Genomic DNA, 234386 nt, shown 5'->3' on the forward strand with positions numbered 1-234386 from the left:
GACTGCCCATCCTGGTCCAACACAGGTGCATTTTTTTCTACAAATGCTCAAATCCCAATACCTGAAGGTAAGAGGGAACCACAGGCTCCTCATCGGATGGACGTCAGTGACCTCTGGGCCCAGCACTGATTGGGTTCAGGAAATCTCCGTGGCATCCTTGACGATTGGCTGTCCAGTCCCTATGAGGACAAATCCTATGACAGGGAGCTCCCGAAATTGCTGTCTGATTGGCAAAAAGCCCTTCCTCACACTGAACAGGAGCTTGTCTCCCTATAGCAAGTCAGCTTTCTCTGTCCCAGATGCCCTTTGAGACTCAGTACAACAATCAAAATTAGGACATAAACAATGAAGCAATGCTACCATCTAATCTACAGGCCACATTCAGATTTCACTGGTTGTCCTAATAAAGCCCCTCGTAAGTTGCATTTAGTTTTCATGTCTCTTTCATCTCCTGCAAACTGAAACACTTCCCCGGGCTTTCCCTATCCTTCATGACCTTGATATTTTTTAACAGTACAGGCTAACTACTTTGTAGCAGGAACTTTGACTTGCATGTGTCTGACGTTTCCCAATGATTAAGTTCAGTTTATGCATTTTGGGGAGACATACCGCAAAAATGAGGCATTCTTCTCAGTGCAGCAGGCTAACAGGACACAATGTCACATTGTCCCACTACTGGTTAAAGTTCAGATGGTGTTTACCAGGTACTTAGTAATTCATTAGTAAGTAATTACGAGGTACTCAGTGGAAGATACTCTGAGACCAACTACCATGTTTCTCATTAAACTTTCACTCACCACTTTTGGCTTCAATTCATTTTTACTGTGATGGTTGCTAAAGGTGGGTATTTAAATTTCCATCATTCCTTTCTCACTTATTGGCATTTGTTAGGTAGACCATTTTCTTCTCCATTTATTGATTTGTGTTTTTAAAATATTTTAATACCGAGGCAGCCAGTTAGCTCAGTTAGTTAGAGCTTGTTGCTCTTAACAAGGTCACCGGTTCGATCCCACAGGGGCCAGTGAGCTGCGCCCTCCACAACTAGATTGAAGAATGACGACTTGACTTGGAGCTCATGGGTCCGTGACAAAACACACTGTTACCCAATAAAGTTTAAAAAGAAAATATTTTAGTACCAACTAATGGACTTCTATTTTATTTAATGAGTTAGAATCCAGTATTATCATTGTTTTGCTTCTCAAAGCTGGCTCCTGTGTACTTTTGACATATGCCCTTCATTCTTTGAACATTTCCCTACTTGGTAACACAGTAAGTCATTCCAGGCTCATCTTGCGTTTTGCCTTTGCAAGCTATAATCAAGGATCCCTGGCCCCTTTTAATGGAGCATGTTTGGTAGTCAGTGCCCAAGATCTGGGTGCTAGGTGTACTCATTGTTCCTGGAGTGTCATTATTTCTAAGTCCTCTCAGAGGATTGAGCTGGGAAATTGTGTGTGTGTGTGTGTGTGTAAAACCGAGTGCATACTGACACTCCATTTTCAATCCAACACCAGAGGGTATTCTAGCCTTCCTCCCTCTCTGTATTTGCAATTCTCCTCCAACATTGAGAAACTACTCCTATGAAGCTCACATATTCACTCATTTGCTCAATCTCCCAATTTGAGAATGGTCTCCCTGCCTTGCATGTCTCCTCGGGCCTAACCCCACCACCCTGACCATGAGTGCTGCCCCTTTAGCCCAAGGCCTGACAAACACTGGCCAAGTCATGAGCTAGTCCCCAGCCCAGCGAGCAAGCAAGGGACCCTAGCTGAACTGCGGGCAAGGGCAAGGGACCACATTTACACTTACACGGGCGTTTCATACAGTTGACTCATGGCACTTAACCGTTAGCTCTCCCCTTCCTTCACCTTAGTTTCCTCCTGAGCTTTGAGAAGTCAGCTCAAGTGTCAGTTCCTCAGAGAACCTTCCCTGAGAAGGTCACATTCTCATTACATGCTCTTTAAGCACTGTTTGATTCTTCACAGTTTGTAAATATACTCTTGTTGGTGAACTCATCTGATTCGTATCTGTCTCCCTCAATTGTCTTTCAGTTCCACAAGGGCAGACAGTATGTTCTCTTCACGGCTGTGTATGCCCACTGTCCAGCATAGTGCCTCGCACATTCAATAAGTAGTTCAAAGAATGAGTGAAAACTTCCAAGTCCTTTTTTCACACTTACTGTCATTAATGCCTCAGCTTGTACTACCCGTTTTTTTCCCCTATGAGTACACTATCTCTATTAAATTGCTCTTGCCGGTTGTTCTTTTTTGGATAGACTGTCTTATTTTGTTCCCTCTCTCAGATGCCCACATTGTCTGCATATTTGGTCAGCAGGCCACCTAACATCTTTATCCAAATAAATGATGAAACATACTGAATAGGAGAGGCCAGAGAAAAGTTTGGTAATCTGCCTTGAAGGCCTAGCTCCACGTTCATTGATTCATGCAACAGACATTTCTCTTTTTTTTGGGGGGGGGAGGGGCATATATCTTTTTAATTTATTGGGGTGACAATTGTTAATAAAATTACATAGATTTCAGGTGTACAATTCTGTATCACATCATGTATAAATCCCATTGTGTGTTCACCACCCGGAGTCAGTTCTTCCATCACCATATATTTGATCCCCCTTACCCTCATCTCCCACCCCCCACCCCCCTTACCCTCTGTTAACTACTAAACTATTGCAACAGACATTTCTTGAACATTCTCTACTATGTGCTGGGCACTGTTATATGTCCTGGGGATAAAGTCATGAGCAAAATAGAGGAAAAAGTCCCTCTGTCGAAGACCTTATATTTGAGTAGGGGTGACAGATAATAAACTAGTACATAAATAAACATTGATCCATTAATTAGCCTTCGGGATGACCATTCAGTAACTACTATCTACGTTTTCCACCTTTTTTGCAAGGATGTTATGAGTGACTTTGTCAATTCCTTGCTGGAATCCAGATACACTGTGTTTACAACCTTCCCCTGCTTCACGCGTTCACATTTCCTAAGCTCATTGAAGAAAAGAAAATGAGCTTAGTCTGTCTGGAATCATTCTTAGGGAATGAGTTTTATAAACCCTTTGTGATCACTAGCTCCATTATAGGTCTCGTGCAAGTAATCTTCCTCCCGTAATGTATTCTAGAAACTTGCTGTGATTAAGTGAAATCTACCTGTCCAAAAACCTTATGATACCTATCATCTTCTCTTTAAAAAAGAGCATATGTCCTTCTTTAGGCTTCCAGCATCTGTGCTTTTTTATAACTTTTTTTATTTTCCAATTACAATTGATGTGTGATATTATATTGGTTTCATAGTGATTGGACATTTACATAACTTAAGAAGTGATCACCCCAACAAGTCTAGTACCCATCTGACACCATGCATAGTTATTATAATATCATTGACTATGTTCTATATGCTGTACTTTACATACCCATGATGCTTTTGTAACTACCAATTTGTACTTCTTAATCCTTTCATCTTTTTCACCCAGCCCACCAAACCTCCTTCCCATCTGGCAACCATCAGTTTGTCCTCTGTATCTGTGAGGCTGTTTCTGTTTTGTTGGTTTATTCTTTAGATTCCACATATAAGTGTGATCGTATGGTATTTGCCTTTCTCTGCCTGACTTATTTCACTCAGCACAATACCCTTTAGGTCCATCCGGTGGTAGCAGATGGCAAGATTCCATTCTGTTTTATGGCTAAGTAATATTCCAATGTATACATGTACCACCTCTTCTTCATCCAGTTGTCTAGATGTGGGCACTTAGGTTGCTTCCATATCTTTGCTACTGTAAATAATACTGCAATAAACATACAGATGCACACATGCCCTCAAAATAGTGTTTTGGGTTTCTTCGGATAAATACCCAGAAGTTTTTGTTTTAAAATCTGTTTTGTCTGGTATAAGTATTGCTTCTCCAGCTTTTATGTTTGCTTCCATTTTCAAGAAATATCTTTTTCCATCCCTATATTTTCAGTTTGTATGTCTTTTGATCTGAAGTGAGTCTCTTGTAGGCATCATATGTGAGGGTCTTGTTTTCTTATCCATTCAGGTCTCCTATCATTTGATTGGAACATTAAATCCATTTACATTTAAAGTAATTGTTGATAGATAAGTAGTTATTGCCATTTTATTCATATATTTATCTTTTTGTGTGTGTGTCTTGAAGTCCCTCTAATATTCCTTGTAATACTGGTTTGGTGGTAATGAACTCCTTGTAGCTTTTTCATGTCTGGGAAGCTCTTTGTCTCTCCTTCAATTTTAAATGATAGCCTTGCTGGGTAGAGTAATCTTGGTTGTAGGCCCTGTTTTTCATGCCTCTCCCTTCTTGCCTTCAAAGTTTCTGTTGAGGAATCAGCTGACAGTCTCATGGGAGTGCCCTTGTAGGTAACTAACTGCTTTTCTCTTGCTGCTTTTAAGATTCTGTCTTTGTCTTTAACCTTTGGCATTTTAATTATGATGTGTCTTGGTGTGGGCCTCTTTGGGTTCAACTTGTTTGGGACTCTCTGTGCTTCCTGGGCTTGTCTGTCTTTTTCCTTTGCCCAGTTAGGAAAGTTCTCTGTCATTATTTCTTCAAATAGGTTTTCAATTCCTTGCTCTCTCTTCTCCTTCTGGTACCCTATGATGTGAATGTTGGTACACTTGATGTTGCCCCAGAGGTTTCTTAAACTACCCTCCTTTTTTTTGGATACTTTTTTCTTTTTGCTGTTTTGGTTGGGTGTTTTCTACTACCTTGTCTTCCACATCGCTGATTTGATCCTTTGCTTTATCTAATCTGTTGATTTCCTCTAACGTATTCTTCATTTCAGTTATTCTTTTTTTATATAAAAAGGAATTTGTCTTTCTTAGTAAACAGGGAAATCTAAATTAAAATCACCGTGAGATACAACTATATTCCCATCATAATGGCTGAAATAAAAAAGACATGATACCAAATGTTTGTAAGTCTGTGGCACAACTGGAATTTTCATACACTAATGATGGGAGGGAAAATTGATATAACCATTTTAGAAAACTGGCAGAATCTACTAAAGTTGAACATACACATATTCTGTAAATCCAGTATATCCACTTGTAGGAATATACTCATCAGAAATGAGTACATATATTCACGAAAACGTGTGCAAGAATATTCTTAGCAATATTGTTCATCATAACCCTGTTATGGATTGCATTGTGACACTCTCAATTAATATCTTGAAGTCCTAACCCCCAGTATCTCAGACTGTGACCTTATTTGGAAATAGGGTTGTTGCAGATGTTATTAGTTAAGATGAGGTCCTACTAAAATAGGGTGGGGAACTAATCTGACATGACTGGTGACCTTTTAGAAAGGGGGAATTTGGACAGAGACAGGCACACAGGGAGCACACCATAATGTTTCTACAAGCCAAGGAACACCAAAGATTGCCAGGAAAACCACTGGAAGCTAGGGGAGAAGCATGGAACAGATTCTTTCTCACATCCCTGCAAAGGAACATTCTTTAGTTTTGATGGGTTCTTTTTTATGTTTTCTCTCTCAATTTTTATCTTTCTTACTTTCTTGTTGAAGTTCTCCCTGAGATCATTGAGCTTCCTAATATACAGTGTTTTGAATCTCTGAGTCTGATAGATTGCTTATCTCCATTTTGCTTAGTTCTTTTTCTGGAGCTTTGTTCTATTCTTTCATTTGGGACATGTTTCTTTGTCTCCCCATTTTGGCTGCCTCCCTGTGTTTGTTTCTATGTATTAGGTAGGGCTGCTGTGTCTCTCCATCTCAGTAGACTGACCTTATATAGTGGGTGTCCTGTGAGGCCCAGTGGCACAGTCTCTCTGGTCATCAGAACCAGGTGCTCCACGTGTGTCCCTTGTATGGGCTTTGTGTACCCTCCTTTTGTACTTGAGCCTTGGTTCCTGTTGGCACCTCAGTGGGAGGGATTGACTCTTGGGCTGACTGGTTGTGGGGACTGGCCGTGACTACAGTGGAGCAGCTGTTGTGCAGGGGCTGACCCTACGGAGCAGGACTCACTTCAGCAGAGGTCTGGTGTCTGCCAGGTCTGCCCTTTGGGTATGTCGTCCTTGGAGGTGGTTGGGTGGTGCTCTGATGTGGTCTGAAGCTGGCCACTGGGTGTGTTAGTTCTGGGACTTCTTGGGAGGGGCTCTGTTACAGGCCAAGGTCAGCCGCTGCCTGTGCCCTGCCGAGGGCCACTTGGTATGAGCTACAAAGTGATCTGCAGATGGTTGCCACCTGAGCGGGGCTTGGAGGTGCCTGGGGGAGGGTAAGCTGTGAGCTGAGGCCAGGTAACACTAATGCCAGGCTTGGGGCTGCTTAGCAAGAGCTACCGGGCATGCAGAGGCCGGCTGCTGCTTGTTTGGTCTTTGCTGAACCTTTGAGAGATTTTATGGAAGTCTTCAGCATGAGCCAAGATAGGCATTTGTATGGAAAAGCCACTGGAAGTGGCTTGGGTGGGCTCGCAAGTTGGGTGGGGCAGGACCTCAGGGAATCACCAGGGCAGGGAGAGCAGTGATAGGCAGGCTAATGGAGACTCAGATATGGTGGCCACCTGTGTCTGAATGCAGGGAGGGGGAGGGCTCAATAAAGAAACAATGGCTTCCGCCAGCTTCTCCATTCAGGAGGAAGCTGCACCTCCAGCCCTTGTCCTGAAGCCAGACTACTTAGTTCCTCCCCGTATGTCCCCACTGCCCCAGTCTTGGAGCTCAGAATGAGTGATTCTGTTAGCAGGTAAGTCCATGCGTGGGTCCTTTAAGGGGAGCACCTGGAACTGCAGCCACCCTCCGTCTCAGCCCCAATCTCTGCTGGTTTGCACAGCCAGAAGTTGTGGGGACTTCTCTCCCTGGCACGGGAACCCAGGGTTGGGGAGCCTGGTTTGAGGCTGGGACCTCGTGCTCCTTGAGGGGTACCTCCACAGCTGAGATATCCCTCCTGATTTTTAATGGTCACGCGAGTGTGGGACCAGCCCGTTCTGTGTCTCCACCCCTCCTACCAATCTCGTCGTGGCTTCTTCTGTATTAGTTACGGGACTTCGGTTCAGCTAGACTTCAGGCTCAGTGATGTTTGTTTGGTAGTTTGGTTGTAATTTTGATGTGATTATGGGAGGAGATGAGCACAGTGTTTTCCTACTCTGCCATCTCAACTGGAACCTTCCAGCATCTTACTTATTCCCCATGGTTCCTCAAAGGTTACAAACACCAGTGCAAAGATCTCATCTACAGGTTCTCTCAACATCCTGAAATATAATTTGTCTCGGCCAAGAGTCAAAATCATTTAAAGCACCTTGACACTTTCTTACAATTTCTTGCTTACTATTATCCTCAATTTTCTCTTGTGTGCTTGACCCATTCCAATCTGATGGACAGTTTGTTTGCATAGCAGAAAAGACCATAGCAAAGTAGTAATGAAAGAGGTCTTCTTTATCTTTGTTGTCTGGTAACATTACACCATTTCATTTTTCATTTTATACCCTGTGGTACTATTGGAATTCTTTTTACATGTGTTTATAATTTTGAAAACAAATTTTAATTGAAACAAAACATACTATCTGCCCCAACATGCAGATTTTAAGGCTTTCTTCATTTGCTTCTTGATGCAAACAAAACTGAAAACAGCTCTTTTTTTCTTACACCTAGAATTAGCTCATTTGGGATCCAGCCTTCCTGATATGATTTTGGCAGTTCCATGTTACTATTTTACATTTATCCTTGGTCAGATGGCCTTCTTTTCACCTTTCTAATGTCTCATCATCAAAGAAGTCTGTGCATTTACAGCATTTTATTTTTTAGATACCTTTCCTTTTACTTCTTCATTAAAATACTTCACAACTGTATGGTCAGAATTTAGTTTCTAAGAGCCTTTTAACCCTTTTGGGAGGGTGGCCAAGTAGAAAGTGCAAGAAAACTAACAATTAATGCCTACCTACTAAGTGCTATCTCATCTAATTGTCTTAACAAACAAGAAGTAGGTGGTATCATTCCATTGTTGTTCTTTTCTTTTTTCTTTCTCCCTCCCTCCCTTGTCATTCCTGGGAAACTGAAGCTCAGAGAGTTTAAATAACTTAAGCAAGGTCACCCAGCTGGAAAATGGCAGAGCCATGACTTAAAGCTTGATCTACTCAACCCCTGCTCTTCCTTTGCCCTTATGCTACGTTTCTTTTCTCAGAACCATTGAAAGTCTGTTATCTTACATTCGAAGGCAAAATCCCTCATTATGTCTAGCCTTATGCCCTCACAAACTCTGAGATAATACAATTGCTCTTCAAGTTTCCACTTCACCAATCAATTCTTCATTATTGGTCAGAATGACGTCATGAAGAGTAAACAATCACTCTTGTTGATTTCTTTACTTTCTGAGGGGTAATACTGTCAGCAAGACAAGTAGAGAATTTCTAAATGTTCTGCTTTTAGGCAAATGAAACTTACAGCAACCCTGGACAGAGTTCCTCACCACTGCTAGGTGTGGCCCTATTCCATTTTGTGATCTGCATCAGGAATCCATCATTCATTTCCCTCATTTTGTAGGTTACTGTGTGATGGCCTTACACTACATCGCTCCTGTTCCTTTCTGCTTTTAGCTTCGCCAAAACTCTGCAGAGGGCTCTGTCCTCACGTTTGTGGATTTCTATGCATATAGCACAATGTCACCTTCTGAAACAGAACGAAATGCCCACACACTCTCTCTCTGACAGGCTGATGGCTCCTGCTGTCCATATGCTAATTGACTAGAGGAATTCCCCTTGAGTCTTGAATATGATACAAAAACAACCACTTGTCAGGAGTCTTTGTTGAAGAGGTGGAGATATGTGTGTAAAACGATGACTGTTGATCAAAGATTTACAGGAACCTTGGGACCAGAGCAAGACCACCGGGAACAAAGAGATTTGGAGGTTTCCCGCTCTTTCTTGGATCCCGCCTCTTGCCCCATCCCTCATTCCTTCCCTTGACATAAAAGGCGCTTGAACTTGAGGCCCTCTTAAGATGGATTTGAGGAACAATTGACAACTCCCATCTTCTCGGTCAGTATCTTGTAGATCAATAAACCTTTCCTTACTCCAAACTCTGGTCTATCGAATATTGGCCTTTTGAAGTGCTAGACATCTTGTGACACTTAGATTGCCATTCTCAAGGGCATCTTCTTCACAACATGTTCCTCCTGACGTGCAATTCCACTTGTAAGTTTCATTCCTCCAAGTCTTAATGATCCCTTTGGCTGATATTTGTTACCTTGAGTGAAAATTTCAAGTTCACGTCATAATATTAGTTTGAACAACATGAAGTTGCCATTTTTGTTGGTCAAAAACAGCTAAATATTGGCAGTTTCATATGGTTCAAGCCAATGCATGTGCTCTGCACTGATGGAGGAACAGCTTAAGTTGTCAGTTCTAGTTATGACTCTTTCCCCACGTGTGCTCTTCTAGGACTGAAGGGGCACATGTTCCCGTGCTGTTCTCATCATACCTGATACCGTCCATAGTAATCGATTTTATAATATTATCAGGACATTTTCCTCCTTTCCCTCCATCTTCAATTTAAAGTTCTGTTTATCAGATTAGCAAGGCTCTGGGTAGACACATTTTCCCCAGTTATCGTACAGAACTCTGCCCTTGGCCAAGAGCTCAGCAATCCAGTATTTTAAACTATGGTCCAGACAAGACAAATGCTATTCTAAAAATCAATCTCTATAGGCAGTCATTTGATCTTACACATATTCTTTTCTGTTCCAAAGTACCAGCTTTCTTTTGTAAGAAGAAAACACCACCTGGTCCCCCAAGTCCTGGGAGATGATTCCCATGTCTTCTGCCAGAACATGAGGTGGGGGAAGGTGGAAATGGGCCGTGTTTGTTTGATTTGATGGCTTCCCCACAGCTCTCTGTTAAACTGCAAGGCAATACACGATCAAAGAAAATATTCATATTATGTCTGCATACTTATGGCCCTCTCTGTGTTGTCAAACAGGAAGCCACCAACCGTACATTCATCTATTCGTTCATTGGTTTATTCATTCATTCACCTGTCTATCCAGCCAGCGAATAATTGTGGTTTAGACCCAGATCCTACCCTCAATGAGCTTATAGTCTAATAGATGTTAAGCTTACATTTATTGTATTAGAGTGATTACAATAGTAAAGATAGAACATGAATGCTCTAAAAGTGGGGGGATATTAATCTGGGCAACAGGAGGTACAGTTTGGAGAATGGAGAGTCTAGAGGGAAGCAGATTAATTTGGAGGCCATTTTAATTTCCTTATGTTACCTTTTTATAAACACCCATATTTTCATTAACAGCACTTATTGCTTTATAAATACATATTTATTTGTGTAATTTGTTCAGTGGCTGACTATCTTCTCAACAACAAACTCTATAAGGGAAGAGATCTATCTGCTTTGCTCACTATTATATCCCCAGGGCCTAACACATAGAACGATGTGTTTGTTGAATGAATGAAAATAATGAAGAACTGAATTGGGATAATAGCAGTGAAAACAGTAACGGTGAATGTGATGTCTCTCATAGAAACGTAATCAGACATGATGCAAAGGTTTCCGTGTGGGTGGGGACAATGTTTTGACAGTGTCAAATGTGTCAGAGAGGCTGATGAGTATGCGGTCTGTGAAGGTATGAAACCTGGTGATTGGGAAGCCAGACTGACTTTTGAGAGCACAGTTTTAATGGAGTGTGAGGACGAAAGCCAGGCCGCAAAGAAATCCCAAGGAGGGCTGTGGGAAGCCGTAGACGAGGCAGGGCAACACAGCAGCATACATGTGCCCTGGAAGCAAATGGCCTGGGTTTGAATTCTTCCTCTTCGTCTTAGCTGTCAAGCCTCGGGTACGTCACTTTACCTCTCCATGCCTTAGCTTCTTCATCTAGAAAATGTAACAACAGTCTTAGAGTTGTAAAGAGTACATGAGTAAACACATGCAAAGCTCTTCGAGTGATGCATGACACACACTAAGTGCTTTTTGGAAGTTTACTGTTATTGTTCAGGTCCTGGTCTCTGGCAGGGTTCTATGTTTGCTGCCCTCACTAAAGCTTGACCCGCCTCTTGCCATTCTCCAGGAGATCTGTATTTTCCTCTCCTGGAGAAGCTTCATGACCCCAGGGATGTGGGGCTTTTTACGACTTTGTTGTTTTGCATTCTTCCCCTGCCCCTTTCTTCCGCCTTCCCCAGCCTCTACTCCGGTTCAAGCCGTTGTTTCTCAGTCTAGTTGTGTAGGACACAGCTCCCTGGCCCAGGCTGGTGTTATGAGCCTTGTGCTCCCCTCCCCCCCACCGGCTGAGGCGGTGGGTCACCGGTCCGGTCATCGGTGGGCTGCTCACAGCAGCCCAGCTCCAGGGAGAGCTGTTGTTCACAAACTTAGCCATAGAGGGTGCAGCTCACTGGCCCATGTGGGAATCGAACCAGTGACCTCAGCGGTAAGAGCACAGTGCTCCAACCATCAGCCACCGGGCCGGCCCTGTTTTGCATTCTTCTACTCATCACAGTTGTGACTCTGGTTCTGATTCCCTTTTACTTTCTCTCTTGTGTCTTGTTTTTCCTTCTCTGGAACGACCCGGTTCACACCTTGGAGAGTGAGTGCCCTTGTCGGCTCCTCTGTTGACATTCCTCTCCTTAACAGCAGCCAGGCTTCCCCTTGAGTTTCTTAGGATCTTTTTACCTTTACCTCCTGATTTCTTTTGTCTCCCCCCAATTCTACTTAGGAATAACACGTCCACCTCTCTGATAAACCAGAATAGAGAGCTGGTTCATGAACCGTTTTACTTCATGAGAAGTGGAAATTTGAAAAGCTTGCATTTCATTTAACAGAGAGCCAGCAATTCTTCCAACTATGACAGAGCTGGGACATCACCACACGGGGTGCTAGGACAGTTCCCACACCTCCCGGTTAGACTGTGCCCCTCCCCACCCTCCCTCATCTCAAATAGCTCTGGCTGGTAACTACCACCAGCAACTCCTCTGCCACACTGTAGGACCCCTGAACTGGCCCCTGAGGGCGTCTGGTGGCACATCGGTGCCCGTACTACTTCCCTCTGCCAGCCCACACGTCTCCCATGCTCCTTTGCTTCTCACAGCAGGCACCTAGCCGCATCTCCGTGCAGGAACTTAATGTTCCATGTGCTGTGGTCGTTGACAGCTGTGTTCAAGCCTTCTGTGTCCTCTGCATCACGGCTCGTTTATTTGTTTTTAACTGAAAATTTGCAAAAGACATGAACTATCTTTTCTTGGGGGGGTCAGCATAGTACATGTCCTTTAGAATTCTGTTTTCTCATCATCAATATCTCCTATTTCCTCATGTTTCAGATTAAGACATTGAAGTCCAAAAATGGGAAGTTCAATAATCATTTACTGAGCATGTGTTAGCTGCTTTGAGAGATACAAAGATAGAGTAGATGCCATCCCAGCCTTCTAGAAGGTTTTTATCTAGTTGTAGAAGTACATTGTGGACAAATAACTGCCATGAAAGGAAGAACAGAGCAAGTTCAGTGTAAACTGCTGGAGTGCTGCAAAAGAAGGGAGGTGACCAATGACATCATTTTGGAAATGACATTTGAGCTGGAGCTTGAAGGGTTTCATAGACATGAAGACTGGAAACATTCTAGACAGAGGCCTTGCTCACACGTAAAAAGACAAGTAGTCTAGATTGGTTTGTAGAGAAGCATCAGCAGATGATGCTGGAAAAGCAGATCGGGGCCAGTGGAGGGTGTTATACTCCCCTCCCCCACATGCCACACCTGTCCTCCACCAGGTGGTGTCCTCCACAGGCTGATTCTACTCGTCTTCCAGGTCTCAGCCCGAATAGCACCTCCTTACGGAAGCCTTCCCTAGGTACCTTCTCTAAGCAGCTCCCCTCACTCTGTCATCCCCTCTCACTGCATCCTATTTATTTCCTTTATAGCATTTAGCACAACGTGTAATTACATACTTACACGTTTACTTGTTTGTTGCCCTCTTTCCGCTAGACTATAAGGTCCTTGAGAGGGGAGCCCGTCTTCATCTGATTAGCCATTGTTTTTCCAGCACCAAGGGAGAGAAATCAGGTTTGGGGCCTAGGTATCTAGGAAAATGGTGACACTTGGGAGGTGGGAGAAGATTGTGTGAAGGAGTCAAGGAAAAGCCAAAGTAGTCGAAAAAGAAATGTCGTCAGTGGTGACAGCGAGGGCGTGTCATTTTCATCTTTTTATAACATTAAGGCTGAGAAAGGGGCGTTTGGATGTCATGCTTGGGAGGTCGTGCCTGACCTGGAGAGCTTGTGTTGAATGAACAAATGCACGGTGAGTGAGTGGGAGCAGAGCAGTTCTTGGTGAGAAGATAGCCGAGTGAAAAGAAGGGGAAGGAGCTGAAGGAGAGTCATGATCGATGGAGCTCGATCCCAGAGGAAGTTGCAGGGATTCCAGAAAACACCACCAAAAGAAGTCATGTTCACCACAGGCATGGGCCTAGTCAAATCTCTTCCCTCCACATTTGAGCCAAAGACTAGCACATCTTTTCTCTTTTAATGGGCTCCTAATATGTGGGATATTGTGCTAAATGCTGGAAAGATGAAGATGAATCAGATATAATTTGCTCTCGAAGAGGGGTCAAGGAGAGGAAGACAGATGTAAAGAGAAAAGGGCAATAAAATGTTCCAAGTGTGGCAGTGACAGGTGGCATAGCATAGCGCTTAGAAGCACAGCCAGCCAGCCAGCCTGTTTGACAGCCTGCCACATATTAGCTGTGTGACTGCCTCATGCCTCAGTTTCCTCATCTGGAGCATGAAGATAATGTTCCAGTAACAGTGTGGCTACAGGCCAGTACTTTGCTCCTTTTATACGTAGGAAAGCACCTATGTCAAAGGGCTGTTTGGACAATAAGTGAATTAAAATGCATAAAGCACTTAGTACGGTATCTGTCACACAGTGAACACAAAATAAATGTTGGCTGGTTTCTGTCAGCTATGTGGAGGGCGACTGTGGGGACAGAGAGGCCAGCCAGAACCTCCTCTTGCGCATGCTCCCCACTGTGAGCAGGCAGGTCTGGACCCCTCTTCTCAAACCACCCCCTTTCCAGTCCTAGACACTTCTGGTGAGAGTGCCAGTGACGGATAGGACACACAGGTAGTTCATCTGGCCTAACTTGAAAACCACCAGTGGGTGTCACCCTGGCTCTATTTGGAGCTCATTGCTGAAGCAGCTCTCCTATTCTCTGGCAAAGTTCTCGGTATGGAGACCCTGCTTGTTGGGGAGGAGCCGAATTGCGCAGGAGCCAGTTCTGCTATTTCTGGGATGTGATGGGGGAAGAGAGAGGCTTTCGAGGAAATTGAAAGTTGAGCTTCAGAAAGTTATTTGCTGTGAGAATAAAATGGCTGAGAGGTGACAAGGAACCGACTAGATAGAAGGATTAATGTAATCGAAGCCACAAAATCCTAGGTGGGGACAGAGAAAAAGGATGAAGGTTGGGAACACAGGCCGACTGAGAACAGCCAGGCCCCGCTGGAGTTGCTCAGGAGTCTTTTGTTGGGCTGCCTTGAGAAGACCAAGGGCACTCAGCTCATTTTTCCAAGGTTTTCTGACATTTTGGGCTTCTAGTGGTTGGCACCGGATAAGCACTGCCCCTGTGGAAAGGGCTCCATCGCCCTTTAGTACTGGCCTTTCTACTCGCGCCTGGTATCCCTTCTCAGCCCCAACCTTTTTTCACTTTGACCCACTCAGGATACTTCCCCTCTAGTCTCTTCCCTGTCCTGCAGCTCAACACCCGCTTTCTCCTGCATCTATATGAGCTTCATCCGTGAGCCCAACTTCCACACTTGTGTTGGGTGAAGAGTTTGCTTTCATTAGCTAATTTCTAGAAGGCTTTCACCTTGAGATAGTTGGTCATTTGCACCTGAACTATATGCCGTCGTATCATCTATGAATACTGTAATTTAAGGTCAGTTAAAGATGAAGACACAGAGGCGTGATTAGCAGTATTCTCAGCAGCAGAATGAGGAGACCCTGGTGTGGACCCCGTGTGTGGACAGGGGCTCTAGCCACTAGGTCACAACAGAGCTTAGGGTTGGGGGTGTCTACCCTCGGTGTTTCTAAGTTGCTGGGAGCTGAATTTTCTTCTAGGAGGGACAGCAGCTCTGAAGTCCCAACACAGGGTAGCTACTTTGTTCCCTTTATCCATAGGAGCCCATTTCCTGAGACCACATGGGGCGCTTGGGGGCTCCCTCTTTTGTAGAGCTGCTTTCTAGCAGATGTGTGAAAGGAAGCACCACAAACTGGTCAGGACAGTCCTTTTTGCACTCCAGCCAACACATCAGCGTGGCTCCTTTCGTCAGTCATCTGTCGCTGTTGACCTCGGTTGTGGTAGTGCCTCCTTGGGCTTCTCCACACATAAATACCTGATCCAAGCACTCCTCTCTTCAGAGGGCTGGTTGCCACCCCGCTTTGCAAACTGGGGCCTCTTTGGGACCCATTTCCCCGAGTTGTCAGTGCTTTCTGGGGACACTGGTGGCTGGCATGCCAGCTTTTTCTTACTGTATTGCCTAGTTCTGTACCACTAAGCTGGCTTCTGCTTTCTCTAACAAACCTCTTTGCTGCAGCAGGCATCTCCTAGCTAGTGTACATTTGGAAAAATGTCAGCACTTTGCCAAGGATGTGGGGACCCTCCCCCCACCACCTGATTGGTGCTGTTTGAGGCAGTGTTTGGGGCTGGGGTGGAAGGCCGATTACATAGCTTTCACAAAGGACCTGCTATGACCAGAGGTCTAGAACCATCCCAAGTTGGATGAAGCAACGAACTTCGCTCGGTCAGCTGATAGTAAGTAGAGCCCTTTGACCCCCAAACAAAAGTTTGGAGTATTTTTCCCACTGCTGTGTTCCCATCCCTCCCTTCTCAACTATTTCAAGAAGGTGTCTGAGCCACAGTTCATTGCAACTATCGTTTATTAAAAAATATATGTCTCCATGGAAGGAACACTGGTAAACCAACTAGTGTCATGCTTACTTTTGAGTCTTTGCTTTTGTTCCCTGCTTGCCCCTCCTCACCAGTCATAACTGGCCATCACTTCGTCTGTTTCCACCTTCAATCCAGTGCACTGCCCAGGTAAATCTGCTGCCCTTCCTTCACCCTCAAGTTTACCTAAATTTGGCTGGTAGCACTCAAGTGTCTTCAACATGGCGTCATTTGCACTGTCCTAACAGTGGCCTTGGGGGCCAAGCACATGCACATTCTCCTCCCGTGTCACGCCTCCAGCGTGGAGGTGACAGAGGCACGGTGGCTTCAAAGGGGGTGGGGTGGGGCCTGAGCCACACCTGCTACCTGCATTTACGGTCAAAGAAAGAGTCCGTTGGCCACAACCACTGCCGTCTGCCTCTGGGAAAGGACGACAAGGTTTCATGTCTCACCAGTAAGCGACTCTTAGCTCTACTGCTCAAACTGACAGCATGACTGTCTACTTCCTTCTGGAAGAAACAGTAAGCCACCAGCTGTTGGTGAGGGGCTAGGGTAGGGCATATGAAGCAGCTGTGGAAAAAAAACCAAATCCAACTTGTCGTGACACGGCTGGCCCAGCACAGACCTGCAAGGTGACTGAGTCCCTGTGGGCGGGCCCTTAAAGGAAACTCAGCTGAGCGCAGCTCATCCCAGGCAGGTGAGTGAAGGGCCACATCACAGTGCAGAGCCCGGCTCCTGCTCTCAGTCGTCACCAGCCCAGCACGGGTCACCTACTCTACCTACCACAAGGCCCGGCAACACCACCACATCACGAGCCTTCAGAACACCGTCAGACTGGAGTCTACGCATTCGCTTAAATAGTAAGGAAAATCTGGAATAATGAAAAGGCCGACACAGTAGCACAACATGGTTTTGGTTTAACAGCAGCTTAAAAATGAACAAAAAGGAAACCTGTCATGCAGACACATCAGGTGGCATAAAACAATAGGCAATTTAACAGGGAGCACTGGTAGCCATTCTCTCTCCAGGGCAGCAGCAGCTTTCGGGCCACGTCTCCACCCCTGTCGCCCCTTCTGGCAGGCCTCTGGCTGACCCTGCTCGAGAAAACCCTAGCTCTCAAGAGGATGACCAAATGCGAGTGCCCTCGGTACAGCACGTACTGCCATTTTCAATCCGTCCCCAACCAGTTGGGATATAAGATGCCATCGGATTGGAATATGAAAATTAAAGCATTTCTCTGATAACACAGTACCATTGACGAAGTCTCCATAGATTTTCTAGTCCAAATGTGTGATATATATATATTATATGAGCGTGTATAATATATATATATATGATAATTTCTATATATTTTATATAAATTACATATATATATCTATATATAAATAAGATCCTTTCTGTGGCCATGCCGTTGCATCGTTCAGAGCTCCATGAGAACAGGTATGTGGAAATGCCCGGGAGCATGTCAGCACGCACCGCTGGCCAGTCTGTCTTTCCATCAGTCCTCCTCTCTTCGCGTTGCTTCTGCTTGATTTGTAGGAAAACAATGACTCTGATGGATCTGCACCTGTGCTAGTGCTTGGGAAAGGTCCATGCAGGAACGGGCACAGTCACATGATGAGTGAGATGGCATCATCCCAAAAGAAACTCAAACAAAACGGAAATTTAAAAAAACACAACAGGACTAGAAAACTCAATTTTTTTTTGACATATCTAAAAAAGGGGACAAGAACAGTAGTCATTTGTTCTCCCCGTGGGGACAGGAATGAAGAGGAAGGAGGGAAGAGGGGCTTGATTTCTTCTGTTCACAAGAGAAAGGTTGGAGGGGATTCTTCAGAGTTTTTCAGGGGATGGGACCCAAATGTAGTGGCCAGACTGGTCCTCAATGATTTGCTTGATTTTGTTATAAATCTCTTCCAGTGAGTCACCCTGTACAATGGCTAAAGTGAAGGGGAAAGCAGAATTAGTACTGTGGCCCACCCACAGCACCCCCAAACCCAAGCCATCCAGCCTGTCCCAACAGTGCTACAGCTCAGCCCAGCACGAGGCACCCTCACGACTGTGGGGGTAGCTGTGTATGAGCCCAGGGCAGCAGGGGAGACTGGCAGGTACTCCAAGCCCAGGGCTTGAAGTCAATCTGCTGAGACAGTGTCGTTCAGTGTTTACTCAGCACCCCTTAGATGCCAGATCTTGCAGCTTATATAGCTCTCGGCCACCAGCTGGTACTTCTTAAGTAGCCGTGACTAGAAGATTTGGAAAACCTCGATTATCCAGAGAAAGAGCTGAAAGCCACAATTTCTGGCAAGAGACAGTGCTCCTGGGGCCATCGCACCTGCTCGAGGTCAGAGGTGAGCCTGGCAAACAAGGACGCGGATGCCAGCAGCTAGTTGACTCAGCACCAACCTGCCTGTGTATGTCACCATACTTTAAAAGGCAAGCAGCATATTACAGACAGCTTGGCAGCCTCTTAGGAACCGACCTTGTAAAGTAGGTGGCCACACAAACACACACATGCGCACACACTGCCACACAACCTGAAAACCACACTAACGCCTCAATAAGCAACGTGTATTCAGCACCTACCGCAGCAACCCTGGATGGGGGTTGGGAGGCAGGGAAGCAAAGTCAGACAGGGAGCCCACACTCTAGTGGGGACATGAAGACAAAGAACAGAGGGTGTAAGGCAGCATTTGGTGGTGGTGGTTGGCACTGGAAATGGCGAAACTGTCCTGCTCTGCGAAGGCTGGAGCTCAGAGGCCCCCAGGAGTTCTGTGCAAGGTGTCTAAGCCTCGTGGAGACTTTTCTCAAAGAGGTGCTGGCTGGGCCCACATGACCCAGTCTGGGCAGCAGGGAGTCTTACCTGTGAAGTACTCTCCAAACTCCTGTTCCAGTTTCATGGCTTTGTCATAGATCTTATTTGCTTGTTCATATGTCTGTCGTCGGTTCATTTCCCTGATAGAAGAAGGCAGCAAAATAATACCGGACTGGATCAGTGTTTTGATGGACACGAAGGATTACTGCAGGCTCCCTGCTCCCTGAAAACTGGCTCAGCTGCCCCGTGAGCATTTTCCTCAAACCTTCCAGATCTACAAGCTTGCCCGGGAATACATGCATGGGCCAGGAGCTGATGGTGAGCAGACAGCCCTCCGAGCTCCTGCTGGGGCTCCCGCCTGCCCAGCCCATCACTGTATTCTTTCCTGCCCAGGGCCCTGTCCTAGCCAGGAGTGTCTGAGTCTCAGCAAATACTTACATCAGCGCTTCGATGGACTTGGGCTTGATGAAAATGGCGATGGGGTAAACTTGTGCTTGCTGCAGCCTCTTGATAGCATTGCCAGAAACGTCCAAGATGCAGTGCTTGCCCTGGAAAAGCGAAGACCTGCATGAGCCCACCCAGTCCCTGCAGGAGCCCACACATCCACCCGGGGGACCTGTGACCACCAGGAAGGCCGCGGAGATTATACCTGAGGTCCCCAGGCTGCACGTTTTGTTTCTATTACCCACAAAAGCCCAGGTGTTCAGAGGGGTCCCTATTCAGGTGGGTGATGCCTGTGCCGGGAGGAGGGGCACTCTGTGTTCCCTTGGAGCGTTACTTCTTTAGCAGGGCCCCCTCCTGTCCTTACCCTCTCTGCGACTGCGCGCACTGACTGGATGCTGGTCCCATAGAGATTGTCATTGAACTGGCCGGCCTCGATGAACTTGCTGTCCTGGATGTCCTTCTCCATTTGTTCTCGGGACACCACGAAGTGGTAGTCCTGCCCATCCACCTCATTATCACGCCGAGGCCGGGTAGTGTCTGAAGGCAGGCGGGGAGGAAGGAAGGAAGGAAATGCTGTGCAGAGCAAGGACAGTGGGAAGAAGCCTGTCTTGCCGCCTTCTCCTCTAACCGCCAAGTCGCACACACAGGGGGCTATTTGCGTTACCTTAAACTGGACCAGATAGGTGGGGTGTCCCGGGCCAGCCAACCCCTGGTGCAGGAGCCAGAGAGCCTAACCAGCTGACTAGTGGGCCACGTCAATACCATTTGGGCTGGTTCCCCGCATTTGTCCCATCAGCACTCAAATGTCTCTGGGAGCGAGCGGGCCGGTCTGACGTCTCAGTCCTGCCAACCCCAAGAGCTTTGGGGCAATCTACTGCTGCCTAACCTCCTCCAGGGAACCCTAGAACCGGACCAGGCCAGCACCACCCCACCCCCAAAGCCTTCCTGGGCACTTACGTGGCACACAGGATCCAAATTTATGTGGGAACTCGGAGATCAGGTCGTCATTGACTCTGTCCTTCATGGGGCCCAGGATGATGACAGGCCTCGCGTAGTGAACTGCAGAGAGAGCGAGGGGACAGTGAGTGCGGCTGCCACTGCATGGCCCATTCTACCTGCCAGTCTGCCCAGGACACGGAGGCCCTGAAGCCGCCACGACACAGGCCCGAGCACCCGCAGCCATTCGCTGCCCTTCTACCCACAAAGACATCAAAGACCATTTAGAATACTGAAGTCTGAGGCAAGTCTGCAACCAGAAGCATCTCCCCTTGCAACAGATTCAGGAAAAATCTTTCAGGAGCCAACGAAGGGAAGTAACCAGGACCTCCCTTTTAGCAGCGGCCACACCCACTGAAATCGCCCTCTGCTATCTTTGTAAACCTGCCCCGTGCTTTGGAAAGCACCCCAAGCAGCAAGCACATGTGGAGTGTGGGGCACACATCTGGAAGCGCCCCCCCACCCGCCTCTACCACTAGGAAGGAGGAGATCAGGCAGCTGGGGCCTGGCCCTGCCTTCCTACCCCACCACAGCCCACCATGTGTTGGCTCCCAGGACTGCACGACTAGCTGGAAGGCAAGACTCTCCGAGAAGGGCTTACTTTCTTGCCGAGTCACTGGTTCATAGGACAGAATAGCGTCCTCTTGACCTTCTGCAACAAAAACAGGAGACAGGAGGCAGGTGAGCTCTTTCTGACGTCTCTCCAAAATGTGTACCTCACCCGTCTGCCAACTAGGGCCTGCTAACACCTGCCCTGGGGGCCTGTCTGCTTCCCATTGGCCAGAAAGCACAGGAAACCCTCACCTGGCACAGGAGTCAGGGGTCCCTTTGTTCACCGAAGTGTAGCTGAACAAAGGGACATGACCCAGAAAACAGGAAGCTGCCACCCCAAACCACCCATTTCTCAGGAACCATTCTTATAGGTCACAGTCAACTGTGCTCAGCTGTCCTCTTGCTGTGGTCAAGACATACTACCTTTGTCCCCTCGCCGGCAGGCAGGGCAGTCCGGGCACTTGTGCAGGTCCCCAGAGCTGCAGCCTAACTTTGCCCTTTTAAGGGTCTACCTATTCCCCCCTTCAGTGGAAGAAGAATCAGAAAAGTGGCACAAGGAGAGACTGAGGTCCTCAACGCCCTTTAAGAGCGGTACTGAGGCCCGCTCTGTCCTCACAGTAGAGCTTTCCCTAGAAGAGTCACCAAGTCCCTTGGGGCTGGGTGTCTGGAGGTCCCAAAGTGGCTGGCGGCAGTGCCAGCGGAAGGAAGTGACTTGCATCAAGCCCCAAGGTGCCTGCTCACAGGCACATTTTCCAAGGCCTCTAATGACAGCTCCCTTTCATGGGGTCCGGGCTGGTCACGGGATCTCTGAAGGCAAACTGGGCAGTTACCTGGTCATGTAATGCAGCTAAAAGGCAAGGGCAAGCCTTAATCCAGCAGGTCCTAGCCAATTCAAGCCACTATCCCACAGGGGCCACTGCTCTTTTGCTAGCTGAGCTAATCTACAAAGCTGGCAGCACCTGTAGTCCACCGTGCCTATGGCAGGGATTTGCTCACTGGCAGCTCAACCCTGCCAGGGCCCAAGGGGCGCTTTTAAGTCAGGTCCCAGCCAGGACTGCAGGGATTCTGCTCTCCTTTAATCCCTGGCCTAAACCCCATCCCACAAGGACGAAAATGGCCACAGCATGTCCAGGATCTCCAAGTGTACATGGCTAAAAGAAGCAGTAGCCTCTGAACAGAATGGTAGCTGTGCGACGCTGGAATGAGGACGGGGGGGACACATGGTGGAGCTACATGACATGGGAGAGAATGACACACACTTACTGGAACTGCTTTCGCTGTCACTGGTGTTGGATGTCACTCCCTCTGCAAGCCAACAAGAAAGAGACTCCGATTCAGAACACACCACTGAGAGGTCACACGCGGCACAAAACTCAAAGCTCCAGGAGACCTGCCACATCCAGGGTACCAACTGGGAGGCACAGGTGCAGCCCCAATCCTGAGCCCCTGGTGACCTCGGACTTGTCGCCAGAGCCCTCTCGGTCCACCAGGTCCCTCCCTATACACTCTGAGCCTTACATTCTTTGGCAGCATGGTCTTCGTCTGAATCAAAAGAACTGACTTGGATGGCTTCCAAATCCGACCTCAGAACGCAGCTCCCAAAGGCCAGTAGCAAAGGAAAGGCAGCGACAGTAGCAAAGAGAAGTCCAGGGACTTCTGGGAATTTCCTTCCCAGACAGCGGCCCTGAAATCCACACTAAGAGTCTAAGCAGTCACCAGGGACCCACGGCTGTCCTGCCAGCGCTGCCCAGGAGAGCGTGGCCTCGGCAGTGAGGGGACAGCTGCCCCACCCACCAAAAGACAGACACGTTGAAACGGAGACAACAGGGAGAAAACTTGGGAGGACAAGACAGCCTTTGGGGACCTGCCCACATCTCACAGGAGGCACAAGGCACAGTTTGGCCCAAACACAGCCTACCACTCCCAAGACAACAGGTGGATGAAGATGAAACATGGACAGAACAAACTATGGAGAGACACTGCTCATTTCAGCCAAGAGGACACTGTTCCAGACCGTGATATGCTGTGGCCCCCCAGAAAGGACTGGCTGCGTCAGCACCATGGCTAGTTCCTGAGCAGTCCCGAGGAAGCTCCTTTACCAGCATGCCTTCAGTCCTTACTGAAGGAGCGTATACGCTGAGAGGAGCCGCCCGGCACGGCCGTACGGCGGGGATGCCCAGGCCGCCATCTAGGGCCGTTCATCTCCCACTCTAGGATCATTTTCCAGTCACGGTTTTCCTACACTAAAGCACTGGATATATGTGGTCCACAAATGCTGCTCAGGCCCCCACCAGCTCAGACTCTTAGAGACTCCAGATGCGAGTTGGGTAAAGGGCTTCACAGCACTCTTGCCCCTACTTGGAGATGCTGAATCAGCTCATTGTGAAGCCCAGTTCCTATGTCATGGGGAGAAGATGCCGACCAGTAGGCCCCCTTCACCTCAACAACAACCTAGAGATGAGCTGGGTGGTCGCCCTGGAGAACTTCTCACCCACCTCACTCATAGGTGGGATGCCAAGATGGCTCCCCACCACTTCAAGGTACAAAAGGGAAACAAAGACATGAATGGCAGGCTTTACTTAGGGCACCAGGGATCTAAAGCAGAAGTGGGACATTCACAGTGTACCCCTCTGCTGTGGTACAGGGGTTCTCATAAACACTGCCCTCCCATCACCCTTCGCCCTCACCCACATCCCCTCCACCCCCAACCCCAGCATCTCCGCTCATGCCAGAAATACAGTTAATGGTGCGTAAGTTGACTTACTCAGGTTCTTTGCTCCATAATAATCGTCACTTAACCCAGGGAAGTCCTGATTTCACAGACAGCAAGGACAGGGAGGGAAGGGGGGAGGGAGGGAGGGGAAGAATTGGGGAGAAGAGAGAAAATAGAGGAAAAAGACAGGGGAAGGAAGAATAGAGAGCTAGGTGAGCATTAGTGACAGAAGTATGAAATACTATGAAGACCCATAGCTGTAGTGAGGCTAAGAACCTTGCTCCAGAAAGATTGTCCCAGGCCACATAAGGCACCTGGACTTCATGCTGCCCCACTTGCTGCCAGGGGGCATGGAGAGGACGAGGTGGTCCACAGCCAGATCAATAGGGCAGGTTTTGACTAAACGTGTAGTTACAGAGCCAGGTCTCTGCTTCGCTCCTGAAATCATTTCCCTCAAACATCTATTTGTGACAGGTAGGCAGGGAGAATTCTCATCACCCCAAGGACCTTCTGCCGTCTGATGTGTGCTTCATGTCGTCTGATGTGTGGCCTTCAAAGCTGACCTGAGTTGTGTAGACCATAGGGGTGAGCTCAGCTTCCTGAGAATAAGCACTAGGCAGCTTCAACTCTCATCCAACAGGCAACCCCACCCCCAGCGGCTGGGCCATCCAACAGCGAACCCTGCCCAGACTGGGCTCAGCGTAGAAATTCTGGGTCACCTGGTGTACTGTGGTGACCTCACGTCTGGCCTCACGAGAACAAGCAACTGCAGCTAGGGCTTCTTAGTGAGCTCCCCAGGACTGAGCCGTAACCTCATCTGGACGGGGGAGCTCCTGTATGAACCACCTACCATCCCGGACGGCCATGTCCTATGTCTACCACGATGACCTTGTGAGGCAGAAGAGGAGGGGTTTAGAGTTTACCCTGCGCCACATGAGAAATATTTCACCAGCCTGACCTGGTGTTGAAGGTTAGGGTCAGAAGAGTTAATTCCTGAGGCAAATGTCACAATAAGAAGATTCCTCAGGATTCAAGTGGTTCTTTAAAAAGTGCGTTTAGCTCAGCTATGTTGTTAGCAAAACAGCTTTGTACATATCAATACATCTTTATTTGGACAACATAATATAATCCCCCTTCCATGTCAATTCCTTTAGGTAGGAAGGGTTTGATTTTGAAAGCTGGCTCTGTCATCACTCAGGGATGACAGTCAGTCTGTCAGAGCCGTGTATGTGTAATTCAAGAAGCAGGCCCGACTCCAGGTGTCCAGCGAAGGAAAGACTCTTCTCTTGACACAGATGAGTGAATTTAAGGAAAAGAAAACACAAGAAGGCGAAGCTAAGAGAGCAGCACTGAGTTCCCACAGCTTATACTGTGGCTGAGAACTGCTGCCACCACCATACACAGCTCAGCCTGGCACTCCTGACGCCAGCACCAGGACGTTGTTGCAGGCCCGTCCTGGGAGCAGCTCCACCTCAGAGCCTGCAACATTCTTTCGCAGTGGGAGCTGAGTGAAAAAGACCCAACTTCTCCCTGTTCAGACCAACTTCTACTCTGACTCTGCCAATAAGCAGGTACGGATGCATGCACACGCACGCAGACCTACACACACACACACACACACACTTTCCCAGTCTTCTCACAAGATGAGGAAGACACGGCGGGGCTGTGGGCGGTCTGCTCTCTGTACCCTGCTGCTACTTACGTTCCTGTATGCTGCTTTCCTGGGCCATGTTTTCTTTGCTCTTGTAAAATGGAAACTTTCGAGAGAGGCGGAAACTCTTTTTACGTTTCGTTTTGATCGACTGTGAAAGAACATGAAGATGGAGGGGAAGGACAGAAGAAAAAAAAACAGAACAATGGATTTTAAAGCATGCAAGAAAAATTAAAATGGAGACAATGATGAGCTAAATAAAAGACCGTCTTTCACAAATGGAGTCTATGAGATTACATGAAAGTTGATGTAAGAGGAAAATTATGTTTACAGGAAAATGTGGTGGGGATGTTAGGTTTCTACCTAATCCAGACTCACAGACTCACAGGTACTTCCTAAAGGACAAAGGTCACTGTAGCCTCCTGGACATATGCCCTAAGGTGCCACTGATAAACACAGAGCCATCTGCTCCGTGTCTCCGGAAGTTCTTTTGCCTGCAAAGCTCACAGAAGAACAGGGGTGAATGGAAAGAGCCCCCATGCCTCATTTGGTCTGAAGGGCAGTCACAGGTCTGGGGCTGGCCTTCCTGATTAGATGACGAGGCTAGGTTCTGTTCAGGGTCCCCACAGTTCCGACAGGATCTGCGACCGGGGAGACACCCACAAGTGGTTTCACATGCCCCAAGCCAGCCAGCCTTGCAGACAGTCCAACTGCACCTCATCTTCAAGAGCCAGTTACCCAGGGGTGGGGCACAGACTGGATGTAGCATCTATGGAAAAGCAGTCAGTATTCTGATAGGGCAGAGCCAGCCCCCTGAAAGACAGGCATTACTTTGTGCTCCCCCGTTCTCTTATGCACCAGACAGACTGCAAGATTCTTACTCCTCTCAACATTTTGGCTGACTTCCTTGGGGTCCCCCACTTACCCTGTTCGACTCAATCATCCCCGTCCGGGCATGGAACTTCACGGTTTTCAATCGAGCTCTTTCTTTCTTTTCCACCCTGTTTTAGAGTCAGAAAGAAGCCCTATCAGTGCCAGTGCCCAGTCTCAGAAGCCACTTTTTGGCTCATTGATTCATAGCCATGTCCTGAGCACCAAAAAGGAATAATAAAGCACATCCGCTGTTCTCAAGCAACTTACAGTACAATAGGCAAAAAAAGAAATCGATGCCAAGGAGAGGGCGAGGAAGGACAGAAGAAAAATAGAAGAACAATGGACCTTAAAGCATGCAAGGAAAACTAAAACAGACACAATGATGATCATGACAACTCACCTCTTCTTACTGGGGATCACACCTATTTGCTCGCTTTCTCCATGTGGGGTCACCAGTCTTGCCTGCCACCACTCATCATCAGAGGCATTAATGACATGCAGAATGTCACCATAGGAGAAGCTGAGCCCCTGGCTTGGCAGGCAGCTGTCCCGAGTCCGGTCATAATCAAACAGGGCCCTGAAACACAGAGTATTTAAAAAATGAAGTGATCACCCCAAATGCCAGGATGGCATTGAAAGCAAAGCCAACCAAGTGAAGAGTCCAGACGGCATACTCTTATGTCAGTCCCGAAATTGTAAATATGTGCCCCCTTCCCAAACAAACTTTTCATTCTCCCAACAAGGGGCATAAGGGAAAATAATCCAGGAGTCCCATGTCTTCCCAGGTTTTGGACACGAGGTGGAAGTCCCCTCCCACACCCACATCCTAGGGAAACAAACGAGCTCTACCAATAGGCTTTCTCAGCTTACAAACTTATCTTCAACAAGCAGCTGAAGATAGGGCTTAAAAATGTTAACCACAACCCCAAACAGTGAATGGTACAGGAAAGTATTCAACGCTGTTGAAACGCACAAGAGAAAAGGACCCTGTGTCCTGGAGTAGCTAAGGCTGATGTTGGCCCACGTGATGATAAAGCTGAAAGGGACCCTAAAAAGTCTCTCTCTCTCTCATATATATATATATATATATATATATATATATACAGACACACACACACACACACACACCTATACCTATGTCTATACACACACACACACACACACACACACACACACGAGGCTCAAGGAGGAAGAATAATGTGACCTAGGTCACACACCTAACTAATGTAGGACACATTTCCTGGTACCATATCTGCGCGCACAGCCCGACTCAGGGGCTCAGCTGGGAGCTACAAAACGAAACACACTATTTCCCCATGTGCAGGCCCAAGTGAAAACACAGAATGGAGTGAACACCCATCTACCTTTTAAACTTCTTGAAACAGAACCCTTAAGAAATCAGTGTCAGATTATTTGAAAATGAAAATACGCAAACTCTGACAAAAGCCCTTTGCTTCCCTTGTCAATTTACACACTCAAAGCAGTAGGGAGAGAGGCCGAGACCAGCAGATTCGGGAGGCTGTCACTCTGTCCTGAGGTTCTGAGTTCTGTGCGACAATCAAATCTGAACGTATCTGGACTGCAAGGAAGGCATTCTGTCAGATGTTTCTATGAAGACATGCATGGGAAGACCTCATTCTGAGAGACAGCGACAAACACTAAATGTCACTATGGGCTTCGAAGTTTAAAACAACTGGAGTAAGGAAAAGAACAGAACTTGGATTAAGCACAAATTAGTTTGGGGAGGGACAGGACGAAGATGTTGAAATTAATTAGGAGAGATTAGGATGAGCTTACAGAAGTTTAGAAAGGAACGTTTACTGGTTACAAGTTTGAAGCATAACAACGACAAGCCAATATATATTTCAGCACCTCATACAACCACACTTGACCTTTGGCAACAGCAGCAAGAAGCTGGAATATACTGTAAAGTTGATGTAAAGATGTTTTCTGGATATCAGGGATCCAATTATTGTTAATTTTTGAATATCTGTTTGTTTTTTTTTTAACCACAGGCATGTATTTCTTTTACAACTTTTAAAAAATGTAAGTCAATTTAAGACCACTTTCAAATATTTTAGCTGTTTTTTTCTTTTCGAATATATTTCTAAATAACTGCTTCTTCTTGCTATTTCTTGATTCTTTTTTACTTCTTAGACGTTTTATGCATTGGTTTTCTATAGCACTCACCCACCCTTCCTCCCCTATTCTCCCAAATTAGTTGTCTCACATTTTTTGGTTAAACAGTATTGAATTTTACATTCTAGAAATGGTGCCCTACCTTTCCTATAAACTTTTTCTATTGTTTCTTTTTTATTATTTATTGGGGTGATACTGGTTAGTGAGTGACATAGGTTTCAAGTGTACAATTCTGTAATACACCATCTATATACTGGAGGTGCCAAAAAAATGTATACACATGACTTGTATTCATCTTTTGTTATCGGTGTATATTATTACAATTTTAATAGTTTTTTTTCCTTTCTTAAAATGTGTGTACATTTTTTGGCACCCTCTGTGTATCACATTGTATGTTCACCACCCAGTCCGTTCTCCTTCCATCACCATATATTTGTATTGTTTCTTTCCTGGCAGAAATAAATGCCTAAATTTTTATGTGATTATATTTCTGTGTCCCTGTTATTTTGTAGCTCCATTATTTAACACATAGAGGGCTATTTAGATTTACTATTTCTTTTTGTTACAGCGAAAATGTTCAAAAGTAGTTACCTTTGTGGAGCAAGAAAAGGGGAGAATAGGGATTCATATTTTTTGTATATACAATTATAATATTTGAGATTTTAAACTATTAATATGCATTGATTTCATTAAAAGTTAAAGTAATAAAAGCTCATTATAGAATCTGAAAAATATAAAGTCTAAAAAAGAAAAATCACATTTGATGTAACTTAGAAATAACTACTCTTCATATTGTTGTGGTATTGCATAATACTGTGTAATAAATAAAAAAATACGGTTTACACTAAATGGGAAATGTAGTATATATACACAGTTTTGCAACCTTAGTTTTCTCTTGAAAATTACATCATTAATTTTTCCCATTTAACTGGCTATTCTTCAAAACTAGTATTTTTAATGATACACTATTGTTCTTAAGGATATCCATTAATTAAACAAATATTCTAGGCACTTAAAAAAGGAGGAGAAATCAATATACCAAGTGTGTCTGGATTTTATTTGATGAATTGTGATGGGAGAAATACTGAATAACACAATTGACAATGCTTCTTCAACTATGATTTTGTCAAAGACATAGCAAGCGTTATATTTGAATTTGACAGAATCAACTGAGAACGTAAAAGGTGAACTAACGAGAATTTCCTTTTCTGTCAATCAGAACAGCCAATGGGAAAAGAGCTTTGCAGAACACGGGGGCCTCAGGAAATGTCTTCAGTCTTCTCTATGTTTCTTTCCAGCTCTAACATTTAAGGAGGCTGAGTCCTTCCTAGGTTTTCTCTACGAGGCTCAACACAGTCCCCATTCCTTCACCTGTCCTTCCATTGTCATGGCTTTGATCTGTTCTCCCAATCCACGATGTGGATTTTCTCTAAATCCACTGTCTCTTTTCCTGATGACTTTTATACCTGGGCTCTTAAATCTCAGAAACATGTCATGAGGTCTAAGTCACAATCATGTTAAAAAAAAAAAAAAAAGGAGCTAATGCCCACTTGGCTATGTCTAGAGAATAACTTTCTCCTACTATTTAAATCCTTGCTGGGTCTACTTTGTGTGGGGCACTGTCTGATAGATGGGAGATGCAGAAGCAAAGTGACTGTGACCCTGTGGAGCGAGAGGCCCAAAGGCAGGACAAAGTAAGGCCTAGAGGACACTCAGTGTGGGGAGCTACAAGGAGGTGCTGACTTTGGAGCGGGGCCTCAACGAGGGTTCAGGGTTTCAAAGACAGAGACAGGGAGAGGCCCTTCCGGCCAGAGGGAACAGCAGCACCTCCATCTGGCCTCACTACAGGGCACTTCCCAGGGAGCCTGGCATTGTGCGACTGACTTCATGGCCTCGGATTTTTATCACCACCAGGCTAACCTTTCACGTGGAAAGTAAGCCAGTAAAAGAGAACAGGCCTGAGCAGGAAAGTCAAACCACCTTTCGAATGACATATATTTCATGTAATCGAGAAAAGCATGTGCATCACACCTTAATAATACACTTTGGAAAAGCATCGACTACCTATGTAACATCTTTAAGAAGCGTGCTATGCTGTGGGCATCTAGCAGTGACAGCCTCTCTTAGGAACAGCCTGGACACCTAAGGAAGTGACGGGGATTGGCACCTTGTTACAAATGGCTCAGCTTAGGCCTGGACAGACAATGGAGGAAGCTTTCTCCACAACATGGGCCTGTCCTCCCACCCAGTATCCTCCTGCCCACCCGTTTTTATCCTTAAGGCAAGCTCTAGAGAAAGTCAAGGCAGACGCCATACTGCTGCCCCCCTTTTAAATCAGACAACCAGTCTGGGTAACAAAATCCGACACATGTCAGGCCCAGATGAAACAGCAACCAACCTTTTCAAGGTCTGACTGAAAAAGAATGAGCAGGAAAAAAGAAGAAAGCAACACCTATTTGCCTGCAGACACCTAAAGAAAGACCATAATGAATCATTCTGGCCCCGTGGTCCCACCCCACACGTCTGAATTTATTGACAAGCTGGTGTGCTGGGAGACTAGAGGCCTAGAAATCCCTTCTTCTTTCTGGGTCTAGATAAAAAGAATTTCCTGGAGACGTCCAAGTTAAGGACTGGTCAAGTAAAAGGGAACACTGTGTCAGGAGAGAACAAAGCTTATGGAAATATCAGCAGTAACAGCCTAAGATCACACTGAGTGGTCTACATAAAAGATTCTTCTTCAACTCTGAATACGTTCCTCCTTGGTTACGGCCATGCTCGTCTGTGAATCGTGAGTTTTCCTGCCGCTTCTCAAACATCGGGGGGCTAGGCCAGAAACATACTGACTTATCTTACGGGCAGGGTAGAGTGTGTGGCCTACGGAACATGTGGCTGGAGTTCCCAAGCTAAGCTTCAGCATGGCAGCGGGAAATGCTGCTGCCTGTCTTCAAGGAGAAAGCGTAGCTACAGGTCTTGAAAGACGTTTAAGCACTGACCTTCAAATAGTATCCCCTCAGAGCTGCATGCCTGCCCACAGGGATGATGCACGTGCTCTCGAGGCACTTGGCCTAATCTTCCTTTCAGCTGGGACCTCGCTGCCCGATGGGAAAGCAGGAATATAATCAGCTCAGAGTAAACATCACCAGGCCAAAGTCTCTGCAGTCCCACAGAATACAGCGCCCAGAAACAAACCCACACCTACATGGTCGCCTAATCTATGACAAAGGAGGCAAGAATATACATTGGGGTAAAGACAGTGTCTCCAACACATGGTTCTGGGAAAACTGGACAGATACATGCAAACAATGAAATGAGACCATCTTCTTACACCCTATACAAAAATAAACTCAAAGATTAAAGACTTAAATGTAAGACCCAAAACCACGAAACTCCTAGAAGGAAATATAGGCAGTAAACACTCTGACTGCTCTTAGTGATATTTTTACTGATATTATCACATCGGGCAAGGGGAAAAAAAGGAAAATAAACATGTGGGACCACATCAAACTAAAAAGTTTCTGCACAGAAAGGAAACCATCAACAAAACAAAAAGAAAACCTACTGAATGGGAGATTATATTTGCCAATGATGCATCTGATAAGGGGCTAATATGAAAATATACAAGGAACTCATGCAACTCAACAACAAAAAAACCAAACACCCCAATTGAAAAATGGGCAGAGGACCTGAAGAGACATTTCTCCAAAGAGGACATACAAATGGCAAATAGACATATGAAAACATGCTCAACATCACTAATCATCAGAGAAATGCAAATAAAAACCACAATGAGGTATCACCTCACCCCCAGTCAGAACGGCTATCAACAACAAGACAAATAGTAACAAGTGTTGGAGAGGCTGTGGAGAAAAAGGAACCCTCATCCACTGTTGGTGGGAATGCAGACTGGTGCAGCCGTTATGGAAGGCAGTGTGGAGGTGCCTCAAAAAATTAAAAATGGAACTACCTTATAATCCAGCAATCCCTCTCCTGGGTATTTATGCAAAGAAATCCAAAACACTAATTCAAAAAGATATATGTACCCCTATCTTCATTTGCAGCGCTATTCACAATAGCTAACATATGGAAACAACTGAAATGCACATCAATAGATGACTGGACAAAGAAACTGTGGTACATTTATACAATGGGGTATTACTGGGCCATAAAAAAGAATGAAAGCTTACCTTTTATGATAACATAGATGGACCTAGTAGAGGGTACTGTGCTAAGTGAAATAAGTCAAAGACAAATACCATATAATCTCAGTTATATGCGGAATCTAAAGAACTAAATGAACAAACAGAACAGATTCATAGATACAGAGAACAAACTGCTAGTTGCCAATTGGGCGGGGTGTTGGGGAGCTAGGAAAGGTAAAGGAATTAAGAAGCACAAATTGGAAGTTTACAAAAAAGTCACGGGGATGTGAAGTACAGCATAGGGCCTGTAGTCAATAATATGGTAATAACTATGTATGTTGTTGCCAGGTGGGCACTGGACTAATCAGGGGGAGCAGGGGGACTGCTATATAAATGTCTAACCACTACGCTGTACACCTGAAACTAATATAAAATACTGAATGTCAAGTGTCATTGAAAATAAAACAAAAAACACTGGAATAAAGTTGTGGACACACTGAAGAGGGGTTAATTAGGTGCATTTTGCTTTATCTTTTTCTATGGCAACAGGGAAAGAACAATATGTGCTGCATGTTAGGTCAAAAGGCTTCAGCTATTTTTTTGTCAAGCCTGAATCTAAAGTCAATTTACATTCATTGCCAGGAAGAGCCCACCTAATTACTGCCTGGAATGTGTTCAAAGCCTGGTGTTGACATCACTGACATACTCATGTGAAAACTGTAGGACGGGCCTTTTATGTTGCTAATTCGGGCTTCCATTAGAGCCTGTTTATGCCATTTGGCTTCTCAGGACCTGATGGTGGGTCATGGGAAAGGAGAAACAGGAACAAACAGTAGCAATGGATCCAACTAAATGTTTTGCTACTGTAGTACCTGTGAGAGAAGCTTCCTTCCAGAGCTGTAGGTCTGCTTAACTTGATGGGAAGCAGTCATAGTACGCAGGTCTGTGAGTCTCCTCGCTTCGCTGAGTTACAAACATATGTTCAAATGCCACGAGTTAGAAATGGGACACAAAAGAGCTCTGCTTCCCACCGGCCTGACTGATCCTTGAATGTGACTGTGAGAATTCCCGACATGTAGTATCAATCCAGACAACAATATTGTTTTCTTAATTTTTTTAATTTTTAGGACTTTCTTTAAATTCAGTTCAAAGGCTAGATAGACCGCTTCATATTTCTAAGAACATTTAAGGGCACTATGTCTCAGACATAAGAAACAACATGACAAATACTTCAAGAGAGAAGGTCTGTAATATCAGAAAGGTTCTTAGAAAGCTCATTTTATAATCTGCGTATTAGTTGTCAATGTAAATGTTAACATAACTTGAAAGTTATGTTAATTACATTTTAAATGTTATTTTTCCCCCCTCCATGTGAAGATTTGTGACTTAGGGATTGGAGGGAAAGTCTTTTGTAAAACTGCAGATTATCTGTTACATGAATAACCATTAGACTATAGGTAAACACAACAAAACAAAGTCTCCACCGTCTGGGATGGACCCTGAATCCCGAGGTCTGGATGTGTGGCTCCAGAGAAATCACAGGAATGCACAGCAAACAGCAGAGGAAACTGGTCAGGCAGGTTTGTGAAGGCGAAGTAAACAAGAGCACTGGGCCTCAAGGGCAAGTGGCAGCTTCCGGCACTCAGCTAGCCCAGGGCCCTCCTCCCTGCCCCACCGCTTCTGCCATCTGTCTCCTGGCAGCCCCTGAGGCCCAACCCAAGTCCCACCCTTCTCCGTGACCCTGCCCCCCTCCCAATTGCCTTCTTCCAAATTCATACTAGGTATTTAGCAGCGACCTTTGTTTATATTGTCTATTTATTACTATTTGACTCTAGCAGTTTTGTAATCTTTTATATCGTATCACCAAAGGGGAAGCCCTTTGAGCACTGAGGCCATGCCTGATGCTGGTGAATGGCCCCTGAGAGCAGGCAGAGGTGGGGAGCACAGAACAACCTCCCAGTGCTCTCCGGCAGTATTTCCCTCCCATAACAGCTGGGTTGCTTTGTTCCTTTGCTTTAACGCTTCAGGGCCTGAATGTTTGTGCTCCCCCCAAAATTCAAATGCTGAAGCCCTAACCCCCACTGTGATGGGCCTTTGGGATTGATCAGGTTTATATGAGGTCATGAGGGAAAGGCTCTGTCAGGAGACTGGTGTTCTTTCTGAACAGAGGAAGGGACAGCAGAGTTCTCTCTTTGTCTTCACATACGCCCAAGACAGGCCATATGAGGACACAGAAAGAAGGTGGCCCTCTACAAGCCGGGGGTGGGGGCTCACCAGACCCTGAATCTGCAAGCACCTAGATGTGACCTAATGGTAGGGGTTCATGCAGCTGTTTAGGATATGTGATCTAGCAACAGGCAGTTCCAGAATCAGTGATATTGGAAACTCTGGCCCCCCGTCTGGCAGCCCTGAACAGCAATTGTTATAGCTGTCTAAGATGCATATCATCATCACCCCCAAAATTGTGTCACAGTATTACCTCGCTGGCATCTTCATCCACTGTGGACTCATTAATGAGTAAGAGAACGCAGGCTCCCCCAAGCACCACCCTGGGCTAAGCACCAGCTGCCTTTGATGATCAAGCCAATATTTCTGACATTGTTTCTTGACTCAAGACTACAGATGCCCAACATGATTCCCTTCCGAGTGGGAAGAAGACTGGCATGGCGGATGGCCAGCCGGGACGCCAGCATTCCCGAAACGCCTGATGCTGTGCTGTGGCTGCACAGAACAGACTTTCAAGAGCTATTTCTCCGAATGTCCTATGGAGCCTCTTGACAACCTTTGGAGGACAAGATCTTCCGTTCACAAGATCTTCCGTTCACTCATGTAATAGAGAAATCAAAATAGGAGTCTGGAAGCTGGAGGTCCCTGGAACTCTAAGCTACCCGTCTTTGTACTTCCTCTGCAGCAGAGTGGCCCAACTGAAACAGCTAAGCACCCCGACCCTGAGCGACATGCTTTTTCTGGGGACTTTTCCAGCAGAGCGAAGGCCCTCGACTGGGCACGCAGAGGGGCTCTGCTCACCCTGCCTATACCATTTCGCCGATGGTTCTAGCACAGTGAAGGCTGGGCAAGGCCTTTCCTTGAAGTCACTAGTGACTTCAAAACCAAGTTTCATTTTCCAAACACTGTCACTGTCTTCTTCCTCCTGCTTCCTGCTCCACACCCCCCGACTCCCCAGGGCTTCTGCCATAGCCTCAGTGCAGCGGTAAGAGGGCGCTATTCGTGTCAAAATAGCTCTGCAACCCCATGCACCGCAGAGGGAGATAGAGACTGGGGGACAGGAAGGCGGAACACATGTCAGAGGGCTCCTTCACATTAAGCACGCCTGCTGTTTCCTAGAATCTACCTGCACAGCTTGGCCCACGTTCTTACCCCATCGTAGGAGCTACAGGAAAGTGTGATACTCAGCGTTCGAGTGAAACACACACAAATGTCTACTGTAACGCACAACTCGTCATTCCCGACTGTTCTGATTGCTTGTTAAAAACGCACATTTTCCCAAACCTGGTGAATCCAAAGCGACAGGAGAGGGGCCTGTGAGTCGGTACTTTCACTGGCATGCCAGCTGATTCCTATCGGAATCCTGGGAAATGCCGCAAGAGGCACGCTCTGTGGTCAGGGCGACCAGGGTCAATTCTGGTTTTGGAACTTCTGACCTGTCTAACTGGAATCTCAAAATGATTCCGCTTTGTAACATTATTAAAAGGACTTTCAAAGCAATTTAAAGAGAATAACAGAGGCCCTAATGTGGAGTAGGTCTCCCCTAAATGCGCGTTCCCCTTTACCCGGAAGACACTGCGGAACTGCTGAAGGCTTCTGAGTAGATCACGTCCTTTAGCTTCAACCCCCACCCGTGACACCCGGGCAAATGGTCGCCCCGCCTCTCAGTAACACCTCCAGTGACAAAAGATGACATTTACTCGCTCCGGAAGCAGGCCATGTATTTTCAGACAGCTTTAATCATTAGCGGTTTCTTCCTCATATTGAGCTAAGATATCCCTTGAGTGACAGAACAAATCTCATCCCTTTTCCACATGACAGGGTGATGTATTTCACTTAGGTACGGGAAGTGAGGGGTAGGTGTGTGGGATCCGCTTGTTTGAGACTCCAGGGGGGCAGGTTCACCCCTTGTCCAGTAAAGAGATCAGGGACTTCATGTGCATGACAAGATCCGAAGCCATTTAGGGGGCAGGGCTAATGAAAGGTATTGAGGAATGGTCAGCGAGGTGGGAAGAGAGCCTGTAAAGGAGGCAGGTGATTGGTGGAAACAAATGTGGTGAAGAGGTCACACCCAGGACAGAACCAGTGAGCCAGTGAAGGAATGTGACTGAGAGCTGGGCTTCTGCTCCTCCGGAACTTTCTGGAGCTGCTTGTAACTACAGCACCGAGCTGAGAAGCAGGTGCAGCCGTCCATCCCTCCCTCCTGAATGAGAGATGGTGTGAAGAAAGAGCAGCAGTGAGGACACGACTGCAGCACTTCCCAAGCCGCATGTTAAGACGGGTTTCTCCAAAGACGGCTTCCACGCTCCGGTCTTCTGGGAAACACCACCTAGTCCGGTCCCTTCTGGAGCCTGGTCCAGTACAAACCTATTTTCCTGCACTTGCCCAACTTCCGGAAGCACTGATTGTTCACACAGCACTATTCACATCTCAACAAACTAGTGTTTCCTGGCACATACTCAGGCAAATGTGGTGAGAAGAGAGACAAGAGGATAGTTTAAGGGACTACTGGTATTGAGGGCATTTTCTCCTGTCTTTGTAAGAATGGGAGAAACTTGAATATGTTTACATGTGGAAGAAAAGGAACCAAGGATCGAGCAAGCCAGGCTCCTGTGGAGGGGTTAGCAGAGCACTTCAGCTGGCTGCTTCAACCAGAAAACATCATTTTTAAGTGTAGTGATCACAAATGTTCACTATTCTCAAGCATATGCACTTTCCTCAGAGGACACACACGTTACCAAGATAAGGGTACGGGCACATTACACAGCTGGAGAAAGTGATCTGCTGCAAACAGAGTGCAGTCTCCAGCCTACCCCCAGACATCGCCGGGGCCAGAGTGGGGTTCCAGGTCTTCCAGGTCAGGCGCTCAGGCCCCAACCCCCTGCCCCGGTGGGGAGAGTTCCAGCACAGGATAGGCGGAGAGGGGAAATCTAAAAATAAAGCTCTCCGAAGAAAGTGCCTGAAGAGCGGCTTCCCACGCACACCGGAGTGCCACATCTGCGGGGGTTGGCAGCACAGAACGGAACAATCCTGACCAAATCCAATCACCAGTACCCTTCAGCAGGGGGCCACAGCACAGTGCTCACTGCCCCCATCAGCGCCCAGTGTCTGGGCGGCAGACGGGAAGCCAGGACTCAGGGACCGAAAACAAGAAGCTGACGAGATCGCCAATGCAGCCTCCCTCCCGCTCGCCTTCCTTCACAGCAAATGTGAAGAAAGCTGCTCTCAACACACAAGGAGTCCAGTCGAAGGCTCATTTTAGAAAAGAACCAGGAAGGGGTCTACTCGTGGGCTTCAGGCGCAAAGCTGGGCTCCACTCCTGCAGTAACTAGGGTCAGGGACTGCAAACTGAAGAAAAAGAAAATCAAGCACCCTGACAAGAGCTGTAACTAGCCCTTATGTCGGTTGGCTATCATCATTTCTCACTCCAAGGACACAGCAGTTGTCACATTGCCGGGCAACTAGCGTAAGTAGCCTCCCCTCCCGATCCCCCCAGCCAGTAGCAGAGACCACTAGAAAAAGTTCAACCCAAGAGTTTGCTACAACCCCACATGTAAGGATTAAGCACACACGCAGGGGGGTGGCTGGTTCAGGGGAGTAACCGCACCACCTCTCTAAGGATTTGAATTTGCAGAGACACAATGTTCTTGGTTGCACCCACTGTTGGAGTTTTGCCAAAGTCCAAACCGGAAGAAGGGTCCTATCGCTAACTCTCCCAGGAGTCCATAGTGTTCGTTTAGCAGTCCAACTCCCCAGGAGCTTTGTACTTTAACCTGACGAGGACAGTACTCGAAGGTATTCATCCATTCCCTCCACCCGCCCTTCCTGAGGAACGTACACCATCCCACCCCAGGCCCCATGTCCCATGATTCAGTGCAGCAGGGAGCGAGCAAACACAATTTTACAAAAAAAGAACGCAACGACCTGTCAGTTCTTTGGTGTCTTAAGAGAGACCCTGTACCAGAACACAGTGGTAGCTGGCATGCTCACATACAAATCCTGAGGTCTATTATGCATATGTGGAGGGGGCCATGCCAAGTTTTCCCCTCAAATCACAGATTGCAAGCAAGTACTTTGAACATTCAAGTGCTATTCGAATGCTGACTGGCAACATCACCCAACAGTCTTTTACAATTAGAGCAAGCTGAAATGTTCCCGCACTGAGTCATCCGTGAGCAGAAAGGAAGAAGGCAGCTCCCCACAGGGAGGAGATACTGACCATGAAGTATGCAACCTGAGCGTCCGTGCAAACTGCTGTTAGCGCTGGGAGTGCACACTCCCTACCCCACTAGCTAAACAAGAAGGCCTGGGGTGCGCCCCCACTGGGGTGCCTCCTCCCGGGGCAGCACAGGCCTGCTGCTCAGAAGTCAACTTACCTGACGTACAATGACCTCTTCTCGCTTGTCCGGAGGGACCCAGATCCAGAGCTCATGCTGCTGTTCATCATTTGTTCTCGTAAGTCATGTATCTTCGACTCAAAGCGACTGTACTCTGTCAGGAAGACAAGGAAAAGGACAGGGAAAGAATGAAGCCAGTGGCCCCAGAGCCCAGGACACTGGGCTTCAAAGCAGCCAGAGCCAGCCCAGCCCATCTTGGCTCTGATAGGCAGAGGCCGTCCTCCAAGCATACAGACACTTCTTTCTCCCCCTATACTAACAGAAGGGAAGAACACACCTGAAAGAGGAGGGCCATGTGGACAGATCAAATGGAAAAGGCTTTTATCTGCCTTGAAATCTCACTGATCCTTTAAAAATAACAACTGGAAAGAGGTTCCAGTGCAGCCGTTATAGATCTTTAGAGCAGGCACTGAGGCCCAAGGAGAGCAGATGGAGAAGGAGAATTTCCCCAAAAGTGGATCGTACAGAACAGATGGCCCTGAGCTGCAGGGTGGAGGGGCTGGAAAGGACCCGAGGCCATTATATCATTGGTAGGCAAGGAAGACAGACGATTTGTTTCTCCATGACGTTTTCTTGAGGGGGCTACTGGAACCCTGTACCAAGGCAAAAAGAGACACACCTCACAATCAGATGAGGAGACCACTGAGTCATTTCCCTTTTAACAAACCGGGTCTTTGGCTTCTGTAACAATGAAACATTAAAAGAGAAAATCTCCCAAACCTAGAAGGTGGCTAAAACCTCTGTCCTCCTACATCATCCACGCCCGGCTTTAAGACCCTCTGACAGCATCGCCACAAGCTTATCACTCTGCAAAGGTGACTACACATTTACGCCCAATTTAACAAAACCTGGACAGGAACATTAACTCTAGCCATTACAACTTTATTAGAAAAGGCCTTTTTATAGGGCTGCTTTGCCGTGACATTCTCCTAGTACATTTTAAATACGATGTTCACATTTACGAGAGAGAGAGAGACAGAGAGAGACAGAGAGAGACAGAGAGAGACAGACAGAGAATTATACAACACTTTTCAGGTTTACAATTGCCAAATAAAATGGGATATATCTAAGGCATAGACTTTAGAAATGGTGGAAAATAGGCATACTTCGTTATGACAAGCTGAATTTAAAGGAACTCAAAATGTATAGCGGGGATTGAAGATTGGGGAACAGCTTTAAAAAAACGAACACATTTCCAGGGAAAAAGAATTCCACAAAAGCATCTTCACACACCATAGAGGGCTGGCAAGAAGCATCCCCACGTAGGCTGTATGACTCTAGCAGCAGAAAACAAAACACCTGTTCCAACACCTGACACTCCCCTTCCCTCAGCAAAGCAACCTGACCTTCATCTGGGTATAGAGGGCAAGGCTGAAGAACCTACAGAGGAGGGAATGGAGCTCTAACTCACGGAAATATCCTCTTCTCAACAAAGTTTCTCTTTGTTCACTCTGGCACCAATGTAGCCACCCGGTTAAACCCACGTGTTCTCTCACTGATCACGCACTGGCGTTATGAGGATTTGTCCTCATTACCTGCTCCCATCCCTGAATCCTACAAGAAGCAGTTAAGTCACTGACTCACCCATTTCAATGTTGGGGGGAAAGTAGAGACAGCAGCTGGACAAGGTCCTGTTCAGAGAATCACAAGGCAACACCTCAGTATCAGAGAGGCGGCCCAACCTAAAGGTAGAGGGTGGTGACTGATCTGTCACGGAAGTGCAGCAGCAGGCCTGGGCACTGGCCCCACCCCAGGGCTTGGCCTCCCCCCTGGCCCTCTCTAGTTGGCTCCTTTGTGGCTAGGAGGAGAACCTGGTGAGACAAAGCGATTTCCGACCAGGCAGCCTTCTTGGGGAAGACACGTAAAAGGCAGAAATATGCATTGAACCCAGAAAAAAAAATGCACCCAACCTATCCTTAAGCCGTTTTTCCCCTTTCGCAATTTGTTTATATATTCCCTTCTTTGGGATTGGCTTGCCTGCTGAACTCCAACTTAGCACCAGGTCATGGCAGTTGCTTAGTAACTATGTTTCTTAAAAAATCCTTTAAAAAACAACCACCAAACCACCATTTCCTCGAAGCTCCTAATCCAAGGTTGATAATGCTGGGCCAGAGGGCCCACTTAAAATAGACTACAGAAAGAGAACAAGGCTATTGCTTTAAGGAATGCACTTTCTGTTTTCTACAAGCTACTAAGCTTTCAACTCTATTAAATTGCGCTGTATTCATTTTTTCCCTTACACTTCTAGCTGCTCATCGGTCTCTGGCTTTTATTTGTAGAGTTATCTAATGTCCACTAGGCACAGAGTGGCCTCTGAATAAATGATTGTTGGGCAAATTAGAAAACTGCGCCCAAGTCGACGCTTCTGTTCTCAAAACTAATAAACCTAATGGTTTATTTAACTGATGGCTACTGGCTTCACCGAGGGCTTGGGAAGGTAGTTAAGTATTCCCATTTACTTCCTTAGCAAGGTTAATTGTTGGGAGCAACTGGGATATATGCATTTTAAACACCCTTTTGAGATGTTAATAACCCACAGCGGGCATCTGATTAGCAGACTTTGTTTATAACAAAGAAAAAATAATTGTAACAAAAACTGTTTACAATAGTCTTAACATAGATAGTACCTCATCCTAATATTAGAGGCATTCTTTTCCAAAGACAGAAGCTCCACTTACAAAGCATCTGAGTTCTAAGACCTCACAGTTGGCCAAGGTCCCTCCTCCCCTTCCACTCATAACTAACGAAACCAAACCATCGCTGGAAGGCGTCTCGGCTAGGCCAGCCTCTAACCCAAAGGGCCCATTTCACATCGGCTACTTTAAAGAAACAACAAGTACTAAAATCTGAAGTCTGCTAAACTGTGTTTTATTCATTTTTTCCCATTCAGATGAACCCAACCATTTGTGACCCACAAAGATATCCTCCTCAGTGAGTCATCGCATCCCCCATTCCCTTTGCTAATCAGAGGGAAACCAGGGGGAGGGGCACAATCAGCCGTCATTCCCTCAAACACAGGGTTTCTCACTGACCACCTCGGGTGCCTCTGAAACATCAGGATTTTGTACTCCACCCCAGACACACTGACTCACAACCTACGGAGCTGGCCCGGGGAATCAGAATTTTTAACAAGCATCAAGGTGATTCTGATGCCCAGTAAAGTTTGACACTGCTGGTCCTGCCTTCCAAAATTGGGTTTTGTTTTGTTAGTTCAGGGAAAAGATAAGGTGAGTGTCCTGCATCGTGTCTCAAAAGGAAGGTACGGCAAGAGATTGGAAGGCTCTCAACAACAACTGGCAATACGATTGCAAACCCCACAGGAAAGCATTAAGAGGCCTCTGTCCAATGTACCTGCAAAGACCACTGATGAGTTCACACTTTTTCAATTATACAAGTAGCTCGTGATTTTTAAAAATCTTTTAACTTTTTTCTTTAGACAGTCCTGTATCATTTCCCCATCCCACTATCCAGAAGGAACCAGTCAGTATTTTTACTACCATGTTTCTCTGAAAATAAGACCTAGCCAGACAATCAGTGCTAATGCGTCTTTTGGAGCAAAAATTAATATAAGACCCGGTATTATATTACATTACAGTACATTATATTATATGACCCGGTCTTATAGTAAAATAAGACCGGGTCTTATATTAATTTTTGCTCCAAAAGACGCATTAGAGCTGATTGTCTGGCTAGGTCTTATTTTCAGGGAAACACAGTATGTATCCTTGCAGACTTACCAGGATTGACAATTAAGTTTGCGAACTTATCCTAGAAAAAGTGCTACATGCCTCATTGTTGAATAGCACTACGGTCACCTTCGAAGTACTCCCCTTGATAAGCTATGCGCTGATGCCAGCGCCTAGTCCACCCTTCAAAGCAATTTTGTAACTCTTTTTCTGGAATGGCCATCAGAGCTGTCGTCGTATTACCCTGGATGTCCTGAGTGTCATCAAAATGTCTTCCTTTCAATATTTCCTTTATCTTTGGGTAAAGAAAGAAGTCATTGGGGGCCAGACCCGGTGAGTAGGGAGGGTGCTCCAATACAGTTATTTGTTTACTGGCTAAAAACTCCCTCACAGACAGTGCCGTGTGAGCTGGTGCATTGTCGTGATGCAAGAGCCCTGACTTGTTGGCGAAAAGTTCGGGTCATCTAACTTTTTCACGCAGCCTTTTCAGAACTTCCAAATAGTAAACTTGGTGAACTGTTTGTCCAGTTGGTACAAATTCATAATGAATAACCCCTCTGATATCAAAAAAGGTTAGCAACACCGTTGCAACAAGTTCACGAACTTAATTGTCAGACCTCGTAATTCCATATACAGTTGACCTTGAACATGGGTTTGAACTGCACAGGTCCGCTTGTACGTGGGTTGTTTTCAATGAATACTGTAAATGTAACTTCTCTTTCTTATGATTTTCTTTAGCTCACTTTATTGTAAGAATACAGTATGTAATACAAATAACGTATAAAATAGGTGTTAATGGACTGTTCGTGTTATCAGTAAGGTTTTCCAGTCAAAGGTAGGCTACTAGTAGTTAAGTTTTGGGGGAGTCAAAAGTTATGCACAGATTTTTGACTGCATGGGCACTGTTTAAGGGTCAAGTGTATACTGTTTATATACATACACACAACTCATACATTCACAGTCATCTCCCAACTGATGTACACTTAAATTGTTTACAATTTTTTAAAATTTATTGGGGTGACAATTGTTAGTAAAATTACATAGATTTCAGGTGTACAATTCTGTATTACATCATCTATAAATCCCATTGTGTTCACCACCCAGAGTCAGTTCTCCTTCCATCACCATATATTTGATCCCCCTTACCCTCATCTCCCACCCCCCACCCCCCTTACAATTTTTAATATTACCATCAATGCTGCTCTGTATATTTCAATAAGCATCACCATAGCATACATTCCTGGAAGTGAAACGACAGGATCAAATTATATTCACATGAAAAAATTTGATTGGCACCACCAAACTGAACTCCTACATTCTAAAACCTTTATGACTGGAAGTGAGAATGAACTGCTGTTCTAAAGCTTCCGGAGGCTTTTCTGTTTCTGAAGAGGTGGAGGCAGAATTTACCTTTGAGGACAGATTGATCTTTTGTTTGGGGAAAAACACTTTAATGAGCCTTTTGGTTATGCCCAAGTAAAGCCAAGACTGTTTTCTGGAATAGACAAAGACAAACAGGAGCCTCAAATGTTCTCTCTGCATAATCACAGAAAAGCTATGTGACACTCGATCTACCTGTAGAAATATCTACTTCTAGACTTGACCACTCTGCCTCCCCAAATCTCCGTGGTACTGTAAATAACACTCCCTTTCCCCTGGGGCATAAGCAGTGTTTCTTCAAGTTTTGCTGATATTTGTTTCTAATTGCTTCCTCAATCCATCTATTTCTTTCCAACTTTCATCTCATTGTCTTACTGTTGGTTTTGTCTCATTTTCTCTTGAGTACTTTATCTCTTGCCTTGATTTAGGTCACATTGTTTCATCTCTTCTCTGGACCACTGCTGTATTTGTTAACTGCTCATCTGCCACCAGGCTCTCCAAACTCCAGTACAACTTACATTCTTATTTGAAAAAAGCCTTCCTAAAACTTTAACTTGCAGCCCCCGCCCCCCAGTATCTACAGTAACTCAACAGCAACTCGAGTATTTTATATTTGAATGTCTCCACTAAACTTTCAGAGACTGCAACAACCACCACCCTGCCCTCCCAGCCTGTCCCTCCCGTGTCTCAGGACACAGATCCTCTTTTGAGCTAGTCTGCCTGAAACTCTTGAACGTAACTTGTTCATTCCTACCTGTTATTCCCTTCTCCTGGACTTTTCTCCCTGACCTGACACCAAATATCCTTTATGTCCTTCATCACCTTGCTTTCATTATTCCAGAAGTTTTATTCATTCATTTATTTGTTCAAACATTCATTGAATGTCTACTGTGTGCCAGGCACTGTGAGAGCTGCTAGGTATATAATGGTAATGAAGTTTCTAGAAATTACCATCATGAAACAAACTCTTTAATTACAATTGTGACAATTGCTATGAAGACGATGCCAAGAGAGAAACTAACAGGGTGACCTAACCTACTGCGGGGAGAGGTACAGGGGAGGTGTTAACAAAGGTTTCCCTGAGGAAGTGACACTTAAGCTGAGCCTTTAAGGATGAAGAGTTGGCCAGGGGAAGAGGGGTGGATGAAGCATTCCAGACAGAAGGAACAGCACACGTGAGAGTACAAAATGTCTGGATCACAGGGAAGTAAGGGGCACTGGCAGATCAGACTAGGGAGGTAGGCGGCCATCGGATCATGGAGGCCTAATGGACTATGGGTAAGGATTTCTGCTTTTATCCTGAGAGTCACGGAGAGAAGTCACTGAAAGATTTTAAGTAAAGGAATGACATAATGGGTGGGTACGTTTGGGTGTGTGTGTGTGTGACTTTGGCTGTTATGGGGAGAGTAAGTGTGCCATGTAAATTTAAGTTTCTCGACAGCAGAGAACTACGCTTTCTCTTTTTGTCTAGGCCCTCCAGCCCCTAGTATAAGTAGCCCCCCCCCCCAGTCTCTGCTCCAGTCTGTCCAAGGTTGGGAAGCTCTCTATTCCTTAATCATTAGACAACACTATTCAAGACAAAATTCTTGGGTTGCAGGCCATCTCTTTTGCCAGCTGAACCTAATTTGGGTGTGTAAAACAACATAAAATATGATGAGTTCTCTCCTTCCTAATAATATGAAGGAACAGTTTAAAGGTCAAAGAGCTGGGAAAGCCTGGAACAGGTTTCAAGACTACAGAATAAGACTGAATAGAAGGTAAAGTGTAAACAGGGGAAGGGGAGGTGATGGAAGGTTGGGGGTCAGATTATAAGAGCTTGGGATACAACTTTTCTTACTAGGCTGTGGGAACCACTGAAATGTTTAAATAGGAAAGGGATATGATTAGAACTAGGTTTGAGGGAAGATTATTCTGAGAATATAACAGAACCTATTCTACTATTACCACAGACAATGGCTTCAGAGGCCTGACATAGTATGGGGGGCAACTGAGGATAGAAAGAAGAAACAAGAATCCCTAAATATGTTGGATCTACAAAGACATACTTTTACATCTGCTTGGATGTAGAGTGAGAAAGGACCAAAGGCAACTTCTGGGTTTTTTTCCTGAAAGACCAGGAAAAGGCAGGATAATATTTGCCATAATAGAGAATGGCCATCATGTCCTCAAAACAACTTACCTCTTCTGCAGACTAAATACTGCTAACTTCCTTAATCATTCTTCACCTAACATGGCTTCCAGACCCTCCACTGCTGCTCCCTTTTAAAATCTAGTACCCGGCATTTGTGGTGATGTCACTTCCTTCACAAAAGTATAAGCTCCTTGATGTGGTTTTTGTTTCCTTCTCAAAGTTTAACATGGCAATCTGCACCCCTGTTGAGTCAACAAACTTTTATTGAGTGTGTTAACTGGATCTTGCTGTAAAGATCCGGCAGGACAAACCTGGGCACTGTAATTCTCAAGTTCTGGCTCCTCAGGAAACAACGTAAGAAAAAAGAACACAAAACTTTCTCCCTCTACCTACCCCAAAAATGCTAAAAACTGACCGACAAAAAACCACAAACCACTTCTGCAAAACACTGCCATGTCACCGGTTTCAGGATCTAGTTAATAGCCTCCTAAAGCGTCTAAAGGGCCTGAAACGACACTGTTCACTACTAAGAAATGGACATCTTCCCTCTAAGACTTGGCTCTCAAATCCATCTACCTTCCTCATGACAGAAAAATTGTCTCCTCAGAATAAAAAGCGACATTTGTCATTAATTTGGAAAAGCTGACAAGGGACTCCGTTTCCCAGCTGATAGAAACTTTCTTTGGTTCTATTTGACTATGGGTAGGAATACGGTGTAGAGACAGGAAACAAACGGCAGCAACAAAGGGGACTTATTCTGTGTGGAGTGTAGATTACCAATGATTTGAATCAAGATACAAAAGGGAAACGCTACAAAATAAAATAAAAGCCATGCCTATCAAATTCAGAAATGACAACGAAGCTGGGGAGACAACTGAATGACAGACTTCAGATGCAGACTGTGACAGGTAGGAACAATGGGAAGACTCAAATAAAAATAAAGTAAAAAAGAGAAATGTAATTTCCTGACCTTGAGTGCCCACACAAATACTGAGTAGGACAGACAGGCCTGAATAATAGCACGTGTCTTGCTTGGCTATGAACTCAAAAGAAGTCAATAGCTGCCCAAAGGCTCATTTGTTCTTCCGGAAGTGCAGGTGTTCCAATCTCAAAGTCATACAGCCCTCATTTGCCATTGCTGACCTGCCCTGAGCTCAGAGTAATCACCCATTGTGAAAATGCACGGGACTCTGGTGGAAATGAAGTGACAACCTCATGAGAGAGCCACGGATTTTGATGAGTATGAATTGTGTTTAAAACCTTTGCAGTGCAAACCCTCAGGATGTGTCTGAATTACAAGCATCTGTCCCAACAGTATAGCTCACATTTTCAGAAGTAATGGACGGAGCTAAAAGCACAAAATCCACGGAGAAGAGAAGGTCCCTGCCACCCCAGTGTGGACATATGTACATGAACCACCAAACAGCACATTTCTAGGAATCACAAACTTGTCTCTATAAAAAGAATCTGAAGCCTATTACTTGGGTGAGTTTCTAATTACAGGGCCCACTATTTAAAGAATCTGACACCTCTAAAACTGGACGATTCCTCAAGTCCCTTCGAATTTTGACATAATTATGATTTTATGGCCAAATCAACGAGGGCCATAAGGAATGAAACCTAGGACTAGTCTAATTTAAGTGTTTAATATGATCTAGAAGAGGGAAATCTTCACACCTGCAAATAATCCTAAGTTTTGGGGTGAAAAAAATACCAAATCAATGGGCATAAATTGCAAAAAGAAATGTTTTCTTAAGTCCATGTGAGAAGGCAGAAGAGTGGCAAATTTTTAGAACAACGGCCTTGGAACTGACTAACCCAGGACAGCAACCTCAGTATCATTGTTCTGGTCCCTGCACTGTCACAAGGTGCTCTCTCAGCCACACACACACACACACACACACACACACACAGAGCACCGTGATCCTGGGAATGAAACAGAAAACACGACATGCAACATCTGCGCATCATAAGAGTCCGGTTTACCCCAACTGACTGGATGTTCTATCCCCCAAGAGCTTAGCGAGGATGCACGAAGAACTACTGGGGAAAGTACTAGAGCGTAGAAAGGCTTCAGAACATTCAGCCACCTGGTCTGAGTAGAATGAAAAATGCTTTGATCTCACATCAAGCTAAGAAAAAGTTAGCCAGAGGACTTGCCATTGGTCCTTCTCACCCATTCCAGATCAGCTAACAGACCGATCAAAGCTTCAAATAGGGCCTTTTCTTTATTTCAAAGGAACTTCACACAGCATAGTCACGTGCAGGCTTCACAAAGCGTTTAGCTCCTGTAACCCATAAGCCAAAGTATATAAGAACCACTCCAAGACAAAACACCTCCCCCAGAAAACAGGAGAATGAAGTCACAATTGTACTTGCCCCTGCTCTCAAGGTAGTAGTGGGTACTCTTGTTCACAAAGACCTGTTCCACTTAACAGAGATGCTGCAATATAGTGAATGAAACACAACACTTGAAGACTAAGCTTGCGAACTCGAGTTAATGGAACTAATTTCTAGGTTCTACCACATTGACTGAAAGTCTCGATTCGAATGTTCTTTACAGCAATCACTCCAACAGGATCACCAATTCTCTGACAGTCTTTATTGGGGTATCAACTGAATCTCTTTGGGGTAGTTGCTGTGAAAAAAACCTAGAAGATGGGACCTAGAGAAAGACTCATTATTTGTCAAAACATCTATGGTCATTTTTCAGTCACTGATAATCCCAGAGTAAAATATTACAGAACAGAAAAAGAAACCCCAAATCCAAATCATGTGTGCGCGTGCGCACGGATGTGTGTGTGTGTGTGTGTGTGTGTGTGTGTGTAATAAAGGATTATTTAATAAGTGGTACTGAGGCAAATCATTCAACATTTGGAGCAAAAATAAGGTAGTATCCTACGTTGTATCATAAATAAGCTTCAAGCAGGTTAAGGTTTTAAATGCAAAAACAAAATCATTAAATAACTAGAATAAAACAAAGGTGGGTATTTATTTGCTCTCAGGGCAGGGAAGGCCCTTCCAAACCTAAGGGCAGAGGCAAAATATGCAAAAGAAAACAATGATACATTTGACTACATAAAAACATACAACATCTGTACGTCAAAATAAAATGAAGCAAAAAAGCAAAGTACAAACTGGGAAAAATCTTTACAATGTATATGACAAAGAATTAATATTCTAACTACATTAAAGCTTTTACCCATCAGTAAGAACTTATGAACATATCTCAAAAGGGACATAGGGAAAGGCATGAACAGGCAATTCACACACACAAAAAAAAAGACCAATGAGAGAAACACACACACACACAAACGTTCAATTCGATTATTAACCAAAGAAATACCAATTAAATAATACCATTTTTTACCTATCGAATTTGCAGAGATTTAAAAAAATAATACTCCATTGTTAGCAAGGATCTCTTATACTGTTGGTGGAGGTGGAGACCAATTTAGCAAAATATGTCAAAAGTCTTAAAAACAGGTTCATCCTCTTTGGCCCAATAATTCCATTCCAAAGAATTCATTCTGAGGAACAATCACTGATTCAACAAAGAAGAAAAAAAAAGGCTCATACAAGGATAGCCATCAAAGTGTTATTTATAAGATTAAAAAACTGGAAATACCTAAATGCCCACCAATAAGGGGATAGTTGCATGAGTTACGGCACACATGTGATGGAATTGTATTTCCCTCTAAACTTTTACACAGTGGTTATTTCTGGAAGTGATTACAGGTGATTGAAATCTTTTTCTTTGTATTTTTTCTGTATTTTCCAATTTTCTACAAATCTCAATGTAATACTTTTATATCCAGGGAAAAATAAATATAACTTGAGGGAGGTGGGGAGGAAAATGAATAGGATAGGCCCAAGGACAAAGCCAGGCCACACGTGTACTAGAAGCTCCCCTCCACACTGCTCCTGGCTCCTTCACCATGTTCCCCTGGGATCGAGGATTCAACCAGTTACAGACAAATCCACTTAAACGTATTATCACTATTGTCACCTGGCCATCTTCTCCGAGACTGGTCCAAAGAAGCTGAAATCTGCATATACCACATCTGCCGTATTTTCCTGACCTACCAGTCCAGGAACCCTGTCTGTCCATCAAGGCAACCTGGTCAGTCTGACATGACTTATCCGACCTTGGTGAATCAATACTTCTTCCTGTGCTCACCACTTCTTTTTCCAAGCGTTTAGAAAAAACTCTTGATCATCTAGTCTGGAACTTAACCCCCAATTTGCAAAATCTCTTTATTCTTTTTGAAAATTTTGAATTATTCAATCAACCATGCCTGTGTACTGAAGCCTCAATAAAAACTGAAAGAAATGAAGTTTGAAAAAAAAAAAAGAAAAAAAAATTTAAGGACATGGATCCAGGTCCATAATGTACATATTTATACAAAATATGTGAATCTTCTTCTATGGGTCTATTCAAATTTTTTATCACTCAATTTCATCAAGTGGAAAAATCCCCAAATCTCTAGGGCCTTTGCTTTTTTAAGATATCTAAATTCAGTGAAAAGTAAACAAAGGTCCACTTCAAGAGGATGAAAGCGTTATCACAGGAAAGAAGACGGGAAGACAAGACGCTTATTAAAGGAAGACTGTTATTAGCTGAAGACTGTGTGATTCAATAACAGTCTAGGTACAGATAGAAACCTGTAAACTAAATTCACAACTCACTTCCACTTATCTAACACAGAATTTGAGTTAGAGGACAGATCATTTTGCACAGTCCCCTCATTTCATAGATCAGAAAATTAAGGCCCAAAGAGGTACTAATATAAGATCACTCACCCACTTAAGGGTAGTCAGAACAAGACAACTGCCATAAGGTGGATGGACACACAAGGACGGACACACACACACTTACACACACACACACACACACACACACACTTTTCTTAAGAGGAAAGGGAGCAAACACAGTATTTTTGAAATTTCTGTGACAATAAGCCCAAATTATTCTACTTCTCTTATTTCTCTGCTTAAAAACAATAAAACCATCACTCTTGTGGAATAGAAGTCTAAATCTTTAAACAAAGCAACAGTGTAAACTCAGGGTCAAGATTTCAACAAGCAACACATTAAATTAAAAAGAAATCCTAAAAAGCTATAACCACAAAAGAACGAATTCTTTCCCGTTGCCATATGTTATTCTAATCACTCTACCCCATCAGAAGAGCCAATGTTTTACAGACACCAGAGCTCCTAGGATTTTGCCTCGAACCATCTAACAAGAACAAGAAAGCACCTGTCCAGGTAGGTTCAGAATGCTTTGCCAACTGGAGCTACCATGTCCTTGGGCTACATGGAAGACTGAAAAGCCGGGGGCGTGCACGTATGTGAAGTTCGGCCCCAGGAGGCGAAACTGGAAAGAAGGCTAACATTTTTTTCTCTTCTAAGTTTGAAAAACAGGGTGGGCCTAAAAAGGGTATATAGCCGCTTTGGGGAAAAGTCTGGCAGTTCCTAAAAAACAAATGTTAAGATACCTTAACATTAAGATACTACAGCAATTCCACTACTAGGTACATATATACCCCAAAGAACTGCAAACAGGAGCAGACCAAATCGTGCCCGTGAATGTCCACGGCAGCAGTACTCACAATAGTCAAAAACGGTGGAAACAACCCAAAAGCCTGCCGACTGAAGAGTGGATACACAAAATGTGCTCTACCCGTAGGATGGAATAGGATTCAGCCTTAAACAGGAATGAAGTGCTGACACACGCTACCACATGGATGGACGTTAAGAACATCACACTAAAGGAAAGAGGCCACACACGAAAGACCACACAGCGTATGATTCCATTTATACGAACCAGGCAGAAAAGGTAACTTTATAGAAACAGAAAGTAGATTAGTGGTTGCCTGGTGCTACGGGAGGGGAGGAGTTGGGGGGAACAGTGAGTGACCACCAATGGGACAGGGCTTCTTTTTAGGGTGAGAAAACTGTCCTATAATTCATGGTGGGGACAGCTACTCCCCTCTGAACATTCTAAAAACCACTGAATTGTACACTTTACATGAGTGAATTACAAGGTATGTGAATAAGCTGTTGAAAAAAAAAGGTGAGCCCTGCCGTTTTTATCAGGTCAGCATTCCTAGCTGAAGTTATCTACTCCCAATCCGTAAACCCCTCCAGCACATGGTGATAAGAGTGAAACTTATTCCCTTATCCTCTCGGTCCCCTCTAATCACCTGAGTAATAACACAGTGGCCTACTCTGCTCTCAAGTCAGAATGGAAACCGTGGGAATCGAATCAGGGGACCTAACAAAGCAAAAGTGAATGACAAACAAGCACGTGAGAAGATGTTCAGCATCACTGATCAACAGGGAACTGCAGATGAAAACACAAGGAGAGATCACCTCACACCCACCAGGATGGCTAGACTCAAAAAGACTGGTATTAACCAGGGCTGGCGAGGATGTGGAGAAACCGGAACCCTCACACTGCTGGTGGGAATGTGGAATTTGCGGCACTGTGGAGAACAGCCTGGCCAGTCCTCAAAAGGTTCAATACAGGGTCGCCATGACCCAGTAGGTACATATACCCAAGAAGAACGAAAGCAAAGTCCACGCAGGCACTTACATACAGAGGTTCGAAGCAGCACTATTCAGAATAGCCCCAAAGTGGAACCCACCCAAACACCCATCAACGGATGGATAGACAAAATGTGGTGTATGCATATAACAGAGTATGATTCAGCCATACAAAGAATGAAGTACTGATACACGCTACACACAGATGGACCTGACACTATGTTAAGTGAAAGTCGCCAGTCACAAAGACCATATATTATACAAGATGTTCAGAAGAAGGAAATCCAGAGACAGGAAGTAGATTAGTGGTCACCTGATGCTGAGGGGATGGGGGTGGCAGCTAAAGGCTTCACAGTTTCTTTCTGGGATGGTGAAAATGTTCTAATATTGACTGACAGTGATGGGTGCACAACTCTGAATATTCTAAACAGCCCTGAATCGCACCCTTTATGAGCGAATTGTAAGGTCATAAAAATGAATGACAAATACAACTGCACTTCCCTTAAAGCAATGAGAAACGCCTACTTACTGCATGAATATTCTTAAGCCTGCACACACCTTTGCTACTACCTAAGACTAGCAAACCAACTCCCATTGTTTGGGGCTCCTCTTGGGGTTCCCCCACAGTATTACTCTGTGGGAGTCTTCCTAAGTCCACTCTCCTTTTGCAGGAGGGGGGTCTCCCTCCCTCCAGCTGCCTCTCTACCCCCAGCTTGCTTCCTCCTTTGGTGCAGGAGTTTGTGGCCGGCAAGCCTAAAAAGCTGACATTTGGGAGTAGGTTTTACTCTTTACTAACAGCTTCTGGCACCAGCAGAATCTCAGTCAGAGCAGTAGGTTTTGCTGTGCCCACACATAGCTGGGTGGGGAGAGGGGGCTCACAACCTCTCTGCTGTGGAAGTTCTCAGGAAATCTGACTACAAATTTTGATTCTGCCCCTTACTGTGTTACCTTGAGCAAGTCACTCAACCTTTCTGACCTTCATTTTCCTCACCTGTAAAATGGGGATAACACTGCCTCTCCCACAGGGATATTAATGCTGGAGATTAATGCTCACAAAGTCATCTGGAACACAGACCTACTCAATAATTCAACTCAACGAAGCCCGTGTCATGCCCTGGACTGGATTCTGGGGACAGAAGGATGAATACAACACGAGTTGCCTTCCAGTTGTTCAGTATGGAAACTCTGTTAACAGGAATCCGTTTTCTTCCTTCTCTACATTAGCCTTCTTTTAGGATGGCAACAGGCAGTTCAGGACTTTGATTCCAGGCCTTGATAAACTTCCACCTGTTCTCTCTCTCTCTCTCTGTGTCTATGGTGAACTGCTCACTCTCTTATTCCCTATACTCCCAGTCTGCCTGGATTTACATTCCGGTTGAGAAGACTGGTCACAGAGGATCAGTTCCCAGCTTAGCTCCCCTTAGTGACCAATTTCTGGCTCACTTCCTGATCTGGGGTTCAAGTTCTACTCTATAGACGCAAGGGCTTTCCAGAAAAACACTGGCTCACAGCTTAGTTTAGAAGCAGAGGCTGACACAAGGTGGGAGGGGGGAAACGTAGGAGATAGCTGCTAAATCAAAATGTTGTAACTTGAAGCCCATCCTTCCCTTGGGGGAGCAATTCCACAAGTCACAGAAAAATCTTTTTCATTTTAGAATAAATTGGAAAAGTGCCTTCGCCAAAAGCCAGTTGTTTAAATTTTCAATTTGAATGTTAAGCAGGATTATACATGCCCAAGAACACCATGCTATTTTTAGCTAATAGGTAGGATTGCTGTGTCCACAACAGTTTGGAGCAATCAGGAGTGAAACTATTAAACAGCATCTCTCACTAAGATACCTTTATCACTTAGTACTTCTATTTTAACATTTTCCAAAGCTTCATCATAAAACTACTTGCAAAGCACCCACGCTAGGCACACTACAGAGTTCAAATAGACAGACACAGTTCCTACCTTCATTATTGGCTTGAACTCACGGTAAGCAAACCAGACCTATGGAAGAAACTCAAGGCTACCGCATTCCCACCAAGCTGCCACACAGCCCCACAGTGCCCAAGGGAGAGACACTGGGAAGCAAGCGGCCTCCACCTATCACCCTCCAGTGCCTGCACCGTGTCTGTGTAGTAAAAGGACAGGGGTAATGGAAATGTTCTAAAATTGACTGTGACGATGGATGCACAACTCTGAACACGCTAAAAGCCAGCGAGCTGTACACCTAAATGGGTGAATTGTATGCTACGTGAATTACACGTCAATTAAGCTGTTAAAAAGGGGAGAGGAGCTGCTGTTGCTCTGATTGTTCTAAGCAGTCAAAGCTACCTTTTAAAGCCCTCCCGCTGAAGGGTGCTTAGCTAAAGGCTGCCTGCTTTGGCAATGGCATCTTGGTGGCCACTATGGAGATGGCTCTAATCTTCCTCTGCACACACCCCTTTCTTTCCCTAGTCTGTCTTCTGTGATTTCCGCAGTTCCTTTCCTGCTGCTCCTCCTCTACCTCGGTCTTAGGTGGCTCCTGTATTCCCAAGCACAGTTGGTCCTGACTGGTGGACCTCAGGATGAAAGTGACCGCTGACCTTCAGCAACTTTCCCTTCATGAGCGGAGGCCAGTCATGTCCTTTCCCTCCGGGTCACTGTCCCAGTTTGCAGTGAGGGGTTGGACTACAGGGTCCTTCCCAGCTCCCATATTCTATGTGGAAAAAATGCAAATGATGAACACTTACTTGGCCAACAACACGCGGTCTCTGCCATTTCAGCCAAAAGACACATATTTGGATCATTCACTTTGTAAATGCCCACGTCATGTAATCTCCCAAAGAACAGTATTTAATTTGTTTATAAAATGATTGACATGGAGTCATTATTTTTAAAAACTATCACTTTATCAAAGAAAATTCAGTGCCCAACACAGAATGCTTGATTGTCCCTCTTGATCTGTCTCCAAGGGTCCATTTTCGAATGGAAAAAAAAACAAAGCTTTTTGCATGTTGGGGCCCTGTTGCATTTACCAAACCAAAGAAAGAAGACTGGGGTGGCAGAGCCTTATCAGCAGTGGTTCAACTAAATCCTAAGAAGCAAAGCTTTGTTTATCAAGTGGTAGAGAGACCTAGCATAAGACATACATTAGAAACTCTCAGAAAGGCACCCAGACAGCAGTGAATCCCTTTACCAGTTACATGCCCCCAGCGAAACCCAGAGAAAGATGTAGTCATCAGTTTGCAACATCCTACCACCAAATTCACAGTATTATTTCTACGTGCCCAACATCAGAGAGCAAAACCGAAAGAAACACATCAATTTCTCCTACACACATACACACAAATATGCAAGAGAAACCATTTTCTCTGCAGAACCTACATTGTCAAAGTTATGGACATGAAATGGATAAACACTGGTTGCTAATAAAAATCAGATGGTTAGCTCTACACTGAGAAGAAAACCACACACAGAAATCATAAAAACAATAACCCTAAGGTGTGTTTCTCGTCTTTAAGCTGAACACCAAACATGGAGAGAAATGACTCAAAGTGTCCATTTGCATCCCTCTTTCCCATTACCTCAGACCAGCAAGCTCTCCTGGTAGTTACCTCCCTACAGTTCTGTCCCGATCAAAACAGCCCAGTGCAGAAGGTGGCAGGCCCCTCTCTTCTTTCCCTTCAGGCTCTCGGCTTGAGGTACTGAACCAGAGTGGGGGAGGGCGGAAAGGACAAAGGTAGGCGCTTTCGATCCCTTACGGCCTTGCGACAGGGCTCCCAGCCTCTCGCTTCCTCATCACAGAACCAGAGCACCTGCCCGGGAGAGGTCCCTTCCTCCCCCTTAGTAACCTGCCCATGGGACCTAGGTGTCCAAGGAGCCCCCGGCGCTGCAGCCCACAGGAACAAAGGCCTGGCTAACAAAGAGGAGGGGGAGGCGACATGAGTCGGTGCAAACAAAAGCGGGGGTGGGGGGCCTGAGAACGCCAAGCCCATCTCCGGTGTTCCCCGAGGCAGCCAGGTTTGGTGGAGTCATGTGTGGGGGAGGGGCGCTGTAGAAAATTCCTCAGAGGTTAGGGATTAGGGAGCTGCTGGGGAGAGCCGGAGCCCTGGGGAGAGAAGAGGGCAGAGCTGGTGGGTAGGGAGAAGTGATGGCAAAGAGGTGCCGAAGGCAGAAGGGCCCACTGGAGGTTGAGGGGGCGCTCTCCAGGTCCGGGAGGGACCCCCAGGAAGGGCTCCCGAGCTGCGTCCCCGGGGGCTGGGGACCCGCGGCCAAGGGCCTCGAGGGAGAGCGCAGAGTGGGGGGCGCAGTGTTGAGAAAGAGAGAGTCTGAGAACAGAACCGTAGAGAGGCTCAGGCGGACTGGGGGGGGCCTGACCCCAGTCCGCCCCACCTCACCTGGCGCCGGTTCCGAATCCAGGTCTCGTGATGAGAAAGCGCCCGATCCCGCCGCCCCTCCGTCCCGCGCGGGAGACCACGGACACAAAGCGGGGCGCGCGGGAGGAGGGAGGAGGGGGATGGGGAAGGCAGGGAGGAGGAGGAGACGCTCGAGGCGCGCGAGGGGGGGAAGGAGGGGCGCCCGCCGCCTGGGTCAGGGGGCGGGGCGTGCGGCTGGAGGCCGCGCTCGGCCAGCCAATGGCCACCCCGCCGGCCGGCTGGCTGGGGCGCGCCGGCCCGCAGCTCACCTCGGCACCTGGGCCTCGGCTGGCCCCAGCCAATCAAACGCCGTCATTTGCATAACCGGCCCCGCCCACTCGGCCCAGCCCGGCGACTGCTCTCAGAGAACACAAAGAAGGCCCCCCGTAGGGGGAGGGGGTCCACTCCCGATTCCCTACCCCGAGGGCTTGGCATCACCTTTGCGGCGCGTTTATGGGTCTTTCATGGTCACCCAGATGTGGGGAGAAAAAGGGGGGGTCATAGAGCTTTGGCCCAAGATCTCTTAAGAGGTCCGATCTCTTCTCCCTGAGGTCCTTCTACTCCAGGTACCCTCCTCCTGTTCCAGGGCACACAGTTCCTTGTCTTCGCCTCTGAGCCCTCCGCCCGCTTCCTCCCCCTCCCCTTTTTCCAGCCGCTCCAGACTCGGTGCTTCCCCCCTCCAACCCCCGCAGGCTGCTGCCCACTACTGGCCTTCTGCTGCAGTGCAGGCCTGATCGGCCGGCTCTGAGCACAGCCGGAGATGCTTAGCTCCTGCCCAGGAGGAAACAGAGCAAGCAAGAGGTTGCTGCACTGGGGTAGAAGGCACCTGGTCAAGTGGCTTTGATACCTGTGATGGCAAAACGCCAACACTTGGTGTAAGCCTAAACTACCCTAATCATCGTGTCCCACCCCCTTCTCCTACCTTCGGGTCTGTACTGGGCCACGATGGTGACGGACTGGCCAGCCCGTTTCAGAGCAGCTGCAGCCTGCTCATGAGTTGCATTCCTCAGGTTGACGCCATTCACCTGTTTAAAAACAGGAGCCATGAGCCACCCCAAAAGCCAGAAATGGGGTCCTCTGTCGTAGCAGTTAGGAGATGGACATGGGTAGCCCATCCGTAAGCCTACGGGGATGCCTTTCTCCATGTCCCATCCTTGCCCCTAAGACGAGACCTAAAGGATGTGACATCGCTAGTGTAACAATTATCTTTATGAGGTCAAATGCCAAGCAGAGTTAAGATCCAAGAGACATTCATTTCCTCCTCAAGGAAAAGTCTCGTTTTGGTCCCTGGCCCTCACTGAGGACATCTATAAAGAAAGTAGAAGTTCTCTCCAGCTTTTAGCCCTTCCCCCACCTCAAGAAGCATTTCTTGGAGAAAGCAAGGTCTCCCCGTCTCCCTTTTAGACTGGCACAGCTCCCATCCTCCCACCTCGTCTTTGTCTCCTCACCGATAAGATCCGGTCTCCCCTGCGCAGCTCCCCACTCAGGTCAGCTGGGCCTCCTGCCAGGATGAAGGAGACAAAAATGCCTTCTCCATCCTCTCCTCCCACAATGTTGAAGCCCAGGCCTGTGGAGCCTTTGTGCAGGATGATCTTGCGGGGCTCTCTGGTGGGAAAGGAGTGGAAGGGTCAGGACAAGGTCGATATTAACTGTTGTCCCTATGGCGGCCGGCCAGGAACAAGTCCTGTATCACTGTAAAAGGACTTGGGTCCCTACGTATGATACCCTGTTCCTCCCTTTCTCTCCTGGAACCTGCTTGGCTGCTGTTTTCTGCCAGGTGCCAAGTTTCAGTTCCTCTTCCCTCCCTTATTCCTGAGGGCTTGGAGTCAGTCACCTCCCCAGGAGACAGTCCCCTACTCTCTCAGGTCAACAAACCCCTACCCTGGGCTGTGGAGACCATATCTCAGAGCTCACTCACTGGTGATCTTCCTCCCCACATTCTCCTATTCCTACCAAGCTGTGTGAATGGACCCTGGGCCACAGAAGGGGAACCAGTTAGGAGCGGTAGAGTCATGCTGGTCTTGCTTGCACTCGCCAGCCACGAAACGTGCACACTCACTTCCACATGCTCCTCTGCCATCTCAACATTCCACCCCCCAACCTCCCCTCCGACCTCCCTCAACAACAGATGCAGTCACCTGCTACCACTCTACCCTTGCTAGGTGATGTGAGGGACAGAGATAAAGAACTCCCGGGTCCCCAAAAGGGGCTGAGGGGCCCATCTGAAGAAAGGGAACAAACACATGAAAACTTGGACTACAAATAACCACGTCTAAGAAATCCCTCCATAAATGGTCAGTGTCATCAGGTGAGGGCAACAGCCTCTCGGTGTATCCAAACACCCAGAATCCCAGCACACTTTCGGGGCCCTCCACCTTCACTTTAAGCATCTTTCATCAAAAGAGCCCCAAGTCCAAGACTCCTCCTTCCTGGCTCCGTGTCTGGGGCATGAGGCTCCCTCCCAGAGTCTCAATGCTCTTGCTCAAAGCCCTCCTCTCCTCCTACCTGGCATCCCCTCCAGGCCGCAGGGAACGGAGCGGCCAGGCCCACCTCTGCGAAGCCCTCCTCCAAGCCGAGGCTGAGGCCGAGCCCAGGCCCAGGGTCAAGCTGGAGCCTGAGAACTTGCGTGTCCTCTCCATGGCTCCAGTGGCTCTTTCCCCGTCTGCCTACCCTTCCGGCCCCACTGCAGCCAGCCCAGAAGCCTACCAGGCCCCACCCCACAGCAAACCTGTCCCCCGGAACCCCGGCCGGCCCGACCAGTTCCACAGCAGCCGCACCAGAGTGGGGCGGAGCAGGTCCCTACTAGGGCACCCGGCCCACCAGCCTCCCCCGTGCAGCCAACCCCACCGGCTGAACGGCTTTCTTCTCTAATTTGGAATGATTGCCGTGGAGGGGGCTGCAAGTGGCTCCCGGCAGCCTCCACCTCTCAGCCCCTCAATGCTCCACCCCACCCCTTCTCTGCACTTTCCCATCAGGGCCACACACTTGGCGCTCCCCCTGATGGTGGAACTTGTCCCTGCACTCACCTCCGTCAGTCCCTAGGACCCCAAGGGCTGAGGGCCTCAGAGCCCAAAGTCAGGGGCATGAGGGCCCTATCCTCTTCTTTACCCTATGGCGAGCACTCAGCCTGTGGCCAGCCAGCCATGAATTCCTCTCCTCCCCACCCCTAGATACGATGGAGGGGCAGGGGTCTTACCTGGTGAAGTCCTCCTCGGCCAGCATGTGCCTGGGGATGGGAGAGTAGCGGGCAGGGGGCACCTGAGGAGGAGCTGGGTAACTGACCTTGCTCTCCACAGCCCCGAGATAACCCAGGCTGGAATTATGGCTTATGTGGTTGTCAGCCAAGGCAGTAAAAGCTGCAAGGCAAATAGGAGGAGAAAATTTCAGAGAGCAGTCCACGTAGGTCCCCTCCCCCCTCCCTAAGGACTATCCCTCACATCCCACCTCGGATGCAAAAGAGCCCAAGGGGTGCTGATTCCTCAGGCCTCTTGTCCCCACCCCACCCCCCAAGGTTCCTCCTCCACAGTCCCTTTCTGAATTCCGGGCAGGCGGGCGCACTCCTGTGAGTCTTAGAAAGAGCTGAAGTCAAGGCAGTCTACAAAGAAAGGCATGACTAGAGGTGTAACTAATAATAACCCCTCACATCTCTGTAGCCTAATACATTTTTCCAAGGGCTTTCTCGTCCGTCCATGATATCATTTGATCCTTGCAGCAGGCCCACGAGGAAGGCAGCACATACACCATTATCTCCTTTTTGCCAAAGAGGAAACTAAGGACAGGGGACAGGGACTTGTCCAAGGGCACCAGCTAGAAGGGACAGAGCTGGGTGGGGCCTCAGTCCTCCAGAGCCACAGTCCTGTGCTGTCTCTCTACCTTACCAAGGGGGATGCATATCTTCCCCCAGGAAGTAGGGCGCAGGGCCGTCAGGCAGGGGAAAGGGTAGGCGGGTACGTACTGCTGGCGTAGTCAGGGGGTGCGTACATGTCGTTGAGATGAAGGCTGCCTGGCTTGGCCACCTTCAGATAGACCATGTCAGAGGTGTTCTTCAGCGACGCCACCGCTTCCTCATGCCTCACGTCCTGCAGATTGGTGTTGTTGACCTGGAAGAGGAGAAACCTGGGGCTAGCGCCTGGCAGAAGGAAGGGCTGTCTCGGCCCCTGGGAGGTGCCCTTTCAGTGAAATTCAGCAGCCTCTCACAGAGGCCTAATATGCTGCTGATGTGAGGAGCGGGAAGCCTGAGGTGGGGGTAGGGCGGGTCAGGGACTTGCAGCCATGCAAAGAACCAGGGCCTTGGCATCTGGGTACCCCGACCGCCATGATGCTCTGGAAATTCCCCATGCTGCCTAGTCCCTGAGTGAGGTTCGGGTGCATGAGAAGCCGCTGGTGCTCCCCGTCCCTGCCTGACCCTTTGGGCATCCCCATGAAGACTGTCTCACCGCCAGCAGCCGGTCCCCGATCTGTAGGCGGCCATCCTTCTGAGCAGCACCCCCGTCAATGATCTTGGTGATGTAGATGCTGTTGTCCCCTGGGATGTGCTGGTTGCCAATGCCCCCAGCAATGCTGAAACCCAGGCCTGGGTGGGGGCCAGTGGAGAGCAGCAGAGGGCCACAGGAGAAGTGATAGTGCTAGGTCAATCTTAAACCCAACGCCCTGCCCGCAGCCAACCCACTGCCCCATGGGAGTTCCCCCCAGGGATTCCAAACACCAGGCTGCCATCCCAAAGTCAAGAATGAAGGCCGTGAGCTGGACTGGGCAGTCAGGCAAGGACTGCAGCCATTCCCTTCCATTACCTACAGGCCAACCAGGGGCCTCCGGCCAGAGCACAGGAACCCACACAGCGTACCTTTGGGCCCTTTGAGCAGGTTGACTTCCATGATGGTCTCAGGTGGGGGCTGTCGCCGCCGCACCACCAACCGCACCACAGGGCCCGCCTCCTTCAGCGCCTCCACAGCCCGGCTATGCACCACCTCTGACACGTCCACCTCATTCACCCGAAGCACGCAGTCATTCACCCTGTGGGGGAAGCCCAGAGGCATGACGGCTGCCCTGCCACCCCTCCACCCTTCTGCCATGCTCCCCCTCCCTCCCTCCCTCCCTACCTCTTCCTTCCATCCTCCTCCCTTTCCCTCCTCCTCCCTCCCTCCCTCCTCCTCCTTCCCTCTCTTCTGCTCCCTCTCCCTCCTCATCCCTCTTCCTCCTCCTGCCCCCCTCCTCCCTCCTCCCTCCTCCCTCCCTCCCTCCTTCCATGACTGAATGGAAGGGTGGTCCTGCCAGTCACCCCCCTTCCCTCATGGCCACCCTGCTTCCAGGCCACCTCACCCCAGCCTCCCATCCATGGCAGCTGCCCCACCAGGAATGATCTTGGTAATGAAGATGCCAGGGTCATCAGGGACGTGGGGGTTGTCGATGCCACCTGCGATACTGAAACCCAGGCCGGAATTGCCCTGCAGAAACGGGTGGAGGGGCACAGTCTGCTCATCCAGAGGGCACAGGGGAGGCTTCGTGGCGCCCCACTGCCCCTTCCCCTCAGAAGGGGCCACATCAGGCAGGCCGGCCGGGGCACATTTGTCAGAAACCTGCTGGCTTCCCAGCCAGTGCTGACCATTCTGGTGCAGAGGCCTCAGCAAAGCCATCCCCTCCCCAATTCCCCAGGCCTCAGTGAGCAAGGTCAATTAATATTTGTTATAGTCGCTTGATTGATTGAGGCAGTGATGTGGCCTCTGAGGGCTGCTGTTTCCCCATGCTCTCAATGCAGGTCCCCCCGAGTCTTAGAGGTTCAGGGCCCTCCACTCTCCTGGCTCAGCCCCTCCCCTCCCCTTTCATCCTGTCCCACTGGCTGACTCACCCGCTCAAGAACTATCTCCTCGTACTTGAACATGCCATCACTGCCATTGACCTGGGGAAAGACACAAGCAGCTCCCTAAGTGCCTCCTGTCCTCCCAGCCATCTGCCCCCGGTCAGCCTGCTCCTCCCCAACTCCCACAGATTAGGAGAACTCAAATGGACCCCAGGACACCTCTCAGCCACAGACAGGGACAAGGTGACCCCTAGGAGGCCATCCTCTCCCCTTGCTTCCAGCCCTATCACTCCAAAACCCAACTGCTCGTTTCGCTCACATCAATTGTCCGACACTGAGCCAGCCAGTGGAGCACTCATAGAGAGGCTGGGCTCCAGGGCCTTGGGGTTGACTAGGAGGGGTGCAGGGCTGGCCTGAGGGGGATGGCACAAATAGAACATGGCAGGAAAGCCACGCCACACCCAGCATCCATGTGGGCACCCAGGACCTGGACAGGGACTGGCTCCCCTTCTGAACCACAGACTCCCAACATGTCAGAGCAAGAAAGACAGCAGACACCATCTTGCCCAACCTCTCTTGCGATACATGGTGACACTGAGGCCAGAGAGGACACAGGTTGTGCTAAGGGCACACTTGGAGATACTGGCAGAGCAGGGGCTAGACCCTAAATCTCCAGGTGCTCTTTTGATTAAAGCAAGCGGCCAAGGCTACTGATGTTTGGCCACCCATCCCCTTCCCCAGCAGAGCTCCTGGGCAAAAGGCAAGCTTCCCCCTTCAGAATACTTCATGAACCCTCATTCTACATCTCCTTCTGTGTCCCCACAAGCCCAATTCTTCATATGGTCAGAAGGAGTCAAAGACCTAATCCATTTTCTACCAAGGGGCATTTGATCCTGAACCCTCCATGTTTCCCAGTGGAAAGGACCAGGGTAGGATCTGGCTGGCTAGGTGTCAGAAGCCAAGCCAGGGGCGGGACAGGAGCAGAGTAGACAAGATTCCCCACGAGGGAGGAGCTGATGCCCGTGGACTGACGGGCAGCAGAGTCCATGGCCTTCAACATCTAGTAGCCATGGGAAGAGATGCAAGGGAAGGGGTCAGAATGCAGGGTTACTCTGACCAGCCCACAGAGGTGGCCTCCCAGACAAGATATACTTGTGGCCACTGTCATACTTCTGGACAGACAAGTAGCACCTGCTCCCTGACTCCCACTCTCATCATCCCCACGAATGGAGAAGCCCTCTTGCCTCTCTCCCCAGGTAACCTGGCACCCATCCCACATCTTTCTCTGGCTGAGTTGCCCCTTTCCTGACCCCAGGTCTCCTTTGAAGAGCAGAGCTGGGAATCCAGGATGAGGGCTCCTCCAAATGCCCTGCTCTGCTTTCCTCCTCCCACACAGCTTTGGCTTCCAGAGGCAGAAAGGTGGAGAGGGGGAGAGGGCTGGCTAGTCATGCCTCCACCTTTCCTGGGTCTGGTCATGGAACTTTATGCCGTGCAGCCCTAGGAGTTGGGGGGAGGACTCCAGCTGCAGCCCCACTCTGGTCCCTGATCCCAGGAGGAAGAACTGATGACTCTTCAGAGTCCCCAAACCGACACAGCTGCCTGAAATACCATGTGAAAGAAACACAGGCAAAAGGACACTCATGCAGCTCTTGCATGCATCTGGGGTACCATGTGTACCCACATGTGATAAGCCATGCTTCAAGCCCAGTACCACTGACATCCAGAGGATCCAGCTGCCACTGGTCCACCCTCCCACTGCCCCCCTCAGGGACCCTGCTCCCAGGACCAGGAGCCATCCAGGGATCAGCCCTGGCAGACAAACCTTGGCCAACTGGTCCAGCCTTGGAACTGTCACTCATCTCTCAGTTGATCGGGACAAGCATGAGAGAGTGTTTGCAAGGGTAGTGCCCCATGATAGAGAGGAAAAGGAGACACGGGGACTCGCTGCAGAGGGCAAGGGGCCAAGGCAAGGGACACGGGATGCAGTCAGTGTAGACAGACAGAAGACCAGAACCCAGGACCCCTCTCTGCAGGAAGTCCTCACCTTTGCTTCTGAGTGAGAGCACATCCTATCCCCAGAGGAGGACAGAGGCAGCCAGAATGGTCACCAGCTTGGGGCCATCAGCACCTGCCCTCAACAGCAAACCCTCCTTCTCTCCCCCTACCCTGGGTGCTGCAGAGCTGAATAACCAGACAGGCCCTCCGCCATGCGTGCCAGGGACCTGGCTCTGCCGGCCCAGCCTCCATTTTGCTGCTTCTCCCACAGATGCTTCTTCCATTTTCTAAGCTGGCAGTTTAGGCTGGGAGTGGAAGCCAGAGTTGTGCCCAGCACCCAGGGGTTCCCAAGCTGTGCCAAGTCAGGCCTGGGGGGCCAAGCTCTTCCACATCTGGGGGGACCCAAGGGGCACATGCCCCACTGGGGCCAGTCCCTGCACCAGGGCACCATGCCTGCTCTGGAGCGAGGAAGCTGGCTTCAACCCCCCCCCCCCCCAGCACACACTTCAGAGCTGCTTGGACAAAAGAGTCCGTCCTCAGTCTCTCAGCCTTGCTTGGGACGTGTCTCTCTCCTCCTCCCCCTCCCCTCTGTTGCCTGTCAAGAGCCTCTAACCAGGGACACCACACACACACACACACACACACACACACACACACACACAGGCACATGCTCACACACATACATGGAGCCACACACACAGGCACACAGAGACACCTCCACCTTCAGAGACACGGCCTCACACCGTCCATGTGCCCATTCACACACAAAGGGACTGGGACGGAGAGGGACTCCTGGCAGGGAGGGAGGACGCTCAGGGAGCCTGGCACATGGGCTCTACATAGATTCAAAGGAGCACCATTGCCTTCCTCCACACACCTCAACGCACACGTCCCCCTACGCAGAACACCGTGCCCCCTCCTCCCCTGCCGTGGAGACACACCACACACAGCCCCCGCAGAACCTCCCGCCCCCTGCCAGACACAGAGACACTGCTAAACCCCCACACTGAGACAGCCCAATTCCCCCGCACAGGAAAATGTGCCCCTCCGCCATACCTTCACCCCCTGACACAGACAGTTCCTCCCAACCCCCTCCAAATGGAGACCCCCAAACAGACACACACAAGGAAGCACACATTTCCCACCGCCTCTCCTGGTCCGGCTTGCAGCCCCAGGAAGCCCTACTGCACCCCAGGCCTCTCGGCCCCCACTCCCCAGCCCCTTGGGGTTGCCCCAACGACCCCCCCAGCTCCGCTGATCCATACCTGCTCATACCAGTCTCGGTTGGTACAGGTGCACTCTGGCCACCAACTGGGGCCGCTGCCGTTGAGTTTGGGGGTGCTCTTGCCCGGGACTGGCTTAGGGGGCACTGGCCCCACATCGCGGCCGGTGGGGATGAGCTTGGCCTTGGTGCGGGGGGTAGGGGTGGCCCCCGCCTGCGAGGGCAGGGTCTGCGAGCTGTAGCCCCCATAAACTGTGCTGGCTCCATTGCCTCCACCTGGCCCGTAGGGGTCGGGCACCTGCCAGTCCCCGTAGCCGGGAGGCTCCAGGCGCCGCAGGGCGGCCAGGCGGGTCACCTCGTAGCACTCGGGGCACTTACAGCAGTGCTGGTGCTTGTGCATAGCACTGCCCCCCGCGGCCCGGACCCCCCAGCCCACGCCGCTTTCCACGCCGCCGCCGCCGCCGGCGCCGGGCTCCCGGGCACACTCACACTGCTCGGACCAGGAAGGGGGGGGGACCCGTGGGGGCGCCCGGGCGGACCGGGGCCTGGGGCCGGGCGGGCGTCCTGGGGCCTCTGCCCCAACGCTGCCCCGCACCCACGGCTCCCCCTCCAGCACTGGCGGCTCCGTGTCGCCCGTAATGGCTTCTGGGCCGAGGCCCAGCGGCAAACAAGAAGCGGGAGTCTGGGCAGAGGATGGGTGCTGCGAGGACCGCTCCTGCACTGGTCCCCAGGATGGATCTGAGTGGAGTCAAGAGCATCTCTCCCTGGCTCCCGTCTCAGTTGATTCCAGCCAATCAGCGTGCAGAGTCGGGCAGCGGCAGCGGCAGCGGTAGGAATGCTAAACAGCGGCTCCTTAAAGGAACAGGGGCAGTGGATCCCCAGGCTCAGCCCCAACCCCCCAGATGGCTGAGGTACCGCTGACCCTAGGGCGGTCGCATGGGACTTGGGCCACGCGTGAACTCAGTCCCCAATCTCGTGTCCTCATACCCCCAATTTCAGCGCATCCTCCGCCCACTCCACCCCACCCCACTTCCCAGAGGGAGTTGCAGGGGGACGCTCAGTGGGTCCCCGGGCGTGCTCTGAGCTGGGGCCACCAGAAGTAAAGATTTGAGGCAGCACAACGGACGAAGGGACGGTGGGGAAGTGCTCTCTCCTAACAGGGGATAAGGGAAGAGGGCGGCTTACGAGGCTGCTCTCCTGTCGGGGGCCCCCTCCTCAGGACTATTGTTCTCTCAACCTCTAGGCCCTGAAATGCTGTCAGCCTCCCACTCGACCTGCTTCCATCACCAGTGAAGGACTTAAGCCTAGGACCGGAGGGAAGGAAAGCTCTAGGCTCTTGTCCCTGGCCCACAGACTCCTGTCTCCCCCCAGCCCCACTCCCGCACAGTTAGGTTGAAGGAAAGCGCTTCAGGATGCCAAGAGGAAAGAGAGACCAGGGCAGGAGGAAAAAGGCAGGAAGAGGTCTGAAGTAAGAGGAACCATTCCTGGGGTCTGCAGAAGAACTTGGGATACTTGCCCAAGGACATCCCCTTAGCTGCTCCTGGCTCAGCCTGCTGGGGGATGGAAGGAGGATGGCATGCTGGGAGGATTCTATCTTTTTGCTCTTCTTTTTTTTTTTTTAACTACAGTTGACATACAATATTATATTGGTTTCAGATGTACAGCATAGTGGTTAGACATTTCTGACTACAAAGTGATCCCCCCGATTAGTACTCACCTGGCACCATACATACTTATTACAACATCATTGACTATGTTCCCTATGCTGTACTTTACGTCCCCGTGACTACTTTGTAACTACCAATTTGTACTTCTTAATCCCTTCACCTTTTCTACCCAGCCCCCCAACTCCCTCCCATCTGGTAACCATCAGTTTCCTCTGTGTTTCTGTGAGTTTTGCTGTCCTTGTTTTGTCATCAGCTACCAATTATTGAGTCTTTACAAAGTCCTAAATGCTTTGCATGCAGACAAAAACCCTACCAAGGTGCCACTATTATTACCCTATTTTTACCAACGAGAAATCGAGGCTCAGAGCTGTTAACACAGCTAGGTACCACAGCAGGAGGTGACAGAATCAGGATGCAAATCCTGGCCATTTGCCTCCAGAGTCCATGCTCTGAACCACTTCAGTACAACAGAACTTAGATCTCACTTCAGTTCAACAATCATTGCACACCTACTCTGTGCAAGACCTTGACCTAGGTCCTAGGGATACAGAAATTCATTCTTAATTCAACAAATATTCATTGAGCACCTGTTATGTGCCAGAAACTGTTCTAGGATTTGGGGATATTGCAGAAAACAGAACAAAACACAACAAATCCCTGCCCTTGGGGAGCTTACATTCTAGTGAGAGAACACAGACAAAACTGAGCACAATAAATAAATGAATCACACAGTATATATGATGAGAAGTGCTGCGGAAAAAAAGAAAAAAGTAGAGTCAACAACTGGTAAATGTCTTGTTATATTTGCTCTATCGATCGACCTACACTTCTTTCTGAACCATTCAAATGTAAGTTCCAGATTTCATTTCACTTCTCTAAATACTTCAGCATGCATCTTGTTGGAATGAAGACATTCTCCTACATAACCACAATATTATTATGACATCAAAGAAAATAAGCAATATTTCATATCACCTAATATCATCTAATATCCAGTTCTATATTCAAATTTCCCCCAATTTGCCTTTTATATTTTTTAACATCACAAACTAATCAAGGTTCTCAAATTACATTTGTGTCTTTAGCTACTTTTAATCTAAGCAGCCTCAATCTTAAAAAACAAATACTTTTTATTTAAAAATAATTATAGATTTACAAGGAAGTTGCATAGATAGTACAGAGGGGGCCTGTATACCCTTCACCCAGCTTCCCTCAATGATTGCATCTTCCATAATTATTGTACAAAATCAAAATCAGGAAATTGACATCGGTTCGATGTGTGTATAGTACTATGCCATTTTACCACATATGGAGATTTCTGTAACAACCATCGCAATCAAGATACAGAACCATTTTATCACCACCAAGATCTACTTGTGTCATTTCATCAAGTTGAGGAAAGAAGAAACTTGACCTCCCTTTAAGTCTCTTTCCTCTGTCCCATTTATAGTATGATTATCTTCAATATTTCCACTACATGTATTGAACTCCACATCAATGGTGTTATACTTATTGCTTCAATCATCAAACATAATTTAGACAGCTCAAGAGGAAAAGGAAAGTCTATGTGCTTACAGTTTAATTCATTCTATTATTTCTTCCCTCCTGATGTTCTAAGATTTCTACTTTGATAGCTCCTTTCTGTTTTGAAAACTGCTTTTAACCGTTTTTTTTTAGGGTGGATCTGCTGGCAATATATTCTCTTAGCTTTCCTTTGTTTGAGGATATCTTGATTTCCCTCTCATTTCCGAGGCTATATTCACTAGATATAGCATTCAAGGTTGGCAGTTCTTTTCTTTCAACACTTGAAATAAATTGTGCCACTTCCTTCTGGCCTCCATGGTTTCCGATGAGAAATCCACTGATATTTGAATTGTTTTTCTCCTGTAGGTAAGGTGTTGTTTCTTTCTTGCTGCTTTCAAGATTTTCTGTTTGTCTTGTTTTCAAACGTTTGATTGTAATGTGTCTTGGCATGGATTTCTTTGAAATTATCCTATTTGGGATAATTTCAGCTTCTTGAATCTGTAGGTTTATGTTTTTTGCCAAATTAGGGAAATTTTCAGCCATTGTTTCTTGAGGACTTTTTCATCCCCACCCTCTTTCTCTTCTCCTGGGACTCTGATGACACAAATGTTAGGTCTTTTGTTATAGTCCCACATGTCTGAGGCTCTGTGTTTTTTTTGTTGTTTGTTTGTTTTTTAAGTCTATTTTCCCACTATTCAGATTGGGTAATTTCTAATGTTCTATTTTCAAGTTCTCTGATTCTTTCCTCCGTCCTCTTCCACCCTGCTGGTGAGTCCATCCACTGAATTTTTTAGTTCGGTTATGGCATTCATCTGTTCTAAAATTTCTATTTGATTCTTCATGATATCTCCTATTTCTTTGCTAAGACTTCCTATTTTTTTTTTTTTTTTTTCAACCTGTGTGTAACTGCTCACTGAAGCACAACGTTTCTTTTTAACGTTGACCACTTTAGAATCCTTTTCAGATCATTGAAAGCTCTCTGTCATCTTGGTGTTGGAATCTGTTATTTCTCATTCAGTTGAGAGTCTCCTGGTTCCTCGTATGAAGAGAGATTTTTTATTGCATCCTAGACATTTTTGGCTATTATATTATAAAATTCTGGAACTTATTTAAATCTTTGTTTTTGGTAGACTTCTTCTGACACTGTAGCCATCAGTGGAAGGGCCACTGCCAGGTAGGGACAGAATTTCAAGTTCTCCCCTCCATGTCAGTTGATACCTCAAATGGGGGCTCTTCCTTACTGCTGGGCAGGGTGGGAGTTCCAGCTCTCCACCGATACGTGGGAGAGGTTGAGGTACCTCCTTCCTGATCCCCAGGTGGCTTCCACTGACCATGGGTGGGGGCGAGGGTGATTAAGGAGTAGGGGAGGGAGGGGAGGAGGGAGAGGGCAGGGACAAAAGTCCTGACTCTTCACTAGGCCTCCTCTGACACCACCCAGTGGGGAGGGGAGGCCTTGTTGCTCTGTGGGGATGGAAGCCCAGGCTCCCTATTAGACCTTCTCTGACACCACCCCAGAGAACATGGGGGAGCTTGATGAAAGTCTGAATTTCTACTTGGCCTTTGCTGGTGTGTGTAGGGATGCAGTTTTTTCTGTGATGTTTGGTTGCAGTAGAGTGGTTATTATCTAACAGTTTTCTCTCTGGCTACGCTGTCCATTTCCTGGTCTTTTGGCTAGAGAGAGCAGGCTTTTATTGAGGCTTTTTTTGGTTGGTGCCCACAGGATTTCCAGGCTGCTCACTTTTCTGGAACCCAGTCTGGGACATAGGAGACAACAAGAAAATGCAGGGAACTCACCACCGTGAGTTCAGGTCACTGGAGTTCCTAGTCAGTCTGCTGTTTTCTTTTTCTTTTTTAAAATTTTTATTGGGAATATTGGGAAACAGTGTGTTTCTCTAGGGCCCATCACCTCCAAGTTGTTGTCCTTCAATCTAGTTGTGGAGGGCGCAGCTCAGCTCCAAGTCCAGTCGCCATTTTCAATCTTTAGTTGCAAGGGGCGCAGCCCACCATCCCATGCGGGAATTGAACCGGCAACCTTGTTGTTGAGAGCTCCCGCTCTAACCAACTGAGCCATCTGGCCACCCCCATTTTCTCTTTTTTTCAGAGTCTTATGTTTGTTTTATATATAATGTCCAGGGTTTTAGCAGGAGGAATAGGGAGAAGTGTGTCTACTCCATCTGGGTCCAGAACTAGAAGTCTCTCTCTCTCTCTCTCTTTAATTAATGACATCAGCCTTTTGAAGAGTACAAGTCAGTTGTTTTGTAGAATATCCTACATTCTGGATTTGTCTGTTTTTTTCCCCTCCTCATGGTGTCATTTATCTCGTTCTTCTTACCCTGTATTTACGGTAAACTGGAAATCAGAATAGAGGCAACCTCAAATATGTTTATCAGGGTAGGCCTCACTGAAGTGACATTTGAACAAAGACTTCAGGGAGGTGAGGAAGTGAGCCATGCAGAAGAGTACACCCAGCCAGGGAACAGCCAGTGCAAAGGTCCTGGGTAAGGGGTGTACTTGGCTTGTTCAAGGAAGAGCAAGGAGGACCAAGTGGCTGGAACAGAGTGAGGGAGGGAGAGAGTATTAGGAGATGAGATCAGAGATTTCATAGGGGACCAGATTGTGTAGGGCCTGTAGGCTGTTGTAAGGATTTTGGCTTTACTCTGAAAGAGATGGGGAGCCATTGGAGGGTTTTGTGAGGAGAACTGACATGATCTCACTTGGGTTTAGCAGGATGGCTCTGGCTTCTATGTGGAGAATAGGCCACAGAGGACAAGAGTAGAAACAGTGAGAGCACTCAGGAGGTTACTGCAGTCACCCAGATGACAGGTGATGGTGGTTTGGACCACGATCGTAGCACTGGAGGTGATGAGAAGTAGTTGGATTCTGGATGTGTTTTGAAGGGAGAGTCAATGGGATTTGATGAAGAACTGGACATGAGGTGTGGTTCTAAGGTCTTCTGGCCAGAGCAATTGGAAAGATGAACTTGCCATCAAGTGAGATGAGAACAGCTTTGGGAGGGGTCACTTTGGGGGAAACAATCGGGTGTTCGGGTTTGGATATGCTGATTTCGAGATGTCTGTTAGATATCCAGGTGGAGCTGAATAGTAAACAGATTCTGCTATCGAAATGCTCAGAGTTAGAGAAATGGAAATATGGAAGCAAATTATTACAATAGCTGTTAAAAGTGCTACTCAGAGGGGTGTATAGAAAAACAAGTTATCAACTCTACTTGTGGGGGGAGGACGGAAAAGTTTTGACTAGGTGTTCGTTAGGTAGAGAAAAGAGAGCAGTGTCGTTTTCTACATTCCTAGACCCTGGCATACAGTGGTTGCTCAATCAGACCCAACCTAGTCACTAGTTGTGTGACCCTGGATGTTGTTTTACTTCTCTGAGTGTCAGTTTCTTTATCTGTGAGATGGAAATAATCATAGTGTTTTTATGAGGATTAAATGTAAAACATTTAACACATTACCTGGCACACAGTGGGTTAGGGTTTGTTATTATTGTTGAATGAACAAATGAATGAATATCTCCCTTCATGACCAAGTTTAGGCTAGGCTGGTAAGCCAGGAGCTTAAAGTCTTTTATATGCTCAGCAGTTTGTCAGTATGGAGTGCTTGACTCTTTTCCTACATACTGAAAATGGCTCAGGAAAAAAGCCCCCTATATATAGCTTGGGCCCTCTGCACTGGTCTGATTGAGTTGAAAAAGCGTTGCTAAGCCCGGAGAGAATGGAGAGGGTCAAACTGCCCTCCTCACACCCCATCCCCATTGACTAGTTGGTTTTCTCTCTCTCTCTCTGTCTCTCTCTCTCTGTCTCTCTCTCTCTCTGTCTCTCTCTCTCTCCTCTCTCTCTGTCTCTGTCTCTCTCTCTGTCTCTCTCTCTCTCTCTCTCTCTCTCTCTCTCTCTCTCTCTCATCTTTTCATTTTTAATGAAGCTGAGTAAAACCCCCTGAAATTCACAGTGAGCTTCTCTCCACTCCACTGGACTGGGTTGGCTTTGACAATACTGAGATGCTTTGACACTTGGAAACCGCTCCCAACAGCTAGAGCCTGAGGTTCCAGGGAGACTGGCGCCCCCTACAGATCGAAAGCAGACCCATGCCCCGGCAGGCGACTGTGGTTGCTAGGCAACCAGGCGGCCTGCTCAGACTGAGGCTACCCGAGGAGTACCAGAAGGGATTTGGGAGGAAGGCAGAGACCACGTCTCCTAACCATCCACGGGCTCTCCGGCGCCCTCAGTGAATTGATGGTGTTGGGGCAATGAGGCTGCTATCTGATAATCTGGGCTCATTCTTGAAAGTAGAGCTTCACTGGGTGAGTCCAGTGTGTGTATGTGCAGAAACAATCACCCTTGCCCCAAAGCCATCTGGTTTCACCTGGAAGCTGGAGACCAGGGTCGCTTCCGGTTTGCAAGTAGGGGACATTGCTGTGGGTGTGCATCCTTTGTCAATGGGAATTCTAGTAAATTGGGCGTGGGTGGGAATAATTTTGGTGATTAGTCCGGTAAGGTATTAAGATTTCCCCACCATTCCCAATATACAAATTAGGGAACTCCTACCTTAGATCATCAAAATAAAAATACCCCATAGGAATGGCAATATATAAAGGAGTATTCCTACCTTGGTGGAGACAAGTGTCTCGCTGGTTTTTCTGAATTAATTTCCTCCTCTATGGAGGAGGGAGAGATCCCGAGGTCTGTTGACCCCTGTGAGTAGGGACAGAGCCCAACAAGAGGGAAAAAATAAAAAGAAGAACGGGGGGGTCGTAAACACAGAATTAGGCAGCTTCCTAGTGCTGTGTCTGGTTTGGAGCCAGCAAATCCCTGACTCAGTGCCCCCTCTGTTCCAACCATGCTGCACACCCCATCCTCTCCAGGGCCTTTGGGAACCAGAAACCCACAGCTTCTCCTCCTAGCATTCTGGCCTAGGAGTTGGTCTAGGCAGGCCAAGGCCATGGCCACAGTAACCCCTCCGCTTGGGACTCGTCCATGCACTCCTAGGTAGTACAACAGGAGCTTCATCGTGGTAGACCCCCCAAACATGGCAAGTTTAGTGGAGAGCTTTGCCCAGGAGTCTCATGGTGGGCTTTCCCTCGAGACTTGCAAGGTAGACATACCCGCTAAGGTACTGGCAGGCAGACAGATACTGGTCCAGCCACTGCCCCAGTCCACAGCACCTCCACGAGCATGACGGCAGGGGGAGGCTCCTTGTTCCGGTGCTTCCAAACTGAACTGGGTCGGGACTGTGCCTCAGCTCTATTAATAGCCCCCTAGCCCAGTCTGCTAGCCCCAAACCCGGAAGCTAGGAGCTGTGAGTCAGCAGCTAAAAATAACGGGAGAGCAACTGCACCCCAACCCCAATGAGCCACTCCCCCTGGCCCGCCACCCTCAAGTTTTTGTCCCTTTCAGGCTCCAGTGCAAGGTCTCACAGAGGTTCAGCGCGCCGTAGCTGTCCAGTCCTGGGAAGAGAGGAAGGATTTGCAGTGGCAGGCTCAGGGCTGAGAACCCAAGGCTGGGAGCTAGGGACTGGGGGCGAGGGGTTAGGGGCTAGGGCTGGGTCCTGGCAGCCTGGCCGGGAGTCTGGAAGCTGAGGTCAGAGCACTGCAGCTGAGAGCCTGGGACTGGACGGTTGAGGAGGCGGCGTGGGGAGGTGGCAAACCTGGAGGTTGTCAGGGTTAGGTCGGAAGAGGCTGCAGAGCTGGGAGGCTGCGCGACTGGGAGGGGACAGAAAAGGGGACCAGGGAGAGGGGGTACCTGCTGAGAGGTGAGAGCCGGCCGTCCCTGACAGGCGGGGCTCCCCAGAGCTGAGGCCGGCGGCCGGCCTGACGGAGGGGCAGGATCCGGAACCGGCCAAACTAAGGAAATGCAGCCCGAAAAGGCAGTGTGTAAAGGAGACCTGTCGGGTACCAGGAAGCGTGGACCCGAGAAGACCCGGCCCCGGCGCCAGCTGCAGGTCAGTCGTGTGTCAGTGAGGATGGCTGCCTGTATGACAGCGCAGGGCGGCGGCGGGGCGGTGAGAGAGGAAGGGGCGGGATCCGGGAGGAGGAGGAACGGGAACGCAAATTCAAACTCGCCTCCATCAATCGCCATACCGGAGGTACGGGGAGCATCCTGGGAATTGTAGTCCCGGGGGCTGCCCTGAGACCGAGTAGGGGCTTGTCCCGGGGTGCTAGTGCCTCCCCCCAGCTCCCAGTCTGGCGAGAGGGAAGGAATGGAGACCCGAACCTCCTGACCTCGCCCGAGCTTCAATTCGATTTGCCTTCGCGTGGAGGCACGAATCGGGGCGAATGTTGGTGCGGTAGGGGACTGAAGAGTCAGCCACAGAGCCCCCTCATGTCCCGGTCTTTGCCTTAGCCCCTCCCCCGTTCTACCAGACTCATGGTAGGCCATCTCCGCGCTAGTCATCTGGGCTGTTTAGCCCGGGGACTCACGAGCAGCAAACACACTGGGAATTTGTTCCTCGAGGGACACCAGACCCTGCGCGCAGCCCAGAGAAGCGAAACTTGTAGAAATCGGACCGTGCCCTCAGGATCCGAGTCAAGGACACAGATCCCCAACTGGCAGGGGAAACAGGTGACATGCAGCAAACCCATCACGGTGAGGACCGGCGCCGCCCTCCTCTTGGGGCAGGTGACCACCAGGTGGAGCTGCAGCGCAACTCTGCACCGCGCGCCTCCGCCACCCGGACCGCCCCGTGTGGCGGCGGCTCTCCCGCGTCCCTCTTGCAGGCCTTCATTGATTGCCTCAAGTGGTCCTCCCGGTGACGACCCCTCAATGTCATGTCATATACAACCCTCGGTGGAGGGTGCATCCTCCGCCCAGCCCCAGCGCTGAAAAGATTAGACTGTGGCCAAATGAGAATTCAGTTCATTGAGAAACGGATTAACAAGAAACATGAGCTACCTTGCCTTGAAGAAGGCTGTGCTTAGCAAAAAGCCACCTGTAAGGTAAGCACAGAACTACATGGCTACATGGGCTGGTGAGGCCCCAGCTCCTAGGCGGGAAAGCAGCTAAATTGCAGGGGGCAGGTGACAGTGAATGGAGTGGGGTCGGTGTCTCCATCATCTTAGTTCTTCAGGAAAGGCTGCTTTGTCATCTTCAGTCAATGTTCCAACCTGTCCTGTCCCTGTCACACCCATGCCTTCTACAGAAGAATACGTGCTTACAAGTCTGAAACATTATCTTGGCAATCTCCTCTGTTCTACTTTCATTTCGGGAGAAACTGCTCATGACTCACTGCCTTTCCAAGTACCTCGGTCAGAACCTGAAGGGCAGCAGCTTACATGGAAGCTGACGGCGTGTCCATCATCTGGACAGAGGGCCCCATAATTTACAACTTCCTGTTGGCAGAGATCACCCCACCCCATCCCCACCAATATTCCACCGCTCCCATTCCCTCTTCCTGCTGTTGGTCTGTGCTGGTGGGGGCCCAGGGCAGGGCATTCACTCCATGATGAAATTGTTGATCCTGGTCAGCAACACTGCTGTTTCGAAGCCTGGAGAGGGGACAGGGACACATTGGGGGTGAGCAAGGGGAAGGCTAGAGGAGGAGAAAATGAGGTGAAGGGAGAAAGTTCTTACCAGTTCTCTGTCTGTCCTGAGCACATCTCCTGTAGGGAGGAAAGCTTCCCATTATGAGTTCAGCCAGCTTCAAGCACAAACTTTTGACCCTGGGTTCCCCCAAACTGCTTTTACTGGGTTCAAACCAATTTGGTGTACAAGGAAGGGTCTAGAAATCTCAGAGGAAGAAAACAGACCAACCCCTACACCCTGTGACCCTGGGAGAATAAGGATCCAGGAAGTGGGGACACAAAGCACTCACCCATGGAGGAGGAAGGTCCACAAAAGCAGCAGGATGGAGACACCATCTGTGACGAGCCACATCATTAGGTAGGTTTGAGGCGGCTGTGAGAGTAGGAGTAGGCCCATATCAGCGGCCAGAACCCCACCACAAAGGTAGACAAGTAAAGAAGAGAGGGGCAGGTTATGGAACAGCCGGGATGGGCGAAAAGGAGGAGGGATGAGTGTCAGAGCCCTTACAATAAGCCAGACGGGGTGCCGCATCTGCTGTAGCAGCTGGCAGTCGTTGGTGGTGACAGAATCCACCCCTGCACACCAGAGTAGGGAGAAGAGCCAGGCTTTGTTCACTACAAATAGGTTCACTGACACGTTGTCCTGGTGCAGTCCCCTGTGCAGGTGGGGTAGAAACAGGGAGCATCCAGAATGGCAGGGTACAAGGCATGCGAGGTAGCCCCCGTCTGTGCCTGATGCTGCAGTGTCACGGCCCAGGCGCTACCAGTCGTACCTTCAATAGCAGCCCCTGACCAAGAGGTTTTCTCTGCATGGCTGAATTCTGTCTTCTGGTGGAGTCCACCTGTGGGTCCTAGCTTTGCTGTCTGGTGGCACACAAATGTGCCTCACCTCCTCACCTCCCATGATAGCCCTTCAGAGGTATGAGGAACAGTGACCACGTCCCCCTGAGTCTTCTCCTCTGTGGGCCCCACAGCCCCGATTTCTTCAACTGGGGCTCAGAACCTGACTTATCACTCCCTTCACCCTCCAAACCCCTGTAATGTAGCCTGACTCCGAGTTATCAACGTTCCTTTGGAAGTGTGGGGTCTGCGTGTGCACATGACACTCGGGTGGGCTCGGAGCAGCTCTGAGTAGCCTTCCGGGCACTGTTCCTGTGTGAAGGCAGCCCGGGGTCAGGTTAGTTTTGGCGATGTCATGTGCCACCGAAGACTCATTCTTCATTATGTAAAACTGTTCCAATCAGAGTCCTGGTCTTTTTCACACATCCCTGCTGGTGCTGGTGTGTCCTCTCGTCTGTATGCAACTGAGCTTCATTTGGGCCTCGAGTATAGGTATTTACATCTGTCCCTGTCGCATTTCCTCTTGGTACGTTTGGCCTATCATCTCAGGGCTTAGACCTTCAGGGCCTCCATTTCATCGTCACTGTATTCATTCCCAAGTCACGTCTTTTGGAAACGTGATCAACAGTTGACGTTGACCAGGATAAGACTAAGGTGAAGGCCAAACCCGAGGTTGTGCCTTCTTCTATGGTGACAACTTGGGGAAAGGTCCTTGAAACATTTATGATAACTGGGCTGTCACTCGGTGCCTGTTTTTCTCTATCTGACCATGAGGACATTGGAAGTGACCTTGGCAAGTGCATGATTTACGGTCGGTCCATCCTGTTTACTGGCTGGCTCAGCCTCTGGGGCCCAGCTCACACCTGCAACTCTGTCACCTCTCTGCCCTGCATCCATCCTCTGGTATTCATCTCTTTGGTGTAGAGTCAGAGCTAAAATCCTTCTCGTGGCCTGCAAGGTCCTGCCCGCTTTGCCCCTGCCTACCTCTCCAGCCTTGCCTCCCCCTCGCTCAGCAGGCTGTTGACTCCCATGATCTGTCAGGTCTCAGCCCAGACACCACCCGTTTAACCACTCTTCCTAATGTGGCCCCTGCAGAGCCCCTCACCCCCAACCCCAATTTCTCTATTGCATCTCCCCATTTTATCGTCTTCATATCACTTATTGGTGTCCAATATGCACATATCTTGTTCAGTGGTTTATTGTCTGTCTCTTTCACTTGTATGCCCAAAGCCTGCAATAAATAGTGCCTAACACACAGCAAGTGTTTGATACACATTTGTCGCAGGAGTGGATGACTGAATGAATGGCCTTCACCCTCCCTGCATTGGCTCTTCCCCATCATTATCCTCATGTGCCCCCCTCGGCTCCTTTCCTTTGGCACTCACTTGATATCCAATAGTGGCAGGTCTTGATAGGGGAGGTTGAGAAACTGGGGCCTCTCAGCTGTGTCGCCTCCCTGCTGTCCATATATCTGACGCATTCTGGGTGCCCGTTTTTGGACATGAGCCCGATCTTCATCCGGGAGCCAAAGGACCTGTGGTTCAGGGAGGATGAGCGTGAAGCTGGGGAAGTTTTGACCACAGAATGGGGTATATGAGCTGGGGTGGAGCCCTGGGCCAGGGGCAGCACAAGACTATCACCATGGCCTAGGGGAGGCGGGGGGTGGGGTAGTGGGGCGAGGGGCCAGAGGGCACTTGGGGTCCTGGCAACATCACCATGGCTTGAGGCACCCTTGAACTCAGCACAGTCTCCAAGGTCTGATTCACAAAAGTGTCATAGTATGTGTGGTTTCGCGGGGGGCGGCGTAAGTCAAACATGATAGAAAGGTTCAGGACTGCAGCTTCCTTCAGTAGCTCTTCCAGCATTGGTACTGTTTGAGTCTGAGCTTCTTTCCGATCACGGCCTGACAGCCGCTTGGCTCCCCAGAAGGGTCGCCTCTATAAGATCAGGGAAATTATTTCAGGACCAGAAGAAGCCTGCAGGCCATTCCCGTATCCTCACCATCTTTACTTAGCCCCCTCTCGGTGTCCAGCTTCTGCCCACGTCTGAGCCAGGCTCTTTCTTTCTCCAAACAGACCTTTTTCAGACCCTCTAACACTTTACTCTGCGACCCCGACTTCTTATCCTCGCAGTTTCCTGATTTCCTCTACCATTATACTTTCTCCTTGGTTTCACGGAGATCGGGATTTTGACCCCTCGGTTTCCTCAGGAGCTTTGTGGCTGTATGCCTACGCCTAGTGGGCGGGGCACACCATGTGGTCTTTTTTCCCTCTAGGGAGGCTTAGCCATCCATCCTTTCACTTGTTCTTGATTGGCTCCCTCTCCCATTGCTCCTGGAGGCTATTGCAAACCTCTGCCACTGTCTTCTCCTCTTGCAGTTGTCTTAATCACTGACATGGAGAAAGCGAGCTACCGAACACATATTAAGTATTTACTGTGTACCAGGCGATGTTAGAAATACTTTATGTGTGTCCATTTATTTAATCCTCCCCAAATCCTTCAAGGTACTGTTACTATTCCCATTTCACAGATGAGGAGAATGAAGCCCAGAGCCTAAGGAGTGTTGCCCAGGCTCACACGGCTAGGAAGTGGAGAAACCAGGATTCAAACCCAGACATCCCTTGATCTAAACAGTCGGATGTGTCATTAGATAGAGTTAAATGGGAAAAAAGGAAACTGCAAAATAATACGTGAAGTTTTCCTATGTGCAAAATGAAAAAGAATATGTGCACACATGTATGTGTATGTGTGGGTGCGCATGTATGCATGTATGTACACAGATGTCTGTATGGACTATCGACCCAACTGTTAACAGGGAATGTCTCAGAGAGGTTGGATTATGAGAGGCTTTTCAATTTTTAAATGCTTTCTCTGATGTTTTAGTTTTTGACAAGGAACAGGTATCCCTCCCAGACCAAGCCTCTGGCTCCCTCGCCAAGTCTCACCTCCTGCTACGCCCACACATTTGACCGTACCCCCGCCCCCCGTGCCACGCGCCCTGCTCTTGTGTCCTCTCCCGTGAAACCAGTCCTGATCCTCTCCCGCACCCATCCCGCCAAGCGGTGACCTCTCTCCTACTTCTACCCACTAACGATATTGCTGTTGCACTGGGTTTCATATTCTGGCAGCAGAGACCAGAGACTTATTGCCCAAGGCTCAGCAGATGTTTATCAGTGAGTGAACTCTGTCCTGCGTGGCTGTCCTCACCTCCAGGAACCAGGCTCCGGCATTGAGTCTCTTCAGTTCAGCCCAGGAGAAGTCACTGCTGTGGTCGGTGATTCGGGCTGGGAACACAGAGGCCACATCTGTGGTCCTGCTCAGGTGCTCGTCGTGCATGAGGAAGGGGATCCCGTCGGAGCTGAGGGTACAAGGGCTGTTAGAGGCCCGAGCTCTGGGGTGCTCGTTGTTTCCGGAGCTGCCTGCCCTCCGTGCCTCTCAGCACCCAGCTTCCCTCACCTGACCATCACGTCGGTCTCAAACACAGCAGCTCCACACTCGGCTGTCTTCCGCAGGGACATCAGGGTGTTCTCGGGGGCCAGCTGTGGGAGGGAGCTGGTGATGAGGTCGCGGGGAAGGGTGGGAGCCAGCAAACCCACGGGCGGGCTGCTGTAGACCCTCCCCGCCCCAACATTCTGCCCAACACTCACCATGGGGGCCCCTCGGTGTCCCACCAGCCCAGGCTTGGGGGGTAAGTCTCTGGGTTCCATGAGACAGGGTGAAGAGATGCACAGAGGGGCCAGGTAGATGGCCAGGGCAACTCCCAAAAATAGGAGCAGGAGCAGAATCTTGGGACCTGTGGGAGTGGGGGACAGGCTGTGGAGAAAGGGCAATAGGCGAGCGCCGGGGGCAGGCAGTGGAGAGCAGTGCAGGAAAGCAGGCGGCAGGCAGCAGGAGCATGAGTGGCCAGCGAGGGTGTGGGGTGGAGTTGGCACCTCTTCGGCGGATATGGTAGAAGGTATCAGCCACAGGCCAGGCCAGAAGGGTGATGCCAGCAACTGCTCCAATGTGAAGGAAAGGGGCTGTGGCCTGTGGGCGAGAGCTGGTGAGAAGGGCGCTTGTCTCTGGTGCCCCTGCTTTTGTCCTCTGAGGCCCTGTGGAGCTCAGAGTTACTTGCAGTGTTGGGGGACCAGAGAGCAAGATCTGCCCTGGGGTTGGCCACGCACCTGCAGTGACAGACGTAAGCTACGCCACTCCTGCCGCCATTGGACGTCCACTCCCACAAGGCCAGCGGCCACAAGAAGCACAACGAGGAGCAGCAGCACCTGAGGGCCGGGGTGAATGGGGCCTTGTGTGCCAAGCAGGGCTGCCCGTCAGTCTATGAAAACACGAACATGGCCTTCCCCGGACCCCTCCACTTCCTTCTTTCCCTCAGCAAATATTGATTGGCTTTTGTTCAGCTCCTGAGTTTGAGCCCGGGGACAGTATAGTGACCTCACTGTATAGTGCTGGGCCCAGTGGCCCCCGTCCCACCCCGCCCCGTCCCACTCTACCTTGTGGATGGTGTGCAGATGCAGTGGCTGGCCACAGAGCCGCAGGAGTAAGGCCAGGAGCTGGGGACAGAGGGCGCCAACAGGGTTCTCTCAGGCGGGCTTCCCAGGTTGATGCCTCCCTCCTCCTGCCCCCCCAGTGGTCGGGTGAGAACAAAGGGGTAGGGCTGAGCCGGAAGGAAGGGCTGAGGTGGGGGTTAGGCCAGTGGCCCCAGGACCCACCAGTAGCAGGGATGCATATGTGACGAGGAGAGAGATGACCAGCAGGAATGCCAGGGACCAGTCCATCCAGCGTCCCCACTGGCGGAACAGGAATCTGGGACAGGGGAGAGGGAGGTGTCAGAGTGCCGGAAGGGGTGTTAGCAGTGGCCTGAGGGGAGGTGGCGTGGGTGGACCCAGAAGGGGGTGAGGGACAACCCTCCACGGGGCCAGGGGCTCCAAGGACTGGGGAGACTTCTAAGGAGGAGGGATAGCAGGAGAGCTGGCCAGGGCTGGGGATGTCGGAGCACCCAGGGGTCCCAGGACATATCTGCTGACGAGAGGGGTCCATGACACACTCATTGAAGTTGTGCAGGTCATTGAGGAGGATGAGCCCGATGTACAGCCAGCACAGGGAGAAGAGGAAGGTGAGGAAGAGCAGGCCAAACCAGACACAGTCACACTGCAAAGGGGCAGGAGAGAAGCTCACAGCCGATCCCACTTCCAGGTCTGAGTCCCCAAGCTCAAGGGGCTTTCCTGCCAGGCGCTGGGCTGCTCTGCTGCGCAGGCAGCTGTTTCCATATCGGAGGGGGCTTTTCTTCCTGGGAAGAGAAAGCCCCTTCCCCCCAGCTGCGTCTGAGCACATGTGGCCTCCTTCTCCCCTCCAAGTGACCTCTGCCTTGGACTTCCGGCCCCCCCATCCCTACTCCACCTTGCTGGTTCGCATCCTCTCTTTGGGGCATTTCCTCCAGTGGCAGCTATACAGGCAGAGGAGGCAGCGGGCCCAGGTGGAGCAGCAGCCGGGGGATTCGGCCATGGTGAGGGCCTGGGGGAAGGGACACTCGGCCATCAGGGACCCTGGCAGAAGGTAGATCACAGCCTTCCTCCCAGTATATGTGGGGAGCCCGGGGGAGGAGTGGAGGTCCAGGCTGCTGCCCAGCAACGGAAATCACGAGGGAGGCCCCGCGTGCCAGGCTGGATGAGAAGGTGAGCAGAGGGGGAGAGTCTCCAGGGTCGTTGTTTCCCTTAATCTGGACACCTGGACGGTCAGTGGGACACGTGGGAGGTCCAGCCTCTTTGCAGGCAGGCTGCACGCCCATCCAGCTCCGGGAATGGCGTGCCTGCCCAGGGTGGGGATTCAGGAGATGCCCAGGGTGGGGCAAACTCAGTTCAGCAAGTCGAGGCAGATCTGGCCACACTTCTAGCAGCCCCTTCTGGAGCCTTCCACCCCAGGAATCAGGAGTAACCTAAAGCAGAAGTTCCAGTTCTGACCTGGGGCTAAAGGAAGGCCAAGCTAGTTGGCAAGTTGCTATGGATACAGAGATTGCACACATCACAAAGCTGACTGAAAGATCTTGTCTCCACCTCTCAGGGGGCAGGAAGCAGGGCCAAGAAGAGGAAGACTTGAGGGGCACAGCCTTCTGAAGGGACCCTGTTCCTGTCTGCACACAACTGGAAAAGCCAAGCCCTCTTGCCCCAGTCCTCTATCCCTTCTGGCCTAGTCATCCCCCACCCCAGCCAAGAACCCAGTCTCCACCTTCTCCCTTTCAGGGGCCCCACCCTCTGAGGTCACTTAGGTGAAAGTACAACAAATACAGGGCAAAGGTGTGTGTGGGGTGGTTGTCTTGGGGCAGAGGTCCCAGTGCCATGTGCTTTTGGGACTGACCAAGGTGGCTTACTGATCCCCAAACTCAGCTGCGTGTATGATGGTGATTCTACAGGAGGGGGTGCGACCTGTGTCAGCATTTATACATGTGTGTGCACCAGTGGCTGGCAGTACAAATGGGTTTCCAGATGACTTTGAGTATGTAAAGGGCCCCTGGATGCACCCACAGTGTGTGTGGCCTAAGGGGCACGGCCACTTGTCATCTGGGCTCTCCCGAGGTTGTGCAGTTTTAGCGGGGTGCACAGTGTCTGGGCCCCTGAAAGGAGGGAGGGTGTGGCTGCTCCCAAAACTGCCCTCCTTACCCTATGCTTGCTTTGGCGAACGTTAAGGTAGGGCGCGGAGTGGTGGGGGACTCAGGGAAGTAAACCTTTCCCTGCCCCAAGCCCCCTCCCAGGAGAAAGCCATTCCACAGGGAGGCCCTGCTTCTCCCCCATCCCCCTAGACGGGGTTGCAGTAGCCTGCCCTGGGCTCCGTCCACACGCCCTCCTCCCTTCAGCTCCTGCCCCTGGACCCCAGGCACTGCCTGCCAGAGTCCCACCTCCCTCCAGGAGCTGTCTGGAGGATGGGGGTCAGCTCTGAGCAGCCTGCAAAGCCCAGTCTCTGGACCCCATCCCAGCCGGTGGGAGCCAGCCTCCAACCCCCGCCCCGCCTGGAGCCCCCAGCCTTCCCTCACACCTTTTCTCAGCGGCAGTCTGCTCTCTGCTCAGCACTGCTCTGCTTCCCAGCTCTTCTCCGACTTGTCTGCCTCCTCCCTCTTCCAGTCTTTGGCTCAGCCCCACCGGTCAAACAGGTGGCACTGTTGCCACCTACAGGAGGCTGCGTGGGTCCTCTCCGAAGGCCTGCCGCTGCTCTCTGGCCAGTGCCCAGCCAGGGTGGGAAGATGGGAGGGAGAAAGGGGGAGGGAGAGCAGATCTGTGTCTTTACTCGCTGCCTGCCGGTCAGGGGGCTTGGGGTGAGGAATTCCTTTGTGCGGCCCTCCCCATCCCTCTGTCCCTCCTCCTGCTCCCCTCTCAGTCACTGCTGGGGCTTTGTCCTGGCTCAGGGAGGCGAGGGCTCAGGGCACAGGGCAGGCGGGAAGCTGGGGGGAGGCGATTACACAACTTTGCAACTTGGCAGTGAGAAGAGGGGCCCCGCCAGCCCCCTGGGAAAGGGTGTGTGTGTGACAGAGTCTAGCATCGAGACTCAAGCTTGCTGGGAGGACAGCCTGGCTTCACCAGCCTCCCTGCCCTCTTGGATGCACTTTCACTTCTGCAAGGTGTGCTGACCAGAGACAGAGCTGTGAGCTACTTCCTGTGCTCCAGGCAGCAGGTCGCCCTATTTCTGGGCCAGGGGTCCCCGTGGGCCTTGTGGATCTCGGGTGACACTAGCATCCCACTCCTTTGCCCCCCATCAGCCCGGACAGGAGATGCTCGGTCAGGATGAGCTGAAACTTATGTCGTTCCTGTGCCTTGTCTCCAAGGCATCTAAAGTCTCCTTCCAAGAATGATTTGAAGACGGTAGAGAGTTAGGGTCACAGGCTTTTTGAAGATGAACACATTGTCTATGTAAGAAATGTCCAGACCTGTACAGAATTTTCACTTTATTTGAGCTAAACTGATGACAATTGCCAGGAAGCAAAATCTCAAGGGAATGAGAAAATGCTGCAGAGAATGGCAGTTTTGCAACTTCTTTTATACATTAGCATCAAAGGGGGAGGCGTGAGGGGGTTACAAGGAATCCATTGGTGGGAGGTTAAGGGGGTGGGAGAAAGCAAAGTGGGGAAATGTCTGGGATTGGGTAAGAAGTAACAGGGAGAGATATACCTCTGTCACATGGGTGGGGACAGGAGTTAACATTTACAGCACACAGAGATGGTATGTGGGGGACGAGATAACAACGTGGTCTCAGGCTCTGGTGAGGTGGGTGTGCCCTGAGGGGTCTGGAAAAGAAGATTACCCTGACATTCCAAGGGTATGTTATCTTAGATGCACAGAGACAATACAACTTCAAGGGTAAAGACTGACCTTTGTCAAGGAACCTGCAGGCCTAGGACGTGACTACCCGCCATGACCTGCTTCAGTTAGGAATTTGTATGTTCAGACCACTCTGTGGTTACTTTTGGTCTCTGAGTTTGTAGGACCCATCATACAGGTCCCCCTGAGCTCGTCAGGTTTGGTGTGTGGCCCCTTCTGTCCGAAGCATAAAAAAGATGCTGTTATGCCCCATCAGCACATAAGGGCTGGCTGCACAGGGCTCTGGGTGGGACGGGGGCTGGGGGCTGCCTTGACTGACCTTCCCTCTCTGCCTTTTAGCCATGATGCGGTGGCTCAAAGCCCCCAAGCCTGGGGGCTAGCGCAGTGTTGGTGGGAAAGGAGGCCTTCTCTGGGGATAAGCTCCTTTACCCCTCCCCCACATGCACTGGGTTTGGACCAGAGAGAAGGAAGACTGGCTCTCTTCTGCCAAGAGACAGCCCCCCTCCTCTCTGCCTTCCCATTGTATCCAGGGGCTCTACTTGGCAGAGGCTCCCTTGCTCCCTAGGCATTAAAATGCAGAGAAGCAGGGCTTCCTGGCGGGAGGCCAGAGAGGGGCGGGAGGTACCTCCTCCTCCTGCAGCCTGCCTTCTGGGCAGGGTGTCCCTCAGGTTCCTTTGCGTGGCTCTGGTGGATTCTGGAGGAGCCTTGGCTTTCATGTGTCGAGTTCTGGGGGTGCTCTGAGAGCTTTGTTAAGGGGGGCTGGCATTGAGAATGTATGCACAGGAGGCATAGGGCTTGCAAAGTCCTCAGAAGGCTGCACAGCCACGCGGCAAACTGTTTGGTGTTCCAGGGCCTGGCCCCATTTGAAAACTCTGGTGCACAGTAAGCCTGGGCCCTCTGCTCCAGGCGGCGGTGCATGACAGGACGGCCACTGCTGTGGCACCACTCGGCCAGCTTTGGTGTGAGAACTGGCTTCAAGTCCTAGCTCTACTCCTCAGTGACTTTGTGACTTTAGCTAAGTTACTTAACTTCTTTCCGTATCAGTTTCCTGATCTAGAAAACAAGGACACCTATGCACCTGGAGCTCTTGTGAGGACCAAGTAAGTGTGGCAGGTGCGTGCAAGTGCTTAGCAAATCCGGCCCTTTCCTCCCAGGTCTGCACACAGGGCTGCTGGCTTTGCTAGTGTTGCTCCAATTTCCTAAGGTAGGAGAGCAACACAGGACAGAACTTGGCGCCCCACGCTCCCTTTGGGGGAAGAGGCCCATTACAAGGCAGTGAGGCTGAGGTTGTGTTTCTCCCCCAAGCACAGAAGGATCTTTCCAAACAGTAGATGGACTAAAATTTATTCATTTATTTACTTAACACCAACATTTTAAAAGATTCCATTTTCTAAGCCAGGCTCTGCCACTAAGTGGAGACAGCGTAGACACAACACACCTCAGTCTCACCCACACTGGGAGACAGCCTTAAGTGCACTTGGATCAGAAAGAGCTAGAAGGTAAGGGATTGCTTCCAGATGAGCCAGCAGGAAGTTCAGTTGCTTCTCTCTTCGGCAGGTAGCTTAGCACCCTTCAGGAGAAGACAGAGTAGTAGTCTGGGGCTTGAGACTGAGGGCAACATCTAACATAGTCTCCTTTCCTTTCAGAATCGTGCTGTCCCTTTTTTCGACAGCAAGAAAGAAACCCGAAATCTAGAGGAGTCATTCAGAAACCCCTTCTGGGTGCAACCTGAAAGCCCGTTCCCAGCCAGACTGGGGGAGACGATGAGTCCAAGTTCAGTGGGCCTCCTCTTCAATAGGGGAGCAGCCAGAGAAGAAGCTCATATTGCTGGCCAGAGTGCGTTTCTTTTTCTTCCCTGGAGCTTTATTTTCTTGAGATTCTGTCGCTCCATATTTCAACTCGGAGAGGCCAAGGGAGGAGGCATCCAGAGCGGTCTGCTTTGACAGAATGTGCTCCACGTCACACATGTCTCTGAGGATCTAGGAAGGAAAGAGGCAGATATGACTGAGTCTCAGGGAGGGCCCCTACAAATGCGTGGCGTGCTCCCTGTAGTATGAGGCATCCCCTGTGCCCACTGCTACTTCCCAACAAGCAGACTGGACCTTTCCCCCATCCTCTCCTCTGCCCGCTCTCTGTCAGAGCTGATGCAGACATGGATGCTAAAATAGTTGGAAACGCCACCCTTTCAACCCGCCCACCTTGCTGTTGGGAGTGGCACTGACAGGGTTGAAGAAGCTGAGTCCTGGGGTCACCTCTGTGGGATCCTCCAGCTGGAAGGAGCCTTCAGAATCCTGGGTCCGCTCAACAGTGCCCAAGCTATCCTGAGAATCAAGCAGACAGGGTGTTAGAAATTCTGCTCCCAGGGCTACAGCATCAGTCTGCTCCCTACGGTCAATCTAAGCAAATCTTAGGGAGACACTACTTGGCGGGGGCGGGGGGAGGTCACAGTGCTTGATGGCAGCTTCTGAAGGCAAAGGACTAGGTCGGATAGTGGCACAGGACACATGTCGAGGCAAGCTTTACACACGAGCCAGCCGTGGTCATTCCTTTGACTGACTGTCTCCTCTCTGCAATGCCCTTTTAGCACCTCTACAGGGTGTTGTCTACATTAGAAGAAAATGGAGGCCAAGAAACAGAAGTTACTTAGGTAACAAGGTGACTCCTGGAAGAGTTTGGATTAGAATGATAACCTGTTGTCATGGAAACAGAACTGGATTAAGAGTCAGGAAGCCTGAGGTCTAATCTTAGCTGTCATGCCAGCTGTGTAATATCAGGTGAGTCACTTAAGTTTACCTCTGGGCCTTACTCTCCTTCTCAGTAAAGTGGAAGCATTGGACTTAGATCACTGGTTTTTACAACTGAAATCCTAGGAGGAGGCCCAACATGTAAACAAGAAAAGAGCAAGCTGCTTTGGCTGACGAGGGGAGCTGAGGAGGGGAGGGGGCAGACTGAGTCAGGCCATGTACCTCTGCTTGGAGGCATTTCCATGGAGCTGCCATGGGACTGCAGAATCCATATGGAAAAACCCACAGGAATAGACTCCAAAGGTTCCTGTTACTTCTACAATTCTTAGCCTAACCTCCAGCTTGTCAGTTTAGTCCCCTAATGACTACCTACCTTAGAAGTCTTTTCAATAGTGCTCACGTGTAGATGTTTCCGGACATGCGTGGTGAATGAGCATCAGGTGAGGCTGGCTAAAATGAGTGTTTAGCACAGAGAGCCCTAGGAACGCCCTTTCACTATGGCCACAGGTAGCTATAAGGCGGGCACGTGGACCTGACGAGCTTGGTACTGCCCTGAGCTAATCCTGGGAGCACGATAAGGGGACAGGTACGGTTCAGTTGGCTCGCCACAGGAACTATTAGGAAGACCCCATTCCCGTGCCCATGGAGAGGGGCTAGGGAACTAGCGCCGGGGTGTCCAAACTTTTTTCAACGTTTTTCACCAAGGGCCATATGCGGTAAAATACACAGACAGCCGGGCCACTCACTCGAGGTGAAGTACGTATTGCCTCGCCTGGTTTATTTAAGTAAACTAAATATATTTTTGGAATTTGCTGCGGGCCAATTAAAAATGGATTGCGGGCCGCAGTTGGCCCGCGGGCCGCAGATTGGACACCCCTGAACTAGCGTCTCAAGAGGTCAGAAAGTTTAACCTCCTTCCAGAAGCTGCCGGCTCAGCACATGGCCCTTACAGTTCCAGCTAAGCCTCTGGTCTAGCCTGATCCTGCCTGCTTTCCTCTTCGTCGTTCTGTACAGAAACTTTAGAGCCAGGGCTGAGACTCTCCTGGGAGGGGCTGTGTTCTGAAGGGGTGTGTGGACAGGCTAGCCGGAAGGAAGGTCTGAGAAGTGAAACGTGTCTTGTTCTGGTCGCAGAGGGAAGAAGGGCAGGACGAGCTGTGCAGGAGATCACAGGTTTCAGGATGGAAGGGAGGAGAAAAGGGTGGGAGGTGTGAAGGGGTGGTGAGGGCCACAGTGCCCATCCTACCTTGCATTGCGGACGGTTCCTACACTTGCTGGGATCACAGCTGCAGTCCACGCCGCAGTTGGACTTCTGTCTCCGGCATCCACACTGCTTGTTCCCACACCAGCCCTTACAGGAACACTGCCAAACAGGTTAGTGAAAAGACACATTACTGAAAGGGCCAGAAGATGAGTTGGAAGGGATTTCCCTTCACTTGCACACCTTTCTCAAAACATGGAAGCAACTGTACCAGACTTCTACCTCCTTATCATCTCCTCTTAAGTCAAACAGTGATCAACACAAACCACCACAGGTTTACTAGGAACAAGTCAAGCCAGACAAATCCATTTGATGACAGTATATTGAAAGACACATCAGAGGGATGCCATACTAGGGCAGGGCCGCTGACAAGACTGTCGTGAGGAGTCTATGCACAAAGTGAAGGCTTGGGAGCGGGATGGTAGTGCAGTTAGGAAGATTTAAGGACTGAGCACCGTCGCTCCGCATTCTTAGCTCTTGCTAACGGTCCTCGCATCCAGCTGACATTCCTACAGTTGGTTCAGGGTCAGCCTGGGCTTTGTCCCCAGCACTTTAATCACGCAGCATTTTAAGGAGTCACTGATGATGGGAACTAAAATCCTTTACACTTGTACAGCACTTTACAGTTTTCAGAGTACTTTCATAGAGCACACGAATACAAAATCTCATTTGAATCTCATAACTGGTCTACAAGGTAGGCATATTAATCTGCTGTGACAATGACACAAAACTGGAAGGGTGATTAATATGTAAGATCAGAATCACAAATCAAAAATATTTTGACAGGCGGGAATTATGTGCTGAAAGTAAAAGAAAAGTTATAACAGGGATAAACAGAAGTCTGGCATTTAGGTCCCTCCCAAGTCAGCCTTATAAATATAATATACGGGGAAGATCTGGCTTAAAAGTAGTTTGTGCAAAAATGGCCTAGGGGTTTGAGGTGTCATCAGGTTCCAAGAGTCCGCAGTGTGAATGGCTGTCCAAAAGCAAATCCATTCAGGCAGAAATTTGGAGTTCAGGAATCATGGGGAGCAACTGCCAGACCCCGTTTTAAATAATGTAGTCTACTACAGAGCACCATCATTTTTTTCAGGCATATCAAAGCACTGACAATGAAAACTCCATTCGTGTCCCCACCCCTCCCTTAACAAGTAAATCAGTACATATATAACCGAGGCCTGCTGTCTACCTTTGCCTGATCCCATTGGCCTGCCTCCCGCCCTCCCAGGGGCAAAGTCTCTTTCATGAGGTGTTTATTGTTCCTGTGCATGCCTTTTATCACGTATGAGTTTCCATCAAGAAATACAAGGCGTTGTCTTACATGCTTCCCGACTTCACACACGGCATCTTGCTGAATGTGAACACGTCATTCTCACTGTAGGAGCAGGCCGCTCTGTAGCCACACCCCTCACAGCACCACGTTTCACTTACCAACATGACCCAATACTCGTAGCTGACAGTCACATGTGCCGGGCCCTGGTAGGAGTCTCTGCATGGACGAAACCCATCGAGTCACTAAGCATGTCTCCTGTGGACACACTGGACTTCACTGTGTGTGTGTGTGTGTGTGTGTGTTTTATAAAGAGGACATTAGGCAAAAAAGAGACCGCTGCATTATAGGAAGTGATGTTGTAAGAGAAATGGTGGAAGGGCGTGGGATAGTTTCACTTGAAACAAACAGGTGGCAGAGCTCACAGAATGCTGTAGTCCGAAGAGGCTTCAGTGACCATCTAAAGCCACAGGTCATGTATGAGTCACCTCACTCATATCCCTGGTCTAATGATCCCAAGCTCTATTTATCTTGAGATGATAATGGTCTCTATTTAACTTCTGAGCACAGGAACCAATTTGGCAATCTGGAATGACATGGAACCAGTTCACCCCACTTTCACAGTGCGGTTGTTCAAACCCTGAGCATAATTTTCCCATCCCTGGCCCCCTCTGTCCAAATCCTCTCGAAGTGGAATGTACCTGGCTCCCTTTATGATTCAGCACATGGCATGGTTTCCAAGAGTCCTTACCACCTTGGCTATACACTAATTTGTCAAGTTCATCTTCATTGTGACATCCAGAAACGCGCATAACTTTCTAGAGGTCGTGTGACGGTTGTGAAGTAGACTGATACAAACACCTCCCTTGTTACGAACCTAAGTCTTACTAACGAGGCATAAAATCACGGTACTTTTTCTCCTTGTCATATCTTTGTGGATTCACACTGAATTTATAGTTTAAATTCAAGCCCTTACGTCTCTTAAATGACAAGCATCATCACTTCCTGTAGTTATGAAGGTAAAATAACCCATAATAGCATCTTTCTTTCTGATTATGAGAATAATATATATATATCACTTCATAAAACTTGAAAACCAAAACCACGATTTTTAATATTTAATAGTTGTACATAGTATTTCATTGTGTGGAAATGTCAAGTCCCTGTGTTACATATTGACACTGTTTTGAAAGAAAATGTTTGCTATTATAAATCACAGCACCGCGCATACTCTGGTCTATTAATACAACCCAATCTTACCATGACTGACCAGACCCTCCATGATCCGGCCCCTGACAACCCCTCTGAACTGACCTTGTACTACTCTCACCCTCTTCTCAATACGCTCCAGCCACACTGGCCTTTCCAGCAGGTGCATTTTCTGTTGCCTTTTCCTATGATGTTCTTCCTCTGATGCTTTTCCTGACTCGCTCCTTCACTTTATTCAGATCTCAGCTTAAATCTCTCTTCTGCAGAGAGGCCACATCCAAGCACTCTTCTAATGCTCTTCTCCGACCCTATCCTTCTCTACGACTTCACTCTATTTTCTGTTTATCTCTTCCCACCATCTAAAAGTATTTTGTTTTTCTGGTTACTCTGTGTCTCCACAAAAATGCCTTCTGTTTCACGAGGCCAAGGATCTTAGCTCTCTTGTTTGTTCAGTCTCAGCACCTAGAAACAGTGTCTGATACATCGTTACATGCTCAAAACAGATGTGTTGAGTGAATAAATATGTTTACATACCAATGACTATTTCCTTAATATAAATTCTTATGTGTATAATTACTGGGACAAAAGATAGGAGCATTTTTAAGGCTTCTGAATACATATTTTTGTTGCCTTACAGAAAGGTCTACCAAATTTACATTCCTAATAGCAATAGACAGGAATGCCCTTCTTAGTCATACTTTCCAACATGGGATATTAAAATAAAACAAAATCTTTGCTTCTTTGAATGAACAGGGGAAAGGACAGATTTCTATCATGTGTCCCAGAGAGATCTCACCAGGATTACACCAATCCTTTGATTGCTGTAGGCTGGGTATGGTCCTCTGACCATTTATAAATTCATCTATATGCCTCAAAAACAGTTACCCTGTCCGTGTGTCTCTGTTTTATCCAAAGGGATAACAGTATGAAAGTGGTATCTGAAAGGCTGCCATCAGGGACAACACATAGACTTTTACACAGCCCAGACCCATGGGACAGCATACTTTAGCTCAACAAGGAACAATTTTCTAAAGGTTATGGAATACAGTGGGCTGCCCTGTGAGACGCCCCCTACAAGAAGTTTTCAAGCAAGCAGGGGCTGGACAAACACCTGGCATGACAGAACAGTCATGACACACATGACAGATGTACTCATATGAATGCCATGTGTACTGGCTACTCATACTGTTCTGTCACACCAGGACACAGATCAGAAGGTAAGAGAGGGAGCATGACCTTGCCACAGACATAACCTCAAATATAGATGGTGTGCATGCGTGCGTGTGTGCACGTGTGTATCACAACCGCGGGCAACCCACCAGCATGTCCCAACACCACAGTCAAGTACCACTGTAAGAGAGTGGCTCTTTATTATATAGAGTGGGGAGTAGAGCTGAAAGACCTCTGGGGCTCCTTTAAGCCAGTGATTTTCAACCCTAATTTCACATAAGAAGTTTTTGGGGAGCTTTTCAGAAAGGCCAGGTCCCACCTCATACCAATTAAATCAGCATACCTGGGGGTGGGGTCCCGGGCTCCCTGTATTTAAAAGCTCCCGTGGGGATTCTAATAAGCAGCCAGGGTCGGGAAGTGTGGCTTTACAGTGTGCAATTCTTCCAGCACTGATTTCAGTGTTATTTTGTATCTCAGAATGATAAGGTCCAGTAAAAATTTAAACAAAGAATACCAGGCTAGGAATTAGAAGACTTTGGCCCTAGTCCAATATTCCATACTTGGCATGACCTTGGACAAGTCACCTCATCATCCAAGTTCATTTCCATTCTTTCATCACTAAGGTAGAGACAAGAATACCTGCTCCCTTTTTCTTTCTGCCAAAGGGGACAAATGAGAGTATCTATAAAATACTTTTGTAATAATACCTGTATGACATTTTATCTGTCACAAGGTGCGCCTGCATACATTCCTTCTTTGAACTTCTCAGATACCATACGACACCATGTAAAGGTAGTATTATTAAAAGTCATTTGTTAAAAACAACAATGAAACCGTTTCTACCACTTTGGCTGTTCCTTTGACTCAGGATATTGGTGCTGGAAGGGACCTTGTACATCTGTTCCAGTCTAATCCCTTCACTCCACAGATAAGGAATCTGAGGCCCAGGGAGATTAAGTGACTTGCTTAAGGTCATCCAACTCACCTGTGGCGAACTCCAGACCAGAACCCATGTCCACCTGGCTTCTATGCTATCACGTTTATAAACGACAGCAAATGGCCTGTCCCTCAGTATCTCCTTGGTACACACAGGGAACATGGCTGAGTGACGAAGGCAACTTTTTCAGCATTAGCTTTGGACAAGTCCTCATTTTGGTGCATGCTGCAGTCTCCTGTGCAGTCACGTAGTGATCACACCAGCCCCCTTCAGCTGGGTGCAAACACCAGGATGGCCTTCACACAGACACCAAGTTCTACAGTGAACAGGTCTATGAGCAGTCTGAGCAGAGGGCAGGTATGGTACCTACGTACACGGTACTGTGAGTTCGTCCAAAGCGGGGTTCTACATTGTATGCCAGCTTGATCCCCTTCAAGCCCAGTTATGTTCTCTTCTCAAGTTATAAAATCAGGGGAAAAGCCGGGAAAAGAATAATCTCTCACTGCTTTAGACCTAGAATGTGTCATCGACAGCAAATGTTATTTACTCACAATTTTGTTTTACATATATATATATATATATATATATATATATATATATATATATATATATATAATATTCCTTTTTAGGCTTAGAGCAACAGCGCTATATCACATATAATAAGCTTTCCTCGAGGACGAGTATAGCTATATTTGCTTCCCATTTGGAAACTCCTCCCCCAGGGTTTTAGGCCGTCTACCATGTGTTTTCGAGTGTACTTTTGAACTGCTTCCCATTGTTTAGCTGACCTTTTCAGCTGCATTGAGCTCAAGCTCTCCAATTCCAGCACAGTCCATGAATGTTTGTGAAGGAAGTGATCGAAAGCCACACATGTTCTGCCCCGTTTCCTGTAAGTGTCCTAACCCTCCGTCCCGCTGCTACTATTACTACCAAGTCTTGGTCTCCCCTTTCATCTTATAATGGAGCAATAGTCATTTCTCTCCTGGCATTTTCCCAAACACTACCTCCTTGGACTGGCTCTTAAGAAGCCCTCAGTGCACCTCCCTGAGATGAGGATGCTGAGGTCCTGTGGTGGCCTTCAATTTCTTCACCTTGTTTCCCCATTAGATTACAAGGTCACCAAGGCTAAGGACGAGCTCCAAGTCCCACTAAGAGTACTGGATACGCTGCCTTCCTGATGACACTATGCAAACGACTGAATGCCAGGTGACTGTCTACTTCCGATGACCGGTGTCTCTCTGGTGTTGTGGCTGTCTACAGCTCAATTCCCTGTGTGGTGCACCATCAGCTGAGGAAATCAAGTAACCTTCCAGGAAGCCAGCTAGGGTCACTTGTGAACTGCTCTCTGAGCAGAATGTGGCTGCAGGGCACAGGTGGGTTAGCAGTGAAGTTAATGTTTTGACATAAAACATGGAAGTTTGATAATTATGCAGGACTATCATCGTGTAAATAAATAAAGCATGCCTTAAAGTGGGATTGTTCTGACCAGCCTTCACTTGGTGTGTTCGATCTGAATTAGTAGCTTTTTCTCTAATTCTCATCGCCCAGTAGCCTAGTGAGCAAAATCCCAGTGTTAGGCAAGGAAGATAAAGTTCCCCTTCAGCTTCTGGTCTGTACTTTTTACCGATACGACCGTGAAGTGCTAGAAACAAACTTGACTTGGAGTCACAATATTTGATTTCAAATCCTGTCACTTGGTTATATGACCTTGGGCAAGGTCATTTCCCTCCTGTTGGTCTCAGATCCACCTATAAAATGCAAATAACAAATACCCCACTGGATTTTTTGTGACAATGAAAAGAGATAACACATATGAGCATGGTTTATAAACTGTAAAGTGCTGTAAAAATGTCAAGGATTATTATGATCACTGTGGAACCAGCCTCAGGAAATGGCATAGAACACTACGGTTCCTGTTCAGATTGGGAAAGACCCGCGAACATGAAGAGAGCCCCCCTGTGTACTCAGGCAGCCTTTTCTAGTAGCCCTGGATTCCGTACCGAGCTGGCCCTTCCGTGGAGCCAGTGCCCCTCACTGGGATGTAGGGGCTCGGGAACAGGGCATGGCAGTGAAGACCAATGACTAGACCCCCTGACAGAGATGAGAGCTGCCTCCTACCCCTTGGACGTTCTTCTTGGACACCTTGATTAATTTTGTTGGCTTCCATTCCTCATCCTCCCCGTCGTCACCATCGTCATCCTCAGGCTCGTTCACAGAATGCTCTAAACAATATTTTAGGTCCTCGATGTCCATGCTTTGATCCGAAAACTTCTCTTTAAAACGGGAAGGTCTGGGCTAAGAACAAACGTTTGGAATAGTTATTTACTAAAAATTAAAAACTAACACGTGGATCAGAACTTCCCAGTCGCTGTTGCCAGCCACACCCCCAGAGGCAAGATTTCAGCCTCCCTCATATACAGCCCACTTGGCTTTGGGCTTTGGCCTTTGTCCTTGCAGAGTCTTTGAAGGGCTAGACACTGAAGGGGAACAAGCTGGCAGTCTGAGGGAGGAAGGAGGGGCTCACGCATGAAGAGATAAGTGTCTTTGGACGGACAGCTGAACACGGCTCTTGTACTCTTTTTCCCTCCTCAGCTGTGTTACATAATCCTGTACACGGCCCAGAGGCAGCCTTCCAGGGAGGCACACGGCCTACTTTCCTCAAGACTGTGCTAGAGCTTTAGTGAGATGCTCGAATGTGGATTTTCCTTCTCAACCTCTTCTAAAAGGTGATTTTAGCACCCCCACTCCAAAGTTTGGCTAAGCAGAAGAATCGCGGGCACTGAGCAGTTTACCTTAGGTGGGATATATTCGAAAGAAGAGTCTGGAGAACGAAGAATATCCTTAGGAAGAGCAGGTTTCTGTTTGCTGGCTACTTGGAGGAGAGTCAGCTTCTATTTGAAAAGAAGAGACAAAGGGCAGCTTCCGAGAGTGCTCATGGCTGAAACATAAAGATTCTCGAGCCAGTTTCCTTTTAAACCATACTTAAGCAGGGTGGGGTGATGGTGGAAGTCGGTTGCAGGATTCCCGCTTTACAAGATCAGTATTAGATTCAGAAAAGAGCAAATTAAAGCATGTGTGTTTATACCATTTTGAAATGCACGTGAGCATGTCACATGGAAACTCGATCGGGACCTTATAAATACAATAGAGTCAAGTTCACACTCAGGGTCACTCCCAAGAGCTGGCCTCAGCTGCAACGGGGTCTCGTTCAGTGGGCGGAAAGCTGCCTTACCTGCTTGATGATTTCGTTTTCTCGGAGAAGCTGCTGATTTTGTGCGCACACTTCTCGCATCTTCTCAAGTTCTTCATCCTATTTCCAGAGAGTGCAGTGATAGGTGGGATAATTTTGGGCATTGCATGTGGGTTACCATACAACTCACATAGATGAAAACATACTGCTGCCAAGCTGATGGCAGCAGATGGTTTTTGCACAGCAGGCATTGGCACCCGGAAAAAATGCGATTGCTACCAGTTCTTAGGTGTCCCAAATGCCACTTCCATCCCAACGCTCACAAGCAGCCCTGACTGCACTCGCAGAAACCGTTCCTTACTCTTTTCCGTTCTCTAGCCTCACCTCACATCCCTTATTCACACCAGGATGCGGATTAGAAAACCCACATGGACAGCGCTGCTTCCCTGAAGACTACAGATGCTTTTGTTCACCATTGTTAACACAGATCAGGCAGTTTATTTGCTACTCTAATAATGAGGCCGATTAAGCTTCCTGGCACTTAGCACAGATCCATGCATACGACCTTAAGTAGTTTGGTTCTATCTTCCATGGGAGGGACCAAGAAAACCATAGAGACCGGTAGTTCAGGAAAAAGATTCTAAGTTGGATAAAACAGTGCCCCAACATGCTACGAAAGGGCGTGGTGTTCCCAGCGTTGGGAAGAAATTCAGACCCCAGGCAGTTTACAAACATGTCAGTTCTTAGCTCAAAAGAACAGGAGCAGGAAGAGATAGCTGAATGCCCCTAGCAATCTACTGCATGATTTAATTTTCTCAACTGTTTAGAGCTCAGGGTTGAGGCAAAAAACCAGGAGGCCTCAAAGACTGGTATGGAGTATGTGCTGTCACTTCTGTACCAAAAAGGAGGTGATTCTATGGGGGGCGACATTCTAAATAGCCCTTACTTGACCAACTAGGGCCAAAAAGCAGCAATGGTTACCACTCTCAACCTCTTTGCAGCAGCACAGGACAGCTGCAAGTACAATGGTGTTAGCGGGATAGGACTCTGGTCAGGCCTGTGGAAGCCATCTCTAGAAACTGTGGCCCCATCTTACCTGACATTTCAGTGTGCTCCACAGCTGTTGTTCCTTTACACTGACTGACTCCTCCAGCTGCTTCTCTGCCATTTGGCTTTGCTGCAGCTGGCTGAGAAGGTACAGCACCTGAAGAGACACAACCCGAGGGGACCGAAGGAGTAAGAGAAAGGAACTGCATCGTAGTCCAAGCAGGGGCCCATGTGACTGCTCTGTGATGCAGCAGTAAACTGTTCTCTTTGCTCTCATGGCACATTATCTTGGTATTAAATATGGAGGCTTTAATACCGTTGTCACTGGGATGTGTCAACTTACACAAGTCATTTCTCTCTGTCTCACGTTTCTTATTTGCCAAATTGGCAAAGACGACATGGTCTTCTGACCGCAACTTCAGACCTCCACTACTTTTTAAACTAACAACAAAAAGCAGTGACGATTTATTCCTCAGTTTACCTTCTCCTGGTGCTGCTGCTCTACTCTGACCAGCTCTGCCTGGAACTCTGTCTCTATTTCAGCGAAGTAATTTCTTTCCTCAAACAGCATCTTCTGTATGTCATTGCAACTGGCCTTGTTCTGTTTCAGGATGCTTTCAAGCTTGCTGACCTGTATTTTGGAGGAGACCAGCTGGAAGGGATAAAAGATCGGTTTACTTGGAGAACGGTCACCTTCCCCCACTCATCAGGCAGGCAAATGTCAGCTTTCTTGAAATGCACTGAGAAAAGGTACTCCACGTCCAGGACCATTCTTATTTTGGCATGTCACATGGATTCCACCACTGATTATAACACCACCACCCGGGCCAACGGCCCATATTTCTGCTGAGATAGCTAACTTCAACCTAGAGGTCACCACTGAGGTCACTTCATCTCTCACTCTGTCTCAAGTCAAGAATAAATTGAACACAAACAGTATCTGACAACTCCAAATTCTGGTACTTAAGAAGTTCTTCCTTCATTCTAAAGAGAAATCCACACAACACACCCTTCTGGCCAAATGTCTGTGTTCACGCATCGAAACTCGTAGACACGTTAGCCGAGACTGCAGGCTAGATTGATATCTCATGCTGGCCTAGTTTTATATTCTCTACTAGCCCAGATGGTGAACGTCACAAACACCTGTGCTCACAAGACTAATCAGGATTTCTTTAGGACGACAAATGTGCTAAGCCAACACAAAATGCAGAAAGGATAGCATTGCTCAGACTTGCACAGTTGGAGTGTGTATGCTTGTCTCAAGTGAAAACGCCTCAATCACCAGAGGATCAAATTTAATTCCTCTTGTGACAACGTAAGATGATAGATTATCTTAAGGTCAGTAAAGACGGATATTCCTTAAGATGAATCTTAGGTTTTCTCTTTCCTGGATCGTGTGAAACTTTTGAATATACAACTCATAGGTGCTTTACCAAGTATGCCATACAGTAGCTTAGGCTTCACTAGTGGCAAATGTTTATGGAGCACTTGCTCTATGGCAGGCACGACAGGGATCAATTTGCAAGTCATACCATGTTTTCCTAAGTGACGGGCCTTATTGGCTCACAGCAACTTTTCCCCGTAAAACTATTTCTCTAATGTCAGTGCCATTGTGCTTCCACACCATGAAAGGTGGCAATAACATGGACCATACTCCAGGCTAACATCTTATTTCAACCTACCGAGCCAGACCCCTAATTGCTGGGAGGAAAAGTGATATTTACCTCTCCAATTAAATATTTCAGGGCGCACTTGGCTTCCAGAATGGTGGCGATATTCTCCCAACGCTGTTTTGGCCTGTCTTCACTTTCTGCATCCAGCAGCTTCTGCTGTAAGTCAGCAATCTGAGCGCTCCTGCAGGGAGAGAAAGAAGGAAAGAGGTATCCGTTAAATACCATTTAAATAATGATTTGGTCATCTGCTTAGGATGTGTGCTCAGCAGCTGGTAGATGTACACTGTCTCAAATCCTGTTACAAAGGGACTCCAAAGACTATCCAAATGGTTTCACTTTAATAAATCCTGCTTGAAATAAAGGGATCATACACTGGTACCTGCAACGATTTGTTTTAGTAAGGCTTATGCTGTAATGCATGGACTGTAAAGTGACTTCGTTTTGAGGCCACGGAAGCTCAGATTGTGATACGGTGGCTCACCTATGCAAGGACAAGATTCAGGTTGGATCCTGGAAGGGAAAAAATCTCCACAGAACAAACAGGTAGACATCCTTTGCTGGAATCGAATACCAAATTGACACCTATGGCCGGTGTGGTGAGAGGTTACCTTGAAGTGCCTGCCACAAGACTGAGAAGGTTCTAAGAAGACTAGATACCTTAACCCTAGTTATAGCTTCTAGATACCTTACAATCAAGTATGGCCCGAGACCAAGGTCTACACATTTCAGTTTCATTAACAGCTTCCTTCTCGAACTTACTACGTGACGCAGTGCTATGTAAGGTATTATAAAGAAGATGGGTACGAGAATAATCTAACATTGCAGTTCTCAAAGTTTTAGGTCTCAGGACCCCTTTACACCCTTCAACATTATTGAGGACCTCTAAGAAAGTCTGTTCATATATATGTTATACCTATAGATATTCATGTATTAGGAAGCAAAACTGAGAAAAAATATTGAGTCACGTAAAACAACAATAATCCACTATACATTAACATAGTTTATGAAAAATAACATTTTCCAAAAAAAAATAATAATAATTTAGTGAGAAGAGAGGGATTGTTTTCCTTTTTTTACAAAGCTCTGTAATATTTGGCTTGGTAGAAGACAGCTGGATTTTCACATGTCCCTCTGCATTCAGTCTTTTGTGACATGTTCTGGGGGGATGTGAATGAAGACAATCTGGCCTCCCATGGACAAGAAGCTGGACAAGGGAGGAGCATCTTAATACCTTTTCAGATAACTGTGGCTATTCTTCTTGGAGACTACACCCACCCCAACAAGTGACAGTTCCTTAAGAGTGAGTTGAAACGTGGAACCTGAAACCATTATTAATACACTTTTCTTATTCTCTTACATTAAACTCTGTTGGTTTATCTTGCAATCTGAATGGATCTTTTACCCATACACGATTCTGTAACATGTCTCTTGGACAACACTGACTCATGCAGAGCCTCCAAATGTTAACACATTTCATTATACAATACAGAAGAGTACAATTGTTACTATCACTACTGGTCTCGTCAGAAAAGTTAAGAAAAACTGTCAAGCCCATGTTGGCGAAGACACATTTTCTGAAATTCTGATTTTCACTTGAAAGTTCCCATTTCCCTTCGGTGACAAACACTGTCAGCTGTCTTCCTCGAAGCGACAGGCTCCCTCGGTTCATTTCCGAGAAAATGTCTGCCAGGTACCAAAGTCTGAATAACTGGAGCCTTCATGTCCGTCGTTCTTTCGAGCAGAAAGGATACTACTGCACGTGAACAAAGGCTTGCTGGGTTCCCTCCAAACAACCGCACACATGCTTCCCCCCGAGACAACTGCCAGACTTCCGCATGCAGCTCAAGTGCTTTATGTGTCCTCTATGGTCTGTCACACACGATACTCAGGAGCGCTGAGCTCAAGGGTCTAGACGTAAGGAAATGATCAGTTCTTACTGCTTTCTCGAAGCCATTCTTACGTAAGATGGGCTTTTTAAAAAGACAGTGAGACAGTGTGTGCTGCTCAAGTATGCAGTGACCACTAGTATGGGTTGGTGGCACGGCTTTGATTCGAGCTAAGGTACCAGCAGTTTTGTCCACTGTTGCTTTTGCACTGTCATGGCAAAGAAGGTCTTAATATTATGAAAATTGTTTTGATTGTTCACACTCCCTGAAAGGGTCTCAGAGACCCTTAGGAGTTTGCAGACCACAGTTTGAGAACCCTGGTCTAATATACAGTCCTTTCCTTCAACAATCTTACAATCTTTCTAGGGTGACAAGACTCATTAATGTGAAACAATTAATAAATATAAACATAGATAACACATCACCTGCATCACATGATTGAATACTGTACATTCTGAAGGAGTTCAGAGAAGAGGAAGGCTAGTGAGGGATGAAAAGTCACGGAGAGCTTCTTGGAAGAAGTTGTTGTCTATCATATGCCCTTTCCTGTCTTCTCTGACAATTCATGTCCCTTCGCTATTTCAAAATTTAGGAAAAACCTCTTGATTAAACTCACCTCTGTCACCAAGTAATTGCCCTCTACTTGGCAGCTGCCCTCTGTTTAAGTAATCATTTACTTATGCACAGAGCTATGTAGGTAAATGTTTAAGCCCCAGCACTTAAAAAACCAGACCTGATTTGTAGCTTTTGCTAGTTTCTGTGGTGTAAATACATTCACCATAATCAATTGTAAGCTGTCAATGGTTTACAACATTCCCGAAATGTTAACAAATGATTCCAACACATTGTACTATTTCCACTTGACAGCAAAGGTGACACCATCCATGGTTTCTATATATCCTAACTGCATCCAGTGCAGCACAAAGCAGAAACTCAAATGCTGAGGGACTTACAGATGTATCCAAAGATTAACAGATGGTATGTGTTGCTAAAAACAAATTAAATGACCTCCAAGGTCTTCTGGGCAATAAAATTCTATTATCCTAAGACACTAAAATCTCCGTCAAAGTTCTGTTCCTTCTACAGTTCAGATACTTAGAAGACAGTAACAGTGATCAGAGAGGCTGTGTAGCATTACTTCTGGTCTCACAGCCAGGAAGGGAGGAAGAAAAGAACATTCATCGAACGCTTCTAACATGCCAGGCACTGTGTAATGTACTTTATTACCAATCTCACTTACTGCTCAGGATAACTTTGCCTATTTGTTATACTTAATGCACTTTGCTGATGATCGCTAAGGTTCTCCTCCTTCTACATTGTTGTTTTTCTGATATCATTTCTTGAGTTCCTCTAAAGTTTGCTTTTGGTCAGTTCTACACTTCAGAGATAATACTGCATCAAAAATTGTGGTGCAGAAGACAACAAAGATGGCGCAGTAGGTGAACGCTGTGTTTACCTTCTCTCACAACCACATCAAAATTACAACTAATCTACAAAACAACCATTATTGAGAATCGCCTAAAATCAAGCTGAACTGAAGCCCTACAACTGAGGACGTGCAGAAGCAGCCACGTCCAGACTGGTAGGAGGGGCAGAGACACAGAAGAGCCTGGTCCCACACCTGCATGTGACCATTAAAGATCAGGAGTGGTATTTCAGCTGTGGGGGTCCCCCCATCCCCTAAAGGAGTGAGAGATCCCAGCCTCACTCTAGCCCAGGGCTCCAGTGCTGGGGAGAGAAGTCCCCATAATTTCTGGCTGTGAAAACCAGCGGAGATTGTGACTGAGTGAGAATGAGGGCAGCTGCATTCACAGGGGCACCTCTTAAAGGGACTGTGCACAGACTTACCCACCAATGGAATCACTCACTCTGAGCTCCAGTGCTGGGGCAGCAGCTGGAAAGGCAGCAGGGACAAATGGGGGGGGAATTGAGTTGTCTGGCTTGGGATGGGGGCTGGAGAAGAGGTGACTTTCTCCTGGACGGTGAAGCTGGTGGAGGCCACTGTTTCTTTGTTGAGCCCTCTCCCTTCCCGGCATGCAAACACAGGTGGCTGCCATTTCTGGGTCTCCGCTGTTCATTTGCCCCACCCTGGACATTTGAGACCTGGCCCCGCCCAACTTTCAGGCACACCCAGGCCATTTCCAGTGGCTTTTTCATGCAGACCGCCTGCCTTGGCTCAAGCTGCAGACTTTCCTAGACTCTCAAAGGTTCACGGAACCCAGACAAGCAGCATCTGGCTTAAGTGTGTCCTGTACCTCTGACTGAACAGCCCTAAGCCGGCAGTAGCAGCAGCAGGCCGTGGTTCACGGCTTGGCCTCTCGAGGAGCTTCCAAGCACAGCACGGGCAGCAGCCATCTGTGGATTTCTTTGTGCCTCCTGCCAGGTGGCTCACGGTGGGGCATGTGCTGTGGCTGAACTTGACCTACAGCAGATTCCCTCCAAGGTGGTCCTGGGGCTGGTGCCCACAGTGGCCAGCTTCAACATGAGCTGGAGCATCATCCAGCCACCTCCAAGTCTGATACACCCAAGGGTACATTGGGCAGGCACCAGAGTCCTTCTGAGGCAGATCCTGCTCTGTAAGATCAGCTCCTGCACCCCAACACCTCCACTGTAGTCATGGCCAGTCCTCACAACAAGTGAGCCCAAGGGTCAGTCCCTCCTACTGACGTGCAGTTATCAACCAAGGCTCAACTACAAGAGGAGGGCACACATAACCCACACAAGGGACATACCTGGAGCGTGTGGCTCAGGTGACCAGAAAGACTGCACCACTGAACCTCACAGCACACCTACTACATAAGGCCATTCTACTAAGACCGGAAGACATAGCAGCGCTACCTAATACATAGAAACAAACATAAGGAGGCAGCCAAAATGGGGAGACAAAGAAACATGTCCCAAATGAAAGATCAGAACAAAGCTCCAGAAAAAGAACTAAGCTAAATGGAGATAAGCAATCTATCAGACGCAGAGTTCCAAACACTGGTTAGAAGAATGCCCAATGATCTCAGGGAGAGCATAGGAAGCATAAAATGAGATGAAAACCATAAAAACGAACAAGTCAGAAATAAAGCATACAATGATGGAAATGAAGAATATACAACAGGGAATTAACAGTAGATTAGATGAAGCAGAGGATCCAACCAGCGATGTAGCAGTAGATAAGGTAGTAGAAAACACCCAACCAGAACAGCAAAAAGAAAAAAAGAATCCAAAAAATTGAGGAGAGTTTAATAGGCCTCTGTGACAATATCAAGCTTACCAACATTCACATTATAGGGGTACCAGAAGGAGAAGAGAGAGAGCAAGTAATTGAAAACCTATTTGAAGAAGTAATGACAGAAAACTTCCCTAACCTGGTAAAGGAAATGGACATACAAGCCCAGGAAGCACAGAATCCCAAACAAGATGAACCCAAAGAAGCCAACACCAAGACACACCATAATTAAAATGCCAAAGGCCAAATACAAAGAGAATCTTAAAAGCAGCAAGAGAAAAGCAGTTAGTTACTTACAAGGGAGACGCCATACAACTCTCAGCTGATTTCTCAGCAGAAACTTTGCAGGCCAGAAGGGATTGGCAAGAAATATTCCAAGTGATGAAAACCCAACGACATACAACTAAGATTACTCTACCCAGCAAGGCTGTCATTTAGAATTGAATGACAGATAAGGAGCTTCCCAGACAAGAAAAAGCGGAAGGAGTTCATCACCACCAAACCAGTATTACAAGGACTCTTAGAGGGACGTCTTTAAGATAGGAGGGGGGTTAAGGATGGATGAAAGGGGAAGGGCTTAAGACGTACAAATTAGTTGTTACACCGTAGTCATGGGGATGTAGGGCATAACATTAAGGGATATAGTCAATAATAATGTAATAACTAGGCATGGTCCCAGATAGGTACTAGATCTATCGGGGTGATAGATAGGAATGGGGCTGGCGGCAGGGTGAAAAAGGTGAAGGCATTAGGAAATACAAATTGGTAGTTAATACAGCATGGGGAATATAATCAACAATGTTGTAAAGGTCATGTAAGGTGCCAGATGGGCACTGGACTTATCAGGGGGATCATGTCATAGACTGTGTAGATGCCTGACCAATGCACTACACACCTGAAGCTGAAGTAGAATAATATTGAATGTCAACTATAACTACATATATAGGTATATACAGTCACAGGATGTGGAGTACAACATAGGGAAGATAGTCGATGGTATTGTAACAGCTATATACGATGTCAGAGGGGTAGTAGCTTGAGGGGTGTGTTATCTCTTTATGAGGGGTTTAAATGTCTATTACGTTGCTTTGTACACCTGAAACTAATAAAAAAAAATTATGGCGCAGCATAACGAGCTTGGGTTTTGGAGCAGACGAAGCGGGTCCCAAATTCCCAGTTCGACAGAACCTTTAGTGTATACCTTAGGATCTCTGAACTTAAGTTTACATCGCCAGAGTGAGAAGAATGGTACATACCTCATCCGGTATACCTCACAGGGAGGGACTAAACGAGAAAATGTATCTAACATGTCTAGTGAAGTGTGTATTTCCAAAAATCTCCTCTTTCTCCTGTTTCTCCCCATCACAAAGCTTCTGAATCACTGAACTGATAGGTTCTATTTTGATTCCAGCATACATTTTCATAACGCCCTAGAGATGGTCCCATTACCTGAGCTCCATTTCAGTCTCCAGGCTTTCAATCTGCTTTGTAATGGAATCCTCTGACTTGGAAACTTGATCATTCAGTTCAGCAAATGAGAAAGTGCGCCTCTGTAAAGAAGAATAGTGGGAATGAGGGTGAAATGCTACGAGGAAAGTCATCCTCCAAAGTCGTGAGGGTTCCTGGGTACTGCAGTCTGATATTTGGTCACATATTTGCATAAGGGCACTTACCCGAAGTTTAGGAGGTGGGTTCTCCCCAGTCTCCCCTTTTAATTTAAGTTGAGCCAGATCCTGAGCCAGGATCTTTCTATCTTCAAGAAGGTCATTCAGATGGCGCCTGGCTTCCTCAGTACTGACCATAACCTCAATTTCATTTCCAAGCCAGTTCTAGAAGAGAAATCGGTGCCATTGGGTTAGGGATGAGGAACCTCTATCCTGGGGGTTAGATTTAGCTCCAGACTTCAGTTCACTCGGACCAGAGCCCAAGTAACTAGAAGTCAGATTTCTATATACTCTGTCTTTACCTTCTTCATTTTCTCCTTAACCTTTGTCCTTATCTAGTTATAATATAGAATTGAAGTATATTTTGATTGTGTGCACTATTTAACAAATAGATATCCATTCTTAATCTTTAAAGTAGACGAATGGAATATTTTTAAGCAAACAAAATTAACTAAATTCAATTTTCAAAAAAGTAACCATCCCTGAGAACACTTTCATTTTTGATGAAGACATACCATGCTAAGAGTAATCCAACAAAGGTACAAATAGGTTAAAACTAAATGGATTAAAAAATATACCATGCTGATATTACTTGAAAGAAAGCTGGAGGGGCCATATTATTAGCAGAAAAAGTAGATTTCAGAACAAATACAACCAGGGATAAAAAAGATCATTTTATAAGAATGAAGGGATCAATTAATCCTCATTGTTTATGCCTCTAGTAACAGAGCTTCAAAAAACATGGAGAAAACCAGATAGAGGTACAAGGACAAAAAGGCAAATCCATAATTCCAAGCTGGAGATTTCAATACACATCTCTCGATAATTGATAGAACAAGTAGGTAAAAAATCAGCAAGGATACAGTAGAAATGAACAGCACAATCAATGAAATCGACATGGTTGACATTTATAGAACACCATCCAACAGCAGCACAATAGACATTCTTCTCAAGTACACATAGAACATTTGCCAAGACTGACCATATTCTAGGCCATAATAAGTCTTAATAAATTCAAAAGGATTCAAGTCATACATAGTATGTTCCGTAACCACAATGGAATTAAATTAGAGATCAAAACAGAAAGATACTTGGAAAAAAATCCTCCAACATTTGGAAACTAAATAACACACTTCTAAATAACCCATGTGTCAAAAAAGAAATCAACAGGGAAATTAGAATGTATTTTGAATTGAATGCAAATGAAAACATAACGATCACAATTTGTGGGATGTTGTTAAAGGGTACTGAAAGGGAAATTTATAGCATTAAATGCCTATATTAGAAAAGAAGAAAGAACTCAAGTGAATGACCTCAGCTTCTACCTTAAGAAACTAAAAAAAATAAGAGCCAATTAAACCCAAAGGAGTAAGGAAATAATAGAGATAAGACTGGAAATTAATGAGCTGGGGTTTTTTAGGTATTTTTTTTTATTGTGGTAAGATATACATAATATAAAATTTACCATTTGTAAGAATGAGCTGGTTCTTTGATAAACCTCTAGCCAAACTGATCAGGAAAAAAGAGAAAAGACACAAAATGTCAATAACAGGAATGAGATAGATAACATTAGTATAGCTTTTATAGACATTAGAAGGATAATAAGGGAATGTCATGAATAACTTCATGCCAATAAATTTGACAACTTAGATGTAACAGACAAGTTCCCTGAAACACACAAACTACCAAAGCTCACTCAAGAAGAAATATATAATCTAAACAACTCTATATCTATTTAAAAATTTGTATTTTATTTAACACCCCTCCCCACAAAGAGCAAAAATGAACAAAAAACCCTTTAGTCCTAGATGGCTTAACTTATGAATTGCATCAAACTTTAAAAAAAAAATTTATTGGGGAATATTGGGGAACAGTGTGTTTCTCCAGGGCCCATCAGCTCCAAGTCATTGTCCTTCAATCTAGTTGTGGAGGGCGCAGCTCAGCTCCAAGTCCAGTCGCCATTTTCAATCTTTAGTTGCAGGGGGCACAGCCCACCATCCCACATGGGAATTGGACTGGCAACCTTGTTGTTAAAAGCTCGCGCTCTAACCAACTGAGCCACCCGGCCGCCCTGCACCAAACTTTTAAGGAAGAAATTATATTAAATCTATACAAACTCTTCCAGACAATGGAAGAGGAAGGACTACTCTCCAGCTCACTCTAAGAGGCCAGCATTACCTTGATACTAAAACCAGATGAAGACAATCTAAGAAGACAACAGACCAATATCCGTCAGGAACACAGATGCAAAATTTTACACAAAATTTTTAGATTAGTAAAATTTTAATTTCACGTGTCGTTGAATTCAACAATACATGAAAAGGATGCTATATCACAACCAAGAGGAGTTTATCCAAAGAATGCAAGGCTGGTTCTATATTTGAACATCACAGTAATTCACTAAATCAACAAACTAGAGACAAAAAGTATTTGACAAAATTTACATCCACTCAGAATAAAAACTTACAGTAAACTAAGACCAGATAAGAACTTCCTCAACCTGATAAAGGGCATCTATGAAAAACCTCCAACTAACATCATACTTAACGGTGGCAGACTGAGTGGGTTTCTACCACTCCTATTCAACATCATCCAGAAGGTCCTAGCCAATGCAGTAAGTAGGGCAAGTAAAAGAAATAAAAGACATGCAGGTTAGAAAGGAAGAAATAAAATACTATTTACAGATGGCATGATTGTCTATGTAGAAAATCCCAAAGAATCTGTAAAATAGCTACTAGACGAATAAAGTCAGAAGATAAAAGTTAATATAAAAAAAGCAATTGTACTTCTATGTACCAGCAATGAACAACTAGATACGCAATTTGGCAATTTCTTACATAGTGAAACATATACTTACCATGTGACCCAGCAAACCCGCTTCCAGGTACTTACCCAAATGAAATGATTACCTACGTTTACAGAAACCTGTATGTGAATGTTTTAATAGCAGCTTTATTCATAATCACCAAACACTGGGGAAAAAACCCGAAGATATCCTTTAAAATGTGAATGGATAAACTATGGGACATCCGTACAATGGAATACCACTCAGCCAAAAAAAAAAGGGTACAAACTACAGGTAACAACATGCATGAATCTCAAATGTATTATGCTGAGTGAAAGAAGCCAGACTGTGTTTCCATTTACATGACACTGATGCAAAGGGAAAACAATGATGACACAGGACAGATCCGTGTTTGCCAAGGGCCAGGATGTGGGAGGAGCTGACTACACAGGGGCATAGGGGAATTTGGGGGGAATCATAGGACTATTCTATATCTTGATTGTGGTGGTGGTTATACAATTGTACATGTTGTAAAAACTTGCAGAATTGTACACTAAAAAAGGTAAATCTTTTAGTTAAAGTTTATTGGGGTGACAATTGTTAAAATTACGTAAGTTTCAGGTGTACAATTCTGTAATACATCACCTTTACGTCACATAAACTTTAATTAAAAAAAGATAAATTTTACTATATGTCAGTTATGCCTTAATAAAATAAACCAGAAAAAAAATCAGTGTCATTTGCCATACCCACAGAGTGAAAACAAACCATAGATGATCTCAATAGGATTCAGAAAAAGTTTTTGCAAAAAACCCAACATCCGTTCATAGTAAAAACTTCCAGCAGACTAAAACAGACAGGAAGTTGTTCAACCTGATAAAGAACATATACAATAAACCTACAGCTAACATACTTTATTTTGATAGAAAAATTCTTTAATCGGAACAAGTTTACATGTTGACACTTATGGCTTACCTAGAATAAATCTGTCCAGATTTTAATTGTACTAACAACCAAACATATAATAGCAAGAGTTCCCTCTAAACAGTGGGTTGGTCCTAGGTTCCACTGTAAGAGCTCTCAAAAGCAAAACTCCAGTTATTGAAATGATTCAAACTTTTCGTCTGTGGATGAGAACAATTATCCCAGAGGTCAAAACATACAATGCATGTCATGTGCAAACAGTGAAGTATTAGAAGCCTTTTTCCCATCTTCATAGATTCAAAACATGAGAAGTGTCTTTAGCTACCCTGTTTCCCCGAAAAGAAGACCTAGCTGGACAATCAGCTCTGATGCGTCTTTTGGAGCAAAAATTAATATAAGACCCACTCTTATATTATGTTACATTATATTATATAAGACCCAGTATTATTATATTATATTATATTATATTATATTATATTATATTATATTATATATTACATTACATTACATTATATTATATTACATTATGTTACAGACCCGGTCTCATATTATAGTAAAATAAGACCGGGTCTTATATAAGCTTTTGTTCCAAAAGACGCATTAGAGCTAGTTGTCCGGCTAGGTCTTATTTTCAGGGAAACACGGTATTAAAACCACCAACTGAGCTGATCCAAACATCTTAGAGATGCTCTCTAAGTGGCCCTTAAATTTTGTGTGCTGACCTTGGTTCACCCTGATTTAGTCTTATACATGGATATACAGACTGCCAAAAAGTACTCCTTTACGTTGTCTGCTGCCTCAGAGCAACCAGTGTTCCCACGTTTTGCAATCCTGTCAGGTGCGTGACACAGAAATAAAAACTCCCTTGTGATACAGCTGTGTTTTCGCATAGGCAAGCAGCTTCCTTACATAGCATTTACTTTTCTTTACTGCACGGGCATCACGGTTGTTCTCCAATTTAAAAGACACTACTTCGTGACCTCCCTAGTGAGCATGGCTTTTTAAAACATTCAGAAGTGTCTCAAAAATAAACTGTCATTGTTTAGTTTTCAGTTTCAGCTACTAGTGCCTGTAAAGGTCTTAGATGGCTGAACCCTAAAGCCAGACTCATTCCTATGGGCACCCCTTCTGCTCTCCGCAGGAAAGTCATGTGACTTCACCGAATGTCCAGCCACAAAGTTAAATTACCTTCAAAAGTTCACTTGAGTTTTGTACCTTGTAGAATTGTCGGTTCAATGTCGGTTGGGTATCTAGTAGTCGTACAAAAAGGCAGGCAGACCACACAAAACCCACAAACAGCCAAAAGATGGTCTGGTAAATCTACGATTTGTAAAAACCTATGCACAAAACCCACGGTATTTGGGAAAAGAGGAAAGGTTTATACTCGAACGAGTAGCAGTGTTAGAAATGTAACTTTTTTCTACTGTTGATTATGCATGAACATACACACACACACACACACACACACACACACTAACTGAAAATATACTACAACCAATGTCTGGAAAAGCAGTTCAACGTTTCCTAAATGGAGTTTCTCTCATACTCACTGTGTAACGTAGCTGTTAATACTGCACAAGTACAATTAAGCAATGTTTAATTACTTTTAAACAAAGATAAAGGGACTTTCTCCCTCAAAACAAGTTTTAAACATCAAAACCTATGCTTGTAAAAATTTAAAACTTTCAGATGTCTAAATAGCTCAAATCAAAACCATTAGAAACTTCTCAAGCACTTTTTTTTTTGATTGGGGTAACAATGGTTGGTCAAGTTACATAGGTTTCAGGTGTACAATTCTGTAATCCATCATCTACATATCACATTGTGGGCTCACCACCCAGAGTCAGTTCTCCTTCCATCACCATATGTCTACATCCCAGGCATGTCAACCTAGTTATCTAGCGGAGAGCTCCTTCAGAGACACTTCAGTGTCTCTCTTCACGGGCTGGCTTTTCCTTACTGCTGGCCTCGCCTTCCCTTTCTCATTACGTTGTGGCTGATTGCCCTCTTGAGTGTCCGAGCCCCCATCTAGAGTCTTTGAACCTGTTTGTTCCCTTTCTAGCTTCTTGTCTGGCCCTTTCCTCCCTTGATCTTTGGTTTTATTTGCTTCCCCGTGCTGCCTTTGTTCTGCAAGAGATTTATTCAGCACTTGTGTGGTTACAGAATCTCCTTCACCAACCCAAAACGTGTTCTTAAACCCGTTATACATATGAGATCTGACCCTTAAGTTCGCGAACTCATCCTAGAAAAAGTGCTACAGACCTCATTGCTGAATATCACTACAGTTACCTTCGAAGGACTCCCCTTGGGAAGCTATGCACCGATGCCAGTGCCTAGTCCACCCTTCAAAGCCATTTTGGAACTCTTTTTCTGGAATGGCCATCAGAGCTGTTGTCGTATTACCCTTGATGTCCTGAATGTCATCAAAATGTCTTCCTTTCAATATTTCCTTTATCTTCAGGTAAAGAAAGAAGTCACTGGGGGACAGATCAGGTGAGTAGGGAGGGTGTTCCAATACAGTTATTTGTTTACTGGCTAAAAACTCCCTCACAGATAGTGCTATGTGAACTGGTGCATTGTCGTGATGCAAGAGCCATGAATTGTTGGTGAAAAGCTCACGTCTAACTTTTTCATGCAGCCTTTTCAGCACTTCTAAATAGTAAACTTGGTTAACTGTTTGTCCGGTTGGTACAAATTCATAATGAATAATTCCTCTGATATTTAAAAAGGTTAGCAATATTGTTGCAACAAGTTCTCAAACTTAATTGTCAGACCACATACAGTGGCACACAGGGTGGCAAGTTTGCGAACTTAATTGTCACACCTCGTACATCCCTGCAGACTTTCCCATAATAACCAGAGTCACTTTGAGTCGCCATCATTTTTTCAGTGTTGTAATCACTTCTCAGCTTGTTGCATTGTGACCTGAAGTGAAACAAGTTCATCCAAGGCCTCGATACATCTCTTCGCATCAAGGTTGTCAATTTAGAGTGAAGTCTTTATTTCACCGTGTATCCTTGGAAGTCGAGAATCCATTGATGTTTCTTGTTTCTTCTCCACTTCCTTAATTTCTGGCTTCTTTCCTGCATCTTGATTCTGTCACTCAGTTTTCATTTGTTCCTCTTGTTTGCATTTTCTATCTGCTGCTTCTTTCTCATGTTGGCCTTTCAGCCTATTCCTTCTGGGAGCAGTCTGAAAGTTTCTTCCACCTTTTCTCTTCTTTCTGCCTTCTCAACCATCTCCTTTCTCTTGAGAATCAGAGGTTGATGTAACCCCTGTTTTAGCGAAATTTTCCCTTTCTGACTCAACTTCTTTCTTCCCCTCTTTCTTGTCTGGCTCTTGGCTTAGCTTCTTCCCTCTGGCCTTCTTCATCTTTTTTAAGCTGCTTTTTAGGTTGTTTTTCCTCTTGCCCCATTTACTTGCCTTTGTCTTCATTTAAGATGTAACTCTCTGAAGGGCAGGTCTGTTTTACCATTTGGGGTCTGCCTCTTGGTTTTGGAGTCCTGACTTCTATAGCTACAGGTTGTCCTCTTTTACGACACACTTTTAGACCAACAGTGACATTGCTATTGTCACTATTCCTGCCTCCTTGGTTTTACTTGTTTTTCTGCCTTTCTCTTTCTCCCTCTTCTGGCAGCTTTTGGAGTGGTTTCGTCAATCGCTTTCATCACATCCTCATTGCTGGCTTTTTCTTCAAGGTCGGTATCTTCCTTTTGAAACACTAGTCTTTTTTTTCTTCACATTTAACATCAGATGATGCATTTGATAGTTTAGCTGATGCCTGTTGATTTGAAAATGTCACTTTCGGATTGTTATCTATATCCCATAAACCTTCCTTAAAGTCTTTTCGTTTATTTAGTTTTCCGCACTTTTCCTTATTTTCTGAGTAAGGAAACATAACCTAAAAAAGCAGTCTCATGGGTTCCAAAAAAGAAAAAGGGTAGTTTGTGGGTGGTTTTGCAGCTCCATCAGGAATCTCATCTACTTGAGCTGGCTAATGAGAGTAACCTTTTTCATCTTGACGAAGATGAGGTCTCCAGGTTTGAAATAGCCAAGTCATGTTTTGCGAAGGGTGATGCCTGGGTTTGAAGCCCAGGGAGGAGGTGCGGCAGTATAGACCAAGAGGTTGGGGTAGGGGCATGTGGGAGGACAGATGGGACTGGACCGAGGCTCCCAGGTGGCAGGAGCGGGAGGATGCCTCAGGGTGTCCTGACACACCTGCCAGGGCCGCGGGTGCGCGCAGGCTACCTCTGCCCGCCTCCATGCAAGCCACGTATGCCACCAGCTGCCGCAGAGGCATCTCAATGGTTCTGAATCATAACCACCACTGCCACTGTCCTACAACTAACATACTTAATGGTGAAAGACTGAATGCTTTTTTCCTAAGAGTGAAACAAAGCAAGGATGTCTCCTTCACCTACTGTATTCAATATTTTACTGTAGGTATTGGCAAGTGCAATAAGGCAAGACATAGTTAAAAGACAGAAAGGCACACAGAATGGATAAGAATAAATAAAATCGTCTCTATTTGCAGATGACATGATCGTATATGTGGAAAATCCTAAGGACTGTACAAAAAAAGCTACAAGAACCAGCAAGTATGTCCAACCAGTTGGAAATGGAAATTTAAAAAACCCAGATTTCCAATATCATAAAAATATGAAATATTTAGGAATATATTCGACAAATGTTGTAACACCTATACAATGAAAACAAAAACTCTGCTGAGAGAAATAAAAGACAAATAAATGGAGAGATGTACCATGTTCATGGATTGAAAGACCCAATATTGTTAAGATGTAAATTCTCCTCAAATTTATCTATAGATTCTATATAGTCCTAATCACACTCCCAGCAGAATTTTTGTAGAAACTGGCAAGCTGATTCTAAAATATATATGGAATTGTAAAGGACCTAGTTTTCCCAACTTTGAAAATGAATAACAACTTTAGAGGATTTATACTATCTGATTTCAGAACATATTATAAAGCTAGTATCATCAAAACATTTTGGTATCGCCAGAAGGATAGACATAGAGATCAATGGAATAGAATCTAGAAATTAACTTATGGACAATTGATTTTCACAAAGGTGTCAAGTCAAAATGAATCACAGACCTAAACATAAAGCTTAATATTATGTAACTTCTAGAAGAAAATTTAGAGGGAAATCTTAGTGACCTTGTGTTTGGCAAAAATTTCTTCAATAGAACATAAAAACCATTGAAGTATAAAAGAAAATGTCAATACATTGGATGGCATCAAAATTAAAAAGCTTTGTTTTTCAGAAAACACTGTCACAAAATGAAAAGGCAAGCCATGGTCTGGGAGAAATATTTATAAGACGTAGAAGTCCTTTGTTGGATATATCTAGACTATATAAAGAATACTAACTCAAAAATAAGAAAAAAAGACAACCCAATTAAAAATGGGGAAAAGATTTGAACAGATATTTCATAAAACATACATATGGCAAATAAGCACATGAAAAGATGCTCAACACCATTAGTCACCAGGAAAATGCAAACTCAAATACAGTGGTGCACCACTACCCATCTACTAGAATAGCTAAAATTTAAAAAAGACTGACGATACTCAAACTAAGTATTGGTGGGAATGCACAGCAACAGGAACCCTCATGCATTGCTAAAAGGAATGTAAAACGGTATGACCACTTTGGAAAACAATTTTGCAGTTGCTTAAAAGTTAAAATACATACTTATTATACAAGCCAAGAATTCCACTCCTAGGTTTCCTACCCCAAAGAAATAAAAACACGTATGCACATGATGTTCAGTACAATACTTGTCATAGTCAAAAACTGGAAATAATACACATGTCCATCAGCAAGTGCAGGAATAAAAAACTGTGGTACATCCATGTCATGGGATGCCACTTAGCAGTAAAAAGAAGTATCGATACACATGATCACATGGATGAATCTCAAACTAATTAAACTGAATGAAAGCCAGAAAAAACCCTGTATGATTTAATTTTTATAAAATTATAGAAAGTGAAAATAAATCTGTAATGACAAAAGGCAGATTAATGGTTACCTGGAGATGGGGGTCCAGAGGAGGGAGGGATTACAAGGGGGGTACACACAAAGTTTGGGTCCCGATGGACATTGATTGTGGTGATGATTTCATGGGTGCATATCTGTGTCAAAACTTATTAAACTGTACACGTCAAACATGTACAATTTATTGTAGGTCAATTATACCTCAATAAAACTGTTTAAAAATTAAGTGACCCTCAACTCAAGAGGAGTAGGGATAGAAAGGGTTCACTACTCTTGGTATTTAACAGCCACTCAACGATATCATATCCTCAGGAAATAAAGCATTCTGGCAGACCGTTGGCTTTGCAGTGGTTAACTCTAAAAACAAAAGCACCTTCCATTTTCTCCCACCCCCAGTATACACAACAGAACTGGCCAGTCAAGCTGTCTGTACCTTCACTCGAGCAGCAGTGCCTTCCATCCCACGGCTCTGAGTCTCTTTCCGCTTATCTGCGACCTCCCGCTGTTTCTGGAGAGCATCCTTGAGACGCTTGTTGGCAGCTGCTGCCTAAATAAAAATGGCTCACAGTCATGTTGAATTGAAGGGTAAAAAGAACATTCGAATTTCCAGCATATGAGTAAACTAGAAAAACAAAAAAATTCTATGGTGTGTGTTCCTATAGGAATCAAGTTTGTAAGTCTCCACGTACGTGATACTGGTCAACAATATGAGTCCAGGAGGCACACGTTTCCTTTTTTTTCTTTCTTTTTTTCTTCATTTTATTTTTTAAAAGTTTTTTTTATTAGTTTCAGGTGTACAAAACAACATAGTGATTAGACATTTTCACCCCTCAAAAAGTGATAACCCCCCCACCCAGGTCTACTACCCCTCTGACATCGTATATAGGCGCAGGCTTGAAAGTGTCTGGAAATGTCACATATGAACAGTACTCTGTGTTGTTTTGGAAAGAAGCAAGCCCAATTAGAAGAAAATCCTTATTTAAACAGTACCATTTTCATCAGGTTTTTATCTGCTCACAGTTCATGACACGTCAACAGGGATCAAGACTTAGGAATTGCTGGTCAGGATTAGCATCCTAGGTTTCTTAGGACACCAGCTCCTTTAAGAGATACCACTTTGCCAGCATCTAAGCAATACACTTGACCTAGCAGATTGGATTTTCTTACCTCCTCAGTTTTACGTCTAAGCACATTAGACTGTTTCTGGAAGTTTCTTTCAAGTTTGAGCAGTTCATATTGCCTCTTTCGGTCCTGAGAAGAAAAGAGCCAGACTTTTAATTGCTATTCAGCTAGCTAAAATAAAGCCTTATAATGTAACTAAAGAGTCTTTCAATGGTATAGTCTTTATGGAAAACAAGAGGTTCCTCAAAAAATTAAAAATAGAACTGCTGTATAATCTAGCAGTCCCACTATTGGGTATATAGCCAAAGGAAATGAAATCAGTATCTTTTTTAAAAAATAATAAAATTTATTGGGCTGACAGTTGTTAGTAAAATTACATAGGTTTCAAGTGTACAATTCTACAATATATCATCTATATATCACATTGTGTGTTCACCACCCAGAGTCAGTTCTTCCATCACCATATATTTGACCCCTTTTACCCTCTTCTACCTCCCCTCTTACCCTCTGGTCAAAATCAGTATCTTTAAGAGACAACTGCAGTCCCATATTCATTGCAGCATTATTCACAATAACCAAGATATGGAAACAACTTAAACGTTTGTCACCAGATAAATGGATAAAGAAAATTTGGTATATATATATATATATATATATATATACACACACAATGGAACATTATTCAGCCATTAACAAGAAAGAAATCCTGCCATTTGCGACAACACGGATAGACCTGGAGGTCATTATGCTAAGTGAAATAAACCAGACAGAGAAAGACAAATACCATACCATCTCACTTATAGAGAGAATCTAAAACAGTTGAACTCATAGAACCAGAGTAGAACAGTGGTTACCAGGGAGTTGGGGTTGGGGAACATGGAGAAACATTAGTCAAAGGGTATAAACTTCCAGTTATAAGATAAGTTCTGGGGATCTATGGAGAGCATAGTGACTACAGTGAATACTATATTGTATATTTGAAATTTGCTGAGTATGTCTTACGTGTTCTCAACACACTGACAAAAAATGGGTAACTATGTGAGGTGATAGATGTGACATCTCCAAAATTACTCTTTCTGGATCTATGACTATTCTGGATCACTTGCATTTCCATATGAATTTTAGGATCAGCATGTGAATTTCTGTAAATAAGCCAAGTGGAATTTTGATTGGGATTGTGCTGAATCTGTACATCAATCTGGGGAGTACTCCATCTTAAGAATATTGTCTTCTGATCCATGAACATGGGTTATCTTTCCATTTATTTAGATAATTAATTCAATGATATTTTATAGTTTTTAGTGTATAAGTCTTATACTTGTTTTGTTATGTTTATTCCTAAGTGTTTTATTCTTATTGATGTTATTATAAATGAAATTGTTTTCTTTTTAATTTCACTTTCAAATTGTTAGTTGCTAGTGTATAGAAATACAACTGATTTTCATACATTGAACTTATATGCTGCAACTTTGCTGAACTTGTGTATTAGTTGTAATAGTTTTTTAGTAGATTTTCTACATGCAAGATAATGTCATCTGCTAACAGAGATAGTTTTTCTTCTTCCTTTCCAATCTGGATGACTTTTATATACATATTTTTCTTGCCTAAGAGCCCTGGCTAGAACCTCCAGGACAATGTTGAATAGAAGTGGCAAGAGTGGATACACTTGTCTTGTTTGTTCCTGATGTTAGGGCAAAAGTATTCTGCCTTTCACCACTAAGTATGATGTTAGTTGCAGGGTTTTCATAAATGCCCTTCATCAGGATGAGAAAGTTCCCTTCTATTCCTAGTTTCTTGATTGTTTTATCATTAAAGGATGTTGGATTTTGTCAAATGCTTTTTTCTGTGTCTATTGAGATAATTATGTGGTTCTTGTCCTTTATTCTACTGATCTGATATTATATCAATATTTAGATGTTAAAGAAAGCTTACATTTTTTTTTTCCAGATAGACCTTACTTGGTCATGGTGTATCATTCTTTTTATATGTTGTTGGATTCAGTTTGTCAGTATTATGTTGAAGATTCTCAAGTCTATATTCATGACATACTGGTCTGTAGTTTTCTTTTCTTGGGATGTCTTTGTATGGTTTTTGTGTCAGGGAAGTACTGGCCTCATATAATGAGTTGGGGAGTGTTCCCTCTGCTTGTTTTATGGAATAGTTCCTGAAAATCTGGTGTTATTTCTTCTTTAAATGTCTGGCAGAACTCACTAGTGAAGACATCTGGGCCTGGGCTTTTCTTTCTGGGAAGTTTTTAACTACTAACTTAATTTCCTGTTATAGGTCTGTAAAGATTTTCTATTTCTTCTTCAGTCAGTTTCGGTAGTTTTTGTCTTTCTAAGAACTTGCCCATTTCACCTAGGTTATCTAATTTGTTGGCATACAATTGTTTACAGTATTCCCTTATAACCCTTTCCTTCTGAAAGACTAGTAGTGATGCCTTCTCTTTTATTCCTAAAAAATTCCAGTAATTTGAATCTTCTTTTTTTTGTATAAAGTGTATGTAAAAGTTTGTTAGTATTTGTTGATCACTTCAAAGGACCAAAGTTTGGTTTCATTGATGTTCTCTATTGTTTTTCTATTCTCTATTTCATTAATTTCCACTCTAACCTTTAATATTTCTTTCCGCATGCTGGCTTTGGGTTTAATTTGCTTTTCCTTTTTTTCAAGGTCTTAAAGTATAAAACTAGGTTATTGAGATCTTTCTTCATATCTAATATAGGCATTTACAACTAGATTTCCCTCTAAGTACCCTTTAGCTGCATCCCATAGGTTTTGGTATGTCGTATCTTTGTTTTATTCATCTCAAAGTTTTCTTGTGATTTCTTCGTTGACTCATTTAATTAGGAGTGTTGTTTAATTTCCTCAGATTTGTGAATTTCCCAAATTTGTTTCTGTTATTGATTTCCTACTTAACTCCACTGTGGTTGGAAAAATACTTTGTATTATTTCAATCCTTTTAAATTTATTGATGCATGTTTTATGACCTAACGTATGATCTATCCTGGAGAATGGTCCATGTGCTCTTCAAAAGAACGTATATCCTGCTGTTGTCGGTTGGAGTATTCTCTAGATGCCTGTTAGGTCTAGTTAGTTTATAATATTGCTGAAGTCTTCTATGTATTTCCTTCCTGATCTGGTTGTGTCTAGTTGTTCTAACCATTATGAAAGTGGGGTATTGAAGTGTCCAAATATTATTGTTGATTTGTCTATTTTTCCCTTCATTTCTGTCAGTGTTTGCTTCAGTATTTTGGGGCTGTGTTGTTAGGTGCATAATTTTATAATTGTTATATCTTCCTGATGGGTTGATTGTTTTATCTGTATAAAATGTTCCTTTTTATTTCTATTAATAGTAACATTTTGTGATCTAAAGTGTATTTTGTTTGTATAGCCAGTTCAGCTCTTTTATGGTTGATGTTTGAGTGGTAGATCTTTTTTCCATCCTTTTACTTTCGACTTATTTGTATCTTTGAATCCATTATGTATCTTCTAGAGATAGCATAGACCTTGATTTTTGTGATTCAGCCTGACAATCTCTGCCTTTTGATTAGATTGTTTAATCCACTCACATTATGTTATTATTGATATCACTGGTTTTATGTTTTCAAGTTCATTTTTTCTTTTCTGTCATATCGTTTTGCTCATTATTCTTTTACTGCTTTCTTTTACATTAGGTGAATATGAATATTTTGTAGTGTAGCATATTAATTCCTTTAATGATTATTTCACTATACTTTGAGTTATTTTCTTAGTTATTGCTCCAGTGCTTATGCTAAACATCTTATCAGAATCTACTTCAGATTTATATTAACTTAATTCCAGTGAGATATAGAAACATTATTCCTATATAGCTCCGTTCTCTCTTTCCTTTTTTGTACCATTATTGTTATGCATATTAAATCAACATACATTGTATATTGTGTATAATATAGATAGCCCCAAAATACATTATTACAATTATTACTTTATATATTTTATGTCCTTTAAACAAACTGAGATGAAAGGAACTCAAATATATATTTACAGAATTTGTTCTTATTTACCATTTCTGGTTCTAATCTTTTGTTCCTGTAGATTCATGTTATCATGTGATGTCATTTTCTTACTCAAATCCAACTTTGCTCCCAGCCACCTCCTTTGTGCTGTTATTGTCAAATATATTACATTTCTATATGTTATAGGCCCATCAATATGATTATATACATATTATTTTATACAATTGCTTTTTAAGTCAGTTAAGAGAAGAAAGGAAAAGAAATATGCAATTAAACTCTTTTAGAATTACCTATGTAATACCTTTATTGGTACTCTTTGTTTTATTTTTTTGTGCAGATTCAAATTCCTGTCTGGTATCATTTGCTTTCAGTCTGAAGTTCTTTTAGTATTTCTTGTAAGGTAGAACTAAAAACAAATTCACTTGGCTTTTGTTTATCTGGAAATCTTTCTTTTTATTGCCTTCTTTTTGTGTCTTTTAAATTAAATGTATTAGGGCAACATTGGTTAATAAGATGATATAGGTTTCAAGTGTACAATTCTGTCACACACCATCTGTATGAATTGTGTGCATTTTTGAAAGAAAACTGCTGTCTATAAGATTCTTGGTTGATAGCACCTTTAGGCTTTAACTTCTTCAAACTCTTTCCCCAAATTAAGTCAGTCCCCTTAAGGAAGGCAGCATTCCTATGGCTGTTGCTATGTCCTGCCTCTCTCCCTGGGCAGAACCTCTGCACCACTGCTCAGGACCTGGAGTGTGGACAGCTCCCACTGCTCTGCGTGACATGTCTGTTCTATAAGTAGAGTTCTGGGCTAGGGCAGTAGGCGCTCTTTTTCTTGGCTTGCCTTTCCTGACATGGAACCTGCATCCTATGATTAGATGGGTCGGGGTAAGCAGGCCCCAGTATTACTGGCCTTCTGTAGCAGGGCAGAGCTTCCCCCTAAGCATGGGGCTTAGGTAGAAGAAGGGATCCCCAGACCTCGTTGCTGCTCTTGCCTGAAACAGAGCTTCAACATGGAGTTGTGGGGATGAAACAGAAGAAACCACAGTCATAGACTGGGAGCTGAGGGTTGAGGGGAGGGAACTGGTTGTGGCTCAAATGCCACAGACTCTTGCTGTCCTTACTGAGATTTAGTAGATTTCCTTGAATAATTGTTTATTTGCTCTATGCCCTTTGGGCAATTTCCAGAGATTTTTAATGGTTGTTTTTATAAATTCTATCAGTTGTGATTCTTTTGTTAGGTAGAGCCCACAAAGCTCCTCATGCTACCATTCTGAAAGGATGTCCCTCTTTATTTCTTGACCCAACATATCACATTCTGACCAGTTCTAAAATTTTCTGCCAATTCATGTCCTTTCCCGTGTGCTTTCGAAGAACACCATCCCTACTCTAATTCAGGCCCTTGCTATTTTTCTGGATGGTACACTATCTTTTTAACTTGTGCTCTAGCCTCCGGTTTCTCAATATTTCAGCTTGTTCTGCACATTCAACTTTTTAAAGCAGTACTTTGCTGATATCACTTTGTTTCTCAAACACCTTAAGAATTTTTATACTCCACTAACAAAATGAAGTTCCAACTTCTTGGATCTTTAACAATCCAGCTTCAACTTGTCTTTTCAATGGAATTTTCTGCTACTATCCTTCATCCCACCGGGACCACTCGCCATTCCTTGAATATGCCTACCAAGTTGTCATCTGTGCTTTGCTCCTACTATTCCATCTCTATCTGGAATGCCTGCATTTATCTCTATGAAAATCCTCCTTATTAGCCAAGGCCTGTTCAGCTATCGTCTTTTCACTCCAACCAGAACTGTGTTTCCCTTTCTTAATTACTCTGGTGTTTTAGACCATTTGTAAAGCACAGATCTCTTTATTTCTTATATTGGAGAAAACCATGCTTAGTCTCACCTTCCCCTCATACAAGACATTCTTCAAAGGCAGAGTCCATATACTACTCATCTTTCTGTTTTCCATGGTATCTAGTGGATAACACTTGCACATTTAAATTCATGAATGTGTCACATTTGGAGACACCAGTTGTTTGAAAAGATGATTTAATGTTATATAGCCTAGAGAAGGGTTTACTAGGTAGGCCTTTGAGGAGTAGTAGTTACTTACTCGTTCTTTTAACTGGATTACTTCCTTGTCTTTTTGTTGCTTCCACTGTCTAAACTTCTCAGCATCCTCTTTCATCTGACGCATTAATTGTACCCGCTGGTTTTTCATTACCTACAAAAACAACAACCAGTATCAGTATTAGTCATCTGCATTTATTCTAGGCTGATGTGCAGATAGATAGACTAACCATTAAGAAGAGAGAAAACCCAGCGCCAAGCAGAGAAGGCAGCCAATAGATTTTCTGATTAGGCTTGCAATACCCCTTCCAATGCTTGCACAGGATTTCCAAGGATAGACTACACAAATGAACACTGAAGAAATAAAAGCAAAAATGTGCCTACAAGCTAAATCCAGCCCTAAATTCATTTATTGTATAAAAATGAAATTTCAAGGAAATATGTATTATACTAAGCCTCAAGGACAAATCCACCTAGCAACCATTGTACCCTAAACGTTCCAGTGGCCCTGTAACCACTGCTTTGCAGATGTCAGAAATTGAACATTCAATACCTGGAATTTTCTGTAGGTGCCTGTCATTTGCAACTACTTCACGGAATTATTCCTCATGATCGTGGAAGGTGGTCAGGATATCAGCACTAAATATTAAGGTATTTTTGCCCTCTGGTTTCAGAGACTCTAACATTAAACCCTGAATGTCAAAGAAGGGTTTTGTGGTTCAGATCTAGATGACTACTAAAACAATGTCCCGCAAAAGGGATGTCTTTGGAGAGTCCCACACTTGAAATGATGACCCTGCCTGCTACTTTCTCACCTGAAAACTCCTCTGTAGTAAAATCCCTATGTTTGTAAGTTTCAGTAGGCTAAGTGCAAGAATGAGAGTTAAGTACCCGGATGTCCTGGTTCAATTTGGAGACGGTGTGCTCTGTGGATTCTTTCAGCTTCAGAAGTTTGGACTGTTCATTCAGTTTCTTCTTCAGATCAGCTATTTGACCCTCAAGCTCCTGGAGACGTTTGCGGCGGCGCTCACTCAACCTAAACACAGAGGCTGTCGGAATGAAGACTAGCGGCAGCAAAGCCTCACTTGCAAACACATAGGATTAGACTCCCAGGCTCACAACCCTGATCTATATAAAACGGGGGAGCAGTCAAACAGTCATCTTTAAATAGGAATACCACAATACAGTTGCCTCAGTGTACCACCCCCCGCCCCAGCACTCTGTTAAAAGGATGGTTCTTTGAAGCCATTTCTCTTCACTTGAGGTGTAAGGAATAATTCTGATGATTATTACACAAGTCTGAGGTCAAAAGTAAATGTTCATCATAACTTTTAAGAACGTGAACTTTAGACTCAGTAGACGGATATAAAGGAGTCACTGAGTAAAGAGAAGGTAGAATAGCCAATAAGGTAGAGGTCTGAGGGACAGGAGGATGTTCTGGTTACCTGTCTCAGCTTATTCTGAACTGACTGAGGAATGGTTAGACTGACTTTTCTTTTACTAGCCTGGGCATTCATTCTTTTCGCAAGCAAATTTACCCTCTCAGTTCAGGGACAAAGAAACTATTGGTGTTTGGTAGGCTGGATAATCTTTCAAAATCCAGTTCAAATGCTAACTTTGTAGAAAGCCTTCCTTGATCATGCTAGCCTAAACTGGTATCTCCTGCCTCTGAACTCTTAAAGCAATTACTGCCTAAGAAACTTATTGGGCTACTAATCATATGCTGGATTATGGCCTTCTTTTCCTGTCATGATGAGATGTTATTTAAAACTTCAAATACTTAACTTTTCTTTTGTGTAGGTCTCCCCTCCACAACTCAGTGTAAGTCTTGTGGGGGCAGGAAATGGCCCTTGCATGTCTCTATTTCCTCTACAGCTCCTCACACACAGTAGGAACTTGACATAATATTTATTGACTTTATTCTTACTTGGCTTGGTTGACATCCTTCTTTGTTGTCTGAAGTTCAAGAAGCAATTCTTCCTTTTCTTTTTGCAGATTGATGACTTCCAATTCGAGATTTTTAATGTTATCCTACAAATGTTATAGGTCAGAGAGAAAGAAGGCATTAAAGGCACAGGAAGAAAATCATTTCAACATTCCACGTCTTAAGGAAGTATGCATTCAATTTTACCACTTCAATCGCACGCTAAAAACTTTTGTACTTGATTTGATGAAGATTAATGTCATGCAGTGGGCAAAGTGTAGACTTGGAATCCCAAGACCTGGGTTTGAACCTTGGGTCCAGCACTTACCATCTACATACCTTAAGGAAAGTCACGTCATCTCTTTTAGCCTTAGTCTCTGTGCAGAACAGAGTTAACACAGCAGGCCTGAGACTACTATCCTTGAAAAGGCCTGCTTGCAAGACTGGCCTTGGCTCATGTCTGGACTTGGATTTGGGGAGGGTTCCCACCATTCCCTAGCTGACAAAAGTGGCTCACTGTGCCTAAACTGTGCAAACCATGTGACTGGCCAGGAACATGTATCTTCCTTCTGGGAGTCTAGAATTCGGGTATGTGCCAGGCGGAGAGTGCCCACCCGAATGACCCCCGCTAAAAACCCTGGGCTCCTAGGCTCAGGGGAACTTCCCTGACAGGCCACATGTCACACATGTTGTCACAGCCATTGCTGGAGAAATGAAGTACTACTTTGTGACTCCACTGGGAGAAGACTCTCGGAAGCTCACACGGGTTCCTTCAGACTTTGCCTCATGTGCCTTTTCCCTGTGCTGATTTTGTTCTATATCCTTTCACTGTGATAAATGTTAGCTGTGAGTAGGACTGTATGCTGAGTCCTGGGCGACCTCCTGGCAAGTTGTCGAACCTGGGGGTGGTCTTGGGGACCCCAAAGAGTTTCTCTATCTATGTAAATACTTAACATCATGATTTACCTCACAGGGTTGTTGGGAAGATCAAATAAGATAAAAAAGCAAAGACATTTTGTAAATTGAAAATTGCTGCACAAACATTCTTATATTCAGGACTTGTGTTCAATAGTAACTGTAGTTCTGTGTGTATTTAGGAAATGAATTTTAGAAACTGAAGTTTGGTAGTTTCCAAGAATGGGAAAGTCCAACGGATAGACTCCTTCCTGTTCTCATAACTGGAAAAGATGAAAGGAAACTGGCCGATGAGTGGTTGGCAGCCAAGAAGATTAGATGCAGGCCCTAGGCCATCTCAGTACTGAGATGACACACAGGCAGGGACAGGTTAGGTTGGGCTGCATCGGAGAAGCTTTCTAAATAGGCAGAGCTGTTGTCCACGAAATACACTGAGACACTTCAATATAACGAAAAAAACCCCAGTCTTGTTGCTCTACACTAACCCTGTGTATTTAAATAGACAATAAGTGTGTGTGTGTGTGTACTTCTAGAACTAACACATGAAAACATTCTTGTAAAAAAACCCCAGAAAATACATATAAAGGACAAATCCCTCTAACAGCCTTACCCCTGCCAAAATTCTAGTCCCCTCTCCAGAAGAAGCCACTGTTATCGGCTTGGTCCAGATCTTCCAGACATTTTTCTAGATGTGATCATATTCTAGACATTTACACATGTATGTAAATATGCAGTATATATAATTAATAAATAAACATATTGTAGCATTTGTCTAGAATATACAATAGAATATACGTAAATAGATATAAAAATAATATATACTCGACACACACACATAGAAATGTGCATATGTGTGTGTAGCTATGTGCATATGTGTGTGTATGAAAAATAAATAGGAGAACATTTTCTGTATATGTTATTCTGTAACCTGCCAGGTTTTTTACTTGGTCTTGGAAATTGATTTTACCAGTGCATATATAGCCCTAGCTCCTTCTGGGTTTCTTGCCATAATGAAATATTCTCACGCACATGTGCAAGGTTTTTCTAGGGTAGACACAAGTGAAATTACAGGATAACGGGGGTACACATTGTCAATTTTAATACATGCTGCCAAATTGTCCCCCACAGTGGCTCTTCCAATTTGCACTGTCGCTAACTCTGGGTGAGAGTACTTGTTTCCTCGTACCTTTGTCAACACCCGATATGATACCAATCGGCTGGGTAAAAAATAGTATCTCTTCATTATCGATGCCACATGCAGTCAATAATTATGTCACCAACGCCACAAAAGGAATTATTCAAATATGTGAGTCCTGGGCTATAACTCATGGTTACCTTCATTAATCAGAACCCATACCTCCTCAGATTTTTCTATGGCAAGGCTTCAGAGTGATAGGAAGAATACTGTTTAGGACAAAAAAATCACCTTTATTTCTTAGAAAAAGAGAGACAGTGATTTACATGTGATTAAAAAGTACTATTTACATTAAGAATTTATTTCTTCTTAGCTCTTAGGTTTGGGAGCTCAAGCATGTTTGATTTCAAGAGAAGAAAAGGACAAGGTATCTTACTACAGCTCTAGCTTATTACTAGCACCTCCCCATAAAGCTAGAGATACCCTGGGGGGACATATGCTCCCGTGTTTGTAGGCAAGAGTACAAGAGGAGAGAAACGATTTCTCAGCCTTACCATGAATCTTTTGTTTACCGTGGAAAGATCAAAATACATTCAACCTAAAAAAAGTTGCGTTTTATGTCCTATTAATGTGGAGGATTGAGCTACGTATTTAACTTGCTCCCTCTTGAAATCCTACTAAAATGACCCAAAAGAAGGGTATGAATCAACAAGGATGAAGAGAGCACTCAAAAGATACAAACAAACTTTTGGAAAAGGAAACTAGGTGGGTAAGTGGTAACTGACTTAGCTGAGTGGAATAAGCTAAACTATGACTCCTACAGGACAAATGGCAAGAAGAAACAAGCCAATTTATACCGTGGGACCACAGGCCTCTGTGGACTCAGACAGCAGACACAGTGGAAGGCAAGGCTAAAGTGTCTTACTGCTGGTAGAGGATTAAATGAAAGTCTGTATATGACTGGGGAGATTCCAGCTCCCTTATTTTCTCTGGGCTACCACCACTCTGCGCACATAACTCCAAACGGGAGAATAAATGAGTTCTTCATTGGAAACCAACCAACCCATGAGAAACCCATGCATACAGAACTTTCCATTGGCTTTTAGTGCATCACTGTTAAATATAAATGGACAGCCAGAGATCACTGGAAATTTGAGGTATGTTTCTTACCTGAAAGAAAGACCAAAACATACTAAAGGAAGGAATCTGGAGGAAACAGAGGCAGGGCAGGAAGAAAAAAACCTCAACAAAATTTAATTTCTATCCTTAGAGATGAGCGCTGTATCCATGAAAAAAAGAACAGGAGGCTAGTAAAGAAATAATACAAGAAAACTTCCCACTAAAGGAGAACACAAATTTCTAGATTGAAAGGACATACCAAGCACCAAGCACAATAAATGAGAAAAGACCCATACCAAGGCACATCACTGTGAAATTAAATGACACTTGGGGACAAAGAAAAGATCCTGAAAGTTTCCAGACGAAAAAAAATATAGGTCGAATAAAAAGAATCCGCTGAAGCAACAAGTATAAGAACAACAAAAGGCTATTTGCAGGCATGCAGTTGTTTAAAACATTTTCTTTTCATGTACATTCTCAGAAAGCTATTAGGATTTCACTCCACCAACACAGATGGGTATCCCAAGAACAAGGAAGATACAAAATCTATTTGAACACAGACATGAGAAGTGAAGCAGCTTCCCAGGACAATGGTCCCAGAGTGATGGCTGGGCAGGGGACCTAGAGAAAGCAAAGCAGGACAGAACATTCCAGGAGGGTTGCCTTCAAGAAAGAAATAGCCTGATAAATTACCTGGTATGTTTGACCATGTTGAGAGGAGTTTTACAATTCTGTCAAGAAGTTTGGAGATAAATTATTGACAGGTACATAGAAGACTAAGTAAATGAAAAAAGTGAGATTACTAACTCTAGGAAATACAGAAAGTTGTACAAGAAAGGAAATGGAATCATATTATATACTACACACTATGTGGCTCCGCTGCACAACATATTTACATAATCATAAAAATTTAAACACTAAATACTCATTTAGTCAAACATTGTGCAATAACCATTTTGAAAGATGGAGGTGAAGAAGTGTGCATGGGTGGTTGTATAAGAGACCTATATTTCCATCTTCCACAGTGGGAAGTCAATTGATGATGTTTAAGTATTTTAAATGAACATAATTATACTACCGACTTTTATTGAGAAATAAGGAGGTAAATGTCAGAAGGAACAGCTTAGAAAGAAATCCTGCCATTTGCAATAACATGGATGAAGCTGGAGGGCATGATGCAAAGTGAAATCAGCCAGAGAAAGACAAATATTGCATGGTGTCACTTACCTATAGAATGTAATTGTTTTTAAAAAGTCAGACTCATAGAAATATGGAATAGAATGGCGGTTGCCAGGGGCAAGAGGGGGGACGAAAAGGGAGTGATATTGGTCAACGGGTACAAGCATCCAGTTATAAGACGAGTAAGTTCTGCGGAGCTAGTGTATAGCACGGTGACTGTAGTTAAGAATACTGGATTGTATACTTGAAATTTGCTACGAGAGTATATATCAAGCATTCTCACAATAAAAAGGTAACTTTGTAAAGTGGGAAAAAAAGAGAAACGGCTTAAACAACTTAAAATTATAAGCCTAGGGAACGGGGGAGAAGGTAGATTGCTTTAGTTTTCTGAGTACTGTACTATTTGACTTTTACAAATGATATACATGCATTTGTTTGACATAAATAAAACTTAACTTTTAAAAAAGTTAAATAAGGCTGGGATAATAAAAAGGCAATACAACCTCTGTTGGCAACTCAATTATTGTTTTGGAAGCAACCTTTTTCCTAGGGGGAAAAAGTGGCAAAAATCATTTAGTAGAAACACGTTTCAAGTTTTTCTTCTGAAAATGTAGGGGAGCTGGTGGTACACACGCATGCATATTCTAGGGATTTCCTGACGCCAGCATGTAGGACTTCGGGGGTGGCAGGATGGAGCTGAATGGAAAAACAATGCACCCTTCCTCCTGCCAGGCCTGCTAACATCCCTCCATGGATGGGGGAGATGGGGCTACAAGGCAAAATAAGGTCTGGAGCCAGCGGAGCATTGTGGGTAACCCAAAGGCCAAAGGCTTGTCCTTCCTTAAGTAACGACATATCATATTAATTAGCAGGGACCACTAGAATCCCCACTGGGAAGAACAGTGACGTGATCTCTATGACAAGTCTCATAACTGACACTAACTCAGAACATCTACTAAGACATATACCTTTCTCAGAAGGCCAGCATGCTTATCTGAGAATTTCTCCAAGTAGGGACAATTTTAATGATAACATTATCAAACTATTCATGAAACCTATTGCAGAAGGTAAGGTATTAGATTCAATGAACCAAAAGTATGGGTTCCCTATCCTGAATGTATTCTTTCTTTTAACCAACAGTACAACTCCAGCTGAACTACGCACATTACGTTGTGCTGTCATCGTCAGAAACAGTGTGCCTGTTTTCTTCCCTTATGATTGAAGAGGGATGGGAGACATTACCAAAAGCTGCCATAGGAAAGACTTTACCTGGTACTGGAACTGAATGGGCTGCAGCTGGCTGTCACTCTGGGTCATCTTCCTGGCTAGGGCCTCTTTCAGGGCCAGGGCTTTATTCAACTCAACCAGCTCCTTAGACATCTGAGCTTGACGGAGAGCATGTTGCGTGGTGAAGGCAGCCGAAGACCTGCTGCTCTCTGGACTGGTTTCCACTTGCTGGAAAAGATCAGGAAACGAGCGACTGGAGCCCCTTCGGTCCAGCTTCAGCACGTCCCACAGCTCTTCTCCGTTCCCAGACCTCTGTCCCTTTAGAACGGTGGCTTCTCACACATTCACTTCAAACATCTGAAGTAAATTGACCTAGCTGATTTCCCTACGCTCACAAGCACCTTATTTCTTTATCGCCTTTAACTGACCTGTTAGAGCGAACTAAGTTTCTTGTTCTTTTCTTTATTGCTCTGGTTAACTTTTCTCACTTTGCCTCATTCTCAGGGGTCCTTAGAGGATAGAGGGTCTGGAAATGGTACTTTAGGAATGGTGGAAATGGAGAAGAAGCTTCATTTATTCTCAGAGCTGACCTCTGACACCGATTTATGTCCACCATCGTTCTTCTTCCAGAATATGAAAACTACCAGTATATAATTGCTTTAGGGAGAAAAAGCTGTGTCAAGCAAACCATTGTCCAGCTTTTCATTTGGACTTTGCCCGATGACCTTTAGCCAACATCTAATACATTTGATCTATTCTTGCAACTTGAACACTCAAAATATTTGCCTTGGTTCTTTTAGCTCCTAACCATCCCATCCATAGAAAAGTACGCTGAGAAGAAAAGTTTCTCGTTCATTTCTCCTCTAGTGCTTTTTAGACCTTGCCATAATTTCCTAATTTGTTCCCTTCCTCACGTTAACTGGCTAGACAGCTGATGCAGAATTCTAGCATCTCACAAGAAATCAGTTAGCCAGACTGCAAATATGGAAGGTGACATCCCTGAGAAGCCCTGCCATCCCTTCCCAGTTTACCATTAGAGACAGAGTCTATCCAAGTTAGGGATTTTACAAAGCTGAGGTTTACACTCAAGATTTCGGGATTTCCAAGGCATTCTGTGGAGGATGGGAGCAATCAGGGCTTGTCTTCCCCAGCTGAGTGATAAATTACAGGAAATGGCAGTTAAAGCTCCCGGTTCTACACAAAGGGGCCAGTTACTTACAGCTTCCGGTTCCACTGCAGTATCAATGGCTGCAGCCATGCAAGCAACAGTTTCATCCTGCAATGACAAGTGATGTTTCAGTTTAGGAAAAGATTCTGAACTGAAGCTTACCAATGGATTGGATACTGGGTATTTCATTTTTTTTTTCAAGATAAGAGAGACCATTTACGGTGCTGGGCTCATTTGTAGTCACATACACTCCAAGAGCCACATTTCCATTTCCCACCTCTCAGGAGTTTGTCTTCTTTATAAAGGTTGATTGTGCAGTCTATGTAAAAAACACAGTCATGAGGCAACTGACATACTTATTGCACCTCTCCTGCTTGGCCAGAGATTACTGGGCCAGACTGAAACGCTTAGCCCTTCCAACAGGCCAAACTTTAACCCACTTTCTAGACTCCATCCTTTCTTTTTATGTTTTTACTCCTAAATCTACTTCCGTAATGTCCAGGCCTCACCAGTTTTCATGGACACACCATCCTAAGAACAGACATATCAAATAAAGGCGATGCAGCAGAAAAGGGAACAGAATAAAGGGTTATTTTTGATTTTTATTTTACAGTCGGTCAAGGTAGCAAGAGCCGACCCTATAAGGAAATAAATGCCAAAGGTGGATACCCCAGGAAAATGTTCTCATGAAGCCAGACAAACATAATGCAGCCTCCGTCCCTCTTATATTTAAGAACTGAGCATATGTCGCTACTCCAGGCAGTGGTTATTCGGAGGGAAAGGGCAGGCACTGATTCCCTCCCAGAGAAGGGCACCTTCCTTTCTTGGGCATTGGAACAACTACCAGAAGGGAAATCTAAAACCACTTACTAGGACTAATTTGTTTATAGGCCAGCATATGCGCAAGCTCTGTTCTCCCCACTGAAATTTAGACTTCATTTGGCAATTGCAACACGGATTACCACTTCTGTTTAAGTGACTGTGTAAAGCCCTGGGAAGAAAGGATTATTTCCAGGAAGTCACACGATTAAGGGGGTCATAGGTCATAGAAAGAGCTATTGGCTCAATAGCAAGGAAAGAATTTAGGGCTAGCACAAGGAGTCTCTGCACCAGCCCAATGAAATGGTACATAGCTGTTGAAACTTAAATCTCAGTACCTTTAAGGTAAGGAGTGAAGAGGCCCTTAGTAAGTGCTGTTTGTAAAGCACTTCCCTTATTTTGCCCAGAAATTCTCAACTAGTGAGACTCAAAGAGAATTCAAAGGAAGCTCCAATGTTCCAACATCTTTTCTCATCATGCTTTACAGTACTGGTGATTCTTTAAGGGCAGAACATATTAAATCCTTAAAAAAAAAACCCAAAACAGAGCACTTCAATATATTATAGGCTAATAGTTACCTTTCCTGCTATCCTGTGTTTTAAGTTTCAGCAAAAGGACTAGTTATAGACCCACCCTAGATTAGTAGGGCCTATAACACTGGCTTTTGGAGACTTTTTCTAGTAACTTCCAGATGGTCAGGATCAAAGTAGATGGGTTATCCCTTAAAGAAGACATGTTGTTACTATGGATTTACCTTTTGGCCCAATGACACTTCACAATGCTAAAGTTTCAGCTTTGGTGACTTGTTCTACATAATCCTAAATGTAAATGTATAACAATAAGATTTATTTCAGTCTAACCACCCCTTTCTCCTTCATTCTATGGCTACAACTGAGAACCTTTTGTAAGGTAAAAATACCTGATTTGCGAAGTTGATGGTCAGGGGAACAAGGCTAGGGTACATTGAGCTACAATACCCAGCAATACCTTCCAAAACAAAATTTGTGCTTGTAGGATATAGGCAACGCCATTACTAGGCATACAAAGTGTTTTTTATGGAACTGGTCTTGGAGGAGGGAATCAAAACACACAAAAAATTGATTTTGTGGGAACTGAAAGGACTGCATGAATTTCCTCACAGGTAACTGTAACAAGGAGGTTTGCTTGAATTATATTTTAAAGGAAAAAATGGTACAGTTTAGTGCTTACAGCCCCAGGAGGAAGATCTGAGAACAATGGTTGCCTTCATAACTGAACAGGGGGTGTTCACCCGCCACTTAAAATGAAAATAGTTTTAATCCGGAACGAAGGGCACAAGCACTTACATTTTAAACATTTTGTCTTCACTGTAGTGAGTCTTAATAAAAGCCACAGGATACATTGTTTTGTATTTCCAAAAAAATATGTAGCTGGGAGGGTCTCCAAACAATAGGTATGAGAACTCTCATTCAAGAGTCCAGCAGGAGCCATGGGTGCAAGGGCCTATTCTGCCTAACTGTGACAAAGGATGGAAGCCAGGGACTTTATCAGCTAGTGGCAGTCTTTAGCGCCCTCCCGCTGCATGGCCAAAAGAATTTCAGTGGCAGACACAGCGATTGTACAGAGTTCTCTGAGCCAGCCACCACTCGCAACTTCCTCTATATCCATACTGGGCACCAGTCATAGTGCCAGTTGCTCACCGAGGATGTGCCTTCTCTTATTTTATTAACTTGGGTCTGTGGGTTTCCTTGTTCACCTTTCCCATGTGACTCGAAGCCCCAGAAATAAGGTGGTGTGGTCGTATACAATAAACAATGGAGCCCTGAATCACTCTTCTGATCTTAGAGGCTTTGGCTCCAGTAGGGTTCTGCAGCCTGGATTATTTTAGTTTGGAGGCAGCTCGCACAAGGTGTTCATCCATCAGATGTTTCAGCTATTTTGAAGTGGAATTGTACATGCTGAAATAGAACCTTGAGATGGCCATTCTCTGGCAGGTACTCTATATGCTCACTGTGTTCTAAACTTGCACACCTCTCTGCTTTTGCATATACCTTTTCCTCTCTAGACTGTCCTTTCCCTTTTGTCTGTGTAGCCTTCCTGAATTTTCTAGGCAGTCATCACCCCTTCCTTGTGCTCCTACCACACTTTGCTCAAATTGCTATTGTAAGAGGATCAAAACAGACACAAGAGCCTTCCTAGTTTTCCTTGCCTCCTTTCCCTTTGCCTCTTGTTTGCTCCTGTCCCACTTGTGAGCCGTGACCAACTCACAAACTACAAGGCTGGCAAGAACAACTCTTGAAAATAATTGATAGTTAGTGGGGTGGCACTGCACGGATGTTCCCGAGCAAGAGCCGTGAAAATGGTGACAGCCTTCCTGCCAAAGTTTCACGGCAATTAACAACGAAATCTGCTACCTGAGCCAAACTGCAGGTAACCACCTGAGTCAAAGCACGACTGGAGCACGACGGGCACTCTCTGAGTGCATTAGCTGGATAACTAATCTCGATTTGAGTCACTTATTTTCTTTGGATATTGATGCAGTACTTAGCATGGGTAATAGTTAGTGAGTGACAGACCAGGGTCTGTCTGGCTTCGGAGCCCAGGTTCTCTATTATTGTGGCCTGTTTGCTGGATACTGTCATCTTGAACTGCTCACGAAGTTTCGTGTAGTACTACTTACTTTAAAACATTGCTTTCCAGTCTTTTTGTGAGTTTACTCATTTAGTTTCTTGGAACTGGCCATACTGACCCTTCCCTCCATAATACTATACTGTATTATTTTCATTGACTCTTTGGAGCAAAATCTAGGTGTGGATGATTTTGGAATACCCTTTTGACAAGTCTAGGAAACACTGGGTAAGACGTGGGGTGGAGAATCACTGTGTTGGTATAATTAAAACCTCTGACCGAGAGCTAGGAATTACCGCCAGACATTTACATACATATGACTGCTTCCGAATAATACACAAGAGGGGATAGATGGAACCTAACTCCTTAACTAACCATGAGCCCTTAATATAACATGATTCCAATAAAAAAGTACATATGCCTTAGGCCTAAGATAGAGAAGGAACACCAACCACAAAAAGAGGTTTTTAGGGTGGTGGAATTATAAGAATTATCCTGCTGGGAAAAACAACAAATAACTCCTTCCCAAGCCCACAAGTACTCCTTAGTTCTGAAAATAAATAAAAATGGGAACTTACAGCAGAATGATCATTCAAACGAATTGGTTACTGCTTATAAAGGAGAGCTACAGTACTCGCTGGTTGTTCTAAGCTATTTGTCAGAACCCAGCTTATTTAAAATCGGGGTGTGGTACAAGGCCTCTTATTAAGTTAGCCTACACTGAAAGGACAGCAAATCAATGACTGCAGCTCGTGCTACCCAGGCAATTCTGCACTGCTGTGTTGCTGCTGCCAGTATTTGATTTTAGAATACTGAAATATTGATGTGTCATTGCATACGTAACCTATGAGTGATTTACCAAATTCATAGTCAGATCATAGCCAATGACCCATGAGCTCTGTCCTCACATCGCTCACAGTCTGGTCATTTCAGCAAAAGGCACAGTTAGACATGTTTGTACGCATCAAGAAAAAGGACTGAAAGCAATCCGGCTGTTGCCACTGTCCCAGCTTGGCTTACCGCTATCTGGGTGATCATTTGCTGCAGGTTACGAACCATCTCTACATTTTCTTTTAATTCCTGGTCTTCCAAAGTCTCCACTAGCTTTTGAAGATCCACTTTGCAGCTGAAAATTCAAGCAAAGGAACCCAAGGGTTAATCACAGTGTGAAGGCCAGAGGGGGCACGAGTAGATGGCAAGGTGGTATAGGTCAGTACCAAATGTCTGGTAGGCAACTTACGCCGCATGCTGCCTGAGCTCTTCTAGCTTGGCGTTCATCTTTTCATTCGCTTGTTCTGTCTGCAACAAAGACCCATGAGATAATCAGTGGCCGCGCCTGACAGCCTTACCTAATTATACCCTCTCTCTGCTGCCATGGATTAAAGCCTAGGTAGAGAGGCTGCCTCCTTTGCTGGAATGGCAGATTTAGTGGGCTTTGGTTATTTAGTGAGAAATGTTGTTTTTTAACAGTCATGGAAATTAGCCTTTCAGTCAACATGAGCTACTAAAAATAGCACCCAAGCAGCTGGGTCTTATGCCACGAAGCTCAGACTATGGGTGGAGCGTGAAGCCTCAATTCCAGAGAACTTTGCAACTGGGGGAAAAAAGCGTTACTTTCTGGCATGCTACCCCCTGCTGTTTGCAGAAAAACCACTTACTTGAAACTGCCTCCCACACTATACTGTTCTCTGCCCCAGCATAAGGGCATTTCAAACATAAAAGGGCCTCGCACTGAGTATAAGCTGAGTTTTTTCAAGTTACACCATCTCATGTGGTAGGCTAGTTTTAGCAAAAGAAAGCAAGAAAAGGGGTGAGGCAGAAGCATGAAAGCAGGGAAGAAAAAATGGCAGAGGCAGCACGTTTTGGGAACGTTGATGAATAGTTTCCATTTTATTTCAATCACAGTATCTGTAACATGCTAGATGCTGCGATAGATTTGGGAAGCATAAAAAATTCTGTGCTTATGATGAAGTTCTTGTAGGACATCAAACGATACGCCTATTGGGCCGCCACTGTAAGAAACTTATAAAGGTCAGGTGGGTATGTGGCTAGAATAACAAGCGCTGTCTGTTACGTCCACCATACATACACCTCCTCTAGAGTGACTTCAAAGGCATAAAATGCAGCATGGATGCAGAAAACCGCATATAAAAATCCCCTCAATCCCATTTCCCCCCTTCTGCGAGTGACGGGCAATCCAGCGGGCGGAGGATGCGGCCCCCTTTAAGGGAGTCTTTAAGCAGCTTGCCCTTCCTTGACTAGAAAGCACACTGATGCGTGAAGGGGTGTAAATTACAGATGTTCAATTACATTTTGGTGGAAACTCATTTTCACTCTGGCAATAGTTGTGCTATCAAAGACTGAGTTGTACTGAGATTAGTGCAAAAACATTAGTGGTAGAGCCAGCATGCACCAATCCAGGACGTTACCAGACAGGTAAACAGACCAGACGTGATGGGCTACGTAGTGATCCACTGTCTGGAAATTAACCATACGTGAAAGGAATTAAAATTAATTTCCCAGCAGTTCTATCTCACCATGGCAGCATTTGGGATGGGACTGAAATGTGACAATGCTAGGGGAAGGGAGAGAAACTAAAATCTTATTGAAGGGATAGGTATTGCTTGGTATTCTGGATAAAGATCAGACAGGACTTAAGGTGACCCAGGGACCTGGTTCTTTCCTCTCTGGTGTTTTAGAACAAATCTCTTTCAAACTGGGATTCCTGTAGACTCTTTGTGGTGGATACATAGGTGTTCACTGTACAATTCTTTTAACTTTTCTGTATGTTTGAACATAAGGCCATGTAGTTACTTCAAGGGGCTTCGTGGACATATGGTAATACTTGTCCATCTCTTTCCACAGAATTGGTCCCTCATAATGAAAGGCCTCTCAGCTATTTCAGAAACGAAAACTAGTAAATGTTCAGGGTTGTTAGCGGCTTGGTCTCGGGGCCTCACCAGAATGATCCTCTCCAACATCTGGGCTGTCTGACCAGCTGCCTCGCTCAGACCACGACTCAGTTTTTCATTCTCTTCTACCAGGGACTGGTTCTTCTCCATCAAAGACTGTAGATTCTGAGATGGTTCCACACTAAAACAAAGAAAGTAACGGATTAGAAAAAAAGTACCTGATTGATAACATCTATATCAGAGGTTGAGAAAAATACATCCCATAGGACTTTTGGGTAGGGGTGTGGTTTAAAAATTATTCCCAAATTCTAAGTGGGGGGAATAGAATCAATAATGCTGTAAAGATTTTGTAGGGGGTCATATGGGCACTTGTCTTATTAGGGAGACCACTTCATGGACTGTGTAGATGCCTGACCATTACGCTGTACACCTGAAGCGGAATAATATGGAATGTCAACTATAATTAAATATATATATGTATGTGTATATATATATAGAGTCACGGGGTGTGGAGTACAGTATAGGGAATAGAGTCAGTGGAATTGTAACATCTGTATACGATGTCAGAGGGGTAGTAGATTGGGGGAGGGGGGTTATCACTGTGTGAGGGGTGTAAATGTCTAACAATTACATTGTTTTACACAAAAAAATAAAAAATAAAAAATTACCCCCAAAGTCTAGAAAAAGTGTGTGTATCACAATGTATTCTCCTAGTCAGGTAGTATATTGGATGAATAAGAAACAAATGCCTGAACTACCTTAAATTAATGATTTGGAGGAAGATAATTATAATTCAGGGCCACATATGGTTGCAACAGAAATGACTAGGCTCTTGCTTTAGGATCTTTCTATTTGTACCACGGAGGTAAGAAGTGAAGACTAACTGTAGGCAGGACACATGTGCTCTCTTCATCCCACTCTCAATCCATCATTAAAAATTAGGGAAGCAGGGAAAGAAAATGCATGGAAGAGGCAGAAGTGACACTGCTCAGGGTCTAAATTGAACCTCTTCAACTAAGTCCATAACCTATTTACTGTGAAGTTTAGGGAAACAGCATTTAAGAAGTCAGAAAGTTGAAATGAGGAGCGATGGCCACTAAGAGCACATTTCACAATTCTCCATAAATAAGTGCTGCCTTCTGAAAGCGTGCCTTCCTGAATCTGATGACCCATAGCCCCCTGTTCATTTGTCGATCATTTTGAAAGAGCTTAGAGTGGGTGGTGGCAACAATGCTCTCCATTTCAAATAGGAATGGAAGGGAGGGACAGAAAGAGCTTGAAGGGTACATATAGATAAGAACCTTTGGAATGTGTGCAGATTACTTGACAACAGTTCCAGACTAATGAAGCAGACCAACAAGAAGTACAGTTGTTGTTTTTCGTTTGTTTGTTTGTTTAATAATCCACTGGGATCAATTGCTCAAAAGACTGGAAATTAGGACTGGTGGAAAAAAAAATCAGAAAAAATATGAAGATTTGATCTGAAGGAGACTGAAGGGAAAAATGAATGGTTGTCAAGGCTACAATAAAGAGAAAAAAAGACAGGAAACAGCTGTTCTCAATCTCAATAAAGCATAGAAAAGGACTGCAGGAACAGATGCCCTCTCACCCAGCTTAAAGCCTCCATGAATTCTTATGGAAGATCTTACCAGGCTCTTTATCAAAAAATTCATAGCTAGGAACAGCATAAGGTCTCATATCACATTGCTGAGAATTTACTAAGACTCTTATGATGGAACATTCAATTAAAATGTGGATTATAAAAATAAACTACCAGTAAATTTAGTGTTATTTTAGATGGCTCTGATATTTCCTTGTTTCCTTATTGTTATTAAACTGAAAACTTCCATGCACCGTTTATGAAAGTTGACAAGCTCCAAAGTAATGATACTTTTTATTAAAATATAGTTGACATACAATATTATATTAGTTTCAGATGTACAACATGGTGCTTTGATATTTATATAGCTTATAAAGTGATCCCCACAATAAATGTAGTAACCATCTGTCACCATACAAGGTTATGATATTATTGACTATATTCCCTGTACTGTACATTACCTTCCTGTGACTTATTTATTTTATAAGTGAAAGTTTGTACTTCTCAATCCCCTTCACTCTTTGTGCCCATTCCGTCACCCTACAACCCCCCAAAGTAATAAAACTTTTAACTCCATAGCGTCTTCCCTTAAAAATTTCCAAGGTTTCTCCAAATGGGGAAAAATACACTGGAAATTGGTATGTGGAAAGTGTTTCCTCTTTCACATACTATTTAATTGTCAGTGCTAAGGATTCCAGTTAGCTGAGCATGTGCGAATTGACAAACACTTGCGGAAAATCAATACAAAAGCTGTAAGGACACACATTCAAAAAGAAAAGCATGTAATCCAAAGACAAAAAGCAAAAAAACAAACAAACCAGGTATGTAAACTGTACATTTTGTAAAAAGCCTCATGAAATGTCTCTAAAAACATAAATATACATTTCTGAGAAAAGAAGTAGCATCTTTATTTCTCCATAAAACATAAACAATTGAGTTCAATTGTTTGATTCATCAACTGCTTCTTAGAATCTATTACTTTGGCAGCTGAAACCATATCCCATAGTATATTCTAGGTAGCTAGAAATCTGGAATGCCCTTCAATAGTCTTGTACTATGTGAAACAGGTCTGTGCTAAACTGAAGGCAAAGAAGATGCCAATTGCTTCTGAATGAGGTTTCTTTATCCAGCATTCTTAAAATATTATCAGGAAACCAAGATTAAATTACCCAAAGAGGGAGAATTACAAAGAGAAGGGTAATCATCTCTGGGTAACAAAATTATGGCAATTTTTCAGATTTTTACAATACTTTTCTAAATGTCCTCAAGAAGCAATGTATCACTTTTATAATCAGAAAAAATGGTTATGAGTTATTAAAAAGAAGGATATTAAAAGAAAATAGGCTCACACCATACACAAGAATAAACTCCATGTGAAAAGTGAGATGTGAAAAATAAAACCAGCATAAGAACTAGAATAAAACACGGACAAATCTCTCTTTCACCTTGGTGCAAGGAAAGGCTTTCTAACTACGAATCAAAATCCAGAAGCCACGTAAAGAGTGTAGCTACTTTGGAAAACAGTTTGGCAGTTTCTTAAAACGTTAAATATGCAACCCAGCAATTTCACCTCCAGGTATCTACCCAATAAAAAACATATGTCCTACAGTGTAAAAAAAAAAAAAAAAAGAAAAAAAAGAAATAAGAAGAGAAAAAAACCAAAAACATATGTCCACACAAAAACTTGCAAGGGAATATACATAGCAGCATATTTCATAATAGCCAAAAAGTGGAAACAACCCAAAAGTCCATCAGCTGGTGAGTAGATAGACAAAATGTGGTCTAGGAAGACAATGACATACTATTCAGCCATGAAAAGGAATGAAGTACAGGTACCTGCTACCTACCGCATAGATGAATCTCACAGACATTACAGGTGAAAGAAGCCAGACACAAAGTCCGCATACTGCCTGACCCCATGTACATGACACGTTGGTAATGGGCGCGTCTCTAGAGACTAAAGCAGATTAGTGGTCGCCTGGGGCTGGGGGTGGGCAAATGGCATGAGGGATCTTTTTGGGGTAACAGAAATGTTCTAAGATTGGATTGTGGTGATAGCTATACAACTCTGTACATTTACTAAAAATCACTGAATTGTACACTTAAGATGAATGAATTTTAAGGTACGTAAATTGTATCTCAATAAAGTTGCTAGAAACTCCAGAGGCAATAAAGAAATGATTGATAAACTTTTTACCACATAAAAATTAAAATGTGTTGCATGACAAAGAGACACCATAAACAAAATAAAAGGGAACAAACTAGGAGAAAATATTTGTAACACACTACAGACAAAGGACTAATATCACTAATATATAAAGAACTGTTAAAAATAAGGGCCAAAATTAGGGTGGCTATCATAAAAAGAAAACAAAACCAGAAAATAAGTGCTGGTGAGGATGTGGAGAAAAGGGAACCCTGGTACATTGTTGATGGGATTGCAAATTGGTGCAGCCACTGTGGAAAACAGTACGGAGATTTAATTAAAAAATTTAACAGAATTACTGTATGATCCAGCTATTCCACTTCTTGGTACGTACCCAAAGGAACTGAAAGCAGGGTCTTAAAGGGATATTTGCACACCTATGTGCATAGAAGCATTATTCACAATTGCCAAAAAGTGGAAGCAACCCGTGTCCACTGATGAATGAATTGATACACAACATATGGTATGTGTGTGTGTGTGTGTGTGTGTGTGTGTGTGTGTGTGTACCATATGGTATATACCGGGGATGCCAAAAAAATGTATACAAGTGGACAAGTTGGTCAACGTTGCTCAAGCAGTAGTTTGCCATAATCAGAAGTGTCTGGAGGCTGATGGGAACCACTTAGAGCACCTCTTGTCATTGTAGAAGTCAAACGTGACTTGTGTTCATCTTTTGTTTTTGGTATAAATTGAGTATTACAATTTTAATACAGGTTTTCTTTCTTAAAATGCATATATATATTTTTGGTACCATATACATATATATTTGGCACTATATACATATATTATGCAATATTCTTCAGCCTTTTAAAGGAAGGAAATTCTGACACATGCTACAACATGGATGAACCTTGGAGACATTATGCTACACGAAACAAGACAGTCACAAAAGGACAAATAGTGTATGATTCCTGCCATGTGAGGTACTTAGAGTAATCAGTGAAAGTAGAATGGTGGTTGCCAGGGGCTGGGCATGGGGCAAATGGGCAGTTATTGATAAGTGGTGCAGAGTGTTGGTTTTGCCAGATGAAAAGAGTTCTGGAGATGGATGGTGGCAGTGGTTGCAATCAATGTGAATGTACTTAATCCACTGAACTGCACACGTAAAAACAGTTAAGATGGAAAATTTATGTTTTGTATATGTTGCCACAGTTTTTGAAAAAGAGCCAAGGGATCAAAAAGCCCGATAGAAAAATGGGACACATGAACAGACAATTCACCTGAAAAAGAGATAAAAGTGGCCCTGAAACATAGGAAAAATGCTCAAACCCACTCATAATTTTTGAAAATGCAAATTAAAACACTGAGCTAGTATTTCTCAGCAGTGGTAAGTACATTCACATCGTTGTGCAACAGGCCTCTAGAACTTTCTCATCTTGCAAATCTGAAACTCCATACCCATTAAACAACTGCCCCCAAGTCTATTCTTTTACAGCTTTCTGGCATGGCTCTTATTTATAGAATTATGCTCTTAACCATCCCTATATGCACATAGAGCTTCGCCTGTATCTTCTTCTAGTTCTCTTGTGGGTTCTTTCTTTCTTTTTTAAATTGTGTTAAAGAACATACAACATAAAATTTACTATCTTAACCATTTCAAGTGTACAGTTGAGTAGCGTTATGTATATTTACATTGTTATGAAACAAACCTCTAGAACTTTTTCATCTTGTAAAACTGAAATTATACACCCATTAAACAACAACTCCCCTTGTGCCCCCCGCAGCCCCTGGCAACCACCATTGTACTCTCTGTTTCTGTGAATTTGACTGCTTTAGATATGTCATATAAGGGGAATCATACACTATCTGTCTTTTTGTGACTGGCTTTTTTCACTTAGCATAATGTCTGCAAGGTTCATCCATGTTGTAGCATGTGATAAGATCTCCTTTCTTTTTAAGGCTGAATAATATTCCGCTGTATGTATATAACTTTTGTTCATCCATTCTTCCATGGATGGACACTTGGGTTGCTTCCACCTCTTAGTTACTGTGAATACTGCTGCTATGAACGCAAGTGTACAAATACCTCCTCCACACCCTGCTTTTAATTCTTTCAGATATAGACCCAGAAGTGGGAATGCTGGATCATATGGCATTTCTATTTTTACTTTTTCGAGGAAACTCTGTACTGCTTTCCATAACAGGCATACTGTTTTACAATTCCTCCACCAGTGCACGAAGATTCTAATTTTTCCACATCCTCCTTGCCAATTTGTCATTCCATTTTTTTTTATAGTAATGGGTGTATAGTGATATTATTTCATTGTGGTTCTGATTTGCATTTCTCTGCTCTGAGTATATCATTTGGTATAACCGACTCTTACACCATCATAATATTTCACATACTCAAAACACAAACAAACAAACAATTAAAACGAAGATGTAGGGGGGACCCAAAGTGGAATAGAAACGGTGACTGTGGGAAACAGTATCTTGCCTGGGTACTCTAAGCCTCAAGACAAAAAGAACTGTCCATCAATGATGTGATCTAGTTCACAGAAGTGTTGCTCACAGGGGTACAGGCTAGCAATTCTGAAACTATGTGTATACTCGAACTGAACAAGTAAATAGTCGGAGAAAGAAGTTAGAAATAAGGAGGGAGAGGCTAATATGAACGCTGTAGTCAGACTGGAATCAGAGGTATCAGTATAAACTCGTGCATTTTAATATGTGTACAGTCAGATATAAAAATGTATGCATGAGTGCATGTGTAGGTTACTATACGTGCATATACTCACTGACAGGGCCTATAGTAGTGACACCCCAGCCACAACGGGCACACCTAGTGCCCCGATCTGGGTTCTAAACACCATTTTCCACTTAAAAAATACCCCCAGGGCTCCTTCCAGAACTGGGGTGGGGAAAATATAAGATGGGTGTGGACCATCTTGCGGAAATGTTGAAAAAGTTGAGGGTATGGTAAAGAACACAAGAGCCACCCTAAATTATATAAATGTCTAACCACTATGCTATACACCTTAAACTAACATAACATAATACTGAATATCAACTGCAATTGAAAAATCTAAAAATGGGGCGGGGAAAAGGTGAAGGGGAATAAGAGGTCCAAATTTCCAGGTATAACACAAATAAGTCATAGGGATGTATGTACAGCATGGGGAATATAGTCAATAATACTGTGATAGCGTGGGATGGTGTCAGACGGTTGCTGGACTTATCACGGTGATCACTTCTTCAGGTATAGCAATGCTAAATAACTATGGTGTACCCCTGAAACTCATAATATTGTCTGGTAGCTGTATTTTAATAAAATCTTTTAAAAAAAGGGATATTTATTAAAAAAAAATAAAGAAGAGGAACACAAGAGCCACCTTAAAGGAGCTTACAGTGGACAAAGCAGGAACAATCTGAGCAATAAAGCAAATAATGACAGTATTGGATATTAACCCATAGGACAAATAAATACCCACAAGTCTATACATATATGAATAAAACATCAAATAAATAAGTGGGGGAGAAGAGACAGTCTTCCTCATAATAGAATTCTAATTCACACATTCCTAAGGGCAGAACCCATGTTTTTCCCATTATATCAGGCTGCCTCAATGCTAACTAGCTAAGTCCTAAACAGTCAGCAAGTTTGGTAAGATCCCTAGCTTGACACCAAGTGCTACCAGAAACTTTAGTGTATCGGGGAAAATAACCACGAGGAGAAATAGCCTCTGCTAGAATATACATTTAAAATTAACCTATGATTCTTACTTTATAGATCCAGGCAATGTACCTCCATGGGCTTGTAGCAACAAGACCTGTAGTTGTTGCACCTGGGAAATGCAAAGAAAAATAGTCACCAATCAAAAGCAACTTCTCCCTTTGTTAGTGAAATTACCAGGACTACCAGCAATAGTAAGTAACCAGAACTAACTAGGGTCACTTGACTCAATAGCAATGAAATCCAAGGCATATCTTAGGTACTACAGAACGCATCAGGGTTCATTGATAAAAGGACAATGAGCATAACATGAATAACTAGTACTTTGATAACTAGTACTGTTCATCTAAGCATTTCAATGAGTTTTTATTGAACATTTATTTTTAAAAAATCAAACTCAGCCCTGAGCTTGCCAGTGTAGGGGGAATAGGAGAAGGAGCTTTTCCTTGTATTTTTCTAGCGAATCTTCTAAGTCTCTTTTTTGGTTCATCTTTGCTCCAAGAGACCCCTTATCAACCAGTCCCTATTCTCAATTTCAGTTTCTCCCAACTGGTTCTTTTCATGTGTTCAAGTCTCTTCCATATTTTAAAAACAAACAGACCCACATCCCTTGACGCTTGACTACCTACCTCTTGTCTTGCTTCATCTTACCTTCTTGAAAGAAGAGCCTATCAGCTTCCTCCACTTCCTCATCTAGCACTCACTGTCCATCCAACCACATTCTGCTCCTTAGCAACTCTACTTAGAGGTCCCCCTTAGATGCCAAATTCAAAACGCCCCAAACTGAATTTCATCATTTCCATTTTTAAACCTGACCGTTTTTCCTCCTGTATTCCCTGACTCAGTGACTGCTACTACCATTTACTCAGTTGTCCAAGCAAGAAACCTGGGAATCAACCTTGATTCTCCTCACCCACCTTCCCCCATCAAATTTGTTACCAAGTAAGCCCTATCCATTCTACCTCCTGGTTTCCATCCTAAGTTTGTCCCCTTCTCTTCATCTCTGTTGCTACTGTCTTTAATCCAGGACACAGTCCTCACCTAGGTTATTATAATAGCCTCGTTTATTTTCCTATTTCTAGTTATGCCCTCTTTTAATCCACTTTCTTTACACTTGCTAGAGTCTATCCCTAAAACATTTCACCATGTCACTCTCTTAAAATCTTTCAATGGCTCCCCATAGCTTTGACAAGTCATATGAGGACGTTCAGGATCTGATTCCTGCCTATCTCTCTTGCCTCATCTTCTACATCAGTGAAATCGCCAATGCTACGCCCCAATCTTAAATGTGTCACCAGACATGTTAATAGGAGCTACTTTAAGATTTCCCCAAATTAACATAATGCTCAACTAACATCTGTAAACTTCTGGTAGAGAAGCTGAGGAACAAAAGCTCTATCATCCCACTCACATTCTTTTAATTGCTTTCATCAAATTTATACCTGTTGTTTCAGATGATTGAGTTCAGCTGTCTGTGGATCAATATTAACAATAGGTTTATTCTTGATTTTTCTTGCTCTGTCAGCATAGCGAAGTGTATTTAATGTTTCCTCTAGATTGGAGTCAGCAGGACTCACACAGGCTATCATAAGAGTATGGCTATTACCTCCTAGAGAATCTGAAAAAGAACAATGGGGGGAAATGAAATCAAAAAAATAGGACGCAAGCAGAGCTGTCTACGTGGGCCGCGGACTTCAAAGTCAGAGCTGTAAGAGAAAAAAGTTGACTTTCAACCAATTTCCTACTACTGACAATATAAAAACACAAAGATTTCTGATGTATAAAATTATAGTTGAGAATCCTACTGCATGTGTCATTCTTGAGAGAGACCAAGTGCAGCAGTTAATCAGGTTAAAAGAACTGGGCCAGGCCCAAGCAAGTTCCGAGCTACTGTGGGGGTTAAACATTCCTCGGATGCCCCCTCTAGGTAGATTTGAACTCTCCAGGGAATTCTGCTTCTCAGCACTAAGTAATAAAGAAACAGTAACCAAGTTCATTTTGAGGTCCAAAGTACTGAGTACAGTTGGCATTCTACAAATTGCTTGGCTCTCAAAGCCATATATGAAGACATCTTTCCATTGTTTTAGAAGCCTGCTTGCCAACAGGTCTCTTTCCTATTTATCAGTTAGACAGCTCTGTGTGTGATAGTCCAAAAACCTGGACTATCTGCATTACGTAATGGAGCAGGTATTTTGCTTCCTCAGCACTACCGTTCTGAGTCACTCTCTCTTATTTTTAGAGGCTTACCTTGAAGCAGTCGAGTCAACTTGGAATCTCTGTAGGGCACAAAGCCACCCTTTTTGTCATCTCCGAGAGCACTGATTACATTTCCCAAGCACAGGAGGCCTCGGTTAATATTAATACCTAATAGCAGGAAACAAAATTTAAATTGCTTGATAAAGCATCTAACATTTTACGTCCATTTATCCTGAGAAAGGTAAAAGAAATAAAGACCCCATAGAAATATTTATTCATCGATCTTAAGGAAACTTCTTGATCCTGTTCACTTTTCTGAGAGTGACTCTAAGCAAACTTCAAAGGACAAAGTTCCAAATGTTCATTGCACAGTTGAGTCTGTTGGCACTTCTCGCCCTTTCCCATGGGACAGATAACTACCACTACGTCAACAACCATTTGCAGTTATTTACTTTTTATATCCATTGTCACACTTAATCTTTAGATTAATGCTGTGAAATTAGATGAACAGCATTTTTTATCATCTAATTATCATTACTACTAAAGTGCCTGCACAGGGACAAAAATGATGATGAAAGTGACAAGAACAGCTAAGTGAGTGTTTACTAAAAGCTATAGAGTGTTTACTATAAGCCGGACACTGTCGTAGGTACTCTATGCATATTAACTAATTTAATCCTCACAATAGTCCTATAAAGTAGGTATAAAGTATGATTATCCGTATATTGACAGATATGAGATGGAGGCACAGAGTAGTTAAGTGACTTGTCTAAGGCCACACAGCTAATAAGTGGCAGAGTCAGGATTCCAATGGAGGCAGCCTGGCTCCAAAGTTCATGACTTTATGCTATATGGAAATGAGCTAAACTGCTCACTTAGAGGCACCAGGTACCTTGGAAAGAGGAGCAAGTTGAGGCTAAGAAGAGGGCATTGGTAGAAAATGTATATAAAGAACTCTGGAAACTTCAAGTCTCCCCTCTAGAGCCATGCAACTACTATGTCCCCATTCTCAATTATTTCCAATCTACCTAATGGGATAGTCTTTCTAATATCCATCCATTAAATGCTGATATTTAATTGACTCATAGATACAGAGAAAAACTGATGGTTATCAGATGGGAGGGGCTTGGGGGGCTGGGTAAGAAAAGTGTAGGGATTAGGCAGTGCAAACTGGTAGTTACAAAATAGTCAAGGGGATGTGAAACACAGTATAGGGAATATAGTTAATAATGTTGTAATAACTATGATGGTGTCAGGTGGGTACTAGAGTAATCGGGGGATCACTTCATAAGTTACATAAATGTCTAACCACTATGCTGTACACCTGAAACTAATATAAAATAATGTTGAATGTCAACTATAATTAAAAAATACATAGTCACGGGATGTAAAGTACAGCACAGGGAATATAGTCAGTGGTATTGTAATAGCTCTGTACGGTGTCAGAGGGGTAGGAGAGTTCGGGGGGGTGATCACTTTGTGGGGTGTGTAAATGTCTAATCATGTTGTTTTGTACACCTGAAACTAACAAAAAATGTTGATATTCTCTTGGGACTGTCTTATACTCTTTTCTAACTATGCATACTCTCCCTGCGTTATCTCATCCAAGCCTAGAATTCCAATAAATACCTATATTAACGATTCCCTAAATCTGCATCTCCAAACCAGACCTCTTGCCTTTTGTCCAAAGCTATATTTTGGCTGCCCGCTGAATAACCTCCACTGGCCTGTGCCCACGTAGCACTGCAGAAAAATATTCAACAAAGCAGAATGCATCTTTCCGTGCAAATCGATGTCACTTCCAGCACTTGTTCCTTCTCATTGCCTCATCATCTAACCAGTCACCCAACAAACAGCAAACCTGAGACATCCTGGATGTTTCCTTTATTCTCACTCCACACACCTGAGTGTCTTCACTGAACACTTAGAGAATATGTACAATGCTGTAGGCAGTCTGCTAGGTACTAAAGATACAGAGAAGAAGAAGCAATAATCGCTACCCTCAAGGAATTCACAGTCTATAGGGAGACACAGACAGACAGACACAAAAACAAGTAATTGCAAATATAATGTTAAAGGAAGAGATATGCACAGCAAAAATGGCTTCTCATAGGAGGGAGTGGTCAAGTTTGTCTGGGATGATACAGGAAGGCTTCAGAGGAGAATTGAAAATTTGGGCTGAATTGTGAAGGATGGCTAGGACAATGCCGACAGAGGAGGTAGGGGGAGGAAAAACGAATGTAAGGGCATTCCAGGCACAGGAAATAGCAGTTGTCAAGGCCCATGTGAGAGAGCAGTCGACATTTCGGAAGTACGGTACGGTAGTTCAGTATGAATACAGCTCAAGTTAAGAGATGGAGAGTGACAAACAGTGTAGGCCAGAGGACAGCTAGGGACAGGTCATAAAGGGCATGACAGCTGTGTCCTGCTCAGGTATTTGTATTTATTCTGTAGGGCAGCAGTTTTCAAATTGTGTTCCTCAGAACCTTAGGGATACTTCAGGGAACCACAGAGATACTGCAGAGTTTCTGCAATTGCAATTTGGATTTTGTTTTAAAGTTTTTTTTATTGTGGTAAAATACACATAACATAAAATCTACCATTTTAACCATTTTTAAGTGTAAAGTTCAGGGGCATTTAGTACATTTACATTGTTGTGTGGCCATCACCACTATTTAAACTATTTTAACTATTTTTAAAATTGCATTTAGGGCCGGTCAGGTGGCTCAGGTGGTTGGAGCACCGTGTTCCTAACGCTGAGGTCCCTGGTTCGATTCCCACATGGGCCAGTGAGCTGCGTCCTCTACAGCTAAGATTGTGAACAACAGCTCTCGCTAGAGCTGGGCTACGAGCTAGACTGTGGTGAGCAGCTGGAGCTGGATGTGAGCGGCCAGCAGCCGGAGGTCGGAGTGGCCGGAAGCCAGCGTGAGTGGCCGGCAGCGGGTGAGAGCTGCCTTGAGCTGCTATGAACAGCCAACCGTATGTGAGCAGGTAGAGGTGGTAAGTAGCCTAATTGTGTCAATCATTTAGCAATATACACATGTATCAAATCATTGGTTGTACACCTTAAACCGACATACGAGTATGTTATATGTCAGTAATATCTCAGTAAAGATGGAAAAAAGATTAAGTCAGATAGTGCGTATGAGACACTTAGCCAATGACACTCAAAAAAACACAAAACACAAAAAACATGGCTTCAGTGCTTCCTGTAAGCCTTGTGAGTGTTGTGTCAGACTTCTATAATTATTATACCACACAAGTTAGGAAAGACACTGTTAGAGATCCAATTTTGGATTTAAATGTTCTATCGTTCCTCATTGAAGCTCCAGGATCAGTTTAATAATTGAAGAGAATCCCGAGATTGTAAAGTGGGCTGTTAAAAAATGTTTATAACTCACAAGTATGTATCAGTGTGAATCAGGATTTCCTTGATAATGTGTCACCAGAACAAATGATAGGAAAAATTAGATGCAAAACCTTAAATAAAATTGTAACTGTCATTCAGAATCCCCATGATACCATACATTAAGAATTAAGAATGTGAAGATTTTTGCAAACCACGCCTCTGATAAAGGGATAATATCCAAAATATAAGGAACTCATACAACTCAACAACAAAAAAACAAACAACCCAGTTGAAAAATGGGCAGAGGACCTGAAGAGACATTTCTCCAAAGAGGACATACAAATGGCAAATAGACATATGAAAAAATGCTCAACATCACTAATCATCAGAGAAATGCAAATAAAAACCACAATGAGATATCTATCACCTCACCCCAGTTAGAATGGCCATCATCAACAAGACAAATAGTAACAAGTGTTGGAGAGGCTGTGAAGAAATAGGAACCCTCAGACACTCGATGGGAATGCAGACTGGTGCAGCTGCTATGGAAGGCAGTGTGGAGGTTCCTCAAAAAATTAGGAATAGAATTACCATATGACCCAGCAATCCCTCTCCTGAGTATCTACCCAAAAATCTGAAAACATTTATACATAAAGACACGTGTGCTCCAATGTTCATTGCAGCCCAGACTTGGAAACAACCAAAGTGTCCTTCAATAGATGATTGGATAAAGAAGTAGTGGTATATATACACAATGGAATACTATTTGGCAGTAAGAAAAGATGAAATAGTACCATTTGTGACAACATGGATGGATCTTGAGATTATAATGCTAAGCGAAATGAGTCAGACAGAAAAAGTAGAGAACCATGTGATTTCACTGATATGTGGTATATAAAACTGAAAACAACAAAAGAACAAAACAAACAAATGAAGAAACAAAAACTCATAGACATAGAAAATAGTTTAGGGGTTACCAGAGGGCAAGGGGGGAAGGGGGCTATAGAAGAGGATAAACAGGGTCTAATATATGGTGATGGAAAGAGAACTGACTCATAATGTGCGATACAGATGATGTAATACAGAATTGTACACCTGAAATCTATGTAACTTTACTAACAGTTGTCAACCCAATAAACTTTAATTAAAGAAAAAGAATTAAGAATGTTCACTGGAGCCTAGTTTGGAACAGCAGAAGCTATTAAATGGAACCAACTTAAATGTTTATTGATAGGGGCATAACATAATAAATACAATGGCGTATCTCCACAGTATATAGATATCACAAAGAACATGGCATATATATATATATATATCCATATCCATACACACACACTAATATGGAATAGTCTTAACAAACATCGTTTGGTGGGAAAAATAAAGAGCAGAGTAGAACAGAGTACATAGTATGCTTCCATTTGTATAGAAAGAGAATTTTAGAGATGTGGACTGGGAATTTGGGGAAAGAGAAAAAATTACCTTTCATTATACTGCATTAAAAAAACCTTTTATTTCGAAATAATTATAAATTCACAGGAAGTTGCAGAAAAAAGTATGGAAAGGTCTTGTGCACCTTCACCCAGCTTCCCCCAACGGTAACACCTTGCATAATAACTACAGTAGAGTATCAAACCCGGGAAATTAACACTGGCACGATCCCCAGAGTGGATTTACATGTCACATGTGTGTGCATGTAGTTGCGTGCACTTTTAGCACAGGTAAAACTTCACGTTAAGTATCACCGCAATCAAGATACAGAACTGCCCTATCACCCTATACAGGCACACCTACCCTGTCACCCCCAATCCCTAACTCCTGGCAACTATTAATCTGTTCCCCCCTATGACTTTGTTACTTCAACAATGTATAAATGGCACCATACAATCATGATATCGGCCTGTTTTTCCAAGTAGAACCATCACCATCATCATCATCAGCAGCAGCAGCAGCAGCAGTATCCATCCAAGTTGCTGTCTGTATCAAAAGTTCATTCCTTTTACTGCTGAGTATTATTACCTGGCATGCATGGATGTACCACAGTTTGCTTAACCATTCACCTGCTGATGGATGTTTCAGTTGGGTCTAGTTTGGGGTTATTACAAACAGAGCAGCTATGAGCACTCATGTACAGGGTTTTGAGTGAACACACGCCTTCTCTGGGATAAACGTCCAGTAGTGCAACCGCTGTATTATATGGTGAGCACACGTTCAGTTTTAGAAGATACTACTGGACTATTTTCCAGAGTGGCCTACCTTTCTCCATTCCCAACGGCAATGTATGAGAGACCCAGTGTCTCCACATTCTTGCCAGCATTTGGTATTGTCACCATTTTTTTCTTTGAGCTATTCTGAGAGGTGTGCAGTGATAGATAGCTCATTGTGGTTTTTCCATCTGCATTTCCTTAATGACTAAGGATATCGAGCATCTCTTCATGGGCTTATTGCCATCTGTGTATCCTCTTCATGAAGTATCTGGTCATGTCTTCTGCCCATTTTCTAGTTGGACTGATTTTTAGCACTGAGTTTTAGAGTTCTTCATATATTCTAGATACAAGTCTTTTGCTGAGCGCATTGCATTTTTATCATGGAAAATGTTATGATACGCCAGTTAATGTAAAGAAAGAAACTGTGATCATAAAAGTAGCTATAATATTCTTACTATTTGAAGATTGACTTACTCATTGTTTTAAATTTGAACTTATAAATTTATGTGAATTTAAACTCTTTTAAAAGATGTATTTCAACTGTTAGAATTTGTTGTAAGATTTCATTTAAAAAGAGTTCCTCTGCTTTAAAAGGAAGGCAGATTAAAAACATCTGTGATAGACGATAGAAACAAATGAAAGGTTTAAAGAGGGGGAAAACATGATCAAGTTGGGATTTCAGAATTATATTTGGAAGGTAGATTTGAGAATAAAAACTGGTGTTTAAGAAACCAGTCATTGAACACCTATTGTGTGCCAGATACAATGCTTGGCATAGGGGGCAGGAAAATAAGAATTGGTCTCTACCTTCAAGGAATTCAAAGTGTACTGGGAAAAACAGACAAGTAAATAATTACAATGAAAAGGGAGCATGCTGTGAGACTTGGCAGGGTGGCAATTGACTGGAAGGAGAGGTCTTATTATATTAATACATTAATTTTTGCTCCAAAAGACGCATTAGAGCTGATGGTCCTGCTAGGTCTTATTTTCGGGGAAACATGGTATATAGGCTTTTAGGTAAATGCATTTGTCAAAACCCAGCGAATATACATTTACATTTTGTTTTTCCTTTTAAATTTTACATTTAAAAATGTAAAACAAATATTAAACCCCAGTTAATAATATGTAAGCTCAAGTATTTAGATGTAAGTATACTGATGTATGCAACTTACTTTAAAATGCATTTTAAAAAAGAATATGGATTAAAGAGTGGCTAGACGGACAGATATGTAATAAAGCAAATAGAGTAAAATGTTAATGGTGGAATCCAGATGCTAAGAATAGGAGTTTTCCTGTAAAATCTTTCAACTTTGCTGTGTCTTTGAAAAAAATCATAATAAAATGTTACAAAAGAAGACTATGGAGCATCAATTGATGGAAAGATTTTGACCGAAAGTAGAGGTTTCATCGGTGGGTGACATCTGAATTATAAACTGAAGTCTTCATAGGAGCTGCCAGCCGGAGCCAAAGGGAGAAAGAACTCAGGCATTCAATGAGCATCTATGACAATGTGTTAGGCCCTAGGGGTCCGAAGATGAATGAGACACAGCACAGTTCCCACTTTCAACTGACTGCTGTTTTGGGGAGTCTGCCAGATAAGGAGATGACTGGAATATAGAGGTGAGGTTCTGTTAGTGTAGGAAGGAGGTAAGTACTAGATGGGGTGGGGGGAGGAATTGGAGGTGGTCAAGGAAAGTTTCTTCAAGGGGATGAAATCGGAGCTGAGCACTGAAGGACAAAATAGGATGAGCCTCGTGAAGACAGAGAGAAGACGTTTCCGGCAGAGGGAGCAGAATGTACAGAGACGCACAGACAAGAGAGAAATTCGCATACTTAGTATGGCTGAGCAGATTGCAAGGAACGGGTGGGGAGAGGGGAAGCGAGGCGGGTAGGCAGGGATGGAGCACAGAGGCCTCGCAAAGGCCTGTGGTCCTAGCTGAGGAGCTCCTGTTTAGAAAGGACCTTGGCTGCTGGTTGTGCGATGACTGGAAAGGGTACCCAACTGAAGGGAGACCCCAACTGGAAAGCTTGCTATAAGCTAAGAAATGATGAAAGTCTGAACGAAGGTAGTGGGAGTAGGGTTAGAGAAAAGAAAGCGATGTGAGAGAGGAGTGAGTGAGGCTGACAGGACTTGGTAACTGAAGGGATTGGGAGAAGGAACCAGAGTGAAGGAGAGTATGGAATGATGCCTTGGGTTCGGATGGGGATGCTTGGGGGGATGTTGGTATTATTTACTGCAGTTGCTGGAGGGCCCGGGAGGGACGAGCAGTTCAGTTTTAGATACGTGGCATGGGAGGTACCTGTGGGTCATTCCTGAGGTGGCAACGAGATGGCAACGACACTGAGGCTGAAATGTAGATGTGATACATGGGCTGGAGGTAGAGGCTTGGCATCAGCAGCACATAGGTAGCAGCTACAGGCATCTAAGTATGGAGGTGGCAAGGTGATGGGCTGAACAGTGTCAAGAGAAAGAAAAAAAATCCCAGGACAGAACCTGGGTGTTTCTGGTGTGGGTGGGTGGGAAAAGAGGAGGCTGAGAAAGAGTCCTCAGAAAAGTAAGAGGAAACCCAGGAGAAGACAGTGTCACAGGTCCGAGGGAGGAACGAATGCCCAGAAGAAGGGGCACGCTGTCCGACACACAGAGTCACCAAGTAAGGGGAAGACTGAAAGAGCCTAATGGATCCACTTGTTCAGGTCACTGGGGGACCTGAGCAGGGATAGTTTCAATGGGCTGACGATGGAGGGCTCGCAAAGAGCAGAGTGAACGGAAGACAGCAGTAGTGTGAGGAGGATGAAGGATTTTGTTTTGTTTTAAAATGGGAAAAACCATTAGTATGCTTCTATGCTGAGGGGGAAAAGCCAACAGAGAAGGAAGAACAGGCACGCTTTCTGGAACCAGGTTTCCAGGCCAGTGGGGAGAAAGAAAACAAGCCAGCAGAGAACACACAAGTACAATGACACAGGTCTGAAACAGAAGTACTGTTTGGGAAATGATGAGTACACTGCTGTGGCTGGAATCCTGTAGTTTGTGAGGAAATGGTGGGCGATGAAGGTGGGAATATACGGGGGCCAGAAAACGGCCATGTAGCCCCCTGACAGTATGTACTTTCAGAGGTGAAAAAAAACACTGGAAGATGCTATGGTTACAAAGGGCAACATCAAAAGCCCAAAACTTAAGGGGCGACCGGATGGCTCAGTTGGTTAGAGTGCGAGCTCTCAACAACAAGGTTGCTAGTTCAATTCCCACATGGGATGGTGAGCTGCGCCTCCTGCGACTAAAGACTGAAAACGGGGCCGGCCCGGTGGCTCAGGTGGTTGGAGCTCCGTGTTCCTAACTCTGAAGGCTGCCGGTTCGATTCCCACATGGGCCAGTGGGCTCTCAACCACAAGGTTGCCAGTTCAAATCCTGCAAGGGATGGTGGGCTGCGCCCCCTGCAACTAGCAACGGCAGCTGGACCTGGAGCTGAGCTGCGCCCAACACAACTAAGACTGAAAGGACAACAACTTGAAGCTGAACGGCACCCTCCACAACTATGATTGAAAGGACAACAACTTGACTTGGGAAAAAAAAAAGTCTTTGAAGTACATACTGTTCCCCAATAAAGTTCTGTTCCCCTTCCCCAATAAAATCTTAAAAAAAAAAAAAAGACTGAAAACGGTGACTGGACTTAGAGCTGAGCTGCACCCTCCACAACTAGATTGAAGGACAATGACTTGACTCGGCTGATGGGTCCTGGAGAAACACACTGTTCCCCAATATTCCCCAATAAAAATTAAAAAAAGAGCCCCAAACTTAAGTTGGACCTTGAAAGATGGCTATGTTGTAGATAGTGAGGGGGGCAGGCAAACAGACGCATTCTGGGAGAAAAGAGGAGATGGCTGTAGTGAAAGTGCACAGAAGGCAGGATGAGCAGGCCATGCTGTGGAGGCCGTGGGGCTGCAGTGAGAGTGGGCAGGGAAGCTGTGATAGGCAGCTGAGGAGCTGGGCTGGGCCAGGGTACGAATGGTCTGGAAGGCATGGCTTTGTCCTGTAAGCAGTGATGTGCCACTGTGTTGCCAGTCAGGGGAGGCACCATGTACAAAGTGGTATTCTGAGCAGATTAATGGACCTATGGTATTTAGAAAGTGATGCCTCCTAGGAGCCAAAGCGTTCGCAGCCGCTTGATCAGGTGTGCAGGGCGAAGGCATGGGCTTTGTACAGGCAGTAGGAAGACACTGGAAGTGGGTGCGTCTCCACAGTACTGCTAAGGAGGAATCAACAGCAGGTAGTGTGTACTTATTCCCAATTGAGGAGATCATGCTGGGTGTAGTAATTAGCACAACGCAACAGGAAGAAGCAAAAGCAAGAGACTGAAAAGGAATAGTCTGAGTTAGGAAAAGAACTAGGAGAGTGAGGATTTACAAGCCAGGGAAAGAGTTTCAAGAAAGCTATGCTCAAGTGTCAGTGCCACAGAGTGCTCAGATAAGATGGGCACTGAAAAGAACCAAGTTGTTTTGGTCATAAAGGTAGAATGGTTTTGGCATGGTAGGTGAAGACAGACTATCAAGAGGGTGACTCAATCAGGCTCCCACATCCAAAATCAATATTAAAAAATACATTTTACTTCTATACACCAAAAACAAAGTTAGAACACAAAATTTAAAACGATTCTATTTGTCCTGTTTAAATGGATTTGTTCAGTTTGTGAAAATTCAGCAAGGTATTCACTTATGATATATGTATTTTTGTTTGTATATTATATTCAAATAAAAAGATTTTAAAATATAACTTCCAACACTGTCAAAATACAACTTACCTAAGAATAGAACAAAAGATATATAAGACTTCTACAGGGAAAATGACTGAAAAATACTAAAGAAGTCCTAAATAAATGGGGAGACAGACTATGTATACAGATTTGGAGGACTTAATTTGAATTAATAGTGCCCAGAAACAGACCACCTGCATATTGGGCACTGTATATATGACAGAAGTGGCACCACTCATCAGTGGGGGAAAGGATGGACTTTTAAATAAACAGTGCTGGGACACATGGGAATTTATATGGAAAACAAAAATTGGACCCCTACATCACACCAAGTATAGAAAACAGTTGTAGGTGGATTAAAGACTTAAATGTGAAAGGCTAAGTGATGATCCTTCTGTTAGACAACATAGAAGACTATCTTCAAGACCTTGGGGACTAAAGGACTTCTTAAATAAGATACAAAATAAAAGAATCATAAATGAAAACAGAGTAAAAAGACAAGGCAGGGATGAGAGAGAAGATATTAATACTTGCAAAACATGTGGGGGTGGGGAAGTTTGCAATGAATATAACTGAACAGTGACGAGACTCTACAGTATACACGTAAAGAACTACTTTTTGAAATCAGTAAGAAAAAGAGACAATAGAAAAATGGGCAAGATCTAGAACAGACATTTTACAGAAAAGAAAATATACATGGCCAATAAACATAGGAAAAGGTGACTGATCCCTTTAGTCATCGAGGTAATGAAAATTAAAATGACAGTCAGGATTATCATTGCACAACTGTTAAGATTGGAGAAACTTGTAAATTCTGCCAAAACAGTGCTGGGGAATGTGGAGCCACAAGGACCCTTATGCACTGGAACACTCTGGAAGACAGCTGCGTGTATATGTACCCCATGACCCAGTAATTCTAGGTATATAGCCTAGCAAATTCTTACACATATGCATCAGGATACATTGACAAGAATGATCATAAGGGCATTGATGATAATTGCCCCAAACTGGAAACAAGTGAAATATCCATGTACAGTAGAAAGAATAAATAGTGGTGCAGTCATACAATGGGATACCATACCAAAATGGAAATAAAGAAACTACAGCTATACGCAACATAGATGAATCCCTCACACACAACGTTGAATGAAAGACGTAAGACACAAAAGAATGTAGACAGCATGATTCCATTGCTAAAAAGTTCAAACATAGACAAAACTAAATTATGCTGTTTAGAGATGTATACACAGGAGGTACTACTAAAAAAAGGCGGGATTACAAAAATGCAAGGGAATTACTATCACAGAAGTCAGGAGCGGTTACCTCTAGAGGAAAGGGAGGGCGTTGTCACCTGAGAGGGGCATACAGGGGTGCTGGAAACGTTCTATTTTTCAATCTAAGTGATAGTTACGTGTGCTCACATTATAATTATTTATTAAACTATAGACACAATTTATGCAGTTTTCTGTATGTATGCTATATGTCACCGAAAAATGTAACTAAGAGTGAATGACGTGTTGCTAAGCAGCACAGATTTCTTTGAGGAGGTAGGGTAGCAGGAGGATTCAGGATTGAAGGAATATGGGTCCAAGAATGTTCATAGCAGCACTACTCATAATAGCCCCAAACTGGAACTTACCCAAATGCCCACCCAACACTAGAAAGGAAAAATAAATTGTGGCACAGTCACCAATGGAATATGGAGAGCAATGAAAATGAACTACAACTCCAGGCAATAACAGGGATGGCTCTCATGAGCACGAGGTTGACTCAGGGTTACCAGAGTTGGCAAAAGAAAAACTACAGGCATCCAGTTAAATCTGAATTTCAGATAAACGATGAATCAATTTTAATGTACGTATGTTCCATGCAAAATGATTCATCATTTATCTAAAATTCAGGATTTAACTGGACATCCTTTATTTTCTCTAGTGACCTTACATTGAACAAAAGGAATCAGATACAAAGGTTACTCTTTGGGGAAGACAGAGACTGACCTGGGCACAAGCGGTACTTCTGGGGTGTTTGTCATATTGTTTCTGGATGTGGGTGCTAGTGAGATAAGTGTGTTCACGTTGTAAACATTCATCAAAGTGGAAAATTATGATTTGGGCATTTTTATGTATGCTGTATTATACCTCAATTGAATAATCTGTTATCCATCTGTAATCTGTTTATAATCTATCTGGCAGTGAGCTGAATATTTTATATTCAAAGTTACAACAAAAAATAAACTTAACAAGAAAGGTACAGCACCCACACTGACAGAAGGGAGAAAAATACCTTGAATAGGTCATTTAATCTAGAATAGAAATGGTCTATAAATATAAAAGTATGTTCAACTTCACTGATAACTACAGGAAAGAAAATGAGATACCATTTTTCACTTATGAAATTGCTAATAATACTTAGTAGAAAAGTTACAAAACTTTAGAAAAATGAATAATCTCACGCCTTCATGGGAATTTGGTAGTATGTTTTAAGAACATAGATGGATTTTGGGAAGACGGTAGGTTAAAGATACCCAGACCCCCTTTATTCCCAAGTCTGATCCATCTACTCTGTTCTTGAGCCAAGTAGGTTCTGAGAGAGTGAGGTGACAGGGTGGGTCTGAGACCCGAGAGTAAGGGGTGACACAGAGTTTCCATCCCTGGACCACATGAGAAGCCTGGGCCAAAGGCCTGGGGTCTGATGCAGTTGAGACAAGAGCAAGGATGAAACATGGCTCCTGGTAAAGGCTTGGCCGCAGGACTGTGAACTCCTAGGAGACAATCGAGATTGCCTATGTGACTGTGCCACGTTGCTATGGATCTGAAAATGCTGAGAGGAAACTGAGGACATGGTTTGGGTCCTCTCTACCTTGACAGAAGCCCAGTACCAGGGAACAAGAAAGAGTAGAGAGAGCCCTCCTCTTGATGCCTTCTCGAGGTGTGACAAGCTAGCTGATTGGCCCGAGGATTGCTTCCACAGTGCTGGCTCATGGGTACAGACCACTGTGCCTTTTCCACTCACACAGCTGCTATGACTGAAGGCACCCCAGCATTGGACTTGAGCCCCAGGGAGCCGACAAAGGAAAATAACAATACATATAAGGGGACCCAGAAAGCAAAGAGAGGAAATCGCAGAAACTTAGAATAGGCCTTTAAGGAAATAGAGTTGCTGAAGGAAACAGACAACTTGAGCTTTAAAAAGATCACTCAAGATTACAGTACAGCATAAAAAAGACTTTCTGCAACTAAAGGAATTAAATACTGTGCACCCAAACCATTAGCAATTATCATGCCAAATATTAAAACACTGAAACCGTTCCAACTAAAAGCAGAAACTAGATCCCCCCACTGAGGAAAGCGATTTAACAAGCCCAGGGTGTATCCTTTAACATCCTTTTCCTTGCTAATAAACAAAAAATAAGAGAATTAGATAACAGGAATAAATGTTGGCAAAGAGATCATTTTCTTTTTACCGATGTGATTTTATACTGAGAAAACCCAAGACTCTAAAAAAAAAAAAAAACAAAAACAAAAACAAACAAAACCTTAGAGCTACATGCATCGAGATGGATGAATCTCTCAACCATAACACTGAGCAGGAAAAAAAGTGACGAACACATACATTATGAGACCACTTATGAAAAGTTTAGAAACAGGCAAAATACCCTCACATATTGTAAAGGGACACAAGAATAAGGAAATTAATGGAAAAAATAAAGACCACATTCATAACGGAAGTTAAACTCACCCCTCAGTCTGATGCAGCCGGCTGTCATTCCTTACCACACAACTGGCAAAGACCACCAAAACCTCCAGACAAACCCACATGTTTCTTCTCAGTCCTCGGCTTATGTAACCCTGTGAAGCACCTGACACAGGTGACAATCCCTTCTTTCTAGAAACTCTTATCTTGGTTTTTAGCTACTACATACCCTCCAGTGTCTTTTTGACCTGTTGGATTGGCTCCTTTACCCTCGACTCTGACATATCGGTGCTCCTCACGGATATCATCCACGCTTTCTCTACACAACGTGCCTGGGCAACCTCACCCAGAGATTCCAAATGTTGACCTCCAGCTCAGAACTCTATACCCAACAGAACACACCCTCTTTTCAAATACATATGGAATATTAACAAAGACCAAACAAGATTCACACTAAATTTCAAAAACCAGAAATCACATACATTTATTGATCATAATGCAATACATCAGAAATTAACAACAAAAGGATACACAGAAATGCCTTCTACATAACTCTTAGGTTAAACAGAAAATTAAAAAGGAAATATCATCCTATTTAGAGATGAACAGAGTACTATTTCTCAGAATTATAAAATTATATCCAAGTGGTACTTAAAGGAAAATGAATAGCTTTAAATGTATCTTTTTAGACAAAGACAATTGAAAATAAATGAGCTATACCACCAAAAGAGAGGTAATCAAATGGTACGTACAAATAAGAGGGAAAAATTGATTCTGAATGTGATTTAGCTTCTAGATCCAACTATCATTTTGTGGGAAATACAGAGGAAAGAGAAACATGTTAAAACTATATAGACATACAATCAGTGATATTCAGACTATGAGAAATTCTACAAGACAACCTGATTTCTTCAACAAAAGAATTCCAGGAAGTTGAGGGGTAAGGAGATATGGAGGGGGTACCTATAGATTAAGAGACTTGAAAGACCTATTAAAAACAATGTATAGACTTTGTTTGGATCCTGATTCAAATAAATAAAATCAATGAAACCATTGGAAATTTGAATACTGACTAGGTATTTGACGATATTAAGGCATTATTACTAATTTTTTTTTTTAATTATCCCGATAATTTATCAACAAAAACTCTAAGGCCCTGTTTTTTTTTTTTTTGTTCTTTAAAAATAATTTAAAAAATGTTTCAATTACAGATGATGTAATATGATATTAGTTTCAGGTGTACAACAAGAATGTCTAGTGATTAGACATTTAGATTAACTTACAACGTGATCACCCCAATAAATCTAATATCCACCTGACATCGTACATAGTTATTACATAGTATTGACTATAAGCCCTATGCTCTACTTTACATCCCTGTGATTATTTTGCAGCTGCCAATTTGTACTTCTTTTTTTTTTATTTTTAATTTATTGGGGTGACAATTGTCAGCAAAACTACATTTATTTGCGGATTCTAAAGAAAAGAATAAGTGAATGAACTAATCAGAAACAGTTTGAGAGACAATGAGGAAAAACTAATTTTTAGTTGGTTGTATTTTTTTAAAGAATTCTTTTTTTTCAGATACAAAGTGAAATAAACAATATGTCTGGGATTCGCTTCAAAATAATATCAGAGGGAGAAAGTGGATAGGATACAGATGAGGCAAGGCAAGACAGGTCATAAATTAAGTTATTGTTGAAACTGCATGACAGATACATAGGGGTTCATTACACCATCCCGAGCCCTTCTGAATATGCTTGAAAAGCTTAAAAAAAAAAAAGAAAAAAGAAAAGGAATAGAGGAAAAGAAGAGAACTAAGTGTTCACACTCAGGAAGCAATAAAAAAATACTGTAATAAAACAAAATAAAACAACATAGGAGGAAGTCATTCATAGAGAGTAAAAAAGGAAAAAGTAATTAATAATTCTGTCAAGTATGATAGAAAAAATGGAGATGATATAGAAACAAATGAACTTAAAGAAGAGACATTATAGATACATATAAATATATGTAAATATATAGTAAATAAATATATAGATAAATATAAAGTAAATCTATACATAATATTATACCAATAAATTTGACAACCTAGACAAAATGAATAATTTTCTAAGAAAATATAAATTAACAAAGTTGGCTTCAAGATATAGAAAATCAAATCTTCAAGAAACCTTAAGAGATAATTCCCATATTAGATAAACTGTAGCAGAGCATAGAAAAAAACGGAAAGTTTCTCAACTCATTTTATACAGTTAGCAAAACCTTGAAACCAAACCAGACTAGGAGAGCACACACAAACAAAAAGTTAGAGGTCCCTTTCTCATAGGAACAGATATATAAATGTCCTAAATTGGAAACTAGTACATGAAGTCCAGCAATGTACACAAAGAATGGTCAATCGGAGATAATTCAATGATAGAAAATTTACTTTTACAATTCATTCTATCAACAGATTAAATGAAGAAAAACTACATGATGATTAATTCCCAATACATGATAAAATTCATCAATCATTTCTTATTTTAAAACTATATAATTCTTAGCAAACAAGGAATAAAAGGTTACCTCCTTAACCTGATAAAGGATATTGACCAGAAATGTACAATGGATAGTTAAAGGTGAAACACTAGCACTATTACAGTTAGGGTACAAAAAAAGACTAAAAAAAGATGAGGATGGCTACTACCACCGGCACTATTCAACTTTTATAAAAAAAAAGATAAGAAGAGAAGTCAGGTATAAATGTTGAAAAGTAAGAGGTCAAAGTGTCTGCTTGAAAAAAAGTTAACACCAAATCCAAGAAACACAACTGGCAGTGAAACACAGAAAGCGATTCAGCAATGAGGTTAGATACAAGATGAAATTTTGAAAATTAATACTTCTAGACAGGACCAGAAAAACAAAATAGAAAAAGATACTTAAAATATCAATGAAAATATCACATTCCAGAGTAAGCCTCCGATGACACATGGTGCAAAATTCTATTAAGACACTCTAAGAGCTGAAAGACACAGAAGAAGGCGTGAATAAACGCGGAGCACATGTCCCTGATAGGCAGGCTCAATTTCCCTGAAATTGATCCATAAATTGAATGCAGTTCTCAATAAAAATTCCCCCAAAACTGTTCACTGAACTCGACAACCTGATTCTAAAGTTGGTCTGGAAGAGAAAATAATAAAAAAATTCTGATAAAAGAAAAGTGAAGGGAAGCTTGCTTTCCCAGAGATTAAAACATACCATAAGTAGATCTAGCAAAAGGTTTAAGAATAAATCAATACACTAATAAGGCAGAAGAGCCAGAAACAGACTCACATACATCTATCACCCTGATAACAGTAGTAACCATCTGACACCATACGTAGTCACTACAATATTGACTATATCCCTATCACTGTGACTAATGTGTAACTACCAATTTGTACTTCTTTTTTTTTTTAAAAAAAAAAACTTTTATTTTTATTTTAAGCGTGTTTTTCCAGGACCCATCAGCTCCAAGTCAAGAAGTTGTTTCAATCTAGTTCTGGAGGGTGCAACTCACAGTGGCCCATGTGGGGATCGAACGGGCAACCTTGTTGTTAAGAGCATCACGCTCTAACCAACTGAGTCAACCGGATGCCCCAATTTATGCTTCTTAATTCCTTCACCTTTTTCACCCAGCACCTCAACTCCCTCTCCCATCTGGCAACCATCAAAATGTTCTCTGTAGCTATGAGTGTGTTTCTGTTTTATTTGTTAATTTTGTTCTTTAGATTCCACATATAAGCAAAACCACATTGCATCTGTCTTACTCTGTCTGACATACTCCACTCAACACAGTACCCTCCAGGTCTATACATGCCAACACAGATGAGAAGGACCCATTCCCTTCCATGGCCGAGCAATATTCCATTATATATACGTGCCACCTCCTCTTTATCTTTCTTCCATAGGCAATGGTTATTTAGACATGACGCCAAATGCACAACTAACAAGAGAAAAAGTAGATGAATGGACTTCATCAAAATTTTTAAAATGTGTACTTCAAAGGACACCATCAATAGAGTGAGAAAACAACCCAAAGAATGGGAGAGAAATTTGCAAAGCATATATTTGATAAGGGGCTAGTAGACAGAATATATAAACACATACAACTCAATAATAAAAATAAATAAATAACCCAATTAAAAATGTACAAAGTATCTGAACGAACATTTTTCCAAAGATACACAAATTGCAAATAAGCACATGAAACAATTTTCAACATCATTAGCCATCTGGGAAACGCAAACCAAAACCACAATGAGATACCACTTCACACCCACTAGGATGGCTATAATTAAAGACATAATAAAACTGAAAATACGGAAAAATTAGAATCTTTATATATTGTTAGTAAGAATGTCAAATGGTACAGTTGCTGTGAAAAACAGTCTGGCAGTTCTTCAGAAAGATAAACATTGAATTACCATATGACCCAGTAATCCTACTCTTAGGTATATACCCAAGAGAAATGAAAACATACATCCACACAAAAATTTGTACATCAATGCTCATAGCAGCGTTATTCATAATAACCTAAAGTGGAAAGAACCCAAATGTCTATCAAGAAATGAATGGATAAATAAAAAGTCAATGTATTCTCATAATAGAATATTTTTTGGCAATGAAAAGAAATGAAGGGCTGCTAGATGCCGCACCATGGATGAACCTTGAAAACATTATGTTAAGTGAAAGAAGCCAGTCACAAAAGACCACATACTGCATGATTACTCTTAGATGGAAGGTCCAGAATAGGCAAATCCATAGAGACAGAGAGAAGATTGGTCAATACTGGGAAGGGAGGGCGACATTGGGGGAAAATAGGGAGTGAGTATGTGTGGGTTTTTTTGTGGGTGATGAAAATATTCTAAAATTTGTTGTAGTGATGGTTACACAACTTGGTAAACATACTAAAAATCACCAAACTACACACTTTAAGAGGGTGAAGTTTACGCTATATTAATTACATCTTAATTTTTAAAAAAGAAATGTAAAAAGAAAAACAAAAAGAAAAACAAAAAAAGAAACAATAAAAAAACAAAAAAAGAAAAAACAAGAAAAAAAGTGAAAACAAAAAAATAATTAAAAAAAACAAAAAAAGAAAAAAACATAAAAAAAGAAAAAACAAAAAACCGAAAAAACATAAACAAAAAAGAAAAAACAAAAAAAAGCAAAAAAAAATCCCAAACACAAGCAAACAAACAAAAAAAAGAAAATACAAAAGAAATGTAAGCAGTTACCATATGACCCAGCTATTGCACCCTAATGTATATCTAAAGAGAAATTAAAACATTCGTCCACACAAATACTTATACACACATGTTCATAGAGCAATGGTCAAAATAGCCAAATTGGATACAACTGAAAAATGTTCAATACCCGTAGTATGAAATGTGATGCAGCAGTCAAAGGGAATGAGGTATTGATCCACGCTACAACATGGCCGAACCTTGAAAACTCCCTAACAGTGCACGAGGGGTCCCTTTTCTCCACATCCTTGCCAACACTTGCTGTTTGTTGAATACTTGGTGGGAATGTAAATTGGTGCAGCCACTAAAGGAAAAGAGTATGAAGGTTCCTCAAAATATTAAAAATAGAACTACCGTACGACCCAGCAATTCCACTTCTGGGGATTTATCTGAAGAAAACGAAAACACTAATTTAAAAAGATATCTGTACCTCCATATTCACTGCAGCGTAATTTACAATAGCCAAAATATGGAAGTAACCTAAGTGTCCATGGATGAATGGATAAAGATGTACACACACACACACACACACACACACACACACACAATGGAATATTACTCTGCAATAAAAAAAGAATGAAATCTTGCCATTTGCGACAACATGGGTGGACCTACAGGATATTATGCTAAGTGTAATAAGTCAGACAGAGAAAGACAAATACCACATGATCTCACTTATATGTGGAATCCAAAGAACAGAATAAACGAACAAACAAAACAGAAACAGATTCACCGATACAGAGAACAAACTGATGGTTGCCAGAGGGGAGGGTGTAGAGGGATGGGGGAAAAACGTGATGGGGAATAAGAGGTACAAACCTCCAGTTATAAATGAAATAAGTCACAGGATGTAACGTACAGCACAGGGAACGTAGTCAATAATATCGTAGTAACTCTGTATGCTGATAGCTGGTTACTAGACTTATCTTGGTGACCGCACTGCAAGGTGTATAAATGTCGAATCACTATGCTGTACACTTGAAACTAATATACTACTGCATGTCAACTATAATAAAAAAATCACATAATGAATCTTTTTAAAAAGAAATGAAAAACCTTCTGTTAAGTGAAACAAGCCAGTCACAAAAGACCACATATTATACATTTATATGAAATATAGGTTAGTGGTTGCCTAGGGTTAGAGAAGGAGTGGGACTGGGTAGTAAGTGCTAATGGGTACGGCGTTTCTTTGGTGGGTGATGAAAATGTTCTAAAATGAGATTGTGGTGGTGGCTGCACAACTCGGTGAATACACTAAAATCTGCTGAAGTTTACAGTTTAAATGGGGGAATTTGATGGCATGTGAATTATATCTCAATAAAGCCGTTAAAAAATAGCTCAGAAATGTGCACCTAAAAAAAGATAAGAGGCACAAGACCTTTAAAAATAGTATGAAGAAGGTTAAATTTCAAAGTGCAAACGGAAAACAAAAAGGGCACTTTTAAATACATTCAGGACAAAAAGCTGAACGAGGAAGAAATAGGTGTGTGCCCTGTGCCAGTGGTATAATAATGATGAATGACAGAGGTAAAATTTCTCAATTATTATTTTTGCTTCTGCCTTCTCAGTTCCCGAGGGTACTGAAGCCTAATATGAATAAAGAAGTAGTAAGTGAGACCTCACCTACTATAATAAGAGTTCAAATATCTTGGACCAGATGAATTACAGCCAAGGGAACTGAGAGTAATTTCAAATGAGAACGCTGAAGCGATGTCAGTGATGTTTGAGGAATCACGCAGAAACATGTTCCAGAAGACCGGGCAGATGTAATTTCAATTTTCAAAAAAAGATGTAAAAGCTAATTCCAAAAATTACAGACCAGTGCATTTGATATAAGTCTCCTAAATTATTACAGGGTTGCTTGCGAGAACCTAAAGACGGAAGAGTCAGCACTAGAAGCCAGCCTGAATTCACTAAGAGTCAATTTAGGCTCCTCTCTATTTCTCCTCTGTACTGTCACTGAGCTGGTAGCTATGAGATATGGTGGACACACGTGGACTTTAGCGAGGCATTTGATGACATCTTGGATGAGATCCTTACGCACAAAACTGAGAAATGGAGCTGGTTGTTAATTTTGGTTAGAGAGATTAATAATCATTTAAAAGCCCATTCCAACAGCATGCAGATTACCAGGTCACTATCATGCTAGACCATTGGTTCTTCTAGCCTTAGAAGCGTCATCATTTACACCCAACAACTTACATGAAGATATGGAAACCATGCTGATGAGGTTTATAAGTGACAACATCTGGGAAGGATAGTGAATACTGGAGGATATTGACTTTAATCATAAGTGGTTGGGGGTAAAACAAAACAAAAACTAAAACTTGCCTGGACCAGATGAAATCAAACCAAGAGCCAGATCCAAATCTCACACCTAAATTAGAAAAATGAGTGCAAGGGAAAGAAACAATTTTTCACTATTTCTGAAATCAGCCTCAAGCTTGAATTGTAGGTACTGTCAGAATGTGACCTGAATTCCCCCAGTCAAGGTACCAATGATACCGGTAAGAGCACTAGGAAGTCTGATCTACAACCGTGGCCTTAATTCTTCTCACCCTCTTTTAGACGATCCCCTTCAGCCTTGGTTTTCTTCTGTCTTTCCGACCCAGCAAGGTCTACGAGGTGCAGCTTGGAGCGAAAGCTGCTGTTCCTGTGAGAATGACAGGAAGACACAGTGAGAAGGGCACACAAGCGTGAGGGGAGCTGGGTATCAAAGCTGACCCGCCAGCTCTCGTTTTCCTTCAGGTCAGTCAAAATGGCCCCGCTGGTTGCTGTGCTGCGTACTGACGTCAGATGATTTGTGAAATCAACTGAAGAAGCAACCTAACATTCAACTGTAGTAGAACTGACGTGAAAACTCTGGACCCTGAACTGTAACTTACTTGTCACTTTTCTTTCTTTGCTCTATGGAGATTGTAAAGATGGCATGAGAGCGGGATGACTGGGAGTTCATAGCTGTGGAGGCCACAGTCCGACAGTTGTTGCCCTGCTCCAAACAGGAAACAGTATCCAGGGCAACGACCACAGTCTTCTCAGTGAGACCCACAATCTAATTCAGAAAGAGAAAAAACTCCCTTATGATTCGTACTTCAAGTACTTCATCAGAAATACAAGAATTGGTGGTTGAAAAAAATAACGTCTCGATGTTCCAGCAGAAGCTTCATAAAGAGGATTGCCATGGTTTTAACTAGCAACTCTGTGACCACAGTGATCCCTGCAAACCCAGGTCTCCGAACTCCCCTGGGGGCTTCCAAAACATGGTGCTGGCCGTTACTGAAGCTAGAAAAGATGTCCGGCGTTTAGGTGCCTTCCAGAGACAGCAAGGGCAACCCAAACAGTTACTTTCTCCTCTGTGTGGCCCTACGTTCGTCCCTAACCTTCTCACCCGTTTTGCACCTCATTTTCCCTAGGGGAAACAGCATGGTATGGTTTCCACTGGAAACCAGAAACCAGGGAGCGAGAAAGACAGGGTCCTAGGCTTGCTGCCATATCTACCCAGGAGAGTTTGTACAAGTTAAAATCTCTTGGAGCCTCTGGAGTTTGAACCAGATGACTATGAAATGCCTTCCAGCACCAATATGCTATGATTTGATTACTCCACAGCTCTCAAATCTACATCGGTACCCTAATTTCTAGTCTTTTATTTGTAATTACCCTCTGAAATAAACCAGTCATCTTCCCAGTAACACTGATCCTTGCCACTGCTTCCCCGCTTCTATTACTATCTCTGTTCTCGACACCTCAGATTCACCTTCAGCTCTCCCCATTCCTCCGTATGCCATCTGTCACCAAGTCCTAGCCCCTCTTCTTTTTAATCCACTGTCTCCTTTTCCTTTCCACATCTACTTGCCTTTCTCAGGCCCGTATCACTTCATGCCTGAAAACTAAGGCAGTTTCCCCAAGTGGATATCGCATCCGCGTCTTTCTCCTTTTCAATCCATTTCTGTTTAGTCTTCCTAAAATCCCGCTCCCTAAAATGTCACCAAACCACAAAGCCCTGTGCTAGATAATGAGGGTACAAAGGGATTTTCAGGTACTCTTCTAACCTGCAGGAGCTAACTTAGTTAGAGAGATATCCACATAAGATGAAAACTTGTTAAAAGCAGTCACAGTGATCTTTCATTTGGAATTATTATAAAGCTTATCCACTGTTCACAGGGATGGAAACTAAACTCTTTCATTTGGCTTCATGATCTGGTCCTAACTTATCTCCTATGACTTCCCAACCCATATCCTCAAATCCAGGTCTAGTCTTAGTACCCCCAAGTGTATTTTCTGCTTCCCTGCGGAAACTATTCCTTACAAGAATACCCTTACGTCTTATCTCTACTTACTTACATTCCCTTCATCCCATCTGGTGCTTACAAACGTGTCCTTCCCACCCCGAGTTGACTCTGAATTGTACACTTCTTTGGATGCACATTAGACCTCAGACAAGGCTTAGGATGTACTCCTGCCTTAGCCGGGTCAAGGGCTGGCTCACTACTAAACACTCGTTCTGGCGACAGCCTGCATTGTGCCCAGGTTTCTTATCCACACCACCTGGACTGTCTGCTGTGTTCCAAGCTTATCAGGCTTTCCAAATAGGTCCGATCCTTCAGGCCTTGCTTTGCTACTTGGCTAGTGACTTAACAACCCCGAAGGAAAGAAGACGCCAGAAGCACGAGCACCTGTCTCGCAGGCACCTGCACCCTAAGCCTCTGCCTTTCCGTGTGGGAAAGGAAGATGGGGCGGACAGTCTTTTCCCAAGTTTCCCCAAGTGGGTACTACCTATTCCCATCCACTTCCAGCCTCACATTCTCCCGCTCCTGAATACTCCAGCTGGTGTTAGACCCAAGCCCTGCCTGTATTTCAACACTGCCTCCGGATTTGGCCCACTCCCACATACAGAACTCCCAACTTTGCCTCAATTTTTCTGTTCAGCTATAGCTCCTTATCCTACATCTCTACCATGTGGAAGAGGCCTCTCAATAAGCAAGCTCTTCTTCCTATGGTATTTATGAATTAAAAAAAATGTTATATGACTTACCTTGTTAATTTTTAAATATCATCCCAGAGCCTGGCACAATGTCTATTCTAGTGTTGTCCAACAGAATTTTCTGTGACCATGGGTAAGTTTTATATCTGTGCCATCCCATACACAAGCCTTGATGTGTGGCTGGTGTAACTGAGGGACTGAATTTCACATTTTATTCCATTTTAGTTTATTTGAGTTTAAATAGCCATTTGTGGCAGTGGCTACCGTACTGGAAAGCCCAGCCTTAAAACTCTGTAAATAACTAATAAATATTTAAGTGATATTAGCATTATTTCTAAAGGTAACAGGAAGGTGATAAAATTCCCTTCCCACAAGAGAGCCCATCGAGGAATTCGAGATTAACAAAGGGAATTAGGACCACACAAAATCTGAAAGACGGTAGTAGTCACTTAAAACCATAATGGCAAATAAAAGGGATGTGAACTTCAGCAGTGACCAACATTTAATAATAATTAGTAATAATAAACACACCTTTATGCCTTCCTTAGGATCCTCCCGTATATTTATTTGAGAGGCTTTCTCACGAGATGGGCATAGAAGATCCAAGATTTCTTCATTGTAAATCTGGTATTGTTGAAAATAAAGTGGTAAAAACAAGATGTTAACAGTGGTAATCTCGAGGTGGTGACATCACATATGATTTTAAAAATCCTTTGTGACTTTCTGCATTAAAATTTTTTACAACAAACTTTATTTTTTTAATTAAGAAAAGGACTTTAACCCTACATGCAATCATCTGATACTTACAAGAATGCATTCACATATTACTTGCAACAAAACTGAGACTATCTAAGACAGTTTCCTAGGAATAGCAGATACAATGAAAAGTAACACGGGTACCCAAATTCACTTCTTTGATGGTGTCATAACAGTGTCACCCTCATCAATTTTGTTAAATTGTAAGTAGCAGGTCCTTAGTGGAGGGTGGAAGTGGGAAGCAAAAGGGAGAAGTAGCAACCAGTATTTTAACAACTACCAGAACTTTTAAGTATTTAGAACAGTGTTTAGCACACAGTGACCACCATATTTGTTTGTTATTATCACTGTTGCTACTATTTAACATACCAGGTTCCTAAGTTACTTTTTCATTTGAGTACTTTGGCCACAACTGGGTTAACCAAGACATTCAAGAAAGCGAAACTTAATGATGCTTAACTCCCCATCTTCCAACTATACACCTCCCATACCTATTAAGATTTGACTTCAGGATGGAGTAGTCACATATAATTTATAAATGCATGCTTAAATCATGTATGTTTAATTATTGCTCCTTAAGGAGGAGACATATCACTGTTATGGAACCAACCAGCTCGTTTCTCAGAAGCCATCAGTTCCTTAAACACGTGTTTTTGGTGTCACGAGGTTAGATGCAAGTGGTCAATCTACTTGTATATTGATATACACCAGAATAAAAACACCCACAAGGGCAGGGATTTTTATCTGTTTCATTCACTGATATATCCCAAGTACGCAGAACAGGGCCTGTAACATAGTAGGTGCTCAATAAATACCTGTTGCATAAACACGCTCTAGCGTCACTTACCCAGCTCAGTATGTCACACAACTTCGATAACTTTCTTTATGAAGTAGCAGCATTATCACTTAAGCCTCAAAACAGTACAGGGAAATCAAATATTTTTTTCTACAGACTGTACAGGGAATCAATAATAGAGGCCAAACTGGAATTAAAGAATTCCTATCATCTTTTTATATGGCGATGCCAAGTCCTCTGACAATCAGATTAAACAGACTATTCTGATAACAAGGAAAGAACTGAGCCAGTAAGTGTTCTCTGTCAATCTATTAAAACGTAATTTATGAAAAATGCAATTAACTAATTTGAGTCATGCCAGGAAAAACCTGATTAGGATTTATTTTTCTACCCAAAGATAAATTTAAACTCAGAATAATTAAAGATAAATCATTTACCTCCAAGTATGACACTTTCAGAGTAAATTCGAAGTCACTCTTCTTATCAATTTCTCTGAAGAGCAGTTGTATTACCCTAGGTATGACCCCAACTGTTGGTTCGTTTTCTTGCTCTGCAGTGTATGCACCTCCCATCGAATAGGTTTTTCCAGAGCCAGTCTGTCCATAGGCCAGGACGGTTGCATTGTATCCTGGCAAAATAGAGGTCAGATGCACAGAGGTGCTCATATATTTTCACCCAACCAGTGCACTCCATTTCCTTCAGCGATTACTTGCAACAAAATTGAAACCACTCTCTTAAGACCAGGGTCTCTTAGGGATAGCAGACACAACGAAAAGTTATATGGGTTGCCATGACTTTGCACTACTTCAAATAAGCAAAGAAGAAAAATACCAACCCCAGAATGTGTGCCCCTCTTGAGAGCCCTTGAAAGCTAGGAAGTAAAACACTTACAGATATGACTGAGATGACAAAGGTGGCCAAGTCACTATCAAAAAGCTACTCAGAGCGTTATAATTCTACTCTCTCTCTCCTTCAAGCAACTCTAAATCATGGGAATTAAATGAAAGTCTTAGAAGCTCCATAAATAGAAGGGATTCCAACATGTATTTCTTTGATTAACAGAGTAGAGTCTTCATTTGAAAAGGCAACAAAGTTGCTTTTTATAGTCACTCAAAGCATCTACTCCTTATCTGAACGCTCAGACTGCATCTGGACCATATCATCAGGCTCCTCACAGAAATGTCATCAATTAAGTATGACTCCATTTGATAGATGTCCTTTGCTTTTTTTTTCTTTTAAAAAGAACTTGTTTGTCTAAATGAAGACTTTGATGTTCTGAAAGATCATAAGATGTTAAACTGAGATCGTCACGAGGAGATTGCTGGTATCGCCTGGCATGACTATGGGGCAAGGGAATAACGTTCCATAATCTTCTGCGATACCACAGATATGTGTATATAGTAATAACTGGGGAAAGCAAGTGTCAGCACTTTTTACAAAATACTCAGGGCTCTGTGGTATTGGGAGTTCAGAGTACAAGAGGGTGCTGTTGAGCTGGCTCAAAAATACTGGCTTTGTCTTTGCAGAGCAATGTTAACCAAACACATATACCAAGGGTGCCAAAAAAATGTATACAAGTGGACACTTTGGTCAACGTTGCTTAAGCAGTAGTTTGCCGTCATCAGAAGTGTCTGGACGCTGATGGCAGCCACTTTGAGCCCCTCTTGTAATTGCAGGAGTCACACATTGTATTCATCTTTTGTTGTCAGTACATATTGAGCATTACAATTTTAATACAGTTTTCCTTTCTTAAAATGTGTATACATTTTTTTCGGCATCCTCTGTATATACTGGAATCATTTTCCACATTACAGTGCTTCTAAAGACTGTAATTTAATTCTCATAGTTTCCCAAGTTCAAAATGTGAAAGTAGAACTATAGTGTAGTGCTCTTATGAAGCTGTGAAGGTACATGCTAAGGAGGATGACCAGATAATGAAGACGCTGGAAACCTTAAACTTATTGTTTCAGGAATGGCTCAAGGGAAGGAGGGACGGTTAATAATCAGGAAAGACTTACAATAATATAACGGTTTTCCAAATATGCAAATAGGAAAAAGATTAACTTTATAGTGCAGAAGCCTGGCAGATAACACTTTGCTCAAACGAGCAAAATGAACATCAGCAGTAATGGAACAAATCAGAAGCATGTGATGCCTGACAGGATTCAGTAAGAATACAGCGATACTTCTGTGATATTTCTGCTAAAGATACACAACCTGAATCTAATAATAAATAAACATCAGACAAACCCAAATTGAGAAACAGTTTGCAACATAACTGACCTGCGATCTTCAAAAGTGTCATGATTATAAAGGTCAAAAAAAGACTGAAGAAGTTTTCGAATGAACGAGACTACAGAGGCAGTACAACTAAACACATGTGATTTTGAACTAGACCCTTTACTATAAAGGACATAATTGAGGCAATTGGTGAAACTTGAATGGGGTCTGAGGACTGGATGGTAGTGATGTAGCAATGCCAATTTCATGATTTTGATGGTCGTATTGTAGTCGTGCAGAAGAAAGTCCTTGTTTGTAGCAAATATACACTAAAGTATTCAGGGGGCATCAGGTGAACAACTCATCTCAAACGGTTTAGGAAAAACAGTTCTTTATGCTCTTCTTACAACATTTCTATAAGTTTGAGATTATTGCTTTAATTTTTTAAAAATTTGAAACAAAGTATTCAATGTGTCCAGAGTCATGACATCATCAAAAAGTGGGAAAAAAATGTGAATGCTGTTGCCTGGAAGAAGGCTTGTTTGTCTAGAAGGATGAACTAACACCACTGGGTAGAAATGACCAGGAAGCACATTTCATCTGAATATAATCTAATGCAATTAGAGTTGTCCAAAAAACCAGTCAACAGGACTAGCTTGTGAGTCCGTGAGTTCCCTGTGAAAAAACATTTAAGTAGACACTGACAGTTCACTTTACAGAGGTATGGCTAGAAAGCTTTGAATCCTGAATAACCACTGTACTAGAATAATAACTGAAGACCTCTCAGACACTGTTCCCTTCTTCAGAGTCTGCTATGGTCTTCAATAATGCTAAAGCCTTAGCTTCTGCAATGAAGAGTACTAACTGGTCAGAGTATTCAGGGCCTTTAGGAAATCTCCTTCTCTACCTAAAAGAATTCTGCTCATCATTCAAGACCTATCTCAAAGTTTCCCGATGCTGTGAAATTCATCTCAAATTCCCCAAGCATCCTTCTGGTTTTCATACTACTTCATATGAGAGCACTGCTACTTCTATAGTAGGACTATTGTATATTTTTAACTTCTAAAATACTTTTCCTTAAAGGTGGGTGCAAAAAGTTTAAAATTGTTTATGTATCCAAAATTGTGTATGCAGTCATCTACTTCTACTCCTACCGGTGGACTCTGAACTCCTCCAGGACCCGGAAGCCCTATTATTTATCTCTGAATCCTTCCATGGGTTTGGCACTGCCTGGGCCTCAAGTAGGCAGGCACGCTCGCTGATCATCAGTACCCATCAAAGAGCTTAGACTGGAATGAGATTCCAGGACAAACAAAAATACATACAAATCAAGGGTGAGCAGAACCACAGAAAGCAAATGCAGTATAAAACTAGATTCCAAGGTGCGGAGACTTTCACGTGACACTGCACTAGCTCCCAGGCTGTGGGCCTTTTGAAGGCAGGACCCACGTTCATCCATTGCTGTATTTGCAGCATCCAAGCACAGTGCCTAACACACAGTATTCGCTCAAGAACCGTTTGACTGAAACAGCCTCACCTTTAAATACGCCTTTTATGAGCGGCGCTACTGCCGTATTGAAGACTTCTTCCTGTTCAGTAGAGGGGTCAAACACAAAATCGTAGGTGAAGGATTTGTCAGTACCAACCACTACCTAGAGGAGGCAAGGAAAAAGGAGTAAGAATAAGGAAAGGCCAGACCACGCCCCTCACTGCCATTCGGCCCCAGGTGTTCAGAGACAGGCCCAGGAGTGCTACGCACCTGCGGTTCCCCGGGTACGAAGGAAAGGCACATCTGGCAGCCCTCACTAATCTCTTTGGGGACCAGAGGGCGACATCGCAGTGCCACTCTTACAGGAATTCCCTTCACCTCTTCCTTCATGATCCTATCACAGCACCGTCTCTGGGGAACAAAAAAACGAGGCTTGCTGATGAATCTTGGTGGGTTGGCAGGGGTGGGAGGGGGTCGTCCCTGAGTTCCCGCCCTCCGCAGATGGGGGTGGGTTACGGAACTCAGCGGGAGCTGAGACGGCCTCTCCCTCGCAGCGGGATCGCTGCCGCTGGAGAGTCACAGTCCTTCAGACGCGGCCACCGAAGGACTGCCAACAGCCCGACACTTTGAAGACAGCAAAGTGGCGCCTGAAATGGAAAAGAAAGCCCCCGGCGGAGACGACGACAAAGACCCACGGCCCCAGGGCACCGGGAAAGGCGGATCCTCAGCTAAGGTGTGTCCCCTTCACTCACCAAACTAAACGTACCTTTCCCGGTCTCCCGCCGCCCCGTCCCAACTGGAGCTTTAACCGCCAAGTTTCAAATCGGCCCTGGAGGCGCCAGCCAATCGGAGCGCAGACAATTTTCAGGCGGAGCACGCACGTCAGCGTGCGCAGGAAGACGCTTTGGGGAGCGGAGGCCTGTGCGCCGCGCCCTGACTCCGCCCCTTTTCGACCCGTCCGGGCATTCGCTTCCGGTCCCTCGGCTGCGCTCGCGGTGAGCGGAGCCGGAGGTCGCTGAGACCCGTCGGCGGGTGATTTACCGTGTCGTGGGCGTGGGACTCAGGCAGGATGCGGGGCGGGGACTGGAAGGTGGCTGGTGGTGAAGGAAAGGTCGATCTGGGGACCCCCACCATTACCGATCACATCTAGGGAATGTGGGGCGGTGTCTTGGCATCGAGATATCCAGTAAATTGTTTTCCTGCATCATTTTTTTCCTTCTCTCCCCTAGTCTGTCACCTAGAAGTGGGCTGCGACTATAAGCTGACAGCCCTGGATGAGTTGGGGTTGTTTTCTGAAACTTGCTGTCCCTTTGGAACCATTTTTGTCAGCTTTGATTCACCCTTCCATTCCAGGGCCTTGCCAGAGATGGACAGCCGGATTCCTTATGATGACTACCCAGTGGTTTTCCTGCCTGCCTATGAGAATCCCCCAGCGTGGATCCCTCCTCACGAGGTGGGAACCACCTGTACCCTAGAATAGGAAAATGTTCCCCATGGGCATGACATTATGTACAAAAGGTAGGATGGCAGGGTTAGAAAGCTCAGTGGAGAATGAATCTTAGCCTTTGTTGTAGACGTGGGACCCAGAAGTTGGATTCTGAGAAAGTGGGCCCATTGGGAGCTAATTATGGAATTCTCCTGCCACAGTCCATTCACAGCAGAGAATTCTGGAAATTCAGAGCCGTAGTTTCCATTCTGTCAAGGTAAAGAAATGGGGAGCTACTGGACTGCTCTTATTTCCCCAAGTCATCTGTCTATCCATTTGGACGGTGCTGTCAGCTCTACTTAAGCTAAGTCCGTGGCTTCACCTTTTCCTGACTTCAGGGCGATGCGTTTGTTCCAGATGAAGGTGGGCATAAGATCTAAGGCTGGTATTAATATTTCTGGGGTTGCTGTTGTGTCTTGCAGAGGGTATACCACCCAGACTACAACAATGAGTTGACCCAGTTTCTGCCCCGAATTGTCACACTGAAGAAGCCCCCTGGAGCTCAGGTGAGCTTATGGAACAGTTACATCTTATTCCAGGCTAGATTTGTCCACACCAGGCCCAGTAGTTAGCCGTAGTTGGGGGACAGATTGCGAAGCAGGTGGGGAGGTAAGAAAACTACCTTTTATGAGCAGAAAAGCCGAGGTACCACGTCCGCAACTTCAGGGCCACATAGCCAAGCTATGATACAGTGCTTTTACTAGATATTTTCGTGTTTTTGGTCCACCCTGAGCCCCCATTTTGTGCTCTTGTCTTGCAGTTGGGATTTAACATCCGAGGAGGAAAGGCCTCCCAGCTAGGCATCTTCATCTCCAAGGTGCGTGCCCTGGTAGGCAATATGGGTGGCCACTTCCCTTTGTGGTTACCAGGTTGCAGAACCCTGATGTCCCCAGGCCTGGGAGAAGGATGATTCAATCAACTCATAGAACGGGCATAATGGCAACACCCTTTCCCACTTAAAACTCTCACCTGGCAAGCATCTGTCTCCCTACATTGTCACAAACAAATAAAACAATAGCACCTAATTTCACTTACAAGTGAGAAATTGCCTCACCTCAATCACATACATTCTCTCCTTACCAACAGGTGATTCCTGACTCTGATGCACATCGAGCAGGACTTCAGGAAGGGGACCAAGTCCTAGCGGTGAATGACGTGGATTTCCAAGACATTGAGCATAGCAAGGTGGGCACAGCATCTGGGATGTGGTAAGGCAAGAAGCCGTCCCAGGTAGGATAAATTGGACAGGATTAGCCTAATCTATAGCTTGATAAGAAAGACTCTCCTGAGGAAATGTACCAGAAGGAAGCAGCGATTAGAGACCCAGAAGATTCGAGTGGCAAACTCCCCTCCTCCTGTTATGAATCTGTCCTGGGCCATATCTCTTCATTTGTACAAGCTGCTGTGTTCTTTTCAGGCCGTTGAGATCTTGAAGACTGCCCGTGAAATCAGCATGCGCGTCCGCTTCTTTCCCTACAGTAAGTGTCACTATCTTTTTTACCTACCTGGCAGGGCCCTGGGGAGGAACTTTACTGATTGTTAGAGGCTCCACAAGTTAGAGATGTGGAAGTGTGTACTCAGGCCTGAAAATAATCCTGCTTTTCCCCGCCTTTCTTCTTTTCCCCAGATTATCATCGCCAAAAAGAGAGGACTGTGCACTAGAGAGTTGCAACCCCTAGCCCTCCACATGGAATCTTCTAGGACAAGCTGGCCAGGCCTCAGGAAAGCCACTTGGGAAACTGTACTCTAAGCCCCACCCGGGCATAGTGGTGTGGGGAGGATGGGAAGACAGGAAGGCCAGGCACTGAGCCAGCTAGCCAAGTGCATTACTCAAACTACTGCTCTTTTTAGTTCCCTGCTTTTCTGGTGACCTTCACTCCCTGAGAGGAGAAGGAGGATGATGTCTGGATAGAGCCCAGCTTGTGGAGAACCCTGCTAGAAAAGGCAACTGACATTTATTGAATACCATGTGCTAGGCAATTACACATATGTCATATTATTTTCATTAGAGTATAGAAAAAAGAATCTTGGAGACCTTGATCTAATCTTGCTGGCTATCTCATCCCACACATCTTTGCAGTACCAGTCTCATACACTTTGGAGACCCCAGTGGGACCCTGTTTTTCCTCCTTTCCCTCCTCCTTCTATACTCTCCCCTAAAAAGTAAAACACGATGCTGAAGAAATGTTGGTATGACTTTTGGATGATACTGATTTGGTGTAAAATGCTGTTGAGGCAAAAATCAAAACTCTTCCGAAGAGAGGAGCCACTAGGAGGAACAGCAGCACTGTACCGACTTCACAAATCTCTGTGTCTGCCCAAGAAATCAGGGAGGCCCGGGAACCTTGCTACATTGTGGCTGAGGAGTGGTACCGGGTGAGAGGTACTGGAGGAAACGGTGACCCCGTCCCGTGATCTCTGGACACTTCTCTGCAGGGTGCAGTATTAATATCATTCTTCCCCACATGGTTTGATCGGGAACATCACCTAAGGGAGACGCTTAGATGCCTTTCTTTTCTGGGGCAGCAGTAAGAAATTGGTTCCCAATTTCCAACTTGTAGGTTGAGTAGTACTGACAGCCAGCTTCTCTCTTTTCTTCACTCCAGCACCCCCCCCCAACAAAAATAACCTGCCACGTTCTTAGTTCCTTAGTTACCAAGCCATTGTTTGATGCCACACTCTATGCCATTTCCATTGGTACGTTCAAAATACCCATTTAGAATAGAAAGTTGTCTAATGAGGTATGGGGTGAAGTGCCCCCATAATGAAAGTCCCAAATTTTCCTGGAAAGAATCCTGGCAAGCTTAAGTATGTATTTCCAGGCCATTTCTCTGGGAGGGATTCTGTTGGTCTGAGGTGGAGCTTGGAGATCTGAAATTTTAAATAAGTAAGGTAAGTAAGTCTCCCAGTATGGGAAACCATCGTAAATAGTAATGTATCTCTGTGGGGAAGGTCTGACTCTTCTATAAATCCCACCAGCTCTATTGTGGTACCTCTTTGGAGGCTCAGTGCCATTGTTAGGTGGCAACGTCCTGTGAGCAGAGCTGGAGGTAGATGGCTTCTAGCTGTCTGCTTCCTGGGCAGGCAGGCAGCCCCCCTCCTAGCCTACGCTGCTGTTGCTCTGCTGCCCCCGAGTGGACATCTGAGAAAGAAGCTAGAGGCTGATACTTGCACCAAGGCAGATTGTATTGGCTGGCTCTACTGAATGTTGAGGTCCAAGACTCCCTGTGGTTAACAGGCTTTCAAACAACTCATCTAAGAAGTGCAGTAAACATGGTCAGAAGTCCCAGCCAGGTGCCCTGGGCCTAAGAGGCAAAACCCCTCCTGCCCTAAGTTGGTTCTCACCTTGCGGCACTTGAAATGGCTCTGGGTTGGGCATTATGAAAATTTAGCTACAGCATGAAGGCACAAGCAGTAACAGGCTGAGGCAGAAGGACCAGTTTATTGAAGGTGCGGATAAGAAAACGGGAACCTAGCTGCTGTAGAATTGATGAGTACAAGAGAATGTGTTGTGGAGCGTAGAAAGATTTAGTAGAGGTTTGGGAAGAATGTACCTATCTTTCCTCTCTGCCAGTCTTACCAGCTCCCTATTGCTTCCCTCAATCTCCTTTTCAAATAAAACATGGTGTGACACCCCCTTGTGATGTCATAGACAACCACTGCAATGGCTGAATCATAAATGGAGCTAGGAATTAACGCTGCAGAAGTTCTGACCACTGTCCCATAGCTGCAGTTGAACCTGCATAAAATAAAAGTGGAGAAAGATAGACAACTAGCCTTTTAAATAAGGTTAGAACTTAATAAAGGCAAAATAAAGGGTCAAGGAAACTGGGTCCCTGAAAAGTGGCTACTATGGTCACAAACAAAGTGGCTTACCAATCTAGGACTGGTCCAATCTTAATACATTGTTTTGATTAAGGAAGACCCTATAGAGCAGCAGATTTAAGGATTTGAAGCCTCTTGGATTTTTTTGTCTGTTATAGTTGGAGCTTAAATGATGGCAGAGAGAACGAGAAACAGGACAGGGTTGGTGATTTGGGGGAGGCTTCACGTTTTTCTTGCCTTTCTTTAGCTACAAATAACCTGTGATGAATAGGCCTAAGGGGTTGAAGTATAGGGTTAGTGATAGGAGAGAACACGCACTACTCAGCCCTCCAAGTACTCATCTAGGGAGTCAGTTCCAATGGTTGCCTACAAATGAGAGATAACTCACTCTGTACCCCTCCTTCACCCCCATACCAGGCAGCCTTAGAACCAGAAGTGGAAAATGCTTTGAGAAGGTTGTCCTGGCTCATCTTCTCAACGCTTATAATAGGTAACTTTGAAGAGAAGAATCCTTGGGTGAATTGCCCAAGGAAGGTGGCAGAAACGTACGGCGTGATGCCGTAGTGGTGGGCTCATCTGCCTGTGCAATCAAGCTGTGGAACAGGAAGAGGTGGTGTTTTGATTTTGTCCCCACAGGGAGGCAGATAAGTAAGCCGTCCATCACTCTGGGTGAGGAGGAAATTGATTCCCCAGAGGACCCCCTACTCCATTCCATACTGTCATCCCTCCTTATCCCCAAAGCCAACCCAGACCCCACCGCTCTGCTCCCCCCAGGAACACAAGTTCAGATTTGCACACAGACGGGTACAGGGGTCCCTTGGCGGTTTCCAGGCTGAAGCCTCCAGCCTCACTGTGGGCCTTGCAGGTCACAGGGCGCTCTGCATCCAACCACCACTCAAGCCACCTTTGTCATCCCTCCTAGGCCTGGGCTCACAACCATGGGCCCTGGCCCACAGCTCTTGCTGCTCCCTGGGCTGGGGCAGTGGGTGATCACAAACGGTGGTGGGGGCAAAGATGACCAGGGCCCGAGGGAAGTTGAAGTGTCCACAGAGGGCGGGCAGTGTGCCAGAGGGAAGTTGGGGGTCGTTTAGGGGAAAAACACATGCTACAGGGCCATCTAATGACTGATAGGGAAGAGGGTGCTGGTTCTCAGTAGTCCATTACCCTCCTGGAGAAGGAAATACCAAAGAGATCTCCAGGCTGGTGTGGACAGGCTGAGTTATTAGAGCGTTACAATGGGGCTCCCACACACAGGCGCCACAGCAGGCACAACCCCCTCCGCCAAAGCCTCCCGGGTCTCCGCCCCCCTTGGCTCCCGCCGAGCGAACTCCTCGATGACTGTCCTCAGAGCTTGCAGAGAAGCAGAGGGGAGTGGCGGGTGGGTTAGGGACAACTTTCTGGGCGTCCTCCACGTTCACTCCTTTTCCTGATCCCATTCAGATCCGCAGCCCCCTCTCGGTAGCTTCCCCCAAGCCCACACCCACCACAGTGGCTTGTTTCCCGTCACTTGCTCCCTACCCAGTTTCCCAACACAGAAGTCCGAGAGGAAATAAGAATGCAGGAAGGGAGGGAAAGGATCAAAGAATGAAAGAGGGAAGTATGGGCCGTGGGGGCGGGGAAAAGCAGAAATGGAAGGGATGGGCGGGGGAGGGCGATTGTGCGGAGGGCGGGGAATGCAGAAAGGGAAAGGAGCATGGCTGAAAGGCACTGAACTGTGACATGAAGCAAAACCACAGGTGCCCACTGCACACGTATTGAAAGCAACACTCCAGGGAGGCTTTTTAACATTACCATGGTCATAAAATGGAGGCTGACACTGGGGAAAGGAGAACGGGGCTTCGGGGGCCTCAGATGTCCTTACCTAGCGGCCTCTGTGGCAAGCATGCTGAGGGAGGGGGAAATGGAGCTGAAGCTGATAAGAAGCTGTTCAGTTTCTGAAGAAATATCTTTTTACTCTCCCCCCTTCCTTTTTAACCCTCTCCCTCCCACCACACACACATGGGCGTGCGCGCGCGCGCGCACACACACACACACACACACACACACACACACACTCCTTCCCCTGAAAACCTCGACACTAACCTGCCTATTGCTAGTCAGTTTCTACCCAAATTGCCAGCCCCTGATTCATAACATCAGAAGGGCTTCATCTCCAAGCCGCAGGACCACTGTTTCTGTGCGTCCCACCTGGTCACTCACCATGAGATGCTTTGGATGCATCAGGACCAGGGGCAGCTCCACACCAACAGCACTGCAAGGGACCCAAGGCACAGTTACTGATTTCCCTCCAAGTCCACTCCTTAAGCCTCTCTCCCTCAGGTTTCCGGTCCTGGGATGGATGGCCTCAGACTCCTCTCTTGCCCCAGTCCCCCTCCCCGTAGCCTCTTACATGGCCGTCAGGTCACCAAGGATGCTGACGTTAGAATGACACCCTAAAATTAGCAGTTGGAAATGGAAAGTGGCAACCTAATTTGGGGGAGGAGGAATCAGGAGGCCAACTTAGCCACAGAATGGGTTTCTGGAAGGGAAGGTGGCTTGCTCACTGAGCTCACAGGGAACCTGGTCTGGGAGAAGGGGTGGGGAACATCTTGATTCGATCAGGCCAAGTGGGAGGCAAACAGAAGGGAGAAACCCTCTGCTCCCCAGTCTCTGATCAAACAGACCCTGAGCCCTCACCTCACTCAGCCTCCACTGGACACCACCAGCTTCACTCTGACTTTGTAGGACATCAGCATCCCCAGAAACTCCTTGCTGTATATTTGTGGGGGTGGGGGGAGTCATTTATTAAGTCCCCCAGTCCCTTCCTGTGCACTTTTTGTCGTCCGAAGTTCTCCCAGGCTCTATTCTCTCCTCACTGAGACCACATTTCTGTTCCCAAAATCCAGCTTTACCACGTCACCCTCTGCTCAAGAGCCTACCTCTCTGAATATAACTACTCTGCTTGGCTTGCATGATCCTTAACAATCTGGCATCGCCCAGCCTCTCTAACCTTTTCTGCCCTAACCCCTAGCCCCAGGATACAACCCAAGTGGACCCATCTTCCCTCCGTGCTCAAAACGTGCCATGTGGATTCCCACCTTCTAGCATTTGCTCATGCTCTGCTCCCAATCTGGAATGCTCTTTCCTTCTTCTGTTGCTATTCAGATTCTACACATTCTTCAAGGTCTAGCTCATTCTATCTCCTCCAGGGAAATGTCTCCAGCTACGCTGGCCTCTTTTAACTTCTATTGGATTTATAATCTGAACCACATGCACTACCACTTAACTGTTAGATTGCATTTGCACTCCTCTTTGTTCCCCATCTATGGCATAAACTGACTCAAGGCACAGATTGTCTTACACTTCTTTGTGTCCTCCTACATTGCTTAATTTAGGAATGAGGATTTAACGGGTACACAATAAAAAACCCACTGATTGAAAAATAAGACACAGAAAGCTGTAAATTATTGGGAAAGTCTCTTCATTGCTCTGGGATGCTGATCCTCCGACTATAAAATAATGTTGTTTGGGTGATTTCTAAGGGTCTTTCTAGCAATAACAGTCTACAGCTACATGATCAATAGGCACAGAGAGGCAGGGCAATAAACGCTTGTCAGATGGTGGCAGGTGTTTTTTTGTGGGAGACATATCTAACACTAGGGCCTCTGAAGGTATAGGACCAAATGAATGACTTGATAGAATTCTATCCATTCCTATCACATCATTTTCCTTTTTTTTTGGTCCTTCATTTCCTTCATTTCTCATCTCCTAGTCTTCCATTCATTTCTATCTCCCTAAAGAGTAGCTACTGTACATATCAGTGTTACAGCCAGATGACGGTGATAGAATCCTCTCCACTTCTGCCACTTATTAGCTATGTAAGAATGGACAGGTCCCTTCATCTTTCTCAGCTTCAGGGTCCTTAACTGTAAAATGACATAAGAAAGCCTTTACAGCCTACTTTGGTGAGATTCTTATCTTTAACAGAGCACACATGGAAGAATTTTGTGAGCTATGAAATATTATACAACATAGGAATTTTTTCTCTCCATTTCTTCCTTTCTTGCTGCCTGTGACCTAAGCCTGCCATTGGTCCCATGGGCATTATTTAACTTACTGTTGGGCCTCAGACCTGGAGGGATCTGTGAACATTGACCTAGGAACATCTAAAAAAAACTAGGTAGGCTTCATTGAAGGTGAAACCTCACAACTGCACATATAGCGTGCAGAATGGGTTGGGGACAGAAAATGGAGGTTGGGAGTTACACTTGAGCTTACATCGTGCTAGATGCCAGATTGGTATTACCATGCTTGAGTTTGCCATCCAGTACCAGGCCCTGTTTCTGGCAGTTGGTGGTCAGGAGTGGGGTTACTACAAAGCTCTTGGAGAAGCTGGAGTTAGCAGCAATAGTCTCCCTTTGAAAGGAGAAGAAGAACTTAGGCTAGGCTTGCCAACTAAGGACACTTTCATTCCCAAGAGGATCTTGTACAATTCTACGAACCTACTGGAGTATCCAAGATCCTCTACTTCTCGTGGGAATTCTCCCCTTTATCTATGTCAGCCCTCATCTTGACCTTTCTATCCTGGGCACTTATCCACTTCCTACTTTCCCCAACCCTCTCCTCTGCCTCCAGGCCCCAGCCCTCTTCCTACCACCCCAGCCCTTGGTTCTCTGACTCAGGCCCCAGTGCCAGTATGTGAACTCCTGAATGGACAGTCTTGGTGTACTTGTCTAGTGAATACAGGACAATACCTGTGATCTGGTCAACTGAACAGCCAGGAAAAGCACATGACTATAGTTAGTCAGTCATCCTTGAAACCCCAACTGACTGCCCTCAAATGTGACCTAATATATGGGCATACTGTGTATGATGCGCTAAGATGTGCTCCTGGACAAAGAGAAACATATTGATAAGCCTGCATTGGAGGGAAAGCCTAGATGAAGCTGATTGGCTACATGGGGCAGAGTTTTGAAAAAAGACCTGTGGATTTGGGACCAGATACAGGGGGATAGGAAAAGAAGCTCACCTAAGATCTTGATTTTATTGATGACCTTGTTGGTGTAGTGTTGATAGAAACATTGACAGAGATGGGTTTGCCATGGTAGTGAACCTGAAGCAGGAAGAGAGGCCCATCACAAGGTTGCAGGGAGAACGCCAAGATCAAGACCTAGAATTCCTGTTTCCTTAGCACTGTTGCCACTCTGGCTTCCATCCCTGTCTCTCTAAGTAGGAAATCAGTGAAGAAAGGGTTTCAGAGGGGTTGTGGGGTAGGGGCAGGGAGTGGGGGTAACAAACCTCCCTCTTCATCCAGGCCTAGAGCTGTAGGGGCTGAGCTGACAGAAGGAAGCAGTGGATGGTCTGAGCCCAGGGGCCAGGGCCTGGCTCCAGGGGTGCAAACTGCACTCTGTTGTTCTTTAGCTTCCTGTTTTAATCTTCCCTGGAAACCTTGTCCAGGAGTTGGGGTCAGTACCTGCAGGGTAAAGGGGTAGGCTTTGTCCCCCAGCTCGTGCAGCAGTCACTCCTGCAGGGCTATGAGTGGCCTCCGGGGGCGGGTGGGCTCAACTGGGATGACTTTCTGGATCTGTACATACAGATCTTTGCGGAACGTCGATCCAATCACATCCAAGTCATCATGGCCATAGCGAAAGGCACATGTCAACATGACAAACACTGCAGGTAAAGGAGGAACAGAGTGACCTGTCAGGCCTGAGTGGGAAAGGAGGTCTTAAATGGCTCATAGGAAGACACAGAGAGACAATGTGATATGATTGAAACAATATAACCGTAAAAAAAGGATTAATACATTTAACTGCAGTAAAATTTTAAAGTTCTTTACATTAAGAGTCCTCATGAGCAATGAAACAAGCAATATCCTGGGAGAAAATACTTGCAACACATACAACAAACAAAAGTTTAGCGTTTGTAATATGTAAAGAACCCCCACAAATCTCTGAGTCCCAGTTATTTCACCCGTCAATCGTAGGACTGCACTTTGAGCTCCCTGCACGTTGTTTAGACTTCACAGCATTCCTCTGAAGTATTATCTCCACTTTGTGGTTAGAGGAAATGAGCTGAGAGCAGTCAAATGGTGGCCCAGGATATCAACCCAGGCCTGTCTGACTCCAAAGCCCAGATTTGTGCAAGCCCAACCTTAACTCACAGGGTGGCTATGAGAAGTTGATGTATAAGAAATTCCTACCGCAACTGATACTATTCAATCCCTGATAAAAGAGAGTAGCCGTAACCAAGTGTTGCTAGAATCTGGGGCATTTTTCTCTAAACTTCAGCCTCGTCTAAGACGACATACTTCTGAGGCTTATAATAAAATTTCACATTTTTAATGTATTTTTCTTTCCATTTTAGACTCAGAAATGTATTGGTAAATTAGCATATAGAAGTTAATTAATGTATAAGTATGTATTGTTTGACTGGCTGATTGACTCAGACACATAAAATTTACTGCTTACTTAGAATTCTGACCATAGTTTCATTTCAGTTCAATAAACTTTTACTAAACAAACAAACAAAAAAAGAAATTCCTTTAGAAACTGTAAAGTGATTACAGATGATGATGATGATGGGAATATTGGCTGAAATGGAATAGTTATAATTGAACTGATACTTTGCAACTCGTATCTAAGATTAGGGGCAAATAAAAAACCCCTTCGATGCACTACTGGAGTATGGGATGGGGTACGCAGGAATACCTGTCCAAGGACAGAGTGACAGATTGAGGGAGGGAGGGATGTAGAACAGAGATGGGAAATCTTATTTCTGTCGAAGCCCTGACCCAAAGAAAACTAGTGACAGGCACAAACTAGTAGAAAGCAACTTATTTTAGTATTTTTAAGAGGTGAAAACATCGAAGAGCCAGATTATCTGATTTTAAAATTAAGAACAAGGAAAATGAATCTATACTCAAAAGATACAACAAAGACTGAAAGTAATGATAATGGTAGTTATTATAAGGAGAGTTAATTGGTACCACCATTTTGGTGGGCAATTTGGCAGTAGAAATCTTTAAAAATGTGTGAATTCCCTTCGGTCATTCATTTTCTAGGCATGTAGGCTAAAGAAATAATTGGACAAGTATGAAAAGATATATACAAGTATGTACTTTACAGGGCTGTTTATGATAGCAAAAAATGTCCAACAATTGAGGATTGGCTAAATTCGTTATGGTACACCCATACAATATAGAATTAGGCAGCTGAAAAATGTATAGATATTTATATATTGACATAGGTGAAAAAGGTTCGAAAACCTAATTTGTAATATAGCATTTTTAATAAAAATATAGGTATTTTTGCATAGAAAACATGAATAAATATGAACTAAAATATTACTAATGATGGGGAACAGTGTGTACTTCCAGGACTTTTTTCCAAGTCAAGTTATTGTCCTTTCAGTCTTAGTTGTGGAGGGTGCCATTCAGCTTCAAGTTGTTGTCCTTTCAGTCTTAGTTGTGAAGGGCGCAGCTCGGCTCCAGGTCCAGTTGCTTCCAGGTCCAGTTGCCGTTACTAGTTGCCGTTACTAGTTGCAGGGGGCGCAGCCCACCATCCCTTGCGGGAGTCAAACCGGCAACCTTGTGGTTGAGAGGAAGCACTCCAACCAACTGAGCCCTTTGGGAGCTCAGCGGCAGCTCAGCTCAAGGTGCCGTGTTCAATCTTAGTTGCAGGGGGCGCTGCCCACCATCCCTTGCGGGACTCGAGAAATTGAACTGGCCACCTTGTGGTTGAGAGCCCACTGGCCCATGTGGGAATCGAACCGGCAGCCTTCAGAGTTAGGAGCATGGAGCTCTAACCGCCTGAGCCACCGGGCCGGCCCCTATACTTTCTAATCTTCCTACAATGAAGACAAACAACCATTTTCAAAAGAGACAACAATAAATTCACCTTAGTGCTCAATTACAGCCAATTAAAGTGGGAGAAGGGAGAGAGAAAGAAAAGGAAAGAATGGACAAAGGAAAGGAAAAGATGGAGAAGGTGAGATGAAGAAAAGAGGTGGCTGGAAGGAAGCAGGGGGAGAGAGGGAGTGAAAGAGATGAGGAATGAGACAGAAAAAGATCAGGAGGGGTGAGGCAGAAGGGCCTCTAGTAGCCCCTGAGGCGAAGGTGTTAATGAAAGGAATTGTTCTTTACTATCCTATTGTACCCATCTGGGGAGATCTTATCTGTTTTGTACCAGTTTGGAACCATCCTTGATTGTGCTAGGACATATCTTGTTTTTATTTTTAAATATGCCACATCTATCCTAGAGTTATTAATTTACAGCTGTGTTTATTACACAAATAATACATATTAATTGTCTGAAAATACAAACAAAAAGATAAATCAAATCTCCACCATTATACACCATATTCCAGAAGTAACTTCTAAATCAAAGCTCCACCATTATACATCATATTCCAGAGGTAACTTCTGTTAATATCTGTTGTATTTGCTTCCCAACTTTGTTTCTAAAATTAAGCATAAGTCCATCTTAGGTATTTATGACTTCTCTCTCACTGCCTTTTTTAAAAAAATTTATTGGGGAGTATTGAGGAACAGTGTGTTTCTCCAGAGCCCACCAGCTCCAAGTCCAGTTGCTGTTTTCAATATTTAGCTGCAGGGGGCGCAGCCCACCATCCCATGTGGGAATTGAACCTGCAAACTTGTTGAGAGCTCATGCTCTAACCAACTGAGCCATCCGGCAGCCCCTCTGGAAGCTCAGCGGTAGCTCATTGTCCTTCATTCTAGTTGTGGAGGGCACAGCTCACTGGCCCATGTGGGAATCGAACTGGCAACTCTGTTGTTGAGAGCTCGCACTCTAACCAACTGAGCCATCCAGCCGCCCTCTCACTGCCTTTTTAAAATTAAACTTTTTATTTTGAGATCACTGTAGTCTCACATGCTGTTGTAAGAAATAATAGAGATCCCAGATAGATTTTTGTTAAAACACTTCATTCACATAACCACATATACCGCCCTACAACTGGCCTTTAATCACTTAACGGTAAAGAGTAAGCATATCTTACATCAATAAAGGCACCTTGATGGAAAAAAACATACTAGAAACTATGATGTAAATAAGATTATCTTCATCAAAGTAACAAAACACATAAAATATCTAAGAAATTAATTTAAGAAATATACACAATTTAAGTGACTAATAATATGAAACTCTACTAAGGAACATAAAGATTAGAATAAAAAGAAAAAACACACATCTTATTCCTAAAATAACATGAATTTTTTTAATTAAAAAAATTTATTGGAGTGATGCATTTTTTTTTAACTAAAGAATTCTTTCTGTGAGTTATTCTGAAGATTTTGCAGGAATGTGAAAAAAGTGATCTAGGTTTTAGAAATAAACAGTAATTGAGAATCTTAAACAAGTTGGTTAATTTACTGGCTATACCCTAAATCTTCTCTGATATTTAAAACTGGCTGGGCTGCTTATCCATACTGCTTAATCCAAGAGATTAAGGCTATTTTATTCCACAACATCTATAGGATACACCTGAACTAGTAATCACCAGTTTATTCTGAGCCTTTTTCAAATCAAACCTAATTTTCAACTGAGTTGGATCACAGAGTAAGAATTAAAAGAAAAAAAAAAGCAGTGAAAAAATATTTCAGTGTAATCTTGATCTCTAGTGCTGTGGCCAGAGTAATGTCTCTTGCTGTTACTTGCTGTAGTTATTGTTTCATTTGCTTCTTTGTTTGGGATTTTTTTAATGGAAAAGATAGCGGGGGGGGGGGGTGAGGGGTGGGGGGGGTAGGGGTAGGGGTGGGGGGGGGAGTGGGGGTAGGGGTGGGGGTGGGGGTTCCCTACACAAAAGGAGCAAGAGAAAGACATACACCAGAGGTTGCAAAATGATAGCCTTAGGGTCACAGCCAGCCAACGGAAAAATACAGGTTTTTTTATTTGTCCAGGCCTCTAAAAATCTTTTAATTCGTTGCCAACATTTGCAAATCAGGAAATTTGCATAAGATATGGATTCCTGGCGTATTAAATCTGTCCACAGGCAGTCTAAGCCCATGTTCCAATCAGCAGTGAAGCACAGGCACCGCCAACGATACTGGAGAAAATCAGAGCTCTTAGAAGCTATTTACATTTCAGCACGCATGTAAATTTTGAAAAGTCAAATGTTATTTACACTTTAGAAATATATCTATTTTTGAATATTGTTTGGGGAAGGGTCACCATAATCTTTTCAGATTTGGAGACTCTGAAGGTCTTATTCTGAGTTTCATTTCCAGTTCCTCTTCAACAATCAGAAAAATTGGCTCCACTGGACCAGAATTCCCAGTTGTTAGTCCCCACCAGACAAGATATTTACAGTTCCCACCACTTTTTGGTTTTCTTATATCCCTCTGGTCCACTTGTCTAGTCCACTGATTCAGGTTACTTGTCTGGCATGTGTGACATTTCAGTTTGAGGCCCCTGATACAAAAGCCAACAAGGCTTTTTACTTAGTCTTTTGACCTTTGAAGTAATCAGGGTCAATAAGGACTATACCATCGGTGGAGAGAGGGAGCGATGGCACTACTGGTCAGGAAAAGGTCTCGGACTATGAAGCAGAAGTTGATCCCTGAAATGGTTCCTGCCATTTTCCCTGTAATTGTCCTTCTCTTCTGCATGGTCCTTTCTTCGCTTTCTTTCACTCCCTGGCTCCCATTCTCTTCTCCCCAGACTCTTTCCCTTTTGGGACTCACTGACCAATAGGTTCCACCGTGTCCACATGGTCCACGAAGTCCAGTTTCCCCAGGCAGATGGAAAGCTGTTGTGGGATAATCTCCCATGTTATTCTCATAATCATCTTTGAACATATTCTCCTGAAGCCCCCAACCCAAACCCCTGAGACCTTGAAGGATGTACCCACATATCCCGTTTGCCCTCTCAATTTGCCCAGCTGGGCCAGGTTCTCTCACCTTCCTACTGGAGCAGGTCTTCTTAAATACCCTATGGGGAGAAAACCAGAAAGAGGATAGGGAGGAAGATTGGGAGACAAGGGGAGAGAAGAGGAAGGGAGAGGAAAGAAAGGGAAGTGGGGAGAAAAGGAAATATTCCTAGAATTAGTAGAGGCCTGAGGAGCATGAAATGGTGCAAAGGTGGAGGTAACTGGGGTAGAGTCCAAGTCACAAGTTGGGACAGGTTGGAAACCCCTCTACCCCAAAGGCAAGTACTTGGGTTTGGGTAGCGGACAAAGCACAAGATCAGAGAATTAGAAGGTGTTCTTACACACCTCGATATGTTGGCCGTGGAGTTGGTGTAGAGCGTTTTCTGGGAAGAAGGAAAGAAAGAGGAAGGTTCAATTATTTGGTCCCTAGTGTCCTTACACCACCTTGGTGTACCATCCAGACACACCTAGTGTAATGTAACCTTTGCTCTTTAGATAGATACCTCACCACCATGAAGCGCCTTTTGTATTCTCTCTCCTGCCAACGGTACTTATTCAGCCATATTTTCGCCCATCCTGTACATGGGGACCCCTCCTCTTTTTTTTTTTTTAACAGATTGTTGGCTAACCATATTGTCCTTCCTGGAATAGGTGGGGGTATTCAGAGAGAAGAAACTTGTCTATAAAGGGGCTGGAGATAGGCCTCCATCCAGAAAATTGTAAGGAGAATTGGACTGCATGAGACTGGACATTACCTGGCACACAGTAGGTGCCAAGACATGTTTGTTAGATACCCGAATGAATGAATGAACAAAAACCAGATTCCCTATTCTGTCCATTTTGCTCCTACAATGGATTCTGAGCCCCAGTTCACTTCACAGTGATCTTGTTCCTCAGCTAAGAAAGGAGAGGTGTGGGAGGAAAAGGGTTGGGGTCCTCGTGCTCTTTGTTTTTGGTGGCAGAACCCTCTATGGAAGTTGAAAGCCTTCCTTGAACCTGTTCATCACTCTTATCAGCCTCTCCAGATTTTCTCATCCATATCCCCGTCCATGTCCTAGGTGCTAGGTCTTGGACTAGGGGCCCTTAGAGAGAGGAAGATATCTCTCTAGTGCTTCCCTTTGATGCATACTAGGTCGGGCCCTAGGGATGAGCGTAGGGGAGCTTCCAGAGGTCTCTCGTAGGGTCTCTCAGCCTGAGTGTCTGCCGGCTATGTCAGGAAAGGTGCCCCTACACTGCTCACTGATATATTAAGGGGGATGCTAAGGGCAAGGGATGTGGGGTCTAGTATGGGCAGGAGAGAGAGGACTTTGGACTATTACCTGGAGAGAGAGATGAAGTTTACATCAGTCTCCATCTCTGGTTGCTATGTTTCCGTCCCCAGCATCTTATACCCAAGGTCCTCTGAGTGCTCAGATTGGTGGCGGTCAGGGGAGAAGAATAGGATTCTGGGGAGGGGTTGGCATGAACTGTTGCTTTATAAATAGTTCAGGTGCTAAGAGTTTGGAAAGCAGATTAGTGGCTAAAAGATTAGCAGGCTCTTCATGTTGGGACAGGGTTGGTGTAGGAGTTTGCATCTGATGGTGTTAAAGGCAGGGGAGCTTAAGAAGGGGAAATACAGGTTTAGGGCAATGTGAGGCCTTGAACCGAAGGACCAGTATCAAAGTGGAGTCAGGCCTTAAAGCAAAGGTATGATGAGAGATAGAAACAGAAGCGGTCAAAGTTTAAGCCATTGCGTTTCTGAGAAGAGAGCTTTGTGTCACACTCGTCTTTCTGTATCTCTTGATCATCTATTACAGGCCACACAAAAGCTAAGGGCATGGAAAAGGGTGCCCCTTCCTCACCCCCTACCACTTAGGACATGGGACTCTTGGGGCTGATGTCTAGGAGCCCTGATTATCCCTGCTTCTGTGCACAGCAGGAGTCAATCTCCCGTAAGAGGGAGTGGAGGAAGGGGAGGGGAGGATGAGTGCATAGAGCTGTGTGTGTATTTGAGCCTTGAACTCCTTTTCTTGTTGGAGAGGAAGGTAACAAAGGATTCTTGGCTCAGGAACAGGATGTTGCACTTGGAGGCAACAGGCCATTACATGTGCATCTGCCCCTCTCGGAGAACTACTCCCCCAGCTCTTGACTCTCTCCAATCCCTGAAACTAAGTCCACACTACAGGCTCTAAGCAGCTTCCCTTGCCTCCTACCGGTCTCACCACTCATGGCATTAGAGATATTTCTGTCTTACAGCTGCCATGATCCCCACAATGGCAGCAACAAAAGCAACCTTTCTTATTTGACTATCCTTCCCATAGGGCCCAGGCCCAGGCTTCATGCACTTGGAGAATGTAGAGACAGACCTCCAAGGTCTGGGGATGCAGGGCCCTACCTGCTTCCCCTCCCCTTAGAGCTGGCTGGTCTTTAGTATCTAACCATAGATTGAGCCTTCAGCTCTCCACAATGGGTTGTTCTTTCCACGGAGCATGGCTATGGCTGTGGCTCAGAGGCTGTCCTGTATTCCCTTTGCACAGCCGGCTGGGTTAGCCTTGCCATTCCTTGCCAGTATGCCTCCCAGGCCCTTGTCTTTTACTTGCTGTAACTGTCTCCTTCTCAGGGATTTTCAGGTAGAGCTAGAAGCCCAGGCTCTGCAGAGACCACAGTGGGATTGAAACTAATGCTGGACACACAGGAAAGAGTCATATACTCGCCAAGGGCAATGCCTGTGAGGAAGGTGAAAAGTCAGAGTGAATGCACTTTTGGACTAGCCTGCAGCCCATGTTTGTCTTCAGACCCACGCTTGCGGCTCATTCCCTCTTTCAACTCAGGTCCATGGTCCTCTCAGCAGGAAGAAATTGGATGTGGTAGGTCTTGAATTCATTATTATGATTGAACTCAAATCATTGTTTCTTTTCCTGGGGTGTGAGCATTTCTTGATTGAGGTATAATTTACGAACAGAAAAATGCACAAATCTTAATTGCACAGCTTGATGAAGTTTTACCTACTGTGGTAGGCTTAATATGGCCCCCAAAGATATCAGGTGCTAATCCCTGGAACCTATGAATGTCACCTTATATGGCAAAAGGGACTTTGCAGATGTGATTCAATTAAGGATCTTGAGATTATTCTGGATCATCTGGGTGGGCCCTAAATGTAATCTCTAGTCTATAAGAGGGAGGAAGAGGGACACAGAAAAAGACTTGACCACAGAAACAGAGATGTGAGGACTGAAGCAAGATGCTATGCTCCTGGCTTCACAGACGGAGGAAGGGGCCGTAGTCAAGGAGAGCATCTATAGAAGCAGGAAAAGGCGAGGAAGCGACTTTCCCCAGAGCCTCTCAGAATTGCAAGGTGACTTTTGCAGCTCACATACAGCCCTGCTGACAACCTTGATTTTGGCCCAGTGAAACTGTTTTTGGACCTCTGACCTCCAGAACTGGAAGAGAATGTATGTGTTGTTTTAAGCCACTGAGTCTGTGCTAACTGAGTACAGCAGCAACAGGAAACTAACACACTAATGTATACATACATGTAATCACCACCCAGATCAAAATATAGAACATTTCCATCTCCCTAGAAAATTCCCTTCTGCCCCTTCCAGTTAGTTGTTTCCCAAAGAGAACTATCACCACAGTTTCATTTTGACCAAGAGCATTTGCATTTTACAAGGAGGCAAGAGTAAGAAGGCAAAGGAAGTCACCCCTAATTATGGAGTCTAACCCCTGTTGATTGATGGGTGGGTATTGTCAGGTCCTTACCCACCCTCACTCTGCATTCCCCAATGATATTCCCAACCAGGCCTTCCAGTGAGGAAGTTTAGCAGACAGGCTTGTTTATCAACATAATAGCCATATCCTCCTTCCTTTTTGTGGGCAGAATCCCAGTTTTTAGGTATTCTACCCCCCTCCACGTGGTATTCTGCTCTTCTAAGCCCGCTATGGTCATTTCATCCCCCTTTCCAGTGCTGGTTTAGTTATGGGCATGATGAAATTCAGGCCACTGAGATGTGAGGGCAGTACGCTAGGGGGATTCTGGGAAAGGTTTCCTGAGTGACAAAAATGAGCATCCAGGGAGACAGGCCTTCCTGTCCTATCACTGAATATTGCCCTTTTTGGATGCAATGTCTGAGCTGCAGCAGCCAGCATCTGATCATGAGAGTTGCTAAACAACATGCCGAGGGATGCAGATCAGAATGATGCAAAGAATCAGGATTCTTTAGGACATCGCTGAACTGTTGACTTAGCTAACTCCAAAGGTGCCCACTCCTGGACTTAGACACCAGATAATAAATTTCCTTATTTTCAAGTCAGCTGAGTTGGAATTTTCTGTTATTACACCTGAAAGCATACCAGTAGACTTCAGTGGGCTCTGGCTGAAGGCTCTGGGTCTACTGTGGGGGAGGGAGGATTGGGAGGAGATGAACAAATGAGGATAACCAGGCATTATGTGCCATAATCCCAGTAGAAATCAAGTGTAATAAGAATGTGAGAGAGAAATTTTGATTAGAGAGAGATCTGTATGCTGGAGTCTCATTGTTCATTATAATTATTCATAACTTGTAAATTAAATCATGAGAGTGGATGTTGAGAGAGGAAGAGAAACGGGGAGGGGTGGGGTGGAGTTAAGGAGGAAGAAGGAGAGGGGAGGAGAGGAGGGGTATAGAGAGTGGCTCTAGGAGTAAGCCTTAGGGAAAGGACCCATTTGGGGGAAACAGGACACAAAGGAAGCAGGGAAGGAGTCTGAAGGAACATCCAGAGGAATAGGAGAAGCAGAGTGATGCCCAAGTCACAGACAGAAATGAGGAAGAGAGCAAGTCGGGCCATTGCACTGGGCAAGTCTTTCCTTCTGGCCCCAGTGACAGTAGAAGCTAGCTCCTGGTTCGGGAATGTTGGGTGAGGTCTTTTCCTGAAATAGCCACTGGGTGGCAGTGGTGGCAGCAGCGACAGCTGCAGCTGTGTCCAGGGACTAGCAGAAACCTGGCAGAGATTGCTAAGCCAGTTTGAAGCAGTGGTTGCCAGAAGCTGACTCTGGCCGGGGCTTTCCTACCATGTTTCCCCAAAAATAAGACCGGGTCTTATATTAATTTTTGCTCCAAAAAGCACATTAGGGCTTATGTTCAGGGGATGTCATGCTGAAAAATCATGCTAGGGCTTATTTTCCAGTTAGGTCTTATTTTCGGGGAAACACGGTAGTGTAGTGGACACTGGACTGTCCCCTTGGGTGCACGACAAGCCTCCAATGACACTTATCCTCCTCTGAGGAGGCCAGCTTCACCCCTGGGAACAAAGTCATGGTACAAAATGCTTTATAGACTAAGCAGCATTTTATGGTTTACAGAGTGCTTTCACACCTATTAAGCAGGAACCCCTAAAAGGTTGGTATTATTATCCCCATTTGACTGGTGAGGAAACTAAGTTACAAAGGAGTGTCCAAGGTCACACAGCTGATGTGTGGATTTGAATTCAAGTCCATCTGACTCCAAACACTTGGGCCTTTTACGCAACATCACAGCAGTCAGCTGTCCAGGACTCAGGCAATGACTGTTTCCTCCATGTCTGCATTTCATCTGCCCCCTCCCCCCGCCACGGGACAAGCGTCTCTGGGTTTCCCCCATCCAGGTTTCTGGGCCTTCCAGGTGTTCTAGATTCTAGAGCCTCCCTTGCAGGCCTGCCTCCTCCTCTCACTCCCAGGATCCAGCTGAGCAGCATTCTCAGCACCTGAAGATCAGGTTCAGAGTCCCCATCGCTTCCCAGCTCCCTTCAGAGTGGGTTCTGCTCCAGCCTGCCCCCCACTCCCTGGCCCAGCACTACCCACCTCATCCTCAGGTCCTTCAGGCCCAGAGCTTGGCCCCTGTGCCTGAGACTTCCATGATCATGAAGCCATAGTTAGCCCCAGGAGCCCCAAGCCCAGGACGCTGGACAATTGGGCATTCCCTAGCACTTGGCTCTCAAACATCTAGGCTTGGTCTCTGCCTTCTCTCCTGCATTTAGAGCAGAGTCTCCTGGAGTGATGGAAGTGAAGGGTGGAGTGCAGAAAGGGGTGGCATCTAAGGGAAGCTTGTTGGCTAGCCTCTGTGGGGAGGGGTGAAGTGCCCCCTTGCTGCCCCCTCACCATCTCCTCTCACGTGGGTAATAGGCATGTTGAAATATTGACAGGCTGCAGAATGAACTCCAGATCTTTCCTCAAACCTGCCCCTCTCGCAGACGTCCCCATCTCTGTCACCACTGGGTAACTCCATTCTTCCAGTTGCTCAGGTCAGAAATTTTGTTTCCCAACGTGTATAGTGCGTGGGTTGGACTAGATAATCTTGACAGGCCTTCCCAGCTCTGACAGCCTTCCAGGGCGGGAGGAGGGACAGGCCCCAACCCCAACCCCGCCCCCTTGGAGATGCCCTCTGGCTGCCAAGGGGAAGGGTGACAGAGTCAGCTGGGCTCAGCTTCAAGGGGACCAGGTAGGAGACTTGCCAAGTTTCTTGGTTAAGGGTGGTGATGGGGCTGCTGGGCTGGACCGGGGACAGAGGTAACTGTAGTACAGAGACAACGGGGGCAGGTGAGAGGAAAGGTGAATGCACTGTGTGGAGACATGCTCTCTTCACAGGGACACAGCTGCTTCTGATGAAGTGGGAGGCACTTGGGCTCGGGGCACCTTCCCACAGTGGAGAGTCCTGGTAGACGTCCAGCCCTTCAGCTAGCCAAGCTCTGAAGGACAGTCAGTCGTAGAATGAGAACCACCCAAACTACCGACTGCCCTCCTGGGCCCCAGCACTGCCGTTGCCCACCCCTCCCCTGGCTGGACTATGGACTAGGGGAGCTCGGCCTGCGGCCCGGCTGGCATGGGTTGCACCCAGATTTACTCCTCCTCCCAGCTCCCACTGAGGCTTCGCCCTCTCCCTCCTGATTCTCTGCTTTTTTTTTTTTTTTTTTTTTTTGCCCCAGGTCGGGGCTGGGGAGGGGCACGGTCAGGGGAATCCAGCACCCTCACTTCTGCCCTTTCTACCTCTAGGGGTACCATGGCCAGTGCAGACTCGTCACTGCTCACAACCCTAGTCCCCAGCCCAGATCCGGGCAAAAGTGAGGCAGAGCCGCAGTGCGGGTTTAATGAGGAGTTCAAGTTCATCTTGCTGCCTGTGAGCTATGCGCTTGTCTTCGTGTTGGGCCTAGGCCTCAATGCCCCGACCCTCTGGCTCTTCCTCTTTCACCTCCGACCCTGGGATGCAACGTCCACCTACATGTTCCACTTGGCCTTGTCAGACACTCTGTACGTGCTGTCACTGCCCACCCTTGTCTACTATTATGCGGCCCGCAACCATTGGCCCTTTGGGACGGGGCTCTGCAAGTTCACCCGCTTCCTGTTCTATTGGAACCTGTACTGCAGCGTCCTTTTCCTCACCTGCATCAGTGTGCATCGCTACCTGGGCATCTGCCACCCTCTGCGGGCACTGCGCTGGGGACGGCCGCACCTCGCGGGCCTCCTCTGCCTGGCAGTTTGGTTGGTCGTAGCCAGCTGCCTTGTGCCCAACCTGTTCTTTGTCACAACCAGCCCGAGCGGGGATTCCATCCTGTGCCACGACACCACTCGGCCTGAGGAGTTTGACCACTTCGTGCACTTCAACTCAGCAATCATGGGGCTGCTGTTCGGTGTGCCCTGCCTGGTCACGCTCGTGTGCTACGGGCTCATGGCCCGGCGCCTGTACCGGCCTCTGCCAGGGGCTGCCCCGCCGTCCTCTCGGCTGCGTTCTCTCCGCACCATCGTGCTGGTGCTCACTGTCTTCACTGTGTGCTTTGTGCCTTTCCACATCACCCGCACCATTTATTACACGGCGAGGCTGCTGAGAGTCAACTGCCGGGTGCTGGACGTCATCAACGTGGTGTACAAGATGACCCGGCCGTTGGCCAGTGCCAACAGCTGCCTGGATCCCGTGCTCTACCTGCTCACCGGAGACAAGTATCGAAGGCAGCTGTGGCAGCTTTGCTGCGGCGGTGCGCCCCAGCGCCCCATGGCGGCCTCCTCCCTGGCGCTGGTGTCCCTGCGTGACAATAGCAGCTGTAGGTGGACAGCCACACCCCAGGACAGTGGCTGCTCTACCCCTAGTGCAGATAGACCGTAACACTGGAAGCCTGGAATGGGCAGGGCAGAGGTGAGGGAACCCAACAGTGTCACCTGACTTGGCTGCTTCCTCCCCTTCTCCATACTCTGCTGACAGCCCCTCCTCCTGAGGTTAGGGGACACCAGGAAATCATGTATGGCCCCATCTCTTGCAAACCCTTCAGTTGCCCTCTTCTTTTAAGCCAAAGGCAGCAGCACCAGCCACTCTCTTCCTTTACTTCTTTCTCTTTCTTTCTGTCCTGTTCCTGGGGTCCTGTTTCTTGACCCTACAAGGCTTCCTGGACCTCTTCCCCTGTCCTCCTTCCACCTACCTTTCCCCCCATGTCCTTGTATAGCATGCATTCCTCCAGCCAGACCACATTCAACCTGAGGGGTGGAGAAGCTGGACTATTCTCGGGACGGGTCTGACTTATCTGATAGCCAGAATCAGGAAGTAGTGCCACCAGCATAGCACAGATGTCAACGATGTGACATGTAGCACCCACACCCACTTACTGCTTTTCCCTTGCAGTCTGGATAGTCTGGCCTACCGAGGTGCTGAAATAGGGCACAGTCCCACAGGGCCTGTGTGCCAGGGTCCCCACATGCACTTGGAGGCACAGCACTGTTGAACTTGAGTGTAGCCATTAGGTAGAGAGGGAGCCCTGAGTCTTACCATGGGCTGGGGACCCTGAAGAGCCTCACGGGGCAGGGCCCCAGCTGCTAAGGGCCTTTGGAACAGGAATGGGACTGCACCTCCTTGATGATGTTTGCTGAGAGCGTATTTGACAGTTGTCTGTACTTAATGAAAGGAAACGGGGATGGCTCAGAGTGAGAGGGAGGAGCGCTCTTGTCTTTGGCTGTGAGTTCCAGCACCAAGGGGCAGAGCAGGTTTGTGCAGAGCTTGGGGTGGTGACAGGGCTCGATGCCAGAGCTGGTTCTTCACAGGTCTCTTCCCTTTCTCTAGCTCCTGCCCTAGATAAACAATGAATCTCTCACCAGATCTTTCAGAGCAGGCTTTAGGGTTTTGAGGCCAGGGCAGGGCACTGGGACTACGACAGCTCCCCTCAGTCTATGCAGTCACCCCCCTGCCCCAGCACCATCTGAGGGCGTGCAGGCATATGGCAGTGGGGAATATAGAATATGGGGAGCTTCTGGACAGGCGTTTTGTAGAAGCTCATAGCTGCTCTTCTAAGCCTCCGGTCTTTTGCCCCACCGTGCTGACCTGCCTCTGATCTTACTTGTCTATTAGCTTCCAAGGGGCATCTCTGAAGAGTAAGGGTGGGGCTGGTCTGCAGACAAAAACGATTTCAATGCTCCTGTGCTCCTTTGCATTCTTTGAAGTGCTCCCTCTTCTAGCTACTCTTCTCCTCATCGTATTCATTTCACTGTCATTACTGGTAAGAGTACCATAAACCCCATTCCCTCACCACGTTTCCTTCCTACACTTTTCTGTACCTAGAAGAACACAAATTACCTCATAAGCAAGATCTTTAATGCTCTTGTCTCCACCTTCGCCCCCTTCGACTTTTCTAGGATATCCCTGTTGCATATCTTCTTTAAAGATTTTCATAAAGGCAACCCAAAAACATTCCACTATGACAACATTAAAGGGAATTTTGAAAGAAAATATTCACCTATACTTTCAAACACTAGACAATTCTTTTTGTTTTTTTCATGTTCCATGCGTTTTCAGTTTGTATGATACATACATCTATGTTTGATATAAGTGTAATCATAGTGTACACATATTTTTTAATTCTGCAAAAAACCATTTTATTGTAAATACTCTGTGCTACACAGTCTTTTATATTTATTATTTCAATGGCTGCATAAAATTACATCCATCAGTAGATTATATTTTATTCAGTGACTCCCCTATTCTTGGACAGTAAGGCAACTCCCAATTTTTTCTGTGCTTTGAACATTTTAATGCATGCAATTTTTTTCTTCTTTGTAATTCTGTTCCTAGGACAAGTTCCCAGGAGTGGGATAACCAGATCAAAGAACATGAATGTTTTTATGGATCTTGATTTTCAAAAGGACTGCACACATTTTCAGTGCCATAGTGACACGTGAATGTTTCAGTTCCCGGGCAGCTCTAGCGTTGGACTTGACAACAAATCTTTTTGGATGGCTTAAACATTAATTTATTAATTTCATTTCTTTGACTACTCAGGGGATTGAACACTTTCCCATGATTACTATTTGCATTTCCTCTTTTGTGAACTGTCTGTTCATATCCTCAAATTGGCATCTTAGTGGTATTCTTATATATCTAGATATATTTTTTATTTAACATACGTATTAATCCTTTGTCATATTTGATAGAAATGTTTCTTCCATTTACTGTAATATTTTACATTTTAGTTCCTTATTTTATCCCCCTGCTTCAAAATTTCTCTCCTCCTACTTTTACCCCTTCTGACTTCCTCTCTCTGTGCTGGCTTCTCTTTATCGTTTTTTTTTTTTTATTAAAGTTTATTGGGGTGACAATTGTTAGTAAAGTTACATAGATTTCAGGTGTACAATTCTGTAATACATTATCTATATCTCACATTGTGTGTTCACCACTCAGAGTCAGTTCTCTTTCCATCACCATATATTAGACCCCGTTTACCCTCTTCTAGAGTCCCCTTCCCCCCTTACCCTCTAGTAACCCCTAAACTATTGTTTATGTTTATGAGTTTTTTTTCCTTCATTTGTTTGTCTTGTTCTTTTGTTGTTTTCAGTTTTATATCCCACATATCAGTGAAATCACATGGTTCTCGACTTTTTCTGTCTGGCTTGTTTTGCTTAGCATAATAATCTCAAGATCCATCCATGTTATTTTACTCCCTAAAGAGAACAGAATTCCAAGTTCTGTCATAGTTATAGCATTTGTGGATTATTTAATCCCCTCCCCACATGACCCTTGATTTTTCTCTCGGAGAGAACGTATATGTGCGTGAATACAATTCAGTTGACTCATAGCCCATGAGAATACCTCAGAAATCTAGGGTTTGGGCACCCCTTCACTTTACAGAGGACAAAACAGGCCCAGGAGATATGACCTGGCAAATTAGTGGCAGAGCAGGGACTAGGCTTCAGCTCTCCTGACTCCCAGAGAGCCTTCCATTATGCCATGCCAACTCAATTCTAGGGCTGTACTTTCTCCCAAACTCTCACTGGACAGTTTCACTTGGATTTTCCATTGTTATTTCCAACCCACGATGCCAAAAACTAAGCTCCCTGAACCAGTTTCGCTACCTGTCTTGCTCATTTGTCTTCATGGCATCTCCTTTCCTCAAGTCTCCTAGGCTTGAAAACTCTCAGGCAACTTCAACTCTTCTCTCTCTCTGTTTCACAAAATTCTGGCACTTTTTTCTTCATTGTGTCAATTACAATTGGCCTTCCTTTATGATCTCACTGCTATCATTTTAATACTGGCTTTTGTCACCTTATCCTTGATTAATTGTCCCCACCTACTAACTAGCCTTCCTACCTCAAGTGTCTCCTCACAGGAATGCATCCTATACAATCCATATTGCCAGATTAATTGGCCCAAACATTGCTTTAACAGTTTCACTCTCTTACTCAAAACCCTTTCATTGTTCCCCCATTGTCTACAAGACAAGTCAAACTTCTTTAGTTAGAAATTCATGGGGGCCTTTTCCATCTAAATTTCCATTCTCCCCCAGTACAAATCTGTCCTCTCCAGCTAATTTGATCTCCTCATTCTTTCCCCAAACAAGACTTGCACTTTGTCTCCTCTGCACCTTTATTCTGCTTATCCTCCACACTAGAATACTCTCCCTTTCTCTCCTCACTGTCTTTTTCCTACCCAGTTTCCAAGGCCAGGCTTAAGTCTTAATTCCTCTTTGAGGCCTTCTCTGTTGACTCTTATCCAGTGAACTTCCTGGTCACTCCTGCAGTAATTTATGTCTATGTCAGTCATTTGGCACTTTTATTGTCTTTTGATATTACTTACACTATTATTTTGAATTGCTATTTAATTCTTTGAATATGTTTGTTTTGAGTTCCCACCTGTGAACCCCTTGAGTTACTGTGATAGAAAGGAAAAAGCATAGGACTGAAAATCAGAAGACCCAAGTTTGAGCCCTGGTTATAAAGTGGGCTCAAGTATATCACTTGGGTGAGTCACTCAGACTCTCTGAGCCACAATTTGATTATCTGTAAAATGAGGATCATAAACTCAGTGTTAAGCACTTCAGATTGTGGTGAGGCTCCGCAAATGTAGAGATCTAAGCAAATCTAAATAATTGTCGTTATATCATCCCATTTGCTTAATAAATGTTTGCTGAATGATTACATGTCAGCAATTCAGTCTGAATGTTTCTTCTCCTGGGTTTATTCCCATGTTGAGAGGCATAGAAACCTAAAGATCTAGGGGCACTTCAGGGACAGTGGAGGTAGGGCGAGCACTGGAAAGATATTTTGAAAGAATGCAGCCTGTCCAGCATCTCTCACATCCCACTACTTGGCCCACGTGTAAGGCTAACCTGGAAGTGGGGAGGAGAAGAACGTGGTACGTCTGAGCTTCCACTTTCCCCACATTTTCCACTACTTCATCCCATAATCCCCAATTGGAGAGGATAAGTACTTCACCTAGGACTCCGTTCTCCTTCACTGATGTGATGTAAATCAGCATTTTGGTGAAGGAGGTGATGAGGAGGAGTAGAGAAAACAAGCAATTTTAGTCAGATAACCAGACTTGGCTTTGAATCCTTGATCTGCTACTCACTAGCTGTGTGATCTCAGACAAGTTACTTAATTTCTCTGAGCTTCGGTTTCCTCATTGGTAAGTTGGGGACAGTAATACCTATTCGGCAGGGCTGTTGGGAAATGCTGGTGGAGTAATAAATGAAGAAACATCATTTACATTTCCTTGCGTGGGAACCCCTTTTCAACAGTTTTCAACTTTAGTATATCTGCATGAGGAACCAGGATTTGGGGCTGCTTGGAAGTGATAGTTAAGATCATGACAAAGAATGAACCCTTGAGTGTAAGAAGCAGAAGGCTAAGAACTGATCACTTTAGTGATGGATTGGGAAGAAACAGATTGGGACTCTGGCATTGTATCAAGGGAAAAAGAGTTTGAAAAAGGACTTATAAAAGTTATTTTAAAAACCCTTTGAACAAAAGAAAGATTAAGAAAGTAGGCAAGTGTCAAATGCCTAAGAGAATTCAGGGAGGATGAGACACTCAGAAAGATAATGAAAAATACTTGATTTCCTGCCAACCTGGAACTATGCATACAAAAACTATTAGCCAATGACATTAACTAAAGAGGCCAATCTCAAATAGCTTTTGCCACCAAGATCTGTTCACATGTATTTATACTTCTCTTTCCCTTTGAGTTCATAGGTGCCCCTACCTCTTTCCAAAAATTTAAGAATGACCCCCTGAATGGGTTACTTGCCAAAACCTACAGAGCTGAGATTCCCAGTATGAGCTGAAATGTGGCTTGTAAACAAAATGAAGTGCAAAAATACATGAGTACAATCAAAAAGCAAGTCTGTCTATGAGGGCACTATTGTGTGTGTTTGATTGCCAGCGCTTATGTATTTAGGTCACAAAGTGGAAAGAAAACAAATTGTCCCTCCTCGAGTCAAAGCGTAAATTGTTAATACATGGGAATTGTCGGAGAACCAGCTGTACTTGGAAAACTCAAGAGAAAGATCAACAAATGCCCTCTCAGGACATCTTGCTGCTGCTGATACCTGCTCAATTTGTGTGCTTCTCATTGATATTTCACTTACTGCTGTTGTAAGCCTCATTCCCTTTACTACATCAATAATCCTTTACCTCCAATGTGAATAAAATATTTCTTTTTACCCACTCAGACTTACTGGATTCGTTTGTCAGAGAGTAGCCATTGCTTTGGTTCTTTGAGGATTTAAGCTAGTTTGCGTTTATCAGTTTTTGTCATTATTCTTTTCTCTAACGCAGTTTCCTAATGCATATGTTCCAGGATAGTAAATAATAGGTGTTACTAAGTTTTTTAAAGGATTTGGTTAAACAATGTTAAGCAGATTTCTTTACTACAGGATTTATCTAGAGCCTTTAACATCACAATGTCCGCTGAATTTCTAAGAGGAAGGGGTTCAGTATGTGATATCTACCAAACTTACTGACCAAGGGATCTTTTCTTCCTTCCTTCCTTCCTTCCTTCCTTCCTTCCTTCCTTCCTTCCTTCCTTCCTTCCTTCCTTCCTTCCTTCTTTCCTTCCTTTTTTTTCCTGAAGTGCATCTCAAGAACCTACTGTGCCAAGACACACTTTAGGAGACACTGCTCTAGTAAGAAAAATCTAATATCTTCATTCCACTTAATCAGAGAGCAAGAGTTTTCTTATATCTCCTGCTCTCCTAGATTTGTTGTTCTCCACCATGGGTGGATACGGAACAAAAAAAAAAAGTACTTCCCCCACCCCCGCAGGAAATCACCTTGCTTTTCAAATCACAAGAAAGGCTCCTTCTCCTTCTCCTAATAAAAAGTAAAAAAAAAATTTGCTGCAGACCTTTCTCTTTTGAGGTAGAGTGTACCAGTTAGGAATGCATTTGACTGCATGTAAATAAACCCTATTGTGGTAGCTCAACAAAATCGGTGTTTTTATTTGTTTGTTTGTTTGTTTTTAATTCTGAGGTAGGCAGTCCAAGGGTGGGTGCAGCTGCTCAAGATAATCTTTACAGCTTCCTGCTTCACCATCTTTTCAGTGTGTGTTTTTCATCCTTATGGTTGTAAAATGGCTGCTCAATTTCCAACCACCTTGTCTGTGTTCTCTGCTGGAAGAAAGGAGTAAGAGCATAAGGCGAAGAACTAAAAGATCTGATCAATGAAATTGTTTTTCTTTGTTAGAGAAATAATAGCCCCTCTAGAAACCCCACCCAGTAGACTTCTTAGCTTAAATTTCATTGGCCAGAGTGAGGTCATGTGACCACCCTGGGCTATGTGTATGGGAAGCTGGGTTCATTGCTGCCCCAAACAAATTTGGGGTTGTCTGAGTAAGGAAGATGGAGATAATGGGTAACCATAACATAAAGACCACCATAAAGAACGTTAGAGAATCACTATTCATACCTTGGTGTATATCCTTCTAGATTCTTATGCACAGATACAACGGCCATTATAGACCCATTTTGGCCAAGTGCTGAATGGCCAACTGTTGAAGTCAATATTCAGCTGAAGCTCAGGACAAAGTTAAATATTATTATCCATTTTAGCGTGAATCTCTGGGACATAAGAATAAACTGAGAGTTTACATAAAAGTAAATATTACTGCAACTTAAAGTCTTCAGTAGTAATTTTTTAGAAATTTGACATAACAGTGCAGGAACTATGACGTCTTAGCACCGTGCGCTGCTCAGTTGTTTCTATGCTCACTATTTCGTACATTTGACATATTAAATAAATGTTCACTTTCAGCTGAAGTCACTGGAAGAGCATGACTCATGGCCTAAATGGAATTAGGTAACTAAAATTTAAATATAGTTCCCAAAATTTATGCTAGTACATTAAACAGTTCTATAAAGATTAGAACTGAGACATAATTTAATCTTTATGGTTAACATTTTCATAAACACTTATTAGTTCAAAAAGCATTCTTTCTAAAGTAATCTAGATAACACATTCTCCCTCAATGTTCATATTAATTATCAATCTAGTTCTATATTTCATTAACTACTTGAAAGGTCTTAATTGTTTTTGTGCACAAAATGAACAGTTTTTACAATTATCATAAATTATTAACTGTTACAATTATATATATAATCATATCTAATCAGCATAAAATCATGATATTATGAACGGGATGTTATTGGATTTATTATTAATATCTGAATATATACTTTCAAATATAGATAAACATTCTAAACATAATTTGGAGTTGAAAACTTCTATGCTTTAAAATTAAAATTTTATGAAAGCTATATATGTATATATATATAGATGGATAGATAGATATAAATTATATATATTGCTAACACACTCTAGCCAAAGACCAGCAAAAACATATCTGTGGTAGAATAAATTGGGTTTATTACTCATTGCTGTGAGGGAGAACACATGTCATGGGGAACCATGGAGTGTTTCACTAAGAGGGTATTAGAGAGAAATTATTATAGGATTTGGGTTTTGGTGGGTGGTTTGGGGGAAGATCTAAGGAGCTGAGGGTTTGCTCTAGATTGGATACTATCAAAAAGTGTGTGTGGGGGAATTCTGTGATTTGGTATCCAAATAAATCTTATTTATAGGGAAGGGAGAGTAGAACGAGGATAAAGTTGTAATTGCGAAAGAAATAGCAGTCATTCATTTTATTTGTGAGAGGGGATGCTAGGTATTTTGTACGTGGCAAAGTAAACTAATTTTTCTGTTACTTAGACATTATGAAATGGACTTGTTTTGTTTCACTTTATCATGGTGTAAGAGAACCTAGTCTGAGGTCTGTTTTTTGTGAGATGGTTTATGTCCAACTTTTACTCTGTTTAATTTCAGTTTTTCTTTTACATAGTTTTATGTTATTTAGCTTATTTGACTTTCATTGAATAGCATACTTTTGACCCATATGCTCTGACATTATCTCTTTAGTGCCTTTCTTCTATGAAATCTCCTATGAAACCTCTTCTTTCCCTCCTGGAAATATATATTAGGTGGCTGTCACATGCCAGGCACTGCTTTAAACATTGAGAGTGTTGCGACAAGTAAGATATAGTTTTCATTCTCAAGACGTTCTCAGACTGGTAGGAAAGACTTGCCTAGAAGCAAGCTGAATGGGCTTTCCTATGTAGAGAGAACAGGTTTCAAAGGCAAAGAAATGTTAAAATGCTCAGAAAATAGTAGTCCGTGTATTACTTTAGACCATGGTAGGGAGTGATCAGAGATCAGTAGGGGCCAGAGTGTGAAGGGCCTTTGTTGGCCTCCATGATGGACCAATCAACTATTATCTGTATGGGGAACTTCCTGGCTGATAGCCTGGGTCCAAAAAACGACGACTAGGTACAGCTCTTCCCTCTGAGGGCAGCCTTTTGGATACCACTCAAGTACCCTGCTCACTTTCTGCCTCCATGATTACCTCAGACAGACCCCTGGCTGTTTGGTCCACTAGGGTCACCATCCTGGCTACTCTTTGGAATTGTTCCTTCCTGCCCTCACATTCCATGATTAAGTCCTACTGATGAGTTCCTTGTTGATCACCACATAAAGTCACTGTAACATCCAGAGTACGGAGCAAAACCTTGATATATTGGAATAGTAGACTTGGTGGTAAAATGTGAGGTTGGGAGGGGGAAGATTGTTCACCTGGTATGGGGTATGTTGAGGTTAAAGTGCTTGTTAGATATTGGTACTGCAAAATGTTTACCATAGTAAGGTTAGTTAACACTTCCATCACCTCACATGGTTTTAATTTTTTTGTGGTGAGAATATTTAAGATCTACTCTGTTAGCAATTTGCAAGTATATAATACAGTACTGTTAATTATAATCACCACGCTGTGCACTAGATCCTCAGAACTTATTCATCTTGTCACTGGAAGTTTGTACCCTTTGACCAACATCTCATTTCCCCCCACCCCCCAGACTCTGGCAACCACCATTCTATACTCTGTTTTTTGTGTGTGTGTGTTTTTTTTAACTTTTTAATTTATTTTAAGTGTGTTTTTCTGGGACCCATCAGCTCCAAGTCAAGTAGTTGTTTCAATCTAGTTGTGGAGGGTGCAGCTCACAGTGGCTTATGTGGGGATCGAACCAGCAACCTTGTTGTTAAGAGCTCATGCTCTAACCAACTGAGCTAACCGGCCGCCCCTTGATAGTTCTATTCTTTAAGGAACCTCCATACTACTTTCCATAGTGACTGCACCAATTTACATTCCCACCAACAGTGCACGAGGGTTCCCTTATCTCCACATCCTCGCCAACACTTGTTGTTTGTTGATTTATTGATGATAGACATTCTGACAGGTGTGAGGTGATATCTTATTGTGGTTTTTATTTACATTTCCCTGATAATTAGTGATGTTGAGCATCTTTTCATTTACCTGTTAGCCATTTGTATGTCTTCTTTGGAAATGTCCATTCAGATCCTCTGCCTCATTTTTAAATCAAACTATTATCATTATTTTTTTTGCTATTGAGTTATATGAGTTTCTAAATGGTCTTTTAACTTTTGGTTCTTTGCCGTGTTTTTAAGTGGGTCTTTTGTTGATTCCCTTTAAAAGAAGAGACATTTGTGTTTTTATTTACTCTTTTAAAATTCTCAGAATACAGCATTTAAGAAAAACTTTTAAATAAAACTTAGTAAGCATTTAAAATGCAGACGTTAAGTGGATTTCCCATAGTAGAGTCTCAGGAAGGTAGCAGATACCTTTGGATTATGGTGTTAGAGGACCATCAAGAGGAGTAAGTGATCTCTGCCAATTGAAAAGTAATCCTGAGTAAGATGCCCTTGATCGATGTGAAAAGAGTGCTTGTTAGCTTAATGGTGTGGACATAAGGTAAGCCTATGTATTTGAACGCAGATCACCACACAAAAAAATGTACAGGAATGTTTATAGCAGTATTATTTATAATAGCCAAAAGGTAGGAACAACGCAAAAGTCCATCAACTGGTGAATCGATAAAAAAATATGGTATATACGTACAATGAAACATTCAGCCATAAAAAGAAATAAAGCACTGATTCATGCTACAACATGGATGGATGGACCTGGAAAATGTTATTCTAAGAGCGAGAGGCCAGTCGTAAAAGACCACATAATCTACAATTCCATTTACATGTCCAGAATTGGCAATTCTGAAGAGACAGAAAGTGGATTAGTGGTTGCCAGGCTTGGGGGAGATGGAGAATAGGGAGTGACAGCTAATGTTAACTAGGTTTCTTTTTGGGGCGTCCTGAAAAATATTCTAAAATTAGATAATGGTAGTGGCTGCACAACTCTGTGAATATACTAAATACTACTGAATTTTACACTTTAAACGGGTTAAATCTATGGTATGCAAAATATGTCTCAGTTTCAAAAATGCATTAAGGCAACAATAAGAGCAAGAGTGGTGTCTACTCAGGCTGCTTAGCTATCCTTTAAGCCCTCCAGGACCCGGGGGCTTGGGCTCAGAGAGGACAGCCGGTCGGGAGCCAGGCAGGGCGTGTGCCTGTGTCTGGGCCTGGGGGGGGGGGGTCTCAGGACATCCCGTCTGGGGAATGAGTGAGAGAAGCTCTTCAGGACTACAACCATAAGGGCTCTGTGGCAAGTCAGGAATGCCGAACGCCCTCCCCCAGCACACATAGCCGTCCCCCCCATCTCCCTTTCCGCCTTTTGGTTAGCAGCAAATGATTCTCCTCTCTGAGGCACTCACTCTTGGGCATGCAGCCCATTCAGTCACAAGAAAAGCAGCTTTTGGGTCTCTGAGCAGCCATACTGGGTCTTGTGCTGGTCAAACAGTCTGCGCAGGGCATCCATGTAGAGTGTGTGGTATTTGTCCACCACCTCCTGGCTTGGTTTTTCAATTTGGGGCAGTGGCAGAGGCTCCCCGACTGCCAGGACAGACGGAAAAAGAGAAAGGGCAAGAGTTAGAATCCTTTCTTCCTTTAACCTCCTTCTCTTTCCTGGGCCTGATTGTCTCACATCCCGCATCAGCTCCCGGCTTCTTTGGCGGAGCATGGTAGGGAGGGTTGAGGTGGCCTTGGGGCTGACAGCGACACTCACCCACAGTGATGATAGGCACCGGGTATGGCAGGAGTCCAACAGAGCCTTGGCGGAAGCCTCGTCCATAGAAGACGCAGAAATAGAAACCAAGGAGGCGACGGAAGCAGCTCTGGAACTTGTGCATGTAGCTGTCCTTATGGAATAGCACCTGATCATATACCTCAGTTTCTCCAAAAGTGAAGGTAGGGACCAGATGAGCCCTGTAGGAAAACTCCGATTTAGTTCTCAAACACAGGTTATAGTGGGAACCACACAGGAAGACACTTTGCTCATGGCCAGGCTGCCATCTGTTATGGAATCCTTGTGGCATAAAGTATTCCTTCTTGCACTAAACGAGCCTCCTGTGTTTAGTGTCTCTTGTCCTGAAATGTTCAAGGCCAGTCGGAGTGCTAACTCTGGGCCAGGATCACAAGGGCAAGATATGGGGGTACAAGGGAAGGGAGAAGAGTTTGGGCAGAGATCCCCAGAGACCCATGTTGTGTAAAGGAAAGTTTCCAGGGGGTATCAGGGAGAGGAATAGCTGACTGTTTCTACTAGTAGGAAGCACAGAGATGATGGTCATTTTGCACAGATGCATCTATGATATGCCCGTCACCCACAGGGACTTTGCATAAGGTATTCTGTTCTAGGGTCTTGGAATTAGAGCAAAGTTGTTTCCCTCTCATGGGCCATGGCAATCCACCCTGACAGTGCCCTAGGTAGAGAATCAGGCTCCTTAAGTCTTCCTGGGAGAGAAGAGTAAAGACAACACAATCTCTCTTATGCAAATTTTTGTGAGTTACTAATAACAAGTTCTCAGCATTCTGACATATGTTACCTACATTTGCTCCAAGCTGATGAACAGGCCACTCAGGCAAGGTCCTCAGAAGAAATACTTCCCTCTTTTCTGAGTCTTCAATAAGACAGTTGTCCCTGTGTCCAGTGAGCCGACCTGTTCACCTAATGGGGCACCTCACAGCTCCAGCCTCAGGGTCCTGCTCTTTGCCTCCTTTCTGTATCCCTGAGTCAGAATGGCTAACATTCATCCATCGATTACTGTGTGCCAGGCACATGGTAGGTGTTTTATGTACATGAAATCATTTAAACCCTACAATAACCCTATGAAGTAGTTAGAATTATTAGTAGCCACATTATAAAGATGAAAACATGGCCATACCGTACTGCCTCTTGCACTTAGCATTAACAGGCTGATGGAGTCATGGATGTTGATAGAGATCATGTAGGAATCATCTCTATACTGGGGCATCTCTAGCCAATTCCCCTGAGAATGAATCTGGGTTTCTGGTATGGCTGGCTGGGAACTGGTCCAGCTAGCTCAGAAGGAACAGATGACCTAAACATTTTGGAAAGTCTATGGCCATCTCCCCTACTCAGTAGTAAGTTCCACGAGGGCAAGACTCATGTCTGGGTCATCTTCGCATCACCTAGCAGGTCATGCTGCTCAGAGAAGGGGACAAACACCTACCCGTGCTGGAGGGCTGTGCGCACAAAGCCCTTGCGTTTCTGGAGGATGAGGGTGGTGGTGTTGGGCACACTTTGCAGGGCCTCTCCCACGCCTCCCACTACAATGCCCACGAGGTTGCCAGTGCCGTGGCTCAGCAGGTAGTCGATGGCCGGCTGACTCACGGAGCACACACCTAAAGAGAATCAAGGGGCAGAGACAGGAACAAGTGACCAGGAGAGGAGAAAAGGCTGAGGCAACACCCTTCTCTGCTTGTTTGTGTGCCCTCTGTTCCCATGGATCCCAGGAGGAGAGTCAGTGAGATGGGACAGAGTGTGGAGAAGGGTAGGCTGCGGGCAAACACATTTCCCGTGGAAGCATATCTCCACTTTGTGGGAGGCACTGGGTCAAATCTACAGGAGGAAGGTTTTCAGTGCAGTAACCAGAAGGACTTTCTGAATTCCAGCTATAATTCTACCCTCTTCTTTTTCTTGATCGCCATTAATAGCAACAGGTATTATTTATTGAGCACATACTCTGTGGCAGGCACTGGAGTGAATACTTGACTTGTGTGATGTAGTCATTACGCCACACCTGAGGTGGAGCTATTACCAGCAGCCCCACTTTACAGATGAAGAAACTGAGACCAGTAGAGGTCCAGTAGTTTGTCCAAGACCACACAGTAAGTGACACAGCCAGGATTCAAATCCGGGCAATTTAGCCCAGAACATAGGTTTTTAACTACGACGCTATGATGACAGGGGAGGGGAGGTTGAAAGGGGGGCTGAGAGGTAGGGGATGGGGCATAAAAAGCTGCATCTCCAAGCAGAGAAATGGGCCAGAAGCTACAGTAAGTGTGGTTAGAAGCACCTTTGGCCATGAGGTAGTCCCTAATCAAGGGGATCTTAAAGAACCAGGACAGCGTGGCCAGGTGGGGAGTGATGCCCGGGAAGATCTTCGAGAAGCCTGTGGCCTCAGTGCAGAAGTTGCAGAAGGCACCAAAGGTCAAGAGGCCATGGGGGTGAACCCCCATGAGGTAGTTTTGCTCAGGTGACAGGTCCTTAGTCTTCACGATCTGCAACCATGGAGAGAAACAGCACAGGGGTGAAATAAGGTCACACGGGAAGCAAGGGGGAAGACCCTTCAGGGAGCAGGGCGCTCTCCAAAGCATGAGTGGGCTTCAGGGGACTGGGATACCAGTCTCCTTGGCCCCTGGGAAATCAGGTTGGACCTGAGGCAGTTGAATTGCTGGGTCTCTTGCCTGTGGCTGCAGGTAGTCTCGGCCATTTATGGCAGTACACCTTATGTGTGGTATCCTTTTCTGGGAGCGCCATTCTGTGAAAAAGATCAGCGACCTCTGCTCCAAAACTCGGGGCAGTTCTTGTTGTCTACTCTGAAGCGTGCTGAGAGGATCAGTGTAGCAGTCCCTTTCTAGAACCTCTTCCTGGTATTTCTCCCCCACCCCTTTCCAGTGCCCATCTAAGGAAATTTTATTGAACTTTGAAAGCCCTGCCTGGATATCACCATGTATATCTGTGAAGCCTTTCCTTACCCCTCATCTGAACTACTTGTATAACTTGTACCAAACCATAAATATGTACATTACATGTGAGCTCCTGGATAACAGAGGATGGTATCCTCCTCACTTCTCTGTACCCAAACTTGTGGCACAGAGTAGGCTTTCAATGTTTGTTAGAGCAACTGAACTGTATTTGCATTTCTGCCTATGTCATCCGGCAGGTCATGCCAAGGGCATCCAAAGGGTCCTAGCAGAGTAATGAGTGCCCAGTAGCAACGTTGGATCCTGAAGTATGTTTAGCCTGCACTGACACTCTCTGGGATGCTCATTTTCCTTACGGACAACTAGTCATTTGGCATAAATGCCTAGTATTGGGGGGACTGTGAGGGACGCTAAAGAAGAGACACTTACCGTGATGGGGAAATAGTCCCTAATGTAGGTCCAGACACTCCAGTTCCTTACCCAGCTGGAACGCCTGCCACCTGAGACAAAAATACCAGTAGGGGCTAGTGTCTGCGTGTGCCAGTCATACCCCTTCCTCTCACCCAGGGTTTCCCTAGCAGCATGGAGGGACCATGGCTCTGCTAGAGAGGGGGCAAAGGAAGGGACCCCAGAATGGCCCTGACTGGCCCAGTTCCTGTGGCTCTAAGAACTTGGATGAGAGGCCTGTGGCATGGTGGGTGGGAATTCCTAGTTACAGGGTAAGATGGAACATTCTTAGATCCTGTTCTTTCTAGGTCCGTGAGTCTTACCTTGTTCTGGGGTCTTCCAGTCCAGGAAAAACCAGGCAAAATAAAGTGCTGGTAGCGGCCACCAGGATGTAAACAGCAGGTAAATGAACAATGGCTGTATGATCCAAACTGATGAGGGAGCAGGTCAGACCAAATTTGTGCTGCCAGGAGAACTTGACCACGTCCAGCCCCATTAAGAGCCCTTTGAACTACCCAGGCCTCTGGTCCTGGCCTTCTGCGCATTTCAGCTCCTTCCCATCCACTATGCACGTCTACGCATCCTGCCGACATTTCCTCTATCATCTGCCACCACCAATCCTATTTCTCTGCTTACCTGTCGTCCCTGTCCACCTGTCTCCCTGCCCACCTACCATCCCTCTCCTCCTGTTCCCATTCTCCCATCAACTTCTCCTTCTTGTCTCCCTCCCCATCCTTGTTAAGCACTGGCCCACCCTCCCTTGCCTATCCATACTATCCCTATCTCCCCACACCCCACCCACACAGCATCTGCATCCCTCTACTACTTTCCATCCACCATTCTTGCCCTCTTGCCCTTTACCATTCCTTCCATCATCTCTGTCTCCCCTCATGCAACCAGCACCCCCCTCCCAGAAAGGAAAACTCTATGGTTCAAACACAGGCTATACTTCTCTAAGTCTCCAATGCTAATGCTCCCTCTGTCCCATTCCCCATGCTCCCTTAAGATCATGGATCTATCATGTTTGTTCTCTGGGCCTCATTTCCCCTCTCCAGACAGGGAGAATTAGGAAGTGGCTGAAATTAGCTAGATCGACTCATATCCATCATGACCCCGTTCTACCCTCTGCCTGTCCTCACTATTCCCTGGGACTCTATCTCTTCCTTCTCCAGGGCACACATGGAACTTGAGACTCCTTGGCTTTTCTCTGTAGTGCCATCTGAGATGATGAAAAGCCAGAGATGAAACTTTTCATGAGCTTAAAAATCACCCCAGATCTGGCCCTGGCCTCTGACTCTGGCTTCTTGCCATGCACTCTTAGATCAGTACTCACATATGGCAACGTAGCTCAAGGGCCAATGCAGAACTATCAGACCGTGGAGGTGCTTAGGCTGCTTCAAAAAACACATGATGTGCCGGAGCCTGAGAGAGCCAAAGATCTCAGAACAGTTTTCCAAGCAGAGATGCCAGCAGCGTCCTGAAGCTCACTCAATGGTGACTATGAGGCTTTTCAGCTGCTCTCTTTCCTCCTTGTCCTGCCTACCACCCACTGCAAGGGGGCAGGCTCTGGAGTACTAAGGACTGCCCCGTCAGGTCTGAGCCCTGGGCCTTTGTCCTCCCGCCCTTTGACTTTCTCTGCTGGGATGATTGGGACATCAGGATGGAGAAAGGTGAGGACTGCCATCTAGTTCCAGCAGCCCAGAGATCCGGAGAAGGGAAACATCCCTCACAGGCTACTCTGAGACTACAGGGAAACAGACGGCTGGGGGTGTGTGGCGTGGGAGCACTTGGGGTTGGGTCTCTGTTGAGACTGACTCTTGACCTGAGGCAGCCTGGCTTGGGGCTGTCCCCCTCTTTTAACTTCTATTATAAAAATTTCCAAACACACACAAAACTAGAGGATGCAAGAAATTTTTATCTTTGTGTTCAGTTTCAAACTATTAATATTTTGCCGGACTTGTTTCCTCTATCTCCCCACTCTGTTTTTCCTTGCAGTATTTTAAACCAATTTGAAGACACCACTTTATACCTGAACACTTCACTATGCATCTATACAAAAATATGGATTTTTCTTCCACAATAACAATATCACTATCACCCTGAACAAATTTAACAATTCTCTAATAATATCTAATATCCAGTCCATATTCAAATGTCCGTTTTATAGTTGGTTAATTTGAATGAGAATCCAAACAAGGTCCACTGATTGTATTTTGATGTTGTCTCTTAAACCTGTCTGTGTCTCTGTCTCTCTGTTTCTCTCTCTCTGTTTCTCACTCTCTCTTTCTTTCTTTAATTTTTTGATTTTAAAATGTATGGCTTAATGACTGATAAGACACATACCTTGCAGCCACCACTAGGTCAAGAAATAAAACTTTCTCACTCACCCCAGAAACCTCTCTATGTGCCCCATTTCAATCACAAGCTTCTTCCTCTTCCCAAAGTAACCATTATCCTGACATTTAGAGTAATTTTTTCCTTGCCTTTCTGTGGTTTTACTCCTCAAATGTACTTCCCTAATGACTGTGGTTTAGTCTTGCCCATTAAAAAAAATTGATGTTTCTTAACTTTTCTCCTTTTAAAACTTTTTACTTTGGAATAATTTTAGATTTATGGGAGAGTTGCAAAGATAATACGGAGAGTTCCCTATACCTTTCACCCAGCTTCCCCTTATGTTGACATCTTAAATAAACATGGCAGAGTTATCACAGCTAAGAAGCCAATCCTGGCACATTACTGTGAACTCCAGACTTTACTCCAATTGCACTACATTTTTCTACTAATGTCCATTACGTGCTCCAGGATTCCATCAGGTCTCACATTGGATTTAGTTCTCATGTCTCCTTAGTCTCCTCTGATCTCTGACAGTTTCTTGGTCTTCCCTTGTCTTTCATGACCTTTCGAAGAGTTTAAGTCTGTTTTAATGTACAGGTTCTCTTCCATCCCTTTCCTTTCCTGACGATTTATCTGATGAAGACCCCATGACATCTGACTTGGACTTCTCTTACTCTATCTTCTTTGTGCACTTTAGCAGGTTCCTCTCTATTTCCCGTAGATTGGCAGCTGGATACATAGACTGGATTGGACTCCGGTTTCAGCTCTTTGGTAAGCTCTTGATTTGCTTTTAATACAGAACAATCCCCCTTCCTACTTTTCTTTTTTCCCTATACCATTGACCTATTGAAGAATGTTCTCACTTGGAGTAAGCCAGTCTTCCAGCTCCCATGGGCAGGGTTGGGTGTGTGGAGCGTGGCTCCTAAGTGAGTCCCAAACACAGGCCAAGGTGGAAAGGGGGAAGCAAAGACTCCATTCCTCTCTCTGACTCCTGTCTCTTACCTTGTTGAAACTCGATGCCCATTGAAGCAAATTAAGTTGTGGGGTTGTTTTGTTTTGTGTGTGGTTTTGTTGGTTTGTTGTTTTGCTTTTCACACCTGAAGACTGTATGCTTCTAAAGGGGTGAGGACCACATCTTATTGTCAGTGCATATACCACGAATGCCTGGAAAGTCCTAGGCCCTCAGTAAGTGAGTATCTTAGTTTGAGGTCAGTGATCAGGATGGTGTCATATGGGTAATGAGATCACAGGAGTCCTACGGAGTAGGGTGTCCTGGGGACATGAGTGATGGATAATAGGCTACACAGAAATAGAGGGCAAGGGACATGTTACAAAAGAGAAGAAGAATAAGGGAAAAGAAGGCAGGTGCTGACCTTTGAGTCAGTTTGGCAAAAGACAAAATTCTGCATTCTTTGCCTCCTCTACACCTGGGGGCCCTCCGCACTCCAGATGTTTCTGCTGATTGGCCCTCCAGCAAATATTAGCACTCAAGTATTGCAGCATCTCCACCCCGCTCGGGTGTTGACATCCCCATGGCTGAGGCTGGAGACCAGCCCCCGGCACTACACGGGAGATTGGCATTCTGTCTTCCCATGATAGAATTTTCTGGGCCTACATCAACTCCCTCTCCATTCTCTCTCATTCTTGTAAATTGCCTTCTCCGGGATTTCGCCTGGGGGAACTTTCAATAATGTGTACTTTTACCATTTTTTCCCCTCTCTTTCCTCCTGCCCTCCCGAAAAAAGCAGATAAGTTGTTGAGAAGACACTCAACTACAGAGACGTGATCTGTGCATATATTTTTCCTTTTAGCAGCAGATCCCATCCCTTGTATTTGTTTTTTAATGCTTAAAGTGCCATGGACTTCCGCTTGATAGTAGTTGCATTTTTCCTATCCACTGATTGATAAATATATGATAAAGTAAAGGACTATGGGTACACATCATGGCAGTATACATCATGACATTAAAAAAAATGTACAAGCACATTACTTATTCACTGTAGACATGCTTAGGCCATGTAGGAATTTTCAGAACCCTTGTAATAAAATGACTGCCCCCACTCTCCAGCAGTTTGCTGCCTACAGATTTGGAACAATGGCTTGTTTGCTTTTTTCAAAATGGAAATTGATTTATTGTTTTTCCTGATTATAAAAACAATCCATATAAATCCTAAAAATATCAGACTACTGAGGAAAGAATAAAAAGAACAAAAGTCACTCATAATCTCACCACCCAGAAATTACCACTGTTAACTGTCAATATCCTAGTATCTCATTCTTGACTTTTTTCTGCACAAATATAGTCATAGACATAGTGTCACTGTGAAGAGTTTGGGGTCTTGAGTTTAACATATATAGGTCTGTATCTCAGCTCAGCCACTTAAGTGAACTACGGCAAAATTACTTAACCTCTTAATACCTCCGTTTCCTCATCTATAAAAGGATGAGTATAATATCTGCCTACATCACAGGGTTGTCATAAGGATAAAGTAATGTAAAGCACTTTACTTAGTGCCTTGCTCATATACATAGTCATATTTGAAGCTCAATAAATGTTAGTTATTATGTATAATTTATTAACCAAGATGGAATCGCATTCTTTATACTGCCTTATGACCTGCTTTTTCACCTAATGGTACATCATGGACATTTTTCATGTTAATTCTCTTTTATAACATTATACACAACATTTCATTGTATGGATGTGCCATAATTCATTTAACCAATCTCCTGTTACAGAGGAAGCACTAATTTTCAGACATGCCTCTTCCACTAGCTGGGCAGATTTCTAGGTCTTTTAATGGCAGGCGAAAGGTCACTGATCAGAAATCCTCACTTACCCGCAGCCCTTTCAACAGCACTGCTCGGTTCCTCTCTCCCAGCAGTTTTTAGGATTTACTGGTGCAGAAGGTCGGGCATTTCCTCAAGCCTCCATTAGCTTGGGTAGAGTCCAGGGACCAGGTAGCCCAGTCAGCAGAATTGGCCTCTCTCTCTAAGCAGATAACTTGGTCTGAAGAGAGGGCTTGACCCTCTTATCCAAACAGGTCTGGAAACAGGTTTCATGAAGGCTTCCCAAATTCTACTACACCTGTCAGGGCTGCTGCATAGATTCACCTGAGCTCAACCTCAGAGAATGTTTAAATGAAAGCCACTTCCAGGACTGAGCTGCAGCACGGGGAAAGGGGACTTGTTAGCTGTGGACCATTGAGATCAGCCTGTACCCAGGAAAAACTGAGGTAAGAAATCTGTTTTATCACCATGTTGTTTTCTCATTTTTTTTAAAAATTATTTTTTTAAATTTTTAAATTTTTTAATTTTTTTTTAATTTTTTTTTTTTGAAAAAAGAATTAATCAGTTCTCGCCTGAACTAAAGGTGAAAGTGATTGTGATTTCCTAGACCTGGAACTTTCTTGGTATGTGGTGGTCCTGGCCACCCTGAATTATATCAAATAAAATGGAGTGAGGACCAAAAGAAATGAGGAAGCCTGGAATGTGAGAACTTGTTAGGAAGTACTAATCACGATCCTTGGTTGATGATACACTCTCATCATTGTTTTATGGACATCCTTTTGCCCTTATCTATCTTTATTGATCCACATTTCCAGTAGGGATTTTCCTCTTTAGCACTATACATGAGAAGAACTGTCCTTGTCCCTAGGTCATAATTTAGCAGCTAATTGTCTGGTCTGGCCTTCATTTCCTTCTTTAGAGGCCCACCTCAGCTTATCCCCCTCTGGCTATCTGGCTATCTGCCTGTTCCTTCTAAGCCTGTTTTGCTTGCTAAGCAATTGGGTGAATTCATGCTGTATGGTGTGTACAAGAATAGCCAAGCTGGGGGCGGCCGGGATCAAGGATTTGTTTAGTGTGAGAGCTGTGGGAGTGAAAACCAGGGTTTGCAAAGAAAGCACCTGTCATGTCACTGAATATGGCTAAGCAAATGCTAACAGGAAGCAGCTTCAGTCTCCCCAGTGTCCTTGGACTCTGAGGCGCTAAGAATCGATCAGTCTGAAGAGGAACAGTTTATTGGCTGCAAACTCTCTGGTGCCTATGCGCCCTCACTGGGTTCTTTTTCACTGCCAAGTGCAGGCGCAGGTAACAGCCAGTTATCTCATACATTATGTCTCTGATATAGGAGTTTACTCCACTGGCCCCTTGATGTTCCTGGAAGATCTTACTTTCACCTTGGTGCCAGAGAGACTACAAGAGTCATAAAGAATCATAAAATTCTTCATCTTATCTTTTGGGATAAGTGTCCCACCTTTGTATTGGAAGGTACAGTACACTTGCCAAAGTTACTGTAGCTGCTGGCAGGTGGGTAAAGAGGGCTTCCCTGTCCACTGCAGGGTTCTGGGGAATTACATCAGCGTGTATTGTCCTTAGCCTGTTCTAAAGAATGAAACTCTGTGTATGGATATTTGGTCTATGGGAATGAGAGAAACACCTGTCACGCCCCTACACCAGGATCTGTTTACCTGCAGGAGACAGGGAGGTCTAGGAGGGGCTCGGGTCTACAAGCAGGGCCACAGGTTGCAAACGCAAATGTGTCTAGGAACCAGAGGTATTAGACACGAGGCAGCAAGGCTGAGAGCTATTAATAGGGGATCGTGGGGGTGGTGAACTCGAGAGGGCATGCTCCTCCAGGCTTCAAAGTTCATTTTGTCAACGTTTTTGTGTAAAAAAACTGAAACATAGAAGAAAGTTGAAAGAACAGTATAATATACACTTGTATGTCATCTACCTCTTCAATTAAACAATTGTGAATATTTTGCATATTTATTTTATGAATGTATGTATGTGTGTGTATATATATATATATATGTATATATAAATGTGTTTTCTTTTCCTGAACCATTTCAAATTTTAAAAACAATAGCTGCACTGTCTAAACAAAATGCAACCACAAATAGATTTGGCCCAAGGGCTGCTAATTTGTCACCACAGGAGAGGGACTGGGTATGAAAGTCACAGACCAAGTGTGGCGTACCAGGAGGAAGTCCCAGAGGTCCAGTCAACATCGAGAGATCTGATATGGGACAAAGGGTGGACTAGCAGAAATAGTAGCAGAAATAGGCATGGCCTTGTAGCACCTCCCCAGTCTTCTTGTTTCAGAAAAGAGTATATAATCCTTGTCAGATAGGCTCATGTTTTTCTTTTCTTTGTGTTGTTGTGAAATATATCATACATATAAAAGAGTTGAAAGAATAATGAGGAGAACATATATATTTACAACCCAGCTAAAGAAATAGTATACTGATGCTTCTCAGACATAATCATGCTTCCAGGACATTCTTATAAATGTCTATCTTCCCCTTGCTTTTATTTGTTGTTTCATCACATATGCATGTATGTCTCCCTAAACAATAAAACATTGTTCAGTTGGCCTATTTTGTATACACACACACACACACACACACACACACACATTATGGTATTTCTCTGCAACTTGACTGTTTTCACTCAACACTAAGATTTTGAGGTTCATCATTGTTGACACGTGAACCTCTGCTTTTTGTATTCCGTTGTATGAATGTACCATGACTTATTCATCCATGATCTTATTGATGGACTTTTGGGTTGTTTCCAGCTTGTTTTTGCTATTACGAACCATGTTTCTAGGACATTCTTATACGTGTCCTCTGGTGCTCATGTGTAAATGTTTCTCTAGGATATATGCCTAGGAGTAGAACTGCTAGGTCATAGGTCCTGTGCAAATTCAGTTTTACTAGGACATGCTAGATTGTTTTCCAAAGTGATTGTATCGTATGCTTTCACCACGCATGAGTTCACATTGCTCCATATCCTAACACTTGGCTTTAGCTGACTTTTTAATGTCTGCCAATCAGTTTAGTGTTGAATTTTATCTTATTGTGGTTTTAATTTGTATTTCCTTAGTTATGAAAGAGGTTGAGCTTTGGTTCACATATTTATGGGCCATATTTTTTCTGGAAAATACCTGCTTATTATGTCTTTTACTCACTTTTCTATTGTTTTTCTCTTACTGATTTATAGGACCTCTTGATATAGTCCATATACGAATCCATTGTGAGTTAGGTGCTATGAATGTCAATATACCAATTTGCAGTAAGGTATAGAGGACGTGGCCTCTAGGGCCAGGCTACCTGGGTTCAAATCCCAGCTCCACCCTTTACTACCTATGTAATGTCAGGCAATTAACCTCTCTGTGTCTTAGTTTCCTTAACCTCTTTGAGCTTCATTTTTCTCATCTGTAGAACAGCTCACTCATAGAGTTATTGTGCCAATTAAATAATTTAATGTATGTAGAGTACTTAGAATGGTACCTGGCCCAATGGTCATCAACCTACACATTTTCAATAGGATGCTCCTGAATGGCGGGGATTTTGTTTTGCTTTGTTCACTGGTTTATTCTAAGAACCATTAACAATGCCTGGCACATAGTGGGTGCTTAATAACACTTGTTCAGTGAATGATCCTTCTGCTTGCTTGTGGATTTTCTTTTCACTTTCTTAAAAGATTTTTTAAAGTTCTTAATTTTAATGTGGTTGAATTTATCAATCATTCCCTTTAAACTTTGTAATTTTTGTGTTGTTTAATAAATTCTTCTCCACTCTGAGGTTATGAAGATTTTTTTTCTGTATTTTCTTCCAAAAGTTTAAAAGTTTGTTGTTCTTAAACGTTTTTCATAACTTTGGGGAAAACACAAGGATGCAAAAATAGCAGGTTTAGTTAGGTACAGAAAACTTAAAACTCTGCACAAAAGTTGACCTCGTGCTTTACAGTTTGCAAAGGGGGCTGGGCTAAGCCTCTTAGCTCCTCTTCAACCAGCTTCCCTCTGTTTTTAGTCTCGGGGCTGAGTCTTCCATTCTGGCCCTCTGCTCATCTCTGTTGCCTCACATTTTCTTTAGCTAAGACTCCTTGAAGGGAAGTACTAGTAGAGGGATTTAAGTGAAATCTATTTTATATCTTGTTCATTCATTAAACAAATATTTCTTGTGCGCCAGCTATATCTTATGCAGCATTCTAAGTGTTGGGTTACAGCAGTGAACTAGACAAAGTCTGTCCTCATGTTACTTATATTCTAGGGAGGGAATACAACAAAAAAACAAATAATATATAATATATCATGCCAAGTGGTGATACATTCTGTTAAGTAAAATAAATCAGAGTAAGGGGGATGGGAAGTGGGCTGCCGTTTTAGGTAGGTTGGTCAGGGAAGGCATGTGGCTATTTGGGGGGAGAACCATTCCAGACAGAGGGAACAGCAAGTATAATGTCCTGAAGCAGGAGCATACTCGTTCAAGTAATATATTCAAGGAACAGCAAGCAGGGCAGTGTGGCTGGAGTGGAGTTAGCAGCAAGTAGAGAATATAGTCAGAGAGGTGGTGGTGGTAAGGTTAGCCCTGGTAAGTCATTGAGGAAATAAATTTTCTTGGGTCACCAATGACTGCCTGTTGGGTAGAAGTAAGGCCTAAGGCTGGGTCCCTATTCTGGTCTCCTAGTCTCTGGCTTCTCTTCCCTTCTGTACTACTACCCACTTAATCTTTTGAAAATCCCTATTGTCACTTTCAGGGGCTCTCTATTGCTTATGAGATACAGACCAAATTACACAGCCTCTGAAACCTCATCCATGCTATTCCTTCTTCCTGGAACACACTCTCACCTCTTCTGTGCTCAAGGTCACGTGACCAGTACAGTCAAGACTTTCAGAAGCCTGTTGTCTTGACTCCCAGTCATAATAATCAGAGCATGTCAGAACTGGAATGACTTGCATTAGTTAGGATATAGGTTCAGAACATGTGACAGAGATCTAAAATAAAATGTATCTTAAATAAGATAAAGACCTATTTCTCTCTCTTTCAGACACTGCAAGGTGTCTGAGCTGTTGTGCAGGTTTACTCAGTGAAGTTGTTAGGGGCCCAGGCCCCTTCATCCTTAGAGTGTTGGGGTGGTTTACATGACCCAAGATGGCTCATCACCATGTCTCCCTAGATAATTGTAGCAGCCTCTTAATGATCTCCCTGCTTTGATATTCGCCCTTTTCAAATCTAATTTTTTTTTAAAAGATTTTATTGGGGAAGGGGAACCGGCCTTTATTATTGGGGAACAGTGTGTACTTCCAGGACTTTTTTCCAAGTCAAGTTGTTGTCCTTTCAATCTTAGTTGTGGAGGGCACAGCTCAACTCCAGGTCCAGTTGCCTTTGCTAGTTGCAGTAGCGGGGGCGGGGACGCAGCCCACCATCCCTTGCAGGAATCGTACCGGCAACCTTGTGGTTGAGAGGATGCTCTCCAACCAACTGAGCCATCTGGGAGCTCAGCAGCAGCTCAGCTCAATGTGCCATGTTCAATTTTAGTTGCAGGGGGCGCTGCCCACCATCCCTTGAGGGAGTCGAGGAATTGAACTGGCAAACCTTGTGGTTGAGAGCCCACTGGCCCATGTGGGAATCGAACCGGCAGCCTTTGGAGTTAGGAGCATGGAGCTCTAACCGCCTGAGCCACCAGGCTGGTCCTCAAATCTATTTTTTTTAATTTATTTTTAATTTATTGGGGTGACAATTGTTAGTATAATTACATAGATTTCAGGTGTGCAATTCTGTATCACATCATCCATAAGTCACACTGTGTGTTCACCACCCAGAGTCAGCTCCCCTTCCATCACCATACATTTGATCCCCCTCACCCTCATCCCCCCCCAACCCCCTTACGCTCTGGTAACCACCAAATTACGTTCCCCAGATTAATTTTCAAACCCCGTATTTTTTACAAGACCACTACAGGAAGGCTTCTAAACTATAAGTCAGATTTTGCCATTCTCCTGATCAAAACCAATGATGAGGAGAATCTTCCTCCAATGATGAAGAAGATTTGAAGATACAGATATGGACTGATTTCCAGGATATGTTTAAGTAAAAACAGGAAGATACAGAATAGGATATACGGTAATGCAACTTTTCATCAAGTACACAGATATAATGTGTACATACGAATGCCACTCATTGCAAAAAGAACTCTAGAAGGGAAAAAACCCAAATTAACAAAAATGCTTATCTGTAGGGAGAAGGAATAAACTAGAAAGGGTACGGTTGGAATGAGACTTATCAGTATACTGCATTATGTGAACTAATAAGTGTGTCAGAATTATAGAAATAGAAAAACATTGTACGACCTGTGATGAAATAATTGAGTCATGCAATGCTCATCATCGACTGCTAAAATCATGATAAAATCATGAGGTGAAAGGTCAGTGCGGAATGTTACAAAGAAAAAATCAGGCTATCACCACCCACACTTTGGATCAATCTTAGAAATACTAAAATGATTGTAGCCCCAATGTTAAGTACCTACCAGTACCTATAAAGCATTCTTACCTCCAAAGTTGAATTTGGGTATAAACAAGCCTCTGGCTAACTTCCAGTTTATAGGAAATAGGAGGAATAAAGGAACAAGTTAAAAGACAGCATAAGGAGGCTAACAGACAAATCCAGAACATGGGGCTTTTTACAGGATAATGCTCTAGTTTCTTTAAGAAATCAATGGTATGAAAAAATGGGGGATGGGAGAGGGAGGACTTCTCTAGATTAAATAATTTATGGGATGCCATAAACCAACTGTAAAGAAAAACGATGAAGGAAATTTCACTATGGACTGAGTATTAGATGATGCTAAGGAATTATAGCCATTTTTTTAGGTTTGACAATTGCCTTGTGGTTATGTAAGACAATGGTCATAATTTTTATACATGGGATTCATAAGGGTGAAATTTGTTTAAAAAAAATTCAGCTACAAAAGGAAAAGTTGGAATAGATGAAGCAAGTGGCAGTATCTTGATAATTGTTGAACCTAATTGTTTATAGACAACATTCATTATACTATTCTCTCTAGTTTTGTGCTATAAACCTTCCACCAAGTTCTCATCTCACTTGGCAGAAAATCCAAAGCCATCACATTGGCTCATAACGTTGTACTTGATCTAGCTCTTGTCTCCCTCTCTTACCTCATCTCCGATGCTCTCCCTGTTCATTCTGTTCCAACCAGTTACCAGGCAATCTTGCTGTCCCCTGAACCAAAATAGATTCCCTCAGGCTTTTTGTACTTGCTGGTCCCTCTACTAGGACTGATCTACCCCCAGTGTTAACATGACTGCTGTCTCACTTCATTGAGATCTCTGTTCAAATAATCCCTTTCCTGGGAAGATCTCCCTCACCACCCTAGCTGAAATTGGACTCCCCATCACACACAGATCCTTCATTGGCTTTATTTTTCTTCATGGCACCTATCACTATCTGGTGGTATGCTTACTGGCTTGATTATCTGCCTCCTCCAACTAGAATGGAGTACCTTCTGTGAGGGCAGGGTCTTTGTTTTATGCAATGCTATAATCCCAGTGTCTAGAACAGTGCCTGAAGCATAGTAAGAGAATTTGTCAAAATAGCGAAAGGATAGTGTCCTGATAACTTGAAAGCACCGAGTGATGTGGGACAATTCAGCCTGACACATTTGCTGAACTGCTAATTCTCTACAAACAGCATGTGCTGTAATGATCTGTATCTGTCATATGATGTGAGAAATCTTGGAGATAAAGAATAAGGCATCTCCCAGACTCTGCTTGTCTTCGGGGAGAACTTGTTTGCACAGATGCTTTTGGGCTGTGTCCCCTGGCTTATCTCCAGGCAGTTGGCTTTGTCAAGAGGGTGCAATGCCCCTCCAGCTATCATCTTGACTGCCGTTTTCTGATTCACCAGTTCCCTGCCCTACATCCTTACATTAGTTTTCTTCCAGTTACTGGGGAAAAGAGGAAAACTGGTTATTGAGAAAAAGCTCCACCAGGTCCTGAAATGTGGAGATCAGGCTCTAAAAAGGTCTTAGTTTTTCTGCAGACATTATGCCTTGAGACTGTGGTGGTTTCTGTTGGGGAGGCCCCCAAAATGATGGGTTCCCTATGATAGTCTTGGACCTGGGGGCTCTTCCTTCACTGCCCAACAACTTTTCTCCATTGTACCTCTTGATACTCTTTTGTTACGTTATGCAGCCATAGGATAGAAATGAGCTTGGGCCTGCATTACTTGAGGAAAGCCTGTCCGGGGATGCCTGTGCAGAGACCCCATTTCATTCTTCAGCTCAACAAATTCTGAGCGAGCTTGGCCACTGATTTTGCTGTACACTCAGACAACAGTGTTGTGCCATTGGGTTGGGGTCTTGCTTTGCCCTAGAAAGCACCAGGGCCAAGGAAAAATCTCCATGAGGGAAGAGACCATGAGGGAACTATACGCAGGCAGGCTCCAAATCCTGAGCCCATGTTCTGAGGTCCCCTGCATTTTCTTCTGCTGTTTTTTTTTTTTTAAGGTTTGAGGCTTTAAAGGAAAGCATTGAATCTTCTTAGAATATATCTAGACATATAGTATGAAGTGATGTTATAGCTCTCCCCCTCAGGTGCATATTTCTGCTACGATACCATTTACTGAAGAGTCTACCGCTTTCCATTTATTTGTGAGGCTTCCTTTCTCCTGTGTTCAGTAAGGCACATCTCGTTTTAGTGCGCTTAGCTTTATTGTGCTTCGCAGATACTGCATTTTCATCAACACGGAGGCAGACCCTCCTCCAGCAAAAAGATTAGACTTGCTGAAGGCTCAGATGATGCTTTTAGCAACAAAGGATTTTTAATTAAGGTATGTACCTTGTTTTTTACACATAATACACACACTTTACAGACTATAGTATAGTATAAACATAACTTTTATAAGCATTAGGAAATCAAAAAAACCTTGTGTGACTTACTTGATTGTGGTAGTTTGGAACCAAACCTACAATATCTCCAAGGTAGGCCTGTGTCTATCTTTCTATATTTATCTGTCTAGATATCTATCTTTCTATCATCTTCTCTCTCTCTCTCTCTCTCTCTCTCTCTCTCTCTCTCTCTCTCTCTCTCTCTCTCTCTCTCGGTTTTATGATCTGTTCCATTGACCTATATATCTATTTTTGTACCAGTATTATTCTATTTTAATGTGTGAATATTTATAATTTTTTGGGGGGGGCGATATTTGGGAGCAGTGGTTTTTTCCAGGACTTGAAAACAAGTCAAGTCGTTGTTTTCAATCTAGTTGTGGAGCTCGCAGCTCACTGGCTCATGTGGGAATCGAACCGGCAACCCTGTTGTTAAGGGCTCACGCTCTAACCAACTGAGCCATCTGGCATCCCCTATAATGGGTTTTAACATCTAGTTGTGCTAGTTCCTCCTCATAACTCTTAATTTTCAAAAATTGCCTGGTTATTTTTGACTGTTGATTCTTTTGGATGAATTTTAGAATAACTCTCAAATGTCAAAATCCTATTACAAGTTCAACTGAAAGTGCATTAAACATTCAATTTAATTTGGAAATAATGTCTTAATGATATTGGGTTTTCTTATCCAGGAACATGGTATATCTCTCCATTTATTTACCCATTCCTTTATATATCTCAATAAATTTTGTAGATCTTTTTCCTATTATGTTTTAATTGGTTATTATCAGTATACAGAAAAAATGATTTTGCATATGTTATCTTGTATTTAGCCACTTCACTGAACTCTTATGAATTCTAACTATTTCTCAGTTTAGTCTCTTGAGTTTTTAAAGGAAACAATCATTGTGTGCAAGTAACTTGTACTCTATTGATTACTGGACCAAGTTCAGGCATTAATCTCTCCTAAGGTAAACTCATATTCTGTTATTGCAATATAATACAGGCATACTTTGGAGATATCCCAGGTTCAGTTACAGATGACTGTAATAAAGTGAATATTGCAATAAAGTGAATATCTCAATAAAGTGAGTTGTAATCTTTTTGCTGATGGAGGGTCTTGCCTTCAATTTAAAATAATGCAACATTGTTACCAAACCAAAGTCCTTGTGCCCGATGCTTTGAAAGACCAAAACTCAAAATGTCAGCTTGGAATAAGGAAAGCTTTACTGATCGAGAAGTCACCAACCAAGAAGATGGAAGATTTAATGGTGCCTCGAATCCCTCTTTCTCACTGGACCAGGCCAAGGGTTTTTAAGGGGCTAGAGGGAACAAGTGTGCAGAAGTGCTGGCAGGGCAAGTTTTAATTGGAGGACCTCGGAATTTGGCCATTTATGATAAAGGGGCATCAATATCAGATCTTCCCATCAATGGATCTTTGGCTTCTGAAAGCGTTCAGTGTTCAAGTTCTGGTCATGTCCTGGTCCTTTGGTTCCGTGTGTGTGGAGGGGTAGGGGTGGGGCATAGGGGGGATCGAGACTTTGGTTTTGGGTGCAGCTGCAGGTCGAAGTTCTGTCCTCTGCACGTGCTTCTGCTGCGTGACTTGTGGTTTTGGTCTGTTGTCTCTGAAAAGCAACTCAGCACCTCGTCAACACAGGATAGGACCATTTTGAACTGGTTCTGCAGTTACAACATCTGTGAAGCCCAATAAAGCAAAACAAAATAAAACGAGGTATGCCTGTACATTGGAATTTGTTCCTGAAAACTCATCTCACAGTGTAAAAATACCAAAATTGATAATGAAAAGAAAATCCAAATATATGTTTTTTTAAAAAAAACCCTTTATTAGCTATGTGAAACAAAACACTAAATAGAAATGCTGCATCATAAATACTTATTTTGGGGGGTTACTTTCCCTCATGGGCTGGCCTAAGATGTCCATTGTGAATATATGAAAAAACATTGAATTTTACACTTTGAAAGGGTGCATTATGTGGTCTGTGAATTATATTTCAATTTAAAATATAAAAGAAAACATAAATTCTTGATGTTTTGAATTAAGATGTCATATTTTTCTGCTAAATATTCATGGAGTAAGCATAGGTATTCTTTATTACTCTCAAGACTTTCCAAGTACATTTTAAAGTAGGGTCATCTTTCTGAAAAATTTTTGTTGTTGATGAGATATGTATTGACACATTGCAAATATTTAAAGCAGGATAATTTCTATGGCAACTCTAACAAAGACCCCTTGCTCTTGTATTTCAATAAAATCTTTATGGCTGAGTTCCTTTGAGAATCTAACAATTCAACCACCTCTGCTTCATACCCAGGCCTTGATTTGTATTTCTTGGCATTGTAGATTTGTAACAGCATTAGATTACAAAAAGTCCTGTTTCATTGGTATTAGACACCTGTTTGGAAATGGTAGCCTTCCTCTTCAGTGATTTCAGTTAAGTTTTCCAGGAACTTCTTCCATGCTTCTGTGCCTGGCCCTGCAGATACCCACTCTCCTAATTCTGATGTTACAACAAACAGCTCTCTTTCTGTAGCTGTTAAACCAGAAGTATACTTTGTTCAGGGTGAAATATTTTCCTTTGGTACCTCATTGCCTATTTTTTTGTATTCTTAAAGTGAGACAATGTTTTTGTCCAAATTGTTTCTTGGCTCATTATGCATTAATGGAATCAAAAGTCAAAATATCACACTTCGATTTTAAGTTATAGCTTTTCTTCAATTTTAAATTACAGCTTTTCTTTAAACAATGATTTGGCATTTCTTTTCACATATATTGCGG

At 44.4% G+C, this 234386-nt stretch overlaps 7 protein-coding genes and 1 pseudogene across 27 annotated transcripts; 2 read left to right on the top strand and 6 right to left on the bottom strand.

The window, feature by feature from the left end:
* Window positions 1-16803: 16803 nt before the first annotated feature.
* Window positions 16804-66749, bottom strand: DLG3 (discs large MAGUK scaffold protein 3). 9 transcript variants are annotated; one of them, XM_033112499.1, is made up of 20 exons: window positions 66036-66749; window positions 62824-62874; window positions 62298-62422; window positions 61822-61991; window positions 61415-61551; window positions 60934-61078; window positions 60175-60334; window positions 58427-58583; window positions 57901-58003; window positions 38829-38943; window positions 26349-26525; window positions 26001-26076; window positions 23476-23521; window positions 21975-22016; window positions 20761-20811; window positions 20121-20222; window positions 19528-19700; window positions 19158-19267; window positions 18768-18859; window positions 16804-17847 (listed from the first exon to the last, which is right to left on the bottom strand). In XM_033112499.1, exons 1-20 carry the CDS (start codon window positions 66390-66392, stop codon window positions 17741-17743), a joined length of 2496 nt encoding a protein of 831 aa, XP_032968390.1. In that variant the 5' UTR covers window positions 66393-66749; the 3' UTR covers window positions 16804-17740. The 9 variants fall into 9 exon arrangements, with proteins under 9 accessions (XP_032968390.1, XP_032968377.1, XP_032968382.1 ...); XM_033112486.1 differs by lacking the exon at window positions 23476-23521 and adding an exon at window positions 25127-25226 and having other exon boundaries at window positions 66036-66748; XM_033112491.1 differs by lacking the exons at window positions 21975-22016; window positions 23476-23521 and adding an exon at window positions 25127-25226.
* A 9289-nt stretch (window positions 66750-76038) lies between these two features.
* On the bottom strand, window positions 76039-84934 carry GDPD2 (glycerophosphodiester phosphodiesterase domain containing 2). Of its 2 annotated transcripts, XM_033103161.1 has the most exons (16): window positions 84580-84888; window positions 82951-83064; window positions 82598-82701; window positions 82263-82356; window positions 82044-82103; window positions 81717-81815; window positions 81486-81579; window positions 81201-81346; window positions 81010-81092; window positions 80761-80911; window positions 79269-79490; window positions 78939-79087; window positions 77222-77369; window positions 77004-77086; window positions 76763-76791; window positions 76039-76677 (listed from the first exon to the last, which is right to left on the bottom strand). In XM_033103161.1, exons 2-16 carry the CDS (start codon window positions 83053-83055, stop codon window positions 76625-76627), a joined length of 1620 nt encoding a protein of 539 aa, XP_032959052.1. In that variant the 5' UTR covers window positions 83056-83064; window positions 84580-84888; the 3' UTR covers window positions 76039-76624. The 2 variants fall into 2 exon arrangements, with proteins under 2 accessions (XP_032959052.1, XP_032959127.1); XM_033103236.1 differs by lacking the exon at window positions 82951-83064 and having other exon boundaries at window positions 76565-76677; window positions 84580-84934.
* A 2270-nt stretch (window positions 84935-87204) lies between these two features.
* KIF4A (kinesin family member 4A) lies at window positions 87205-179106 on the bottom strand. 6 transcript variants are annotated; one of them, XM_033113369.1, is made up of 31 exons: window positions 178996-179106; window positions 178500-178640; window positions 178278-178392; window positions 174958-175148; window positions 173500-173592; window positions 170873-171039; window positions 170546-170640; window positions 148775-148891; window positions 147970-148145; window positions 146578-146639; window positions 139097-139229; window positions 137377-137435; window positions 137157-137262; window positions 132762-132818; window positions 131585-131770; window positions 125971-126074; window positions 124935-125079; window positions 124087-124197; window positions 118019-118102; window positions 117285-117398; window positions 107131-107286; window positions 106907-107007; window positions 100406-100535; window positions 99163-99333; window positions 98731-98838; window positions 97677-97754; window positions 97237-97335; window positions 96563-96739; window positions 89844-89960; window positions 88055-88177; window positions 87205-87835 (listed from the first exon to the last, which is right to left on the bottom strand). In XM_033113369.1, exons 2-31 carry the CDS (start codon window positions 178617-178619, stop codon window positions 87632-87634), a joined length of 3699 nt encoding a protein of 1232 aa, XP_032969260.1. In that variant the 5' UTR covers window positions 178620-178640; window positions 178996-179106; the 3' UTR covers window positions 87205-87631. The 6 variants fall into 6 exon arrangements, with proteins under 6 accessions (XP_032969260.1, XP_032969286.1, XP_032969277.1 ...); XM_033113395.1 differs by having other exon boundaries at window positions 88109-88177; window positions 178982-179072; XM_033113386.1 differs by having other exon boundaries at window positions 88079-88177; window positions 178982-179072.
* On the bottom strand, window positions 112725-115130 carry LOC117024429 (PC4 and SFRS1-interacting protein-like; annotated as a pseudogene).
* On the top strand, window positions 178833-181900 carry PDZD11 (PDZ domain containing 11). Of its 7 annotated transcripts, none has more exons than XM_033113460.1 (7): window positions 178833-178962; window positions 179583-179682; window positions 180138-180221; window positions 180476-180532; window positions 180802-180900; window positions 181133-181193; window positions 181343-181900. In XM_033113460.1, exons 2-7 carry the CDS (start codon window positions 179596-179598, stop codon window positions 181375-181377), a joined length of 423 nt encoding a protein of 140 aa, XP_032969351.1. In that variant the 5' UTR covers window positions 178833-178962; window positions 179583-179595; the 3' UTR covers window positions 181378-181900. The 7 variants fall into 7 exon arrangements, with proteins under 7 accessions (XP_032969351.1, XP_032969304.1, XP_032969296.1 ...); XM_033113413.1 differs by lacking the exon at window positions 178833-178962 and adding an exon at window positions 179170-179224; XM_033113405.1 differs by lacking the exon at window positions 178833-178962 and adding an exon at window positions 179173-179293.
* Window positions 181901-184762: 2862 nt separating this feature from the next.
* ARR3 (arrestin 3) lies at window positions 184763-194920 on the bottom strand. Its single transcript, XM_033110798.1, is given in 16 exon segments — window positions 184763-184890; window positions 185332-185356; window positions 185740-185791; window positions 185930-185953; window positions 186217-186291; window positions 187798-187955; window positions 188236-188288; window positions 188549-188584; window positions 188587-188632; window positions 188818-188974; window positions 188976-189192; window positions 193983-194051; window positions 194226-194286; window positions 194438-194468; window positions 194752-194789; window positions 194915-194920. Coding segments are annotated over 16 exon segments (1176 nt in total).
* Window positions 194921-200797: 5877 nt separating this feature from the next.
* On the top strand, window positions 200798-204080 carry P2RY4 (pyrimidinergic receptor P2Y4). Its single transcript, XM_033113280.1, has 2 exons — window positions 200798-200840; window positions 201392-204080. The coding sequence occupies exon 2, from the start codon at window positions 201399-201401 to the stop codon at window positions 202494-202496; it is 1098 nt and encodes a 365-aa protein (XP_032969171.1). The 5' UTR covers window positions 200798-200840; window positions 201392-201398; the 3' UTR covers window positions 202497-204080.
* An 8741-nt stretch (window positions 204081-212821) lies between these two features.
* AWAT1 (acyl-CoA wax alcohol acyltransferase 1) lies at window positions 212822-219065 on the bottom strand. Its single transcript, XM_033105241.1, has 7 exons — window positions 218895-219065; window positions 217885-217992; window positions 217544-217614; window positions 216484-216688; window positions 215638-215809; window positions 214173-214372; window positions 212822-214000 (listed from the first exon to the last, which is right to left on the bottom strand). The coding sequence occupies exons 1-7, from the start codon at window positions 218968-218970 to the stop codon at window positions 213846-213848; spliced, it is 987 nt and encodes a 328-aa protein (XP_032961132.1). The 5' UTR covers window positions 218971-219065; the 3' UTR covers window positions 212822-213845.
* Between the last annotated feature and the right edge of the window lie 15321 nt (window positions 219066-234386).

The sequence above is a fragment of the Rhinolophus ferrumequinum genome, chromosome X, assembly GCF_004115265.2.
Source record: "Rhinolophus ferrumequinum isolate MPI-CBG mRhiFer1 chromosome X, mRhiFer1_v1.p, whole genome shotgun sequence".
NCBI lineage: Eukaryota > Metazoa > Chordata > Mammalia > Chiroptera > Rhinolophidae > Rhinolophus > Rhinolophus ferrumequinum.

Excerpts from the sequence above, each read along its gene's own strand:
- P2RY4 (XM_033113280.1), top strand. The coding sequence starts at position 201,399 with ATGGCCAGTGCAGACTCGTCACTGCTCACAACCCTAGTCCCCAGCCCA.
- KIF4A (XM_033113369.1), bottom strand. The coding sequence starts at position 178,619 with ATGAAGGAAGAGGTGAAGGGAATTCCTGTAAGAGTGGCACTGCGATGT. Across the intron at positions 178,393-178,499 it reads TCGTACCCGGGGAACCGCAG|GTAGTGGTTGGTACTGACAA; the intron begins GTGCGTAGCACT and ends TGCCTCCTCTAG. Across the intron at positions 148,892-170,545 it reads AGGGGATCGTCTAAAAGAGG|GTATTAATATTAACCGAGGC; the intron begins GTGAGAAGAATT and ends TCCTGCTATTAG.
- GDPD2 (XM_033103161.1), bottom strand. The coding sequence starts at position 83,055 with ATGGCCGAATCCCCCGGCTGCTGCTCCACCTGGGCCCGCTGCCTCCTC. Across the intron at positions 79,088-79,268 it reads CAAGGGTGCCTCAAGCCATG|GTCCTTTGGCTCCCGGATGA; the intron begins GTGATGTTGCCA and ends CCTGAACCACAG. Across the intron at positions 76,792-77,003 it reads TGGACCTTCCTCCTCCATGG|GAGATGTGCTCAGGACAGAC; the intron begins GTGAGTGCTTTG and ends TCCTCCCTACAG.
- DLG3 (XM_033112486.1), bottom strand. The coding sequence starts at position 66,392 with ATGCACAAGCACCAGCACTGCTGTAAGTGCCCCGAGTGCTACGAGGTG. Across the intron at positions 26,077-26,348 it reads GTGATCCCCAGTAAGAAGAG|GGTGGAAAAGAAAGAAAGAG; the intron begins GTGAGTTGTCAT and ends ACTCTAAAACAG. Across the intron at positions 20,812-21,974 it reads TGACAGCGAAAGCAGTTCCA|AAGGTCAAGAGGACGCTATT; the intron begins GTAAGTGTGTGT and ends TTTTTGTTGCAG.
- AWAT1 (XM_033105241.1), bottom strand. The coding sequence starts at position 218,970 with ATGTGTTTTTTGAAGCAGCCTAAGCACCTCCACGGTCTGATAGTTCTG. Across the intron at positions 215,810-216,483 it reads GGACTACCTCATGGCCAAAG|GTGTGTGCTCCGTGAGTCAG; the intron begins GTGCTTCTAACC and ends GATTCTCTTTAG. Across the intron at positions 214,373-215,637 it reads CGCACAGCCCTCCAGCACGG|GGCTCATCTGGTCCCTACCT; the intron begins GTAGGTGTTTGT and ends GTTTTCCTACAG.
- PDZD11 (XM_033113460.1), top strand. The coding sequence starts at position 179,596 with ATGGACAGCCGGATTCCTTATGATGACTACCCAGTGGTTTTCCTGCCT. Across the intron at positions 179,683-180,137 it reads CGTGGATCCCTCCTCACGAG|AGGGTATACCACCCAGACTA; the intron begins GTGGGAACCACC and ends TGTGTCTTGCAG. Across the intron at positions 181,194-181,342 it reads CGTCCGCTTCTTTCCCTACA|ATTATCATCGCCAAAAAGAG; the intron begins GTAAGTGTCACT and ends TCTTTTCCCCAG.